Source organism: Candoia aspera, chromosome 2 (assembly GCF_035149785.1).
Source record: "Candoia aspera isolate rCanAsp1 chromosome 2, rCanAsp1.hap2, whole genome shotgun sequence".
Lineage (NCBI taxonomy): Eukaryota > Metazoa > Chordata > Lepidosauria > Squamata > Boidae > Candoia > Candoia aspera.
Genome location: NC_086154.1, coordinates 224,031,224 through 224,292,085, shown reverse-complemented (window position 1 = coordinate 224,292,085; position 260,862 = coordinate 224,031,224). Strand labels below are relative to the sequence as shown.

The 260,862-nt window shown below is 38.6% G+C and overlaps 2 protein-coding genes across 2 annotated transcripts; one reads left to right on the top strand and one right to left on the bottom strand.

The window, feature by feature from the left end:
- The first annotated feature begins 267 nt into the window (after window positions 1-267).
- Window positions 268-47,266, top strand: SLF1 (SMC5-SMC6 complex localization factor 1). Its single transcript, XM_063295425.1, has 18 exons — window positions 268-383; window positions 2,122-2,235; window positions 2,882-2,957; window positions 9,998-10,241; window positions 12,461-12,623; window positions 14,521-14,655; window positions 15,775-15,828; window positions 17,505-17,657; window positions 24,445-24,611; window positions 27,237-27,374; window positions 28,686-28,848; window positions 31,382-31,529; window positions 33,953-34,098; window positions 38,112-38,272; window positions 38,876-39,009; window positions 40,881-40,973; window positions 41,723-41,905; window positions 46,054-47,266. Exons 2-18 carry the CDS (start codon window positions 2,122-2,124, stop codon window positions 46,533-46,535), a joined length of 2,754 nt encoding a protein of 917 aa, XP_063151495.1. The 5' UTR covers window positions 268-383; the 3' UTR covers window positions 46,536-47,266.
- An 11,871-nt stretch (window positions 47,267-59,137) lies between these two features.
- MCTP1 (multiple C2 and transmembrane domain containing 1) lies at window positions 59,138-253,674 on the bottom strand. Its single transcript, XM_063295414.1, has 23 exons — window positions 252,909-253,674; window positions 251,829-251,835; window positions 238,405-238,415; window positions 225,339-225,451; window positions 217,467-217,609; window positions 216,988-217,067; window positions 213,979-214,087; window positions 208,382-208,420; window positions 203,335-203,505; window positions 190,873-191,003; window positions 180,438-180,624; window positions 175,498-175,591; window positions 158,494-158,596; window positions 147,409-147,511; window positions 146,963-147,064; window positions 146,562-146,636; window positions 145,050-145,169; window positions 120,398-120,517; window positions 99,955-100,008; window positions 62,630-62,739; window positions 61,426-61,535; window positions 60,773-60,870; window positions 59,138-59,966 (listed from the first exon to the last, which is right to left on the bottom strand). Exons 1-23 carry the CDS (start codon window positions 253,649-253,651, stop codon window positions 59,895-59,897), a joined length of 2,895 nt encoding a protein of 964 aa, XP_063151484.1. The 5' UTR covers window positions 253,652-253,674; the 3' UTR covers window positions 59,138-59,894.
- Between the last annotated feature and the right edge of the window lie 7,188 nt (window positions 253,675-260,862).

Below are 260,862 nucleotides of genomic sequence, written 5' to 3'. Positions count from 1 at the left end.
TCGGAAGGAACTTTCGTGGTAACTCTTCACTTGGGTAGTGGTCGGCTGAGGCAGAATCGCGCGGTGGGCTGAATGTAGGGGGATAGGCGGGTGGCGGCTGTACTGCAAGGGCTTTTTGAACCCAGTGGACAGGATGTTTTCCAATCCTAAAGTTTTATTGTGGTGGACAGCGATGCCTGTTTCTTTTCCAGTATCGTGGGTGGGGAATCATAAAGAACTACGGCGTTCTTGAGCACGTACGCCTCACTTTTGGGATTCCTGGTACTGATTTCCCGTTATCTTTCCCACCGTCCCAAAGCGGTTGCTTTTTACCTTACGCTTCTGACCTAGCGGGATACGTAATCGCGCTAAGAAGGTGAAGAAGGCTGCAGCTCTGCTGCGGGGTGCTGATCTTTTCGTCTCCGGGTACAAATGGTTGTGAAATTATCTGTTCTTTCTACAGTTATTGCAGTTGGACTTGAAATATCTTGAGGAGAGCGGGATCGTTAACAAATTGGCTGATCACTCTTCAGTGATAAATGGCCAGGAACCTAGTCCAATGCATGCTTAGATTGGGTTTGTTTTTTTAGTATTTATACATAGGATTAAAGATTTGTTCTGTTGATCACAATAGTTGGGGTCCTGTCTTAGTTTTATTCCAGGTAGTCACACTGAATTATTGCAGCTAAAGTTATGTATAACCCTTTAGTAAAGGTTTCCCTTGACATTAAGTCCAGTCGTGTGCGACTCTAGGGGGCGGTGCTCATCTCCATTTCAAAGCTGAAGAGCCGGCGTTTGTCCGTAGACAATTCCGTGGTCATGTGGCCGGCCTGACTAAACGGAACGCCGTTACCTGCCCGCTGGAGCGGTGCCTATTAATCTACTCACATTTGCATGTTTTCGAATTGCTAGGTTGGCAGGAGCTGGGACTAGCAACGGGAGCTCATCCCGTCACGTGGAGTCGAACCGCTGACCTTCCTATCGTCAAGCTCAGCGGTTTAACCCGCAGCGCGACCACGTCCCTGTATAACCCTTTACATCCTGTTAATTTGAATGGGCTGCCTCTGAGCCTGGATTCGGCCCAATATTTAGTTTAGACTACGGGCATAAACATAATTCCCCTAACTGTAGAAAGAATACTGGCATCATATAAAATGATTACTTCTTGCTTAAGAGGGCTGGCTTATTTACTGTATTTTATCTGGGTTTTCAAGCAGTTGTATAGCAAAGTAGACAGGACTTCCCATCAGACTGACAAAGTAAAGTACAAGTGCTGGCAGGTAAGGTAGCATTTTGTCAGCTGTATAATTAGCAATCATCTGGTAAGGATTGGTTACTAAGAACTGAGAGTAGGCATCAGAGAAATTAAACAGGAGGGCTGGTTTAATAGTTCTGTGAAAGCAGACACATTCACCAGAACTGAGTCTTGGAGGGATTGGTCAAAGAATGGTTGCTTAGGTGTCTACCATGAAAAAAGCATTCAAAATGGCTGCGGGTAGCCATCTGGATAAAGTGTTGGGGGACAATTGAGGTGTTGCCATGTCATTTTCACATCCTCTAGTCCCTACTTGCTCCCAAGCAGATCCTCACTTCCTTCCAAGTTTTGCTACTGGGGATGTGGCTAGGAGCAATGCCACTCGGCAGGCACCGAACTCCTTGACTGTTGCTTGTCAGGAGCCTTCAGCTATCAAGAGCAAAACTATCAGACCCCAATGATGTACTATTTAGCAGAACTGCCCTGAGCAGTTATTTATGCACGTGTGCACACACACACTTTCTCACTCTGTATGAAAATAAATTAATGGACAGACTGCTTTTTTTTTTTTTTGCTGCCTCGTAAATTCCTAATTGCAAGGGTAATTATATCCAATCTGAACATCCTTTGTTGGCTTTCTTACTTGAGAAGCACTTGATAGCCATTAGTCTTCAGGCCACAACATGCTGCAGTTCCATATCTGCAGTCTTAGGGAAGTTCAGTCAAAGCTGAGTATGTTGTCTGGATAGAAGAGGTGAAGCAAGGCCCCTGTTGCTGACTCTTTTTAGCCATAGTATAATGTTACTAGAATTTGAGCAAACTCATTGATTTCAATATAATTGAGGTTTCAGAAGTACTTTTTTGTTTCACGTGTCTATTTTAAATAGATGGAAGAGGTTGTTGAGAAACCAAGGATTCAGTTAACTGGATTTAAGAATGAAGAAAAGAAAATGCTAATCCAGTTGCTTCTGAAATTAGACTGCTTTTTCTTTGACAGTGAGGTAAGTGATGGTACTTGATAAAAATGCATAGGGTAACAGCGAGCCTGCAGCAATTTTATTGGAAAGAATTTCTGATTTGAAACTGAACTCAATTTCTTGTCTTGGTATAAATTGATATATATATATACACACACACACACACACACACACACACACACACACATACCCATCATGTTATTTTCTTTCAGAATAAGTAGTATGCGGAATACAGAAAAAGAGTAAGAAATCAAGGCATGAGATAAGGAAAAGAAACATAGTACCAGATGGACTCATAGATATTAACCAATGACCCTTATGGCTTTGGTCAATTGATGTTTTCATTTGATGCTTTTTAGTAAGGTTTAACCTAAGTTACCAGTTTTAGACATCTCTGTGCCACATGCAGTATTCCTTGCTAGCAATAAGGACAGTATTAGTCAGTCTTGACACAGTCTTTGCCACAAGTACAACCAAAGTTCAGTTTTACTCCAAACATGCTCACACTATTTTATACAAGCTAGGATGTTCTGTGCAAGCCAACATACTGTTGTGTGCATCCCACTAAGAGCTACTGGTTAATGAGTGTGCTGACCCACAGTAACAATGCCTGCTAATCCTTAAATAACACACAAATTTTAATAACAGTTCTATGTTCTTTTTTCTTTAGCAGTATAGAAATTGCACTCATCTTATAGCAAAAAGGCCTTGCAAGAGTGAAAAGTTTTTAGCAGCATGCGCAGCAGGTAAGTGTAATATGCTGTAGTTGTTTCCGGTGATACAGTGACCAGTTGTATATAATGATTCTTTGGAAAAGGGTGACACACGAAAATATAGCAAAGATTTCTCTGCTGCTTATATACTGAGAAGAATACAATTTGAAATTGAAGAGAATATTTGTAGCTCAGGGTTGAACTGTGGGGTCCTTGGTGTTCTCTGAGCCTTGTTGTTTTCTTGCAGATGTTTCATTGCCAGACTAGGCAACATCTTCAGTGCGAAAAGGGAGTGGGCCTTGCTCTCTGTTTATATACTGTGGTTTGTCCTGCTTGTGTTGGTGGAGGTGGTGTTCTCTCCTTGGGAGTTCCTTGATTGGGCTGTAGTTTGCTGCTTGGTTGATTGAGTTAATAGTTCCTTGATTAGGGTATACTGTACTGTTTACTTGTTCATCTGGTGTTAATTGTGGTGTTAATCTTTGCATATCTGGGTGTTGATTGCTGGCGAGGTGTTGTGGTCTTTTGATTTTCCTATTGTCTCTTCTGAATGGTATGTAAATGTTGTTTACTTCTATGTGTCTGTTGGTGACTGCTTGTCTGAGTGCCAAGCTTCCAGGAATTCTCGAGTGTTTTTGTATTTGGCTTGGTTTAGGATGCTCACAGTTTCCCAGTTGAACGTATGGTTAAGTCTGTCCATGTGTTGTGAGATTAAGGAGTTTTCATTGTGTCTTCTTACTGCTAGCTGGTGTTCGTGGATGCGCTCTGCTAGTCTTCTGCCTGTCAGTCCTACATAGTGGCTGCTACTGTCCTAACAAGCAGGAACCACGCCGAGACAAGGAATAAGTCTCTAGTGTTTTATTACTGCTACATTAGACAGAAAATCCTAACAAACTGAAGAAGCATGAGAAAACCCATACAGATAAACCCCAAAAGTCAAGGCGGGTCTGTTCTGTGTCTCTTTGAATGACAGCTCAAATTCTCGCTACTAAGCATGCGTTTTCCCCCCTGGATAGGGGCTCCCTCCTGCTCATCATCAGTGCTCATGACATCTACAGTCCTTACACTGCATATTGTAGATAACTCCTGTTTTTTCTTCGTGAGCTACTGGGTGTTTCGGGTTACTTAAGATGTTTTGAAGGGTTTTGGTTGGTTTGTATGCTACGGTGATGCCGTGTTGTTGTAACAGTCCATTGGTAGTTTCTGAGATGTTTCTGATGTATGGTAATGTTACCCTTTTCATAGCTTCTGTTGGTTGGGTTGTAGTGGGTTGAGTGGTCAGGCATTTTTTGATAAAGTTGCGTGGGTATCCATTTTGCTGGAAGATGCTGTATAGGTGATCTGTTTCCTTTTGCTGGTGTTCTGGGTTGCTGCAGTGCGTTAGTGCTCATCTGAAAAATGTTCTTATGCAGCTCCTCTTGTTGGAGTTTAGGTTGTTGCTTTGGTAACGGAGAACTTGGTTAGTGTGGGTAGATTTCCGGTAGACATGTGTTTCTAGCTTGCCATCATTTCCTCTGCTGATGAGGATGTCCAAGAAAGGTAGTGTGTTGTTTTCTTCTTCCCTTGTGAATTTCATTCCATTGAAGATGTTGTTGTGGTTTCATGTGTTTCCTCCTGTTGTTCCTTTTTTATTATGACGAAGGTGTCATCTACATACCGGATCCATACTTTAGGTTGTATACATGGGAGTGCTATCCTTTCTAGATGCTGCATTACAATCTCTGCTATGTCCTGAGAGTGGTGATCCCATGGGTGTTCCTTTGATTTGTTGGTATATTTGTTCATCAAACTGAAAGTAAGTAGTGAGGCAGAGATCGATGAGGTCCATGATTCTGGGTATTTCTATCTTGGTATATTTGACTAGGTCAGGTGTGTTGCGTAGAACTTCTGCCATGAATTCTTTCTCTAGTGTTTGGTCTATGGATGTAAAGAGTGCTGTGACATTGAATGACAACATAATTTCATCTTCTATTTTTAGGTCTTTGATTTTCTGGAGGCACTGTAGTGGGAAGTTGATAGAATATTCACTCTCCTCTGTGAGATGCTCAAGTTTTTTTTGTAAGCTCTTTAGCTATGTTGTATGTGGGAGTCCCTAGTAATGATACAATTGGCCGAAGCAGGATGCCAGGCTCATGTATTTTGGGGCATCCGTAGAAGCGTGGGAGGACAGGTCCACTGCTTTTCATCCGCCTCTGTTCTTCTTTTGTGATTTGACCTTCCTTGGCAAGGTTGTTAAGAGTTCTTTTGACCTGGTTGTCCAGTGTCTGTATGGGATTGGTGTTTACTGGGGTATAGGTTTCTTTGTCCTCAAGTAATTCTTTGGCCTTTTGTGTATATTGCAATCTGTCCATAATGACAGTGGTGCGGCCTTTGTCTGCTGGGAGGATGATGGTAGTTTGGTCCATCTTTAGGTTTTTGAAGGCTGCTCTGTCGTCTGCTTTAAGCTGGTTATGCTTCCACGTTCTTCTGGTTTGTGGTATGATTATCTGTCTTACATTCTCTTGGGTTTCTGTGGGTTTCTGTGGTAGGTCCTGTACTTTTAAATGCTGCTTCTAAAGCTGCAAAGAACTCTAATTTATTTGCACCCTGTGTGAGGCCTCTCTGTAGACCTCAAAAACTACAGGATTTACCACAGAAACCCAAGAGAACGTATTTATTTATTTATATGTCAAATTTGTATGGCTGCAATCTATCCAAAGAAACTCTGGTAGTGGAAAAATAAGAAATATTGTCAAAGGGTAAAACAAGGCCCCCCCATCTTAAAATACCTATGTGACATACATCCACACCAGAGCTTCTTTATATGTAGCTGCCAGATTATATGGAAGGCTGACATGAAAATGGTAGAATTTTTTTGGCTGATGTATGTTAAGCTGTGATTTTTCCTGAAGGATCTTCGATTTCATTTTAAAGGAGGGCTTCTCATCCATCCAGATTTCACCATCCAGGATTGTCACTGAGACTTACTTTTTGAGACTGCTGAATATATGTATAGTTAAATGGTTTCTTCTCCTTCAGTAGTCTAGACAAAATCTTAGATTCCTCTGGATTATCTGTGTTAGAGTTTTCATGCTGATCAATGTTAGGGTCTGAGGATACAAGGGCAATAAGGAATCCTGCTGGTGTACATGTTACCATCTGAGCGTGTTTGGCACTTTTAAGATGTAATTTTCTCTTGTTCATGCTTTGACAAGGCTCCAGAGAAGTTAATTTTTCCAGCTTCAGAGGAATAGAATGTTGAGATTTTTGAAGTTGCTGTTTCTTTTTTGCTGTGGGTTCCATCTATCTATCCAGCTATGCCTTTTCTATTCATCCTTGTAACATTGTTGTGTCTCGTGAGACTGCATTGTTCAAAATTGTTAAGGGGCTCTTTCAGGTATCCATTCTAGAAATTATGTCCTTTTTATCCACATGTATCTGGCCTTGCTTCTTCTTTTTAGTCTTTGACATGTTCTAGGTTTGTCAGTGCTATTATGTACTTACATCTAGGTAGCCTTGGAATTGTGGGGAGAAAATGATTAGCTATGTCTGAGCGGAAGTTTCCATTTTTGCCATAATTTGATGTAATTTTGTCCAGCTTCTATAAATTTGGTCTCTGTGCAGCTTTTTCCATTTTGTATGAGGAATAAGAGGTACAGTATAAACATCCATAAAGTTTCAGTTTGGAACAATTTAAAAACTGTTTGGAAAATTCTTCATTTTCATGAGTATCTGTGGAATAGTTGGGTGTTTAAATACCAATAAAATTTTCTCATTGGGCAGAAGCCAAATAACTCTTTCCAAGCCTAAGTGGAAATTGGGTAACATATAAGCTTCATTAAGGCAGTTTGGATTACTTTTTTGTTACACCATTTCTCTCTGTTTGTGTTATTCATTACTATCAGAAACACCACTTTTGTAAGATGATTTGTGAAGTAGTAGTATTTTGAAATCTGCTAGCCTGTTCCTTTTCTTCTGTGCTATTCTGCCTCAGCTGAGGTACGGAATCATTGCTACTACTGTTTGTATTTAGACTGTTTGGTGTTTTTTATATTTCTTCCAGTGATCTGATGCATTGTGTTTGGCTATCCACATGTGAACAGGGTATCTCTAACATTAGTGTTGTTTATGCTTTGAAAGGGCGCTTTAGTCTGTCTGTCTACAGTAATTGCTTCCAATCATGGTTCTGCAAAAATAACTTGAGCAAAAGTTCCAGTTCTCAGCTGTGTTGTTAACAGTTATTAACTGCTCAAATACTGAAATTACGGTCTCTTAGTGAGAAAACTGTGTCTAATCAGAGTTTACACAGGAAGCAGAATGCCCTTCGGCAGGAATTTCTTGTATCAGGACTATTCTTTATTTGGGAAATTTTCACCTTCACATACCAATTCCTCCTCATTGCAATGACAGTTGCCTAGTGCAGCATATTTATTATCTTTGACAATGGTTTAAAGTATTTACAGGTTATGAGTCTTGAAGAAATATCAAATTTCCAATTTTTGCTGTTTTGAGCTCCTAATTGTGCTGAGTGCCCAGGGCTCTTCCTGCAGTGCTTTTTAACTTCTTTTGTTTTAGCTACAGATTTGTGGCCCATTTTGCCCATTAATGCAAGCAGGATGAGAAGTTTCTCAAAACCATGCTTGCACAGATAGACAGTACAGTACATCATACTCAGTACCCATTCCATTAGGAAGCAGTGTATGTTCCGGGTTGCCCACTATTCCTCCTTTTTAAAAAATATATAGCTATGCACGATGCTAATAGACATATCAAGATATTTAATGTGGTTTTAGGGTATAACAGCCCTTTATGCAGATAGTGCCTTAATAAAGTGAAATTTAAGGATTTCTTAGGATAACAATAGACCAGGTTTATTATACATACTTTTAATTGGGGTTCTCCAGGCATAGGGAGATCAGTACCAAAATAGAGATCACGTTTTTTGCAAGCATTTCACCTTCCGTTCCAGTGAGATTTCCTCAGTGCAGTGATTCAGAAATGGGGATTGCCTTTCCATATTCATAGTCTGTGTGGGATTTTTGCAAAATATCTGCAAAAAACTTGATTTCTACTTCAGTACTGATTTCCCTAGGGACGCGGTGGTGCTGCGGGTTAAACCGCTGAGCTGCTGAGCTTGCCGATTGGAAGGCCGGCGGTTCGAATCCGCGTGACAGGGTGAGCTCCCTTTGCTAGTCCCAGCTTCTGCCAACCTAGTAGTTTGAAAACATGCAAATGTGGGTAGATTAATAGGTACCACTTCGGTGGGCAGGTAATCGCGTTCCGTTTAGTCATGCCAGCCACATGACCACGGAAGTGTCTACAGACAAACACCAGCTCTTCGGCTTTGAAACGGAGATGAGCACTGCCCCCTAGAGTCGGACATGACTGGACTTAATGTCAAGGGAAACCTTTTACTGATTTCCCTAAGCCCAGAGAACCTGAACTAAATGTATATAAGGTGAAATTTGCTTTAAAAAAATTAGAAATTAGTGAAAAGTTTATACAATCTAAAGAGAAACCAGAGGAATTTGCTTTTCTAAAAGACATGCTAATTAACCACCAGAAGTATAGATCTATATACAACGGTATTATAATTTCAGAATTAACAATAATTATGATGAAGAAAAAAGGCCATAGGAAGACCTCCATAAATTGACCATATTAATTGAAAGTCTTCCTTACCCTTTTGTCAGAAAAATTAATTCAAATATTGACAAAAAATATACCTCAGCAGTCTGTTGCTGCAAATCAGGTGTAAATTCAACTTTCCACTGTTGTATGATCATTCCTGTAGCCAACCCCAATGTACCCCAAATCTACAAGTCTATATTTATTAAACTTACAAACTTAAAAATAGACCACTAATAATTAACAAATTAAAATACAGAAATCAAGAAATTCAAATACTATGGTACTTAACATATTCAAGATCTCTCCTAAAATCCTCCCCTTAAGGATGACTGTACACATTCCACAATATCCCCATCAATATTTGGTTCTGAAGTTTTAATAATGTATATAAAATTAATGAATGAAATTTGCGTTGTTATTATTATATGCAAGATGAAATTATAACATTTAAATATCTTTTGATTATGATTTCATTCATCCAAGCCACTGCCATTAATTTTGTTAATTTTTATTAATTTTATGCCATTAAAATATGCTATAACATCATTTCAATCAGAGAATCTTTTCACCAAAAAGTATTTAACATAGTGTGTGTAATAGCTTCTCCAAAAGAGGCTGAGAATACCTTTCCATCAGATGATCACTGGCATTCAAAGCTAGCACCTATAGGAATACCATCTGGTAAAATACTACTATGCAATGGCACAATCTGCTTTGCTCTCCAATGAAACTGATTAGGATCAAAATATGAAACAAGCTGAAGTTTGTTTTTACATGAAAGGCATGGTACTGCTGCCATGATATGAATAAATAATGAAAAATAAGATAATGTGTTACCTCTGAGTATATCCATAGAATATTCCATAGAATATTCATAGGATTACAGTATTTATTGATTATAATGTGGTAATATCTTACTATATTCTGTATAGTGTGTGTGTGTGTATATAGTGTGTGTGTATATATATAGGGAAGGGGAGTGGTCATTTTTGGGGATGGCTGGCACTCTAAAATGGCCCTCATTTACACAAGAACTGAATTAGAACTTCATTGCCATCTGGATTTTTTTTTATTTTATATTTTTATCTTCTATTTATATTTAATGTATTATTTACGGTCCTATTGTATTTTAAATCTTACTTTTATTGTAAACCACCCATAATCCCTCCTCTGGGGGGAGATGGGTGGTGGCAATTTGACAAATAAATAAAATAAAATAAAATTAATATATGCATGCTTTGAAGCTGAAGGATTCTACTTAAGCTAAAATCATGGTTTAATGATGCCCAGAAAAAATGCACATTCAAAAAAAAATCCATAAATGGTTAGGTGTAGTAATATAAAAAGTCATTAAATCTCTACTTGTTTTGTCTTAAGAATTTTTGCTTATTTTGATATTTGACCTTTGTTTGATGGCAGTTTGTGTACACAAAAATTTTGTGGATGACACTTCATTTGTTTTTCAGGAAAATGGGTACTAACTAAGGACTACATAATTAATAGTGCTGAAAGTGGCAGATGGCTTGATGAAACAACTTATGAATGGGGATATAAAATTAAAAAAGATTCTCTTTATTCACCTCAAATGCAATCTGCACCTAAAAGATGGCGTGAAGAGCTCACACGTTCTGGTGCTGCAGGAGCGTTCCACAGATGGAAAGTTGTCCCGCTTATTAAGAGTGGTGATAAACGAAAGGATTCTTTTATAAGGTAGGGACAAGACCTTATATTTGAAATAATGAATGATTAATTCAGTAGAAAATAATCCTGTGTGTACTTGTAACTATGCTACATATTAGGTCTTTTCTAGTATTACTCTTTATGTGATGTGTTCTTTATATAAATTAATCTCAGTGTGGTTAAAATTCTCTTTGTTAGTTGTGAATATATTTTTAGTGTACAAAGCCGTGGAACAAAATTCTGTTTCTGTACAGCTAGTCCTTGACTTATGATGGCAATTGGGAATGGAATTTCTGTTGCTAAGCAAGGCAGTCATAAAGCAGGACCACATTGCTTAGCAAGAACAATCCCTGCAGTCCCGGTTGTCGTTGTTAACTGAATCCCATGGTCATTAGGCAAGGCAACTTCCTGCTGGCTTCCCACAACCAAAGTCTGGGGAAGCCAGCAGGAAGTTGCAAGACCCAGGTCTGCAGGCAGGTAAGTGGCTGCTGCTGGGTGAGGGAGGAAGCAAGGGAATCCGTATGGGGGAGGGTCAGGGAAGTGTGGCATGGGAAGGGTGCGTGAGTGCGAGGGAGAGTGCATGAGGTGTGGGTCGGGGAGGGTGAGGGCGTGTGTGAGAGGTGCAGTGTAAGTCAGGGAGGGTGTGCAAGAGGCACTATGTGGGTTGGGGAGGGTGTGCAAGGGTGTGCGAGAGGCACAGGTTGGGGAGGGTGTGTGGGGGTGCACAAGAGGCATGGGTTGGGGACAGTTGGTGAGTGTGCATGAGAGGTCAGGGAGGGTGCGTGAAAGGCATGGTGTAGGATATAAGTATGATAAATCCTAGGTGGCGTAGAATATAAATGTATATAAACACACATATGCCCATATACTGATGTTTTATAGTCAGGACCTTTCTCCATTTGCATCTAACCATGGCACAAACTTGCCATGGCAACATTTGTCTGTTGTGTTCCATGATATCTTCATCTCATTCCCATCCATGAGGCAGCCATAAGTTACCTTTAGCTGTACTGGTATTAAAGTAGTATTTTCCCCTTTATTCTGATACTATTCCAAAGGCAGCATCCAAGATACAAAATTTGATTGATTTTGTCACTCATTACTAAAGAAGAAAGTCAAATGACTTCAGTAACTCAAAACAGAGATGAAAGGAAGATAGAAATTGGTAATGGGGAAAGAAGATTTCAAGCCAAAATAGTTTTCTGCCAACTCGGGTATGGCAGTTTTATTGTAGTTTTAATTATTTACCATTCAGTATTTTACTGTTCAGTATTATTTCTTCCCTTAGCATCATTCCTACCCAGAACAGTTAATAGAACTTGAGAAACAATGAGAAACCATGACATTCACATACAGTGATATATTGAAGAGCAGATGACATTTACACATATTTATATATTGAAGAACAGATAGGAGGCTTAAGTAATGGTGTATTTGTTAGCAGACTTACATTCATACAGGTAGTCCTCAACCTATGATCATTTATTCAGTGCCTGTTTGAAGTTATGACAGTGCTGAACAAATGGTAGTTACGACTGGTCCCCAACCTGTGTGGCATCTCTTGCACACCCCTGCACACCCTCCCTGACCTGTGCAGTGCCTCTTGTGCATCCACATGCAACCTCACCTGCGTGGTACCTCTCATGCACCCCTGCACACCCCACACCCTCTCCCCAATGTATGTGGCACTTCTTGTGCACAACTGCGCACCCAACCTGGTGGTGCCTCTCACACTCGTGCACCTCTGCACACCCTGATCCATGTGGTGCCTCTTGCCCAACCTGGATGGTGCTTCTTGCACACCCTCGTGCACCCTCCTCGCACCTCTGCACACCCCGTCACTCCCTCCCCCACCCAGCAGCAGCCACTTACCTGCCTGCCAGCCTGGGACTTGCAACTTTCTTTGGCTTCCCCACTGACTTTGGTTGTGGGAAGCCAGCAGGTAGATGCCTTGCCTAAAGACCATGGGATTCAGTTAACAATGGCAACTAGGACTAGAGGGATTGCTGTTGCTAAGGGATGCAGGTGCGCTTACAACTGCATCGCTTAGCAACAGAAATTCCAGTCCCAATTGTCATTGTAAGTCGAGGACAACCTATACACATACACACATATACAAGCACACACATACACAGACACATATGCAGGTCTAGGAGCTAAGAGAAAGAATTACTATTTTTACAATCTTTGCTTTTGAAATAGAATCATATTTATATCTAAAATATTTATCCTTCCATTTTTTTTTCCAGGGTTCTAAATGCTGGGAAAGCCAATATTTATGCAGCATTAAGTACACCAAAGGATATTACCCATGTTTTAACTAATAATACAATATTAAATCAACAAAAACTGAAACATCTCATTAGAGCTCCATACTATCCAGTTCGTTATTTAGGAATTTATCTTTTAGAGGCAAGTATATAAACACAATCCATGCTTTACACATAGCTGATGATTTATGATCGATTAGTTCTAAGTTAAATTATCATGGGGTTGCTGTCCCAACTGTATCATATTAGTTTCTGAAATGTTTAGATAAAAAGTAGTAGATAAGGTTCTGAAGTGAGAATCATTTGGATATCATTGCACCCATTATTTTGATTATGTTGCCTCAAATATGGCAGCATTCAGGAACTATTGGGCAAGCCTGTGATTTAGCCAATCCTGACTTTCAAGAATTGCTTAACACACTTGTTAAGAATTGCTTAGCAGAAGGGAAGAGTTATTACAGAATAAAGGGTAAAGGACATAAACGTATCACAATACATAGAGAAAGCAGTTCAATATTTGAACAGAGCATTAAACCTTGGTCACATGGAATAATTTATCAGTCTTTCTACTACATCATTAAAAAACCAGTTTATAACACAATGAACATATATCAGTGAATCCAGTGTTGAGGGTCTATTGTGGCACTCTCTTTCCATCATAAGCAAATAACTTCTTTGCTAACCCCGAAAGTTCAATTTTCAATATATTTCAGCATTACATTAACATGTTGTTGTTCTTCCCAAAACCATATTAACACATTTGTGGGTATTTGTCCAGATAGGACAAGCCCATATCATACATGTAAGTATTCCTTCTATGATTTTATACTTCCAGCATAATGAAATTGACAACCAGCCTTTTCTAAAGATTCTCTGAGGTATCCAATAAACATGAACATTCTTCTGTTGAATAAAACTAATCATAAAATCATATGAAACATATTTTATATTATTTAACTCATAACTGTTCACTTGTTAATGTCAGGTATTCCAGTTCTTTATTCCAAATTTCTTACGTTAACCGATATTCATCTTAATAGTATTCTTTAATTGTGTATTTTAAAAAGTATGCATTCAAAACCATCCAAAGCATGTTTCAGTGCTAACAATAACCCAGAAATGTTAAATGCTGTGAATACAGCTAGACCAAATTGTGAAATCAAAAAAGTGTTTTACTTGAATATAGTCATTCCCCAGTTTTAGACAATCCAAACTCCTCTTGCAGTATCTCAAATGTTTTTTAAAAAATTGACTGGCAAAAAGCTGATCTAAAGTGTTCATGTCCTATTAGCCAATGAACAACAACAACAAAAATCCTGCAATTTTCAGACCAGAAAATCCAGAGCTATGCCAAATTGCTTCTAAAAGCAGCTAGAATTGGCAGCCAGCTTTAAATCATGAATTAAGCCTTTACCCAAAGTTTTTGGCATGTAGTGTATTGGTTCAGAGCATAGCTTGTTTAATAGCATATGGGAAGCTATGATAAATTCATTTCTGGAATTTTTCATATATGTAAATAGAAGGGTAAAATATCTTCTAATGGGCTGGGTGTGATTATTCATGTATCATGGCTTAATCCTGAACAAGAACCATATATGTTTCTGTGCATAGATTTCCTCATTCAGTCCCCATATTCAAAACTTACTCCCACCATAAACTATAGTATATAATAGAAATGATTGATGGATACAATGTAAGTACTCAGAATAGCACTCAGAATAAAATACAATGCATTTTCCTATCCAAGGAGAATACGTATCATTTGCTAATTCTGGTTGTTACCCATACATTCCTACCTGTTCTAAGAGTCATGTATAATTAGGTATAGATATTTGAAACCTATATGTTGAATGTTAAAGAAAATTCTTTCTATACTTATTCTCTCTGATTCACAATTGCTTCAGTAAAAACTCTACTATTTAATATTGAGCTATATATTTCTGGTGTAACTGTGTTTCAGCTATAATTGCTTGAGTTCATACTATTCTGTTGACTAACCATACTTGTATAAAAAATAATGTATTGTGTGTAATGCTTAGAATGAAATTAAAAGCAATATTGAAGAATACGAGAAGAAAAGTGTTGAACATGAGCAAGTATCAAGAGGAGCAGTGGCTGATATGCAACTTGTTGAAATGAGAAATAAACTTATCAAGCATATATATTATCAACAGGTAAAAACTAGTCTTTGTAAAGCTCTTGCTTTTATGGTATGATAGAACAGGAACAAAATGACAACTGAAATAGAAGAATGCCACATACATGAACAAAGCATAACCAGAGCTGGGCCAAAATTATTCTAACATATTTAGTTTGGCTGTCACTGTTAATTTTAATTTAGTGAGTGGTTTCCAGCTCTGATTTAAAAATAGCCAAAGCAAAGTCATCAAGTGATGACATTTCAGCCATAAACATGAACAGTTAAAAGTAGGGAGCTTGAGATTTTGAGATTTTTCTAAGCCTCAAATATGAAATATCAAAAATGGATTGCCAATGGAAGGAGTTGAAAACCTATATTTGAAGACAAGATTCGTGACTTAGTTGCCAGCATTTTTCTAATTAAAAACTATTCAGTAAGTGTAAATAATACTCAACAAACTGTCTTATTCAACTGAGGTATTTTTCAGGCAGAACTGGATATAGTAAAAGTTGTTTCAGTCTTACAGTTGCTGCTTCAGTTAATTTGATACCTCCTTTAAGAAGAGGAAACTTGATAGACATTCTCTCCTCTCCAACCCTCCTCGAAGTCTTGTTGGGGGCCTTTCTGCACAATCTGAGCTGTGTTGGAGGGTGAAGTTGCTAAAAATTCTGCGGAAGAATCTAGAAGTATTTTTATAGAAATAAATCTAAAAGGCATTAATCTAATTATATGAATTTAACACCATACTTTATTATGTGACATTCCACATATCAGATTACTTACATATTTTAGAGGGGAAAGTAGCAGAAAAATAAATGTATATATCTATATGTTCTTTTAGCAATTCACTTGGAGGTTGGTCTACCTGCTGGAAACTTTGTTAAATAAGGAAATTGCATGAATACATAGGCACTTGACAGAGAAATTTAATTTTAAGTATTATCAGAAAAAAATAGGCCTGTGCTTCAACTTATGAGTTACTAGCTGCAAAGTCCTTTACATGAATTGGACTATAATTATCAGTATTCTTATTAGAAATTAGGGCTGATAACCATATAATGCCTATTTAGTTTGTCATGTATTTCTGTGCATTACAATTAACAAATTGAATATAATGTTTATATTCAAAGAATGACTTGCTTTTAACCAACAGGCGATGCTAAGCAAGTACACTCAAGTGGACCAAATGGTGGAATGCAACAAAAAGGTAAGATTCTGAAACAATGAGGGTAGAAGGATGCTTGAGATGACATACATAGGGTATCCATCCATATATTTTTATTTTCCTCTTGTTCCACTTTAAAGGCTATTCTGGAAGGACTCAATTTCAGGAGGTTCTCCCCCCCGCCCCCAGACACTAAGCAATATATTATAGTATATTTCAGTCACAGCCATGGGTTTTTGGTTAAGTATTTGATTATGAAACTGAAACTCCTTGCTCTTGAAGTTAAAAAAATCTAGATTAAGGTACCCATATTATTTTTAAAAACAGATTCTTGAAGGAACGACAAGCTTGGTTACTACTAAAATGTGAATTCATTCTTGGTTGGTTATAACTGTTTATGCTCAGAAATAACTACATTCCAGTCTGAAATTACTGTGTATGTACTAAAGAGCCTACATGTAGAAAAAATGTTGTGCATATTCTGTATTATAATTCTCTGAAATATCTCAGAATCTCTACTGTGGGGTAATTAAGTAGGTTAGAATACTATTGCAAACATATTTATCTTTTATGACTTTTGAAATAGTAACAGGGCTATCTCAGTACAATGCATATTTCATGGTAATTCAATATTTGTTTATGGTGGGAATCCTGCAATTAATGATAACATGAGATATTTCAGTGAACCACTATAATATTGACAGTGAGGCAAAGGATTTGTGAAAGTTGAAGAACACTACTTTAATGGGAGTCCCAAATATTTTGTATAGCATCCCTGGCATCTTATTCGCTGGGATCACAATTCTTAATTTTCTTAGCTTGATTAAGACTGGGGAAGCATAATTCCATGATGTACCTAAAATATAGGTGTTTCACTTTTATTTCTTACTATCCTGTATTACACTAAGTCTCACAGTAACAATTTCCAGGAGGTAGTGCTGTTAAGTCTTTAAAAAAAAATTATAGATCTTGTGATACTAGAAAAACATTATTATAATATAAATTTTCATGGATCACAGTCCATTTCATCAGATGCATGGAGTATTTTATTACTGCTTTCTTACTGGAAGATTGTAATATAAACAAACAGCTGCTGGGGGATGGGAAGAGAAGGAAATAGGGCTGTAAAAGGGAACGTTAGGAATAGAAAACAAAAGGCGAATAGCTTGTTTGAGAGGATGAACGGGTATGGACACTAATAAAGGAAATGTTATGAATCCTTCTTTTCAACATGTAAATGCCTTGTGAAAAATATAGTGATGTAGAACAACAATCTTGTCTTGTTGTCTTAGATGTTTTGTGGTTTCAGTATTTTCTGGACAGCTGAAAATACTGATACGTTCACAGTTTCAATTTTTTAATCAAAATATATCTGATGCAATTTTTTTTTTGAAGTGAAGTTTTAAAACCAGTTTTTTTAGGCCTGAAAACTTAATTAGATTAATTTGTTTTGCTTATAATCAAGTACAAGATAAAAAAAGTTAATGAAGATTCTTATAAAATTGTAGATACCAGCTGCAACCATTTAAAATAGCATTTTTGTTTTCTCTGTCATCCAATATAGAAGTTATTCTTTATGCTGTTAAGTTATATTCATATGCAAATATAATTGATTAGTCAACAAACTCGTGTTAGGAATCCAGAAAGGTTTTGTTTATTTCTGTTAGCACCTAATGAAAAGTATTTTAATAATAATTCTCAAAAGTTTTACTTCTTAGCGTGAAAATGCTCACCGTTCTGCAGGAAACAAGATATTGGAAGAACTAGTGGATGATCATTTTTTTCTAACTGCAATCACAGAGTTTTTCGCTGGAAAAGATCTTATTCCTCCTGCTAAACTACTTCATTCTCTTTTAGAGCATATCCTACAGGTGAGAACAACATCTTACTTGTAATTATTGTAGTTGACAAAAATTCACATCTTGTAATTATGAGTGTTAACCACAGTGTAACTGTAAATTATTTATGTTGCGATTGGGTGAAAACTAAGATTATTTGGTAATCTTTGTTTACTGTGGTAGAATTTTTTAGGTGTACATTTAAACCAAAGACTAGGACACGTTATGTTGAAGCAGAGATTGGTTTATTGACAGCAATAGAGGCCTAAAGAGAGCTGGAGTTGCACTCCCTCTTTATAGACTTAGGCAAATTAAAATATACACATGATTGGCTATAACAGCTACACGTTTCATTGGATATAAAAACTCATGTGCTTAGTGAGATCAGTGAGACCATTAGGATGTAACTATGAGGTAATGGGGCAGGACTACAGGGACAGTGGGGTTTTGAAAGAACAAAGAGGCAGTATTTAATGAACATGTTTTTTTTCTGGGGAGTTAGTTTCTTTTGCTTTCCCAGAGCTCTGTCAGTTCTCAGTAGCTTTTCCCAGCTTATCAGCATTCTTTGGCCTTCTAAATGTTAGATGGCTATGCTGACAGTGTAGTTTTCCTTGAGAAACTGTTTTTGATGCCATTTAGCTGAGCCAGTGCTTCATTTTTTCTGGGAAGATGGTATTTGGGTTAAGGGGTTTTGACTTTGTCAAAATCTCCTATAATACTACCTTGAATATTGTTATTGTAATGACTGCCTAACCTAACAGAGCCAGACTCACAAGTGAACTTTATGAAATCTGGTTTATTGAAGGGTTAGTGTGCAAATACAGAGAAAGCTGAGAATGAGCAAAAGCGCACCAAATACAAATTAAGAACCCTCGGCTCAAAACGTAACACCTCCCCCCACCCAGCCATTCCAACCACCCCCTCCCAGGTGCCAGTAACCGTCTTCACCCATCCTGGGAAAGCAACCTTGAACATTTGAGAAAACCCAAACACATTCCATTCCCTCAGCCCAGAGATAACAGTCCGGGCAATGGAAACCTCCTTTCCCTGTAAATCAAACACGCAATCAGTAAATGACATGTGAAGTGTTACGATGTACCAGGCACATTGAAACAGTGAACATGACATACCGCCCCCCCAAAAAGCATCAAGGCGCAGGTTTCAAAGCATAAGCAGCATGAAAGCGTGTAACTAAATGGGGAGAGCGCACATCGCGGGCAGCCACCCACTCAGGGTGGGAAAAATGCTTCCATCGGATGAGGTACTGCAGCGTGCCACGAAGCCGGCGAGAATCCAGGATGTCCTTCACCTCAAAGTGTTGCTGCCCGTCAATCATGATTGGCGCAGGAGGATTAGGCTGGGGATGCCAGCGATCGGAGTGGGTAACGGGTTTGAGCAAGCTGCAATGAAAAACAGGATGTAAACGTTTAAGATTGTGTGGCAGGTCTAACTTAAATGTGACAGGGTTCACAACACCCACAATGGGAAAGGGACCAACAAATTTAGGGCCCAACTTCTTGGAGGGCTGAGAAGATTTGATGTATTTTGTGGACAGGTAAACCTTATCCCCCACCTTAAAAGCAGGTTGAGGTGCACGTTTTTTGTCAGCATGCAGCTTATAAGCTGAGTGAGCATCAGCCAATGCCTGTTGAATCATTGGCCAGGAATCTGCCAAGTGTGCAGCCCAATCCGAAGGAGATGAAGGTGGAACAGTGGGTTGAGGGAGATCAGGAATGGGTACAAAGTCCCGCCCGAACACAGTACTGAAAGGTGTGCGTCCTGTGCTTTGATGAACGGAGTTGTTGTATGCCACTTCAACAAAAGGCAGGAGATCCACCCAATTGACAGATGAGCAGAGAAACTGCTCAAGGGTGGCATTAAGAGCCTCCGTGGATCCGTCAGTCTCAGGATGCCACGCAGTGGATAAGGCTTGTTTGGTGCCCACCAGTTTTAAAAATGCCCTCCAGAACTGGGAAGTAAACTCTGTTCCGCGATCCGTGACCAAACGGGAGGGGCTCCCGTGGATTATGTATATGTGGATTAGGAAAAGGTGGGCTAATTGTTGTGCAGACGGAATGGAGGCACGTGGAATGAAATGGGCTTGCTTAGAGAAATAGTCCTTTACCACCCAAATCACAGTCTTTCTCTGGCTGGGAGGCAAATCAACGATAAAATCCATGGAGACCTCCTCCCAAGGGTGGCAGGGACTGGCGACAGACTGCAGCAAGCCCTGAGGCTTACCCCCCTTTCGTTTCGACATGGCACAAACTGGACAAGAAGCAACATAATCCTTGACATCACGTCTTAAGGAGGGCCACCAAAATTACCTGCGGACAAGGTGTAGGGTCTTTACAAAACCAAAATGACCTGCCAGCTTATCATCATGAGACCCCCTTAAGATTTCCTTTCGCAAACTGTGAGGCACATAGAGGCGATTTTGCCTCCAAGCGAAGCCTTTGTCAAAAGTAACATTGTCTCTATTCGCTTGCAGCCAGGTGTCAGATTTCAGCTCAGAGAGAAACTTTTGTTGCAATTGCGAAGGAACAGCCGGCGTTCTAGCGGCCGGTGAAACTGACGCTGAGGGCAACTGCCCACGCGTCTGGCTGCGTGTGACAGCTTGCATCCCCAATTGAGGCTCTGTCCAAAGCGTCCCCATGACGTCAGGTGCCTGGGCTGAATCTTGAGGCAAGCGGGAAAGTGCATCGGCCAGGAAGTTTTTCTTTCCTGGGATGAACTTTAACTGAAAATCAAAACGACTAAAGAACTGAGCCCAACGAACCTTCTTAGGGCTGAGTTTGCGAGGCGTGCTAAGTGCTTCCAAATTCTTATGGTCAGTCCACACTTCAAACGGACATCTAGCCCCCTCTAAAAGGTGGCGCCAAGTGTCTAAAGCCGCTTTCACTGCAAAAGCCTCTTTCTCCCAAACATGCCAGCACCTTTCCGTCTCAGAAAATTTCCGGGACAAGTAGGCACAAGGCTTAAGGCAACCGGCAGCATCAGCCTGCATCAAGAGAGCCCCAATGGAAAAATCAGATGCATCTACCTGAACTACAAAAGGCTTATTGGGATCAGGATGTTGCAGAATAGGTTCAGCAGTGAACAATCTCTTAAGTTTGTCAAACGCTAACTGGCACTGAGGCGTCCAATTGAGCACGGCCCCCGGGTTTTTCACCCTCCGTGTGTCGCCCCGCCCCTTGGTTTTCAATAAATCAGTAAGAGGCAATGCAATCTCAGCGAACCCCTGGATGAATGGGCGATAATAGTTACAGAATCCAAGGAAACTTTGGAGCTGCCTGTGCGTGCGCGGGCACTCCCACTCCAAAATAGCTTGAATTTTGGCAGGGTCCATCTCAACCCCTTTATCAGAAATTCTGTACCCCAAATAGTCAAGTTGTGTCTTATGAAATTCACATTTAGAGAGTTTAGCATACAGCTCAGCCTTTCTCAGTTTGCCAAGCACCTGTTTCACCAAACGCTCATGTTCTTCCATTGTTTCAGTGTAAATCAACACATCGTCCAGATACACCAAGACCCCCTTGAACAAATGTTCATGCAAAACCTCATTAATTAACTACATAAACACCCCAGGTGCCCCTGCCAACCCAAACGGCAAAACCTTGTACTGGAAAGAACCCAGAGGGCAACTGAAAGCGGTTTTCCATTCATCCCCTTTCCGTATACGGATATGGAAATAGGCCTCCCTCAAATCCAGCTTAGAGAAGATTTTCCCTTTAGACATGTGCTAGCATGTCTTTTATGATTGGCAAAGGATATTTGTTTAGGATCGATACCGCATTCAGCCCGCGGTAATCTATACATAGTCTCAAAGTCCCATCCTTCTTTGCTCGGAACAAGACAGGGGCGCCAACCGGCGAATTAGCTGGCTCAATAAAACCCCTGGCTAGATTTTTGTCCACAAACTCACGCAACGCTGCCAGCTCCTTTTGCATCATGGCATAGATTTTTGGTTTGGGCAGTTACGCATTAGGGACCAACTCTATTGCACAGTCAGTTCTCCGGTGAGGAGGGAGTTGGTCCGCCTCCTTCTCCCCAAACACATCTGCAAAACTTTGGTATTGCTCCGGCAGGCCCTCCAGGGGGGCGGCAGCAAAATGTGGGGTCGCCGCCACCGCCCTCCCCACTGCAGCCTGCGGAGTGTCTTCCTCTATGGGGATTTGATAGAACCCATCCCCAAATGTCAAAGTCCGGTGCACCCAGTTTATGTATGGATTTTGTTGGACCAACCAAGGCATCCCCAGAATGACCAAAGGACCTCCCACAGGCGCCATGACAAACGGCAGCCCTTCCCGGTGGCTGCCCATCTGCAATGCCACCATACCCGTAAAATGGGTGACTGGCTTCCCCCCCCGCAGTAGAACCATCCAGCTGGGTAAAAATCATAGGATGTTTTAGGGGGAACGTGGGTAACTCCAGCGCATCCACCACGTCCGGGTGCATCAAGCAGCGGGAACACCCTGAATCAACCATCACCCATGCTTCGACAGTTCTTGTTCAGGAGCCCAACTTAACTTTCACTGACAACGTAGGGAAGTTTCCACTCACTGAGAGGTAGTCGCGCCCTCCCTCTACCACCTGCCCAGCGGCGTCCTTTAGAGCAGGTGGCTGGCGTTTCCCGCCGGCTGGAGTAATTCGGGCTCCCCCTCCTCTCCGAAATACGGGACTCTTTCTTCTTCGCCCTCAGCTACAGCCGCCTTCATCTTTCTGGGGAAGCAGGGTGACTTTCCCGACGATTTCCCCTGACGCTCCTCAGGTTTCCTTTTCGGGCATGCCACAGCTCAGTGACCTTCCTTCCCACATCGGAGGCACTGTCCCTTCGCGAAGCGGCTCTCCCTCTCCTCCTGCCATGCCGTTCGCCCTGCTCTGGCTGCGGTGCCCATGGGCTTGGCAGCTCTCATCATGGCCATTTGCTTGGGACCCCTCTTGCTTTGAGCAAACTTTGCGTGGGCTTGCTCCACGTTCCCTGCCAGCTGTATCCAGTCATATAGGGTGGTGGGATCTGCTCTCCCCAACGACCACCTCAACAACTCGGGTCGCAGACCATCCTTGGACATTTCTATCAGAGTCGTCTGCAACCAATCGTCCACCTTTGCAGCTAAAGCTTGGAACTCTAAGGCGTAGTCCGCAACAGACCTTGATCCCTGGATCAACTCCCTCAGAGCCACCTTGGCTTTCTCCTTTGCCAACGGGTCAGCAAAGTGCAATTTGAGCGCCCACAAGAACTCCTCGAACTCGTTCAATTCTAGGGCCTCCATTTCAGTTAATTGTACGAACCAATCAGCTGCCCTGCCTTCCAGTTTGGTGGCCACAGCATTTATCTTAGCCCTCTCAGAAGGGAACAGCGTCCCAAACTCCTCCATATAGCTCTTAGCATTTGTCAGGAAAAATGACAACTTCATGGGGTCCCCATCAAACTTGACCGTAAAATCCCTGTATCTGGCACCCAGCGGGCTCTTCTTCCTCTCCTTCTGCCCAGCCTTTCTCCTGGACCCCATCGATCTTCTGTCTGGGGGGGGGGGGAATCCGAAATCCTGACTTTAGGATGTCTCTTCTCCCCTCTTTCCGTTCTCCTTCCTCGGTCCTCTGAATGCCATGGGGGCGATCATCTGGGACTGCTAGATGGTGAACCCGCCTGATGCCTTCTCCGATCTCTCATCCTCACCCCCGGGGAAGGGGGAGGAGAGGGGGACGACTGTCGGGAATGGTGCTCCCTTCTCTCTCTGACTGGGTCCCACAAAGCCAATGATATTTTCAACATCATTTCTTCTAGGGATTGTATCCTAGCTTCCCACCCTTGTGCTCTCACAGAGGTTCCAGAGTCCTCCAACCCTCTCTCACCGGCCCTGGTTACATTTGGGGACAGCGGGTACCTCAGCTTCCAAGATGTCTTAGATGTCCCTGGTAGGGTTCCCTGCTCCTCATCCCACATCACCTGTTCAGGCGGCGCTTCTTCTGCTTTCTTAACCACTTTGGACTTCACAGCCTTCTCATTCGCAAGACTGGAGCTCGAAACCCCCAATAAGTCCTCCGACTCCGGAGTGGGTGCTTTTCCACTTCTCTTGGCCGTCAAATCCGGCTCCCCAGCATCTGAATACTCGCTTTCCCCCAAGTAAGGAGTAGACTCAGTCATTGCTAACTTTAGTTCTTCACAGATTGCTCTGGATAGATGTTAGTGGTAAAGGTTTGAGATTCTCAGCTTTATGTAGCGACTGCCTAACCTAACAGAGCCAGACTCACAAGTGAACTTTATGAAATCTGGTTTATTGAAGGGTTAGTGTGCAAATACAGAGAAAGCTGAGAATGAGCAAAAGCGCGCCAAATACAAATTAAGAACCCTCGGCTCAAAACGTAACACCTCCCCCCACCCAGCCGTTCCAACCACCCCCTCCCAGGTGCCAGTAACCGTCTTCACCCATCCTGGGAAAGCAACCTTGAACATTTGAGAAAACCCAAACACATTCCATTCCCTCAGCCCAGAGATAACAGTCCGGGCAATGGAAACCTCCTTTCCCTGTAAATCAAACACGCAATCAGTAAATGACATGTGAAGTGTTACGATGTACCAGGCACATTGAAACAGTGAACATGACAGTTATGAAGAGAGTGGATTACAGTGAAATAGATACTCTGCTTAAATGACAGATCCAAAAAAGTAAGGATATGATTTGATAAAATGTAGAAGAATAGAAGAAGTATATGGCTGTGTGTGTATGTATGAATTTAAAACATTATTAAAATAATAGTAATAAAATTAAGTTTGGAGCAAAACATGAAACTGATATACATTTATGATTGCTTACAGGGCAATTCAGACCCTCCAATTTCTGTTCAGTTTTTTCACATAATGTATACTCTCCTCGAACATAATCCTCCTTGGAAATCACCTTCCATGCTAAGATATTACCTTGAAGTTCTTCAGTGTCCTGTTTGTAAGAATGGAACGTGGTCTCTGATGGAAATGCTTGTCAGGTAAAACCCTTATGGAACTATTACATTATTGCTGAAGCACCAAGGTAGGATTTTGGTTTTTAATTTTCATATGAAGTGAACTTCTGTTAAGAAAAGTTTTTTTTCTGTCAAATAGCTAGTATTAATAGATGTACATTGCTTCTAGTATAGAGGCACTAGATTAATTAACTGAGGAAGATTTTGATAGCCTGTAGATCACTTTTTGAATCTCTACCTGTACTGGGCTGTTATGCTCTGCATCTCTTACTAATTAGAATTCTTCCAGTTAACCACAGTTTCAGTAACTTTTAATTGTAAGGTGAAAGTGCATCTTATTAGTAACTATAATGGGGACCATAACATTCTTTTTTAACCATGTAAAATTGGAAGGTGCTGTTTATACTATCATTTATTACCCCCTGCTCAGTGTAGGCATGCCATTTAAGGCCACTCTTGACAGATGGATGTCTAGTCTTTGCTTGAACACATCCATTGAAGGGAAGTCTAAAACCTCACTGGGTAACTGTTGCACTGCTCTAATCTTTAGGAAGTGTTTAAATTCAGAAACTGCCTTTTTCTAAGTTAAATCCATTATTTATGGTGTAGGTCCTGGGTTCTCATGGAATCACCTCCAAGCACAATCTGTAGATAATGGCATGGAAGTGTGCTTTTTCCATAGCTGTACTAATAATAAGAAATCCTCTTTCCCTGAAGCGAGAATAGTCCCTCCTTAAATGGCATTCCAGAAGCAGGTTCCAGCCATTTGTTTCAAGGAATGGTGGCTGTTAATTCCCTTGTGGGAGAGGTTACGTTTCATTGTTAACAATTAAGTGACCATGTGGACTTTTACCTTTCCTTAATGTCCACCGTAACCAGATAGAACAAATATGGCATGGCATACTTTTTTGGCTTACAGATGTAATCAGATTTCAGATCTCCTTTTCAGCTCTGATTATACCTTTTCCACAGACCAATCACTCAGAAGATTGTAAGGAAATTATTGATAGTATTTCTAGTGCTAATTTTTGTTCTTTTTTATCCAGAGATGAAATACAGATGCTACTATTGTGCACTTTCTGAAGTAAAAGCTTTAAACCCTTCACTCACTTTCATATGCATGTGTCCATAAATGCCCAAATTTTCAGTCTAGCTGGACAGACTTAAGTTTGAATTCCAGGTGAATTGAGAGGGGAAGCTCACCGTGCTTAATAGCTCATTATACTGTATGTGATAGCTCTAAAGTAAATGCCAGCAATGACATAACTTTACCAATCTCATCTTGGTACTTTTCCACATTACTGCTTTATCCAGTTCATATGGAAGCCATCTCATGCTTTGTGAATCAATCTTTGTCTTGGGCTATTTCTTGCTGAGTCTTTCACATGTCTTCATTCTGATGTTTTTCCTCATGCTGCACTAGATGAAATCTACCAGACCAAGTCCTTTAGCCTTTATATCTGCTTTGAGTAGGTCTCATCTACATTTTAGAGCTGTGCAGTACTTGGGATTTGAAGGCAGAAGAGTGGTTTGAAGCACCTGAGTGTGAACATAGCATCTGTCTGCAACTGCTTAAATAGCCACATCTCAAGCAGGCAAAAACTACACAGAGAAGAAGCATCAGAATGACAGGTTGGAGGCTGTGCTGGGTGAATCAAGAGTGAGATAATTTGAATAGATTAAAGAAACTGTTTCTTCTGGCTCTATTCAAATAATCTCACTCTTGATTCACACAGCACAGCCTCCAACCTGTCTGTGTACTTTTTGCCTGCTTCCTTTTATGACGGTTCTGATGGGCAATTGCAGTTTCCCATGCAGTGCAGTATTAAACGTATTTCAAACTTGCAGTATTTCAGCTTTCTGATAAGAGATTTTGTTGCATGGATGGCAGAAAAGTTTAAGGTTTATGTTAAGCAGATTTCCATGAGATGATTATTAATTGGATAAGCAAAAGAAACATATGAAAAAAAAGTAAAAAAAAAAAACCTTGAGTGCAATCAGAGGCAGCAAAAGGTTAATTGCTTTAGAAACAGATGCACACTTTCTAGGATGCAGAGGTTCACAGGCAAAACCATTTTAAAGCAATTTAAAACTGTCAAAATGATAGTTCAAATGTGTACAAAGATACAATGATTATTTTTTTTAAAAAGCTGTGCTTATCTGTGTTGTCAGACAAATATTGGATTTTTAAAAACCTCACAGTAATAATTGGAGCCAGTAATTGTAGAGCAGTAGGTCATCAGAAACATGTGATCTCCGTAGCACCTCCTACTTTCCTGACTGATGACACTTCGTTGTGGATATTATTTTGTACATTTCTCTCTGCACAATGAATAGCAATTAGTAAAAATATTACCATTGCAGCACTTTATACAGTAAAGAAGACTCAATAAATAGTTTCTGCCTTCCTTATTTTGAAAGTATCCATTTGAAATTTCCCTTCTGTATCTGTCAGCTGCCCTTTTTCATGCTCAGTACTGCGCTGTAAAATTAGGCCTCGGATCTAATGAGTTATAGCCACAGAACACAAAGGTATATACTTCAAATGGACTTAAATATAAAAGTCTGGATGGTAAATAGAAAAAGCACATGGAAATAAGTTAAATTGATTAATAGAATCTTAGTTATTGTGGTTTTTTTCCCCTCCAGATCTTGTCTTTACCACAGTAATATTTGTCATTCAGTCACAAATCCAGAGACTACAGATGCGGACAAAACCTTTCACAAAAAGCTGCTGATATTTGTTATGAATTTGTTCAATGCTGAAGTGCTGGCATTAACAAGAAGGTATTTAATTTTTTTTCCTTTTAGCCTTTGTACTTATATTCTAAGATGGATCTTGTTTTACAGTAAACTTGTTCTCTGTCTCAGAAATCGGCTGTGCTACTTAGAAATGTAACCATTAACCATTAGGTCTGTGCCCACTTTGGATTTAGCAAAAAGGTGCTTTGGAGTCTATAAAACTTAAAACAGCTGTGCCTTTTCCTGGGATTGTGCAGCTGCCCAGTACACTGCCATGTAACCCTAGGAAAAGATATGCTTGATTTCAGGAGTTGCAAGGCCTACATTTGTGCGTCCATTTGTCCAAAGTACCTTTTTGCCTTGAAATCCAAATCAGGTGCGTAGCCCTATTACAAAAATTAGTTATTTCATGACACATATTTAAAGGTTTTAAAAATAATAATTTTAGGTGTTGAAGGTGTTCTATTTTATTTGAAGTTCTATGTGTTCTTAAACTGTAGCAATTTAAAATTATTTTACACAACCTGCAAATAAAGCTCACAATTTGCTGAAATACACTATAAACTGCATTGGAGAAGTAAGAGACAGACATTATATATTACAATTTAGCAGTTCCAGATTTCCAGAATGCAGTTCCTTCCAGTGAAATTTATAATCTTTATTTCTGTTACTATGTAATAGGTCATGATCCTTTCCACAACTTTTAAATGCACATATTTGTGGGAGGAGAGCCCAGTGCAGCTCAAGTATAGGAAATCTAGTATTCTTCAGAAATTGTGAACTATAATTCCCATATCATTTACTTTGTTGCTTGAGAATTACGGTTGTTGAATCCGAAGTATTTGGAAGGCAACTAGTTGTGTAGCCTTGATATAGCTAGGCCACAAAGAGATATTTAATGTTGATTTCATCTTTCTCCCTGGCTCTCCACAATATTTTGTATATGTGTTTTCTTTCTCAGTTTTGAATTTCCTACATACATACAAAAATAATCTCATAAATTTGGATAAAAATACTATATCATAGTTTTGCATAATAGGCATTCTTGATACTCATATTTGTTGTATGCTGTGGCTGAGCTATTGAACTTCACCTATTATAGTCCTTTATTTGAAATAACAGATTGGTTAAAAGCATTTTTTTCCTTCAAGAAGCCACCTCTAAATGGCAAAACAGCAAGCTTCTACATTTTATATGGTTTAAATGTGGCCTAAAACGCAACTTCATTGTTTACTACACATTGTGTAGGTTTTTTGTTACACTGTTAAACTTTGCAGGTTTTGACAGAAAATATGTAGTGTACTAAAGTCTAACAAATTAAGAACTTAAATCTAGAAATGAATTTTTCTTTTACAGATTGTATGAAGGAAGTGATTCACATAATCTGCGAGTGATGCCACAGACAGTTCTTTTGAACACCTTTTGGTTAGGAACTGATTCAGTGCTTTTCACCAAACAAATAAATATTCTAATAGACTGGGTCATAAATTCATGTAGAGAAAAGATCAAGACAAATGATGTGAGTGATTTACCTAATATAAAAATAATGAAGAAGAAGAAATATTTTTTAAATTTTCCACTTTCTCTCAGAAATGCTTGGTTAATAAAGTTCCACTGTTGTACACCTTTAACGTAACACATACTTGATATTTTGTAGTATGGTACAAATTAGTGTGGATATTTGTATATGAGTATACATCTAGTGACTGTTTGGAAGCATTCACATACATTTCTTGGCAGCAGTATAGAATTGTTTCGCCATTGCCTTTTTCCCAGTCAGTCCTACAGCCCTGGGATTTTCTGGTGATTTTTCCATCCAAATGCTAACCAGGGTTCCTTGTCTTGATATCTAAACCCAGACAGCATCAGCTGGGTGCTGCCACATGCTTAAATAACATGGGCTACTGCTTGCTAGTCTGATTATGGGTATATGCAGAGACAACACTAACTGCCTACTCCCTTGAGCAATAATTTTATATTACAACTCTCTTAACTGGCCTTTATTATGGTGGATGGTTAGGTTAGTAAGTAAGTAAATAAGTTTATTGATGTAACCTCAGGTCGTAACATAGGAATGCAATAAAATGCAATAAAATACAATAATAAAACAAAATAGTGAAGTTATGAAGTAAAGTAAAAAAAGAAGCATTAGATATAAAAAGGTTACAAAATAAAGCGAAAGCTACAACTAAGAACTTAAGTATTTCTTCCTAAGTTGAAATGAGAGCAGAACAAAAGTAGTAAATTGGTTACTGACAGTTGGAAACATATCTGCAAGAACATAAATCAGTTTTTCAAGATCAGAGCCCTTGGGTTCATCTGCTAGTAATAATTTGACCCTGATCTCATTGTATATGGGGCAGCGGAGGACATCATTATGTTAGTACAGGTAGTCCTCACTTACTGACCACTCGTTCAGCGACCAAAGTTGTGATGGTGCTGAACAAGGGCTACTTACAACTGGTCCTTGAGGTTCCGGCCGTTGCAACACCCCTGCGGTCATGTGATTGAGATTTAGGCGCTTGGTAACAGTTGCAGCGTCCCATGGTCCCGTGATCATCATTTGAGACCTTCCCTGCTGGCTTCCCACAGGCAAATTTAATGGGGAAGCCAGCAGGGAAGGTTGCAAGTTGCTCTGATAAGTCCCCCCACCTTCCTGCGCACCACATCTTGCCACATCCTCTTTCCCTCAGTCTCCCTTCACTTGCACACACGCACCCAAGCCCTCCTTCCCTTGGCCTCCCTGCGGCACTCCTGCGCTCCTTACCTGGGATTCCTGCCACTTCCCACTTAACAATCCACATGACTTGGAGTTACAATGGCAACATGAACTGCCTCGATTGCCGTCGCTAAGCAATGCGGTCACATGATGCCATGCTTTATGACTGGATCACTTAGCACGGCAGTTTGCCGATTGCCATCATAACTCGAGGGCTACCTGTAGGGCATGTTCAATACATGATAGAAATTGTTAGCATTTATTTAATTTATTTACAGTCAAAGGTCAAAAATGTTTAGAGCCATAGACCACTTATATGAACAGCTCTTCTTCTGGGTTATATGTGCCGTATTAAGTCAAGCCTGATCCTCTTTCAGGACAGATTAACATTTCTTGGGATGATAAGAGCAGGCTCCATTCTGTTCCTGACCCTCAATGAAGCTCTGGTCTTACTCAGATGCTCCTGCATGTTACCAAGGATGGCATCTCAGTAACCACAACAAGAGAAAAAAATGTTTGTACAAGATGTTGCGAGAGAGTAAATATGGTTTTTACAATTGACAGACCCATCCGCAATTTATAGTGATCCTTGTGACCAGCCTACTTCTGGCAGCACGTGGAAAGATAGGGAGATCTTAAGAGCAGAGAGTCGTCTTAGTTTTGTCTTATGTGTTGCTTCATTGTTACCAGATTCTGATCCTAGTGACATTTTTTTTTCTTTAGATGCATTAGCTAGCTTTTATGGAAAAGCACACCAAAGTAATTCCATATGTTCCACCTGACAACCTGACAATTACCTGCATTGCATGAGGAAAAGGAATTGTCATTCCTAATGAACGTCCCTTTCTTTTGCACAAAAGACCCTCAGTATCTCAGCTTTGTCATACACAGTATATTCTTCAAAAAGGATAATTGTGTTCTGTGGTATCCCACAGCCTGCTAAAACAACAAACTGAGATTTTAAAGAAGCTCAAAAACTCACACCAATTTCTATGAAGTTCAGCATGCTTTACCCACTCATTAGTTCCAACTTCCCTTTAAAAAGACCCCATTCTGCTGAAAAATAAGTTAATAAGTGTTTGTATTTTTTTACCCTTGCTAGATTATGGGTAAGAGCTCTTTCTGGATTTTTTTGTATCACACTGAACTACCACTGGAACAATCTGAACCAGATCAGGCAGTTTCTGTAGCTTCACATTGGGTCCACCACCTTGACTGAGTAGTTTCTGCACACTTCTAGCAATGCAGAAAATATTTTTATTGATTAAAGTGAATAATATAGAGAGTGTATGTTAGGAAGTAATAACAATATAGAACTCGTAATCTTTTTTAGATCTTCAAACATGAAATAGCTGATCTATTAAATGCAATTTTGGGAGCTGTTGTGGAATATTGGATTCTTTCAGGGTTCATAATGGACAAGAATATGTTGCATTCTGTAGCTGATGACCTTGCTTCTTATATTGCCATTTCGTGTGATGGTAAGACTTATTAATTATCAATTAAGAATTAAACATTACAGTCCTTGTATCCAACTAAGGAGTTGTTTAACTGTTTGAGTATGTGCAGTAGAGCCTTCCTCTACAATTAGTCCTCTGCAACTGTTCTCCTTGACACTCATTCTTTTCTAGAGGCTGTTTTTTTGTCTCAGAATCCATTGGTTGACATTATTAACCTACCCACATCATGTCTCTTGATTTTGTGGAACAGTAGGCACTAATTCTTCATCATTTATACTGTAATTTAAGGTGGTGATTACAGGTAGTCCTCACTTAATAGCTACAGCTGGAACCAGCAACTCTGTCACTAAATGATGCAGTTGTTAAGTGAGACATCCCATGACTGTGATGGATTTATGACCTCACTTCCACTGCGGTTGTTAAGCAGATCACCTCTGCCTGTTAAACAAGACATCATGTAACCATGACTTGCAATTTTACTGCCGGCTTCTCCATTGACTCTGCTTGTCAGAAGGCAGCTGTGAAACATGCAAATGGTGATCACATGACTACAGAATGGTCATAAACACCGCCGGTTGTGAAGCGCCTGAATGGTGATCATGCGACCGTGGGGACCCTGAGATGGTCGTAAGCATGAGCACCAGTCATAAAGTTACTTTTTCAGCACTGTTATAACTTCAAACAGTTGCTAAACAGGGCAGTTGTTAAGCAAGGACCACCTGTATGCATAGAAAAGGCCAAATTGGCTAGTGGTCATTTTAAACTGAAATCTCCCTTGTCAAATGTTGTTTTCTTCACAACAGTACAGAAGTGATATGCCATCGGGTTCTTTGGGGATGTTTTTTCAATTTTTCCATCTAGTTTACAGTCCTGAGATTCCTGGTGGTCTCTCATCCACTTACTAATTAGGACTAATCCTGCTATTCTTTTTTCAATACCAGCCAAGTCAGTTAGGTGCTGTCACCAACTATGAAAGTAGGCAGCACTCAAAAAAATAAGTGAAGATTTATTTACTATATGGGATAAATTATATAACTTAGCTAACTAAAAGATTAATCATTGAGTCATTCTAAGACATTCTGTAGCGCCTTAATATCACAAACTGGCCAAGGGGACAAAAGCCACATATATTATTAATATTAACCAAAGGACAGCAAACTATGCAGAAGTAAAATGTAGTTTGGTCACCCAGCTGGCTTCATGCCTAAGGTGGGACTAGAACTCATGGTCTCCTGGTTTCTAGCCCGGTGCCTTAACCATTATACCAAACTATCTAGTATGCAGAATACAAGTTGGCTATATACTGTATACTACCAAAAACTTTATGTACCTATAGCTATTTCCAGAGTAATCTTCTCATTGATACTTTCCTACTGAATTGGTTTGAACTTTCGTAAAATATATGATGAAGTAGAAGCCTAAAGAATGTTTTTCTGAAAATTGGCCTTTTCATGCCATACTCCATAAGTAGATGATAGCATTTGTAATCCAGAGCTGTATTCTTGTATCATTTTCCAAGTGACAGTATAGAACTACAATAGATACTCTCTGCTATATTCAAGATTTTGAGGTAGGAAATTGTATAGATCACTAATAGTTTATACCACATATTAGATTCAGGTAGACATAGTGTAAATCTGGGTATGTACAAGCATATTGGTAAAGGTTTTTCTAGTACAGGTAGTCCTCGCTTAATGACCGCTCATTTAATGACAGTCCAAAGTTACGACAGCCTCGGAAAAATTCTTTACGACTGTAGTAAAGGATGACCATTGCAAACTATCATGCCACCCCAGTGGTCACATGATCGCAATTCGGACACTTGGCAGCCAGCTCGCATTTATGCCAGTTGCAGCATCCTGCAGTCATGCGATTGCAATTTGTGGCCTTTTCTGCCAGTTTAAACGTCAATTGGGGAAGCTAGATTTGCTTAACAACCACAGTGATTTGCTTAATGACCTATGATTTACTTACCTCCATCATAAAATGGTTGTAAAATTGGATTCGGTCTGTGGTGACTCACTTAACGACCATACTGCTTAACCAATTTTCCTGTCCCTATTGTCATTAAGTGAGGACTATCTGTACAGGTTTTGAAATTTTAATTAAAATGGTAATAATTTCAGCTGGCTTAATAAGAGTATTGCCTCTGGATTTTTTTTCCTAAAGACCAGCTTGACTCCTATTGGTTTTTCTGAATGTATATGTCACTTTAAACCTAGGTCAGTACAGATACAGACTCTGTTCAGAGATATGTGGGGTTGATAGAGATTGTCATAGAAACAGTTGCTCTTTTGTATTGTATGTCTTATTAATTTGATCAGTTTTTTACTCCAGATAATTTATGGAATAATAATTAAAATTATTTATTAATCCTACAGAAATGTAATGATTTTTTCCAGATTACGGGCCTAAGATTTAATGTTTGTTCCCTTTATCTTTAGATTTTTCATATGAGGAATTAAAAGTATTCATTTCTTCCATCCCATCCCTGTGGCTTGAAATGTTTGTTGCAGAAGCTGTGTTTAAAAATCTGTATTTCCAAAATAGTACCATTCTTTCTAACGAACTGCTTTCTCTTCAAAAAATAGTAAGTGCCATTTGCTCATTTAATCCTATTCTAAATGTTAAAATATTTGGGTCAAATCAGGCACAGTGATTCCAGGCCAGGAAAGTGCAGTATGGACAAGAGGGATCCATCCATCTGTATGCTTTCTCCTTTCTTATTCCCACTGTGTCTTACCACAGAAGTTCCTGATTTGTTAAACCCTAACAGCTGAACTAAAATACTGTAAGCTGAGAGAGACCAGCGACCCAGTGATTATTAAGTATCTAGATAACACCAGACAAGGTACACTCATACACGTCTACATACTGTAGCTAGTTTTCTCCCTTCCTTCCTTCCTCCCTTCCTTCCTTTATTATTTTTTATAAAAACTCAAGGCGGCGAACATACCAAATGCTCCTTCCTCCTCCTATTTTCCCCACAACAATAACCCTGTGAGGTGAGCTGGGCTGAGAGAGAGTGACTGGCCCAAGGTCACCCAGCCGGCTTTCATGCCCAAGGTGGGACTAGAACTCACAGTCCCCTGGTTTCTAGCCCATTGCCTTAACCAGTAGACCAAACTGGCTCATCCTTTACCTTTGGCTCTAAAAAACTAATCTCTTTATGTTTAGCCATTCTTTTGTTTCAGTCCATTTCCTATTTGAACTATAACTGTATTTCATCTGTGCAATTTTGCGTCTTTTTAATATCTAAGGATTGGGTCCTGGAATTTCAAAATTGGATCAGAAACACCTGGCACTTATGTAGATTTGTGTGTTATGTGTGTGTATAGTAAGGATTGTACTTTTAATGTTTATTCAAAACTTTGAGACCCTATTCAGGAAATATGCCTATGCCTGTGGATTCACTCAAAATTTTTGTGCTACAAACTTGTAGCCAAATATTTGACAGTTCATTTCAAATCTGGATATAAATTAATCTTGCCCCTCACAATACTGTCTTACCTGTCTCTGTTGTCTGCCCATCACTATCTTCAACAGCAAGTCTTTCCATTCTCTCCTAAAGTTCTATGCCACAAATTTCCTGGGGCATTTCTATGGTCTGACCTCCCCTTTACTGTTTGCCTTTTCCCTCATCTCTCGCTCTCTCTCCCTCCCCCCCACACCCGTGTGAATCTGCCTGTTTATCAGACCTCCTGTTGTGTGGATTGCAGAAATCCCCAATCCCCATCTTCTTGAGGGAGAGATGCTCTCTGTCATGTACAGAAGGAAGCTACCTCAATATAGAGAACTGCAAAGGTGATCTTGGAGAATCTGTGATGGCAATTAGCAAGACATGATTTAAGCCCATCATTAAAGCCGTGATTTAAGGGAACATTAGAAAGAAATTCAAAATTGTCTTTGCCTTAACTCTTGAGTATAAGAGGGAGGGAAGGAAAACGCGGTCAAGCTTTCAAAACTCTGTTACTGTACCCTACAGTGTATCAGGAAAGCAAAGTTCCAGTATTACTTGTGCAGTCTGTTTCTTGATATGGTCAGCACTGAAGGGCTGATATCCAACTGAGCATGAAAGTATTATTTGTATTTATCACCATCTTATGATTTGTATTACAGTGAAATTCCTGAAGCATCTCCTTTAAAATTCCACCAAAGAACCTTCTATCTGTATAGATCATTCCCATCTTGTGGTCTACCTGGAACAATACATTTTCTTTTGGAATTTTCCTTTTAAGTTAGCAGGTGTATTACTCTGATATGAACAACTCTATCATTTATCTGAACTATATCAACATTGACTATTTGCAATTTAATATTTGAAGTTAAAAAGGAAGTTAAGCTTTCTCTTTAAATAAAGTTTGATTTTGTTTGGTGAATGGAAGGAAGGCTGAATCATCTGCACTATACACCTCTACATTACTCAGCCATGATGTTGCACAGTAGAAATTACTATACGCTTTGCATGCTTTAATCACCAGAAAGGTAGCACAGTATAAGAGACCAGTCTCCCTCATACACTAGTGAGGTGATGCCTGAAAGGCAGATGATGGCCAGGCCCCCTCCTCTGTGAAACAGGAAGCAGGGCTAGGGTAAAAACCCAAAAGACTTCTGAGAGGAGAGGTTTGAGATCTCCAACTTTCCATGTTTCAGACTTAGCTGTTTTGCTGCACCTTCAGATTTCCTTATCTGGGAAATTTGTGGCATAGAACTTTAGGAGAGACTTTGTGTTTCTTATTCATCTTCCTCTTAACCTCAGCCATTTTATTTGCTTGTTCTCTTATCTGGTGTGGCCCTAACTTAACATTAAAGTAGGACCCTGAAATAGTAGGGACTAAATAATTATAGTCACATGTGAAAGTTTAGGCGCTCCAGGTCAAATTGTATGTTTCCTAAGGGAACAGAAGCTAATACAGGTAGTCCTTGTTTAGCAACTAACTCATTTAGCAACTGTTTGCAGTTACAGTGGTGATAAAAAATTAACTCTGCAACCATAAACTTTGCAGTTATGACCTTCACAAGCCTGTAAAGCAAAGGAAAGCTGAAGTAAAATCGTAATATCATGTTTTGCTTAGTGACCACTTCACTTAATGACCAAGTTGCCAGTCCCAATTGCGGTTGCTAAACAAGGAGTACCTGTACAACCTCTTTGTACATGTTATAAAGTCAAGCACAACATCTTTCTCCAAATATGAAAACGTATTTCCTATTTATGTGCAGTTGTTATATGTAACGTGTATAAAAAGGTGAAGTACGTACTGCAAATGTATGACACACATTTTGTCATTGCCTGACACCTCCCCTGCAGATACCCCTACTTCTGACACATTTCACATTTTGCTCTGAACGTTTGGAGCATTAGTCCACAATTTTTAATTTTACAAAGGATAAAGGATTACTATTCCTCTTAAATAATTCCTCTCAAAAGTTAGAATATCTGAGAAAGAGTTCCCAACAGATATTATTGACATACTGAAGTTTAGCTTACCTTGGCTGCTAATAATCCTGGACTATAAGTAGGCAGAGGAAAGAAACACTGCATTTCCCTCCTCTAGCTGAGCAAATAATCTCTTTACATATTTGAATTAAAGGATTTCCTCACCTAGTTTAGGCATCTTCCAGTAAGATAATCATCATGGTAGAAATGCTGGTGGAGAAGATAGCAATAGACTAGAGCTTTACTTCTTTTCTTCAGTTTATATGGGTTGCATCTAACTGTGTCCTTCCTGTTAATGGAAGGCTTGGGAGCATCTCTGGTTCAATTGAGGCTTCTATGAAGAAGCTACGGTAGGGGACATTTTCAGTTTCCCTTTTCTGCCATCTCCACGCCACTTCCTGTGGTGTTCTGAAGCAAATTGCAAGGAGGGAGACATCACAGAGTTGCAGAAGGAAAGAGGAAAATAAAAAATCATCCTTTATCTTAGTCCTGTTCAGATTAGTCGTCTCCGAATCAAAAAGCCTTCTGTGAACAGAGCATATTGAATGTATAAAAGAAAGCGTCTAAATATTAACTTTAAAAAGATAGGTAGTTGCTAAACCGCACCTTCTCTCCTTCCTGTAGAAAGTGTAGAAAGTATCAGTAAAAGGCCTAGATTCAGTCCTGCTTGAAGAACAATGCAATAGACTAAAGGCTACATTAGAGTATAGAGCAGTGTTTCTCAACCTTGGTGAGTTTAAGATGGGTAGACTTCAACTCCCACCTCTGCTGGCTGGGAAATTCTGGGAGTTGAAGTCCACCCATTTTAAACTCGCCAAGGTTGAGAAACACTGCTACTGTATGTGGATACTAGTACAATATTGTTACAGTCATTGAAGGGCTGGTCTGTGTAAATTTCTCAAGCTACTTTTTTCCCTTATATTTTTGTGCTATAGCAAACTGAGTCACTTTGAACTCCCGTTAATGGGGATAAAAGCAGAAGAAATGTGTTCCATGGGAGTTAGTTTCACATTAAGTATTATTAAAACGTATTGTGTAAACTCAGGCCGTGGTTATCTGAAAGATACTATTTAAAGATACTAGCTTTAAGCGCAAGAAGAAACTAGAAGAAACTGGTAGTGCTACTATAATCTCTCAACGTCACTAAAACGCCACTTTTGCAACAGGTTTGTTGCTATCTGCCTACTTTACAAGCAGGGATGTGTGAGAAAGAGAAGATGCAGAAAGAAAAGAAGAAAATAGGGCAATGGCCATGCTCTGAGTCTCAGAGGGCGTTACTGATGTTAAGTGGCGATAAGAACCAAGCCAAAGTACTGCCTGATGTACCGTAAGTAACATCTGTAGCACCACTAGTATTCTGCTTTGAGGAACAGCTTCTGATCTGAACCGTCCCTTGAACTTTGAGTGACCTGTGGTGTTGTCTGCAAATGATTGTGCCTTGGTACATGCACAAACAAAAAAGATGGGCTTTTTTGTTTGTGCATGTACAAGGGTGTGTGCATCTATCTACATGCACTGATTATTCTTATTTTATTGAATTTTTAATCATGATTTTAGGATAGTTGTGTGCTGTTGTGTTTATTTTTTACTCTTTCTGTTGTTATTTTAATTGTGAGCAGCCCAGGATCACACTTGTGAGATGGGCAGCTATACAAATTAAATAAATAAGTAACATACAAACACAACGCATACTAAAAGTACTTGCCTAATATTGTTTACCAAGAAAAATGAATCTCATTATGGGATTACATTTGTGAAAGCAGCCTAGGTCTATCCATCGCATTTCTTCAAAATTGTAATAAGGTGTCCGATTTTAAAACCTGAAAAAATAGTCAGATTTATGAATACTTATTATTGTAGCACACACTAAGTTTTGTTTAATGTAAATGTATCATTTAATGCCCTCTTTTCAATGCTTGTTTTTTTCTAGTGTACAAACCAATGATAACTCCACTCATCTACCCAAAAATATAGAAAGCAGAACCAAGCCTACCATGTTGCATGGCAAAGAAAATTGCCATTCTTCAGCTAACCAGATGAATATTCATAAGGTTAATCTTAAAGGTATTGTGAATTTCTAACATGCTAAAAACGTAAAAGGATTTGCAGTAAAGCAGTATCACATAATTGTGTGAGTCAGGCAACACTTCCCTGCTTTACATGTTGCACATTGTTAGATGCTGAAACATGGGAAGTCAAATATATGAGTGAATGATCCTTTTTTGCAGGAGTTCCTCCTTACCCAGTTCTACCAAACACACCAAGTATTAAATTGAGGGTATACCTTAAATAAATCCATTTGTGTCCTGACTGTCTTACTTCACTAATGCACCTCAACCTGTGCTTGGAAAGGATCAGCATTATCTTCTGATTTGAAAGTCTAATTCTCTTCCTCTTCTCCACTCCTAGACATATTGTGAACAAAGACTGAAGTGTATGCCGTGTTACATATCTTTATTAAGCATATGGGCTATTTTCTTCTCGGCACTGAGCCCAGGCTATGCAAGGCAGTTCTGGTTTTACTTTTCATTATATTGGAATACAAATATTGAAGGTTTAAATTACCATTTTAGTAATTTACACAAGTTAATACTTAAAGCACAAATTCAGTGAAATGCACTTCAGTACTATTGATAGGGCTTTCTGTGAGGAATTTAAGCTAGACATTTGTTAGAAAAGGTAAGAGTCAGATGGTTTGCCTTCTATTCTATATGCCTGATAGATTAAAAAGGAAAAGAAGAAAAATTTAGATTTTAATTTGCATGGATTTTTATTTTATTCTCACTCCGTGCCAATTTCTCAAGAATTATGTCAGAAATAATTATTTAAAGTTTGTTTCTTTTTCTTTTATTAATATGAGAGTGTGTATATAAATTGACATATAATTATCATTTAATATAGAAATATTTGAGGGTAAGTTATCGCTCTTTCTCATAACAAGCAACCAAATATTCTCTGCATAAGAATAATGCTCTGAATATAAAGCAAGCCTTGGCAGAGTGGCTTACAACAGATTCAGCCGTTTGTAGCATGCTTTTCGAAGAAGGGCTTGATTTTACCTTCCCTACATGTAGGTAGATAATGACCCCATCCAACAGTACAAAAGGGTAAAAAGTTGGTGTTTATTATTTATGTTGGACCACATGTTTTCCTATGCTCTTGTTCTGATATAACCAGTTCACCAATATTTTGGGCAATGCAGTTTTATTACCTGGCCTGCTGTAATTAAACTGCTACCTGGAAGTCTGCAGTTTAGATTTCAGGGTGGTGGTTCTTGTTTCTTTACCTTTTTCTAGTTCTGAATGAGGCTTGCCTGTGTTTTTTTTTCCCTTTAAAGATAGTTTCAGTCATTTTGATCTCTTCCATTTCCCCCATCCCCCACCTTTTCACTCTAGTACTGTACATGAGCCAGACAGCCTATTGAGAAACAGTAAACCATCTGTTAACAGATTTGAAGTTTCGAATTATACTTGAGTGTGTAGAGGCACCCGTGCTTGGACAGAAACATTCATTTGAATTAAGCTACAAATGCTGTATAAAAAGGGCCGTGTACTTAGTGTAGGTTCATGAATATAATTAAGGGAGGGCAACTGCATTCTAAACTTTTACTGCTTCGAGCCCAAGCATTTTTGTGCATGTGTTCTGTGATCATTTGGTGCTTTTATAATGTGACTGAAGCATTTTACAACTAGAAAGGGGAGGGGGAGAGATAATTCCTATGTTAACTCTTTAGTAGTGCAATCATTGCTGGATCTGTGACTGAAGAGAAGCTTGGTGGATTTTTAAAATTTTCTTTAAAGATGTTTAAGCTGGGCAAAGGAGATCTTTCTCATGAATGAATGCACTGACAAGTAGTCAGATCTCCTAATTCCTTTCATTTGGGTTATTGCCTTGAGTTTCTGTTTTGCCTATACTCTATGAATTTTGCATGCTAGGGGAGACAGCTCTGCATATTGCTTGCAAAAGCAACAATGTGAAGAAATTGGTTCGTCTTCTGACTGTACCAGGAATAGATATTAATGTTAAAGGTAAGTGGTTGATTTTTTTTGTACTGAATAGATACCATAAGCCTTCCAAATAACTATGAAATGTATGTGTTTGTAACATTCTTCACAATGCTTTTCTTAACCATAAAAGTAGATTAAAAGGAAGGCTTGAATAGGTAGCTTGGAACTAAAGCTTATTGCACCAGTCATTAATTCCATGTAATTCTTCGGGTTTTCAGTTAAGCACAATAATGATTTAAAAATTATTCATACCTAGCCATTTTATAAATATGAATTCAAGGTGGGGAATAGCCTTATCTTCTGGATAAGAATTTCCTGTAAATTTTAGTAAACCGGGACCATTTTGACTGCTAAAAAAAATCTTGATATTAATAATATTAGTAATAATATTAATAATAATATGCTTTGCGGAAAGAAAAACTATTTTCAGATTATTGCAAAATAGCAGTGAGGCAGATCTTTCCTTTTAAGTCATGTTTCTGGGCACATTTTAAAAATAAAGTACATTTTTTTTTATATATTGTATTTTTATATATGGTAAATTTATTGTTTTATTATTATTGTAAACCGCCCAGAGTCCCTCTGATGGGAGGAGAGGGGCAGTGACAAATTTGATAAATAAATAAATAAATAAAACGATGTGATTTTTACTGCAGTTTGTTTGTGGTAGAAATGTGTTTATCATTTTTAAGAAATTTTAATTTCACTGTTCTGACCATCCCACTACGGATTTTGCTGTTTCCTCAAACTCCTCATAATTTATAATTCAGACTATGCTGGTTGGACACCTTTGCACGAAGCCTGTAACCATGGTAGCACAGTGTGCGTCCGTGAAATTTTGCAGCATTGTCCGGAGGTAAACCTGTTCAGTCAAGTGGATGGGGTGACTCCCTTGCATGATGCACTGTCAAACGGACACTTAGCGATTGCTGAGCTTCTACTTCAGCATGGTGGTGAGTGCATTTATGCTAAATAAGCTTAGAGAAATTTCAATCTGTAAAAATTGCAGAGTATTAAAACTGGAGGCTGTTTTGAATGTCATTTTGAAAGCTGGAGGTTTTCATAAATATTGATGTATATCTTGCCATATTTATACTCATTCATCTTGTCAGTTAAATTATTTTAGTAAGCACAGAAATGTGGCTGTTTCTTCATATTTGCTGAATTGCAAATTTGCTTTAAAGATGATCTTAACAAACAATAGTATAGATTGCATTTCATACTATCCCAAAACTTGGTGTTACCTTATTTTACAATGAACTGCAGTATGCTTAGGTTGATTGCTTTGTGCTACTTAATAACAATGTGCTTTTATTTAGGGTGAACAAATGTTCTAGTTGTTTTTTTCTGAAAAAGGCAGCTGAGTTTAATAACAAAACAGTAAAACTGCATTTTAGATGCTACTTATACAACCCTTTGTGTCTTGCATGCATTGTAAAACTCTGTTTTCGCAAACATGTGCAGGAGCACTTTATACCAGTAGAGACATAGCATAGCTCGTAATATTCTTTTTTATCACAGTGTGTGTCATTCTGATTTCATGTTTTATCTTGTTTCCAGAGTTATATAATTCAGTTGTGTATCATAAAAGAATGTGCTGTACTTCGTTTTTTTAGCAAAACCTACCCCAAAATACAAATAAATGCTGTTTTTGTTTGCTCTAGAAGGCTCCTTTGTATTTGCAGTTGTCTCCTGCCCCCTAAAGGCTATTTTCTTGATCTCTGTCTGACATCCCTTCCCAATCAGTATATCCCTGCTCTTCCCCCTCAGTGTATGTTGTGCCAAACAGTAATGCGATCTCCCAGGTGTTTTATTTATCTCCTGCACCATGCGGCTGACAGGCTGAGCCAATACCTAGCTTTTCTTCAATCAGTCTAAGTGATGCAAGACCCAGTATTACAGCAAGTCCAAGTCCTCAATAGAGTGTGGCATTACATTGACAGATGTGCATTTTTCCTGTGTGTCAATGAAGAATGGCCACTGGATGATCCCCTTGTCCTAGGGGAGAAGATCTACTTGCTCTTTCATTCATCAAGGTCTTCTGGCAACTTTACAGGCTGTGTGCTCAGACTTATCTTTGCTGTCAGTTGCCAGGCTTTGGCCTGTCAGACGTTTTGACAAGAGCTTGACAAGAACTCTGTCTTGCATATTCAGGGTAGAATTACATTTCTTATACTTCAGAACCTTTTAAAACTTCCGCTCTCTTCATTCACATGCCTTTTATTTTTTTAAAGTAACTTAACGTAATGCAGTATCTATCATTCAAGGTTACGACTTACTTTACTTCTATAAGCATTTACCACGATTATACTAATATTAACCTGCTTGTATTGTCGCCCCATATATGCATACCTTTTAATCCTCACAACAACTCTATGAAACAGGTTGCTTTGAAAGACAGTAATTTGTTCAGGGTCATCTAAGAACCTTTGCAGCTGAGCAGAAATTTGAATTGGGGTCTTTCTCATCTTAGTTTATCTTTCAGAAGTAAAATATTATGTCTTTTTTCTCTTACCTCCATATATAATTTTTAACATAACAGTTTTTATGCAGAGAAAGGTATTCCAGTTAAATACAGATAACAGGTTTTTGATGACTACCCATGTGGTTTGCACATGTCAAGAAAATTACTTCTTATGCTGTGGCTTGTAATCCTGTAAAATCTAAATTGTTGGATTTTTTTTCCTAAACAGAATAAAGTCTATATTTTTTGTAGTACTAGCAGTGGGTTACACAGCAATTAAAAAAAATATTTCCCTATTCTAAGAAACAAAAGATCTCCACTGATCACTGTCAAGGAGAAAGAAGAGATCCCTACTTCAGTCCCTCCCTCTTATTTCTCAGTAAGTGCTGGATGCAAGCTTTTAAATACTGATCAATATGGACTTTTACATCTACAAGCTGTACACACTTCCTGAATTAGAGTAAATGCATACTCTAGGCAAGCTACTCAGTAGAGACATGTAGAAGCAAAAATTTTATGTTCTTCTGTGACATATCTGAAGCTTTTGTACTAGCTGAATTTGGATGGCTTTGTACAAAGTAAGAACATAATGGAAAGACATTGCAGCTCATTGTCCAATCTTCTGGCTTGTACAGACATGAGTTGCCATAATGGAGGTGAAGAGAATCCCAAACCAAATAGAATGGCAGAAACTTGTCCCTTTCACTGCATAGTTAGGCTGCAACGTAAACCAGATCATTTTCCAGAATAAAAGGGAGGAATTTTATCAGCTGTTTTTTGAAATCCAGAATAGAGAGGAAGTACTCTAAAAAATACCTAAGAGTATTTATACATCTGGTTGTAGCATTTGAAATGGCCGTTAGGAAAGCACACCCTGCTTGCCCAACTCTGAATTATTTTGTCATGGAGACTGTTACTGTCTAGTGTGACAACTCAGATTATGAGTGGTCTCCAAAAGCCTGATTAATAAAAAGGTTTTATCTTAATCTGTTGTGTTGCAGAAATATATTTTCATAGGTAATAACCACAGACAGAAAGTTCAGTGAAAAAAAGACATAAAAGTAGTCTTAAAAACCAGAACAGATAATCAGTTTTTCTCCAGCTTAGTGGTTTTCATATGCATTGCTAGCAAATACATTTCATTTTATATGCTTATTGCTAGCTGGGATTTCTGGAAGTTTTATTTCGAACACAACAGGGAAATGTATTAGAAAAAGCTGGATTATATTAATAAAGGTATAGTGTTCTGATAAAATCCAAGTAATAATGGGCTTTGGATATGTATGCTGTATTATTACTGTATATGGTGCAATTCTGTATGTCTATTCAGAAGACATTCTAACAGAGATAATATGGCTTACAGGTAGTCATGGTTTAGTCACCACAATTGGGACTGGCAACTCAGTCATTAAGAGAAGTGGTCACTAAGTGAAACTGCGACTGTGCTTACAATCTTATTTCAGCTTTCCTTTGCTTTACAGACCTGCAAAGGTTGTTAGTGTGAGGAATGGTTGCAAAGTTACCTTTTCATCACCATTGTAACTGCGAACAGTTGCTGAACAAGGCAGTTGATAAGTGAAAACTACTTATTCCCAAATACAATTGTGTGTAAACAGTTAGGCAACTGTAGTCAAATTATAACTTTCAGTGACTCCAAAAGTGATCAGAAGCTGACACAATCTCTGCATGGTACAAAATTAAACAGATCTTTCTGCAGATTTGAATTCATATTTATTATTGATATGCAGTTGGTTACATATGCAGAATAAGTGAATACAGCAGTTGCAAAGTTTGGAACCCTCTCAGGCAGTATGTTGAAACACCTCCTTTGTAGGAATAATAAGCTCTAACCATTTATTGTTAGTAAACCTCAGATACTTTCTAGTTTTGCTTTTGGAATTTTTTTCCTACTCTTCCATGTAGAACTCTTCTATCTCAGAAATATTTTTAGGTTTCCTTGCACAGACTGCATGTTTGAAATTATTTTCAATAATGTTCAAGTCTAGTGGACTGTGAAGCCCATCCAAAACCATTATTTTTCTTTCCTGTAATTATTACATGGTTGAATTGCAGGTATGTTTCAGGTCATTGTCTACAATTTGACCAGGGTACGTAAACTTTTGCAAACAACTGAAAATAAGCTTAGAATTGTAGCCTATTTTTATACACATATTTGAAATAAATAACTTTTGCTCAGAATAGGAATGGGGTTTTTTGTTTGTTTTTGGGGGGTTTGGACCCCTAGTTGGAGTCCACAGCAAGCCTGACCAGTGACAGGTTTTATTTGCATTATTGGAGGGTTTTAAGGAATGCCTACTTAAAGCAACATGAGTCCTCAATTTTAAAAAATTGCTCAACTTTTTACAGGGTTGTGAGGTTCTAGTGGATGCAATGAATCACCCCCTCCAAAAAAACAAATCAGGTAGTAATTAAGACTTTTTAATAGCTATGATATAAATGTGTCATAGGCTAAAATCACACATTGTCTAATCCTGATTTAAATTATGCTATTTATCTAGTTTTTTAAAATCTGATTTTGTGTTACCCATCTTTAAGATTCATGGAGAGCTCAGCCATTTCTTAGGTACTTTCTGTATATATATAATTTTTCTGATTGATGTTTTGTTTCTTCTGCAGGACCAATATTGCTACAGCAGAAAGATTCTGAAGGAAACTTACCACTCAATTACATAAATTGTCCAGCAACTAAGCAACATCTTTTGAATATTGTGAAGCTGCAACAGACAGTTGAGGAATTTCATGCTCAAGTACAAAGTAATTTCTATAATCAACAGAAAGAATTATGGATAATCTTATTTTGCAAGATGTTATTAAATCTTTGTTCTGTATATGACTTATTTAGACCTTTTCCTATTACCTTTAGAAAGCTTGCTTGCTCAGATCCATTCCTGGTGACAGATGACTGTTGTAAGTTTAATATGAGCTCTTCTAGTCATTGGTTAATAGATCTTTATTTTAGAGAGCTTGAAACTTTTCAGAAACTTCCAGAATATCTTCAGAAAACAATTGAGGATATTAAAAATGGCCCAGAAGAACAGAAACAAGCTTTTTCCACAATGTTACAGCAAATTATAATTACAATTCAGGCTCATACTTAGCTAACAAACTTCAAAATTAGTATGGCTTGCCTAAAATTCATAAACTGTAATGTTCAATGGCAGTTTTTAGCCTGGATAATGACTTGTCCCAACAAATGAAAGGTTGAAGACTGCCTTAGTTTTAAGCCATAATAGAGGTCCCTAGGATGGAAACAAACTATTATGACATCAGCTTTCATGTTCTGTCTCTTTTGTGTAATAGTTGAAGAGATTTCTAGTTTTACCCTAATTGTAGGTCTCAGTGATTTCTCAGTTCAGGAACTGTTGTTTAAACTAGCTTAAGAACATGCCACAATTAGAGAGTCCAGTGTGATTCTTGCTTTTTTAATAAGTACATCTATAAACAAACCAGTTTCCTGCAAATTTCTAATTCCTTGGATAGGTTGACAGTATGTTAGCCCGAGCCCAACATGGTTCACGCACATAGCAAAAAAATGGCTTTCTGTTACGTGTGTGTGAATTTTGTTACAATGTACAGGTGGGTTAAAATGCTTGTCCTGCATTAATTCAGTTTATCTTCAAATTATTGTTATATAATGATGGTTTGATTGGCACACTCATTGGTTTTCAGAATGCTGGTCTATAAGTTTGCATATTGATTTTGGCAGATATGTATTTTTTTATACTGTTAGTACAGGAATAAAGTTAATAATTATAACAAGTTATTTTTTGATGTAACATTCTAGCACATACACTTTTTAAAAAAAATAAATGTCCCAAACTCTTGTAAACATTTGTGCTTCATTTTTTAAGTTTATTGCCTTGAATATCTGTATTTCTGCAACTGTAATTTCTGCCAGTGTTGCTAAACCGTAATTATTTTATGTTCCTCTTCAGATGAGTCAACTCTATCGAATGCAAGAAGGTTCTTTCCTTTGAAAAAGGGTGGTACAGGAAAGTAAGATCCAATCTCTGCCACTAAGAAATACCGAAGGGCAATCTTACAGCTCTTTCTTTCTTCATATCCATGTCAGCTGAGTTCATAAAACATGCTCTGCTGTAATGTGTTTTGCTTAGATTCATATCAGAATTATTTTATGATAGTAGCTGGGTGCTTTTCCCATCTGCTCAGGCAGACAGGGCCAGTTTCTCTTTCTGTCCCTGGAGCCTACAAGCGTACAAGACAGCAACCTCCCAGCCAGTTACGATTCCTACTTACAGTATGCAGTTCCTCTGTAACGTTTTCCCCTTCATCATCTTTCTTTCTTGCTGCCTTTCTTTCCAAAGGCTCCCTCTCATGTGAAGGAGTGGAGCCACAGCTATTGAGAGAAGAAGGGATCCCAACAATTCTCAGGAGGAAAGCTACCCATCCCACTTCCTTGGATGCATGGATGTGGTCTCAGTTCCCACCCAAAAACAAAAGGAAAGAAGCACCAAAGTGGAGGCTAACCAATTCCACTTCTGCCATGCTTGATGAGGCCATTCTTCCATTCATAGGTACTGACGGATCAAACACATTCTTTTGGAACTGTCACCATCATTAATCCTCACGGTTCTCCTACTTCTTGGGGTCCTAAGATGCAATCTTCAGAGGAGACAGCCATGGTCACATTACTGGTAGCTACTCATTTGAAGAAGCAGAGTCATGGCAAATGCCACCTAGCCCAGCAGCAGAAAATATTGCCAACAGAGACCATTCACAAAAGCTTTTGTAGTTCAGATGCCTGCACTCCTTTCCAGGATCCTCCTATTCCAGTCTAGATGTCAAGAATGTGCAGTGTACATTGCCAGACACTAAGGGAACAAAATGACCACACAGTACCAACTTAGGCATGGCACATGGATCCTTTGGTGGGTATTTTCTCCGTAAGTCTGCCTCTCATCCCTCTCCTCTGAAAGGGACAAAGGAGAACTCTCAAAGTTATGACCCCCACAGAAAATAGGCTGTTCTCACATGCTGACTTTCTCCTAGCAACTAAAAAACCATCATGGCTTCACTCTTAAAAGAAAGCACAGGCAGCCTGGCTGGGCCCAAACTTACTCCTCTTGTTCCTTCAAGCCTTCACATAGATATCAAGGTACAAGGGAATATCTACTCTTCTGTCAAGATTGCCTTATCAGGCAAAGCAGCAGCAGATCAACTCCTCCTCCATTTCCCACTTCATATATTTTAATAAGAGGCAGGCATAGCCTGTTTGCCCAGTGCTAGCCCCATGTCACTGTGGATCCCTGGGTGCATCACAGGGTCATAGCTATATGAGTTTCAAAGTTGTCCCAAGTTTTGAAAATGGGAGAAGCACTTCCAGATGCTCCAATCTGCTATGCATTCCAGTCAGAGAGGGGGCTCCACTTGCAGAATGGAATTTATTCAATATTCTTCATATTGCCAAGAAGAATTAGGTCCACCCTGGACCTTAAGTACGTAAACTGGCAAGTACCTCATGGAAACCCAGTCAGTTCTAGCATACCTACGACCTGTTAGGTAGCAATTTGAGTGTGGATTTATTTCTATTTTCTCATGAAGTTCCTCAAAACATGCTGAGAGTAAGATGTTGCAATGAAGTATGTGTGTACTGTTTTTCCTTTTTAAAAAAAAATCATCTCCAAGCAGGTTACTATGCATGAATTATCTAGACTTTTTTCAGTTGCATTTACCTATAAAGCCTGATATGGCATAGGGCCTGGTTATCTGAAGGATCACTTGTCTCCTTTGGTTTCTTCCTGACACGGATGATCACAATTGGCATGCTCCAAGTCCACTTAATTAAACTGTTATCTAGTGGAAATCAGAAGCACGCCTTCTCTGTTGCAGCCCCTGCCCTCTAGAATAGTTTCTTCCCAGAAATTTCAAATGCCCCCTACCTTGCCTGGCTTTAGTAAAGGTAAAGGTTTCCCTCGACGTAAAGTCCAGTCGTGTCCGACTCTAGGGGGCGGTGCTCATCTCCGTTTCAAAGCCTTGGAGCCGGCGTTGTCATAGACACTTCCGGGTCATGTGGCCAGCATGACTCACGGAACGCCGTTACCTTCCCGCCGAAGCGGTACCTATTGATCTACTCACATTTGCATGTTTTCGAACTGCTAGGTGAGCAGGAGCTGGGACGAGCAACGGGAGCTCACCCCGCCGCGCGGTTTCGAACCGCCGACCTTCCGATCGGCAGCTCAGCGGTTTAACCCGCAGCGCCACCACGTCCCTTGCCTGGCTTTAAATGAGCCTTAAAAACCTGGCTTTTCTCCAGGCCTTGGTCTTGGGAGGTCCTCAGGCCCTTTTAGATTAGATGTTCTATGGGGCAGAGGGTTTTTATTGTTTCCTCTGAGCAACTATCATTCTTTTCTGATATTGGCATGTTTCTGGCCTTTCTAAATGTGTAAGCCTCCCAGAGTCATTATGGAGTCAGGTGGCCTTCAATATTTATTTTATAAATGAGTAAGTACATAAATTTGCCTTCTCTTAGAGCCCTGGATGATACATGGGCTTTGCCTCCATTGCACCTGCACAGGAAAGGGGCAATGATACTTTTCTACACTATGTAGCAACTCTTCCATTCTAATGGAGGAGGGAAGCCAGGAAAGTGAGCAGTTTCCATTATTTGCAAAATCTATCACATTTCCCTTAATTTTGGATTCCTGTATTAGGATAGGTAGATAGGATAGGAAGATAGCCTTGGCAACCATTTGGGAGGTTCATAAGAGTATCAGCTTTGCTTGATCCTTGCCCTTTCTGTCTGATTAAATCAGTCAGGTGCGGTTGGGTGATGATCAATATCTTCTTACGCAGAATGCTACATCCCACATAAGACCTTTATTGAAAAAGCCTTTCCTTGATTCAGAAAATTGTTCCAACTATAGGCCAATCTCAAATATTCTGTTCTTGGAAAAGGTGATTTTAAAAATGGTGACTTCATACCTCCACTTGCATCTGGATGAAACTGATTTTCTGAAATCATATTAATTGGGGTTTCATCTGAGATATGTTACTGAGACCTATTTGGTAATGCTGAGAGATTACACTTGGTGACTTTCAGTACCATCAGCCATGTTGTCTACATGGACCCTCTGGCAGGGTTAGCCTTGGAGGTATCGTTTTGCTAAGGTTCTGGTTTTTCCTGTTGAGATATACTCTGAAAATGGTGCTGGGCATAATCGACTCATGTTGCTATCATCTCTATTTATTTTTTATCCCACCTTTATTATTTTTATAAATAACTCAAGGCTATTATCTATCTATCTAATCATCTATCATCAATTTCTAATTTATTAATTCATTCACATTTCTAAAGCAACCCAATCTCAGTACCCTTGAATGCCATTAATCTCGATAATGCCAGATGAGGGAGAACAAGCTACAAGTAAAGGTGAAAGTGCTGTTGGTAAGGAAAAAAATGGGATTGGATTGAGATGAAACATGATTTGGATGTGGTTAATTCCTGCAGAAAGAGCAGATTTGCTGTTTGGAAGTAATCTTGTCTTCAGCTGTGACTGGATTTCTAGATGGCAGCAGGGAGAAGCAGCATATTTCTCTAATTACAGTTAGTGCCAACTTGACCTTCCTGAGCTGGTCAGACTTAGCAACAGTTATCCGTGCCTCAGCTGCAATCCATCTTGACTATTCCAATGCTCTTCTGAAGGGACTACTCTTGAAAAATGTCTGAAAATTACAGCTGGTGCAAAATGTGATGGCCAGGCTGCCTACTGGTACAAGGTATTGGGATCATATGATGCTTGTACTGAAATATTTGCACTGGTTGCCAGTTGCCTATCAGGCAGTCTTTAAGGGGGTGGTGTTGACTTTTAAAGCCCTGAACAGCTTCGGGCCTGATGATCACAAGGACTGCCTTTCCCACTATGACCCTGTCCAGTTTATTAGATCAGTGGAAAGGCCCTTCTGCCCACATTACCAGAAGCTTGACTTTTAGGTCAATGAAAAAGGCCTTTGGTGTGACTTCCAGGCTAGGGAATTTGCTTTTTAAAAAACTGCATTTAGCTTCCACTCTCCCAGTATTCAGGAAGATAGGAAACAAACAAACACAAACTCTGCCAAGCTTTTAATTAACTTTAATTGTATTAATAATTTCATTTTATACCTTTTATGATATAAAAATGTAAGCCTCCTTGAGTGTTGGAATAAACAGAAAGGTGGCATATAAATTAACTAAATAAAACTGAAATACAGTGATTCTGCTGAGTTACTCTTAACTCCACAGTACCTAGAGCTTCTCCTACAGTAAAAAACTAACATAGTCTGCAAGTCCAAAACAAAACAATGCAAAGTAGTGGGTTTCTTAGTGTGGGAGAGGAGTACCTTTGAGTCAGTATTGATGCCTGGTGACCCTGGACAAGTCCATGCCATGTTTTTCAGAAGTACTTTGCCATTGCCTGCTTCCTAGGGCTGAAAAAGTGACTGGCCAAAAGTCACTCAGCTGACTTCATGCCTAAGGCAGGACTAGAACCCACTGTGTCCTGGTTTCTAGCTTGGTGCCTTAACCACTACACCAGACTGGCTTTCACAAAATAGTTCTTAAAATATAAATGCACATTGTATATTAATAATATAATCAGGAATATTACAGAAGATTCATAGATGTGAGTATAATTTATACATTCACATAGAATTTAAATGCATACCAAGTACACAGTAGAAAGTGAATTATCCCAGTTCAAAAAAGGCTTGTGAAGGTTTGTTAACAGTGCTGAACTGAACTTCCCACTAGAGTTATAAACATTTATTTTTATTAAATTTTTTCACCGCCCATCTCCCCCGAAGGAGGGACTCTGGGCTGTTTACAATAAAACAACATGCTAGTTAAGTTAATCATATTCTAAATGAAGCTTAGTTGAAAGTAGGATCCTGCCCATTCCTTCCCCCTCCCCAGCTTTAATGGCTATTAATTTTTCTGACCATGTGCATAAGCATTCCTCCCTAACAGCAACTTACATGTTCTGTTTCAGTTTGGCTATGTTACAGAATTAACTTTGATCCTTACAAACTTTTTTATAAAGAGGTATTTTTGCATTATCTAAAATGTCCCCAAATTCCTGTGTTGTGTGTTAAACATGTACTAGAAAAATGTGATGTGTCCATTTGATAGGGTCAGCTAATCATTAGCTCAAAACTTTTCACAGGAGACCTTTTCTCTGAAGGGGATATGGTGGCTTTTAAATCGTTAACTATTACTTTTTCATGTATACTCTCACCCTACCTATTCAACTTGTATGCAGAACACATCATGCGACATGCTGGGCTTGAGGAATCCAAGGCTGGAGTTAAAATCGCTGGAAGAAACATTAACAATCTCAGATATGCAGATGATACCACTTTGATGGCTGAAAGTGAAGAGGAACTGAGGAGCCTTATGATGAAGGTGAAAGAAGAAAGTGCAAAAGCTGGCTTGCAGCTAAACCTCAAAAAAACCAAGATTATGGCAACCAGCTTGATTGATAACTGGCAAATAGAGGGAGAAAATGTAGAAGCAGTGAAAAACTTTGTATTCCTAGGTGCAAAGATTACTGCAGATGCTGACTGCAGTCAGGAAATCAGAAGACGCTTAATCCTTGGGAGAAGAGCAATGACAAATCTCGATAAAATAGTTAAGAGCAGAGACATCACACTGACAACAAAGGCCCGCATAGTTAAAGCAATGGTGTTCCCCGTAGTAACATATGGCTGCGAGAGCTGGACCATAAGGAAGGCTGAGAGAAGGAAGAGAGATGCTTTTGAACTGTGGTGTTGGAGGAAAATTCTGAGAGTGCCTTGGACTGCAAGAAGATCAAACCAGTCCATCCTCCAGGAAATAAAGCCAGACTGCTCACTTGAGGGAATATTAAAGGCAAAACTGAAATACTTTGGCCACATAATGAGAAGACAGGACACCCTGGAGAAGATGCTGATGCTAGGGAGAGTGGAGGGCAAAAGGAAGAGGGGCCGACCAAGGGCAAGGTGGATGGGTGATATTCTAGAGGTGACGGACTCGTCCCTGGGGGAGCTGGGGGTGTTGACGACCGACAGGAAGCTCTGGCGTGGGCTGGTCCTTGAAGTCACGAAGAGTCGGAAGCGACTAAACGAATAAACAACAAAAAAAACTTTTTCATATAAATACCATGTAGATAATGTAATATATCTTCCCTATCAATCCCTTATGATTTTTAGAGTGTTCATGGAACATGAAGAATTACTTGCTCCCTTGTCTTTTTTAGGTAAGCACAAAAGGAAACCAATGACATTACAGGTAGTCCTTGCTTAGTGACCATTCATAAAGCGACTGTTCAAAGTTACAATGGCACTTAATGAAAAGATTTGCAACTGGTCCTCAAAGTTGCGGCCAACACAGCATCCCAGCAGTCATATTTGGGCACAGCATCCTGCAGTCACATGATTGCCATTTGTGACCTTCACTGTCAGCTTCCAGCAAGCAAAGTCAACGGGGAAGCCAGCAGGAAATCACAAGTCACAGTCATGTGGCGTCACGCATGATGACCACATGGGATTCGCTTAATGACTGCAATCAGAACTGCTGTCGTATGCTGGCATGGTCATGTGATTTTTTTGCTTTACCACCATGTCACTTAGCGTTGGAGTCCTGGTCCCAATTGCAGTGATTAACTGAGGACTACCTGTACTGAGTCCACTTATGAAAGTTCTGCTTTGGATGTATTTAAGGAGAGTTCAGACTCATCATTACATTAACTTTTCTGGGGTTTTTTTTTTTTTTTTTTTTTGCCTTGACAAATTTGTAAAAATGCCTTTGAGAGTATGGGTGCCATTTTAAAGCAAAAGCAAATCTAAGAAATCATTTGAAATACTTCTAGCTTATTTTCTTTGAACAAATTCCAATCACTAACAAAGTTCTTACTCTTTCTAGAATAGGCTATGCCATGCTTTCTAAAATCATATTGAATAGATGTAAATGAAATACAACCAGGTGAGCAGTCTCGTCTAATTTTATTAATTTTAAGTTGCATGCAAACATTTTGCACCTTCTGTAAAATGTGAATCACCCTCTCCTGTTATGTGAAAAGACTCAGTGGTATTATATCTTCTTCCCGCAAAATCAAGTTAAACTTTCTCTCAGGGCTGAAAGATTAAAATTCTTTTCTACTTTTTCACTTGCTCAAAAAAATCCTGTGCTCAGAATATAACCTGAAAACTGTCTTATTACATACCCACATTGAGGAGGTTAGGAATTCTTTTGCCTTCAGTTAAAACTGAATGGCTAATTAAAAGTAGATGTGGACATGCCAAGGGGATTAATCACACTTGGAATAATTCCTTCATCCTGTTCTTCCAATTCAAGTTCCTCATTTCTTTACCAAACTCAATCTTTTCCCATTCATCCATAATCCATTGTTAACACTTTCCTCCATTTCCAGCCACAAAATCAAAATTGATCATATACTTGTGGCTGGTTTCTTACCATAGGCAACCTCTACAATGACGGGGTTTTTTTTTTCCTAGATAAAAGCTCCTTTGCATAGAAACTCCTGCAACTAAAATAGTACAGGCTTTATACAAGGAAAAGAAATCAAAATACAAGTAGTTATTATTTAATTTTAAAGAATACTTTTCAAATCTAATTCCAACCACCCACCTCTATTTTTTGAAGATTGCATATATTATCACGTACAGGTACTCCTTGCTTAACAGTAATTAGGACTGGAATTTCCATCACTAAGCAACATGGTTGTAAAGCACAATGTCATGTGACTGCCCTGCTTAGCGATGGAAATTCTGGCACTTCCAGTTGCTACTGTTAAGCAAATCACCACGGGTCATTAAGTGAGGATATTATATGGGCACCATTTGTGACCTGCTGCTTTTCCATTGACTTTGCTTGTAGGAAGCTGGTAAAGGTCACAAATGGCAATTATGTGACCACGGGGATGCTGCGCCGGCCATTAGTATGAGGACCAGTCATTAACTACTACTTGTTCAGCCCTGCTTTAAGTTTGAACAGTCACTGAATGAGTGGTCATTAAGTGAGGACCACCTATTGTCTACTGTGAGTTAAAATGTCATTCTGCTCTTTAAAAAAAAGTTATAGTTGTATGTGAATTTTCCCATGTTAATCAACAGGAGACAAGAGCTTTGGATTTGGGAAGTTCACTTTGGATTTGGCCCCAAGCCGGCCAGAGCTGCTTCCAATTGTTCTACAATAGATGTTTTCCAGATCACCAAATTAGGGTCTGAACTGGATTTTTCCATCAGCAAAATCGGAACATTATTTCTGTGTATCTCTACATTAACCATGGGCTAGAAATCAGTAGCTTCAAATACAGTATATTCCAATTTAAATTTTAAAATATTGCCCAAAATTTGCAGAGCACCACTTCTAACAAAAGCACTATTTTCACTGAAAGAAGAATCACTCTCTGTTCATTGGAATACAATATTCGGAATCCATATAATTGGAAAATATCCCTGGTTGTCTTTTTCCTAGTTGCACAAACACAGCTTTATGGAATATTAACAGAGCAAAGCTAGGTATTTGCAGTGGAGAAACTTAGTGCCTTTCCTTCACAAAATCATTGCCATTAGCCACAGAAAATCAGTGATCTCATCTCCATGTCAGTTGGCAAGTCTTAGTGGACTACAGATTACCATTTTTTTCATAGCTAAATCAGTCATGTAATTTAGCACAATGGCCTGACCTACCAGTGAGGGTGTGTGCATATTTTGCTCACAGTTCAGTTTCCAGCACATCTGAAACCATGTTTGTAGACCAGCTTTCCTCAATTTGGCACCCTCTAGGGGTGCTGGGATTACAAGTGCCAGAATGGGAATTTGGGGAGTTGCACTCCTGATGCACTTGCAGGGTGTCTGGTTGGGAAAGACTGCTATAGAGCAGTGTTCCTCAACCTCAGCAGCTTTAAGATATGTGGACCAATTCCCACATGGGGAATTCTGGAAGTTGAAGCCCACACATCTTAAAGTTGCTGAGGTTGAGAAACACAGAGAGAGAGAGATGAATAATTCCCTGGAATTTAGAAGGCTTGGAGAAGGGAGACTCCACCTCACAGGCCGAAAAATAATTCAATGAAGTAGATCCTGCAACTGGTTGAGTGGCTAGAGGGGCTTCTCCAGCAAGTTGAGGTAGCAAAATCTACTTCTGCCAGTCCTGTATCTTCCTCAATAATCTCACCCTTTCTTTGCATATGTACTATTTCAAATCATAAGTATTAATGAGAAAAAAACAATTAAAAATGGACACTTCCATCAATCTTTGAGGTTAGTAATCTGCACCAAAGAGGGGATTTTAACATGCTATAGAAAGTTCTCACTTGAGGCACAAATGACCAGGCTCAAATTATCCTACTTTGGACACATTATACAAAGAGTTAGCTCTCTGGAGAAGGCTCTAATGCTGGGAAAGGGGGAAGGAAAGAGAAGCAGCAGCTGACCAGCAGCAAGGTGGATGGACTCAATTACAGAGGCAATGAGTGCACCCTTGGGAGACTTGAAAGAACAGGTTAGGGATAGATTGTCTATGTGGTTGCTAGAAGTAAAAAATGACTCAATGGTACATAATCAACAGAAAGCCTAAACATGATGCCAGTCTCTTCTGCCTGATTGTAGGATTTCAATTGCTGAGAATAATGTTACCTCACTGCAAAACACCCCCATATGACTTTAAATATAAAGTTTTTTAAAAAAAAGTTGATGCAAGATATCAAAATAAGGACAGTAACAAATATATATGCTCACTCCAGAGTTGATTTAATTACAACAATTCGGTGCATTTGAAGATGGAGGCAGCATTATTCTCTCAAGTGGTTTCTTTTTGGAAATAAAGGAAGAACAGTCTATAGGTGAATCATTGAGAGATAGCATCATAGACAATTTGCTATTAACTGGTTCATGCACACTACTTTATAAAGATACTATCGTTGAATCTTAGTGGTGGCAGTAAAAAAGTCTGTGAGGAGAGTGACAGCATTCTCAAGCAGCAAGTGCCGATGAACAGAATGAAGAGCTTATTTACTTGTTCAATAGCTAAACTCCAACCGTGATTGTCTATCTGATGCTGTGTAGAAATATTGCGGGGCCTTATAATTACTCACTCACCATAGAGCATGAACTTGGTGTGCTTGTTATTGCCCTATAACCAGTTCCCAGCTTCTCTCTTTTAATTGGTGATACAACTCGGGGGGTTAAGGAGGAGGAATCTTTGACTCTCCCTGCAGTTTTATGCTCATTCTCCTGGGCCCTTGGACTGCTACCACTATGTGAATCTACAGTTGGAGTAGTACATTTGGAGTAGTCGTATAACTTTCTAGTCACAAAAAGAATTGTAGAGTTGGAAAAAGGGCAGGAATGGGCAGTATCTTTTCAAGACTGTAAGGTTGAAATAGGAAATTGGTAAATGGCTTGGGTGCGCAGAAGCAAAAAATGAGGATTTTGTTCAGTTTGGTTATCTCTCTTCACACATTTCTTCATAAACATGACAAGGAGTTTAAGATTTAAAATGCAGTATGGGAGACTGTGAAACTGACAGATTTATCCTTCCTTAATCAGGAAGAAAGATTTAGGAAGCAGTCCAGTATCACTCGTAATTGTTGCTTTCAGGTCAAAATTGCCCAAGAGTTAAGCTATTGCTAAAGAGCCAGGAAAACGGAAACACACTCTGGCTATGATCCCTGAGCATTCCTCTGCAGAGGATGGAAGGATGGATGGATGGATGGACAGACACACACTTATTCTATTATGCTTCACATAGAACAGCCAAAATTTTATCATATTTAATGGCATAAATAAGTATTTGGTGCAGGAAAGATATGTCCACAAGGTAATAGAAAATAATAAATGATGAAATCAGAGAAAAAGAACCCTTCACATACTCTGCAACAAGTTTTTACAAATAGTGTAATGTTCTAAAGTTATTTTCTTCCCCAATATTCACAACAAAAGTTTTTGTTTGTTTGCATAAATTAAATTTTGCTCATCAATAATAAACAACCAAACAATTTCTGTATATATATGCATGTCAAAATTACCTGGCTACTCAAGAAAACATGTTCAGGCTTAGCTTTTCCTGTAATTTGGTATTCTTTCAAACAAATTGTATAAATGGGAAAGATCCATTTACAGATCTCTTAACCAAAAAATCCAAAATCAGCTTTCGTGAGAAATACTGAAGAATATCTTTAGATACAAAGGATTATATCTTCCCCCACCACCACATTTTAATGCACATATACTGCTTAATATCCTCCTATTGTAGTAGTGAAATAAAAATTGGGGAGGATCCCCAATTCAAGCTAAATATTCCGAATGAAAGGCATAGAAACTTTTTCCCTGAGGGCACAAATCCATCTTTACTTGGTTCTTTACTTCCCTTGGAACTTTTCTGTGTAAACTATATAATATTTTTTTAAGTATACTGGCTCAAACCAAGATTGCTACAGGTCTTGTTAAGCATATATCCAAAACTATTCATTATGTAATAACAATAGCTTCAACTGTAAAGCATACCCACATCTTCAATAATACATAAAATGGTTTGCATATAATAGGCCACTTAACTTTTTGGAGAAGAGACTAATTAATTAAAGAAAAGATAAATAAATTCTGCCCACAATGTGTTTCCATTCACCCCTATAAAAGTTTAGGGTAATGTAAAACTGAAAGCATTCCCTAGGTGCACAGAAGATGTTCATAACCTGACATCTGAAGCAATCTGCTTAAATCTGATTTTACTTAAGAACTATATGGAAGTTGTTCATGAAGCTAACAAGTAAAAATCAAGATTAAAGGCTTTATAAAAGTTAGATATGCAATTAGTTATAAACCTGGCAGTATTTTAGATACAGGAATATTTTTTCAAACTCTGGTGGTGGAATGATAAAAGTATTAAGAAACTCTTTAAATCTTTGGAGATCCAGTAGGACATTTGCATTTTGCATATAACTCATTTACTTCCAGCAAGCCCTGGTTAATTTATAATATCTGGTTATTTTGCAGCAAGCAAGGATGGTGGATAAAATATATGAATTTGCTTTTCTCTGCAAATCTAATGATATGTATAAAATAGAACTTTAAAAAGTGACCATCCTTTTTGGGATAAAAAGATCAGTTATTTGGTTTCTTAATAGTAATTAAGCATGAATTAAATTACATTTTTAATTAAACACATCTTTATCCATGTATATGCGCCTATCATGTACCATTCCATATTCATGCTATTGATGGCTTCTATCATCTAACAAAACTTAAGCATAAGCTAGATTCAAACCTTCGCTGGAGTTCTGTACAATGGAAAGAAGATTTTCCCTGCTAAATCTCTCTGTACAGTATTTACAAATTTCTCATTAAGATTACCAAAAAAAAAATCACCCAAAAGAAAACAGAAAAATTATGAAGAGAAGAAATGCTCCGTAGGTGGTGTGATGCCTTGTTCAGATGCTGATCTCCCCAGCACATGGAACTGGCTAGCCAGGGTTGTTTTTCTTCCTCTTGCTCGGGCTGTGAGAAGGGTCGTGTTTCACTTCTTGATATTGCACCTGTTTAAACATCAAGTTCAGAGAGCAATTTCAACTCAATAAACCAAAGCATTTTTAAAAAGTACAACTATACAATGGGATAAGAAATATTTGTGGAAGAAAGTAATATTGTCCAGACAAACTGCAATATGGGCACTGTTCTTAAAATGCAAACCATGGCAAATTACTAGGTCAAGGGGAAGGAGGAAAACAACAACAACACAAAGAGTATGTTGGAAAGGAGACTGTGGCAATAAACATTTCTGTAAAACCTTCTCCCACCCCACTTCCCATAAGGAATTACCCAATAACAACTTTTTAAAAAGCCAGAAATTCTTTAAAATGACATTTTTAAAGTTGTATACTCCTTCTTAGGACTATTGTTCATAGCTCTATTACAAAGGTGACTACCTACTGATATTACAATTATTTGCACAATTACAACTATACAACCCAGAAACAAATAGGCACTAGGTCAGTAGAAATATTCTTAGCAAAATATTGTTTGAGGAATTTGCAGCAGCTTTCAGCTAATGTAAATGCCGCCATTATCTGAGGACCTTTTAAAACACAAATGGTTACCATCACAGCAGTCTTGCATGACCTGCTTCATATTACAATGTGCTAAGTGAAATAATTTGTTCTTTTACAGTGGTGTTCTCTGCTTTCATCAACTTATATCCCTGAAGCTGTTGCTTCAAAGCACACAAACAAGTCTTGCTGTAATATAACTTACACTGGTACTCTATTAACTCACAATTTAACTTGAAAATTAACCCTCTACAAATAATACATCTTCAAGTTTAACATCATATATATATACAGACCACTTGCACATCTGAAGGGACTCTGGAAAGAAAATCAAGTAGTTCGTTGTTATCAACTGCATATGGACTTCGGAGCTTCTTTGTAAATTTGTTGATACCTGGACAAAGCAACAATTCATGTTGATCAGTACTGATGTGTTAATGTTATTGTAAAATTATTTGAACAGGCATGCTGGATTAGCTGTACATCCATTCTTGATTAGCGCTTCATACTTTTTTCCTTGGAATTCAGGAATTCCTGATTTTAATAAAACTTTACCTAGCAGAAACCCTCTAATGAGTAGTGCCAAATTGGGATTTTTAATGCCAAAATGATAACCACCAATACAGACTCAATGATTTCAATTGCATGAATGCCAATATACCACTATGTCCATTAATTTTTTTCAATACTGGCTCAACATCTGTATTCATTAAAAGTGTATGTTAAGAAAGCTTGCATGAGGAAGAAGAAGAGCAGCAATTTTATTGGTGTAAACCTCCATCTGGTTTACATTCAGATCATCATTGTGGATCTATAGAGAGAGGACATTCTCCATGTTGGCAACAGCCACCATCAGAAGTACACTAGGTATAATGCATCTCATAAGTTTAAAGCAATGTGTTCTATGTTCTACAGACAGTTCTGAAGGGTGGAAAAAGGCTCTACTTACCCCAGACAAGGACAATATATCTCAGTGGAATGAAATACAGGATGACTGTGAAAACACAGAGGGCAACAATGGCCAGCCAGCTTAAGAATGGAATAGTCCAGTTGAATGTACTGAATGAAAAATTAACAGATCAGAAATATAATAGCTTTGCAGAACAAAATTAATTTAAAAAAAACAAGCACCAGATAGGTAGAATATCGATCTTTAAATGGAACAAGATTAATTTTTAGTGAAAGAACCAAAATGTTTATGAGTACACATGAATATAGGATATGGTATGTGTGGGTGCTTTGGACCCAATCCCTAAAAAACAATTTGGGAGCTAAAACTTGCTCTACACACCTTGAGAGCACAATATTTACACTTCGTAGCAACTGTTCTTCATGCAATTTTTTCTAAAACTTTCTCTGAATTTTCTCAATACTGTGCCTCTTGGCTTTAAAGGGAAGTACACAAATCCTTCCCATAGTATCTGCTCAGCTGATTTAATCTGGCAGGGTTGGCGTGCCCCGAGTTCTTTTGATTAAATAATGTCATTTCTTGGATCCTGGAAGTGCACCCTCTCTGTCATAGTGCCTATCCTCTGGAATGAGTTTCCCTTTGAGATCTGGATGGACCCCTCTACCATGTTTCAAAAGGGCTTGAAGACCTGGCAAGGGTGAATGAAGACCCCTTGGATTCTTTTTTCTGTTCCAGTCCAGTTTTGTCATCTTTATTCCTTATTTTTGTTTCTGATTGTATCTTTTTAAAATGGTTTTATTTGTGAGCTGCTCAGAGTCACTGGGAGTCGGGTGGCATACCAATTTAATAATAAAAGAATAAAGATAAATAAATAAAATAAAATAAAAATAAAGATGAAGCCTAAATAATCTCCCTGAGGTTATCCAAAAAAGTTGGCATTTTCTTATGATGCCAACTATCACCCAAAGCAATCTGGTTATCTGTGTAGGCTCTTAATCAAGAAGGGAATTATGCCTCTCTACTATAACGCAGGTTTATTTTTTCTTCTGCTTCTGTTCTATATTAGATAGAGTATTCTATCATCAAAGCAATAGAACTTTAATGGCAAAATAAGAATTATGTGATTTTTATAGTAACACTTTTGTCCTTTGTCCAAATTATGTAACATTTTGTAACTTGAATGGGGATACACATATATGAACATAATCTGTGAGCCACCAAGCATCCATTTGTCAACACTTACTTCTTAATCCTTTCTCCAAAAGAAGCCACTTCTTCAAGGATGTTCTGAACACTGATACACACTTCCTGAATGGCATAGAGTTTATTCATAAATCCTTTCTTTTCACTGTCCTAAGGATTATGAGAAAGAGGATCAATCAACAATTATTGGTAAATTTATTACAGTAAAACATGGAAGACCCAACTAAAACAGCGTATTTTGAAAATGCACACATTAAGAAATTTGTTAGTTTCCTGTGCTTCGAACTATGCATCAAGGACAAATGAGTACATAAATGACTATCTTAAACTGTCATTATTATTTCTAAGAAATATGTTCCAATAATTCAGCAACATAGTGCATTATTATTACATATTAGGTATATCAATTTCACATTCTATGTACTGATCCAGATAGTATCAGGATATTCTGACTGGGAACTTAAACTTGGAGAATATGCAACAATGGCAAAATTGACAGTATGTATTCACAACAGAAGTTTAATGAAATTTAAGCAAAAATGGTTCCCATACATACAATAAATTACTCAACATGGCAAATATAAACACAGTTTGGCTTCTAGTGGGGCCTAAATGTTTATAAGCACAGCAAATTAGTAGCAGCACAAAGAGTGAAGTTAGAAACTAAATAGCTTCCCTTCCTTTTTTTCTTTTCCTTTTCTGCTGATGTTTATTTTATTTTTTTTCTTTTTAACATGCATAAACAATAATAAGTAGCAACACAGTAGAGACCTTAGTATTAAGTATTCTGCTTAAGACAGAAACATTTATTTACGACAAATATTTTGATGTAATTTGTAGTTGTTTATTAATGGCATATTTAGCTTTGGATGTAAATTTAATCAACCTTATGCTTATTAATATTCACATTTCAAATCACAGTTAACACTTATATAAACATTTTCTTTTTCTCTATCTTTAAAGGTTTAAATTATCTAAACATTAGAGTGTTAATAATCTCTAGTCAATACTGTATTAACTACTACTGTATCAGAATAATATAACATATCACATCCTATAATAAAATCAAATTTAAAAAGAGGGAAAAACTGTTAGTTTCCTGTACTTTGAACAATGCTCCTAGGACAAATGAATAATAAGTGACTACCTTAATCTGTCACTATTATTTGTAAGAAATATATTCCAATAATTCAGCAATTTGGTGTATTGTTATTTGAAAATAAGTATATCAATTTTACATCCTATATACTGATCCAGATACTATAAGGATATTACTAGCTCACATTTCTGGGATACATTTTCTATTTTGACAGGAATATGTCTATTTTAAGATAAAAACTTTTTTGGAAAAGCAAGGAGTGGTAAATCAGACACAAACTAGCTTCTGAAGGCAAATGTCTGATTTGTTCCTTTACTGAAGGCCTTTATGATGGTTTGGAAAGCGTTTTGCCCACTGCATTAGAGAAAAGTGGCATTATTAATTACATAAATAGGAATTTATATTTATAAGATTATTTATTTATCAGATTTGTCACCGCCCGTCTCCTCCTACCAGAGGGACTGTGGGCAGTTTACAACAAAATAATAAAACAATAAATATATAATACAATTACAATATCTAAAAACACCATTACAGATAAACAATAAATTACAGATAAAAATAAAATCCAAATGGTAGGTGATCTAACTCAGTCCTTGTATGTGATGAGTGCTCTAGGGCACTAGCCATCCCCAAACATGATGACTCCCTCCTGGCCCCAAGCCAGGTGGCAGAGCCAGGTCTTCAAATTCTTCTGGAAGGCCAGGAGTGATGGGGATAAGATGTTCCAGAGGGTGGGAGCTCCTGCAGAGTAGGGCCACCTCCTGGACCCTGCCAGACGGAATTCTCTTACCGATGGGGTCCGCAACATGCCTTCTTTGCATGATCGGGTGGGACTGGTTGATACAATGGGGAAGAGGTGGTCCCTCAGGTAGCCTGGCCCCATGCCATGTAGGCATTTAAAGGTGATAACCAACACCTTGAATTGGACCTGGAAGCAGACTGGTATGCAATGCAGCTCACTCAGTAAAGGTGTTATATGTGCCCTTCTAGGGGCACCAAAATTAGCCCGCACGCCTGCATTCTGGACCAGCTGTAGCTTCCAGACAGTCTCCAAGGGTAGCCCCATGTAGACCACGTTGCAATAGTCTATATGGGAGATAACAAGGGCATGAGTGACCATTCAAAGGGCTTCCCGATCCAGGAAAGGGCGTAACTGGTGCACAACACAAAAATTAAATTAAGATTAGTGTTAATTTAACATTATAACAGTTATACAACATTAGAACTACAATAGCCTGATGCAGACAACAAACAAAACTTTTTTGGTCCTAATTATGGTCTGCTGTGATGCCCATTGCAAAGGAGCTTAGAAGGTAGCAACTGTAAAAATAACCAGATCTCTTTACAGGACCAGGAGTGTTAAAGATTTGTCCATCTGAGGCTACTTTATTCAGAAGTTGCATCATGTGAATCCTGGTGTAAAAAAACTGCTGTCCTAAGGTAACGGAGTTGCTGCTGAAAGGGTGACTCCAAAGTGGCTTGCTCTTTTGGGAGCCCTTTTCTTTCTGTCTTCATGTGAGGGCACTGGGACAGAGAGGGACTCTAAGAGGGAGAAGTTGACATAATTGCTCCTGTGGGCCCTCTTCCTTCCAAATAGCTACTTGGTTTACCAGCAAGCTGAGAGCAGTAAAGTTGAATGGTAGATAACTGGAGTACAGGTGGTAGAATTCTTGGGATTAGTTGGATCAAACATGGAAATGGAGCCTTTTGAAAGGTTCATCTGTAATCTGACTCTGTGGTAGTAGATGTAGCAAAGAGCAAAAATCCTACTCTTCTTTTTCTCCATTGTGCCTATACAAATACATTAGTATTGTTTTTCCATTGTTGTTGTTTATTCGTTTAGTCGCTTCCGACTCTTCGTGACTTCATGGACCAGCCCACGCCAGAGCTTCCTGTCGGTCGTCAACACCCCCAGCTCCCCCAGGGATGAGTCCGTCACCTCTAGAATATCATCCATCCACCTTGCCCTTGGTCGGCCCCTCTTCCTTTTGCCTTCCACTCTCCCTAGCATCAGCACCTTCTCCAGGCTGTCCTGTCTTCTCATTATGTGGCCAAAGTATTTCAGTTTTGCCTTTAATATTCCCTCAAGTGAGCAGTCTGGCTTTATTTCCTGGAGGATGGACTGGTTTGATCTTCTGGCAGTCCAAGGCACTCTCAGAATTTTCCTCCAACACCACAGTTCAAAAGCATCGATCTTCCTTCTCTCAGCCTTCCTTATGGTCCAGCTCTCACAGCCATATGTTACTACGGGGAACACCATTGCTTTAACTATGCGGACCTTTGCTGTCAGTGTGATGTTTCTGCTCTTAACTATTTTATCGAGATTTGTCATTACTCTTCTCCCAAGGATTAAGCGTCTTCTGATTTCCTGACTGCAGTCAGCATCTGCAGTAATCTTCGCACCTAGAAATACAAAGTCTTTCACTGCTTCTACATTTTCTCCCTCTATTTGCCAGTTATCAATCAAGCTGGTTGCCATAATCTTGGATTTTTTCAGGTTTAGCGGCAAGCCAGCTTTTGCACTTTCTTCTTTCACCTTCATCATAAGGCTCCTCAGTTCCTCTTTGCTTTCAGCCATCAAAGTGGTATCATCTGCATATCTGAGATTGTTAATGTTTCTTCCAGCGATTTTAACTCCAGCCTTCGATTCCTCAAGCCCAGCTTGTTGCATGATGTGTTCTGCGTACAAGTTGAATAGGTAGGGTGAGAAGATACAGCCCTGCCGTACTCCTTTCCCAATCTTAAACCAGTCCGTTGTTCTGTGGTCTGTTCTTACCGTTGCTACTTGGTCGTTATACAGATTCTTCAGGAGGCAGACAAGATGACTTGGTATCCCCATACCACTAAGAACTTGACACAATTTGTTATGGTCCACACAGTCAAAGGCTTTAGAATAGTCAATAAAACAGAAATAGATGTTTTTCTGAAACTCCCTGGCTTTTTCCATTATCCATCGGATATTGGCAATTTGGTCCCTAGTTCCTCTGCCTTTTCTAAACCCAGCTTGTACATCTGGCAATTCTCGCTCCATGAATTGCTGAAGTCTACCTTGCAGGATCTTGAGCATTGCCTTACTGGCATGTGAAATGAGTGCCACTGTTCGATAGTTTGAACATTCTGTTTTTCCATACCGTGAAGGATATCCTCCATAACTATGGGAGACAACTAATGTCTCCTTCAGTGAAGTACTGTACATGTTCCGCTTGCTCAAAGGAACTAGTTGTTCAATATTTATTGAAAAAATCCCCCCCCAGGCTCAGAAGGTCTTTGTAATTATGGACTGACTTCAAATATTCCATTCTTGGGGAAGGTAACTGAGAATGTGCTGTCTTTGCAGGTCTAGATGCTTCTAGAGAGTAAGATGACTTTGATGGAGATCTAGGAACTGTTGCCAAGGTAAAAGGGACTGAAGCAAGAACAAGATAACGTTTGGAAGCAGCTCAGGTTGTTATTTTAGCCAATCTGAATACAAGTAGTTTTAGCCTTCCTGTGGAGTTGATTTCCTGGTCTGGTCTACCTAGTGGGGCTGACAATGCATCAGGATGAACTGATTACTTGGACCATTTCATATGGGCTTTTGTATGAGATATGGTACTGAAACTGCTTTGGTCACCATAATGGATGACCTATACTAGGCATGGGGGTTGGGATATATGGCAGAGCCTGTGAGATGGTTGTGCTGATGGTTGTGGTGTTTTTTACCTTGGGTACTGATCTGTATTTATTGTAATATTGTGATGCTGTTGGGATATAGTTTTTAAATTGTTAACCACCCAATCCAGAGTCATGTTGTTGAAATGGGCACCCATATAAATTGAAATAAATACATAAATTAATAAACCAGAAACAAGACAGGGAACTGCAGCCTTACTAGTTCTCCTAGATCTCCTGGCAACTTTTCCAATGCTTCTAGTCCCTTCTGTCAGGGTTCATTCAGTAGGTGAAGCTCGGGAACTATTGTTCAACGCTGAAATTACTGATTTAACAGAGTTCCATCTTGTCCTCTATGCTAATTAACATCAGCATGAAACAATTGAGTGAGGTCTTTGGAGCTTGAAAAGGGTTGCTATCAATATACTAATAACATCAAGCTCCATTGCTGTCCACCATCTAATTCCACAGAAGCACTCAGCACTCAACGTTTTTTTAGGTTTCCTTGCAGGTCTGAAAAAAGGTGCTGTTCTATCAAATCTAATAATTAGGGCAAGGATTTCTATGACCTAAATATGTTAGAAATATGCAAGCATTTAAGACCTTAAAACCATTTAAATATGACCAATTAAAGCAAAAATATGACTTTTAAAGCAAAAATATGACTTTACAATTTTTCTGAAATTAGCACCCAATTTTTAAAAATCTGTGCTTACACACACACACTAAAAGGTTTATTCTTCTTCACTTCCAGTGCAGAAGTGCTAGTACTGAAGGAATCAAATGAACATTTTGAGAGTAAAATGGATTAGTTTTCATTAACAGAACTGCATTGGATGACCACATGCATCTTGAGGTTATCAAACTCAAAAGTCCTTCTGTTGTCCACCAGTATGTTCTTGTATCTGGAGAAACTGTGTTCAACATCACAAAAGGTTATAGGAACACATTTGAAAAAAGCAAACTCGTCTGGAGAAAATTCTAGTTTGAAGTCTTCAAATTTTGCTGCAAGTCCATTTAGAAGGTTACTTATTTTGCAAAGTGTTGAATAACCCAGATTAGATTGCATCACTCTTTGCAGTTTATCACTAATTTTTTCAGCCACTTTCCCCTTTGCTTGCTTTAAATCACTCTGTTTGTTTTACAATGTTCAATGCATCACTAAGTTCCACTCCAACAGTTTCAAGGGAGGTGATTGCTCTTGATAATCCACTAAAGTTTGATCCTATATATGCTAAGTGTCCAGCCAAGGTTTCAGAAAAGGAATCTTGCAAATTCTTTAACTATTCGCTGCAAGGAAGCATAATTTGTGAAATAATACATAGCCGCATCCAGCCAAGTCCCCCAACGTGTCACAACAGGTTGGGGAGGGAGACCCAAAGTAGGAGCAATTTCTTTGAACTTTTGTACTCGAAGTGGAGCTTTAATGAACTTTTTTTCCCATTCGAAATTATCTTATCTACATCAGGATAGTTGCTTCGAATCTCTTTGGCCACTCTGTGTAAACCATGTGCAAGGCATATGATATGGATCATTTTTGGATAAAGAAGTTTAAGTCCCTTGGCTGCTTTAGTCATGTATGGAGCAGCATCTGTTACAAAGAGAAGGATATTTCCCCTTTTTACACCATCCGGCCAGAGTAATTTCATAGAATTGTCAAAGAGCATAGCAATAGTGGAATTGTTTACTTTTTGTAGAGTTTCACATGTTAGAAGAAATACTTCACCAGGCTTGTCACATTTCAAGAGTGCCAATAATAACATTGGCTACATATCTTCCATTTACATCACTTGTTTCAGTGGGTTTCACTATTGAAACCCGTATCTTATTGTTGTCAACAGCAGATCTTATCTTTTCTAACACATCTTCATAGCAGGCAGAGATGTAATTTTTCCTTACAGTTGATTCATTTGGAATCGGGAGACTGGTATACTTCTCCAAAAAATGCCTGAGGCTACCACTACCTAATTTCCTTAAGAGAATATCTGAAGTAACCATCATTGTACAGAGATCCTCACAAAATTCTGACTGGGTATTCGAAGAACCTGCAGTTGAAGAAGCACCTCTCTCGAAAAGGAGACGTTGCCTATTCTCAGTGAAGGTAAACCTTGCTAAACAACTCTTGTGTTTCACGGTGTCACAATGTTGTTGAATATTAAAACACTTTTGGGCCGATACCTTAACTTCACACAATTTACAAAACAAAATACCATTGCTACTGAAAATCTGCTCCCCAAATTCTTGAACAAGACGCTGTAATTTCACACTTGCTGAACATCTACATTTAGGCATGTTGAAATCAGACTGCAGCTCTCACATGACTCCACCACCTCGAACACACACACACCTGAGTTGGGGAGCAAATGAGAAAAAGGGAAAAAGGCAAATTCTCACTCTCCTTTTCAGGCCTGGTTAGGGGAGAAGCCTCTGCCTGCTGCAGTCATTTTAAAAAAGGTTGCTCTCCCTCTCTTACACACACATATACACACACACACAGCCCTGAGTTGGGGAGCAAATAAGAAAAAACAGGCAAATTCTCACCTTTTTTTCAGGCCTGGTCAGGGGAGAAGCCTTTGTTCCCACCTCCCTCCCTCCCTCCCTCCCTCACGTGCACATGCGTGCACACAAACACACACACCTCCCTGAGTTGGGAAGTGAATAAGAAAAAAACAACAGGCAAATTCTCTCTTTGCTGGCTCAAACTTGCTGGCTTATCAGGAGGGTTGCCTATGACCAAAATATGGCCAAAATATGTTTGTTACAAAATTAAGCAGAAATATGACATAACACTTTTAAAAAGTCAAAATATGACTTTTCAGGCAAAATAAAAAGCATCTCATTCTTACCAGATTACTCTAAGACATGTTTTAACTTATTTATAAATTCAAATAAAGGTTCCAGAAAAAATATGACGTATCATACAAATCCTCGCCCTACTAATAATTAAAGTAGCATGTCTTTAATGTGACTATTAAAGCAGTGGCATCTTTTTTTCAGCCTTGCATGCTTTAAAGCAGCCTCTCAACTTTTTGACCCTGGAGGACTCTTAAAATATTTTTCAGGCCTCAGGGAACCTCTGCACATTCAGACTCAAATATAGGACAGAAGTTACAAAATTATTATATTCGTTTCATCTGTAGGCCTGTATATATGCATTAACAGTGTTCTTAAACTAAAAATAAAGAACGAAACTTACCTCTTTAATGTTAAATTGCCTGAATTTGAAATGATTTTTTAAATAAATCGTTATCTCCCAGGGAACCCCTAGTGACCTCTCGTGGAACTCTAGGGTTCCATGGAACCCTGGTTGAGAAACCCTGCTTCAAAGAGTAATAGAGAGGAGCTATGCATGTTCATGCATGAGATCTTAAGTACTTATTTTCAAACCACTTTCAAAGTGCACACAGCCCTACAAAACATATTAATAGGGAGTATATTATATATGAAATGACAAGGAGTATGAGAAATTATGTTTTATGCCAATATCTTTACTTCCTCTACCAATTTCTGTTGCTAAGTGATGCAGTCATAAAGTACAACTGCATTGCTTAGTGATGGCAATCCCTGCAGTCCCAGTTGCCATCATTAACCGAATCCCACAGTTGTTAGGCAAGGAAACTTCCTGCCAGCTTCCCACAATCAAGTCAGTGGGAAAGCTGGCAGGAAGCTACAAATCCCAGGTGGCTCACAAGCAGGCTGGCAGGCAGGCAAGTGACTACTACTGGGTGGGGGAGGGTATGGGCAGGTGTGCAAGGGTGCAGTGTGCTGCCGGGTGGGGGAGGGCATGAGGGGGTGCACAAGGATGTGGCAAGGCTTGGGGAGGGTGAGTGAGGGTACGAGGTGTGGAGAGGTTTGAGGAGGGCACACGAGAGAGGTGTGAAGAGGCTTGAGGAGGGTGCGCGGGGGAGTCATGGTGAGGGTCGGGGATGTGCACAAGTGGCTGGTGTGGCTTGAACACAGAGGGGCTGGGGGAGGGTATGTGGGTGGGGGAGACTTACCCCAGCAAACTTGCAACCTTCCCTGCTGGCTTCCCACTGACTTTCCGGGGAAGCCGACAGGGAAGGTTGCAAATGGTGATCACATGATTGTGGGGCGCTGCAATCGGTTGTAAGTGCAAGCTGGTTGCCAAGCACCCAGATCGCCGTCCCGTGACCGCAGGGGTACTGGTACGGCCAGAACTCCAAGGACTGATCATAACCATTTGTTTGGCACCGTTGTGAATTTGAACGGTCGCTGAATGAATGGTTGTAAGTCAAGGCCTACCTGTATTGTTCTTTAAGAAAGTAAGAGTTTAATAAAAAAAAATCCTTAATGAATCTTACAATATGGATAATAGACATACGATAACCTACTTAAATAATTGCTAAGATTTTGTCAGTGTTTATTTCAGAGGGGGAAAATATCATTCAGGCATGGTACATACAGTATGTGTGATTGTACAATAAAGGCAGACCTTTATATATTCAGGCTGCAAACATCTCAACAACCCCAAATTGTCTGCATTTTTTTACAGACTAGAATAGTAGAAGTCATAGGTATATATAGGATTTTATTTGAACTAGCTGTGTTGCTGTAACAGCATTCTTTCCAGTAAATAAGGATGACCACAAAACTATCATTCTGCTTAAGAATTACTAAGTAAACAAAACAATAATCCAGCCTCAAGTCACAACTGCTTTCTGTTCTTACTTATATGTCTTCAATTTAGATTCCTAGATCTATGCATATCTTGATTCATCATCAGTTTTTGTATGGAAAGAATGCTATCAGAATAACAAAACACATTCCCCTTCTTTATATCTCTAGAGCACAAGAGATTTTCTGTGGAAGATCCTGAAGCTATTTTTCTTTACAAATATTTTAACAAGATCAACTTGTACCTTCTTGAATACACATCTGTTCTACATTTTCTCTTTTAATGGAAAGGGCCACTATTCTGCTCAGTCCCATTGCATTCTCATCTTTGGAGCTTAAAGAAAATTTGTTGACATATTCGAAAGGAGGCATAGACAAAACAGCATTGGAAAAAGGAGGCAGACAGAGGAATAAGGGTTCAGCTTTGCCTAAACTAATTCCACATGCCCCATGAAACATTAGCTGTTTTTTATTTCCTGTTCTAAAGATTTGCAGAGAAAATATTCCAGGCTAGTGAAAAGCTGTACTTTTTCCCAGCAAGGTGCTGTGTTAGCAAAGAGAACACATGAGCCAGTCTCAGCAAACTGAAAGTCCTTAATAATCCATTTTCAGGTACTGTTGGTATTTCCTCTCAAAACAAAGATGGGCTATAACTGGAATCAATTTTGTAATCCATATGGCTACAATTGCCAACTTTCTAAGTGCAAACAATAGTTTTATAACTATTCAATTTCAATTGTATATTTGTCTGTAGTTAGTTTAGCAAAAGGAAGATATTCTGAGAAGGAAAGAGAGGAATAAAGTATTGGAATTGTCAAATTAATCTTATTCCTTGTCTAGAGTTCATAGAGATAAAAAAAATCAGGGGTGGTGGTCAATGGGTATAGATTTATTTCTTGAGCTTTTAAAAATACATAGCAAAATAAAATATAAACATCTTGACTGATTCATCAGGTAACCCATACTATCCAAATACAGGTAGTTCTCGCTTAACAATACTAATTGGGACCAGAATTTCTGTTGCTAGACAATGTGGTTGTTAGGCAAAACGTCAGGTGACCACACCACTTAGCAACAGCAGTTTTAGTTGTCCTAGGGCCAGTCATTAGGTCATTAGGCCAGGATCTCATGTTTCTTCTGCCCTGCCTCACTCACCTCCACTTCAGTTCCCCCCACTGGCCTATCTCCCCCAATCTCTGCCCTTTTGGCTGCCCTGCTCTCCGCTGCCCCTGCCACCCTCCACTCTGCCCTGCACCCCTGCCCCTTTGCACTCTGCCACCCCTGCTGCCCCCCAGCTGACCCTCACCATCTTCTTCCCCCCACTGCCAATGAGGTGCACCTGGCCTGACCTTTGCGAGACCAGCAGCTGCCTTGTGAAGGGCCCAGGTGTGACTCATCAGCAAGGGGAGGAAGAAGACAGCAAAGGTCAGCTAGGGGATGGCAGGGGCAGCACAGTGCAGGGTGGCAAGGGTGCAGGGTGGAGTGGAGGAAGCAGGGGTGCAGGGCAGAGTAGTGGGTAGCAGAGGGCAGGGCAGCCAAAAGGGCAGAGATGGGGGGGAGACAGACGGGTGGGGTAAGATGAAGCGCATGCTGCAGTTGTAGAAGTGGGTGGGCTGCCAAGCACCTGAATTTTGATCATGTGACAGTGGGGGTGCTGCAATAGGCGTAACTTGGAGGACCAGCTGTAATTACCATGTGTTCAGCAACGTAACTTCAAACAGCCGCTAAACGAATGGTCATTAAGCGAGGATTACCTGCAATTACACACAGAGCAAGCTTTTAGTTTGATGTTTTGTAAAGGTTCTGAAAACATTTCACAGGTTTTTTGTTTCAACAACCTGAAAAATAGTCAGATCCTAAGCTGAAACTAGTAGATTAGGTTGGCCTTGTCAGAGTCAGATTTAAGTAACTACATTTTAAACAAATAAAAATTTAATACAAGTAGGGGTTTTCTTTGCAAAAATTCTATAATTAATAACAATTCTAAATTCCTAAGAATCCCAAATTATTTCTAATAAAATTTACTCTTTAAGGCAAAAATAGAGGAATGATTTTAACATATCCAATTGCCACAAAAATGTACTTACAAGGTATAAAAGTACATGCTAATAATAACTTAAGTTAATAGAATGCCTATAGCTTTTCTCCCCTTGTATTTTATCAGAGTAGGGCAACACTTGCTGGCAACTTAAATCATTAGTAGAAAATGAAACTCCAAATTTCATGGAAACACTGCAGGGCCTTTTGAATTTTACACCTTTATAATATGGATTATTACTGCATGCTTTTCATCAGAACTGTATGAAACATGTAGGAAACTTAGTCCATTATGAAGAGATGAAACACGCCAAATTTCATAGAACTCAATGCCATGATTTCAAGTTAAATAATGTTTTGTCCATAGCAATTTCTTGCTCAGATCACTTCTGAAGCATTCCCAGTAATTTTTTACCAGCAGTTTGACTGACACATCAGATTCAACCCATCCTCAATCTCTTCTGTGATGCTAATATATTAACACACATGCATCTATCAATTAGGTCAAAATGAAATGAAAAATGGGGAATGCTGTTTATAAGGATACCCACAAAATACATTATTTACAATATAAAATAAAATATAAATTTAAAAATAAATGATAATAATAAGTAATAAATTATTTGGAGGAGGAGCAAGGAAGTACATAGGGCTAAAGAAAAATACTAATGCAATTGCAAAAAATGTCTTTAAAAATATAAAATATTATAAGATGTTGTGGAAGAAAGGGAAAGGATAGGATGGGAAAGAAAAAGGGAAGGGAAAGTTGGGTAAACAAAGTAACTGAAAGAGAGTCAAGCATGACTGAACATGAGAACCATGTTTAAAAAAGCAGCCAGTTGTCAAGAGAGCGCACCACTTCACACAGGACCAGAGAAAACAATTTTGTGGGTGACAATTAGCTGTGACTGCAGTTAAAGTGAATATACCTCAACTTCTCCCTTCACTCATTCCTTCCGTCTTGCCTCCTGCCCAAAGGCTATGATTGGGATGATCACAACTAACACTTCCCAAAGTCAATGCTCAATTTCACCACCACAGCATTACTTAAGTACCAAAAAGTGGTTTTGTATCTAATATTACTTGAAATACTACTTGAAACTTGAAATAATCAGGTTTGGATTCATAACTCAGAGTACAGCCCTAATAATTATTCCACATAAATAAGAAGATTATTTATATCACTCAAGAGTAATTATATTTTTGGACAGGAGGTGGGAGTTTGGAAGAAAGACTACAAACAATCCTCATGTATCATTCTTCTGTTTCACTCATAGCCTTTCTGGAAAACAATCAGATTTAAAAACTGAGAATATTATTGAACTAACATTATCTGCAAGGCTCCAATTAATCTCAATGATGGGGAAAAATAATTTGTCATTACATAAAATAAGATTTCAATACAATACCATGGTAAATGGGATGAAAAGTGGCTTGAAAATCTGAAAGAATCAACTAAGTCGCACTCCCTTCATCTCTCCCCTACAATGAATTATCTATTAGAGAAAGTCTAAATAACTGTTCTAAGATTATCTAAAACTACCTAACCACCTCTCTCAACTTTCTTGCCCAAAAAGAAGATAGTTCAAACAGGACAATAGTTTTCAAAACCTTTGGGACTAAGAAAGTGTTCTTCAGGAAAGATCACACTACCATCTTTTACAAGACTACCAATATAATTCTGTGATCTAATTAGGACTTCACTGTAATCCTAGATTCACCCTATCTCCTCCTGCTAAATTTTACTATACAAAATCAGTAGAAGTTGAGATTGATTCAAGCATCTTATTCCATTCATCAAACCTCAACACCTGGAACTGACTGCAGCCCCCCAACCCCAAATTAATTAGGAGCTGGACACCTCTTTAGATATTGCCAGAATTCTGGCACTAATTGTAGATGAACACAAATTACTTCTTCAAAGCGTGTCACAAATTTGTCATGGCAAGTGACCAAAGATCCAGGTTCCTTTTCTGATCTAAGCTATATCCTAGTAAGTTGTTCCCAATTCTAGAACAGTCTGCTGGGAAACATCTTGAGTTGCAATGGAGGAGGCTACATTTATTTTACATTTATTTCTTTTTATACAGTTGTTAAATTGATATCATGCCTTTCCTCTAGGAGTTGAAGACAGAATTCCCTACTCCAATTTTTTTCCCACAACAAGGTAGGTTAGTCAGAGTGTGTGACTCATCCAAAGTCACCCAGTAAGCTTCCATTGCTGAGAATGAACTTGAACTCAGATCTCCCCAGTCTTAGTCTTATACTTTAATCACTATCCCACACTGTCCTACAATTGATATTGCCAGGTTATTCCAGTGATGCTGTAAACAAATAATGAAGAAAGGCTCCAAGAAAACAACTAAAGTAGAGCAATGTTTAAGTCCTGCCTAGAGAGAAACAAATCTTTCGGCTGTGTCTTCTGAAGAATGACTGTTGCTGTCTTGTGAACAGTTTGAACAGACGTCTTTCCCAACGTGTCTTCCAGCTGCATCAAGACTACAGCTACCAGAATTGTCAGGATTTAGTAATTTGCTAGGAATTTTGGAAGCTGCAGTAATTTTGGTATTATGGATTAGCATAAGGAAACAAATATTTTAGTGCATATTTTAGAGTCAGGCAATCTTCAACCCTGAACAGGAAACATTTTTCTTGTTTCAAACGTCAAAGGGGGAAAAAAAAACTGACTATGATACAATTTGCTTTGGGTTATTTTCTTAATAATAAAAAAGAGGTTAAAATTTTAATAAATAAAAAGTAAATATAGAATGGAACACATTTTCTAAAAGAGTTAGTAGTATAGTTTGGGTAAACTGAATGTGACATAAAAATGAGGTTATTATGCAGCTCAAAAGAGATACCATGGCAATAAGGATTATGACAATAACTGGAATACATTAGTTCTTTGCTAGCAGGATTACAGAAGATGAGTAAGCCTGATTATGCATTTTGCCTACAATAAATGCATGCCAATCAGAATGAAACACGCCAAGATTCACAGAATGATGATACATTTTTCACTGATACACTGTGTACAAACCTGAACAGAAGAACAGATGTGTTATCTACAGGGCCTGAATAAGGCAAACACAATATTTAGATGGTAATATGTTAAAGAACATGAATGGGCATTTTCAGCTTATATATCCTGAGAAGTCCAGCTTTAATTTTCTTCTTATATTGTATCTTTTGTATGAAATCCATTTTACTTTACAAAACTTCCAGAACAAAATATGTATGTTAAGAATTGGTTATTTTAAATTTTACAAAGGTTTGTGCACACTATGTATATATGCATATAATTTCTATGAAAGGACCATGCAACCTCCTTTACAGCTGGATCCTCAGATTCGGAAAAGAGCCAAACCTGCCTTGGACAGCTTGCCATGACCAACTCCCATTTCTGGAGCACAAATATTTAATCCTGATATTCTACCCTTTCATTATATTTTTCACATTTTCATATATATATAAAAAAAACATGTTCAACAACTTCATATTTGTTTTATCAGATTGGGATGAAATTTGGGGAAACATAAGAGCTTTGTATGTGGAATAGGCATACCAAATGTCATAGTTATGGCTGCAGACATTTTGAGCTAAATTCTTTAAAAATCTGCTATAAATATTTTGTTTTGTAGTGAAGCATAGATTTCTTAGAAATTAATGCAGTGTTTTTTAAAATTATACAGTTATAAATTCTGGTTTTATATAAAATTGTTCCTCATTGTTTTGAGTCTGAACATAATGCAATTTGCGACAAAATGGATCCCTGTAGTAAGGAACATTTGTAGCAAAGTACAGTGAGTCAGGCTGAGGGATTACTGGGTAAACTAAAAGGGTGGTGACACAAAATACTTCTTCACAAATGTCTTGGATTTGTATGTCTCGTGGAGAGGGCCAGAAGAAGAGTACGACATTAACTCACTCATCTGTTCCATAAAAAGAAATAATAGCCTTTAACCTAGTGAGATAAATAAAATAGCCACAAAATTTTGTAAAATCAAGGATAGGCAATCAAAAACAGTGAGATAAGCTGAAGGTAAAACTGAGGATGCTTGGATGCACTCATGCACTCTCCACTTCCTTGTCCCAGTCCCCTAACTAGAACAGGTTTAAGGGTTGAAATTGATGAAGTTGGAACCAACAATTCTTAAGCAAGACAAAATTGTTATGTAAACACAGAAGAGAGAACTCCACATCTCACAACCAGCAAAATAATGGCTAAGAGTCCATTAACTCAAAGTGGCAAGAGGAAAAGGTCTAGGATTTAAAACTTGGGGCTGACGTACATATATAGGGCTTCGTTCTTATGTCTGCGGTAAGACGTAGTGCATATATACAACTTCTTTCTTGTCTTCAGTAAAGCAGCCTATCTAGCTATGTTCAGTCTGTGAAGTTTCTGCTGTAAGCTCGTCACTGAATGTGGGGTTCCGTTTATGGAGAGCTGAGGTGTGAAGACTGACATCCACAAACAACAATCTGATTACAAGTATAACTCACCCATTTGAAATTGTATGATTTTCAAATGTTACAAATGAGATGTATAATTAGAAGGTTGTTATATTGCAATGATCTAGGAAGATATAACTGCAAAATTATCAACTAAAATGTCAGTGAACAGTTTATTTTTATACATAGAACCTGGAATCATTTTATTTTACAACTCGCATTTAACATTCTAGAGAAATCTTGAGGTTACTAAGCATCTCAGTCCCCACTGTGGTTTTAGAAGACCCTACTGCAAAGTAAACTCAATCAATACATTATTTATTAAAAATGTTACCACCACCCTCCTCCCAGCGACTCTGGGCTATTCACACATAAAAACACATGTAACAATAAAATACAGTGATAAAAACCAAGAACAAAAGATGGCACAGACTGGAAAGCAACCAAAGCAAACTCACAATACCCAGATGTGGCCTTCAATCACCCTTTCCAAAGGCCTGGGCAAACCATCCTCATGGAACTTCTTTCATTTCTCTTTTCAGCTTTGATCCTGTTGGAACTCATCACCTGAGCTTGCTACTAGAAAGAGTGATGCAGACAGTAATGTAGTTTTTCAGAAAAGAAAGTTTCCATGCCTAAGTGTGGCTTGAGACATTTCAATATGGGATTTAATGAAAAATTACTATCTTTACCCAATTCAGTACAGGAAATTCCCAAATCAATTCTCGTATCACATAATTTAGCAAATGCAAAGGTCATGAAGGTGTTCATGCCAAAGCACTTTATAACGTCTTACAATATTTTATAAGGCTGCACTAACAAGTTCTGCAGCTACATTCTTCTTTCAATTCTTTGTATCACTGTTTCATTATTACTTTTTAGACCATTAGCTGTAGTTGTAATGAAATAAAATATAAATAAAATACATTATCTAGAAATACAGTATTATGGAGTATTTAACAATATTAAATATGTCATAAAACAACATAAACAGCAATCTGGAAGCATTACCCAAAGCTGTAATAGAATAGCAGGTGGTATCTCACTAAAACCAGCAGTTCCTAGAAGGCCAATGAAAATAAAAAGTTATTTTACCTGTTGTTAAAAGGACTACACAGGCACCAGGCAAATTTCTTTGGGAAGAGTACTTTGCAAACCATGTACCTCTACTGAAAGGAGCCCTTCCTCATTTCTCCAGCTGCTTTTTGAGCAAGGAAATCTAGGGAAGGATCTCTGATATAGGTCACTGTGTCTAGTAAGGAAATATGGGAGGAGCTCTCCTTCCAGTAACATGGTCCCAAGCCATTTTAGGATTTATAGGTTAGTACCTACAGATTTCAATGTAAACATCTAAGGCAGCAACATTTGAAAGAGGCATTAGACTAAACACAGTGTAAAGACTTGCAAATGTTATTTCAGGGAGATATTTAGATTTCAATGTCTTTTTAAAATGAAACAGTTAATATAAGTCCAATAAATATGAGGAACTGCAGTATTTTTCAGAGGGTGTAATGATTGGGACTCTTTGAGCCTATGAAAAATGTTTCCCATCTTATGGCTTATTCTAGTGAATCTCACAAAGGAAACATTGGCAGTTACAATAGAAGAATTCAGTGACAGCATTTATCTTCAATGTTTGTCAGGTAGGTTTTGTATTATTTATTGTCTTGTAAATAAGCTTTAAATGCTTTTTTAGCCTTGGTTACAAACTATTTTCAGTTCAACAGTGGGGAATAAAAGCTGCCATTATTTGATGTCTTTCCCTCCTCTATTCTTTGTTCCTACTTTCCATGGATTTTATTATAGCTACTAGAGGTATACACTGTCAGATCTAGGACAGAGCAATACTAAGTAAACGAGGAGGAGGGTTGTGAAATTTTTATGATCCTTGGAACACGGAAATAGAACACATTCAGCCTCCTGCATGCTTTTTATTCCATTCCTCAACAGAAAATACTTTTTAGACAAATGTATGTTTTTTTTTCTAGTTTACTTTCACTTAATTAATTCATGTTAGAAGTGCTTGCAATATTTTTGAAAAATGGGTGATTACAAAGTTTCTTTCGGATTCCAGGCATTTAGGGCTAAGCAAATATTCATAATTTGATTAATCTATACTGAATAAATAGCAGCCAAAATGATTACTGATTCTCTCAAAAAAGACATAACTGGTAATGTTTAATTTTTATCGAGATCTGTGGGGGCTCAGAGTCATTTGAATTATTGTTGCACACACCAAAAAAATTAACATGAATATACAAACCAGCCCACATTGAGCAAGATTTGTAATCATATGATATTAGTCTAATGAGAATATATCCAAAAATCTATTTTACAAGCCACAACTAGTGAGATTTTACTGAAAATAATTTTCATATTTAGAAAGACCTAATCCAGCACATACTGTCTTCTCTTTTACTTTTGAAATTTCATGGGACAGCTCCACAGAGAAGATCTACTGCAGAGGCATTAAATATTCCTGATAAATGTATTTTCTGGATGATTTCCTCCAGGAAAAGGGCAACTGAAGATCTTAATCCAATTTTCTTCTGCAAGAGGAAGTGATGACAGGAATCATGCATATCAATCATGGTAGGTTGGGGCAGGAAAGAAAAAAAAAATCTAACCTAGCATTACGAACCAATAATGGATCAAATAACTGTTGTTTTGTTTATTCGTTTAGTCGCTTCCGACTCTTCGTGACTTCATGGACCAGCCCACGCCAGAGCTTCCTGTCGGTCGTCAACACCCCCAGCTCCCCCAGGGACGAGTCCGTCACCTCTAGAATATCATCCATCCATCTTGCCCTTGGTCGGCCCCTCTTCCTTTTGCCTTCCACTCTCCCTAGCATCAGCATCTTCTCCAGGGTGTCCTGTCTTCTCATGATGTGGCCAAAGTATTTCAGTTTTGCCTTTAATATCATTCCCTCAAGTGAGCAGTCTGGCTTGATTTCCTGGAGGATGGACTGGTTGGATCTTCTTGCAGTCCAAGGCACTCTCAGAATTTTCCTCCAACACCACAGTTCAAAAGCATCGATCTTCCTTCGCTCAGCCTTCCTTATGGTCCAGCTCTCACAGCCATATGTTACTACAGGGAACACCATTGCTTTAACTATGCGGGCCTTTGTTGTCAGTGTGATGTCTCTGCTCTTAACTATTGTATCGAGATTTGTCATTGCTCTTCTTCCAAGGATTAAGCGTCTTCTGATTTCCTGACTGCAGTCAGCATCTGCAGTAATCTTTGCACCTAGGAATACAAAGTCTTTCACTGCTTCTACATTTTCTCCCTCTATTTGCCAGTTATCAATCAAGCTGGTTGCCATAATCTTGGTTTTTTTGAGGTTTAGCTGCAAACCAGCTTTTGCACTTTCTTCTTTCACCTTCATCATAAGGCTCCTCAGTTCCTCTTCACTTTCAGCCATCAAAGTGGTATCATCTGCATATCTGAGATTGTTAATGTTTCTTCCAGAGATTTTAACTCCAGCCTTGGATTCCTCAAGGCCAGCTTGTCGCATGATGTGTTCTGCATACAAGTTGAATAGGTAGGGTGAGAGTATACAGCCCTGCCGTACTCCTTTCCCAATCTTAAACCAGTCTGTTGTTCCGTGGTCTGTTCTTACTGTTGCTACTTGGTCGTTATACAGATTCTTCAGGAGGCATACAAGATGACTTGGTATCCCCATACCACTAAGAACTTGCCACAATTTGTTATGGTCCACACAGTCAAAGGCTTTAGAATAGTCAATAAAACAGAAATAGATGTTTTTCTGAAACTCCCTGGCTTTTTCCATTATCCAGCGGATATTGGCAATTTGGTCTCTAGTTCCTCTGCCTTTTCTAAACCCAGCTTGTACGTCTGGCAATTCTCGCTCCATGAACTGCTGAAGTCTACCTTGCAGGATCTTGAGCATTACCTTACTGGCATGTGAAATGAGTGCCACTGTTCGATAGTTTGAACATTCTTTCGTGTTTCCCTTTTTTGGTATGGGGATATAAGTTGATTTTTTCCAGTCTGATGGCCATTCTTGTGTTTTCCAAATTTGCTGGCATATAGCATGCATTACCTTGACAGCATCATCTTGCAAGATTTTGAACAGTTCAGCTGGGATGCCGTCGTCTCCTGTTGCCTTGTTATTAGCAATGCTTCTTAAGGCCCACTCAACCTCACTCTTCAGGATGTCTGGCTCTAGCTCACCGACCACACTGTCAAAGCTATCCCCGATATTGTTATCCTTCCTATACAGGTTTTCTGTATATTCTTGCCACCTTTTCTTGATCTCTTCTTCTTCTGTTAGGTCCTTGCCATCTTTGTTTTTGATCATACCCATTTTTGCCTGGAATTTACCTCCAATGTTTCTAATTTTCTGGAAGAGGTCTCTTGTCCTTCCTATTCTATTGTCTTCTTCCACTTCCGCGCATTGCTTGTTTAAAAATAATTCCTTATCTCTTCTGGCTAACCTCTGGAATTTTGCATTTAATTGGGCATATCTCCCCCTATCACTGTTGCCTTTTGCTTTCCTTCTTTCTTGGGCTACTTCTAGTGTCTCAGCAGACAGCCATTTTGCCTTCTTGGTTTTCTCTTTCTTTGGGATGTATTTTGTTGCCGCCTCCTGAACAATGCTGCCAACTTCTGTCCAGAGTTCTTCTGGGACCCTATCTACTAAGTCCAGTCCCTTAAATCTATTCTTCACCTCCACTGCATATTCCTTAGGAATATTAGTGAGCTCATATCTAGCTGATCTGTGGGTCTTCCCTAATCTCTTGAGTCTGATCCTAAATTGTGCAAGAAGAAGTTCGTGATCTGAACTACAGTCAGCTCCAGGTCTTGTTTTTACCGACTGTACAGATGTCCGCCACCTTTGGCTGCAAAGGATGTAATCAATCTGATTTCGGTGTTGTCCATCTGGTGAAGTCCATGTATAAAGCCGTCTCTTAGGTTGTTGGAAGAGAGTGTTTGTTATGCAGAGTGAATTGTCTTGGCAAAATTCTATCAGCCTGTGTCCTGCTTCGTTTTGTTCTCCCAGGCCATACTTACCTGTAATTCGAGGTGTCATTTGACTGCCCACCTTAGCATTCCAGTCTCCTGTGATGAAAATAACATCTCTTTTAGGCATGTTGTCCAGTAGGTGCTGCAGATCCTCATAGAACTGCTCTACTTCAGCTTCTTCAGCATTTGTGGTTGGGGCGTATATTTGGATCACTGTGATGTTAGATGGCTTGCCCTGAATTCGAATTGAGATCATTCTGTCGTTTTTTGGGTTGTATCCAAGCAGGATCAAATAACTACTTACTGACAAAGCTAAGTCTGAAACACAAATGACTAAAAGTTAACTTTATAGTTCAGATACTCATTCTTTGAGCTGTATCAAGGAGACTCAACAAAAGATCCTACTCACCAGCCATAAAAAAATTATTGAAAATAATGCATGGCACTATTTACTGTTCAAAGCACTTTTGATTCCAGAATGTAATAGTTACTGATGTTCAATCTTACACATTTTGGTTCTCCTCACTATAGAAAAGGGAGTTTTAAGGATAGTTTCATTTCTACTTATTTATTTTATTTATTTATTAAATTTATATCACCGCCCATCTCCCCCAGTGGGGGACTCTGGGCGGTTTACATACTTGTGAATGCTTCAAGATGAAGTAGGATTTATCAGCCCCAGTCCATCATTTGCACAAGTAGTACTGGATTTCATGCTATATTCTGAGTATATTCATTCTCCTTCAAGTTTCAGCTATGTAAATATTTTATCATATTTCTATGCACTGGTAATTTTACTTTGCTGGAAAATTAATGCAAGTTCACTGCCAGGCCTTAACCAAAACACAAGAAAACAAATGTTAAAGTCATATATAAAATCATTATGCAATGCATTTCCACCAAATTGCTGCAAAAAACATAAAATGCCCTTATTGTTTCATGCTAAAATGATGGGAATATAAAAGAAGTTCCCTTGGTAACAAGAGGTACCCAATCCTGATTGGGCATAGTTTCTCTTTTGTCTGAAATCTCTTCACTCTACAAAGAAAACGAGTAGCATTCCTTATTAGAAAATTTTTCAGAGAAGAAAGGAAAGAGACAGCAAGAAGCTCCTTTTTTTTCCCCTTCAAGAAAGGGATTTCAGTAGACCAGTAAATGTAGGGTTCACACTGTCAGGAATAAAGATGCAGTTTACCAATACAAAAAGATAAAGGAAAAACACAAAAAGAAAAAAAATGAAGCTAGAAAGCGTATTTTTTAAAAACTTAAGTACAGGTTATGTTCACTCAGTGCGGAAGAGGTTGTTGAAGGCCTTTAGTTTCTATCCTACCACTCCTAGTGTATGACCAGACATGGCTTTAGATCTGCCCAGGAAGTGAATTGACCCCCACTCCCACCCCAATCAGTAGATGGCACTGCCAAGTGTATTCTATTACATCATGTCCTGGCTTCCATCTGCTGTAACAGTGTAATGGAAAGCACCCAGTCTCACCATTAACTGACTGGCAAAGACTTCATTATGTTCCTGTGTGGATTTGAAGTCACATTTGGAATACACCTAGTATATTTAAGTGGAACAAGCTACACCTTGTGAGGTTCAGTTTATGATCTAATGTTATATATTTATTGTATCACAACTGGGGCAAATTGGACACAGTACTTCTGTATTAAAGGGAGACATTTCTAAATCAAACTAGGCTCCCTAGGCAAAGCCCCCTCTGCACTGCAACCATCAGATTGCTCTTGAAAACCATTAAAGAATAAAAGAAAATATGGTTAAAACTGAGGTTACAGACTGCAATATGTAACAGCAGCAGATAATTATCTACAGTGGTGCTTAAAAGTTTGTGCACCCTTTTGAATTTTCAATCTTTCTGTATAAATATAACCTAAAACATGATCCGTTCTCCACACAAGTTCTAAAACTAGATAAAGAGAGCCCAATTAAGCAAGTAAGTCAGAAACATTGTTGTTGTTGTTGTTGGTTGCACAGTTAGCCAGATGTGCAGACTGGCATTTTTGTCCACCTATTGAATCCTTCCCAAGGGCCTGGGATAGGCAGATGTTGTTGTTTAATAATATTAAAGGTATTGTCGCAGGATGTAAGCTGTTCCAAGTAAAGCTGCCTTTTGCAATTGACTGGTGGTGATTTTGTCAAAGTTGATGCTGTTCAAGTGGTGCTCCAGATGTTTTGGAATTGCAATCAAGGCACCTATTACTATTGGTACTATCTTTGCTTTCTTTTGTCACAGTGTTTCTACTTCCATTTGCAGGTATTTAAATTTTGTGATTTTCTCCAGTTTCTCTTCTATTCTGCTGTCTCCAGGCATTGCAATGTTCACTATCCAGACTTTTTTGTCTTTCTTATCAACAATTGTTAAGTCTGGGGTGTTGTGTGGCAGATGCTTGTCTGTTTATTTGTTTGTCTGTCCCAGAGCACTTTAGCTTCTTCATTTTCTATTTGTCTATTTTGTGGTCCCACCAGTTCTTGCTTGCATGCAAGTGATATTCCTTGCAGATATTCCAATGCACCCTTGGTGCTACTTTCATGCTGTTGTTTGTAATCAGTCTGTGCCATCTTCTTGCAGCAGCTAACTAGGTGGTCCACTGTTTCTTCAGCTTCTTTGCAGAGATGGCATTTGCTATCTGTTGCTATCTTCTCAATTCTGGGTTTATATGCATCTGTTCTTAAGGCTTGGTCTTGTGCAGCCAGAATTAGCCCCTCTGTCTCTTTCTTCAACTTTCCTGATCTTAGCCATTGCCAGGTCTTGTTGTTATCTGCTTTGCCTGCTCATTTTTTTATGTACTGGCCATGTAATACTTTGCCTTGCCATGTCTCTTCTCTATTCTTCATTTGGTCTTTCTTGTAGACCAGTTTGGTCTCTCTGGTATTCAGTAAGCCTTCATGGTGTCAGTACATAAAATTGTCCTTCATTGTCCTTCAGATATTCTTCCAATGCCCTTTTTTCTTCTTCAACTGTCTGGTGTACTTGCAATATTCAACGCCCACCTATGCTCAATGTCGCTGCATGGATGAAGGGCATGATCCATAGTTATTATTTTTCTGGTCTTCCTAACCAGACCTTTACTGGTCTTCCTTCTAGTTCAGCTTGAGTCTAGTCCACTATTCCAGCTATATATCTAATGGCTGGAATTGCCCAGGTGTTAATCACCTTGATGGTATTTCTGCCTGAGTTTGGACTTTAAGATCTTCTTCACTCTTCTGATGTATTCACTATTAACCTTCTTCTTGATTTCAGTGTGCTTGATCTTGTCAGCCTGAAGGTTGCCTGGGTATTTGTAGTGATCTTTTTCTTCCAGACTCTTGATGTTATTTTCATAGGGCATCTTGATTCCTTCAGTTTTCACTATTTTTTCCCTGTGGATGGTAAGGGTGGCACATTTATCCAGTCCAAACTCCATTGCAATATCTTGGCTGTATATTCAGACAGTGTTGAACAGCGATTCCAATTCAGATGGTGTTTCTCCATACAGCTTCAGATCGTCCATGTAAAGGAGGTGGGATAGCCTGACAGATATTTTTGATGTTTGATAGCCATGGCCTGACTTGTTCATTTTTGTTGGCAGGGGAAACAATGCAATGACAAACAGCAGTAGTGTTACGAGTCTCCTTGAAAGATTCCTCTCTTGAGGTTAACCTCTCCCAGTCTATCACCATTGACCAGCAACTGTGTCTTCCATTGTCCCATTGATCTTTGCACAAAGTTTCTGATGTTTCCATTGATTCCTGTTACTTTTAGGCACTTGATTATCCAGTCATGTGGCAGATAGTTGAATGCCTTCTTGTAATCAATCCAAGCTACATTCAAGTTGGTCTTCCTTCTCTTACAGTTTTCCAAAATCATCTTGTCAATTAGGAGCTGATCTTTTGTCTCTCTGCTGTTTGGGCAGTTTCCTTTCTGCTCAGATGGTAAGAGCTTGTTTTCAACTAGATGCTGTTGAACTGTATCAGCTACAACACCAGTTAGTAATTTGAAGTTGTTGGTAAGCAGGTAATTGGCCTGTAGTTGCCTGGTACTGCCCCTTTTGTTGGATCTTTCATTATCTGGTAGGTTTTGCCAGATGTTAACCAATCTTCAATTTCACCTCCTTGCAGAAGTTAAACTGCTTGGCAATGAGTGGATGCAGATCATTCAGATGTTTCAACCAAAAACCATGCAGTTCATCTTCACTTGGTGCTGATCAATTCTTGATCTTCCTTGCTCTTTTCTCCACCATTGCTGTTGTTATTACAAGTTCTTCTATTTCAGCTTCATTTTTTTCCTTCTCCACCTACTTTATCCAAGTTGCATTCTTGTTGTTTTTCTCTGGGTTGTCCCATAGCTGTGCCCAGAACTGCACTATTTCTTGTCAGGTGTTGGCTGGTTCATTGCAGTCTCTCCATTTTTTTTTTAATCGTATGGCATAGCAGTTCGGTGTTCCTGCTTATTTTTTCTTGCTGGGAAATCCTTGTGAGATCCAGCAGCCAGATGTGTAGACTATTTAGCCGTGACAAGTCACGATGTCCGGGGTGCACCACGAAGAGGCTAGTCTACATTGCACCGAGTTGGGCTGAGAGAAAGTGACTGGTCCGAGGTCACTCAACCGGCTTTCATGCCTAAGGCGGGATTAGAACTCACGGACTCCTGGTTTCTAGCCCAGAACCTTAGCCACTAGACCAAACTGGCTCTCTGGCTCTCTGGCTCTCCATTGATGGATTAGTAGAAACATTTTCTGGTTCATTTCCTTTTTCAGTTCAACAGTGGCTGAAGTTATTTTTGTTGTACCAGACGTAACTTGCTTTTAAGGGGACCATATTAACAAATGATTTTTTGTGCTGCCTTTAGATCAAAAGAAATAATTCCAACAGTTACTGAGATGGGATGAGCTCTACAGATTGAGAACACATTCTACAATAGAAAGAAAGGCTGACTATTTCCTTCCAATCAAATTTTTTAAAGCATTACTGAATAACAGCCTTAATGTTGTAGCCCTTCATCCTATTTGTGGTTTGAGGAAAATTACCTCAGCAGTTTAACTTTGAACTTTTTCATGTAAAAATGTCTGGAGTTATAGTGGGAATTATTTACAGCAACAGTAAAAAAAAAAAAGTGGTAACTATCCAGACTTAATCCTAGTGCCTGCCATAGTGCATTTTTACTAAAACAGGCTACAAGGGAAAAAAGAAATATACTGGGCAGGCAGAGGGAATAAATGGCAAACGTTAACATAAATTATCAGTAATGATTCAGATTTGATTTCTTTCTTTTGTTAAAAAACAGGCGCCATAAAAGTTCAAAGATTTCATCATCAATACTTTCTACTTTAAGAGTTATAAAACACTGGTTCTTGGCCTATTTGGTAATATGCAGTGCCAACCTATAAGGAAATAAGCCCTGGAGTTGGAAAGAGGGTCAGCACAAAGCATGAAGAAACAATTTCATTTATAACAGCAATTTAGAAATGCTGAAAGGGGTAAAACCAAGGAGCAAATCCTCACAATCTAGGCCAGCAAAGGAGCCCGTGACGCTGCAACTACATGGACTAGGCTACTCTCTAAGAAGCTTCACCCAAGTAGACATTCAGAAGGGTATATAATAATATATTCCTTACCCAAATTTACCATATTCCTTTCACTACACACAATGTAAATAGACTGCATTACTCTGTAAAATGAAAAATGTAACAACAAAACTTCTACTGACTCAGTCTGTCTGCTGCCACAAGGGCAAATACTGCTCACACTGGATTGTTGGGTATTGATCTGCTAAACTTGCTGATTGCATAGCATTAAATCTGGTCAAACTAAAGACTTCCTATTGTTTTGGTATGAAGATATGGAACAAAGAAATAGCTAGTTTGCCATTGTCTTAAACATACAATAAAGGGAAGTATTTTAGAGTGGCACTGAAGTCTCTTTAGGTCAAAACCCAAAATTCATCCTTTAATCATCTCTCTCTCTTTAGGCCTAAAATGTAGCAGTTACACTACTACCCTGGTTCTGAAAACTTTAAGTGCCCTACCCTTCCATTTTTGCTTAGTAGTAGCACACCTCAATGCAAGTTTAACTTTGTGCTTTTCATACATTGGGAAATAACTCCAAAACATTTGTATGGTCTCATTTGTTCAGTCAGCTAACAACTGCTATCTGTGGCTCCCACTCTTTCTCAGGGTATCAAATGTTCCAGAAGTCTCTTAAGACCTGACTCCGTTCCCAGGCCTGGGGTTAAGGTGTTTGTGGCGCCCTCATCAATTTTTTCTGAATGCTATTGATGTGGCTTCGCCTGGGTGGTAATGTTTCTTTAACTGTGTATTTTAAATGTTGTAAGCTTCCCAGAGTCTTTTTGGAGTTCTGAAGCCTCAAATCCAAGAAATTAAAATAATTAAATTAATCTATATTGTCTCTTTTGGTAAAGGCTGCAAGTTTTGTTTTCTGTTAATTAATTGTAAGAAATTCTGTTTTGCAGTAGTTCTTAAGTGCATAAAGTCTTCTCAAAACCAACTGTGGTTATAATACAGAAAGTAAATTATAGGAGTACAGCAAAAGATCTTTTAGCTTTAGTAGGTTAAAAAGATTAATCAGGGGTTCATGTACATAATCAACATACACATTGCAGAACAAGGGAGACAGTAGATATTTCTGTTTCACTCTCTCTGTGTTGGACTCTTTCCTGGGAAGACACTGCTGTTTGTATCTAATCCCTGCTGTTACCCATATAATCCCCATATAAGTAAGAAGTTGTCTAACTACAAGGGATTCCTCTAATTTTTTCTCAGAGTATCAAAACAAAAGTCACTAACATTGAATTTGATACAATGAATTAAATTGCACTAAATAAATAATTTTAAGTTATTACTTTAAAAAAACAACAAGAAACAGTATAGAAATATTTTAAATAAGCTGACAAAGGCCAACTAAAAAGCTCCCTTAGATCTTGCTGTAAGATGACTTATCAGACGATGGTATGTAGATACCTAACTACCTTAATTAATTTTAAAATACAGTTAAACTGATGAATACATTATATTAGCCTGATTTACAAGTTATTGTGCCTAATTTAATATTAATTGTATGAAATGGGCTTATGTTGCATGGTCTACATGGTAACTTTGGCAATAGTTATTTTCAGTTTTACCCATCTGTATTTTGGAAAAGCCAGCATCAAAACAGCTTCTGAAGTTAGCTTGTTTAAACTTACTTTACTAATGTTATTTGCAATTGTTTGTCTGGACAACACCACAAATTATGCTTAACTAAATCTGAAAGTTTCTTCCTTCAAAGTCCTTCCCCTAGCCAAGTTGGAGAGAGGGAGGAAAGAATACACAAATCAGAGAAGAGTATGTAACACTAACATTAAAGCTATTACTTATTTTATAACTGGAGTACAGTATCTCTAGAGCCTCGTGTGGTGCAGAGTGGTAGGCAGCAGTATTGCAACCGAAAACTCTCCCCACAACCCGAGTCCAATCCCAGCAGAAGCTGGATTCTCAGGTAGCCAGCTCAGGTCGACTCAGCCTTCCATCCTTCCGAGGTTGGTAAAATGAGTACCCAGCTTGCTGGGGAAGGTAACCGGGGAAGGCAATGGCAAACCACCCCACTATAGTCTGCCAAGAAAATGTCACGAAAGCGGCGTCCCCCCAAAGGGTCAGACATGACTCAGTGCCTGCGCAGGGGACCTTTCACCTTTTACACAGTATCTCTATTTCATGGCAGCAAGCTGTAAATGGCCCTCAAGACTGGTTTTGTTGTCTTCAGTCCATTCCACATTTCCCAAATGATTGCTCAGATATTCACTGGATTATCCCAGGCAGCAGTAGTGTACTGTACTCTACTTTTTATTTAATCAAATGTTGAGACCACCCAACTCCTAAATGACTCTGGATAGCTTACAATTAAAAAAGACCAACATATAAATAACACAAGCAACTTGTCCTGTTCAGACTCTTAGGTGGCCAGGCAGATTTAATATCAAAAAATACTCTTTATTAAATAACTACTTACAATAAATAAGTCCTTAGGAGCAAGAGGTAGACTGATTCCAGTCAAGACCACTGGGTAGCAACGAGGAAACTGGCAAAGTTGCAGGAGGAAATTGTAATAAAACAGCTGAGCAGGATTCACTGACGGAGGCTGGAAGACTGGGAGAAGCTATTGCACATGGCACTACTGAAACTGGAGACGAATGTCCATGATCTGGAGCACCACTTGAACTAGGCTGGCACTGGGAAGCTGAGCAAGGCCAAACTGGATCCACTGGAAACGTCTTGTTTCTAACAACAGGACTGGACTGGACTCGGTGACTCAGGCTGGACTGGATATTCTGAACTGGAGACTTGGAACAAGGCTGAGAATTCAAAGCAAGGCTAGACTTGTCTGGAGATACTGGGCTGGGCTGGAGACGAGGCACATGACTAGGCTGGGCTGGAGATTATGGGTTAGGCGAAGGGTTTGAAACACGACCGAACTGGCAAGGTTGAAAGCCTGATTCACAACAAGGTAGATGTGAGGTTCCTGAGCAATGTCAGGTAACCAGGGTGCAGCTAGGCTGGGCTGAAGATTCAAGGCAAGACTGGAGGTCGAAAGCACAATGAAGCTGTACTGGAAACTTTGGGCAAGGCTGGGAGCTAGAGGCGCGACAAGGCTGAACTGGAGACTCAAAGCAAGGCTGAGGACTTGAAGCATGATGAGACTGGAGACTCTGGACACAGCTGGAAACTCGAAGCAAGGGGAAGAGCGCCTGGAATGCACACAAGGAAGACGCAGAGGTCCAAAGCTGGATGTGAGACTGAGGCTGCTGGGTTCAGCAAGGAGAAGATCCTCGGTGGCAGCAGATGCAGGATCCAAGTCCACTCCTATAGGAAACACTGGCACTGATTCCCCTCCGGTTACAGATGCTGTTTCTGACGCAGGTAAGGACTGTTCTGCTGGAACTGCGAGCTCGGAGGATCGGTTGTCTCCAGCAGCTTGCTCTGCGCATCTGCCTTTTATGCGGATCTTTTGTGTGCCTGTTCCCTTTGCAACCAATCAGGCTGCCTTCTCCTTTGCGTGCTTTTCTGCCCATTGTTTGTGCACGCTGATTGGAGGATTCAAATCCTCCTCTGAAGACTGGCCAATCAGCATCTGTGACTCTTTCTGCACTGCTGACTCATCTCTGGGTTTTGCTTTCCCAGTTTCAGCCTGGTAAGTTTCTGTTTCCCCCTCTGACTTAGAAAGAGTTTCGTTTTCTGAGTCAGAGGCTGGCTGGAATCTCACACGACTGGACGAGCAAACTGCATGGCTTTTCAGGGAGATCACTGCATTTTCACAACCAATATTAGAGGAAACAGCAATGCTAAGCCTCTGCTAATTAGAAAAAGCAGTAAAAATGCAACTAATCTTTCTTCTTTGCTGGAAGAAAGAACACATACCTTTCCTTCCACAAATCCTATTCCACCTCCCCTGCTCCAAATTGTAGCTAGCCTTGCCCTTTCCTCCCTCAACATACAGACTCAACTTCACTGGATTAATGCAGAGATCCCACTTCCTTTTATGATGTTTATGCTTTGACCCAGCAAACTGGCTTCAAACTGTGGCAGTTTGGAGCAAAAGAAGGTGTGGGGGGGGTATTTTCTGGAATGAGAGGTGTCTATATGGTAATGCAGAACAATGTGACTATGTGAGTAGGGACGGTTACTGTGTGTCAGATCAGCATGTGTTTATGCATGCATGTCCGCTGTGCTGGATGTCCAGGTGGAAACATGGGGACACGGTCAAAGACTTTGTTTTTGGCCCTATACATCAGCCCCCAACACATCCCAGAGACCAAATGCTTCTTGCACCCTCCCCCAAGGCTGGATACTCTTGCCTCTTGCCACAGCTTAACATTTTGACTGAATAGGGCAGTACTTAGGATTAAAGAGAGTAACTCCATTCAGGTGTTGGTGCCTCACTTAAATCATTCAGAAGATAGGGGTTCCACTATGACTGTCTGCAGGGAGAAAGCTTGTAACAATTTCATTCTGCAAGTATTACAAAAACAACATTGGTGGGGTGATTATCCAGAACGCTTATATGTTGAGCGCTCTGGATAAGGAACGTAAACTATACCAAATGTAATTCCATCCCATCAATCATGGCTGGATAATTTATTTTTCATAGAAATACCATGTCTTATTTAAGGAAGCTATTCCTGGTATTAACCCAGAGGAGGGCAAACATCTCCTAGATGGAGGCTCATAACATTTCTGGTGGAGGGAAGGCTGAATGAGTAATACTGATTATGAAAAATGGATGTGATCAGATTACAAATATTGACTGAGTCTGTATCTTACATTTCTTTTTCTAGTGTTTTTTTTAGGACAGGAATGGCTAGGATTTTCTTTGCTTTATACAATGTCAGGCCTATTTGAGAGATTACAATACTGTATCTGTATATTTTGCAGCAGTAAATTTTGAAGATAGTTCAGAGGATCACCCCCCACCACCACTGCCACCAAAAGAGGAGCTATTTAAGGCCCTGAGGCTGCGGGCTGCATCTGCATTTCAGCTGAAACCATCTTTTACAATCCAGTGGTGATGAGCTTCTGGGCTAATAGGCCATGATCTAATTAATCTGTATCCTGTGAGCTGCCACAAAGTGTGCTACAGAGCACACCACTTTCACCTCCAATGATGCCAGCCATAGTTGCTGGTGAAATGCAGGGATATCAAACAATTAGACCACGGCCTAGTAGCCTGGAGCTCATCACCACTGGACTGACACTTGCAGTGAAAGCCTGCAATCATATTTTGCAATGTTTGTAGGATCAAAATGATCTGTCCAAAATGTAAATATTTTTAAACAGGTAAACTTAACTGAACAAATCATTTTCATGTACTTTATTTATTTATTTGATTTATATTCTGCTTTTCTTTTTTGGTGGGCACTCAAGGTGGCTAAAAAAAATTAGCTATATTATCCACATCTGAATCACATAAATAGGTCTGCATAATACCTAAAGAAGACATATTATACTTAAGAGATTATTTATCTTATGAATAGGTTTTCTGAATCCAGTGTACAAGAACACACATTTTCTTCTGTGAGAGGTTGTGGGAAAGCAGAGGATGAGGTGTTATGTATTTCTAAGAAGAAGCAACTCGATCCAGATGTCAGAGATGTGGGAAGACAGCATTTCAAAGAGACTCCACCTTAATCAACTCACTATAACTGAGATTGAGAAATTACTCTTACAGTTTTTAGGATTTACCCTGGACTAGCATTAAAGATACCCTGAAATCTGTGTTTTTCTTGGTTTCCCAGCTATGTGGAGCTTGACACCTTCTAATTTTAGAATAACTACCTGAAATATGGAACATATTGCTACTGTAGTGCTTATGCTTGAAGAATCCAGGCTGAAGTCCCTATTCTACTACAGAGCAAACTAGGTGGCTTTGGACCAGTCACTTCCTCAGTCCAACCAACCTCATAGGATTGCTGCTGCAAGAGAAAAGGAGGGAAGCCTTTAAGTATGCCACCTTAAGTTCTTGGGGGAAATTGTGGGATATAAATACAATAACAGATAAATATTCAGTCTTACCAATTTGGGACTTGATATCTGTCAGAAATATATCAATATGGCTAAGAATATCAGATTGTTAAGGTCAAAATCTGCTTCTGTCTATAAAAGGTTGCCATGGAAAGCAACAAATATATGTAAAAAGTTCCCTTGATTACTTAAGCCTAGATATCATACTCTTTGAACAATCAAAAAGCTAACATCCCTTGTGGTAATCCATACTTTCTGTAGTTGGCCACGTACATAAGTGTATGGATAAAAAGATAAATACTTTAATCAGCTCATACTTATTTTTCTCTTTTATCATTCAAGTGCTATATTTAAAAATGTTTCAGAGCTGCAATTACTAACATATTTTAATACCACCTTTACTAAAAAAAAAAACAGTGAATTACCTTCACAAATTCACAATTAAATACAATAAATTAGAAGGATTTTAGTTACAAGACTATCTAAAGAAAAATGTAATATTCCTAAAGCATCAATAAAGACAATACTTTCATAATTATTTGTACTGTTCTTCAATTATTTAATTAAAAATTATCATGATATATACTATTTTGGTTTCAGTAATGAAAAAGCTAAGAAGGGACACGGTGGTGCTGTGGGTTAAACCGCTGAGCTGCTGAGCTTGCTGATCGGAAGGCCGGGGGTTCAAATCCGCATGATGGGGTGAGCTCCCATTGCTAGTCCCAGCTCCTGCCAACCTAGCAGTTCGAAAACATGCAAATGTGAGTAGATTAATAGGTACCACTTCGGTGGGCAGGTAATGGCGTTCCGTTTAGTCATGCCAGCCACATGACCACGGAAGTGTCTACGGACAAACACCAGCTCGGCTTTGAAACAGAGATGAGCACCACCCCCTAGAGTCGGACACGACTGGACTTAATGTCAAGGGAAACCTTTACCTTTACCTAATGAAAAAGCTAACTGTAAGTAATACATTCATTAGTTTGCAAGTCCAAAGATACCACCGGATGTCCAAACATGATCTCTCAATCCTGATCTCAAAGTGGCTATTGCAGTTTAATTCAGAACTATACATTGCTGCTTCAGATGTCTGTCGCTCTGATATGAGATCAAGAATGCTTACTACATGCTTTAAGAAAATTTTTGTAAGTTAATGCTTATAATGTCTTATAGTCATTAATATTTTGCCTTGCAGCTAATTGCAGTACAGCTAATTTTACATTGTTTTCCTACCTGAATAGCAATCACCAAATTTGGAAAGACATCAATTTGATTAATCATGGATTGCTTTTAAGGAGAACCAGCACAAATGTAACTACGTTCCAAGGAAAATAAAGTTCTGGAAATAAAATCATCCAATTTTGTCAGCCTGTTTGCCAACAATTATTGCATCCAACAGTCTCTATGGTTCTGGTTATGGCTTTTGCCCCCAGACCAAGAACTACCAAAAGCAATTCTACTATTAAGCAGGCAGATTGTTGCCTCTGGTGGAAGATGCTGTGGAGAGAGGACAGTGTTGGTAGCTCCTTATTCCAGGGTAGCAGGCTATGCACATCTCACCAAACTCTTCTACTGCCCTCAGCTGCCCTGGAAGTTATGGTCCCATCACCTGTGTCAGGTTCAACTTCCAGTCTAATCAGTTGGGGTGGGGAAGTTCAGACAAGGAAATGTCGTGGACTGACACTCTTCGCAGCAAAGAGCAAAGCAGTCAGCATATCTACTTAGAGGAATTCCATATTCATAGGCTGTCTCTTAGTGTACAAGACATGAGTAAGAGCTAGGTATGTCCCAGGTATAAGTAGAAGCAGCAGCAGCAGCAGCAAAACAAGCAGCACATGCGTGCGCGCACGCACACACACACACAATGTATATATCACCATAATTAAAAAAACAATTCCTGGCTTATTAATTATATATGGAGTCTATCATCTTTTTTTCTGGAATTAAACTGTGCAGTCTTGCAAGCAATGGTGAATTTTCCATGTTGTTCTGAATTGAACCCACAATCTATTTTTCCCCATAATGTCTAATATATTCTTATTATGCCACCAACAAGTCTTATATGTTTTAAAATAATTTAGCTCTGTTATCTTAACTGAAAATGAACGTTTCTTATATACAGAAATGATCATCAAATAAAATAAGACTTTATATTAACTGAAGAGCAAGTCTGAATAGTGTAACATATCTAATACTGAAATCGTATTTGAATCAGAAAGACTTTTAATCAGAACCATTCTGTAAAAATTCAGTGAAACTCTTTATAGAAGACAAGACTTCTAACACAGATATTAGGTTATGATTATGGTTATGATCCTGCAATTTAGCCAGAACTATCAAAACCTACAATCCTATTCCAGCTAAAAAAAATACTTCTGTGAATGCCCACACAGACTTTGTTGAGTAGCAAGTAAGTTACCCATTCATTTTGCTTAAGTGTCTAATCTCTACACCATTTCTGAGGAAAGACCCTTACCATAATCACCTAACAATATGCTAAGCAAAAACACATGGGGCAGCTGAGGGAAAGTGTGCAGAGGTCTTTATCAAATAGAAAACAGGTGCTGTAGTTCTTGGCCTTATAATGCCCCATTTACCCCCAAGTCCAAAGGTTACTGGACTAATAGTTGCCTCGTGGTAATTGGGAAAAACTAAGTTACTCTGCACGGCTAGACATCTGGGACATATTTTATATGCTTGCAACATATGCTTCAGTTTCAATTAAAGTGAGGCTTTGGCACATTAATTTTTTTTTACTTTTATTCTATAAAAGGACCCACTGACCTCACTTTACTATTTTACCAAATGAGAAAACAGAACAATAATGGGAGCTAGAGGTCAGCATCAGTAAGCACTTCAGAATTTACACTTGTTTTCTCTCAAAACTCAAATTATATACTCATTTAAAATGGAAGTAGTTAAAACATTTATGAGAATATATTCTAGCTTATAGTATACAGACTAAAACACTTAATTGTGAATATTCTCTTCTAAAAATATTGTTAAGTTTGCTTTGCAGAACAATCCATTGCTAAGCAATCCTTTATAAATCTTTCCATGAAATATTATACTACATATCCATAGACATATAATAATTTTACACAGAAATTATTCATGAACATTCAGTTTCCATATAAAAAACAGTATTCAATGTAGATACTTAATCACCCATATTTGTTTGGCATCAGTAGTTAAATTTAAAAAGTGTTTGGAATGATACAAACTGATTCAGATTGCCAAATATTACGTATTGATATAGTTCCAGACGTTAGTTTTATTTAAATTAGTATTATTTTCCTCATTATTTTTTTATACAAGACAGTGAAAGATGTTGATTTATTATTTAGTAACAGAATAAGGCAAGTCCTTAAATAGTATCAGGATTTACTTAAGCAAAAGTAAATTAGGAATAAATACACCCACACTCCTCCCACACACATATACACACACACACACATACTAGAGAGAGAGAAGGGTAGGTAGGTTGGGTAGTTTAAAGGGATTTTAGTTACAAACTTTTTAAAAGATATTAAAAAATGGATAACGAAATATGCGTAAGTGTTAGAAAATACTCCCAAACGGATTGCAGAACCACATTTATCAGAGGAAAAATGTTTTTCAGTTAAAGCTCACTATGCTTTGGGGCTGACCTTCATGATAAATCATATGTTCTATTCCCAAACATTTTGTAATGAAAACAGCACACATGGCTTTACATGGAAGAAATGTAGGTGTGACATTATTCCATGATTGCAGCTGTTATCAAAATCATTAAAATACATAGAAAAAAGTAGTATTGTGTATCTGCTGAATGTAAGATAATAAAGAATATTCAGGGATTCGTCTTTCAAAACACGTACCTTAATTGTTCAGAGAAATAACTAATCACAGTAAATTTTCTTACACGTCAAATGTTTTCTGGCTGCCAGCCTAAAATTCCTGTAGTGATATAGAACTGTATGTCTCTACTAGCAACAAAGGTCAAAGGCATATATTAAGATAGTTTTTTTTCCTCTTCCCTTCAAAAAAAGTTGATGGTTTATTACAAGAGTACGTGAACATTTATGAAGGTCAGCATTTTCTGCATTTAAATGGAACACGTTAGAATAATCTGAATATTTCACTCCCTCAGTATCTTCATTTTAAAAGTTCTTAAAAGACATTTATCTTGCTGCACTTTTCTATCCCATAAGCCAGCCCTGCCAGCTAACATCACGGTCTCTTTCTTACAAGGTCATTCTAATTTCTTCTCTATGCCTCTTCCTTCTCCTCCAGGGACAGCCTTGCAGCCCTATTGCTTGCTTCAATAACCAGTATTAACTAACTGTTATTTACTGTGGTGGAAATTCTCAGTCCAAACAGCAACCTAGGAACTGAGCAACATTCTCAACAGCTGAAAGAGCAACCAGTCCCTTAGACTGATGCTGGGCTACACAATGCCAATCCCAAATCTATCTATAAGAGGCATATGAGAATTGTGATTATTTAAATACCTTACAGAGTGCAGCACACATCAAACTGTCTTCTATCAAGTAATTCTCAGAAAATTATAGACGGCAATAGACCACCTTCAAACAGTATGGTGTTTCTATTTTTACAACACTCCTCCCACATGGAAGTACAGCCCTATTTGAAATACTCTAGAGAGGACAAATTTTTGTCCTTCAAAAACAATTGTCACCGCACTTTTCTTCACAACAGCTATCAAGTTCCAGACAAGCTGAAATATTTTTGTTCTTGTAACAAAGGGAAAAAAGGGCCCAGCTCTGGAGAAAAAACATGACGTGGTGGGGGAGGAGGGGAGGGAAAGGGAAGGGAAGGTTTATAGTTCTCTATATCTTCTGTAACACACTGTGGCATTGTTAAGATGATAAACAGCACTGTCCAATTCTCTGCACTAGAAACACTTCAATTCCTTTTCGACTGTCTGTAAGAGCAGTGTTGTGTCTAAATTCTCCCATCCCTAGGTACCAAGTGCCAGCAAAGATAATTACCTTGTCATCTCTGTCATCCTCTTCTTCCTCGTCCTCTAGCATGTCCTCCACTACCTGCAGGCAGAAACAGTAGCAGTCATCAAGAGCTAAAAAGGAAACATTTGTTTCTTTAAGCTTTTTGTAGTTTAAAGTTTTTTTTTAATGTGCAAAAAAATTACAACATGTAGTTGATCTAGAAACAAAGCTTTGAACTATTACCAAGCATGTACAAAAGTAGATTGTTCCATTTTTCACCATCCTATGTCCTCACTCTGGCTGCTACTGACTGGCTAGTTTCAGAGAATGCCAAATTCTAACTGTAATTACTCAACATAATTTAATCTTTGTCCAAATTAAACACAATTCCTACTAGGTACCATTACAAGCTATGATTAATCAAAAGCAGAGAAGCTTTTGAGAGCTTCTAAACTCCTCATCCTGGCTGTGCAAAAGTAAGCAGGATGAAAAGTTCAGAGGCTCTTACTTCCAAACCATAATTTCACAGGCATCCAGTACAAACCACCATGATGAACAAAATGGTGAAACATAATTTGTGATCTCGTTTCAAACCCCAGCCTTTTGTATTTGCGCCCAATGCAGGACACAAGTACATAAGTCATAGGGTTGTGTCATGTTTTGTCATTTGCTCCTCCTTTCTCTCCCTACTGATACCGATGAATATTTTATCAGTTTGTATTCAGAGCAAACTCGAACATCTGTTATTGGATGTATTTGAACCAGATGCAATTGCAGCTTCTGAAGTGCTACAGTCCTTGAAGTCAATAAACCTTTATAGGAAGGTGATGGAAATTAATGACATCGATATAAAAAAGTTAGTCTTCAGAATAAATGAAATTAGTTTCCTATTTTCCTGAAATGAGGTTAATTGAACAATGCATTTGATTCAAGTACATTGAATATCTTAGAGAATGTTCAACAAGGGTTGGTTACAATCACCCTGGTGAGAGAGACATAACTCAGGAGTTGGAATATTAACCCATATAATTTTGTCTTTCCCTGTTGCTGTCTCGTTCTGGGCTGACATCACAGGATTATTCATATAGCTCTGGATCAATTACCTGCGGTATGTTAAGGAGACATATGTTCTTCGCTAAATCCCAGCATTAAAATATCAGGAATTGTGGATTTGTGGGGTGTGGGGATTGGCTAAAAGGGTTGCTGTACAACACTGGAAGGAAAAATCTACAACTTGATTTACAGCAATAGACTGCTGATATTTGTTAATATTTGCATATATTTTTTTCCAACAACACAGCAAGGAAAAGGCTTTCAAGAAATATTATTAAAATGTTTGGAGTTGTTCTGTTTATTTCCAGCCTCCCAGCTTTTAAGCTTTTTTTAAAGTTATGCCTATTAATTTTGAGGTTTGTGGACCCTTTAATGTTGTTGCATGTATATGTCCTTCTCTTCCGTTATGCAGTTTAGCATAACAAAAAAGCATTTGAATGCATTGATTTTGCAACACATGATTCCTTTTTAAATGCAAGATGGGTGAGTTCATGCTAACCTTCCAGGTGGTTGTTCTCCATTCACAAATCATATGTATATAATGCAAGGAATATTTAGAAAGGGAACAGTAAGGTTGTCATTATCTTTTTCAGAGAAAATAGGTCATAGAAAGAACTGTATTTCAGAGTTACAAGGAAATATTGCTTTAAGGGTTCCCCTCTAGATTCTGAAATTTTAAACTTAATTCTGATCGATGGCATTCGTGTCTGTCTGAAATGGCAAGATTGCTGATGGAGCATTGCAATTTTCAATGTATGTATGACAAATGCAGGTGCATTCTGCATTTGTACATATTGGTTTTTCTTCTGGGACAGCCTGCCTTATTTGCACCTCCCAGCTCCCTTTTTCAAATGGCATAGCTCAGGGAAAGCAATGGAATGCAGCTCAGCTGATATGAAGGCACACAGCTAATAGGCCAGCAATGTTTACAGTCAGCTATGGACAACAAAATACAGGTAGTTCTTGTTTAGTGACCACAATCGGGACTGGCAACTCAGTCATTAAGCGAAGCAGTCACTAAGTGAAACTGTGACTATGCTTATGATCTTACTTCAGCTTTCCTTTGCTTTATAGACCTGTGAAGGTCATAAATGCAAGGATTGGTCATAAAATTACTTATTTATCACTGTCATAACTGCAAATGGTAACTGTATGAGGCAGTCAGTAAACAAGGACGACCTGTACTGAATGTATTTTGACTGCAGCTGGTAAGGACAAAATGGGAGGAAATGTGTGGTGATTTTAAGGTTGAGAATGCTTTGCAGATAGAAGGGCTACTAACATGACAGTACTCCTAAATATACAACAGAAAAGGCTAGTAGGTAAAAACAAAACCCTGATATACTAGCTTTCCACGTGCATTTTGGCAGCCTCTTAAATTGTGTTAAAACCTGTCCTGATACATTAATTAAAAATAATATTTTCATTCTAGCAATGTTTTTCCACTGTTCAACAATACTTCCCTTTACTCTTGGAAATTCAAAAGGCTGCACAGGTATGCCAAAGGTATGGATTTAATGTAGTTTCTATTGGTGTTAGTGCTGGAACAGGAATCATCCATTTACATTTTTACTGTAAACTCTAAGGCAGAATCTGGAAATGCTTCATGAATCACAGGCCTTAATTTAGGAAGCAGTCTATTATAAGCAGTAATTTAAAGCCTATTCGATTACGTGAGAAACCAATAGCCCCTTCTTTTTTCCTTGGTTCTATCTTTCTGTTCAAATAATGTGTGTTCTATAGTGACAATTATGTGGAAGTTTTAGGTCACAGTATTTGCATTTTAAGTGTCTATTTTATTCTGTGGTTATTTGGTCTATTTAGATTTGTTTTCTAATTATTGCTGGCCATTCTTCGTCTTTTGGATATGTCAGATAACATAACGTTTGAATAACTGATAAAAATATACAGTACAACAGGATAAACTTTCAGAAAATGCTTAGATTTCTTCCATAAAAAAATTGCTGTCTGCATCCTATTTCACAATCTAATAGTATTAATCAAACAAAGGAAAGCACCAGGGAAATCAGAAAGCTCTAATGCAAGCAGTTAAAAGTGACATGACCTTCTGTAATGTCACTTGTCACAGCTGTATATGCCACATAACAGGGGAAGATACTTAAAAGACCTGATTCCAGGGGTAGACCCATGTTTAATATATGAATACAGATGACAATTAGGAGCATGTGAAAGTTGACTCCATATAGTATATATGAGTTCTTTATTGTGTTTACTGTTTAGTCACAGATTACACAGTGTAGTTCATGAGCTGCACTGTTTTTACAAAAATATTTGTTTTACAGTGTTCTTATTGTACACTGCTATCCTCCCCCAAACTTCCAATCAAGCATCAAAATATTTTCATATAACAAATGCATAGATTAGGCATCTGATAACACAACTCATAAGCAGAGTTGATGCCTCCTCCCACCTTCTCCCGTTCTTTGAAACAACAACAAGAACAGAACCGCATCCCAAATCAAAATCTCTACTCTATTACTGAAGGCCTTTGGGTAGAATCTTGAGTTGATTTACATTCTTCCCATTTGTCTCTGTACAATCAAATCACAACATGTGTCTGCGTATCAGTTGATTTACGGTGCTTGGGTGCAATTATAAAATAAAATGATTAAATGTGCATAGTTTGAAGAGAATATATAAAACCACTCAGACGACTGCAGGTCGTGAGAAAGTATCTTTAGGTCAAACTGAATATTCCCACAGTTAATACGCCCAGTGACAATACACTGATTACTCCATGTGGTCATTTTCACAACACAGCACACAGAACTCTCATGCAGAACGCTTTAAAATACCATAATTGAAAAAAAAATCATTTAACAGAAGCAACAGCCATCCACAGCCAGCCTTACAGTAAGCACATGTCACTGGAATCAGCGCACAGGCAAGCTCAAAGGTATTATGGATACCTGATGCACAGCCTCCTCCTGTGCTTGATTAACACTATTACATTGAGAGCTGGGATGCAGACAGCAATTTTTATGGAAGGAATCTGTTTAAGCATTTTCTGAAAGCTTATCCTGTTGTATATTTTTTATCAATTATTCAAATGTTATGCCACCTGATGAGACGCGGTGGCGCTGCGGGTTAAACCGCTGAGCTGTCGATCGGAAGGTCGGCGGTTCGAAACCGCGCGGCGGGGTGAGCTCCCGTTGTTAATCCCAGCTCCTGCTCACCTAGCAGTTCGAAAACATGCAAATGTGAGTAGATCAATAGGTACCGCTTCGGCGGGAAGGTAACGGCGTTCCGAGTCGTCATGCTGGCCACATGACCCGGAAGTGTCTATGACAACGCCGGCTCCAAGGCTTAGAAACGGAGATGAGCACCGCCCCCTAGAGTCGGATTCGACTGGACTTTACGTCAAGGGAAACCTTTACCTTTACCTTACTATGCCACCTGATACATCTAGAAGAGTAAGAATGGCCTGCAATAATTTGAAAACAAATCTTAGTAAGTCAAGTAACTGCAGAATAAAATGAACATTTAAAATGCAAACATTGTGGTCAAAAGTTTCTATGCAATATAATTATATATTACATAGCACTTGTATTATTTGAACAGAAAGACAGAACCAGAGAAAAGAGAAGGGGAAATTGATTTCTCACTTCTTAGAGTTTTCAATTAGCTGTATACTAACAGACTGCTTCCTAAATTAGGGCCTTTAATTCATGAAGCACTGATTCTACAATTTAAGCAAACACCTAAGAGGAAGTAGATCTTTCTTGGGCCTAATAATGCATTTCATTCATTACAAATCATATACAGGCAGTCGTCACTTAATGACCCTAATTGGGAGCAGCGACTCCACCACTAAGTGAAGGGATTGCTAAGTGGGAAATCAGGTGACTGTGACTGCGCTTTCTAGCTGGAAACAGATAAGACTGCTTGTCAGTTTCACGCTTTCGGCTTTTGTTTGCCTCCTAACCACTCCTTCGCACTTCGGAATGCTGGAGTGCCTGCTTACTGTCTTGTACACATTGAAAGCACTGTAATCATTCTGGCAGTCTGAGCCGGGAGCCATGGGAATACTACACAAACAGCTTATAGTACTCTCTTGAAATCCCTTCTCCAATCTCTCTGCTCTGCAAGAGAGGGGGGGGGGAGAAAAAAAGCAAGGGATTTCTGTAGGCAATCTCTCCTTTGCCAGACCCTACCCTCCTCCAGTGTGGAGATAGGGATTGCAAGAGAGTAAGCTGTTTGCTCTTCTACACATCAAAAGCAATACAATTGTGCCACCAGCCTGGAGCTGGGAGCGGGCAAGCTATTCAAACAGCTTATAGTACTCTCTTGAAATCTCTTCCTCTCCAATCTCTCTGCTCTGTGGGGGAGGGAAAGAAAAATAGCAAGTGATTTCTGTAGGCAATCTCTTCTTTGCCTGACCCTTTCCCACTTCCAGCGCAATTGCATTGCTTTTGATGTGTAGAAGAGCAAACAGCTTGCTCTCTTGAAATACCTCTCTAATCTCTCTGCTCTATGAGCAGGGAGGGGGGGCCAGGCAAAGGAGAGATTTTGGAGAAAAAAAGAAAAAAATACAGGTCAGGCATAGGACAATGTGTACTGACTGTAATGGCAATCACGTGAGGGACACTGTGAAGGTCGGAGATGGCTGGAAATGGCCATAAAGTTATTTTTTCAGCACTGTTGTAACTCTGAACAGTTGCTGAATGAGCGATCAGTCAGCTAGGAATAAACACAAACACGTATATGTGTACTACATTTAATAAAAAATAGTAACAATTATCTATCCATCTCTCTCTCTCTCTCTCTCTGCTCTTTTAAGTAAGCCCAGATTTTACTGCAATTAAATGAAGCCTTATACCGATCATTACGTATTTATTTGAACTTTGTGTCCATTTAACAGCTCTAAAACCTTTGCAGAAATAACCCTCAATGTTCATATAGTTACCTTTAGATTAAAAAGAAATTTTAAAATAAGCACATTTTCAATGACAGAGCTCATGCAGTTTACCAAGTGAAATCCTAAAATGATGACATTTAAATACTTCAGTAGAAACTTTGATTTAATCAGTGGAATATGTTTCTCACTCAAAGCTTTGAAAAAATGTTATCTATTTTGTTAGCACCATAAATTTAGCATAAGATTGTCCAGTAGCTTGGTACTTCAGTTTGTAATGACAGAAAAAGGCTGTCTGGTTGTCATAAAAGCTAGTGAATAAAAATCTACATGATTAGGCCAAATCTTTTGCAATTCTACAGCTATGTGGGGCATTTGTGTTTTTCCAGTGTGATAATATGAAAATATTTGAACTCTCAGTCATGAACAAAACATCAGGCCTCAGGTAAGCCTCTTGCTCTACAGCTAGAGGTGGAATCTATGGCCTTCCAGCCTCTCTTTAACTATAAATAGAAATTAATATCCAAGATGGCAACCGAGAACAAACGCCGGGTGCTGCTTTTGGTGGGAAACGCTTTCCTTTTTGTGCTCTGATACTCCCCCACCTCGCCCAGACCAGACCGGCACCACAGCGTGCAGTGTGGCAGCGGACCAGGCCGGCGGCGTGGCAGCAGACTGGGCAGTTCGCGCAGTCAGTGGTGCAGCAGCAGACTGTGCTGGCGGTGCAGCAGCAGACTGGGCAGGCGGCACAGGCGGTGGTGCAGCAGCGGACCGGGCTGGTGGCACAGCGGCAGACTTGGCAGGCAGCACAGGCGTGGTGCAGCAGTGGATGGGGCCAGTGCGGCGGGCAGCGTGGCAGCAGACCGGGTAGGTGACACGGTAACGGACCAGGCTGGCAGCAAACTGGGCTTGCAGTGTGGCAGCAGACTGGGCTGGCAAGGTGGCAGACCCTGGAGGACCGCAGCCATGCGGGGAGCCTTGGTGGAGCGACCTGGGGTAACATCGCTTTGTGGGCCTGGGGCTTTCTGGGACTATCTTTTGACCGCTTTTTGGCCAACAACGCAAACCTTGGTGGCATGGGCCTTGGCGAGCCGCAGCGAGACGGAGGGGCTTCAGGCTGCGCCAAAGAAGAAAGTGGACTGGTTGTTGGCCTTGGTGTGGCAGACCTTGCTGGTGAGGAGTGGGGAGTTTATGAATAAGAACTTGCCCATCCCCCCCCAACTGCCCCTGAGATGGCTGGAAGCTGCGAGGGCCCCTCCAGAGCGAATGAGAGACTCTTCCCCAGGGTGAGAGACAAGAGGGGGAGTCTGGGAGTGTGTTTGTGTAAAAGAGCACTCAGCCCCTGAGTGAGAGACAGGGGGTGGGTGAAGAATGAATAAGTGCCCCCTGTTGAGCAGTGAGAGAGTTCGAGGGGGGGCAAAGAGAATGGGGGGGGTGATGGTTGGGCTCTGACAGTGCCAAGACTGGAAGCTGGTGCGCCGGAGGGCTTACCTTTGCCCTGTGGAGATTGACTGTAAGGATGTATGAATGGAAGGAGGTAGCCCTACTTAGAGCCAGAGACTCCTGAGGTCCAGGAGTGAGGGCTATAGGGTGGGGCACATTACTGAGGTGGTGACGGGTAGGGGATGTTATGGTGGGAGCCAGAGGGCTGGCCATCTTTGGGGAAGACGCCCCCGGTGTTTGCTACTGGTGGCGTGTTCCGGCCCTCTGCGCTCAGACCCAGGCCCTGGTCAGCAGATCCATATGGGCCCTGGTCCCCGGCTGCTGCTTTTTAATGCCAGGTCAGTTAATAACAAGGATCCCCTCATATGTGACTTGATCACTGAGGAGGGGGCAGACCTGGCATATATTACCGAGACCTGGCTGGGCCCAGAAGGGGGGGTGCTCCTTTCGGAAATGTGTCCAGCTGGGTTTATGGTACGGGGAGGAGGAGTGGCTGTTGTCATCCGAGAGTCTCTTGTGGCCTTCAGGGGCCCTGCTCCGCAAGTGGCTGGTTGTGAGACCCTGTTTTTCAAGTTGGGTTCCTGAGAAGAGCTGGGAGTGTTGCTACTGTACCAGCCTCCCTGCTGGGTGACAACCTCCCTGCCTGAGCTGCTCGAGGCCATCTCAGGGCTGGTGGTGGAGTTCCCCAGGCTTATGGTTCTGGGGGACTTCAACCTGCCATCCCTGGGGCGTGCCTCGGAGGCAGCTCAGGAGTTCATGGCTACCATGGCAGCCATGGGCCTGCCCCAGATAATTTGGGACCCAACTCGAGACAGTGGTCTCACCCTGGACTTGGTTTTCTTGTTGGAGCAGTGGCAATGTGATCTGAGGGGAGAGTTACAGCTGTCCCCTTTGTCGTGGTCAGACCATACCCTGGTGGCCCTGAGATTCTCTTATGCCACCCCCCTTCGCAGGGAGGCAGGACCCATTCGATTGGTCCACCACTGGCAACTGATGGACCCAGAAGGGTTTCAGAGGGAGCTGGGGGTTATACCCGGTGATCTGCTGCACAATCCAGAGGAGGCCCTAGCTGCAGCCTGGAATAGGGAGGCAGCCGGGGCCTTGGACAGGATTGCACCTGTGCAGCCTCTCTTGTCCCATCGAACCCAGCACTCCCCGTGGTTTACGGAAGAGTTGAGGGTTCTGAAGAGGATTAAGAGATGCCTAGAGCGCCGCTGGAGGAAGACAAAGACTGAATTCGACTGAACACAGGTAAGAGCCGCTATTAAGGCCTACCTTGTGGCGATAAAAGTGGTGAAACATCAATACTTCTCCGCTCTTATTGCGTCCGCAGAATGCTGCCCGACGGCCCTGTTTAAGATCACTTGATCCCTTTTGGGGAAGGTGAGCTCAGTGACCCACCTACAGGGCCGTGCAGAGGAATTTGCTGAGCATCTGCAGGACAAAATCGCTCGGATTCGCTCCAAGTTAGACTCTAGGCGTGAGGCTTGGTCTGGAGAGATACCAGGAGAATGGGCTTACCCAGTTATCTGGGAGCAGTTTGATTCTGTTGGACCTGAGGAAGTGGACAGGATTCTGCAGACAGTAAATGCCACATGCCATCTAGACCCGTGCCGCTCCTGGCTAGTAAAAGCAGCCTGGGAGGTGACATGTGGTTGGGTCCATGCGATGGTTAATACATCCTTGGGAGAGGGGGGGTTCCCAGCTACCTTTAAAGAGGCATTGGTGCATCCCCTCCTCAAGAAGCCATCACTGGACCCTACTGTTCTGGACAATTTTCATCCAGTCTCCCACCTACCCTTTTTGGGGAAGGTGGTTGAGAAAGTGGTGGCTTTGCAGCTCCAGAGGGTCCCAGAGGAAACGGATTATCTGGACCCCTTTCAGTCAGGTTTCAGACCCGGTTATGGGACAGAAATGGCATTGGTCGCACTTATGGATGATCTCTGGCAGGAGCGGGATGGTGGCAGTGCATCCATCCTTGCTCTCCTTGATCTCTCAGCGGCTTTCAATACCATCCGCCATGGTATCCTTTTGGGGCGGCTCAGGGAGTTGGGGGTGGGTGGCGTAGTTTTACACTGGTTCACCTCCTTCCTCCAGGGCTGGTCCCAATCGGTGTTGATAGGGGAGGAGAGATCGGCCCCAAGGCCCCTTCTTTGTGGGGTGCCGCAGGGATCAGTACTCTCCCCTCTCCTTTTTAACATCTACATGAAACCACAGGGCAAGATCATCCGTCACCATGGGATGAGGTATCATCAGTACGCTGATGATAGTCAATTATATATCTCCATCCCGGGTGAAGTAAGCGATGCCGTGACTACCCTCTCCGAGTGTCTGGGGGCTGTGGGGGCCTGGATGGGGAACAACAGGCTTCAACTGAACCCTGGTAAGACAGAGTGGCTGTGGGTTAACAGGTCTTCCGTATCTGGGACATTAACATCTCTGGTTCTGGATGGGGTTGCACTGCCCCAGACAGACCCGGTGCATAACTTGGGGGTCCTCCTGGACTCAAAGCTCCTGCTTGAAGAGCAGGTGGCAGCCGTGGCCAGGAGAGCCTTGGTGCAGCTACCTGCTGTGCACCAATTACGTCCCTTCCTGGATCGGGAGGCCCTTCAAACATACCCCCGTTATCTCTCATATAGACTATTGCAATGTACTCTACATGGGGCTACCCTTGAAAAATATCCGGAAGCTTCAGCTGGTCCAGAATGCAGCCGCGCGAGCTGTTTTTGGTGCCTCTTTGTTTATTCATCCAGTGGCTTCCGACTCTTTGTGAATTCACGGACCAGCCCACGCCAGAACTTCCTGTCGGTCGTCAACACCCCCAGCTCCCCCAGGGATGAGTCCGTCACCTCTAGAATATCATCTATCCATCTTGCCCTTGGTCGGCCCCTCTTCCTTTTGCCTTCCACTTTCCCTAGTATCATCATCTTCTCCAGAGTGTCCTGTCTTCTCATTATGTGGCCAAAGTATTTCAGTTTTGCCTTTAACATCATTCCCTCAAGTGAGCAGTCTGGCTTGATCTCCTGGAGGATGGACTGGTTTGACCTTCTTGCAGTCCAAGGAACTCTCAGAATTTTCCTCCAACACCACAGTTCAAAAGCATCTCTCTTCCTTCTCTCAGCCTTCCTTATGGTCCAGCTCTCGCAGCCATATGTTACTATGGGGAACACCATTGCTTTAACTATGCAGACCTTTGTTCTCAGTGTGATGTCTCTGCTCTTGACTATTTTATTGAGATTTGTCATTGCTCTTCTCCCAAGGATTAAGCGTCTGCTGATTTCCCGACCGCAGTCAGCATCTGCAGTAATCTTTGCACTTAGAAATACAAAGTCTTTCACTGCTTCTACATTTTCTCCCTCTATTTGCCAGTTATCAATCAGGCTGGTTGCCATAATATTGGTTTTTTTGAGGTTTAGCTGCAAGCCAGCTTTTATACTTTCTTCTTTCACCTTCATCATAAGGCTCCTCAGTTCCTCTTCGCTTTCAGCCATCAAAGTGGTATCATCTGCATATCTGAGATTGTTAATGTTTCTTCCAGCGATTTTAACTCCAGCCTTCGATTCCTCAAGCCCAGCACATCGCATGATGTGTTCTGCGTACAAGTTGAGTAGGTAGGGTGAGAGTATAGAACCCTGCTGTACTCCTTTCCCAATCTTAAACCAGTCCGTTGTTCTGTGGTCTGTTCTTACCATTGCCACTTGGTCCTTATACAGATTCCTCAGGAGGCAGACAAGATGACTTGGTATCCCCATACCGCTAAGAACTTGCCACAATTTGTTCTGGTCCACACAGTCAAAGGCTTTAGAATAGTCAATAAAACAGAAATAGATGTTTTTCTGAAACTCCCTGGCTTTTTCCATTATCCAGCGGATATTGGCAATTTGGTCCCTAGTTCCTCTGCCTTTTCTAAACTCAGCTTGTACATCTGGCAATTCTCGCTCCATGAATTGCTGAAGTCTACCTTGCAGGATCTTGAGCATTACCTTACTGGCATGTGAAATGAGTGCCACTGTTCGATAGTTTGAACATTCTTTAGTGTTTCCCTTTTTTGGTATGGGGATATAAGTTGATTTTTTTCCAATCTGATGGCCATTCTTGTGTTTTCCAAATTTGCTGGCATATAGCATGCATTACCTTGACAGCATCATCTTGCAAGATTTTGAACAGTTCAGCTGGGATACCATCATCTCCTGCTGCCTTGTTATTAGTGATGCTTTTTAAGGCCCATTCAACCTCACTCTTCAGGATGTCTGGCTCTAGCTCACTGACCACACTGTCAAAGCTCTCCCCGATATTGTTATCCTTCCTATACAGGTCTTCCATATATTCTTGCCACCTTTTCTTGATCTCTTCTTCTTCTGTCAGGTCCTTGCCATCTTTGTTTCTGATCATACCCATTTTGGCCTGGAATTTACCTCCGATGTTTCTAATTTTCTGGAAGAGGTCTCTTGACCTTCCTATTCTATTGTCTTCTTCCACTTCTGTGCATTGCTTGTTTAAAAATAATTCCTTATCTCTTCTGGCTAACCTCTGGAATTTTGCATTTAATTGGGCATATCTCCCCCTATCACTGTTGCCTTTTGCTTTCCTTCTTTCTTGGGCTACTTCTAATGTCTCAGCAGACAGCCATTTTGCCTTCTTGGTTTTCTCTTTCTTTGGGATGTATTTTGTTGCCACCTCCTGAACAATGTTGCAAACTTCTGTCCATAGTTCTTCCGGGACCCTATCTACTAAGTCCAGTCCCTTAAGTCTATTCTTCACCTCCACTGCATGTTCCTTACGAATATTAGTGAGCTCATATATAGCTGATCTGTGGGTCTTCCCTAATCTCGAGTCTGATCCTAAATTGTGCAATAAGAAGTTCGTGATCGGAACTACAGTCAGCTCCAGGTCTTGTTTTTACCGACTGTATAGATGTCCGCCACCTTTGGCTGCAAAAGATGTAATCAATCTGATTTCGGTGTTGTCCATCTGGTGAAGTCCATGTAAAAAAGCCGTCTCTTAGGTTGTTGGAAGCGAGTGTTTTTTATGCAGAATGAGTTGTCTTGGCAAAATTCTATTAGCCTATGTCCTGCTTTGTTTTGTTCTCCCAGGCCATGCTTACCTGCAATTCCAGGTGTCATTGACTGCCCACCTTAGCATTCCAGTCTCCTGTGATGAAAATAACGTCTCTTTTAGGCGTGTTGTCCAGTAGGTGGTGCAGATCCTCATAGAACCACTCTACTTCAGCTTCTTCAGCATCTGTGGTTGGGGCGTATATTTGGATCACTGTGATGTTAGATGGCTTGCCCTGAATTCAAATTGAGATCATTCTATCGTTTTTTGGATTGTATCCAAGCACTGCTTTAGCCACTTTACTATTAATTATGAAGGCTACTCCATTTCGTCTGTGGTCCTCTTGTCCACAGTAGTAGATCTGGTGGTCATTTGATGTGAAGTGGCCCATTCCAGTCCATTTCAGTTCACTGATGCCCAAAATGTCTATCTTTAATCTTGACATCTCACCAATAACCACATCCAATTTGCCCTGGCTCATAGATCTTACATTCCAGGTTCCAATGGTGTGTTGATCCTTAGAACATCGGATTCGCCGTTCACCACCAGCACCGTCGGCCGCTAGCCATCCTTTTGGCTTTGAGCTAGCTGCGTCATCACGTCTGGGGCTAGTTGAACTTATCCTCTGTTCCTCCCCAGTAGCATTTTGACCATCTTCCGACCTGGGAGTCTCATCTTCTGATGGTATACCGACATATCTCTGGTTGTACTGATCCATTTAGTTTTCACAGCAAGAATACTGGGGTGGGTTGCCATTACCTTCCCCAGGGATCGCATTTAGTCTGACCTCTCTGTCATGACCTTCCCGTCTTGGGTGGCCCTTCATGGTTTAGCTCATTGCATCATTGAGGTGCTCAAGCTCCAGCACCACAACAAGGTAACGATCCTTTGCTGAAGTTGGTGCCCCTAGAAGGGTACATGTTACACCGCTGCTGCGCGAGCTGCATTGGGTACCAGTTTGCTTGCAGCTCCAATTCAAGGTGTTATTACCTTTAAAGCCCTACATGGCATGGGGCCAGGTTACCTGAGGGACCGCCTCTTCCCCATTACATCAACCCATCTCACCCAATCGTGTAGAGAGGGCATGCTGTGGAACCCGTCTTTAAGATAACTTCATTTGGTGGGTCCCGGAAACAGGCCTTCTCTGCAGTAGCTCCCACCCTGTGGAACATGCTGCCCCCTGAGGTGAGATTGGCCCCATCGCTCCTGGCCTTTAGGAGGAGCCTGAAGACCTGGTTCTACAGCCTTGCTTGGGGCGGAGAGGGGGATAGATCTACATGGGGATGGCTGCTATAGACCACTCCTCCCACACTTGGACTGTTTTAGATTTTTTCGCCACTTGGACTTTTTATCTTTACTTTTATTTATATTATTTATTATTGTATTTTTATATTATGTATTTTGTAGTTGTTGTTTTAACTGATTGTTGTAAACCGCCCAGAGTCCCCCAATGGGAGGAGATGGGCGGGGACAAATTGGATGGATGAATGGATGGATGGATGGATAAATAAATAAAATCCTACCAACATTCTTAACAACTGCTATGCTGGGTGGGGATGGTATGATTTGCAATCTGACTTCTGGAAATCAGAGGGTTTTCTCCATTGTTCTAACAGAACATAATTTCTGGTGTGTGGATTAATGTGTGTAAACCATGCAACCTATTTGACATGTAGTATTGAGATACAGTGCATGAACAGGGACTTCAAAATACTCTATGGAGTGGCGCAATGTATATGTAAAGGAAAGAATGAAATAAAACTGAGTTTATCTGTCATAATCACATAGGAACTTGGTTAATAAGGCTATTGATTATTTAGAATCACAGATTTTGAAAGGACCTAAGAGGTTAACTAGCCCAACCACCTACTTAGTGCAAGTTCTACTAAATGTTCTTTTACCTTGTCCTTATGTATTCTGAGTTGTAGCACCCAAAGATCACCTCCTAGAGCTTTGCTTCTCTTCTGAGAGAAAACAAATATAACATGTACAGTTGTAATCGAAATTATTCAACCCCCATTGCAAATCAGGTTGATTGTCAAAATGTACAGACTTTCAGCTGTTTGCAATGAAAAAATCAAACAAAAGCAATTGAAATAGCTGAACACAATGAATGCTTCAAGTGGTGTCTCCAAATTCAACTGAAAATGCAACTTATGACTTCTCCAGTCTCAAAATTATTCAACCCTCTGAATAGAATCTGTCACAACAGCACACATACAGTATGCAAAACAGATGTTGTCTCAAGCACACCTGATGCAATTAATCAAGGGCTTCAATAGTTGTACCACGTGTGCTTGAGCTGGAACACATGAAATACCTGAAGTGGCTAGGGGTTTGCTGAGTGTCACGTTTGACTGCACGTTAGAAATACAGTATGGCTAAGTCAAAAGAATGGTCCAAAAAGGTAAGAGAAGAGATCATTGCCCTTCACAAACAAGGAACAGGATACAAAAAGATAGCGAAGGGACTGAATGTTCTTAGAGACACCGTTGGAAGCATAGTTTGCAAGTTGAAAGTTAAAGGAACAGTGGTGACACTACCTGGACAGGGCAGAAAAAGGAAGCTGTCAATGGCTGTAACCAGATTTCTGAGAAGGCAGGTGGAGCGAAACCCTTGAGTGACTGCAAAAGACCTGCAGCAAGACCTGGTGGCAACAGGCACTGAGGTTTCAGTGAGCACAGTAAGGTGTGTACTAAACTCAGAAGGTTTCCATGCCAGAACTCCAAGACGTACACCACTACTGACCCAAAAGCATTAAAAAAGTCTGCTCCAATATGCTCAAAATCATATAAATAAGCCACAGAAGTCTCGGGATTCTGTTCTGTGGAGCGATGAAACAAAACTGGAACTTTTCGGCCCAATGGATCAGCGGTATGTCTAGAGGAAGCATACGCTGAAAAGAACACTCTGCCTACAGTTAAGCATGGTGGTGGCTCGGTGATGCTCTGGGGCTGCTTTGCATCCTCTGGCACTGGAAGCCTGCAGCGTGTGGACAGCAAGATGGATTCATTGAAGTATCAGGAAATTCTAGGAGAAAACACCATGCCGTCTGTAAGGAAGCTGAAGCTTGGGCGTCATTGGACCTTCCAACAGGACAATGATCCCAAGCATACCTCAAACTCCACTAAGGCTTGGATGCAGAAGTAGTCCTGGAAGATTCTACAGTGGCCATCATAGTCACCAGACTTGAACCCGATAGAAAATCTCTGGTGGGACTTGAAGGCGGCGGCTGCAGCACACAAACCCAAGAATATTGCTGAACTGGAGGCCATTGCTCATGAGGACTGGACTAAGATTCCTCAGGAACACTGCCAGAAGCTGGTGTCTGGCTACGCATCTCATTTGCAGCAGGTCATAACAGCAAAAGGGTGCTCTAAGTACTGAAGATGCTTGCCATGAAGGGGTTGGATAATTTTGAGACTGGAGAAGTCATTATAAGTTGCATTTTCAGTTGAATTTGGAGACACCACTTGAAGCATCTGCTGTGTTGAGCTATTTCAATTGCTTTTGATTTGTTCATTGCAAACAGCTGAAAGTCTGTACAATCAACCTGATTTGCAATGGGGGTTGAATATTTTCGATTACAACTGTATGTATCATCCATTCACCCCTTATTCCTTGCCACAGATTTACAGCCTCTTTCCCTCTTCTTTTGTTTCTGCTGTACCCAGAAAAAGCCTTTTTATTATTTGAGATGTTTCTCCAAGCCTCTGCACATTCTTTTCTGACAAAATCCCTATGGTTTCTGGTGACTGCTTTATATTCTTCTTTGGTTATGTTCCCCTCCTATCATTTCCTTTTTGTTTTTCAGCATTTTAGCAAGCTGTATGTATTCATACTGCTTTCTTCACACATCCCCCATTTTTATCCTAATAGTATTGTTTGTTCTTGCACTTTCAGAATCTTTTTGAAGAATTTCTCATTCTCTTCTGACTCTTTACTGCTTCAGTATTTCAAACCATTGGCTCTGGGTTCATTAAATCTGCTCTTCTGAAATCCAGTGCACAAGTCTGACTCTTCTCTATTTCTTCTCCCCTTGATATCATGAATTCAGAGATAATGTAGTCACTTTCTTCCAACGTTCCAGTTACTTCATCAAGCATTCTCAACAAGATTCCAGGCTCTAACTTATTAATTCTGTGCAAGCATGTGCTTTTTTGTCTAATGCAACACTTCCTCCCTTTATGTTGGATCTATTCTTTTTGAGTAAGTGTCATCTATGTCATCCTGCCAAGTTTCTGTGATGCCTGCTGCATTATATTTGTCCTCCCCTGTTAGGGTTCCAAATTCTCTTTGTTTGCCATACATTGTGTGCATTGCTGTAGAAATATCTGAAATTGTGGTGGTACCACAATTTCTGGCTTTACTGTTGTAGTTTTCTGCCAATGATCCCTCTCTGCCTATGTGCATCTCCCTTTATTTCCTATATTGTTTTTTCTGGTCTAATGTGTCCCTGATGAAATTAGCGAGGTGCCAAAAACATCCATCCCAATCTTTGTAGCTTGCCTCTTGCCAGAAGTTCTTTGTGTAGAAGCACAGCCCATGGTCAAGAAACAAGTGGTACCATTTAACAGCACCATCCAATTCACTTCCAGGATTCTGACACCTTGGTTCCTCTCAGCAGGGAATTGCCCACCATCAGGCAATTACCAACCACTATTAAGTGCCTGTTCTTCCCCCAACTAGTTCTTGGGTTCCTTTGAATCATGGAGACTGTGAGTCTTCCACTCTGTTCTGTGAAGCCAAGGTTGGCAAGGCTGGTCCAGTTAGCTGTGGGCTGTCTACTAGAGGGACAGTACAATAGCAGTTATGGAACTGCATCAACACTGAATATCTCCTGATCCTTTTTCTTCTCCAGCTCACATGCTTTCAATTCTCGTCTGCTTTGCATTCCCTGGAACTCACTTCCCTTTTCTGTTCTATCCAGGAACCTCTTTTTCCCTGGTGGGATGCAGTATAGAAACTCTGTCCTAAAGCCTTCCAACAGACACCAACTTTCAGTTCCAGCAGGTTTAGTTTGGGTTCTCTTCAGGCAGAAGGGCAAGCATTGCACACATCTTGTAAGATCACCACAACACTTTCTCTGCTATTTCTGTTGTCTGGAATCCCCACTTGCATTCCTCCCCCCAAACCCTCCCCCCATTTGCCTGCCTTAATCACAAGGTCCTAGAAGCTACTTGTCTGGAAATATGTCATGCCTCAATTGATCAGGAAACTGAGATTGTTAAATAATAGAGGTATTCTATTAGCAAAAGCTTTCTGAAATGTTGCATTTAATTGTCCTTAATGTTTATTAGTTTGTTAAGGGGGATTAAAGACTATAACAGCCCTGAAAAAACAACATACTACCTAGCCTTGCATCCTGTTTCTTACTTCTATATTCTCACCATAATCAAATATAAATTGAAAGATCATCTGTTTTTGTATTAATGCTCCTGGTAATCTGTGGTACACTGTCTCTAAACATGGAGGTTCTGTGTAGCAACCATTGCTAATTAGCCATTGATTAATAAATGAAATGGCTATCTTCCATCAGAGCCTCGTGTGGCGCAGAGTAGTAGGTGACAGTATTGCAACTGAAACTCTCCCCACAACCCAAGTTCGATCCCAGCGGAAGCAGGATTCTCGGGTAGCCAGCTCAGGTCGATTCAGCCTTCCATCCTTCTGAGGTCAGTAAAATGAGTACCCAGCTTGCTGGGGAAGGTGACGACTGAGGAAGACAATGGCAAACCACCCCGCTACAGTATGCCAAGAAAACGTCGCGAAAGACATGACTAGGTGCTTGTGCAGGGGACCTTTCACCTTTTCACCTTTCATCTTCCATTAATTTGAACAGATTAAAGAAACAGAGTTAAGCTTTGCATGCTCTCATGATTTACTGAGAAACTATCAGATGAAGACAATACAAAATGAAAGTTTCTTTTGCTATGCTGGTTGTTTGCTGCCACTGAGCAGCTTGTGGCAACAAAACTAGGCAACCTGGGAGAACAAAAGCAGCAGCAGGATTTTTTTGTGGAGGAAGGAAAAGACTAGTAGACCAGTGCTTGTGCTGAAAACCTGATAAGCATGTGCACATGTTCCTGTTCTAAGTCTGTGAAAAGGCAAGTGTGTGCACTTGGGAGGAAAAGTACTGTGCATCTGCTGAGGTGCTTCTCTACAACACACCAGAGAAAGCTAGGTGTGAAAAAAATGACATTTTCTAAATTGCTGCAAGAGGAAAAATAAACAGGAAAATAAGGAAAAGAATGCTGTGGTCTTTTGTCTAAGGGCAATAGTCCTTTCTAAAACAATGCCAAAACTCTAATCTCTGTGGCTCTTAGCTGAAGGCAAGGAGAGTACCCTCCATACACTCAGATGTATTTTTAGCTATCTTAAGAACGTTACACGGTGGATTCATTGATTGTCTGATCATTTCTATGTTTCTATGTTCTCCTCTATGAGAATCAGCATGGTGTAGTGGTTAAGGTGCTGGATTAACAGCAACTCAGGTTGCAGTCCTCCCTTAGGCATGAAAGACAGCTTGGTGACCTTGGGCTAGTCATTCCGTCTCAGCCCTCATCAGCATCAGACTCTGTGACAAGCAGGATAATAACAAAACCCCTTGTCACATCATATATTCATAGTTTCAGTATATGGACCAAGGGAACACGCTAAAAAAACAAGCAGACCTTGCAATAATGTGGGACAAACATTAAGAAAAACAACAGTGTTCCTCATCCATAAAATGATAAAATGCAGTGTAACTCATAAATTATGATCTTCATTGTCTGGAGACATCATTTTTAGTTCCTTCTTTCTATTTGTAAGAAAGTAGAAATACAACTCAAGTTGTACTGGTCCAATTCATGTCTATGAAGTCATACAGCTAGATTGCCAGATGCTATACCATCTTACTGAAGTACAGTGCTACTCCTGTTTCCTTTTAAGAAGTGCTAAAGGTAGATAGATGTGAAGGTATTATTTGTTACAATGTTCACATCAGTATAAAGTTTCTTTGGAGTTTCTTGGGGATGTGAAAAATATCTTTCTTGTTATTTCTGAAAGTTTCCACATTCAAATCCTCAGGCTCTCCCTGTTGGACATCCTCTGCCACCGTGTTCACCATAAGACAAACAAGAGAACTGCATGAGTCCCTAAGGCCTTTTCCTAAGTATATCTGAAAAGGCAGCTTCCAAATGTTTATTTATATTATAATTCACATATCTAAATATATCCTACTTCTTGATGACTCTGGGCAGCATACAAAATGAAAACCAAAGGAAAAGAACAATATCAGGCAACAAAAAAGGAAGATGGTCATCCTGGTAGAACATACAAAAACTCCTCACAGAGGGTGCCCCAAACCCACCATACCCCAAAAGGAGAACGGGGCTGAGGTAGTACTCTGAGGGGATGCTGTTCCAGAGGGCAGACATACAACAGAGAAGGCATGTTTCTTGTATCTCATCAGATGACATTGTTTAATGGATGAAACCCAGAGCATGTTGACTGTGTCAAATCTTACAGGATAGGTAGAAACAATGGGAAAGAGACAGTTCTTCAAATATCTAAGCTTTACAACATATAGGGCTTTGTAGATGATAACCTGCATTTAAATTATACCTGGAAACCTACAAGGAACCAGTGCAGTTCACAATGCAGTGGTATTAAACGGGCATACTGTGGCATTTCTAGAACTGAACGTGCTACCACATTCTGCATCAGTGAAACTTCCAAATGGTCTTCAAGGCAAGCCCCATGTAGAGTAATGCATTCAGTAATCCACACATGTGATAACCAAGGCATGAGTGGTCATAAGACGGGCCTCCTGGTCCATGAACAGTCTTAATTGGTGTATGAGATGAATCTGTGCAAAAGCGCTCCTGGCTAAAGCTGCTACTTGCTCTTCAAGCAGAAGCTGAGAATCCAGGATGACCCACAAATTGTCAAGCCTCAGTCTTGTTAGTGTTGAGCTTAAGCCTCCCCTACACCTTCAGGCACTGGGACAAGACCTTGAAAAACAGACTCCACTCCCAAGATTTTTTGTTAACAAGTACCTATGTACTTAAAAAGACTTACGGTAACATGTGGCCAATTATCCTTCCCTGATACGATCAAGAAGTAATTCCACACCAACAGCAGCAACAAGACCAGTGGAATCATGTAGAGCTCAAAATTCCAAGTTACTATAAGGAAAAGCTAGAACCAAGAAAAAGATTATTTATCTTCAGATATCCTGGAATAAATTAGTGGAAACCTTTAACATACAAGGGAAACAATAAGACTTCCTTTACTATTCATAGCTGTGCAGTTTCCTATTTCGGAGGATTGGGAGATTTTGAAGATATGGGGAAGGCACAAGCATGGAACAAGAGAGGATTATACACCCATTTACACTGGTGTTGGAAACCACTTTCATTTACAGAAATAAACTACTTAATTTCATCCTTAATGCACAAAACATGGAAGAAAACAGAAATTTCATATCTCAAATCCTGCCCATCCTTAACCACTCTGCTACATATGGCATAGTAAAAACTCAATTTAACAGAACATTCAGGGAAGGGGTGGCTGTTAAATCTGTGTATCTGTTAAAATAAAATGTATATCGTTTGTGTCAAATTCCTTCATTTTTATCATTATGTAATTGACTTAAATGGCATCATTTTCAGGAAAACCTTAAAGGGCAAATATAGGGATATATATATATAAAGAGAGAGAACATTTGTCCATTGTATCTGAAGTCTGTTAAATCAAGATCCATTAAACCAAGGCTTAATTGTACTTCTCTTTCTACAGAATGCCACCCAATTAATTCAAGACAAAGAAACTAATACCATTTCTTATTTTTGTCTCTTATTCAAGAAGCCAAATAACAGTAATCTATTACCACTAATAATATCACAATTTTCATCACCTTACATTCAACTAAGCAGTTTGTTCTACTTCGCAGAAATAAAGTTCAGGTGTCCTTTCTTTACAGCTGTGCAGACTCTTGGGGGGGAGTTCCAAAGCTTTAACCATCCAACAACAAAATATTCAAAATGTACAGTCTCATTCAGAAATATACCTTTGCAATATATTTTTCTGATACATATCCAACTATCAACAAAAGTTGATTTTTGTTAAAGTTAACTTGGGTCTACTGCTGGGATTGGAAGGGAAGTATAGCTGAAGAAATAAACTGCGCTTTCAAATCCCAGTTTTCACAAATTATAAATTATATTTATTTGTTCATTTTAGATTATTATAGATGAAAGAATAAAAGCAAAAATATATTTCCCCATCGTCTGTTGTAATTAAGGTTGTAATCCTTAATAATCCAATTGATTGGATTATTTGAATTCATTTTGATAACTCCCAATTAACCAATTATTTTTGAATACTTCACCTCTTCACAACATCTGGGAGGAATTCTTCCTCCTCTCTCACATAGGGAAGCACAGCTCTTAAAATGATGCTTGCCAATTCATGGCTTTGCAGTGACACATGTAACATCTAACAAAAATATTTTTTCCTGGAGGTCTAGTTTTATTCATAGGCCAGTTTCTGGAGATTTGATCAATCTTTAAAAACGCATGGTGTAATCAGTTATTGATATTGTTCAAAGATTATTTAGTCAGAACAGCAACACAAAGAGATGCAATACTATGATCGGTTAAAAGTTAGGCATTTTGATGAGAGTGCTCTTTAAATTTTTAACTTAAACTTTACATTTAATTTTTAAACCTTTCAACCAGCCTTTCTTAACTTTTTGACCCTGGAGGACCCTTGAAATATTTTTGAGGCCTTGGGGAACCCCTGCACATTCAGACTCAAATATAGGACACAAGTTACAAAATGATTATATTTGTTTCATGTGTAGGCCTGTATATATGCATTAACAGTGTTCTTAAACTAAAAATAAAGAATGAAACTTACCTCTTTAATGTAAAGTTGCCGAAATTTGAAATCATTTTTTAAATAAATTGTGATCTCCCAAGGAACCCCTAGGGGCCTCTCACAGAACCCTAGAGTTCTACAGAACCCTGGTTGAGAAACCCTGCTTTTAACCATTACATAAGCAGGAAGCAGATGGAACATTGCCACCTCACATGTTATTTTCTGAGAAACTGCCATTAAGTATATGTGATATCCATTTTTTTTAAAAGCCAGTGGAAATATGGAAGGCAGAGTGTAGAAATCTAGGCTAGGCACCATTTAAATTCTTAAAACTGAAAAATGTATTATCTAGCTATTTTAAACACATTTACGCAAAGAAAAAGCTAGTATGATTGTAATGGAGATAGATTCACTCTAAAGTGATCAATAGGACTGTGTTTTTGAAGGGCAGCCTTAGCTTTCAAGTTTAAATGAAGGATCATCACCAATGGAAATAAGCTTTCTTGTTTCTCACACATACAAACTCACCCCTAATATCAGTATCCTTGAAAATGCAAAACAAGCTATTCCAAAATATGTATTTTAAATGACAGTTTATGCTATCACATTACTACTTTAATTTAAATTCCTCCTTATATAATAACAAGATGCTTCATGCATATGCTAAGTATTATTTGAACCTGCAGTTCAAAATTCACTCCAGGCTGCATAAATGAAATAAAAAATAAATTCGGTCTGATCACACAAGGCTTGGAAGCAACACACCAGCTTCAAGATAGTATAACTGATAGGCATATTCCAACTCTTTGAGAATCTTCCCAACTCTTTGTTATACAGTACTCAATGAAATAACATGCTCTAAGGATTAAAAAAAAACCTATGGAGTCAATAATTTTGTTAACTGAAAGTTTTCATTTGAAGAACTTACATTAGACAAGACAGCTAAAAATTAAGAAAGAAACAATGGATGGGAAGGGGAAAAAACCTGCAAGTTTTTGGAAATATGAAGGCTTGCAACTGTTTTATAAAATAAATTATCTCAATATTTATTTTGAGTTTTTTCTCATGATCAGCTTAGCTATCTTTTATGTCCCTCTAGAAAATGCCTATTATTTCCTGAATTACTCGTTTTCAATCAACTTCATGAGATTGCCAGGTTCACAATGCAGATACAAAACAAGCACCTTATGACTGAAAAAAAAAAAATTGGGCTATTTCAAATATACCTCCTTTATTATTTGGTAGGCAATCTCATAGATTTCATATGACCTGCAATCCCTGAAACTAACTTCTCTATCTGTGTTTAAGAGTCAAGTCTTTATGGTCACATTGTTCTCTTTTTGTTGCTGATTTAGCACACCTAGTAAACTTAACTATAACATGACAGTCAATCAGATCTGGCAAAATACTGATATTGCTGAGGGCAAGGAAAGTCACATTGATCTCATTCTTAATGTGTTACAGGAGAGGGAATACATGCCACTTGCCAGGGAAACTGGACTAGTGTTCCCTTTTGCTATAATTCTGTGGCAGGTTTATTACTTGTTCTTGCTGTTACCAACACTGCAGTGTGACACCGCAAGAAGGTACAGATTTTTTTGTTTCAGTAATAGGGACATCTTGACTCTAGACAAAAGGCCAAACACTTTTGCTTTGTTGCAATAGCTTTAAAAAAAGCCAAATGATGGTATATTTTTATGCTTGTGTTTGAGAATATCTTGCTTCAACTCAGCTGACCATTCAGCAGAACTGAAAAAAGGTGGTTTTCTTGAATGAGTGCAATCCTACTTAGAATTACTTCAGAAATGGTCAGGAGTTAGCCATATTAAACTTGCAAAACAATTTTAACTGGCATTTTCAAGCACTGCCAAAGGTTTGCAAAACGTAAGGTTGCTTGCCACTTTAATGGTACTTCTCCTTTTGTATGTTTTTACATACATTCCACATGGATGAAACTCTTAAATACAGAGAGATGCCACCTTTATTATAAAATCTGCCTTCCCACATTTTCCAAATTGTTCATCTCAGAAAGGATAGTTCTGAAAATATAAAAGTTTACCATTCCTGGCATTCACTACTGTAATTCAAACAACACTGGACTCATCTGAAAACATCCAACACTAATGAAAGTGCTCTTTACAAATTTTAGCAAGCAAAATGTTCAGCTGTCACAGTTTATTTAAAACTGCTACATTTTCTTTTGGAAAACATACTGTCATGAGTAAGGATGGCGAGCAGGGAGCTCCCATCCAGGCTGTAAAGCGCATGCGTAGCACTGAGGAATTAGGTAGCCATTCCAAGAGACACAGATCGGGCCCGCCTTAACCTTTGGGGTTTATATGTCTGGGTTTTTCCCACGCTTCTTCAGTTTGTTAGGATTTCTGTTATGTAGCAGTAATAAAACACTAGAGACCTGTTCCTTGTCTCAGCGTGGTTCCTGGCTGTTAGGACATCAATCCTAACAAACTGCTACTCCCATCGAAAGAGGGAGGAACAAGAATTTAAAGGAGAGACATTTGGAAATGTCTTCAGAAAACCAAGAAATTCTGCTCGCCATCCTTACTCATGACACATACCCTGTATGGATTTATGAGTAACTTTTTATCTAAAACATCAATAAAGTTCATTGCAAAATCGGCTGTATGGTCAGAGGATGAACTCTCAGCTTCATGCTGAGAAAGTTGCACGATTCTCTATGGCCTAGCTTTAATTCACTGTTGAAAATTTGAATCCCAAGATGAAGGTGAAAAAAGCTGTATCATTTTAATAGCCTGATGTAGTCTTCTTTATTTTTTTATACTGAGTTATATATAGTTTAGGTTTGTTTGTTTTCAGTTTTGTTTAGCTTTTTCAATGGTTTTCCCTGCTCTTTTTATTTGTTACAGTTTCTAAACCTATTTTTCTCTGTTTTTCCCTCCTTAGGCAATTTAGTGTAGGGTTTTTATCTTTTTCTTTTCACCATGTAGTTTTATCTATAATGTTAGATTTCTTATTTTAAAATTCACCTTTTATTGAATAGTAATAAAGCTAGAGAGCTATTTAGCTTATAAATATACTGCGTTTATAACAGCTTTTAAAGAAACATTAGCTGTAACGTTTTAAAGCTTAATAAAATTATTAACAGTAGTTTTGTTACAAAACTACAAATCTTACAAAAGGAGATGTAACATTAAAGCGGTGAGCAACCTTACATTTTGCAAACCTTTGGCAGTGCTTGAAAATGCCAGTTAAAAAAATAAAAACCCTACACTAAATTGCCTAAGGAGGGAAAAACAGAGAAAAATAAGTTTAGGAAGATAGAGAGCCAGTTTGGTCTAGAGTTAAGACTCCAGGCTAGAAAACAGGAGACTGTAAGTTCTAGTCATGTCTTAAGCATGAAAGCCAGCTGGGTGTCTTTGGGCCAGCCACTCTCTCTCAGCCTATGACGTCAGGCTTGGGCAATAAGCTGGTCAATCAATTCCTGTCACAACCAATGGATCAACATTCGGTTGATTTGAAAAAGGGAAACCCAGCACCTGCAAGAAAATGCTAGGAAGAAAAAAAAAGTAAGTTTTGGGGAAAGATATAATTAATGAGCAAGAAAGTGGAAAATAAAAAATAGGAAAATAGGAAAATAGGAGGAGGAAGGAGTATTAGGTATGTTCGCCGCGTTATTTGTAAATATAATAAAGGTGGGATAGAAAATAAATAAAGTGACTCATCTGCATCATGCCATTTTGTTCTTATTCTAATTATTATGTTTTTTTAAAGGGCAGCTCAGACACTATGAAGCTGCTCTCTTCAGATGACAGAATTCAATCAGCTATGGTAGGCCCTGGTGGGTTATGTGATCTCCAGAAACTATCAAGATATAATGGGGGTTAATGCATATTTAAAAATTGACTAAATATGGTAAAAGAGTTTGTTATTTTGCAAGCAAGTCAAAAGAGATCCAGAATAACTGCGGCCTAATTTCACACAAATAACCCTGGCATCCACACACTTTTGAAATTGTTACTAATTTCTTACATGGTCTAGCCTCTCTCTGCACTTAAGTTGTGGACAGCTTGGCACCAACACAAATTAAAACGAATAGCTGACTGCTGCAAAGGTTTCAGGGATCCACTCAAAGAACTAATTTTGAGATGTCTTGCATTCTTGGCCATTGCGAGATCTATAAATCCCCAACATCTATGGACAGGTAGATATTATAATTCACCTCCACCAGTTCAGGGATAGGCAATGTTTGAGGAGTCAGGATAGTAGCTCAAGATTTCCGAAGTTCTAGAGAGCTGCAGGAGGGTGTCGGGGTATTACAAAGTTACTAGGAGAAGCAGGATAATTTTTTTTGTAGGTCTGGGTTGGGGTGGAATGGGATGGAGTAGGAGCAGAAAGCCACTGGGAAGCACATAGCTCCCATCTCCATTTTACCCAGAACATTATTTTTTTTTTCCTGAAAAAAACATTCCTAAGCTAGTTCACTGCACAAGGTAGCAGGGTATAAAACTAGCTCTGCAATCTTTAACAATTCTTTAACCGCCACAACCTGCTTATGATCATGCCCTGCTGATATCTGGAAACAAAGCTGTGGCCAAGATGGAAGGGTGCTTCTTACTTGTGTTGAGTATGAGCATGGCCTAGTTGTTAGCTCCAAGCTCATTTTGCATTCTCCTGAGGTGCTAACCACAAAGAAACTGTCAAAGAGAAATAGTTCTACTGCTCTCAAGCATTCAGCAACACAAGTTACCTTCCTTCGCATTTAGGATGATGTATGTTTCGATTTTCTTTTGAAAATACAGAGGTAGTGTTAACATGTGCACCACTATTCTTTTAAGCTACTTATAATGAAAACTAACTTGAGAAACTTTTAGTCTCTTATGAAAAATCTGACCTATATTTAAAAGGTTGCTTGCAAATGCTAGTATATCATTTGCACTCACAGTGCTGATTTTGAAATAACAAATCAAAACCTCATTTCCTATGCTGTAGCTTCTTGTTTTGCTTGTTAAGGCAGAAACCCTCAAATCTTAGGAATTATTTTTCAATATATATTGTTTATCAATTTAGCTGACCACATCTATTTTTCTAGTAATGATTAGTCTCCCCAGGACAGAGAAGCATATCTTGGTACATGCATTTAATCTATGTACAATGTCATAAATTTCCCACATTTTTCTATATATACGTTCCTATTATTATATGGAAAGACACATGCAAAACTAGAAATGTATGTATGTTCTCTTATGTAAGGAAATCCTATGGAACTCTCCATAGGGAAATGTGTGGGTTATTGTTGCAATATCTGTCATCCATGTAAGAGAAACAGAAATGAGATGGGCATTAAATTTGCATACAGCCTGAAGCACAGAGGTGCCGTATGTGAAGAATTGATGGGCATAACTTGCAGGAAAATTCTGTCAGATTATCTCAGGAAAAAACACCCCCAAGGAGATAATTTGAAGACATCATGAGAATTTGCTTCAAAACATGAAAATAAACTCAAAATCTACAGCAACGGGAAACGTCAACCAAAATCTTGCACAGATGTCATGACACAATCAATATTTTAGTTAATTAACTTTGAGCTTAACATTGTTAGAAACAGCTTCCATTAAGATTTCAGAGCATTTACAAAAATGTGGAAAAACAAAGTTATATATATATGGCAATAGGAAGAGAGAAAAGTCAAGGCAAAGCCAATCATTACAAATTGTCATAGCTTAAATACGTTCTACAGAAAAGATGCAATATCAACTGAAATAGACAAATGTAAATAGAAGCTGAGCAGCTCATAAGAAAGTGGCAGAATGTTCCCAAATTAGTGAGGCCTGCTTTAAAAAACAAATTTAAGTTGTTCCTACTGGTATAGTCCTACCCAATCCAGTTCTCCTTATAAGCTTGATAAGTAATTTTTTGGCACTATGGTAAGCATAAAATTCAGTACTGAAGCACAAAAATTGCCTTCACCACATTAATTGAACATAACTTTCTCATTATAGCCTTCTGCTTTATTAAAGGTAGAACCCAACATATCTTCTATGCACAATTCTGTTACTCATCTTTGTGAAGCTGTTTCAGAAGAGTAATTTAATCATCCTTAGTTTATCACTGCCATTTTAAGGTTTTTCTTGTGTCTTGTGACCTGAATACATTAGAAACTTTAAGCGTATGGTCCTGTCAGAAATTAGCATGACATTAACCCCATTCATGTATTATGGTGTCCAGATGTTCAACATGTGCATGTTCCTGATAATACACCCACACCCTACTACCAGGCTCCAATGATGTCAGCTTCTATTTCTGCAGATGGAATACCTTTGCAAATAGGTATGACTGCACAGTGGCTTTCACATGAGCCAGGACCCTGCATTGGTATTAGCACATGGAGAATGCTTTAATGTCTATAACAACATGAACAGATATTGCAGGCTAATAGAATATCTGTGAATTTCAACAGCTTGGGAAATTAAGGATCTGGGGGTTTATTTTTACACTACTACAAGGACATGGTTCATAAAAATCTGGAGTGGACAGATCTCATTCCACTATTCTTTTGACTAAAATGCTCAGAGGTGACCTATATTACATTCACTATTCAGGAAATGAGAGCATACACAATGTACTGTAGTTGTCTCAATGGGACAGGTCTATTTTAGAGAACTTTCTTTGCTTATATTGGCCAAGATCTTGGGAAAAGAGATAGGAAAAAGAGCAGCTATTACTGACATTCTGAATCCACAGTATCAAACTGTTTGATTTTGTATTTATTGTGATGTCCAAGTGAATTCAATATTTATATGCTTGATACCATATTGTAACGATGGGAAATGAATAGCCTTCTAATGGTTCCAATCTGACCACTGACTTTCCAAAGGTAAAAGCTTTCTGAAGGGTGGTCACATTACTTTCCTGCAGCAAAACCAACAAAGACCTTTGTAGCATTTTTGTGAATTAGGATATATTTTACGAAACGCAAATCATAGGGAGGGTATAATCTGTTCTATTTATATTTCACTGTCATTTAATCCTACTGATTACAATTTTTTCCCTTTATATATCAAAAGGGATTACAGGTAGTCCTCGACTTACAACAATTGGGGCCAGAATTTCCACCAGTAAGCGATGCAGTCATAAAGCATGACCACATCACTTAGTGATAGCAATCCCTGCAGTCCTGGTTGCCTGACCTCAGTTGTTAACTGAATCGCATGGTTGTTAAGTGAGGCAACTTCCTGCCAGCCTCCCACAACCAAAGCCAGTGAGGAAGCCAGTGGAAAGTTGCAAGTCCCAGGCTGGCAGGCAGGTAAGTGGCTACTGCCGGGTGGGGGAGGGGTGAGGAGGGGGGTCAGTGTGGGTGCATGGCAGTGCTCAAGAGGTGCCAAGTGGATCAGGGAGGGTGTGCAGGGGTGCACGAGTGGCTGGCGCAGTGCAAGTGCAAGAGGGGCTAGAGAGGGTGCGCAGGTGGGGGACTTACCCAGCAACTTGCAACCTTCTCTGATGGCTTCCCCAGAAATTCAATGGGAGAACTTTGTAGGGAAGCTGGCAGGGAAGATTGCAAATGGTGATCACCGGTTTGTAAGTGCAAACAGGTTGCCAAGCGCCCAGATCATGAGCACATGATCACAGGGGTACTGGGACAGTGGTACCAGTTGTAACCACATTCATTCAGCACTGTTGTAACTTCGAATGGTCGCTGAACAAATGGTCATAAGTCGACAACTACCTGTATATAAAATTTCAGTTCAGAGTTTCAATCAAATCATCCCTTTGAATTGAATTAACATATTGAATCAGGTGCCTTCAAATAAAATAAAAACATTTGTACATGCACACACACTTTTATTGATCCAAATCTTGGAACTGATTCTATAAATTTCCAGCCAGTTTTTTACACTGAATTAAGCCAATTTACTGAATTAGAATTTTGAACTGAATCTTCAAATCAAGCCATGGGTGATTTGTATATCACTCACTCACACATATACGCACACATAAACACACTTTTCAACTGAGGGTAATACTTAAATGCATCATGAAGAAGTGAATTCTAGATCACAAAAGATTAGGCTACTATACTCAATTTTGGAGATCTAAAAGCATATGCCAATTTTTTTTTAAGTGCCAAAGCTCAGATATTACAGAGGCATGGCTGGATACAAAACAGTAAGACCAGTACTTATAGTTATGTTATTTCTCTCACACTGAGGGAAAAAAAACAAAGGAAACAAAAAGAGAAGGCTAAGATACCAGAGACAAAAAGGGGATGGATCTTAGTGGAACGAAAGAATCATCCCCCCACTCCATTTTCAGTTGGGCAGGTATTTTACATTCTCAATAAAATAAATGGAGAATCAATGTGGACAATACTTCTGCATGTCCCTGCAAGAACAGTAGTGCCCCCAAGGAATATGTTGTAATCATAAGCTTAGACTGTAATCAATTTCTTAGTCATTAAACTTTTACAAGACTTGGTTAATTTAGCCAAGCAATGAACGGACAAATGAAATATATACTGTAATACTGTAAATTAAACCAGATTCTATATTTTATACAAACCAATTAATGGCCAGTCTCCTATCCTTCCTTACTGAAAAGATGGTTGAAGGATCCTCTAGGATCATAACGACATAATGCATTTAAAGAGAAGAAGCAGGTAAGCCAGCAGTACTGGCAAAAGTGTTTATGGATTGTAGATCCTAACAGTATTTTTGATTATGATCAGAATCTCCCATTTCCCCAAAATTTGTTTTAGTCATGGTTCTAAACGTATTTTCAAAGTTAAGATGACTCTACATGATTATTTATCATAATTAAAATGTAACAATTTGGTAGCTAAACTGTGCAATGTTACATCAGACATTGTAAAAAGCTTTTGTTATGCCCAGACAGAAGATTCCTTTACAACAGTCTGCATTTGTGTTCAACAGCACTCATGCATTCAACAAGCCCTGTTTTGGGGCATACCATGGAAATAGCTTTTCTTTGACAGATCAAGCTATGAACATTTTTATAAGAACCATTTGTTCTAACTTGGCTAATGACCACAGAAATTTAGGGTGGAGGGAAAGGGAGGAAGAAAGAAGGTATCACCATAGAAGCTCCTGTTTTTAACTTTATTGAATTCACTACAAATAGATTTCACCATAATACTTCTCTGTTTCTTTTGTATTCAAATTTCCTCACTATTCTATTTTTAATTGCAAGGTTTCTTTTCTTTCTTTTTTCTTTTTAGAATTCATGCAAACACATTAGGGATCTATTTGTGTTCTTTGCCTTCAAGATAAAGATACTTCTTTTTATTGAGACAAGGAAAAGCTGAAAACTCCCATGCTGATAGCCTGAAATATTTTTGCTGCTACAGTGAGTCAAAGGGTAGCTCCCTCCCACCTGCATTTGACTTTGCATGTTCTAGTATACGCACGAACGCACAGATAATATGATTAGAAAACAGCTTGTTCATAGAAAGCTGTAGTGTTCCCTTTTCAAGTCTCCCATGGTGCAGCACGCTGACAAAGGAATAATAAAGATGCACATTAATAGCCCTTTGTAGGTTTTTTTTAATCCCACTTAGTGAATCTCAATGAATTTTGCACTCACAGCTGCCTTATGTTAACCAAAGGGAGGGGGGGAGACAAATGAATAAAAGGAAACTATTGTAATAATTGAAGTCCACCTTTCTTAGAGCAAGGTATAACAAATCTATAACTTCAAAACAATATTTTTATCTGCTTTGTTATTAATAAAATAGAATGAAGCTCCAAATTTTGATTCAAGCAGGCCATGATTGCAAATCAGAAAAATAACTCAATCTTCTTCCATAATATATACTTATTATAAGAATAATAGAACTAAGAAGAGTTTGTATTAAGGGGAAGGAAAATCTATCTGGTAAGAACACATTACTTTTGGGATAATTCAAAATACCGTAGACAAGTCATGTGAACCAGAGAGAGGTCTTCTTTAGTAGCATGTGTGCAATTCATTAACCATTAAAGCAAGGGATCACTTCTAGGGCAATTTAAAAAAAAATCAATGTTTAATGTTTTGTTCTACACTGCTCATTAACTGAATTTACCAAGGAACCCTGAAATAGCAACAGCCATTCATACATGCTGCTAATGTCTAGAGTACTACTTAATAAATGGCGCAAAAGCAGTGTACAAGGATTGCTTACTACTGCTCCATGCCAGTCTCATAGGAACCAGTGCATTTCTCTCACATAGCTAAATGGAAATCATGTAGGTGGCCCTGTTTAGAGATGAAAAGAAAAGCAAGATTAAGAGATTGAGACTTCATTTACCTCATTAGTGAGCTGAAAATAAAGCAAGCACTGAATAGTGTTTTGTATAAAGGAAATGGAATATAGTCTATCAGAATCTCAAAGATGTATTGATAGCTGAAAAGCAACACATTAAAAGAAAAATTCCTTTGCAGATACCATAGCAAAGTAACTTTTGGATTTCAGCTAATAATCTGGATTTTGCCACTCTGCTTTTCCTCCACCAGATCACCCAGGAAAGAGAGAGAATCTCATAGCATGGTATTTAGGCCATTTGCCATAACAGCACAGTTCATCACTAGAGTCTGAAAACTATACAAATGTAATGCTAGTTAGATTTGGTTTGTGAAGATTCATTGATTGATTAAATGAATAAATAAATAAATAAAGCCTTGTCTTGTGATGTCACTGTTTTTGTGAGACAACAGTGCTACCTAGGGGTTCAAATGCAGAACAACATTTCATTTATCATTAATGTGTTCAAAGGAGGAAGCAAAAGTTTTATAAATTAGCAAAAACATATAAATATTGGGATATCAGATGTATGAAGAATATCTTTTGTTTTTATCTAAAATTTAGAATTGTCCATTCTTCCCTCTTCTCAGCTGTCTCCCTACTCCATTGTTAAGAATATTCAGTGTTTCTGCTAGTGCAATGCTAGCAAAACTTCCTTTCATTTTAAAGAATGACATTTATTGAACATTTTTAGAAGTGATAAACTGAGCTAAAAAACCCAAAATACTCTAGCATTTTCACAGAAATGTAAAATAATAAGCTCAACAATGAGGGAAAATGCTGAGACTCTACAAATGTTGCTTACTACAAATGACTGAATGTCCTAATAAGTAGGTTTTTGTAAATACCTTTTCAAGCTGACTTTGCCACTGAAGCACATGTGATAAAGAGCTGTTTCTAATATTAAAGTGAAAGGGACAAGCACTGATACATGAGGCATTCTTTGTGCTTCTGCTGACACAGAAAGCATCTCGAAATCAGGCTAGCGTACTTCTAAATGTTATTTCCTAGAGTGAGTGAAACACTCCTATGGAAGCAGCTTCACATACTTCAAACTGACTATTCTATAATGCATTTTAAATATTTTTTTCTGCATGATAGGATAAACTATGTGATATAAGTCAATAATAAAAATGATTAATGTGTATGCTAGTTAATATATGTCATCATTGTAATTATTAGAATACTTTTTCTCTGTAGAGCACTAATGCATAGTTGTAAATCAAGCACATTTGATTCTATGTATTTATTATATTATAAGCATGCAGATTAAGATATGTATTTTTGCATGTGTTAAATGAATAACAGATATTAACCATCTTTTTTGGGAAATAATTCAAAAGAAATATCATAACTTGGCATATGTGTTCAGCCTATATTTCATATTTAATAGGTCAGTTTCACTCATTACCTCTGTAATCTAAGAGGAAACAAATTTGAGTATTTTGCAATTTCCCTTTATATTTCTTTATTTAAATTACAGGTAAGTAAGAATAATCTTCAGGTATACACATTTAAGCTGTTGAATCTAATTGTGTCAAATTAGGATAATGAAAAGGCTTTCAAGTATTTTTTTAATGTTAAATACACTTATTTTTAAACTGCTTTATATCTTCTATGCAGAAAATTACTTTAAAAATCTGACATTAAAATAATTCAGTGTCCTTTAAAACAGTACTACAATTTTAGTGAATGCTTCTGTTCCAAGTATATGTTTTTATAATAAATAGTGAATTTAAGGAAAAGGCTTGTATCATTAAGAAGAATTCAAAAATAAATCTGACAATAGCTTTCATCTATAAAAAATGAAACTGCTAGGTACAAAATGGTCCAGTTTTAGAAGTTAAATTACTAAACTTAACTCCAACACAGAATCTAATATTTAATGGTGCCCATAAACTTAAATTCTAGGAATAAAATTTAACAACATTTCTGTTTATATATTAAAATTGCATTTTGCATGCAAATGCATATTCTTTAAATTTTTAGATATTTTTTTAGTACTCTTATATAATCTGCTGCTACAATTCTATACTTAAGCAGGTGTATTCTCTGGAATACGTGATACAGAAAAATCATGTTCTTATTTGCACTGAAAACTTCCCCCTACAAAATTCTTTTTATTGACAACAAGCATAATTATCTTCCAACAAATAAAAAAATAAAAACTCATAATAGGTCTCTTGGGAAAGAAGACAGAAAGTACATCAAGAAAAATGTTCTGGGGCAGGAGTTTTCTGGAAGGTCTCTGATCTTTGGTATGATACAGAACTTAAAATCTGAAAAAGAATAAATACACAACTGAGATTGTTAATTATAAGACATAAGCTGGTGCAGAATGCAGCACTAAACCCAAAGATGGATGACTTGTCATTAATTTATAAAGCTTTTGTGGATTTGGGATTTTATTTCTATTATTTGTGTGACAGTCAAGGTTCCTCTTAAAAAGAAGTTTAAAATGGCTATACCAAAGACAAACACTGAATAAAAGAAAAACCTTGATATAATAAATCATTCTAATCAAATTCTTGGCATTGGCTATATTGTTTTAAACTTTAGACTGTACTGAAGTTTTATCTCATCCATTTTGGACAAAATGTTTCTCTAAAGGATCAGCTGTACATCAGTAAAATCTTACTTTTTAACTTCTACAGCACAAATTATATATAATACAATTTTAAAATAGATATATAAAAAATAATATAAACCTCATGCAAAAAAAAGGAGGGGGGTCTGTTCTGTCATCCAGTGAGTGCAGTTTGCATTTTGCCATTGATAAAAGAGGAACAGAAGATATGATAGACAGGCATGATGCTTCCAAGGCAACAAACATTTTTATTGTCTCTCATTCTACTGAAATCTCACTTATATTGACTCTGGCTTGCATTTTAATGCCCAATTCTATGTTTATTTGGAAATCACACTAACAATGGATTTTATATCCATTAATTTGTGCATGGGATTAGAGCCTTATAGTTTGGTTTGAAACTTATTATTCAAAAGCAATTATTTAGTGAGATTTACTTCAGTGTAAAATTGCACAGGATTATCTTCAACTAAATAAAATGGACTTATTCCAGTTAAATGTATATAACACCTCAGGTTCAGATTTTTTTTTTAAAGGCAAGGAATAGAACACATGCAGGTTCTTTTTTTGAAATGTATTTATCTCCATCTCTAAATCAGTTATATCATATTTGCCACAGATATTCAATTTGAATAATTTATTACTAGAATATATGGATTTTAAAAAAACCCAAGTACTCAGGTCAGTTAACTGGCCCTTGATGGATATATCACATACATTTTCACCGCTTTGATCACTCTCTGATGTGTATAATTTGCAATCTTGGGCGGGCTACAATATGGGAACATTAATGCTCCCTTCATGATTCAGAAATATATTTCTTAATATGAACATTAATACAAGTAAATTTTGTTTCATAAATAATTCATTAATATATTTTTAAAGACAACATGATAGCCAATTCCACTTCAAACTTCCATTTTTGCTATCGAAGTTATTCATACATTAAACGGGTGGGATATAATTTATTTAAATAAACTTTGTTCCATTTGGTCTCATTGCTATGGTGAATTTAAAAAAAAAAGTTCAAATGCAGAAAACCAGTAAACATTCAAATGAGATGAATAAGTGAAGCAATCTACTAAAACATTACCCAAATGAAACCATTTATATAATTGTCAGTTATAGACAGATAAAATCCTTCATGAGGATCCAACAGTTTGACAATTAAATTGGCAATTATGCATCTTATATGTAGGCCATATACACTGGCACTTTTGAGAAACAACAATAAGACAGGAATCCTATACAAATTTCTATGGGACAAGTTCTACCACAGGAGTTACTCCTGTGTAGGTATATACAGTATTGCACTATAAATTTATCAGTTTAATGCCACATTTCTTTACTTCAATTTAAAACCTAACTCAACTGCACATTTTTGTTAATGTAAATTAAAGCTCATTTCACAATTATATAAATTATAATAATGACAACACCTGTCTTATTTCTATAATGTGTTTCAAATTTCTGGCCAAAACCTCAAATTCCTAATAAAAATAGCAGATGATAGTTTGCTTTGCAAATTATCAATAATAAGACTCTAAAATGAAGGAGAAACATGTACTAATATATCTATATTTTAAATAAAACATAAAATAATGAAATTACCAAATGAATATATAAGGCATTATCATAAAGGAAACTCACAGAGTTTGGCAATACTGTAACTACTTTGGTTTAGTCTTAACAATAGTAACTCACTAACTAAAGACCATCAGCCTCGTTACTTTCAGGAAATTTATAATTTCACTGAGTATAGAATAGACAAAACATCCTTCTTTGATAGTACTTTTGGGTAAATTACTGTGCAGGTATTTAATGTTCAGGCTGTAACTAAGACATTTTCCCTTCTAACCACTGATTCTGATAAGGTATCCCTTCAAAATATAAGGGTTACAAATCCCTTTCATTGCTTTAACAAACTCTTATTTTTCTTGCTCTGCTATACATGCTATAGAGTCTATTTGCACCTATTCAATACTACATTAGAGATAAAGTTACAGCAAATTTGTTTTCCTCAAAAATGCAGTGAAGCTTAATATCCCTTAAGTAACAACAGACTTGTCTTTCATTTAAGAGAGAACTGGCATAATTTTCTCCCAGAAACAAACTACTCCCTTACAATGGCTCTGTTCTTAAAATTCTGAATGGGATACAGCTCAATTTGCAGGTGTTCAGGTAGAAAGGTGAAAGGGTATTTGACCCTGATAGAGTAATTGTTTCTTTGGTAGGTAACTCCAGACAGTTCAGTGATACCATTCTAGTACGAGATGGGCTGCCCGAGTTATCAGCTGTGAGGTGCACTCAAACGCTCAGTCGCTGAAATAGATATATATTATATCTGCTCAAGGAAAGGAGATACACAAGTCGACCCACAGCACAGAAGTAGAGAAACAAACACCATCTCAATGAAAAACTGTCCTGTAAGAATATTTTGATGGTTACTAATTGCAAAAGTATATGAAACTAGTAATTCCTGAAATAATTACTAACTTCACAGACTGCCTTCCAGCTTTACAAAATAGGCAGTTTGGAATACCGTGCAATACACCCAAAATAATTAACTAATAAAAGCTCAAACAGGATTATTTATACAGCTTAAGTGATTTTAAAATGTAAACTAAATCTGTTAGTATGTAAATTCCTGAGTAGAAACAAGACAATTAAATCTGCTTAAGAGTTGCGTGTTAAAAATGTTGATAATATGGCCTTATGTTTTTTATTTTAATTTCATGCATCAATGCTACAATACTTGTATTAATTCATGCTCTTTGTGCTAATAGCATAGCATAAAGACTGCAACTACAGACTACCCAAATCTTGTATTATCTATATATACATAGAGTTTCTTTCAATAGAACACTTGTTTATGAAAGTTTCAAGCATTCATTAGTTACAACTTCAGTTTTATTAAGAATCAGTTACAGCGTAATTCCTGTTTAGTTTTTAATTCAAACTGAAGCCATGTGCATTTGCCTTTCAGAGGTAAGGTAAGTAGGTACACACGCCTCCCATCCACTCGAGGCAACAGTTCTTGCTATCTCAGCCCAGCCCAGAAAACACTCTGGTCTGCTTGTTCTGTCTTGATCTTATTCACAGCAAGTGGAACAGTGTAGAGAAGGAAAGTGCTGTAAACAAAGAGCTTAGGAGTTGCAAAGCTTTATGGCAGGAAAGACAGGAGGGGGGAGGCAAATGAAATGCTGCTAGCTAAACCACCCTGGTAGGGATGATATGGAGAGAATCACTAGGATTAAACACTACATGAAATGAAAGAGAAGAGACTCTTCCCCCTCTCACCCATTATAAACAGGAAGGGAAGAAAGAGAGAGACGCTGCCCACACACACTGATTTCATTACAGGACAAAACACTGGCTAGGTGACAATCTTATAGAAAAGTAATAGGAGGAATATTGTTTATTGCCACATACTAGGTATTCCAAAACAAGAATGATAAGGATCAAGGGTGACCTAATGGACATGCAGTTTTCAGAGGGATTTATTTTTTTATATGAAATATTTATTTAGTGTACTTGTGCAGACAGACATAAAGATAGTCAAAAGAGATTCATCAAATGTTATAGTTTTATTTTGGAATTAAAGCACATTTAATAGCATTTTGCATATATTGCTTCCACATGAGTGATTATTTATACTATAACATCAAAAGTAAGTAGCAAGTATGCATGGCCATGAAGTCACCAGGAGTCAAGTTTCACTTGCAGTAGATTTTACTTTTTAGACAGTGATCAGCTAATGTTAGATTAGCCTTTTTTTCTTTTTAGCTTTATCATTTTAATGAGGTAGAGAGGAACCTGAATTGGCCCATTAATGAGTCATTTCTAGTTAAGGAAGGTGATCCATTATAATCTGAATAGAGACATGGTAATCATGTTGCCTATATAGTTCTGAGAGTAATGAAGGCTACTATGTGGTTGACATTAATTGCATTTTCAATATATTCTAATTCCGTATTACCCTTTAACAGCAAGTTCATTTTTTTCAGAGCAAATTATTGTTAGTACTATTTAAAATATCATAATTTTCACTTTGTATTTTTATTCTGATGAGCTAGGAATTATAATTGTCAGATTTTAAACAGCAGATTCCTAAAATCATTAAAAATCTAAGGATAATAGGATTGTTGTAAACTGCCCTGAGAACTCTGTTACAGAATGGCCTTTCTCCCTCCCCCACCCCTGATAAATAAAGCAAGTTTTAAATAGTTTTTTTCATAATTTCATGTGTAAAAAAGTATTTCTGGAACATGAATCCACATTTCAAATAGAATATTTTGGATTTCCCAGTTTCTTGCACTGTACATTAAGGAGTTCATTATTTTCCCTCTTCCAGAATATCTACCTTCTAGTTTTGAAAGAAATAAATGTCTCCTTAGAGGGATAAAATACACTAAAACGTTAAATAATGTACAAATTGGAATCCAAATTCCCAATTTTGCTCATGTTGAATTTTCATAATAATAATAAAAAAACACTGCTCATATTTTTTTCTTGTAACATTGCTAAATTTATATTTAAATAAGGAATTTAAGTAAAGTTGTTGTTAACAAAGGGTTGCTGCTACTTAAAATTTGACCTGATACCTGGAAGCTCAAAAACAGTCCCAAGTTTGAAAACAAATGAAGAAAACAACTATGAACGTTTGAGATGTACATACAAAGAAGGCAAAAAGAGCTAAGCATTTGTTTAACAAATGGAGCTGAAAATGAAAAAGAACAGACAAAAAAACATAACTGGGGGGGTTGAATATCAAGGTATTTATTTATGAATTAGATGGCCCGAGCTGTTCCCACCATCAGATTAACTATTTTCTACACTATATCAGAACTGATCTAATGCACTTAATGCATCAGGAAGAAAGGAATATTTTCAAAAATCCAAGCATCAACACATTGATAGCTTGTTTCTTCCCAGGTATGAGCATTCTATTCCCCCCATCCCTTGCCAGATACAAACTTCCCATCCAAGAAGAACAGCAATTTATGGTAGTACAGAAGATTTAGAGCATGAAAATACACTGTATTCTGCAGTAACAAGTTTACAAACTCAATTCTTGCTGTACACATGACACAGATCCCCCGCCCCCAATTTCTTAGAAGCAGTTCCTGATATGCATAGAATTCTGTGGTTCCTACAGGCTATGCCTAAATTGCTCAATTGAATATTTAAATATTGATACAAAATCCATCAGCAGGGAAAGTTATTTTCTTTTAAAGAAACAATTTAAATCAAAATACTCAGCATGGACATGGAATGCACTGACATGTAATTTTGTGTGTCTCACCAACTCCTCTAGTTCCCAAACTGTCTCCCCTATCTGGAATTGATGCAGCCCTGCCAAACCTCAGGCCCACAGGAGCAGCTGTTTTGGTGGGCAATGCACCAAAGGCTCCAATGAGAGAACACGGGGATCAAAAGGCTATGGATGAATGCTACATGTAGACTTCTGAATTTAACAATAAATGTTATTCTCTCAGAGTACACAGACTGAAATTGCCAGTGATTCAATATGAATATGTTCTGTAACTGTGGAAACTCTCAGTACACTTTTATGGCAATAACAGATGTATGCCATCTGCCCAGGTTTATGGTCCAGAAGATATGCAACTGCTCCTGTCTTATTTCAAAGAAAGTCCCTCTTACAAATCTCCATGAGAAAACAATGTTAAATATTAATTAACAATATAGTATAGAAATGCAATGTTTTGATTACATTCTAAAAAACAAAAACAACGAAGAGCTGAGTCTTGCAGTCTGTTCTTTTTTCCTAGTTATTTTATTTAATTTATTTATCACTGAAATAAAAGCTACTTTTGTATAATGGTTAAGTTACTGAACTGGAACTATGGAAGCCCAGGATCAAATCCATACTCATCCACTGAAATTCATTGGATGACTTTGGGATAGCCACTCTCCACCCTCCCAAGATAAGGGTTATTGGGAGGAAAATTAGGGGAGGGAATTCTATGTATAGCACCTTGAGTTCCTAGAGAAAATTTGGAATATATAATAATACAATTAAATAAATAATAATGAATATAATATATTGCTGCTGAGAAGCTATTTCTTTATACACTGAGGGCAGCTTCACAATTATTACTAAGTTATCAGAATTATTTGCAAAATCTTTCTACTGCACAAATTATTTCTCAATTCTGTCAGTCTTATCCAAAAGCAGGTTTACCAAAAAGGAATCTATTAAATAATGTTCATGTTTCTCCATTACGTTATCCTATGATTTCCCTATTAATCATAAATTTGTAATGATAATGTAAGACCTTAATCATTTCAAGATGCACCTCTAGTTTTTCATGTGTGATGGCTAAACACAGAAATAGTTTACATAAATATGTACAAACCTAAGCTAAATAAATCTGAGCACTAAAACAGGAAAAATAGTACTGGAACTGCTTTAGATTTACTTTAAAAATCTAAAACAGGTTGCAGATGAATGTCAGCTAAAATCAAAAGACGACGACTAATCTTCCAAGCTCTTGGAGAAAATGTGGAATGTATCATTTTCCCTTATATGAAAAGATTATTGTTATTTAGAGGAAGATTTGAATATTTACACTAATAAAGTTAAATGAAGTCATTTGGGAATATCACTTGCTTTGAGGATTGGCTGTTTTCTTATAAATCAATGCTTAATATTCCTTCAAGTAACTCAGCAATGATTGTATTATGACTTGTATACTGTAGGCTAAAAGGACATATGGTAACATAAATCTTAAACTTTTCATTAAACTGCCCAAATTCAAATCCCACCTTTTTGTGCACTCTGACATTTTTGCCTGGCATTTTCATTAATTTTGCAACATACATAAGTGTAACTGAAATGTTACCTGATCAATACTTTGTCTCTTTCATGTAGCACTAGAGCACATTTCCCCAAAGACCGCACAGCAATGCAGGAAATAAATGTGTAAAATATCAAATGTTAATGTTAACATAGCAGCACTTAACATATAACAACTGAAAAGGCTAAAACAATTCAAAATGGCCAAAGGTACCACAAATTATCCACAAACCTATTTACAGATTAAAATTTGTCTGCCAAAATAATTCACTGATTCATGTTGAAGCATCTCCTTTTACTTAAATCTTAGACATCCAATTATTTTTCTGCCCATTATAGTAATATGACAGTAGAGGAAAAGGTTGTATACATCCTCATCTGCCCTAAAGCACTACACTCTCCAACATCTACAAGTACAGGAATGTCTGGTCAAGAGTTGGAGAAAATTAAACCCAATTTTGAAGACATTTTGATACCTACACTAGGCTACTGCAAAGATAATTCTTCTAATTTCTATGTGAAAGGTGACTTCCATATATTAGGTAAAGTATTTTGAATAACTACATGTTAAAATTATGTAGAAGTAATCTAAACTTCTTAATTGAAATGTGAACAAAGAAGCTAATATTTTTAAAATTTTATTGGAGTAGTTTTACATACCAAACACTTAGTTATGTTCAATATAGCAACTGGGGAAACAATATCTACTGGGGAAGGGGGGAGGTTAGCCTAACAGAAAGTACTATAATATTTGTTTCTATACTATTTAAATCCTAAGCTTTGGAACATGTTATATGAGCAGAAGAGAGTTGTTGGAACAAACCAAGATCTAGCAGAAATTTCCCATTGGAGGAAGTTAAGTAATAAAATCTCCCTTGAGTTGAGCTTTACTACATGTAATGGTATGTAGGAATGACTTTGAGGGATGAAGGGAAGAGATCCTGCCTAGGGAATGATTCAGATAAAAGAGGGAGGAGTCCACAACTGGTTGGGAAGGATCTGCCCTATATGATCAGGCTGTAAAAAGAGACGGCAGGATATTCTGTAAAAAGGCTGTAAAAAGAGACGGCAGTACTTTCAGACTTGCAAGATTCTGTTAATGTAGCCTTACAATAAAATAGAATTAGCTGATCTGGTCATATTTCCTGTCTGGTTTACCTGGGAGGGCTGACACTACATCCATGTTGTTTTCTAGAAAACTCTATGGAAGTGATCTACCATTTCATTTGTTCAGGACATTTGATTTTTTAGTGTAGCCTGTAATCCTGGAATTTTGTGTTGCCTTCCTTTCCAAGTTTTAATCAGGTCTGATTCTACTTAGTTTTTTTTTTTTTTTTTAGAATAGCTAGGTGCTGACACCTGCCCTGACTTAAGGAAGATGTTATTTTGTTAATCCTCCCTTCCCAAGCAGTTGAAAGAATAAAAATTAATGGGATTCCACTTTGCACAACTTTGGATCCATCAGATTACTTCATCAAGGGTTGCTCATTTACTCTCCAATTTGTTAGGACTGTCTAACTCTCATTACTTTAATGGCATTTTAAACAGTCTAAATTTTGCAGAATAGTAGATGTAGGTTGCAATACTATAATCAGTAAATACACTAAGACTCAGATATAATTGGTATACAAGTAAAACTGTTACAGAAAACTAGTCATAATAAAAAGCTATGTACTTGTTGTGGCTCTTTGACAGTAGGGTAGGTTGTTGAAATCTACCTTATGACAAATCAGTCATAAAAGTCTTGACTATAGGCACATAAATATCACCTGCCTCTCATCAAAAGGCTTTGAAAGCATTCAGACTGTACCTACAAGATATCAACCTAAGGATCATGTTATATAAAGATCATGGCATAATACTATTTTAAAACGTTACGGTGCCTATATTTTGATTCTTTCTTAAGACCCATTACACTTTGGGCTATCTTGACCAATGGAGAACCTGCATGTGACATCAAAATCAATGAAAGGCAAACGGCTTAAGGTAAAGAAAAAGATCTGAGATTCTGTTTTTTAATTTTGTATTCCACAGCATTAAGAACTTATCTAAAAACAGAAATGATGGCAATAGCCTTGTCACTGTTGTTCACCAGCAACTTGTACTCAGAAGGATGCAGCCTCTGACTCTGGATAGTATACAGCTATCACAAATAGCATTCTCCATGGAATAGTCTTATTCCTAATATCATGTGGTTTTCCATCAATCTACAGAGACAGTTCAAGTTGGTACATCTGTATAATAATTTCTTATATCACCCTGAATGTTTAAGTCAATAAATCACATGAATAAGCCCCATAGCAATATTTCAATTCTTCCAGATAGGAAAACTGTTATGTCACATACCCCTCCCACATGATTCCTTGGGTTAAACAGTTGTCTGAACACCACATGACGCAACAAATCACACTTCAGTTTCTTGCACGTATTAATATAGTAATGCTTTATATGAAATCTAGAAAACAACTTCTACATACCTCCAATATTAATATTATTCATTGTATAAACAGTGGTAGAAGCCTACCCACAGAGCAGGAAACTCTTTTACCAAAAGAATGATGCAGATTATACACTTAAGATTATGAAGCAAGAAAACCCCATCAGGGGTTGCCTTTGATGGCTAAAAAAATAAGTATTAAATATATAACTAAGAAAATACTTTTCTCAAAGGATGAAGAGCTTTAGGGACCAGGAATCTAATTCATCAAGAGTGACATAATAAAGATCCTACTGACTGCATTAAACTTCCTAGCCCTGATAAGTAACTTTCATTTTTTTTAGAGATCAGTAATTCAGAGTGCATACCAATCTAAAAACTACGGACTATCCAATATTATTGCTTACTTACTGAATATTGATAAGATATCATTGCATTCCAAGTGTGAGACCATTACATATTATCTGTCTTTGCACATTCAGTTTTGGCTTATTGTGAACAAACAACCTGCTGGTGCATCCTACTTGAATGCTCCTGGTTTGCTTCTCCTGCCAGCAGGAGTGATTAAGCAAATCTCAGAAAATTCTTCTATGATTTGTTTAGCCATTTGCATTGGTCACCAGGACGAATAGGAATTGTTAAAAGCTTGTGTGCAAAATTAAGAATTGTTTTCCCTTAAACTTGCCACAAATGGTTAAGAATAATATGTTGATTAAATGAAAAATATCATACCACAAAAGCAGCCAGACTTCTTGGTGGTGACTCCCATTCAAAACAACTATTTATAAAGTAGGCAGCATTTATAATGACCATGACACAACGTTTCACACGCATAAAGTTCCTTAGAAGAAGCTAGAGGTAAGAAACACAGAGCATGTGTTAGCTTCTTTTGTGCTGTTAAATATATTCTGACTGTGTACACACCTTATCCCAAAAAGATATACTATATAGATTAAAAGTGCTATTACTGAAGAATAAAAAAGGAACTGTCTATAGGAATCCACAGCTTTATCAGTAATTGCAATATATAAAGGCCTGTACTGTTCTACTGTGCAGCACAATAGCAGAGATTACAATGCTGCCATACTTACGAAGCTTTCGTTCCAAATATGTAACCATGCTCCAGGCACTGAGGTTCAGAGATTTAGTATATCAATCTAGATTTTTGAAACAGAATTCTTTTTATACTAGTTCTAAGAAATGACATATGCAGTAATTCTCAGACAATTTTACTTGTTTTTTCCATTTAAGACATGACAAAACATTACACAAACAAGAAGAACCATGCATTTCTTTTTAAGAACTATGAAGATTTTTTTACCAGCTTTTGGAAAGATATTACTTTGAATTTATTCATAAAGTTCACTGAAAAAAACCTGTTGCATTTTAAAGCATAATACTGTACCTGTTTTATTTAAAATAAGATTTCTCTAATGAGATATTTTAAGTTCAGACTAACTGATAAAGGATTAATTCTATCCACTTTCTACAAATGTGCCACTAATTTCTAAGAATCTGGTATCTTGAAGAAAGTATTTTGTTTTGTGTATTACAGAAAAGCACTTGCTTATTTTATGATTATGTAAATATTATCTCACTGCTTATAAAAATTCCTTACTGAAAGTAACTCTACATTTTAAGTAAGAAATATACGAATACTATTCAGTTTATGAATCAGCTCCGGAAAATGGATTGATTTACAGCCTTTCTCTTTTGGTACCATAATTGTAATCATGAAAAATATAAAGTAAACTTGGTTATAATATTACTTTAACCAATTATTCAACAAAATGGAATTTTTAAATAGTTGCTATTGATAAGTAAATATTTCAGCTATTAAAAGGTAAATACACATAGAAAAATGTATTTGTCAGTCTTTGAAGAGTCAAATAAACGTTTGTTGCCTTAATTAAGATTCTAATAAGCACCACAGTATTAGAACTAGGAGAACAAAAGACTGATAGATTCCCTAATCCACAATAATATGAGAGTTCCTGTAGGTCAAATTAGCCACCAAATGTATGCTAGACTAAGTTTACAGCCACCTGTGCCATAACCTGATACACGGGGAAAGCTGATGACTTTATTCTGGTTCTCATGACACTTTTCTAAGGCTCAATTTTTGCTAGGAGTGTTGTGGGTGTGGGTGCTACTCCCAGATAAACTTTTCCAATAAATGGGGGAGTGCTGTCAATGCTTATAAAAAAAAATCTGCAAAGTAACATTGCAGTTCTAAATCTTTACCTGTTTAGATATTCTGTTTTCTTCTTCAATATATTTCTGTTCTTTGGGCATTAACGTTTGGATGCTGGCTTTCACCTAAACATCAGAATATCATAATATTTAGGCACTGAAACATATATCATTTAAAATCATTATTACGGCATTTCCAAAGCACGAGGCCAAGATTACAAGCTAGAAATATGAAACACAAAACCCATGCTTGTGTATATCTTAGCATTAGCAGCAGTAGCAGCGAAGTGATAAAGTGTGACTGTCTCAGGCAGTGGCAGAAGAGTATTGTGCAGCATATATCAAAGTTTAGAGAAAATGAGGAATGACAGAAATTCTCTACAAATCAGCAACAAAAGCTTTCATGAAACCGAACTCTTTAGCAGTACAAAAAAGCCAAAGTTAAGACTTACAGCATTAAAAATCACATCCATTTCAAGATAGATGACCCCCTTTGTTGGCCCTGTCAGCTGCTTGTTTTTCAAAACGTAGGCTTTCTGTTCACCATTTTGAATCTGCAGGAAAAGGACATGACAGCCGTCTGTCTCACAGTCTCCACTGAATACACTCCCTCCATGACCTTTGACCCCCAGCTGCTGAAACTGACAGAGAACCAAAAACAACTGTGGCAATTCTGACAAGTACCTGTTCATTACCAGGACCAAGTCTGTCAGGAAAAATTAACTATCATGGGATTCAACATGGCTGTGAATTGAGTATGTTAAATTTTTTTCAGTATTCCTATTACAGACCTTGGTTGAAAAATGACAGCCTGTACTGATTGTTTCCATGAGCATAAAGAAATTCGGAGCAGATAACGACGACAATGATAATAATAACAATAATAATATCAACTTACATACAATAATGGAATAACCACTTTGCCCAGGAAGTCAGCACTCCGATCACGATCTTCATCGTAAACTGTCACTTCAAGAACTGAGTGGATATCTTTAACGTTGCTATAAAGGGTGAGGCAGAAACAGAGGTGGAAAGTCATTTAACTGGTTACCAACAAAAACACATCACTAAGTCACAGAAAAATCAAATAGTACATGTATTTTTGAAAGTATAAACTAGGAAAAAAAGGAGCTAAAAGAAGACCAATTTAAATAGGAATACAACTCAGGCATAATACTGAACATTTGGCAATTACATACTTCCCTGCCCTTATTGTGTCTGTGGAATGTCTGCCAGCTGCACTATTTAGAGTGTCCCAGACCCTATTAGGCAAGGATGGGCCGGAAGAACCAATTAGTGTAAGTTGTGATCATCTGTCTGAGCATTTCATGGATAAAATCACTTGCATTTGCTCTGATTTGGAAGCCAGATGGATGGAATTTTTTGAAATGATAGAGGTGTCAACTTGTGATGTTACCTGCAAAGTTTTTGAGTCTCTTAATGTCAAGGTAGTAGATAAAGATCTCTATGATATTAGCACCTCTACTTGACACATCTGGCTGGCCAAAGCAGCTAGACCCTGACATATCTGGCTGGCCAAATAGCTAGAAAGGGGACTAGGAGTTGGACCCTGGCAGTAATCAACTCTTTTTTGAGGGAAGGGAATATTGAACAGCTTTGAAAGAAGTCCTAGTCTGCCCACTCCTTGTGAAATGAGCTCTGGATCTAGCAATAGTGAATAACTATTGTCCTATCTCCAATCTCTTTTTGAGAAGGATGTTGAGAAAGTAGTGGAATTACAATTACAGAGAACACTGGAGTATGTGGATCTATGGCAGTTTGGATTAACACCAGGGCATGGGATGAAAACCAGACTGGTTGTCATGGATCACTCATGGCAGGAGTTAGAGAAGGGAGTGCAACCATCTTTATCTTCCTAGATCTCTTGGCAATTTTGAAACTATTGATCATACTATCCTTCAAGACCTCCTGCAAGGGTTGGCAGTTGGAGGCAATGTTTTACGGTAGTTCTGCTCCTACCTTAGTAGATGGATCCAGTTATAATTGCATGGGGTTGGGGGGAGAGGTCATGCTTTTGGCCCTTCACCTTCCCCCATCATCTTTAATATCTACATGATCAATCTGCTGGTTTGGGCTGAGGTAGCATCAATATTGTATATCACCTAGAACAGGATGTGCTGAGGATGGTCACTCACGCCCTTGTCATCTCTTGTCCAGTTTATTGTAATTCACTTAAAATAGGGCTACCTTGGAAGACATTCTGGAAACTTCAGCTGGTCCAAAATGAAGCTGCCCACACACTTACTGGACAGTCATGGTACTGCCATATTACATCATTGCTGAAAAAACTGCACTGGCTGTCAGTGTATTTTGAAGTACAATTCAGGATGTGGGTCACTATCTTGATGCTCATGCTTTACAAGACCACCTTTCCTAGATAGGTTCTATACACTCAATCTAGATGGCTAGAAAATGCATGCTAAGGATCCCTGCCTACCAGAAACTGTACAGGAGGGAATCCAGTAGTGAATGTTCTTTGTGAGAGCTCTCCACTTAAGAAATAATCTGTCCAAGGAGAGGATGGCCCCCATTCTCAGGCCTTTGAGAAGCAGGTAAATACTTGCTCATCTAGAAGGCCTTTGGGAATTGGCTATGGAGTCATCAGTGATTATATCAGTTTTAATGTATTTATCTATTATTTACATTATTTATATTAGTTTACTATTAGCACTTGCACATCACCTAGTCTATTTGGACTAAGATAGCAGAAAAACACATACATAAATGAACATTCCACAAGCAACATCAGAAAGCCTTTCATAAACATTTATTCCAACTAATTATGCTGCACGTAATGAATGTTTCAGAGTAAGAAAATAAATGTTGATAAAGCCATATATACTGACTGTATTTTAAATAACAAGAGCCTTAGCAAACATGTGACAGACTCTTGACATCACAAATTGTAGGGATCAAAACTGTAGTTTTTCTGCATTTTCTCACAGACTCCACTTCTTAAATAGGATGCACTCGAACTCACTGCAGCATGACTACATTTAGAGGCAATGATAAATCACCATTTGGCATTATGCTGAACATAGGGGTCAGGTAGCTCTCTTTCTCCCCTGTATTTGTTTCATTTATTTAATCACTTTTGGGTTGTCTTTCAAGATTATCATGGTCTCATGGCTGTTGGAAGTTAAGTTTTTGCTTCTGTTTTAAATTAGCCACCACTCATCCAGAATTAATTGGATGTCAAAGCTGGGGCTTTGGGAAAAGACCATTCTGCATAGCCTCAACATACAGGGCAAATCCCTGGTTCTCTGTAGTCCCTTCTCAGTCTCTGTTTCTTTCCTCTTGAATTGAGAAAAAAGCTTTTTGTCATATGAAGGGAAACTGGAAACATGTCTTTTCTGAATTTTGAGACTCTTGAAAATAAAAAAAGTATGCAAAACAACATATATGAAGAAAACGAATCATATTAGGGGAAATCACTTGCAAAAATAGATGTTAGGAATAATAAAAGTAAAATTTATAGAAATGTTTATGAGAATCTGTGAAGGAAAGCAGAGACAATTCACAACTGGGAAACTGAATGAAATCAAAGTTGATGGATTTGCCTGTCCTACTTTTTATCCAACTCTTAGATTGCTTCAATTTTCCATTAACTTTTTGTTCCCTCTACCCTAAATAGGATCGTAAGAGCCAGGGAATAATTTTTAGTCATTTTAGGTCTAGAGGATGGGGAGGAATGGGAGGGAAGAAAGTTTCTACCCATCTCTTTCCATATGAGATATCTGGATTCAACATTAGGAGTACAACTGTCAGTCTTTTCTCCTGTTCTTTCCATCTAGCCAAATAGACACGAATTTTTAAAATAATTGTTTTTACAATTGTATATAAAAGGTAAAGGTTTCCCTTGACGTAAAGTCCAGTCGAATCCGACTCTAGGGGGCGGTGCTCATCTCCGTTTCTAAGCCTTGGACCCGGCGTTGTCATAGACACTTCCGGGTCATGTGGCCAGCATGACGACTCGGAACGCCGTTACCTTCCCGCCGAAGCGGTACCTATTGATCTACTCACATTTGCATGTTTTCGAACTGCTAGGTGAGCAGGAGCTGGGATTAACAACGGGAGCTCACCCCACAGCGCGGTTTCGAACCGTCGACCTTCCGATCGACAGCTCAGCGGTTTAACCCGCAGTGCCACCGCGTCCCTACAATTGTATATATCAAGGACATAATCATGTTAACATATTACTATAGTTACATAATATATAATTGTATGATATTATAAACTATGTTATATAATACACATTATACATTATTTTAGTAAATATCTATGAATTCCTTTATTACAAATCTCAGTGGTTTATAATAGAATAATTAAAATATAAAGTATGTAAGAGTAGTACTAAAGTAATGTTCAATCTAAAAGTGGGAAAAAGGAAAACAAAACAGAAATTAGTCATACAGTGAAAGCTTGCACGAAAAGGGATGTAAAAGATATAATGGCAGATACTTCACAAATTTTAAGGTAGAACATTTCAGCATGCAGGGACACCACTGAAATTGTGTAAAATGTCACTTTTGTTTCACACATGATGATCTCCCCTAACAATCTTAGTAATCTGAACTTCGAACTGGTCCCAAATTCTTTCAGGGCCTTATACATTACAAGCAGAATCCTGAACCTGGTTTATTAGCTAATAGGCAGCTGATTCAGTTGCTTCCACAAGGTGTAACATGAACATGGCCAGGTGCCTTGCTTAGCAATTTGGTCCCAACATTCTGCACCAGATGAGACTTTTGGAACAAATGCAAGAGCAGTCCTACATTGAATACATTATGCAATCTAAATATGAAAGCCGGCTTAGTGACCTTGGGCCAGTCACTTTCTCTCAGCCCAACTTGGTGCAATGTAGACTAGCCTCCTCATGGTGCACACCAGGCAATGTGACTTGTCACACCTAAATAGTCTACACATCTGGCAGCTGGACCTCACAAGGATTTCTGAGCAAGAAAAAGCAGCATGAACACTGAACTGCTATGCCATATGATTTAAAAAAAAAGTTACCACTATGTGAACTACTGTAGCTAGGCTATTTCTGCATAGGTGTCAGCCTAGCAAGGTAGTCCAGAGAGGAAGCACAGCCAGATGAACTAATTCTACTTTATTGTAAAGTTACATGAAAAGAATCTTTCAAGTCTGAAACTGCATTTCTCCCCCATCACCTTTACAGCCCAAGAAACTAGGGAGGGTCCCTTCTGAGGTGTTTGCCACACCCACATTACTTCTGTGGGCTAAGCTGCCTCTTCCAACTGTTTCCCTGGTTGTGGCTTTTCCCCTGTCTCCCAAGGTCATTCCCATATACCATCACACTAGGAAAGGGAATAGTTGGCATATCAACCACCTTCTTCCCATAAATATTCCATACAGCTTCAGTTTATTGGCCTCAGCTGATGCACATATGCACAACCTCGCAGAATTCAAATGTTATGGAGAAGTAGAGCTGAAAATCTTCAGCATATTGATGATTCTTACCCCCAAACTTCTGATAATCACTCCAGCAGCCTCTTGCACAAACACGTATCTCTGTGTATGTGCATATATAAAACAAGATAATCCCTTGTGGCTCCCCAAAGCATAGCTGCCAGGATGCCAAATTATAGTCACTCAATGCATATCTGAGACTATCCCTCCAAGAAAGAGTAGAATGACTCTTATTTATTTTATTTATTTTATAAATTTATTCATCTCCCATCTCTCCCCTACGGGGGGGGGGGGGGAAACTCTGGGTAGCTTACAATAAAACAGGATTAAAATATAAAACCATTACATTACAAAATACAATAAAAATATAAATATAATAAAATCTACATGGTGAAAAGATCTTAATCAGTCCTTGAGTATAGTAGGCCCCTCAGAATCACTTCATGGCGCTAGCCATCCCCATTCGCCCTCCTGTTCCAAGCCTGCCTACAAAACCAGGTCTTTAATCTTTTGCGGAAGTCCAGGAGCGAGGGGGTTGTCTCACCTCTGGGGGAAGGATGTTCCAAAGGGCGGGAGCTACAGCAGAGAAGGCATGCTTCAGAGACCCCACTAGATGGAATTCTTTTATAGATGGGGCCCGTAACATGCCCTCCCTGCATGACCGGATGGGGTGGGTCAATGTAATAGGGATGAAACAGCCCCTCAGATATCCTGGTCCCATGCCACGTAGGGCTTTAAAGGTGATGACCAACACCTTGAATTGGACATAATGGCTTCAACTTTCAAATCACAGAGGTGGTCTAAAAGGATAAAAGGATGGTCAAAGGTATCAAAAGCTGTTGATAGATTAATCAGGATCAACAGAGCTGCACTTTCCATTTCTCTGTCATGTGATGTTACTGAGGCTTATTCTGTCCCTAAACCAGGGCTGAACCTAGACTTAAAAGGGCAGAAATAATCAGTGTCCTCACAGAATGTCTTCAACTGCACTGATAGCATCATCTCAAGCATAATGTGCCAAAAATGGACACTGGATGGTAGTTAAGAACCTCTGGATCCAGGAAAGGTTAATTCATGTGTGGATAGTCTGTCTCCTTTAAAGCCAACAGCACCAAACATGCATTCAAAAAACCCTGGATGTATCCCCTCAACACCCATTTGCTACCATGGATAACCTGAGAAGAAAGTGTCAAGATAATATGTGCTAGTCCACACAGCTTGTACATGTCTTCAGGCTTTAAAATTAGAAGCAGTCTCATAAAGACCATAAACACCTTGGAATATATTGCATTAAGGACTTACGGTGGGAATATGGCCAACTGAACAGCTGTGTCTGCAAGCTCCTCAGACAGAACTGACAGTGGAGGCCTTTTTTGGGGCTTGGGCAGGCTTTTTCCTGAAGCCCAAGAGTGCTTTCATGACAAAGAAAATGCCCGGAATCATCCCATCTGCTCTCCAAAACTCCATCTTGCAGCCAGAGAATCACAAACAGCATTTGTGATGATCTGGTAAGAGACGATGGGAGGTGGGGACATCACCATTTCCACGCCGTGCTGTAGTCTTAAAGGGACATTAGGTTGAGCCACCCTGTTTCTAAATGACTCGATTTATGTATTTTTTAACTTTATGTACCCCAAGAGAGGCTTTCTACAGCAAGAAAAAGAGGACTCTCTTGGTGTTTATCGTTATTTCTGGATTAAATTTTTAAAATCTTTTAAAGTTTTGGCTTGTTTTCCCATTTAAAGATTAAGGAGGATTGAGAATAAATACTTGCTTCCCTGTTACTATTTCTGTACTGAATTTGAAGGATTTAATATTTTCCTACATGTTGAATTTGCTGTTTTGAATCTCCAGCCTTCTGTTCACTTTCCCTGAGAGCTGTTTGTTAGCACACTTTCTCATCTCAATTTCATTTGGAAACTTTCCACTAACTCATTATCTCCTATCTGCGTGAGCCAAGTATCTATGGGGCACCACAATCACTGCCTGAAACATGGAGGATTTCAAGGAGATTTTCTCAAAGTTCTGTTGCGAGCTCAAGCAGATCTTGTCAGATTCCTGTCAAGCTATTTTGCAAGATATTCAGGACATTGTGGAAAATATCTGCTTTAAAATGTCACATCTGGCTGAGAACATTATGGAAGAAGCTATAGATTTTAACAAAGAGTTGTTTCTACTGACAATGAGACTGAAGTCTTTGTAGAAATGCCAGGTGAAGAGTTCATTCTGGTGCTGAAGGGGTTAAAGGGACAGCCTGAATTGCAATCACAAATAGAGTTGTTTTTCTGAGGGAATGTTATGAGAAAGAAGCAGCCCTGTTCTGTGGGAGGTTCTTTGCTGAGAAGTCTGAGTTTTTAAAGGGGGGCAGTTGGGCTGTTTGATTTTTGTATGAAAAATGCCTTATGTATAATATGGAGATATATAAATGTCTTAGTATATTCTGAAGTAGAATAAAAATTAAAAATGTTTAATTGAATTGATAATGAGGCTTTTATGATTTCATTTCTCTTTAATGATTTGGATTAAGACCTACTGGATTCTTTTTAAGATTTGTTTGATTTTTAAGATTTATAAGGTATCTATAAGGTATAATAATAATTGCTTGGTTTTTAGGTTTAATACGGTTAAGATTGTTGTAGTATTATTAATTATAAAAGTAGACAATTTATATGTTTTTATAATTTGATTTTTATTATAGTGAACAGAAATATATAGAATAGTGGCAGGAAGGAAATAATTAAATAAATGTTTTTAAGGGGAGGGAAGTTGATTTAGAGATTTATATACTTTTTTTTAATATAAGGGGAAGGAGCAATTGCATTTACTGATTTATATATGTGCTAATGGAATTATTTATAGAAATAATGTGATCTTGGCGTGATATAGAGTAAGGGACTGATTATGGAAATTGCTCTATATTCATGTTGTTGAAAGTCAGAAGTCACCTCTTTATGTAATCTTTGAAAGTACTTTTTCTTGTGTTTCACACTTTTTTAGTTTGTTTTTTTTGTTTGTTTTTTGTTTTTTTTGTAGTTTTTTGCTTTTTTGTAGTTTTTATCTTTGTTTCAAACTTAATAAAACTCTTATTTTAAAAAAAGGAACATATTGCATTGAAAACAAGATTCTAGCTAGCATGAAGACAGCCTATTTAATCCTCAAAGACTTTGGCAAATTTATCATAGAAAGCCCCAACATTAGGTTATCTGGACCAGATGACAATAAGACCTTGATTACTTGAAATAGCTCAAGCTATCTGAAGATATTATCAAGAAAGAGTATTTTGCAGCCCTCACTGCTATACGACAGGCACAATGAAATGCACTGTTGTGTGTCTGGTATCCTATAGTGAATCTTGCACTTTAGCCATTTTCTGGCCTGGAACTCTATAGAGAAATACAGAGAAATGCAGGCTCTAAAGTTTCTCTGTCATGTCAGTGGCCCATTTAATATGTTCACTTGCATTCCAGAGGTCAGCAAAGGCCGCAGCAGGATCACCAGCTCTAGCTTAAGAAAATTCTCCGTAAGGAATCCATCAATTTTTTAAAAGTTTCTGCATGCAAGATCAAACTTTGTTAGAAGTTGTCTATAAGGGTTGAGTCTGACACTGACTCAGAACAAGGGAAAATCAAAACTTATGCTGAGCCAGAAGGGGAAAACAAAACCTATCTGGAAAGAATTGGGGAAATCGAAACCAGGAGTGACTCAGCAGAGCAGGAAAATCCTGAGCAGCTGACTAGGCAGAGGTAGGTTCAAATCTTCCAATCAGTGCTTGTGAAAGGAGAAGCAAGCCAAGCAAAAGGCAGCCTGATTGGCTCCAGAGGAGAAACGGTGTGGAAAGAATCAGACACCAGTGCAAGGAGCAAATTGCTGGAGACAACCGATCAATTGAGCTAACCGTTTCTTCAAGAGAGTCCTTGCCAGAACCAGGAGCCTTGCCTATAGCTGACACAGAACCAGTTCCAGCTCCTTCCACCATCGTGGAATTACCTCCTTTGCATTCTCCTCCAGCTGAGTCCAGCCTTGCCTCCAGATCCAAGCCTTGCCTTGCCTCCTTGCCTCATCCTTCAACCAAACCTCATGCTTCATTCTTGCCACACACTCTAGCTACACTCGGCCTTGCTGCTTCGTTGTGAGGACTAGCCAAGTTCTGCCTTGCTGTGTTGCCACGAACTTCCTCTACTCCTGATCTTGCAGCCTTGCCTCGTTCTCCTCCACTGCCTGGGTGGACTTGATTGAACTGTATTGCCTAATTAATAGACTTTTATCTGATGTAAATAGTTAATTGTAAATAAAGAATTCCTTTTAAATCCTGCCTGGCCATCTCATAGCCCGATCAGGACAGGATGTCCTAACAGTCAGAAATCACGCTGAGATGAGGAGTAGGTCTCTAGTGTTTATTACTGCTATATTAAACAGAATCCTAACAAACTGAAGAAGTGTGGGAAAAACCCAGACATATAAACCCCAAAAGCTAAGGCGGGTCTGATCTGTGTCTCTTTGAATGGCTGCTTAATTCCTCAGTACTACGCATGCGTTTTCCATCCTGGATCGAGGCCCTCTCCTGCTCGCCATCAGTACTCATGACACAGTGTCTGACCATGAGTAGATATTAACTGTAGTACTTCTCACCATGTCCAGATCTCCTCTCAACCTGAAGCAAAAACTAAATGAAGATATGACCAATGCTATCCATGGGCCCATGGACAGTTTGAGACAAAGCCATGACTGTCATAGAGGCCCTGAAATCCTGAAGTTGCCAGCACTCCGCCCCCACTCCCCAAATAAATCTTAGTATGAAAGTTGGACTTCTATGACTAGAAAGCTGATCATATAATGTTCTTATACTAACCTTTTGGATTTTTGGTTTCAACAAAAAGAACAACAAAAAACTCTAAAACTGCTAACCAGAAATGTTCAGTGAGTAATTAAGTAGAAAAGAATGTGAAACAGATCTATTTTTCTTGTAACAATATAATTAGAAGAATTTACAGTAACAAGGTGATCTTTCATTCTTCAACTTTAAAAAAAAATCAAGTATTTCAAAATGTATTTTCCACTGGTAAACTTGTAAGAACTGCTCCAATTCTCTATATCCTAAAAAGAGAGTGCTGAACACAGAAGAGCTTTTAATTTATCAAATCATCTCCAATACATCAGATTTCTGATATTAAAATATTACAAAGCCTTTTTTACATTCCTTCCTGTATCTAACTTGCTTTATTAAATGATGAATTACAATAGCTGCCTAGAAAGTACTGTGCCACTGATATCCAAATCAGCAGATTGTTCAGCCTAGTCCTTTGTCATCTCAGATATATCACTAAGCTTTGACTGTCCTCTATAACAAGAATGGGCATGTCTTAGGACCTTTCAAGGGACTGCAAGAGAGTGTTTGGTGATATCACTTGAAAGACATCTTTGGGGGAGATGGTTTAGAGTGGGATTAGGAAAAGCTTCTGATTCCCACCCTTAACCATGTAACCCCTGATAAACTGCCCCAAGTCACACCACGGAATTTCAGAAGCAAGATCTGGGATGTTGGGGGTGCACAAATTGTATTCTAGATGACTGGACATGGCCCATCCATGCACTGTAATAATCCCAAGTCCATTCCTAACAAAAAGACAATATAAAGAAATATAGTGCCTCTTTTGTTTGTTTGTTTGTTTGTTTATTGGCTTGTTTGCTGCTCAGTTCCAAATGGCTGTGAGCTGCTTATATCAAGTAACAAAAAACATTAAAACAAAATCACCATAAGCAATAATATCCCCCAACAGTACTACCCAATGGGTATAGGTCAATCCTTACTGCCCCCAAATGCTTTCCGGAACAGCTATGCCTGTGAAGCTCTTTGGAAGCCCCCAAAAGATATGGTGGTCTGGATATCCAGAGGCAAGCTCCTACCATTCTTAGATTCTAGATTTTAAAGTCCTAAATAAGCAAGCAGAAATAAGTATATCAGGACATAATGAGTGCCTCTATCAGCTCCCAGGTTCAGTCCTTGGTATCACCAAGAAGTACGGGAAAGACACATCTGAAATCCTTCAGGCCTTTTGTCAGTTACTTTGGGCCAACATTTTTCTGACCTGTTGCACTTTACATGGACTCCATTTCCCACCTTCTTCAACTATACCAAAGTTTATGAAGGCTGATCTAATTACTCCTAAGCTAAATAGTTCAAACAACCTATATGATGTAAGGCAATTTTTAAAAGTCTCCTATGCATGACATCTTTCTTCTAGCATCTCAGCAGCAATAAATTTGGTTATGTTTGCCAGATTAATTTTTAAAATGTTTTGGAATCTACCATAGGAAGTCCACAGCCATACTGAAGATCACCAATGAAAATAGAATACCAAAAGACAAAAATATTTATTTATAGGTACTTTACTATCTTAGGTACTGTTTATTCCAAGGACATTTATTTGATGTGCTTGAGAAATTAGAGCAATTTAGTTCTATGCTGATAATTCTGAAAGCCACAATCAGACTTGCAAGTTAAATTAAAAAAATATATGTTAAGACTTACAAAGTGAAGATTTTGTTCCACTCAGGATTAAGGTTCTTATATATTGTGTGGGTCAACAATCTATCGTTGTTCAACTCTATTACACAAAATGGATCACTTTTACCTGCAAAAAGATCATTTTAGAAACATTCATGAATTTAGCAAGTTAAAATATCTCTGCATTCTACATAATTAAGAATTCATACTATAAAAACAAAATAATTGTTTATTATCTGTAAGCCACCCAGAGTCATTGTATACAAGATGGGCGGCAGAGAAATTTGATAAATAAATAAATAATCTTAAATAGGTTTTTCAGTAATGTTGCAATGTGATAAGCCATACAAGTATTGCTATGCAACACTCTGGATTTAAAGGCAAAAATGGTGGGGTATGAACACAGTATCTGTCTGCAACTAAACATACCTTTTCACAAAATTTCATGAGAGGCACTTACACGATGCTGCCAACAAGTGTTGCAGACAGCAATTTTCATGCCTTAGCATGCTCAAAAACACTATTGTGCCTTCCAATCTTAAAGACTGCACAGGCCTACCACGTAGCTTATTTTTATTGTCTAAAATGCTGTTCATATTAATATTCTGATGGCTAAAACTTAGAAGGCTGTAAATTAATGCATTTACAAGCAAGATTTGACATAATTGAAATTCCACATATTACATTGTCCAGATAGTAACACTCAGATTTAATTTTAATTTAAGGATGATATACTAGGAAAAATAGGTAACAGTCTATCTACCATTTAATTTTTAAAATTTCTTGAAGGTTACCATATATCACAACCTTCATCTAAAATTTGGCTACAGTCCTAGCACTATTCAGATTAAAATATATTGCAGAATTTAATATTTGCAGAGAGAATCTTACTGAACTTTTCAGGATATATTGCAAGTAAGCCTGTGATGGCAAAGTTGTACCGCTTTCATACATTACATTTGTATGATAAGAAAACAGATTTGTTTCAAGAATACTCACAATAATTAATATACCCTTCCAAATAAGCTATATCCAGATAAGTCAAGACAATTTTATTAAATGAAAATTAACTGAAACAAAAAAAGCAGAAAAGAGATGGAGTAGCAAATGTTTCCCAGTAAACTCTATTACTGTAGTGAAATGGTCCAAGATAGATCCTACTGAAATCCAACAAGCATAGCACACTAGGCAGCTCTTTCATAAAAATATTTTGTAATGAAATGTCACAAATTCAGTACCTCAAAGAGCCCACATTAAATGATAATTTGTAATTTGTTTCATATCTTAGACAACTAAATCAATATTTTAAAAGTTATCAATAAATTAAATATTAAAATATTATGATTTATAAAAACATTATATGTATATATGTATATAAATTTTATATAAATTATAAAAATGTATTTTTAAAATATATTTTTATAATTTATAAAAATATAAAAATATTTAATTAAATATTTTAAAAAATATCAATAAATCAATCAGAAAACAATACCCTAATCAAGGAACTACCAAGAAAACCACACCCCCACCAACACTGGCAGGGCAAGCTACTGTATATACACAGGGAGCAAACCCCACACTCACTTGCACTGATGATGCTACCTAGTCGGGCAATGAAACATCTGCAATTAAACAACCAAGCTCAGAGAGCACCATGGACATCATAAATCAAAATTTAGATAAAACTATTAGTAAGTCACATATTCCAAGCTGCAGTACTGATTTAGATACCACCACAGGTAATGTACATAATATTAACTTTAATGGCATAAATTGTTTTTATATTGAATTTCATAAAGCATACCTTTTTTGGGGGGGTGCCTTTTAGACAAGTCCCTGCAGTTTTCTTGGCAAGATTTCAGAAGTGGTTTGCCATTGCCTGCTTCCTAGGGCTGAGAGACAGTGACTGGCCCAAGGTCACACAGCTGGCTTTGTGCTTAAGGCAGTTTTAGAACTCACAGTCTCCTGGTGTCTAGTCTGGTGCCTTAACCACTACACCAAACTGGCTCTCAAAGCATAATTACTTCTATATAATTTTGTGTTAAGCATAAATCAATAATCTTTCCCCATTCACACTTGTGAGACAAATCTGTGTGTCAGTTTAAACATACAAGGCATAATTTTTTTCTTGCTTGTGACAATTACTCAATATTCACTTTTTTTGGCTATAATTATTATTATTTTAAATTGTACATGCTGCTGTTGTCCAGGATTTATCTTTCCTGAGCTTACAAAACACACTGGGTCTTGACCTATATTAAGAATTCACCTCTACTACTGATACTTTTGGATTAAAAGTACTCTTTTTTTTTAAAGCAAGAATGTTTTGAACAAATGTTGAACACATTACAAATATATATTTATTTCCAAACAATTATTAATATCCTTACAAAGCACAAATCCATACAACTCACTTCATAACTTCATTTTTAAAAGAAAGCAACATTAACCCTGCTTTAAGGTAGCACTGGTTTTGAATGTTTAATGATACTTTTAATTTGAACTGAAAACTACTTGGACTATCTATGAATAGAAAAGCAAGGTATAAACTTCTTAAATAAATGCAAAGGCCACATTCTGCCACTGAACTATCTAAAGTTTCTGTTTCATAAGGTATTCCCATATGGATACATCACACAGTTCCTTTTTCTGTCATCCTATTGCCAGATTGCTTATTAAATTTCCAGAGCCTTGAATTCTTTTTAAGCAACAAGATGCAATTCAGCCAATTTGTTCCTTTTTCGAGGTCCGCACACCAGATAACATCCACTAGAATTACTGCAAGTGCTGTTATTTCCAGAGGTAACAGTCAGCTATCATCATTTTCCATATCTTTCACAGAACAACCATCTGGATATTGCACTAATTTTCTACTGGATATTCCTTAGTCTGATATCCAAACTTTTGATTCCTTAATCTAAACAACTGTTCTTCTGCATAAGCAACTTTTGACAACTAGTACTATATGATCAGACCATAAGACAACAAGCAAATATATATAATTTAAAGATATGAATAGTGTACATTCAGTAAGAAGGGTTGAAAGAAATCACTTGTCTGTAGGTGTGCTGTAAGGGAAAACACCAGCCTCCTTGTCAGGGCTTACGCTAGCAACCTACAAACCCCAAAATATAAGCAAATGAGTTCTCCTTCCAAAGATTACTACTACTACAGTATAATTCAGGGATACACAACAGATCTCTCAGTAAGAAAAAGGCATAAATACAACACAAAGAATACCCATTTTCCTAGCCATTTTTGTGAGAATCATTTCAGCACCTCATCTCTGTTTTGGAAGCAGAAAGAGGGAGGTTAATAATTCCAACAAACCTGTCCACACAACATGGTTAATTGAGTGGAATTAGGTTAGCCCAAAATAAACCACAGTTAGTTTTACAGCTTATTTTATTAGGCTATAGTTTCAAACAACATACTCCCTACTCCGTATTTGATTAAACATGCTGTGCAAATGGTAGAATCTGGCCAACTGTTCATATTCCTTTAATAGGGATCTGAGCCAAACCCCTTCTCTTCCTATATTTGAACAGGTTTTGAAAATATATTTATTTTGTACAGGTTTTTATGAATGGTTTTCTGGCAGTTGTGTCTGTAGTTTTCCTGCTTTGTGTGTCCAAACAATAGCAAATAAACATTGTTTTTACTGAATATTTTTTGTCTTCCTGAGGTTGCCTTAAATTATAGAGGCAAAACAGTATTTCATCTTATTAGGTCTCTGTTGTGTCCCTCTGCTCATGGAATGCTGCCTACACCACCAGAGGCTTTAGGCCAGGGTTCCGTGAGAAGTCACTAGGGGTTCCCTGGGAGATCACAATTTATTTAAAAAATTATTTCATATTCGGGCAACTTCACATTAAAGAGGTAAGTTTCATTCTTTGTTTTTAGTGAATGCGTATATACAGGCCTACACATGAAACGAATATAGTAATTTTGTAACTTCTGGCCTATATTGGAGCCTGAATGTGCAGTGGTTCCCCAAGGCCTGAAAAATATTTCAAGGGTTCCTCCAGGGTCAAAAGGTTGAGAAAGGCTGTTTTAGAGAATAAAAAAGAGATCTGGGTAAAATCCCCCTTTCCAGGTCTCTGCTACCTTCCATGTTATTTCAACATTTCTTGGGGGTGGGAGTGGGGAGCCTAAAGCTGCAGGAGGAGGGGAAAAATCAGCTATAATCAATTCACCCCTTTCCAATGAAAACTCCCTAAGAAGACCAGAGTGTTTCATGAGTTGAGGAACATAATTTGTAGAATCAGGTGGGATATAAATTATGCAAATAAATAAATAAAACACAACCCCTGCCTCCATCTATATATCTCTATCTCTGTATCTAAGCAGTTATATAAAAATGATATTACCAGAATTTCTTTACGGTTTCCTCTACTGCAGTTCTCAGAATCTGCTTACATAAGCTACTATTCAATTTTAAATTAGCTGCTTTATTATTTATATTGCTCCATCAATGTTCACAAATGCTTTTACATGGTACAAAAAGGCTTATTATCTACATTTTGACAGATGGGAGACAGCAGAAGTGGCCAGATATCTAAACAACAAAAGAATCAGCATTTCAGTTATATACACCTGGCTAGCATTCTAAACTAGGATGTCATGAAATGGAAAACGTCTTTGGTGTGAGCCCAAAACAAACACATTGTGACTTGGAATTTCTACTGAACTATTCTGGGTGGGCTCTGGCTGAGCAGAACCAAAACCCAGAAGATTTTGGTTGTTCCAGATTTCAGCAAGAAAATCCAGAGTGGTCTTATGGCGCAGGCAGGGAAGGTTGGTTCATTTCTTTCTTGCTTCTACTCTATAAGGACAGTGAACCATCCCACCTCCTAATTTTCCAGCAATCTCTTTTCCCCACCTCTCCATATGCCAAGCTTGTTGCAGGGTGAACTGCCACAATTGAGATGGGGTTGTAGTCGTTTCAGGATTACAGTTATGTCTGTTTGTCAAATGCAAGAAAAGTGGAGATGACTAGGTTCTTGGATTAATTAAGATACTGTGAGGGAGCACATCCTCGAGAAAATCTATCTATGTGGTTGCTAAGAGTTGACACTGACTTGATGGCAAATCAGAACTGTAAGAATAAGCACATCTGCTTTTTAGTGCAAGAGTTATAAGTGGCAGATCTGTGAGGCAAAGGAGGTTCTTTGGTTTGGGTTGTGCTTTAGTGTGGACTGGAGTTGCTGCATTGTATCAAGGAGCAGGATGACAGAAACCACTGGAGGAAAGCAGGCAACACAGTTGAAGAGATGATCCCTGGAAGAAGAAGGAATGCATGACTGAGGACACAGAAGGAGCAAGCAGAATTGGGAAGTTTGATCTGAGTCTGATCAGACTGGCTGATCAAAGGACTGGAACTGCACTGGAAAGGACGGACCATGACTAACTACGTGGAGAAGCTTGACCACGCTGCTACCTTTTTAAGAGGCTCAGGAAAGAAATATTTTTTCCTCTTTCCCTCCTCCTCTCAAGGCTAAGAGTAAGAAGTGAAAGTACTGCCCAGGTATCTAAAGGAGTTAACATAACAAGGCAATGACCAAATGGAACTGCTGCAGAACTGCAAGAAGCACTGTATATACATGCAAATTATGTGGCATCAATGTAGGTGGTTGAGCAGAGCTGCAAAAAATCAAGGAAGCTTATTTTAAAGTGGAAAAACTAATTAAGTTAATCCACCTAAACATTCCCCAGAATGCATCCTGCCCTTTCATCCTTCTAGAGAATTTTCTTTTCACTAGTGAAAAATAGTGACCTACCTCTACATTTAAGAATCATCTGTGAAATACATTCAGATGAAGATACTATGTAGAGAGCCATATGTGGAAACAGGCAATGCTTCTGACAGAGCAGTTTCAAACCATGAAAAATTGTATAAACAGTAGAATTTTGAATTGAGCCCAGAAATACTAAATAAGCAAAGCAGTTGGAAATGCACTATTTTAATACAATCGTAAGATTTGGTCCCTGATATCAATCAAATGTTTCCAAAAGTCTCATGTTAAATATGAGGAAACACCATATACAACATGTTGCAGAATCTATACAATGGGCAGAAAAAAATACTGAAGAAGCACTTGATATTTAAGGGGAATAGATCAAAATCAGGAACTATCATAATACTAAAGCAAAGAGATAAGGGGATAATGCTCTTAAGAACTTTGATGGTAAAAACAAACATCTCATGTTACTGGATAATATTGGAATTTAATGAGTTTACATTGCCAGAGCAATAAAAGAGATGATTTCTCCCACGCCCCACTGCCCCCAGGCTAGTTGTGGATAGGGATAAAGTGAATATAATGACCAAGGTTAAGCAATAGAAGACAAGAGAAGAGATGGCTGTGAGATTATCAGGACATGAGTGAACTTTTACCTGGATAAAAAGGTTCATTTTTTCAATATTAAAACGGAAGAAGTAAAGGATATTTACAGATTGAATATAAAAAGCAAAGAAGAAAGCTCTGCACTTGTTATACAAAGCAGATGGAAAGAGCACAAGAGAAAAAGCCTTTGAAGAAAAGAGCGGTTGGTTTTGAACATGTTGAGCTTCAAAAGAAAAAAAAAAGGTCCACAAGAGAATACCCCCTGTAAGCTGTTCTGAAGCAGAGAGGTAGAATTGGATGTCATCAGAAGAGATGAGTAAATCAGTCAAGTTTTGCATGTGCTCATAATTCCATCCAGTTTCCAATCTGCATTGTAATAAAAATATATGCAGACTCATAATCATATACCTTTCCTAAAAATGCATGTTTGCATTCAATCATCTCAGTTATACATGTGTTATGCCGATTTTTGAGTAAAGAACTGCATTACAAAATTCTCTCAGATCCCAAATTAGCAACGTTTATTTCTTTGTACACATCTGTATGCTGCTTATTCATATGACTCTAGGAGATTTACAGTACATAAAACTAAGAATATACCTAAAAACATCTATAGAAGTAATTTGTAATAAAGAAAAATCGGTCCCATCAATCACTCCAAAGTGATCCTTAAGGCCAATCTATCAATCACAACATCTTATTATATTAATATTGGATAGATGGTGACCTTTTGGGCATTGACTGGATGGCAGAGAGAGTGAGGAGATGTCAGGCAGTTCTCATTCAAACTGTGAATCCAAAAGATTATTGGGAGTTTGGGAATGCTGCAGAAGTGGCCTAAAAATGCAGGTGATAAGTTCCAGAGCTGACAAAACCAAGCAGACATGACAAACCTCTGAAGAATCTTCCCAGACCCAAAAAACGGCAATAAAGCCTTGGAGATACAGACAAGGGGGTGTATTTATTTTGTATATTGTAATGCAACAGACTCACAGCAATTTGCCAGTAGAAGATGGGGGAAGGTGAATATATCATTCCTCACTCACGCCCAATGCGTATGACCATAATATTCTCATTCTCTAGAGGACTGTAGCAATAGGGCTTGCATGGTGTTGAGATGAAGCACGCATACAGTCTTGGTCTAAGGGTACACAGAGTGTTTATCTGGACCTGCACTGAAAACTCCTGGAGGTAGGGGTTGAAGAAAATAAAGGGAGGAGGACTGGTAGCATCACAGCAACCGAGTTCCGAAAAAAGAAATATATCCTTAAAGGGAAAAGGCTTTTTAAAAACTGATAAGAAATAATTTCCCTGCAGTACAGTTTGATTTGTCCAAATCATGCTCTGGAACCAGGAACACGATGAAATGGACTGCTTCTGGACTGATCCAGCACAGGATGGGCGATCTCAAGAGTACAGAATCTGTTGTTAAAAGTGGACAACTGTATCCATACAGAATACCCCAAAGATCTTTCTAAGATGGGTGTGTGGCCAGGTTTCAAACAAAGAATTTACTATTATGTTAGCCTAGCGAAGATTCAGAATAATCTAGAAGAAGACTAAGACTAGGTCTCTCTTAACAACATGACAGAAGAGGCAGCTGAAATCAATTATTCAGTTATGACTTAATCTATTTTTAAATACCTTCACTCCAAATTCCAAATAGCAGGATTACACAAATAATCAGACCTGCACTGGATTCAAATAAAGGCTTTGAATTTTGTTGCAGTAATATGTGCATTTTACATGCAACTGTCTGAATTTCTTTGAGGCCATCAGCTGACTTACTCACTTTACTGACAACCTGCCTACAAGCTTTTTACCTTTTTACCTTCAGTGAATAAAATGAAATCTGAAACCTTCTACTCCTCTGATTCAGCCAGAACATGATGCTACTTATTAACTGAAGTTGGGGTGGGGATGGAGATTGCCTGAGATTATGCAGCTGCAAAATTCAGAAGTATAGTATGATGAATAAAAGTATGATTGCTAAACATTAGTAAGAGAACACTGTTTTCTGGAAATTTGTTAGCATTCAGAATGGATATATCTTTCAAGCTGTATTTCTTTTTCTCTAACATCAATAACAATTTAAATTTTTTCAAAATCATATACAATTAAGACCATGGGGGAAAAACAAATACATGGTTTAATGCAAGCTAAAACCCCAAAGCAATCAGTGTTAAAATTCATTCTGTGCATATCTCATCTGCATCTTTCTGTGAGAAATCAGACACCTAAGATGGTTTAGATAAATGGCTCAATTAATTGTACAGAAGTAACCCTCTTTGAGCTGAACCAGAGCTGTGAGCTCTTTATTAAAAGCACTATTCTGTAGTCCATAACCTCGTTCCTTGACTCCTCTCTAGTTTCCAATTTAAACAAGTCCCTGTGCGGCATGTTCTAAAGGGCTTTGTCTCCCTGTCATTGTTAAGAGAGCTGAGGCATCCTGGAAGTGTGAAATCAGACCTCATGAGCTGAACAGTTCCCCAGGGAACACTGGACTGTGCAGAAGGTCAAAGTCATGGGCTGGACCATCTGAAAGCACCCTGATCGCCCATCTGTGACACAGCAAGCAGGGGGGAGTGTGTGTGTGTGAGGAGACTATAATTGAACACATCTTAATTAAAACCCAGAGATAGCAAAAATAAACTGTTTTTAGGCAGCCTGTCAAATGCAGACTCCACTAATGAGTTTCAGTGTTTTAATTTCTTAACAAAAGTAAGACTCAGTTAGCAGTAGTAAAAACAAGGATTCAACATCATATTCACTATTCTTGTTTCTGCAATAAACTTTCATCAACAATATTAATTAAAACATATGAAACTGCATGAAAACCCTAAATCATCAATACACTATTATTAAGCATACAAAGAATAGAGAGCTAAAGAATTATTTCACATAGGTAACAAAATGTTTCATAAAAATATTGTTTTGCTAAATTTTATATTTAATACTCTGTTTTCAAAATAATTTAAGATGCTACATCTTAAACATCTTAAGCTGTGGATCTGTCTGAATCATATTTTTAGATATTTTAAGTGATGAATCCTACTAAATGTCTTTAGTGGTGGCCTTCAGTTGGAAGTTATGGATTTTCCATGGACAACTATCAATCACTCAAGGAAAAAAAAAGGAAGAAAAGGATTAACTCTGTTTTTGATAACTCTACGGCAAGTTGAATCCCATGATTTTCTAATTTTTCTCAGTATAGTATCCATTTTAACTGATTCAAAAGTGTTGTTTTAGTTAAAAAAACCTGCAACTTTCTCTCCTATTAATCTAAGGAAAGACATTCATCAATTTTACATCTCATTGATTACCAATATTCTCTCTTTTATTCGGAAGAGAATAAACAACCTGTTCATTATTAATAAAATCAAAGACAAGGGTCCAAAATATGCATATACATTTAATATTATTAGACACATGTACAATAATATAAGCAATTATCTGGTCATTGGCACTGCAAAACTATTGTCACAGAAGTGATGCATTTGAAAGGTGAAGAAACCTTGTACTCAAATCTTCAAATATCACAACACGTGTAAGAATCGTTAAATTTAAAGGAAGGAATTGCATTTACTGAAAGATTCCACAGCTTTTAGTACACAATAGAGCCATGTCTAAAATATATCTGAAAAATGTTTAAGGGCTAGAACCTTTGTTTTGGACATGTCAGTCATACAAGCCTTTACATCTACACCTGTGCTATATTATTATATTAAAAGGAATCATGGAAATGTTCTGTAACTTGCTAATACCAAAAAAAACAGAGGCATGGAATCCTTGGAGGTTTCCATAATCTGCATCATAATTCCAGTCATTACTGTTAGGTCTACACCGGAATGGAATTTGGCAAGTCATGAATAACTCCCTTTGCAACGTTAATAATATCCACCAATTAATAGCATGTAATAAGGGTAACAAAATAATCAAATATAAGTGCATCTTACAGCAATACCAAACATGGTTACTCAGAATAAGATTCACTGATTATCAGTACACCATACTGTTATTTCAGTGGTCATATGGCTGTTGGCATACACACACAAACATACCTTTTTACTATTAAAGCACAATATCTGTGTATACACATCTATAGATTATACCAGTCTCTTTTATGGACAGTGTCAATAGGACTAAAAAGTAAACTCTCTTTTGAGTTAGACTTGACTTAGTGATTTCAGGGACACTTGGCAACAGTACAGAGTCACAGCTTCCTCTGGGGTGTATTTCAACTTTGCAGCTTAGCCTATCAATCTGGTATTCCCTGGAGGTTTCCCAACCATGTCAAAACCAGGTCTGACCTTGTTTAACTTCCCGAGAACAAGGTCAGCCAGGTGCTCCTACCAGGTGAGGCATGAACTAAGATAAAATATTATCTGCCACTACCATGGCAGCCATGGGCCTGTTCCAGATCATTCAGGACCCGACTCGAGACAGTGGTCTCACTCCGGACTTGGTCTTCTTGTTGGAGCAGTGGCAATGTGATCTGAGGGGAGAGCCGCATCTATCCCCATTGTCATGGTCAGATCACACCCTGGTGGTCCTGAGATTCTCCTATGCCGCTCCCCTCTGCAGGGAGGCAGGACCCATTCGATTGGTCCGCCCCCGGCAACTGATGGACCCAGTGAGGTTTCAGAGGGAGCTGGGGGAGGTGCTGTCCTAACAGCCAGGAAACACGCTGAGACAAGGAACTGGTCTCTAATGTTTATTGCTAGTACATAACAGGAATCCTAACAAACTGAAGAAGCGTGGGAAAAACCCAGACATATAAACTCCAAAGGTTAAGGCGGTCCCGATCTGTGTCTCTTTGAATGGCTGACCAATTCCTCAGTGCTACGCATGCGCTTAACAGTCTGGATGGGAGCCCCCTGCTCGCCATCCTTACTCATGACAAGTGCCCAGGGATCTGCTGCACGGTCCAGGGGAGGCCCTGGCTGCTGCCTGGAAGAGGGAAGTGGCCGGGGCCTTGGACAGGATCGCGCCTGTGCGGCCTCTCGCCTCATCCAACCCGACATTCCCCGTGGTTCACGGAGGAGCTGAGAGTTTTGAAGAGGTTTAAGAGATGCCTAAAGCGCCGCTGGAGGAAGACAAAGACCAAATCTGACTGAACACAAGCTAGGGGCGCTATTAAGGCCTACCTTATGGTGGTAAGAGCGGCGAAACAGCAGTATTTCTCCGCTCTTATTGCATCCGCAGATTGCCATCCAACGGCCCTGTTTAAGATCACACATACTCTTTTGGGGAAGGTGGGCCCAGTGACCCACCTACAGGGCTGTGCGGAAGAGTTTTCTGAGCATCTGCAGGATAAAATCACTCGGATCCAGTCTAAGTTGGACTCCATGAGTGAAGCAGGGTCTGTGGAGATACCGAAGGAATGCTTTAGCCTTGTCATCTGGGAGCAGTTTGATCCAGTTGGACCCGAGGAAGTGGACAGGATCTTCCGGATTGTGAATGCCACCACGGGTTATTTAGATCCATGCCCCTCCTAGCTGGTGAAGGCAGCTCGGGAGGTGACGTGTGGTTGGGTCCAAGCGATGGTAAATACATCCTTGAGTGAGGTGTTCCCAGTCGCCTTTAAGGAGGCACTGGTGCGCCCTGTCCTCAAGAAGCCATCGCTGGACCCAACTGTGCTGGACCATTTTCGTCCAGTCTCCCACCTCCCCCTTTTAGGGAAGGTGGTTGAGAAGGTGCTGGCGTTACAACTCCAGAGGGTCCTGGAGGAAACGGATTATCTAGACCCCTTTCAGTCAGGTTTCAGGCCAGGATATGGGACAGAAACTGCATTGGTCGCACTTATGGATGATCTCTGGCGGGAGCGGGATGGAGGCAGTGCATCCACCCTTGCTCTCCTTGACCTCTCAGCGGCTTTCGATACCATCGACCATGGTATCCTTTTGGGATGGCTCAGGGAGTTGGGGGTGGGTGGCGTAGTTCTGCACTGGTTCACCTCCTTCCTCCAGGGCTGGTCCCAGTCGGTGGTGATAGGAGAGATCCGACCCTCGACTCCTCCATTGTGGGGTGCCGCAGGGTTCGGTTCTCTCTCTTCTCGTTTAACATCTACATGAAACCACTGGGTGAGATCATCCGTCACCACGGGTTGAGGTATCATCAGTGTGCTGATGATACCCAATTATACATCTCTATCCCGGGTGAGGTAAGTGATGCAGTGACTGCCCTTTCTCGGTGCCTGGGGGCTGTGGGGGTCTGGATGGGGAACAACAGGCTTCAACTGAACCCTGGTAAGACAGAGTGGCCGTGGATTGATGGGGCTTCAACTTCCGGGAAACTGTCATCTTTAGTTCTGGATGGGGTGGCACTGCCCCAGACAGACTCAGTGCGTAATCTGGGGGTTCTCCTGGACTCACAACTCCTGCTCGAAGAGCAGGTGGCAGTCGTGGCCAGGAGGGCCTTTGCACAACTTCGGGTTGTGCGCCAGTTACACCCGCTCCTGGATCGTGAAGCCCTCCAAACAGTCACTCACACCCTGGTCATCTCCCATATAGACTACTGTAATGCACTCTACATGGGGCTACCCTTGAAGAGTATCCGGAAGCTTCCTGTCGGTCGTCAACACCCCCAGCTCCCGCAGGGACGAGTCCATCACCTCTAGAATATCATCCATCCACCTTGCCCTTGGTCGGCCCCTCTTCCTTTGGCCTTCCACTCTCCCTAGCATCAGCATCTTCTCCAGAGTGTCCTGTCTTCTCATTATGTGGCCAAAGTATTTCAGTTTGGCCTTGAATATCATTCCCTCAAGTGAGCAGTCTGGCTTTATTTCCTGGAGTATGGACTGGTTTGGTCTTCTTGCAGTCCAAGGCACTCTCAGAATTTTCCTCCAACACCACAGTTCCAAAGCATCTCTCTTCCTTCTCTCAGCCTTCCTTATGGTCCAGCTCTCACAGCCATATGTTACTACGGGGAACACCATTGCTTTAACTATGCGGACCTTTGTTGTTAGTGTGATGTCTCTGCTCTTGACTATTTTATTGAGATTTGTCGTTGCTCTTCTCCCAAGGATTAAACGTCTTCTGATTTCCTGACTGCAGTCAGCATCTGCAGTAATCTTTGCACTTGAGAAGTATTTTACCAATTATTTACAACACCTAGCAATTATATGGAGCCTTGTGGAATATAAATATATGAAAAATCAAAAACATTTTATTGTGAAACAACACTGTATCCTCTTTCTGTAGAACTTGAGATGTAAAGCATAGATATCATTTCACAAACAACTAGAAGGTTTCTAGAAGGTCTGTAAATATATGAATGACCCAAATACTTTTTCCCAAATTTCTGAAACCAGACTGAGAACAGATCGAAGTGAAAAATGTCTCAATGAATATTCCATTGGCCATTAAACAACACGAGTTCCCTCTAGATCAATGGTTTTCAACCTTTTTCATCTCACACACGGCACACTGAAAAAGTGTTTACTTCGCAAATCTCATAGGTAAGACTTCCGGTTCACGAAACTGAAAGTCCTGTGACCTCACAGGGACTGGGGAGGAGAAATGGAGGCAGTCAACCCCTGGTGATGGCATGGAGAAAGAGGTCACGGGAGCACTTCCCATCATTTACTTGTGGCTCACTGATGTGGCACACATTGTGGACCTTTTGCAGTACACAAATGTGCCATGGCACAGTGGTTGAAAACCACTGTTCTAGATCACTGGATTTTTCTTCAGACATCACCAGAAAAGTTAACACTTATGTTCTATAAATATTTTAATTATTTCTAGAATGGATTAAAACATGTAATAGTTTTTACCTACGTAATTTCTTACCTTATTAATTTTCTAAAAGCAGGCTCCATATGTGTGTTTGTGTATGTGGTGTCAGTGAACTAATAATCAGTACAACCTGAACGTGGTTGCTTAGAGCACTGGTGGGCAATACTCGGTGGAAAAGGAGTATGCTTCATATTTTGGTGTAGCTTGAAAGCCCAAGTCATATCATACATGGGGACAGAGCTGTGTTTTGGAGAGAATTAGGGGTTCTTCTTAAACTGTGAATCCCAACTCAAAATTGGAGGAAAATTGTACCATCAGTTCTCAACAATCATGGTCAGGCCAGCTGTAACAGTTGGGAAAAGGTGATTTGTAGAGCAGCATAAAGTCATGGGGAGATGGCTAGTTTCATTCAGTGTGATAGATCTTAGCTTCTAGAAGAATACATTCTTCTAGATATTTTTAAGTAGTAATAGATTGTGACACAAATACATTTACTTAGAGGTGGACAATTTTTTTCAGCCCCAACAGCTATATAATGTGTTATCTAGTGGGTCAGGGGTTAAAATATATACATGTGCATCACACCTACACTTATGCATGCATGCATGTATGCATAAGTCCCTTTCTGCTTTTCTGCTGAAGTAGAATAGTCCCATCTTAACCCCATCAGAGAGAGACTTGCACTCCTTCCATTCCCTTCTGGATCACTAAGCATAAAGGTAATGAAGAAAAAGTAAAACCTTTCCCCCTCCTTCAATCTCAATCAAGATAATTTTTTCATTGTTATTATCAATGGAGACACTGATATCTACTATATTGGGTTCCCTGGAGCGAGATTAAACTTCTTCTTGCCAAAGATCCAAAAGAGATTGTTGCCTTGATACAACTATGTATATATTAAACTGTGCTGTATCAGTGAGCCTTAACATTTCTTGAAAGGTGAAAGGTCCCCTGTGCAAGCACCGAGTCACGTCTAACCCTTTGGGGGGAAGCTGCTTTTGCGACGTTTTCTTGGCAGACTATAGAGCGGGATGGTTTGCCATTGCCTTCCCCAGTCATCATTTCTTACATTGTTAAATTTAGCAGTATATATCATAAAAATCAACAGAGGGAAACTGTTCTACCTTCATAGAAGAGAAAAGGCCCATCTGCTTTACACCAAAAAATTGGGAGAAATGGACCACAGTTTTGCTGTTTTAGATTTACATTCTTAATTATTATATGCTTAGTTATAGAATAGGACTATTTTTCTCAATTTAGCACCAGAGATAAAATGAAAGGCCGTTGCATTCTTTTATAGCCATCCAGCAGAACAAAGAAGACTCTTAAACGTTATACAATAATGGCTTTGCAATTTTAAGTAGCTTTTTAGAAAACATCATCCCTGTAAGTCTACAGAAACCAGCTGTTAGCCATCTGCAAGGCTCCTTAAAAATAAACTGATAGTCTCTGTGGTGACCTTGACGTCACAATAGAGGTCCAGCATTTCAGCTGGCCCAGTCTTGTGAAAGAGAGCCAGTCTGGTGTAGTGGTTAAGGCACCAGGCTAGAAACCAGGAGACTGTGAGTTCTAGTCTCACCCTAGGCAAGAATCCAACTGGATGACCTTGGGAAAGTCATTCTCTCTCTCAGCCCTATAAAGGAGGCAATGGTAAACCACTTCTAAAAGTATTGCCAAGAAAACTGCCGGGACTTGTCCAGGCAGTTGCTAGGAATCAGTGCTGACCCAAAGACACACACACACACACAAAAGTCTTGTGAAAAGAGTTTATAGGTGGTCCTTGTTTAATGACCATTCGATCAGCAACTGTCAAACTTACAATGGTGCTGAATGAGTGGTAGTTATAACCAGTCCTTGTACTTATGGTTGGCATGGTATCTCTGTGGTCACATGATTGAAATCAAGGTGCTCAGTGCCCAGGAAGTCAGAAGTCATGGTTACATGAGGTCCTCACTTAATGACCTGCGCGGTCCTCATTTAACAACAGCAACCAGGACTGCCAGAAATGCTGTCACTAAGTGGTGCAGTCATGTGCTTTTTCAACTTATGACAGCATCACTTAATGATGGAGTTTCCAGTCCCAATTAGCATCATTAAGTGAGGACTACCTGTAATAAACTCCAAGGATATTGCTTGAAGCTATGTGTCCACCTAGGTTTCTTTGTGTCTTCTGTTCTTGATGGCTGATTTGATCTAGCCAAGTTAGATTGATCAGGTAACTCAAGAGAATGTCAAACCATCTTTGCAGGAGTGGGTACCAGATGAGTTGGCAGAGGTGGAAGTGCACCATTCCTCAAGAAAGCAGCTCTGAATCCTTTGGTTCTAGATAAATACCAAACCATTATGATTGCCCCTTTTCTAAGAAGATTCTCAAAAGGAGATAGGTATATAGCTTTGTACGTTATTGGAAGGAAGGAATTCCATAATATAAATAGAAGAACACACATGATGTATCTTTTATAGTGTTTACTATATGAACTTCAGTTACAGAAAGACTAATTTGAAATTGCATTCTAATTTATTTTTGTTTCCCCATTTTTAGAGTACTCTGGACACTGACATGTAACATTGCTGTACTGTGAACCACTGACAACTTTATTTTGCAAAATATTTAACTCATTGTTTTTCATTATTTTGTATCTACAGTAACTCACTGAAGGCTCTCAGAATAAAACATTTTGGAAGCCATGTGACTGCATCATTTCACCCTTTCAGTCAATATTTCTAGTAAGATTTTGGGCTCTCAAAAGCCCAGATACAAATTTATTTGCAAAATGGTTTTAAAAAATAAGTAACAGAATTCATCATTAAACAAGAAAAGAAGAAAGCCTAGCAAACTTAAGTTTTTTATCATACTGTTGGTTCTGTAAAGTATAATGTTCTAGAATTATTCAGTGCTTATTGATTAGCACAAAAATTGGAAATACAGTAGTTCTTACCTGTAACATCAGCTGCCATCAAACCTTCTGCTCTGATGACCTTCACCTGGAGAAATCCCACATCCTTTATGTTTTGAAACATCTGTATTAGGCTCTAAAAACATACACAAAATTAGGCAGTTAGACTGAAATAATAAAAAAACAAATAGGAAGAGACCATACCGTCTTGAAGATTCTAAATCATCCTGATTGCTTACATTACATGTGTTTTCAATATATCCTGCTGCACTCAGGCCTGACTCAACCCTTTTATTCTTGAACTGGCTTACTTAGCAGAAGTCTCATGGACACAACTTGGCAAGATTAGTCTTAATTGCATACAAGAAGGAAGCCACATCCATATATTTCCACTGCAGTCAAAGCCCTTATATATGTATAGAGTCCTGGGTTTCATGTCTAGGCTTTTTTCTCCCACTTTCCTGAGTCAACAGGTATTTGACTGATCTCTTGACAGTCTTGGAAGGCACCTGAATTATGCTGATCTAGTTCTCACTGGCATGGAAACCCGTGGTTCCTGCCATACCACCTTTATTCCTTAACATTGGTTTACATTCAGTAGAGAACGTAACATTCAGTTCTATTCCAAATACATGATTTAACAAGTCTAATTTAAAAGGCTCATATTCAATATTTGTTGTTTATTTTAAATCACTATTTAATTGGAACAGCACACCAGAAGTATATTAAATGATTACACCTAGGTCATAATGCATTTCAATTCTATAAACCAGTGATTTAGCAGGTTCTTAAGATGTAATTTAGAAAGGTTTTATGGGTTATCTGTAAGAAAACCTGAAATTATACACACACAGGCACACTTCTATAGCTCTCTTCTCTACAGTTTCCTGATATTCTTCATAAAATTATTAGTAATTATTTTGATTATTTTATAAGTTTTAATTGTATAAGGACAGCATACATATGTTCAAATTTCATATATTCTTATGGCATAAAACTATACTTAATATAACTATATAATCAATAATTTATAAAATTATTTATAAAATACAATTATAATTTATAAAATACAATTAAAATATTTTATAAAAGTTTTGTCTTTTAAAAATGAACTTATTTTTAAAAAATCAGGAAACAGAAAGTAAAGAATGAATTTCTAAACATTTGAACAGGTTAAAGCCCATTAAAGCAGCAAATTTGGATTTTAGCAAAAGTCTAAATTACCATTCTTTTCTATTACAGTGCAAACTGTAAATTCTTAATGGTATTTTGTTGGACAGAAATGTTTTCTGTTTGAAAAAGTTGAAATCTTAACCATAAATGTATTAGATAGACCTATTTATTAATAAGAATGAGACACAAAGCCCACAATATACATCCCATAGATGACTGTTGAGCAGAGAGACTGTTCAGCTGAGACAATGTAGTTTGTATAGCATCTCAATCTTCACATATAAATGCATTTCTATCTTTAGCATTCTACAGGATCACAAATACTGTAACTCTTAACTTTTAATTTCATAGTATTTGCCTATTAGAAATTTGCTTAATCAGAGAGGCAACCCTAAGTCTCCCCCCACCACCTCCCTTTACTTTCTTGATGTGGTTTCAAACTGGTTCTTAAAAAAACCAACAGAAAAATGGTGTTTGTCAGTACTATCATGTATTGCAGTTTTCAAAAAGGGTTAGGGGACTTTTTTGTCAATCCTGGCATTTTAATACAGATATTTTCCAGTTTCATGCTATGTTGAACAAGGCAGGCAGGCAGGCAGGCATGGTGAAATTAAAAGTCTGTTTTGTTGGTTTGAAATTACATTTGTCTTGCATTTCCTGTAACACAGAAAAAAAGCAAAAGTTGACTTTTTCCCCTATATGCACATTCCATTCATTTAAAAAGGCATGGCAATATTTCGCCCACTATTATTTGCCAGTGGGATAATTATAGTTTGAACTTTTAGATTTTGCTAGTCAGCTGATTTAGTGCAATTTAGTGCATTTCTGACAATCTCAGCCAATGACATACTGCAGATTATTGTAGGATTTTGTGAAAAGCAAATGACTTTAATACATTACTTTAAACATGCAACTTAAAGTAATGATTTATGAGATGATTATCAATCTTCTTATTTATGAAGATTGTTGGAGGCCTCAAAACCCAGATGGTATCAGAGGCTTGAAATTTCCATAGCAGAGAAATCTATGATTTGCTGTGAATCCTTTCAGCCCTCAATAGATGGGAAAAGATTGAAATGCTCTGGAGATGAGTCCTCTTTATTTTTTTAATGAAAGGCTGTATAATATATTTTCTGTATGGCTGCAGCAGCTGTCAGGGAGAGCATCTCAGCTCAGCTCTATTATGGGAGAACCAATACCCCATCCTATGGCATCAAGATACACTGAGGGGCCAGCACTGATTGACAGCTTGTCACCATGACGTCTTATTCCATCTCTGTTATGGAGAAAATTAATGTCACACCACCAGCCTTATGACTCGCTGTCATCTTATAACTGCTCACCTTTTATCAGTGCTCTAAATAACATTTCAAGCCCATCGTCTCACGGTGGACAATCCGGTCAAGGGACATTAAATCGGATGACTGTGAAATGTCATAATAAAAATGGAATGCTAACAACTTCTTCACTAAACTAGCTTCTCTGGTTTTTAAACTGTGACAAGGGGGAGCAGGGGTTCAGCATACCCGTTCTGAAAAGGTCATAGAATCTCTCTTTTGGTCTGCTACCCATTATGGCCCTCCCATCCCAAAAGGAATTAATCTTTTCATACAATTGTGATAAAATGGTTCAAACAGTAATGCCTGTTTAATTTGTAGGGCTCTGATGTTCACCTACAAATGGTTAAATGACAGTAATAGAGTCATTTTCCAAGACTATTTGATCTGATGGCAGGGTCAGTGCATTTACTCTTTTCAGTCTCAAAAATAGGTGCAAAACACATTTTTAAATGGAAAAGCCTCTTTTTAAATGCTTTAAAAATAAAACTCTATAAATAATTTTATAATAAAAGAAATCATGTACTTTTCAGTTACCCAGTAATATTTTATTATAGATTTAGCAAAGGACAACAACACTAGTGCTGACGATTTCCTGTAAAATAGTATGGATGAAGATTTCTTACAAAAATAGTAGGACATAGGCTACTTCCATAAACACTATGATGCTGTTATTTATCCAGGCTTACGTATAATTCATGTCAATGAACCAAGTTATTCAGCTTCTAAGTAAACAACATTCCAATGTCTGAATTAATCATACTGATGATCAGATGGTTTTTCAATGTCATACTTTTTAAAAAAATTGATGTTTCTATTCTCTATTAAAAATTCGCTTAAACTAATAAAAATATTTGGGGAAAAAGACATAGGTCCAAAAGTTGTGATTCATTGGATGTTTAATATTATAAGATAATCAGGACAATGAACATCCTTTGCTTTACATTATGCTGGTAATCTCTATACTTAATACCAAAATGCGTTATCTCGTTACAATTAATCTCTGGCGTTATCTCGTTACAATTAATCTCTGAGAAATGCATTTATCTACTAAGATCTGTCTGACAGATCAGCTTGCCTTGGTTGATTCAAAAATCTGAAATCATATTTGTAATCATTAGTTTTCAGACAGTAGATTTCTTAGTTCTCACTTGATTTAGGAAATAAAATGTTTAGCCTTGCTAAGTCACCTCTATTAAACTGCGTTTATGATAATACTATTGGTGTATGATTTGTACAAGCTCTTGCAGACAGCTGATTCAGTGGAGATAGGTAGAATAAATTTGCTGAAGCACACATCCTGCTAATCTGTTTGAAGAATATTGTACAGCAATAGTACTAGCACTTCATGTTATCTGCACAGCCTGATAAAGTACATCTTTATTAAATTCACTTATTGAGAGGATGTCAACCGTAGAATAGGAATATTTTAAAACAAAAAAGAAAAATTAAACAGTCCTCTGTTACTCAGAGTTTGGCTTAATGGCACAGTGTCTAGAGATGACTTCTAAACACCTGGCAGCCCTATACAATAAAAGCTTTGTAATTTTAGGGAAGATAGCTCTTTCTTCTTTGTGTTTAGTAAGTCAGTTTTAGTGAATCCAATATTAATAAAAGCTGGAGTAAGAGCTCCCCTTGCTGTTCCTTTACTAAAACTACACAATCACTTCTATGATATGGGATTTTTTTCGAGAGATTTTAAACATACAGTATCCCCGTTATTTCTTTATACATTAGATTTCTACACTACCACAAGCATATGATTCTAACAGAACAAAACCCAGAGGAGGGACTTTGTTTTAAATAATGACAACGTTGATCCATACATAAAATTGAATTCTTCAGCTATTTAAAGACCTTACTTGTTGGCAAAGTTCAGTAAGGAAATGTGTTAATTATAACAAGAAGTTAACTTTTCAGTGAGAAAATGAAATCAAGTAAGAATACATAGTCACTTAAAATAAACAGAATAATCTTTATCACCATGAACTGGAGGAAGCTACCCACAACAGCTAGTACAGAAGAGAGTTATACTCCTAATACACACAGTTAGCAACAGGCTGAAGGAGAAAGACATCTAAGGCTGTCATACTAAACTGGCATTCTAAGAAAAGTGACTGCCACAACTTTTAGCACTTATAGGTTGATTTCTTATTCATATTGTTTCCCTTGGGGGTGGGGGTACTACCCTAGAAGGAACAGATCTGTGACTCATGGGCTCTTTTGGACACCTGGCTACTATGAGTAGCGGAAGCTGCGGTCAGAAGGACCTCATCCCCTATTTCTACCATTTGGTAAAACTGTATTGTATAGTTTTATTGTTAGCTACTGGGAGTTGGATTATTACAGCAGCATATAAACCAAGTAAATAAGTAAGTAAGTAAGTAAATAAGAAAGTTAGTTTTCCTTTTACATTTCATTGTTTATCACTATAATCTTATGCAAAAAGAGTAAAAAAAGGGTACTGCATACATATCTCTTTAGAATTTCTTTCTGTTCCTTTGGGTCTTCCAAGGCATTCATTGAGAGGTCAGAGATGCTGACTGCAGCTGAAGCAGTCAATGTAACCAACAGTACCAGATGCCCTTCACCTTCCTCCAGAGGCAGCTCTAGCTTATGAGTCTGCTCTTTGCTTAGGGTTGACAGGTCAACCTGGCACCTAGAAACAAACATTTTGATTAGCATGTTGCTCTGTTCACAACAGTGCTCTGGAATGCTGTGAACTCAGCTACCCAAAATAAACCATATTATGTTTACTTCTCATTTTCAGGAGGAATTCTTCAAATTCAGTTATTTTGTCATTCAGTAAAACAGGTATTTTATAGAGTCATAGTCTTATGAATTTGAAATGCTAGAAAGCAGAGTACTAGAAATGAAATGTATTTTTAAGTTTTTTGTATAACTTTAAAAAATTCAGAGCAGGGAATCCAATACATTGCTAATGTTGACCAAATTGCTTTTGTTGACTGAGCAGCAAACAGATGAACTTCCTCTCTTCACCACGGCCTAGGATCATACGCTCTAAAACCTGCTGTAGACAGTAGGGGACCCCCAGTCCAGATTTGGGAGGGAAGCAGAAAGATAGAAAGTCTTAATGGTCAAACAGATTTCCACATATGTAATGTTGGCATCTAACCAGAAATGTAACTGAAATCTATCAAACCCTGGTTCAGAATACAACTCGTAATGTTTGGCTGCACACTCAACACTTTTTTCTAGAATCACAATTTATACTCATAGACCTCTACCCATGGAGGTAGAGCATTCCAGCCATAAGAGGAGGCGGGGAAACAGATAGAGGTACTTCCCAACCAGCACCTAGTAAGTCAGAAAGGAATGGCATAAGCACATTTTGTGCTCCAGATATCTGTATCATATGAACAACATAATCTCAATGTGGAGTGGGATGTAGGAAAAAAAATACCAATTTTCTATGGAAAGAACTGGTTACTTATCTGTAACTACAGTTCTTTGAGTGGTCGTCTGAGAATTCATATGTACGAGTATCTGAAACTGTGTAGGAAAACGTTTGGGCAGGAGCCATGCCACTCTCTAAGTGCGATGGGTGATGAATACATTTTATCAATAAATAAATAAATATTTGGTATGACTACTATTATAAATCTTATTTATTCAATAGCCAAAGTGATCCCTGAAACCAAAGGTAAAAGAATATCCTGAACAGTGAGAGATGGGTGGAATGTGTGAATTCACAGACAACCTTTCAAAGCCATAGTTTTAGGTAACTAGTTCATCTTCATCTCTGTGAATCACATGTATCACCTTGCCTGGTAGGTTGGTTCAGGTGATCAGGAGCCAAGTTAGCAAGACCACTCAGCTGAATGCTGCATTCCCTCCAAATCATATATCCACTCAGTAATGATTGGGACCAGGTTACTCCTCTACAGAATTCCTGAAGGAGAATTTGCCTGAGTGCTGCAACAGAAGCAGATACAGCTCTAGTGGCATGCCTTTGGATACTCTCAAGGCAAAAAAGGTGCACCAATTAATAGCAGAAGAAAACAATATTAGTTACCCACTGGGAAGAAATTTATTAGCCTTTTTTTTGGTGTCTCTGAGTCAGTGTTGACTCCTGGAGACTGCCTGGACAAGTCCCTGCAGTTTTCTTGGCAAGATTTTTCAGAAGTGGTTTGCCATTGCCTTCTTCCTAGGGCTGAGAGTGTGTAACTGGCCCAAGGTCACCCACCTGGGTTTGTGCCTAAGGTGGGACTAGAACTCACAATCTCCTGGTTTATAGCCTGATGCTCTAAGCACTACACCAGACAGTGTAGTGGTTTCTATTAGCCACTGCTAAAGTCTTACTTCAGAAAGCTACAGTAGATAGGTAAGAAAGAATGCTGAGAATATAATATCCTGATTTATGTGAAATTCAGAAATTATCCTAGGGGGAAAGGATTGGTTAAGGCAAAGAACAATAGTGTTGTTGTGATCGCTGGACAGAGTGCTGTGTACTAGAATTGGCAGAATTTCTGTCCTGGAAATAGGAGCAGCAACTGCCCTGCTAAGGAAGACCAAAGTTCATTTTTCTGGCAGTAATTTTAGGTTCCTGTATTCTACTCACAATATCATTAGTCTTCTTGTAAAACAGAGCCTCACCCCTGACTAGTATCAATTGCCCTGGAACAGAAGGAAATTGCACCAAACAACACAGTAGGTTTGCTTTGCCCAGTTTGTGGCTTTTTAGCCCTTTATGGCCCACCAATATAGGTGCTAGAAAAAGGATCTATGAAGGGAATGCCCATAGACAGCATGTTCAAAGACAGGATGATTTGTTCCTTCTGGCCTGTTGGGTAAAGGGTTGATAATGGTACAGGATTCACTATCTGGTCAGGTGGAAACACTTCCCCCACCCGGAATGGGTGGCGGCGCACAACGTTAACGCGCCTGACCTAACCAGAGCATTTCACCGGGCATACCCCGACAAGCCACAACCAAGGTCAGCAAGCCGTCCCCTGCAAACCCCCCCCCGCAGGCCCCCCCCGCCTCCCGTGCCCCAAGGGAAAGGGCCCCCCCAAGCCCGCGACTTGGGTGGACCTCCCCCCCCGGGACTCACTCCCCCCGCCCCGGGCCCACGAGGTGGTGACAAGCGTTCGCCAGCACCCTCCCCCCGCCCCCCGGCTGCGGGGGAGTGGCAAGCAAGTCAACAGGGCAACCTGGGGGCAACGCCCAGGAGATATAACAAAGGCGACGCACTTTAAATAAAAAAAAGAAGGGCCCTACCTGGAGCTGATAAGCACCCGACCAGCCACGCCTCTCTCCTCGCCGAACTGAGCCAAACAAACAGGGTGTGGCTGGAGCATGCGCACGCCAGGACGTGACCCGGGCATGCGCACCATGGACACACCCTGGGAAGGCACGTGGTAGAGGGAGGAGCAAAGGGAGGGGCGACAACTACTCCGGCGGGAATTTTGAAAAAAAAAAAAAAAAAAAAAGTGCCGTTTTGACAGCTCCACCGGAAAAAAAAAAAAAAAAAAAACCAGAAAACCGGGGGGGAGCACTATTCGGACAGGGGGCAGTATGTCATGAGTGCCGTTGAGCTGAAGTCATCAGCGCAATGGCACACATGACAATAGCAAGGAAACAGGAGAAGGGGCTCAAGATAAGTAGCCATCAACCCACAACGACTAACGGCCAACAAACAATAACTAAACGGATCACGGAGCACACCCGAGCCATCAGCGCCAATACAACGGGGATCGCCCAGCTGACAGCAATCACCGGATGAATAGAAAACCCGATGATGGGCGATCCCGGGACGCCAGAGGGGCCTCACAACCCCTCACCCACCGGCAAGGCAACGTATTGGACAAAGGGGGGTGACGTGACCGCGAGTGAGGGGGCGCTGACCGGCGCGGGGTATTTAAACCCCGCACCGGCGCGCTCCTGTCACTCTCAGCTTTTTTCTTCCGACGCTGTAACTGCGCTGTGAATAAACCAGAGCCTGATCCATCGAACCAGTGTCTGAGCATTATTCAGAGGCAGGCAGCGCATGACAGTGAACCTATTTCAACTTTCTGCCTAAGCATAAAAGAGCATTCATTTATTTCTATAGCCTCAAATGATTTCCAAATGACCAAATATTTGCTGTTTAATGCTGGTCTGCTTAAGCTCCAGAATATCTTGAGTCACTTTAATAGGAACTCAGCCAGCTACCTAAAAATGAAGTCAACTGTAGGAAAGTAATCCTGCTCTAATACCATTCCTTATTAATACTTTACCTAATCTTAAAAGGAGAGAATCCACTCCTACCCATCCTGTATCAACAATGTTTAGCAAGATGTAAAGTCAACTCTTGCAGTCATACAAAGGTAGATGTTAAAAAAATGCAAATTTATCTTTTTTGCATGAATTTTTAGTACATAGATTCCCTTATGTATACTCATAGCTCAACGTACTTGTAAGACTATGTGTACTATGTGTACTTCAAATGCAGAAGGGGGCTAGCATCATTTTCTGAACCAAACAAGTGATTCTTTGCTAAAACACCCCTGCCGTTTAATGAACAGGGCTGATGGAAAATTGATGCAGAAAAGTCCAAGACTCATTTTAAGGCCTAAGTTAACAATTATTATTAGATTAAGTTGGACAAAATGACACAATCCCTCTCTCACTATAGAAATAACTGTCAAAACAAGTTGAACTGAGATGACATGGAACACGTCCGTGCGCACATATATACACAAACTGATAATGCAAAGTAATTGTGACATTATCAAAATTCTATGTTGTGTTCTGCACAGAGCTTATATATCCTGGAAAGGTTGGTAAAAATCATTCAGCAAGAATAGCTTGATGTAAAAATATAAGCAAACATTATTTTGAAATGAACATATTAATTTCATACTAATAACTAGCAGTACAAATACTGATATACTGGAGTAAAATAATGCCAACCCAGTAATGCTGCACAACATGAGATTTACTTATCTTGTGTTTTTACAGAATTAACTTGTTTCCTGATCACACTCTTTCCTGGATATATGTATGAGAGTTGGCAGCAGCCAATTTGGCCAGATTATTTTTATATGTTTTAAGATGCAACAGAGTTTTATGAGATTATTATTGTAAAAGTGGCAGCTACTTTTTTTCAGTAGTGAAAAAAAGAAAAAGTTAATATAATTTTTTACAAAATAGTAGAAGAAAGAAAAATGACACTGGTGAGGGAATCCACTAGCAAAAATGCCTGTCATCAGCAGAGGCTTCAAGTTATCTAATAGTAAGTGTAATTTTGATTTAATAGATTTTCTTTTGGATCTGTAACTAAGTTGCCTCAACTGCCACCTAGGTAGAAAGTTGGGATGTAAATAACAATAGTAGAAATATAATTGGAAAAATAGGAAGTAAAATATAAACAGATTATAGTATATAACAGAGAGAAACAATCATGCGACTATAATTTTAGATGCCAAAAAAAGAGAAGAATTAAGAATATCTCTATTAAGATTTATGTTATTTAATTTATTCATAAGTATGAGTCACTAAGCAGAAGGTTGGGCTAAATGGCCTAACTGGCCTCTTTCACTTCTATGCTGCTAGAGATATGATCAGTGAGGCAGACAAATTTGCAGGATTGTAGCTTTTCAAATCCTCTCAGAGAATGGAGAAATTATTGTACTGTAGTTCTGGATTTAGGTACACAATAAATTTTAAATAGTCTCTCTTTACTTTGAAAGATTAAATTCTGGACTTCCGGGTGAGGAATGGCGAGCTAGCATTTCTCCAAATGAGTGGAGACATCGCAGCCACAAACAAAGGACTGGCAAGTAGAATGATCCCACAGAACCTCTCTGGATAAGGAGAGGATGGGAGAACGCCCACTCATGTTCTGGATGGCTGCTCCTTGCAAGGGGGCTGCAAGATAGCGGTTTCCCACAGGTTTGAGCGCCAGGAGACAAAGGGAAGCCATCATACTCTCATTCTCTTTTACATCTGTCATTTCTTCTTTAACATCTTTTGGACATAGTCTATCCACAGAAGAAGACATCATTGCTGACATTGTAGCTGTTAATTTCTGTCCCCCTTCTTCAAATATCTCCTGGAGTATTTCAAATGTCATACCATTTTCTGTCATTTTGTCTCAATGCTGACCAAAGACAAAAGGCAAGCCTGTCTCTTTTTTCTTTTTCGCCTAGAATCTTTTGTCCCCTCTAGTATCCAATTTCTGAAATCATAAATTTCTGTTATGACTTATGGTAGACTAAACAATGTAGTTCCTACAAAGGTGCTGTTTATTTATATAATTATTTCCAAAATCTTACAGCAAAAGTCCTAATATTCTAAATTCTAAATTCTTAATTCATTTATAACTTTCTCAGATTAAAATCTTATTTAGTTTTTTGTCATTTGTTTCAAATTCTTTACATTCTTAAGCTAATAGTTAATTTTTCTAATTATTCTGGAATGAAGGTAAACTCACCAGGTAGCCTTTCAAACTTGTTTCAAAGATCTCTAATAGCCTTAAGATAAATAGGTAATTTCCAAAAGTGATTAGAAAATGAGGTTAGTGAACCCAGTGTCCTTTAAAAGGGTCCGCCAGAGTTGACAGCGTGAAGGCTTCCCTTCATCTCCTGGAGCTCAAACCCACAAGAGACTGCCATCCGGAGCACGTATTGGTAATCTCCCATCTACTTATCAGGAGAGGTTCCATAGAACTGGTCTACTTGCTGGTTCTTCAGTCTTTGTCCCTATCATCTCTGCTTATTCAGAGACATGCTAGTTCACCAGACCTCCTCCAGAAGTCCTTTTTTTCTTTTCTCTTGCACTTTCTTTTCTCCCTTTATTTTTCTTTTCCTTTCTGAGTTTAGTTTGTATTGTCTTTTATTATTGTTTTTAAAAAATTCAATAAAATTATTTTTAAAAAATGACCAAATTCTCAGTTGGGGTTCAGAATTCACTTGACCTTATTTCTGTCTGTAGGAAGCACAAGTTACAACAATGGCTTAGAACATCCTTCATTAGTTTAGACTGGTAAACTGGCTTTTACTGTGTTGCAAAGCCAGACTTTCTCATTTGCTGGAGAACTAGATTAATGGAATCCATGGGCACAGAAAAAATAAGAAGTACATCATTGATTCCACTTGAACAAAATTTACCTAAAATAATTTTCTAAAGAAACCACAAGCATTCCTAAATAAAGTTAAAGAATTTCTAAAATGAGGATTAAAAGCAAGCATTTATATTCAATATTTGCACACCAAAGATTGTCTTATAATTTGTACTGACCAGATTCGAAAAAAACATTTAAAAAGTGTTCATCATACATATTCCTGAAAAGCTCTGTACTGCAGCTGAATTTTAAAGGGCCTAATGGGTCACTGTTACTCTATTCATACATTATTCAGAAGGAAATGGTAAAGATTTTCCTGAAATGTACAATTTTGGGCAGAACTTAAATGCCTAAAGTCTCCCAGACTGGACTGGGGCATGGTGAATAAGAGGGAAGGACAGGTATTAACCTATAAATGTAAAAGCAACATATTACATGCTGGTGTAGTTGCAAATACGCAAGTTCAGGCACTTGCAAGGACATCAACATTCATACTGCTAGCCATACTCATCTTGCCAGCCACAATCTCTACTTATAACTGTACGCTACTCTTACAGTTCTAGTAGAAGGAGTCAATGTCCATACAGACCTTGAATCTCAGTTCCCCACAGCTTCCCAGAGATAGTAGAAGAACCACCCTGTCTGGCCCTGAGGAAATTCTGCCAGCTTGTATAGACAATACTAAACTAGATGGATGTGAGAATGTAAAAATAGATCCTATCTTATTCCAGTATTTTGCTTCTCACATTGGCCGACCAGATTCCTCTTGGGTGCTTATAAGGAAGAAATGGAGACATACCCCCAGAGTAACACTGAATATTTGAAAGTAATAGACTTTGACAGACCTGTCATCCAGAAATTTATCCAATTCTTTTTTAAAGCTATCCAAGTAAGTGGCCATCACACTCATTCATTCATTTATTTAAACAATTTATATAGCCACCCATCTCACAGCAATGCCTCTGGGCAGTGCACAGAGGATTAAAAGCAACAGAACATAATACAGTAAATAGAAAATAATAGTAATAATAATGCCTTAATTAAAAAGCAGTCCAATATTAATCCATATAGGCCAAATAAACAAATACCAAAAGAGCTATTTTAACCTCTTGGCCCAAGTGCCTGGGGGAACATCCAGGTCTTTAATGCCTTATGAGAGGCCAGACAGGTCAGGGCCATCTGGATCTCTGGGGGAAGGCTGCTCCACTGAGAGGCACCTCAACAGAGAAAGCACTATGTCTTGCAGCAATGAATTCAACAGATTAATTTATATGCTCTGTGAAGAAGTACTTTTCTCAATAATCTTCCTATCAGCTGTGGATGACCCATGAGCCTACTACTTTGGGAAAAGAAAAAAAACCCCTTTTCTCTACTTTATCCATATTAAGTCTGATTTCGCACACTTCAATCATATTCATAGTCACTTTTTTCTAAGCTAATTATCCCAAACAATCTAGCCTTTTCTCTTAAGACAGTTATACGAACTCCTGATCAGAAGATTGTCCCCTTCTGAACTTTTTAAAGTTACCTGTCTAATTGTCCCTGCGTATCCATCAACATTCATCCCTTTTCTTTCTGGTCTGGTCTGTCACTAAGTGACCATCCAAAGTAACTTGGCTTCACCCTTCTGGCCAACAGCCACTCTGGAGTCATTAGAAGCATAAGGAGTTCTTAACTAGGTCACTGTATGGTTTGGCAACCATATGTTCAACAGATGCTGACTGGAATGGTCTCTATACATTTTATTAAAGGATTCAATCAGGTGGTATCCACTGGCCATAGGTATCCAAGCAGTTTCAATAGGCTGGGATAGCTGGATAACCAAGACCTGGATGGGCCCCAAAGGGAAGTTCCCCTCTTGGAAATATGTCCCCCTAGGTTTCAGGTTTTGCATCAACTGATATCCCAAGGAAGAGTGGCTAGGATTGCTATTGTCATCTCCGAGTTGTTGAAGGCCCTTAGATATTTAGATGTGAGACCTCTGGCTAAAACTGGGTTTCAGGGATAACTGGGATTGCTGCTGGTGTACTGCTTTCCCTGCTGGGCAGCATCATCTCTGCTTGAGCTGCTAGATTCCACTGCTGGGTTGGCAGCAGAGAGAAAATAAAATCAGAAGCACACTTCAAACACTTAATTCCACATGCCCAGGGATCAAGTTCACCAAAGAGACTGAGAAAGAAAAGGAAGTCCCATTCCTTGACATCCTTACCACCAACAGAACAACAGCTACCCAAGTTTACAGAAGAACAACAAACCCTGAACATATTTTAAATTTCTTCAGTAACCACCCCACAGCTCACAAAATCAGCTATGTAAGTATTGCAGCTCATTAACAATCGGAAAAGCAGAACTGAACTACCTCCAAAATATATTCAAGACCAACTATCCACAATTTCATTAAAAAAAATTACCTAGGAATCAAAACAAAGAACAGATAGAACCCCCTCCAAGAACTACTATAGCATTACCATACATAAAAAATGCATCAGAACATGCTAGTAGACTACTAACAAAAGCAATACAAACCAAAAGACTGCACACCCCACCAAGATACAACTAATGTCATATACAGAATTGTCTGCCTCGACTGCAATCAACACTACATAGGACGAACAGGTGCCAATTGCATCAAAGAACTAAGAAATATAAAGCTGCAATAAAGAACTGACTGAAAACACAAAACAGCCACCATGCCCTTAAAACTAATCACATATTTGACAGGGAAAATACTGAAGTTGTAAACTGTTAGAAGAAAGCAAGAACAATAAGTTGCATAAGTTTATTACCAAAGCAGCCTGTCAAACATCTGAAAACTAAACACACTCAAAAAGGAACACCATTACTGGAACAGCTAAAAGCTCCTCAATGCATAATGAACAATAACCTAATGAACAGCATGAAAATTAAATTCATGGCAAACAAGAGGACAATCCAGAGTTTTATAGATATATAAATAATAGGTTATGAATTTTTATGAAATTCCAACTGAACAGCTACTACAATTTTCTCTTCAACATTTTAAACTATTCTTTAGGTCCCATCTGATTCTATCCTAAGCAACAATACTACGGATTTACAGATCATAGACTATAATCTGAAGTCATGTCACCTTTTGGACTGTTAACAGACGATCTGGGGGATGAGGAATGGAACCAATTGTCTCAGACCCCACCCCACAAATGCAAAAGTCTCTCTCCAAAATACAGTTGCAGAGACTGTAAGTAACCAGTAGTTGCAGTAGTTGTATTAGTTTAATAAACTAAGTTAGCATGAGCTACAGCTTAACATTTAGAAATAATACATACACACACACACACTAATGTCAGTTACTAGCTTGAGTATTTGAATCTAAAATTCTCTAGTAAGAACGTCTCTAAAGATCTATAAAAGTTTTATAAAGAGTTCTTGGTTAACTTGTTCAAATAATTCATACTCATCTTTACGGAAATTGACATTTCCCTCACCCAAAACTGTATTCTGATGCTGATCATTCTGTTTTATACCCTCACATGTGATCTTAGATAGACAGACAGACTGACAAATAATACTATATAGCCAATAACTGAGTTAATCTTTAATTTTCAAATGTTACCTATAGATCTTCTTACACCCTGATTCTTTTGAAATACAATTTTGAAAAGGGATGGCTTTTGGATGGTATGATCTGTCACCAATACATCAATAAAAACCATTTTCCAACATTGACAAAAAGAATTAGGGAATCTCTAAATTTATTTCCTCTTCTAAATACCAAAAGTTTACTTCAGGCAATTCAAAATTATATCTTCTCTTCTCTTATTCAAAGCTCATTCTCATAATACAAGTTATTTGTAGACAAACCTGCCAATAAAATCATCCTTTTTGCCAGCATCTTTGTCCCACACTGTAATGTCAATAATTCCACCTCGTTCCTCATAAAGATGGAAATCAAATTGTTCCCTCCACCTGGGATTCAAGGTTTTTGACATTATCTGGAGAAAAAAATAAAAAAATATTAGTGAGTTATGATGTCTTTCATCGCCTAGAATAACAAAATAGTATTTTGGCTATTTTAAAAGTTATTCATTTACCTATTTAGTTTTTGATTTAAATATTACTTCTCTTCTGGATAGCAGGAAATATAATATTTGTTCAGATTAAAATGTTCACTGAGAAATATGCTAAAATTTTCTCAAAACACAAAAAAAGCTGTATGAAAATTATAACATTAGGCATTTTATTTTATTATTCAAATTTCTATCACTGCCCATCTCCCCCCGAACAGGCATATTATTTATTATTTCAGTACATTTGCCTTTTATATCACAAAGGGAAAGAACTGATATACTGAGTTTCTAGTTTGTTTCTCCTTCAAACTCTTGAAATACATTATTTTTTTTCTTGCTTATTAAACACAGTGAGATGAAACATACGTTACACCTTTTTCAATATGACATTTATAAAAATTTAATTTATTTTCTCGGTATATTATTTCTTTCCTTTTTTAAAACCTATAATAAAAAAGAGCTGAATTATTAAAAACATAAACATTTTCAAAACAAATAAATATTACATAAAAAGAAAATAGGACACCCCTCATCCACTTCTCAGAAACTACATAAAATGTACTATTTACTTCACTGCCCTAGAGTTTTTATTCCTGGGAGAAAACAATCTGACCAAAATAGAATCTGAGGCAGGAGCACAGCTCAGTAATACGACACACATATAGAAAATCCAAGGTTCAAGTTGCTATATCCACAATAGAGCTAGCAATGACGTGTCCAAAACCCTGAAAAGCTTCTCTGAGTCATTCTCCTGAGTTGAGAAAGAATAAGACGCCTTCACCTAAACTATTCAAATTCTCTATTTATTCAACATAGCCAATAAGGTTCAGGCATCTTCACACCAATATTATGTATGAAAATAGTATATCACTTAAGAGTCCCTGGGCAAGAAACCTGCAAACTTTGTATATAAAAATATTCAATCAGCATTTACGTTCATTTAATATGCATACACGCACACACACAAACATGTACGTCAGACAAATAAGATAGCCATTTTGGCCACTAAGAAAAACTAGGAATTCCATAATGGGCAACAAAGTCATAAAAAACTGTGCAAACTTTCACATAAGTTAGTCAACACAAGATACCACAACAAAAAAAAGTTGGAAGGAAAAAAGTGGCCACTACAGGGAGTTCTTGGTTAACAACCATTTGTTCAGCAACCATTCGAAGTTGCAACAGTGCTGAACTGTCATGTTCACTGATTCAATGTAGTTTATACATCATAACGTTTCACATGCCATGGCGCTGATGCGCATTTCTGTTTGGGAGGGAGCTGCTGTGAGACCTTGTACCAAGCTCTGTATGTGAAATCAGTACAATGGAATGTATTTGGGTTATTTTCTCTGCTCAAGGACTTTTCCCACAGACCATCAGAAACCGTTAGGAGCACCTGGGATTGTGGACTTGAGAAGATTCTACGGGGGGAGGGATTTCATTTGCACCGAGGGTTTTTAGTTTGAATTTGGCACGCTTTCATCATTCTCAGCTTTCTCTGTGATCCTGCATGCTGTTCTTTAATAAATCAGATATCTTTGAATTCCTACTTATGAGTCTGATGGTGTTTTAGAATAGGCAATCATTACATAAAGCTGAGAATCCCCAAAATTATACCATTAGCTCCTACCAAGATTAGTTCTTGTGAGGGAAAATAGTTAACGATGGCTGAGTCGAAATCCACGACAGGGGGACTCGAGGAGACGGCTAGCTTGATGCCCGAGTCGATGGTCAAAAGCGGAGAACTGAACCTCACCACAGAACCTTCAGAATCCTAAGACTGGGGATGAATCGAATTCCAATTCTGATTCAGAAGAATCTGACAACGGGGAAGAGCCAAAGCAACTGGCACCAAGCGAATCGCTCACAGAGTTGATCATCTTGGATGAAGTGGGGGACCCCCAACCAGGGACGTCAGGGATGTCCTGGAAGTATCAGTTCCCACTAACCCCAGACAAAGAATCTACTATGGTGTCAACTGAGAGGAAACTGGGCACGTGAAGGAGAGGGACTCTCAAACCCAAGAGACTAAGAGTGATGGAAGCCAAAATAGAATCAATGGAGTACATGTTGAGAAACCTGACTTTGTCACTGGAGGGGTAGGGGAGATGCGGAGGAGATCCCAACTTCCTGCAACCATCCCCCATCCTCCCACCTAGACTGCCGGCGGAACGGGGCTGGAGACAGCTCCGGGATGAATCTCCACCCCGCAGAGCCCAGCCATCAGTATCCCCACCCAGTAAAGGGAAAGCTACTGTAACCTGGGGCCAAACTGTTGCAGAATGCTGGGAAAGCCTTTAGCCCAGGAGAGGTCAAAAAAGTCACACACCAAGCATTTCTATACAAATAATTTATTTACAGAAAACAAAAACAAAAGCAAAACATTTAAAGGACCTAGCTCCCTTTTTGGAGCAAGCCTTGCTGAGCTACATTTCCAGCAGAGAGAAAAAGAAGAAGTGAGAAGACAAGTCCGGGCAGGTCCTCCCCCCAGGCTATTTTACATGAAGCACGTGAGAGGAGACAATCACTTGCAACCTTTTCACCCGGCCAAATGATTAGGTATAATAGTAGCTTAATCTGTTCGTAGGGAAACCTTAACACTCCCCTTTTTACACTACAGATTAAGATGCAAACCAATCTTCTCTGACACCTTTATATGTCTTTCCATTCACATTACTTTATCTCCCCTTTGGTTTAACAGAAAGTTACCATTTTTCTTCCTGTGTTTTTCCAAACCTAGGTTATTATAATTCCAAGGCTTCTTAATGTGAAATGGCTTTTCATGCAGGCTTCAAAATCAAGCCTTTGTTTTTCTGTTGATGTGAATAGCAGCAAATCATCAACATAAATGCACAGATACATACAGCCTTGTTTGTCCTTCTTCATATATACACATGGATCTGCTTGTCCTTTTTCAAAACCAAAATTCTGCAGTTTTTCATCTACTTTTTGGTTCCAGGATCTAGCAGCTTGTTTTAACCCATAGATTGACTTCTGCAGTTCACAGACTAGATTCTCCCCTTTTTCATAGCCAGGGGGTTGCTGCATGTATAATCTGTGGTCTAAATCACCATAGAGAAATGCAGTTTGAATGTCATAGTGGTTAACTGACATTCCTTTGAGTGCAGCAACTTTTAACAGTAATCTAATTGATTCACCTTTAGTAACTGGTGCAAAAGTCTTGTCAAAGTCTAAATCTTTCCTTTGAGTGAACCCTTTTGCAACCAACCTTGCTTTATATTTTTGGATTTTGCCATCAGCATCCCTTTTCAGTTTGAAAACCCACCTACAACCCAGACAGCGTTCATTGGGAGGTAGATTTACCAGTTTCCATGTTTTATTTTCTTTCAAGGATGCTAATTCCTGTTGCATGGCAGAATGCCAATTTTGTGCAATCTCAGGTGGTAAAGCATTCACTTGTTCTAAAGACTCAGGTTCTGTGAATATGTGAAAAGCCTTTACTGTTTCAGCCTGAAAACGTGATGGAGGAACGCCTTTATTACTCCTCTGAGATCTGTGAGGTAATACAGGGCTTAAATTTTGACTCCTATCACTTTCCTGAGAAGCATCTATCTCATCAGACAGATCTTCAATTTGCTTTTCTGGTTTAATGTCCTCATCAGGCAAAAGATCACCATCAGCAAGTCCTTGCTGTTCTCTTGTGGTGGTCAGTTCAACTGGAGAGCTAGAATTTAATCTCCCCCAGTTTTGTTCAGCAAAAGAAGCGCTTTTGCTAATTATTAATTTCTCTCCCATTATGAACCTGTAGCTCCTCTGGCTTTGTTCATAGCCAACAAAGATGGCTTTCTTTGTTGTGGGGCCTCCTTTCCTTCTCTGCTGTTTTGGAATGTGAACCCATGCAGTGCTACCAAACACTCTAAGATGGCTTACCTTTGGTTTCACACCATAAAACAAATGGAATGGAGTGTCCTGAATCATAGAGTTATACAACCTGTTCTGAACATAACAAGCAGTCGATAAAGCTTCTCCCCAGAATTTAAAACATAATCGTGAATCTTTTAACATGCATTCCATCGCATTTTGCAAGGTTCTGCCCTTTCTTTCAGCAACACCATTTTGCTGAGGGGTGTAAGGGTTAGAAAGAATTTGTTCTATCCCTTTTTCCACTAGGAACCTTCTGAATTTGTGAGAAAGGTATTCTCCTCCTCTATCACATTGGAGTGCAGATACAGGCCTAGGGAATTTTCCATTTGCCCATGTCACAAAACTTTTAAATTTCTCAAATGCCTCATCTTTATGTTTTAAGATGTAGATAAATGTGTATCTTGAGAAATCATCAATGATGGTCATTGCATACCTTGCTTGTCCAAGACTTGGAGCAAAAGGACCAATAATATCAGAGTGTACAATTTCCAAAGGTCTAGTTGTAACTCTGTCACTGTGCTTACTCACAGGAGCTTTTAGTGTTTTGCATTCTTTGCAAACTACACAATCTAAGTATTTATCACAGGGTTTTATCTTTAGGTCAGCACACAGCTGTGGCATTTGTGCTATATACTTGTAATTAGCATGACCAAGTCTCCTGTGCATCAGGTGTACACATTGGTCATGATATGGTGTGTTGCCAACTGCAGCCTTGCAGCTTGGCTTCCTTGCATTTTGCACAATGTACAAGGAGTCTTTTAACATACCAGTAGCACACAATTTCCCATTTTTACGTATCTCACAACCATTTTTCTTAAATGTTATGATATACCCTGTTGCAGCCAATTGTGCCACAGATAAAAGGTTTGATTGTAAATTTGGCACATACAACACACCTTTTACAGTTTCTCCTAAGCAGGATAAATACAAGTCACCTTGTCCCATAATTTTGGTCACAGACCCATCAGCCAAAGATACACTTTGTCTTTCAGTTTTAGACAGTGACACAAAAGAGCTTTTACAATTACATAAATGACAACTGGCCCCAGAATCTAACACCCATACATCAGAATTACCCTTCTCAGCAACCTGTGCAATTTGGGTTGTCTGAAGAGCCTTCTTCTGTGTTGCCCTTGTGTTCTTCTGCTCTGTCTTTCTACTCTTGGGTCTCATGGCACAGTCTCTTTGCAAATGTCCAGCTGAACCACAAGTGAAGCATCTCTGGCTTGCTAGCGCTGTGCCCTCAGGTTCCTTTCCCTTCTTTTCCCTCATTTTCTGGTCTTGCAGCTTTCCAGAAGAGATGGGGGGGGATCTTTCCTCTCTCTTCTCCCATTCAGCGAGTAAGCGCTGTGTAACATACGATGGGGTGAGGTCTGCTTCAGGCATAGCCTCCAGGGTACAAATCAGCGTGTCCCACGTTGCATTTAGTGAGGACAGGAGGATATAGGATTTTGTGAGAGGTGTAAATTCCATTCCTCTCTCCTGCAACTCAACGAACAGCTGCTGAATATAATGCAGGTGCTCAGGAAGGCTTTCTCCTTCTGCAAGGTAGGCTCTGTACAGCTTTTTCGTCAGAGTAACTTTACTCCCTGCTGTTGCCTTTACATATAAGTCTCTCAAAGCGTCCCAAAGTTGCTTTGCAGACTGCATGCCTCGCACGTGGACTAGCTGATTGTCCTCAACTCCCAAGATAATGGTGGCTCTAGCCCGCTCATCCTGTCTCAGCCATTCAGCACTGGGATTTTGGGGGTTTTGCTCACCAATTGGCAGCCAAAGATCCTCTCTGCGAAGATACATTTCCATCTTCAGGGCCCAATTCAAATAGTTGGTCTCTGATAGGCGCTCCAGAGGCATCGCTGAGGGCTGGGAGGTAGCCATGGCTTCTTCCTTCTTTTGCAAGTCACCTCAGCTAGCTTCTAAGTCCTGCAGACCGGCAGTTGCTGGAAAATCTCCAGGTGGCTCCAAAGAAAATCTTCACAGGTCTTTGCTACCTGCCTTTAAATTGTGCATGAGGTGTGGAGTTGATCTCTCTTTTCTCTCTGGGTTTTACTGCGTTGTTTACTGGGCCCATAACCTGTTGCAGAATGCTGGGAAAGCCTTTAGCCCAGGAGAGGTCAAAAAAGTCACACACCAAGCATTTCTATACAAATAATTTATTTACAGAAAACAAAAACAAAAGCAAAACATTTAAAGGACCTAGCTCCCTTTTTGGAGCAAGCCTTGCTGAGCTACATTTCCAGCAGAGAGAAAAAGAAGAAGTGAGAAGACAAGTCCGGGCAGGTCCTCCCCCCAGGCTATTTTACATGAAGCACGTGAGAGGAGACAATCACTTGCAACCTTTTCACCCGGCCAAATGATTAGGTATAATAGTAGCTTAATCTGTTCGTAGGGAAACCTTAACACAAACCACTCAAGCACCTACTGGTTCCACTCCAACCAGAGGCGGAGTGAGAGACTTTTCTGTCAAATTTGATGGGGATCCAACAAAGTTATCTTTCTTTTTGACTAATGCTAAGAGTTATATGAGAGAGTTTGGGGCATGCTTCCCTTCCGAGAGTCTAAAATAAATGCCATTGCCACCAAGTTGAAGGGTCGAGCAGCTGACTGATATGTTCAATTAAGTGATGCTGACTCCCCTGCACTTGATTATTTCGATGATTTCATCTGGGCGTTACAGCTGCATTTTGAAGATCCTTTGGCCAAGGGAAGAGCTAAAAAGGCGCTGAAGGATCTTACCCAGGGCCAAATGTCAGTAGCTGATTACACCTTAGAGTTTAAAGCTCTGGCTGGAAAAAATCACTGACTGGTCTGAGTCAACTCTGATAGAGCGTTTTAACGAGGGACTCAACCGAGACGTCCTGCGTTGGGCGTTGTGTAGAGACGACCCCGAGTCATTGTACGACTGGATCTGTCTGGCAGGAAAGGCTGAGAACGCTCAGCATACCTTCATGCAAACTAGAAAATCTGAAAAACCACCTACCATGAGAGGACCCCGAAGTGCTGAGACTGCTGCCTGGCCAAGCTACAGAGCCTGGGATGAGGAGAGAGATCGGCACTATGCGAGGGGTCAGTGTCTCCGATGCAGAAAAGAGGGCCATTGAGCAGCTGATTGCCCAAAAGCCAAGGCCGGAGATCGAGCAGGGAAGCCACCGGCCAAATCGCCCCACTTCGTGGCAAATGACAGCAGCCAAAGGAACAGCCGACACTAAAGAATTAATCTACTTCTCGGGAGAGGCTGAAGACGAATTTAAGGAGCCGGCGGGAACCGCCAGCCACCTGCCATGAAGGGCGCCAGCGGGCAAGTGGAAGAGGGTGAGCGCGAAGATTCTATGGTGAGTGCTGTCTGTCCCACTTTAGCAGTAAAAGTGAAACTGGGTTCCCACACAAGATCTACCAAGGTGTGGGCTTTAGTTGACTCTGGGTGTTCCAGGTGTTTAATTTACACTGATCTGGTTGCCACTTTGGAACTGCCAAGTTTCCCCCTCCAACGTCCTTTGATCTTTACACAGCTGGATGGTTCAGCAGCGGGGGGGGGGTGGCAACCCATTTCACTGGAACTGTGGCAATGCAAATGGGCAGCCACCATGAGACTTTGAAATTCATTGTAGCACCTGTTGGCAATCCCTTGGTAATCTTGGGGATCCCATGGCTGACCTATCGAAGCCCCTATATAAATTGGGAGCACAGAACTGTGACTTTTAAAGATGGATTTTACCAAGCTCCTACAGCTGAGATAGTTGCCCGTGCGGGGGTTGGAAGGGCAGCGATCACCACGCCGCGCCCTGACTTGCCACATTTAGAAGGCTTGCCTGCTCAATACCAAGAATTTGCAGACTTATTTGGGGAGATGGAAGCAGATCGGTTACCCCTTCACCGGAAAACTGACTTTGCAATAGAGTTGGTCCCCAATGCTCAATTGCCCAAGCCAAAAATTTATCTGATGACTCAGAAGGTGTCATGAGTGATGATGGCGAGCAGGAAGGGGCTCCCATCCAGGGTGGAAAACGCATGCGTAGTACTGAGGAATTAAGCAGCCATTCAAAGAGACACAGATCAGGCCCGCCTTAGCTTTTGGGGTTTATATGTCTGGGTTTTTCCCACGCTTATTCAGTTTGTTAGGATTCTGTTATGTAGCAGTAATTAACACTAGAGAACCACTCCTCGTCTCAGTGTGATTCTAACTGTTAGGACAGAAGGAGCTCGAGGCATTACGGAACTTCATTGACAAAAATCTGTCAAGGGGATTTATTGAACCTGCTAATTCCCCAGTTGGGGCTCCTGTGTTGTTCTGGGAAAAGAAAGATGGCATGCTTCGGCTCTGTACGGACTATTGAGGGTTAAATTCCGTCTCTATTGTCAACAAGTACCCTCTTCCCCTCATGAAGGACATGTTAGCTCATTTGTCAAAGGGCAAGATTTTCTCCAAGCTCGATCTTTGGGAAGCCTACTTTCGCATTTGCATAAAAGCTGGGGATGAGTGGAAAACGGCTTTTAATTGCCCACTAGGATCATTTCAGTACAAAGTCCTCCCTTTTGGGTTGGCCGGGGCACCCGGAGTATTCATGCGATTAATGAAGTATTACATGATCATTTATTTAAAGGGGTCCTGGTTTATTTAGATGTTCTCATTTACACTGAAACTGAGGAGGAACACGAATGCCTCCTCAGACAGGTGTTATGCAAACTTAAAGATGCCAGACTCTATGCCAAACTTTCCAAATGAGAGTTTCACAAAACCCAACTTGACTATCTGGGCTATTGAGTGTCTGACCGGGGTATAGAAATGGACCCTGCAAAAATTCAGGCGATTCTGAGTTGGGAACAACCCCACACCCGGAGGCAATTACAAAGTTTTCTAGGTTTCAGTAATTTCTATCGGCAATTTATCCAGGGATTCGCTGAGATTGCTCTGCCCCTCACTGATTTACTCCGTACCAAGGGCTTGGGGGAGACACGCAAAGTAAAAAACCCTGAGGCAGTGCTGAATTGGACACCTGAATGCCAGGCAGCATTTGAGAAGTTGAAAACTCTTTTCACTGCTGAGCCTATTCTACAGCACCCTGATCCTGAACGCCCCTTTGTGGTCCAAGTTGATGCTTCTGACTCCTCGATTGGGGCTATTTTGTTACAAAGGGATTCAGAAAATCACCTCAACCCTCTAAAAAACTTGCTCCCAAATTCATTGGTCCTTTTCCTGTTGTTCATATTGTCAATCCAGTTACTGTTAAATTGGAACTGCCTCACAATCTGAAGCGCTTGCACCCTGTTTTCCATTGCAGCTTGCTTAAGCCTGTGTACCACTCGCCGTGTTGGCACCCTCAACCTCCTCCTCCTGCTCCAGTTATGATTGATGGCCAACAACACTTTGAAGTCAAGGACATCGTTGATTCTCGCAAGCTTCGGGGCACCCTGCAGTATCTGGTCCGATGGAAACACTTTCCGCATCCTGAATGGGTGTCTGCTTACCATGTTAATGCTCCTGATTTAGTCAACCATTTTGTCATGCGCTGCCTACCACTGAGTGAAACACAGACACTGATTCAAGGAAGAGCAGGTTCAGGTTTATTTCAGTGTAGTGCTTGACGAGAAAAAAGCTGAGAGTGAAGGGAGCGCGCCAGTGCGGGGTTTAAATAGCCCGCGCCGGTCAGCGCCCCCCCCACTTTGGGTTGTGTCATCCCCCCCCAGTCCTGCATGCTTCCTTGCCGGTAGGTGAAGGGTTGCAGGGCCCCTGCTGGTGCCCCGGGCTTCGCCCATAATCGGTTTCTTTCTCCGGCCGGTGATTGCTGTCAGCTGGGCGATCTCCGTTGCGCTTCGCTGACAGCTTCAGGTGTGCCTCGTGATCCGCCCTGTCTTTGTCTTTCCTTCTTCCTCTTTTGTGTTCTGATGGCTGGGTCATCCGGCCGGGGTCATTCCCTTCTCCTCGGGGTCTGTGTCTGTTGTTGTGCGTGCTTTGCTTATCTTAAATCCCTTCCTCTGCTTCCTAGGTATTGTCATGTGTGCCGTTGTGCTGATGCCTTCAGCTCAACGGTACTCATGACACATTTCTACCTTGCTTATCCTTTGAAACCTGCTGCTTAATATATTCTTCTTTTGGGGGGGGGCAGTATGTCATGTTCACTGATTCAATGTAGTTTACACATCATAACGTTTGACATGCCATGGCGCTGATGCACGTTTCTGTTTGGGAGGGAGCTGCTGTGAGACCTTGTACCAAGCTCTGTATGTGAAATCAGTACAATGGAATGTGTTTGGGTTATGTTCTCTGTTCAAGGCCTTTTCCCGCAGACCATCAGAAACCGTTAGGAGCACCTGGGATTGTGAACTTGAGAAGACTCTGCAGGGGGAGGGATTTCATTTGCACTGAGGGTTTTTAGTTTGAATTTGGCGCGCTTTCATCATTCTCAGCTTTCTCTGTGATCCTGCATGCTGTTCTTTAATAAATCAGATATCTTTGAATTCCTAGTTATGAGTCTGATGGTGTTTTAGAATAGGCAATCAGTACATGAACAAGGAAACTTACAGCAAGTCCTCAAAGTTGTGGCCTTCGCAGTGTCTCTGTGGTCAGGTGATCACATTTTGAACGCTTGGCAATTGGCTCACAATTATGATGGTTGCAGCATCCTGTGGTCGCATGTTCACCTGACCTTTTGTTCAATCCATTAGACATACCAAAAATAGTACTTTGACACCTTTTGGAACTTATTTAGCATTTCATTTCTTTACAAATTGTCTGGCTTGCATGAAGACAAGGACAAACACAGCTAGATTTTTTTTTTTATTCAAGAAAATGGTAGCCATATAGTATAGTTGACGGTTTCTGAGCAAGTGGAAATGGTAGTTCAGAATTTATACCCACTCTAATCTCAAATGCCTTCAAGCTCTCTTGCAGCAGCACCCTCTCAGAAGAAGAAACCTGGGTTTCCTTTTATCTCTTGCTCACAGTGTCCACTGGTAAGAGATGCTTGTTTACATTCTCTGCATTCCTGTTCTTCCAATCAAATCAGTCTCTCAAGTTAAGCTGAAATTTTCTAACTGAGATCTGACACTAATATTTTGATAACACAGGCTCACAGTTTAAATATTCATGTAGGTAGGTCCATATGCCCAATAGGGCTTTGGGACATGGTTTCCAATGTGCAATTGCATACCATTTTTAAAATTCAAGGAGGTTTCAACAAAAGAATACAATATTACAATGACATGAGAATATTTACTATTTAAAAGAGAAAAATATTCCCATTACACTTATAAAAACAATGGGGTATGGATAGTATAACAGCATATTTGGGAGCAAATATCCAGAGGCCTGCTAAGTGAAATGGAGGGATTCATAACATCCCTACTGTTTTTCAGATTAGGAACCAGTAAGACCATAAAATCATACAAATCATGGGATTATCAGGAACCCTTGAGGGTCCTTGTCATCTTCTAGACCCAGCCCCTGCCCACAGCAGAAGTCTTCAGGCCATCCCAAGCAGATATCCAATGTGAATCACGGGTGCTCCATCACCTCCAATGCTGGAGCACCTGTGATTCCAGAAAGCAAGCTGTTTCACTGCTTAATAACTCTCAGTCAGGAAATTCTTCCTTATTTTGAGTTTGGATTTCTTTCTGTAAAGCTTCCACCCTTTGGTTGTTGTCCTACCTTTAGACATATGGAGAGCAAATCCACACACACTTCCTTGTGATAGCCCTTCAAATATTGGAATACTACTATCACGTCTCCCCTTAGCTTTATCTTCTTTATCTAAACATACCCAGTTCTCTTAGTTATTCTTCACAAGATTTCGTCTCCATTTCTTTTTCCATTTCTTCAGCATCCTTCTTGTACTTCTTGATGCAGAACCCAACATTTATCACTACTGAACGATATTTTGCATTTGTTGAATGCAGCCTAATGGTCAAGTATCTAATTAAGCCCAGGTCTAAAATCATCTAATTGTATTTGGGAGTGTGATTTAGTAAATCACTAGCTTTAAATCTAGAATTCCAGCACTGGATAATATTAAAGCTATTCAAGATTTCACTACTGCAGTCTTAAGAAAATAATCAAATAGAGATTTCAACAAAAAAGTGCTGAAGTTACATTAAAAAAAATTCTAGTGATGTGGTAGTAAGATGCAGAAAAAAAAAAGAACAGTTTCTGGCAGCTGCATAGTAAAGAAGAAACACCTCTGAGAGGGCTCCCTAAAGGTTCACGAGTTTGCACCACCCCTGGGTAGAGATTTAACACTGTAATTAGCTTTTAGGTGGAGATTTAACATTATAATTAGCTTTAATGGGCAAATTGCATACCAGGCATGAACCCTAGAGTTCCTGGGACAACACTACCACCACCTCCAAAAAATAGTTCAAGAAAGTTGAAACTTACCTTACTCTTGTACTTCTGATGTCCTAGCCGAAATTTCACATAGGGATCACTGAGCCCATTTGGATCCATGGCTTTGAGTTCATGACCTTCAATTAAAGTGATACTGACTATTCCTCTCCATAGCTGAGCTTTTCTGTGCAGGTCCGACAGACGTATACTCTGGGTCTGAAACTTCAGGTGCAGAGAGAACTCTGATTTACTAAATCAGAAGCAAACAATAACTTTGTAATTTGCTTTCAGAACAGAATGATTATTTTAAGAAAATACTTAGGATTTTTAAAAAAAAATCTTAGTGTTTAGGAAATTTCTTTGATGGATGGATATTGATAAAAAAAGGTTTTATAACAGCAAGAAAAAGCTGCATGTTATTCTTTAGTATTACGCCACTATTGAAAATGGAATGGTGATTATTTATATAGCTCATCCAGATATGAGTCTTTAGTGAGTGGGCAATGTGTTCTATAACAAACACAGATTTGCAAGCTCTTAGATTATGGTTTGCAGCTAACCAGCTATAATGCACTTGACCTGCAATAAAAATGCACACCTTAATCTTTTAAAAATAATTTTAGTGACCTCCCAACTTTTGAAAACTGGTATATGAGTTTCCAGTAAATCTACTTCCACAGCTTGTACTCCTTCTAATGATGAGGAAAAATCAAGAATGTTGCATTGCTTGCAACTACCCCCAAGCCTTATTGTCACTTAATCTATACCCAACAGCTACCCAAAACATGTCTAGGTAGTTAAGAAATACTACAAAGCACTTTTAAAGCAAGAAGACAAAATAAAGAAAACACCAAGAGTTTCTTTTCTAAAACAATTGTGAGCAAAGAATGAACTGAATTTAAAAGCTACCTTGCTACTATATACTTTGAAAGAAAAATCAGGCATCTGAAATAAAATAGAGGTTTCTACATATCTTGGGAAATTTTCTTGGCATCCATGGTAAATTAAAAGAAAACCTTTTAAACAAAATTTCCATTTAATGGGCTGAAAAGGATGTTTACAAATTAGCATCGGCATTTAGCCTAAGAAACATGGCATCTATCTAACTACAACAAGATTCCAGGACTAAGAATTTAAACAAAATATCCATAAAATCTGTCTGAAAACAATGCCTTAAATCCTGATTTTGTGAGTGGAACTGATTCCCCAACTCCTCATTGTCTCCACAGCCTCCTGAACATCCATTCCTATGTAAGGCTATATATGGAAAAGGAACAGGCATAAATTACATATTAGGTGAATAAAGGCCACTTTAGGATCCACTCTTTGTATTTTATGACAAAATAAGTGGTGCATTGCTACAATAATCCCAAACTCCTCCATGTCCTTCACAATCAGCTAAACATTCTTCTGGACTAATATGTGTATTATTTTGAAGAGCCTTTATCTGAGAAATCATGGAGAATGGGTGAAGAATAGAATAGATGACCTCAAATGACGGAAGAGGATTGTTATCTTATTTTTTAAAAAAGGAACAAAAGGAAGACCTGGGAACTATAGTACAATCAGTCTGCCCTCAGTACCTGGGAAGATTCTAGATAAAACAATGCAGAAATTACCAGAAATTAGCATATCCTTAAGAACAAGTCTTGCCATAGTAACCTTATCTCATTTTTTAAATTAGTTAACTTTAAATTGTGGGAATGTCCTAGGCACAATACAGTATATTTTTAATTTAGCAAGCTAGTTAAATGTGGGCTAGATAGTATGGCAATTAAATCACTATGTAGCAGATGTAAAAAGTGTCCTTAAAGAATGTTCATCACAGGTTTTTCATTAAACTGGAATCTAGTCAATAATTCTGAGGTAGTTCCCCCATTTAAATACTAACCAAGGCCAACAATGCTTGATATCAGCCAAGATCCTGGTGGAGCTGGGATGGGGGTGGTGCATCCATCCTAGTGCTTCTTGATCTATCATCAGTTTTTGATACCATTTGACCATGATATCCTTCTGGACCAGCTGCTGGGGTTAGGAGTGGGAGGCACTGTGTTGCAGTGATTCACCTCCTTCCTCAAGGGTCAGTTTCAGTCAGTGCTGATGGGGGGAGAGATCATGTCCGCAGCCCTCACTTGTGGGATGCCTCAGAACTCAATGCTCTCCCCTCTCCTGTTTAACAACTACATGAAACTGCTGGGGGAGATCATTCATTGGTTAGGGGTTCGGTATCATCAGTATGCTGATAAAACACAGCTTTATATCTCAACTCCAAGCTGCACAGGTGAAGTTGCTGATGTACTGACCCACTGTCTGGAGGCTGTTCAGGTCTGGATGGTGTGGAACATACCTCAGTTCAATCCTGACAAGAGTGAGTGGCTGTAGCTGTTTTGCCCCCCACCCCCACCCCAAGATTGGGGATGTTACCATTGTTGGTCTTGGATGGGGCAGCAGTCCCCCATTCGAGACTGGTGTGCAACTTGGGGGTCCTTCTTGACTTGCAGCTACTGCTCAAAAAGCAGGTGGCAGCTGTGGCCAGGAAGTGTGCTTTGTATGTTGCAGACCCCGCCGTCTGGAAAAGCATCCCCCCAGAGATATGGACAGTGCCTTCTTTCCTGGGATTCCAGAAAGCTCTTAAAACCTGGCTTTGGTCCCAGGCCTGGGGTTAATGCATTTCTGGGGCCCCTGTTGTGGCTTCTTGTTGCTGTTGTGACTGTTTAGTCCGGACTGTCCATGTGGTGTTATGTTTTTTATTGTTTTTACTGTCTTCTGATTTTGTACACTAGCCAGAATCCATTGGAGTAGGTGGCCGTAACAAAAAGAGATACTAAAATTCTAGGTAGTCAGATGTTGGTTGAATATAGAAAAAAAAGCAGTTTGACAGTAAATCAAATCACAGATAAATGCTATGCTCTATTCACAGGCTATCTTTAAGCAAAGAATGGGCAGGTATCTATTGTGAATGCTTTATTTTAGATTCAGTAGCCTAAATGACCTCTTCCTGATTAAGCCTGAGAAGTACCATTTCCTATGCATTCCTAATAGCTGGACTGCTATCAGTCTCACTACTTTCTAATGTACAAGTAGAATCAGGAAGGATGGCTCAGTGTGGAGTATCTGAAATGATAACTAAACCAATAAGAGTAATGAGCACCAGCAGTGCCAATACACAAGAAAAATAGCATCATTTGCATCTACACACTTGAAACTACAGAAAACAAATTGTGAAAAAACAGACTTCTGTGAAAAGGGTATAGGCAAATTTTTCAGCAAAAATAATAATAATGGTATTTACATCAGTGCAAAATAGATCCTCTGAGACATTGGAACTAATATTTGTGAACTTCGAGTGCATAAATATTTAGCCGGCATAAATTATTTCCATAGGTATCTCAAGATTGCAACCATGGCCAGTCTACAAGCCCTATTACTTGTTTAAAAATACAACAGATATATGAGGATATCCTGATGAATTCCTGAATGGATAATGCCGCATAACTGACAGGGAAACAGTTTATACCCCTTGCGGAGAAGTATAGATTTAGTCATATTATAAATAGCCCATACTATTCACAAGGCAATGCAGAAGCAGAAAGAGCTGTTCAAACTGCCAAATAAATTTGAGAACAGGAAAATCCCTTTCTTAGATTAATTAAATTACAGAGTAACTCCCATTCATGTCCCAAGTATAGCCCAGCACAATTATTCATGGATAATTAGCTATGAATCTCTTTTTTAATCCTGAAACAAACATGTACTTTCACTGGCCTTATTTCAAGTCTATGCATAAGATGCAAAAGCAAAAAAAAACCCTCTACAAATTCAATAATGACAACCATTACTGGGTACATACTTTGCCAGAATTGGATCCCACATACAAATTTAATAACCAGAAGGAATGGTAAGAAACAGCAACAGTTGTCAGATACCTCAGTCCTACCATCTCACATAATTAAGAGAAAGATATTTACAGCTAGATCTAGAGAAGCAACAGCTACCTTATTCATAGGAACATACACAAAGAAGATCAAGTGAGATACGATTGCTAACAGACAAGAACTCCAAAATAAACTTGTACCAAATGACAACAAACAACCACTATTGTTGGATTCTTGTTCATTATTTTAAGCATGGAACTTGTGAACTCTAGAAGCAAAGTGATCTGGAACTTCTATCTTATGTTTCTATGTAGGTAGAAAATAGCAATTATTTCTAAGGGAAAAATAGTGGCTGGGGCTATCAGAGGTTATTAATAGTTTACCGATCACCTCAGTGTTAGGAAGTTGAAAAATTAGGGGGTTTTGTTGTGCATTTAGTTTAGTTTATGATTTAAAAGAGGGGAAATATAGTGAAACACTATAATAATGAGGAGGAGGAAACAATTTCTTACAAGGCATGGCAAACTTAAAAAGAAGGTAGAACACTATTGAGGGAGGCATTTTACTATGAAAAACAACCTTAGTGTACAGATTTTATATATTTTAATTAATGTAAATAAACTATTGAAGTACCTGAGGTAGACATACATTGACAAAAGAATGTAAAACATGTTGGGACATATAACAAGCAGTGTGAACAAAACTGCATGCTATAGTTCTTGCCTACTTTTAAAATATATATAACAAAAGTTGCATGCATATAAAGCATTTCTTCTCAAAGCAGAAACATGTACATTATCTATAAAAATAGTGTATTTTACCTTCCCCAAATCTGAAGGAAGGCAAAACCAATGACCGAAGTATGTACATATTGATATACATGCTTAAGAAAATGTGCATTCTATAGTTGCATTTCACATTTTTTAGATTTGTCTGCCACATACACAGTCATTTTGATTACTATGGACAATATGCATAATATATGAATAGATACTGACAGAAATCAATCTTTCTTGACCACACTTAGTCAGATGTACTCATATGTTCTGCAGTAATATCAACTCTGTACAAAAGTATATATAAAAGACTTTTTAGTAAAGGAACATTCCATTGCCAAGTTTATAAAACAGGTTTACAGAGAATAAGCTACATGTCACACCTTAAAGTTCCAGGTGACACATTACAAAATATCGGTTGTTTCAAGGCTACATGTTAAGAATTACCTTACTTGATCTTTTCCAACTCTTCCTCATTAGCATTGTCTGCAAATGAAATAGAGCATTTTAATCACCTTTTACTTGTTCACATGGACAGGCCAATTGCCTTCCAAATGAGTAATACACATGACAAAACATCAGACACATTTCAAACCATTACAGACAGAAATCAAACAGCTACAAGCATTATTCACACTGAAGCACAATTATGACTTAAGCTTCCCATTATTTAACGATGAAAACAGAAATCATATATGGTAAGCTGAAGATGTATTAGAAGATCCTCAAAAAGAGTAAGAAATGAAAATTATCCGGAACTAGGAGCATCCTAGCTCATCCTACTCTTTCCCAGAGCTGCAATCAGGGCAAGATATTATACAGAAATTCAGGATCTCACTCAGCAATATGAGAGAGGAACCTCCAATATACTTATGGCATCCATGGACAAGGAAAGGTCAGTTTTGAACAGGTATTTCTTTTTTACAGAATCAGTGCTTTAATTTATTTGAATTAAATTAAATTTTTTAAAATGTTTTTTAAAAAAGAATTCAGGCACTCTTGTTTTATACTTTAATATTTTAAAAAGGATCTAGAAAATATCTTAGCACTAATTTAAACCATAATAAAGTCAAGCCTGAAAGACTTCATGGACAAAGCTGTCTCTTGGCATGCAGATTACAACAAGAAAAAATGAAATTTCAGTGTGAGATATAATAGGGAGGGACTTGGTACCACCTTTTTTGTGAATATATCAAACCTCCATGGCATTGCTTTTCAAAGGCCCAAACTACTAATAACTCCAGTTGGATGATATGCTGCAATGCCTCTAATATTGACCAACTTCCCTGAATAGAATCAAAACTTAGAGCAGTTGGAAGATTGGTTGTGAAGAGCATCTGAGAATAGAAGACTGATCCCTGATTGTGAAGGTGATGATCTTCAGGCAATACCACGGACAACTGGAGCTCAGGTGTGAAAGCTGCATTGAAAAAACATCCTGAGGTCACAGAGATGTAAAAGTGATACTCTAGGAGTCTCTTGGAGTTTTTCTTAAAAATGATAACTGTAGTCAGGATTATATTCATGAAGCCTGGATGAAGAACCATACAGAGTTGATAGCCTGAACATGCAGTTGTTAGTATTACAGTATAGAGGGCTGCTCCAGTGAGCCTGTATGTATTAATCAAGACTATGGAAAGCTTGATGATGTGTAGGACAATGCTCAGCCCTGGAAGCGAGCAACAGCTAATGAGAGGCCATAAAACCAAGGGAAACTAGGGAATGGCATTTCCCAAAAGCAGGATGAACATAATGGGATTTGCTTTGATCCCCAAATTCCTGAGATGGAGGAAGAGGAGAGCTCTGCTTCTGGTGTAGAGAACAAGATCTTGATATACATCTATTATAAATTTCTTCCTCTGAAATTGAGACCCAAATGTGAGGGCAATAGAATTGTAGGCAGGATTGAAAATGGAAGAAACTAGCATGGTAAAAGATCCACAAATACAGAACCAGGTATTTGGAGGAGGGGTCTTTTCTTTTTCTTATTTTTATGCTTCTTGGAACCAGGTGGGATGGGTATTTTAGCAAATTTCGACCACTTATAAAGTGATTTTGCTTGTGCCAACAACGAAAGTGCAGAATCCAGGGAATTTCCAGAGGAATGGGGACACACAAACCCCCAACAACTTTTCAGACATTATAAAAACATTAGATGAAGACAAACAAATGTCCTGGTCTTGCAAAAAGAGTCACTTGTCTATCTTTATGAGCAATTAAGACTGCAGACTTTTCTTCAGAATCATAAATCCAGCCCAGACTTGGAACATTTTGACCAGGCAGATTGTATACAAGGGCAAGCAGAAAGAGAAATAATCCAAATACAAACTCATCAGAATTTAAGGGAGCTATAAAAAGGAAATCTTCACAGAAGGAACTGACAAAAGACCATCACAACCACATTGTTCTAGCAGCACTAAATGAACCAAACTGCTTTTCAAATAGAAAGATCCTTTATTCTATCTTGATGGACCTTGTCTGTTCTAATTTTCTCACAGGTTAATCCTGCTAGCATATCTCAGCATTCCTCTGCAATTATCCCTTCTGCTGTTACCTTGTCTGATACCTTGATGTTTGAGGGCTGGGTGGAGGAGGCTCTTAGTCAAAGTCAAAGTAGCAAGGTATAGTTGGTTGCTATCTGTATTTCTTTGTTGGGCCTTCACAAAACCAGGTCTACCTCTGGCAAAGCTTCCTCCTGATCTGAGGAGGGTTGATGAGATACCTCATGACAAGGGACTGTAATAACCTCAGAATCTCCCACACTAAGTGTTTGCTTCCAAGGGGTGGCTCATAGGAAAAAAGAACCTTTTTTTGCAGAAGGAAATGTTTATATTGGTGCTTACAAAAGTTTATTGTAAGTCCTTCCTCGAGGCAAGAAAAACGATAGCTGTGTCCATACAAGAATAAGAAATTTAGTACTGCACAATGGAGCCTTCAGAGCCATAGAAACAAAGTAAAAAAAAAAGCACATAAGGTAGTCCTCACTGTTGGTAATTGGGTTTGGGAACTCTGTTGCTAAGCGATATGGTCATAAAGTGTGACATCACGTCATCGCACTGACTTATGAGGATAGTTCCAGCACTTCCAGTTGCTGCTGTTAAGTGAATCCCAAGCAGTCCCAGTGTCCCATGGACATGTGATCACCATTTACAACCTCCCGCTGGCTTCCCCATTGACTTTGCTTGTCAGAAGCTGGTAGTAAAGGCCACAAATGGTGATCATGTGACCACTAAACCCTGCAACATCGTAATTGTGAGCCAGTTGCCAAGGTCCCAAATTGTGATCACATGATCGCCAGGACGCTGCAATGGCCGCAACCATGAGAACCGGTTGTAAGTACCCCTCATTCAGCTCTGTTGTAACTTTGAATAGTCACTGAACAGGTGAACATTAAGCAAGGACTACCTTTATAGAGTTTGTAGCCTGTGACCTAATATTTCTCATGCATGAAAAACGACAGTGAAACCTTGTTCTAACAAATTGGGAGAAGGGTATCTGGACTTTTGGAAAGAAGCCCAGTAAATTGAAAAACTACATTCACAGTAATGCAAATCTTACCATTTACTTGATGAGGACATTACACAAATGAAACAAATTACATCACTTGCTGAGATCATGATGAAAGTGATAGCAGGCTGCATTACACTAAATGCATCATTTGACTAATCCTACTACGCAAATTATGTAAACAGATACAAATCATGTCATTTGTGTAATTGTGTCACAGCATCATTACACAAGTAGTGTAAATTACAAAGGACGTGAAGAGGTACATGAAACCTCTTGGGTTAAAGTCAGGAAAATCAAGGGTTTTTTTATATGCAATTAAATTATATTAAAATTGAAATAGAAGTAGGTAAGAAGTAGGGATTCTAGAAGTATCAACCAGCTGCGAGAATGTGTTGTCACTGAGGATATTGAAAAGAAACTGAAGAGATTCAACAGGAGTTCATATAGCCATCCCTGCTATGAAGAAGCAGGGCTCCCATCAATAAGCTCCCAACTTCTGTAAGTTCTAAAAGATTGCATATGCTCATGATATGTGTGAATCATGAAGGCCATATGAAGAACCTAAACACATGCCCACAAATATAGAAGTTTTAAATTATTATTTTTTAATTGTTAAAAAAAAATTAAAACTTTTTTGAAAGCATGTCACATCTCTTACATGATGAGAAGTTTGAACTGCTACTGCTGTAGAACGAACAAAAAATAGTCTTCTCCAGCTAGTCCATTAGCCAAATAGAATGTTTCTGCTGTCCTTTTTAGCACTCATTATAGCTCCATCATTAACAATTCCTAATTGCAGTAATCTAACACTTCAACAACCCCATTCCTTTCCCTCTAATTGAATGCCTGTTACTCTTTTGCTTTTATGACCAGAGACAAACTCATAGATAAACAGAGTCTATAACATATGTTCTTAGTATTGCAATTTTCCAAACTACTTTAGCATGTATTTGTTAGGATGGGAATTTGGAATTTCATTAATTCATGAACGCTTATTTTAATCTAATAAATCAGTTTTAATCAATAAGCATCTCTGTGAACATATACAGGTTTAATTAACTGATTACTGTTGTTGCAAGCCATCAAGCTCTTTTCCTGAAGGTGCTGCCTCTACTGAAGTAAAAATGTAACATCTAAATATCTTTGTGAAAAAGATCAGAATACAGAATTTAAGTGGGAAGTGGGATGAGATATTTAAGGCAGAGTAAAATTTAACTAGTGCCTTTTTTATAAACTGTAACACAGTGTTTCAGTATCAATTGTCCCTTATGACTCCTTCATGATTTTCATGTCTTGCTACTCGTTCATTTAGCACAATATTAATTTTAATCAATCCTTTTACATGAAAGCTACTTTTAATCCAACAATAAGTTAGCATATAACCATTGTATCATATTATGCAACATAATATGGACTACATCAAGATTCTCCCAAATATTTAGGTCTCAGGCAACCATGTATTAGCTACTATGCTTTTTACATTAATTGTGAGATTCACTTATAAAGGTGTATATTATGCATGACAAAAAACTGAAATGAAATGCCTTTTCCACATACGTTTTAAACCACTGAAGACGCTCAGTTTTATGCAACATTTTTATCCTATCTCTGATACTTTTCAAGTTACCATTACAATATGGCTGGATAGTTGGCATTAAAATGTAATTGGTTTTGGCAACGTATAGGATAAACATCTAATGAAAATTCTTCCACACTGCAACTTTTTAAGGCCAAAATACTGCAACAAAAAAGCAAACTCATTTGAAAAGTAGAATTATTCAAAATATACTGTGCCAGATATCTACAAGTTATTTTATAGATAACAAAGAATGAAATTCCATAACCATTTTTTCTCTTCTAAAATTCTGCACAATTGGAAGAGAGAATATTGAACTAGGATTAACTGACCCAGATTCAAGTCCACACTTAACTATGGAGCCTCAGTAGGTGATTTTGAACTGGTCAGTATCTCTCAACCTAATTTATCTTGTACATTTTTGGATGTGGGGATAAAACTGAAGGACAGAACATTATTTATACTACCTTGAACTCTTGATGAATGGCTGCACTTGGCATTTGCATGCCACATTAGAAAAAGCTGTGGGTAAGGCAGGGTAGAAATCTGATTCCATTTAAATGTAACTCAGTTACATATTTAATAACTCCCCCTCACTCTTTCACATTACAGATTATAATGTGACAACTTTTGGAAGTTTTTGAGGGCCATGCCTCAGATTTTTGGTGGTTCTCTCTCCTAGAGAAGTGTATAAGTAATAAAAACATTGAATAATATTACATAGGAAGAGATATCTGGACTCTTATTTCAAAATAACATTTTTCTGACATACCAGTTTAAAGATACTCACTTATTAATACTTGAACAAGTAAAATTTGATGTTATTTTTTCTGTTTCCAAGCATAAGAAAATTACCCCCTTTTAATTATCCTCTCTGACAAACACTTCAAGACATTTATAGGTGTCCAGTTAGAAACTTAGAAGCTTTGCTTATATGACTTATTTAGCACAGACTTACCACTTCCCTCTGCTGTTCTTTTGGGGTCAGCAACACAGTTAATAATATAGTCCCAAGATCTTGGTCAGGATAATGTGAGTCTTTCAGACTCAATGTAACATCAACAGGCCTAGAAAAACAAGTCAGCAGAAAAATGAAAACACTAAAATTGATGCTTCTACGGACTGCTTACCTCAGGACAAAGCATTTAAGAAGACATGAGTTATGTTTTGCTTTCTGTCACCTTCACCAAGTAAACTATGAGGAATATAAAGCAAGCACAAGAACAAGATGCTTAGCAATATCCTCCTGATTACACTGCCAATATATTCCTTCTTCCCCTGTACCTCAACCTTCCTTCTCCTCCTGAACCTCAGCTCAACCTCCTTTGGAACAGCTAGCTTTAATTAACATTCTAAACAGAAACAATAAAAAGAGTGGAAAATGACAGTTCCATGCAATCCATAAAGTTGATCCCCAGCCTGTCAAGATTCAAGAGTATACCAAGCTGTAACTGAAAGGATCAGCAAAGAAGCTAGTGGGAAGCAAAATCCAATGTCACACTGTCCCCTTGAAATCACAGCTGTTGGGTTGACTGAAATTTTCCTTGATCATTTAAACTAGCTTTATTGGTAAGATGTTATCAGTACACTGCAATATACAATATAAATGCTAGAAATAAATTACTTGGTGAGTAATGGAATATATTTAAATCCAGGATACTGAAATTTCATTTTAAAAGTATACAGTCTGCCAGATGAAAGAAGAGTGGTTGTGATACAAAAATCTGTTTCTATTGAAACTTTCACAGTATCTGATGCTGTCTAGTGCCTAATCCTGGAATGAATGTTGCACCCAATAACATCATTATGTCCATAGACATCTCTGTTTAGGCTTGCCAGAATTCCTACTCAACTTACCTATATAAGGCTAAAATGCTGAAGGTAAAGCATCACCACTAGCATTTCCAGTAATGCATCTGGGCTCCAAACTGACCCAGTCTTTGATAGGAGGCTACAGCATATTCGAATCAAAGTTTGCTCATCTGTCCACAAAGAAGCGAACAGAGTTTATAGAGGCAGAGTGCCAGGTAGCACTCTGATAAATCAGCGTTTTTTTATAGTAATATCCATCATGGCAGCTACCTAGTGAATAAGCAAGACTCCAGCAGCCATTTTGTAAGACACCCACATGTTCTCATCATTCCAAATGTGTCCTCCAGTCCCAAAAAATTCCCCCAACCTGTCCTAATGGATTATGAGATGAAGCAGCATTATTCTGGAATATGCTGCCTCAGTGCATCTATTTAATGTTGAAAAGAAGAAGGCCCCAGGATTCATGGCAGCACAAGACTGGGTTATGCTGCTAGTTTGCAACAATTCATCAGGTTATATGACAAAGTCCTGCCTAATTTTCTGCATGCAGAACCCAAGAGTAATTAGAGGACATAACAAGAATGTGCTGTCTGTGCAATGGATGTGGAATGCAAAAGCCTGGATGACAAAACATCTTTTTCTGAACCGGTTCCATCACTGCTTCCTCCATGAAGTCAAGGAATACCTGGAGTGCTTCCATTTGAAGTCTTCCTCATGCTGAACAATGCCCCAAGACACCCAAATTACTATGACCCAAATGACAAGACTATGCAAATGAAGGTGGTCTTTCTAGCATTTAACACTACAACCCTTATTTATCCACTTGACAGGGGGGTAATTAAGACCTTTAAGGCCAACTACAAGAAGAGGTGTATGGACCAAATCATTAAGGCCATGGACAGCATCAACAACCTCAACATTATTCAGTTTTGGAAGGACTTCACTAGAGCTGACAGTTTCTTCCTAACATGTGCTGGAAGACATCACAGACAAGTCTCTCTAAATACCTTTTGGAAGAACTTGGTTCTTCCGAGGTTGTGCATGACCTAAGTCCAGATGAACTACGAACCATTCCATATGAACAACACAAAAAAACCATAGCAGAAATAAAGGAGTTGGCCAGGAGAACAGGGGTATAGATTTCAAGGACTTAGAGAAGGACATCAATGATTTAGTTGATGAGTAGACAACAGTACTGATGCCTGATGAACTCAAGGAGTTTGTTTGCTCTAACTCTAAGGGTGAGGATGAGGTTGAGGAAGCACCACACCAGGAGAAGAAGTTTAATTTGGAAAACCTAGCGCAGGTAATGCATGATGCTAAATGCCTTGCGAACTTCTGTTATGAATATGACGTGATTCGTGCAATGAACTTCAAGGAAAGTCTCGACAATATTTTGACACCATACACAGACAAATTCAATGAGTTCAAACAAAAGAAACAGCAGCTTCCCATCACAATGTTCCATCACAACTTCTACATCAACACCTAAAACTCTTTACACTCCCACAATGGAAGTCTCGACATCAGCCAGCCCTGCTTCTTCTCCAGCCTCTAAGACCCCCACTACTAAGGATTACTGAATCCTGCAATGAATACCTTGGTGCATGACTTGTTCTTAACTACAGTACATAGTAAAATTTTTAAAAAGTATTTTCAGTTACATGGGTCTAAAATATTACTCATTATTGTAAAACACAAAGCCTTTTAAACACATTTAAACATTTTTCTGTTAATTGTAAATGGTTGTTCAAGTGTTTAGGCATACACAGAAAACATCTGCGGCTATTTGGGCGAGAATACAGATTTTTGGCGGAAGTGTTGACACATATCCACCACAATATGGAGACCCCACTGTAACTGATTCATCTAAATAACTTACTTCAGACATTATACCCTTCTGGTTTGAAATGCTCCCAAAGTAGCTTAAAAGATGTAAAACAGAAGGACAATTAGATGAGGAGGGAAAAGGAAAGTAAGGCAAAGGTTCCTAGTGTTTTTTCATTAATTAGTGATAAATCAACTCTATTACTTTTAATTGAACTAGCATCTGTAGTATAACATTAAACCACTTTTTTTCTTTCTCTGTCTCCCTAATCACATCCAAACAGAGAAAAACACATATTGAAATTCAGTGAGGTTCATAAAATGATACCTATTTTGTTCCAGGGAACTGAGGTCCAAAAAAGCTGATCCCATGAAGTCATCTTGAAGTCCAAAATCATAATCAAAAACCTAAGATGAATAAAGAAACAGCACTTTTATTAATGAAAACAGATTCATAAACTTCGCAAGCCAATATTTACACAATATGCAATTACGAGATGATTTAGGCAATTACTAGATGATACTGCAAAATAATAGGCCCCAAAGTTCATTTACCCATTTTTATACAATACAGATTCAAAATTCTATTTTACTATTCCCTTTTTCTGGCTGGCATAATTTCCCAAATATTAACCAAAGTTTAGAAGACGTTATCTTATTGTGTTCTGAAATATTTTGATAAATATTAGAATTTAAGTAAGGATTTTATACTGTGTTCTTTAATCATATTTTTTAACAAGATTAAGCTATAATATCAGTAAGATGTATCATTATTGCTATTCTTAAGTGAAACTGGATGTGGCTTACCTTTATATACAGCTGCTCCCTTAAGTGTTCAATAAGAATGGAAGTTCTTTCCTCCCAAATAGGATTAAGATTCTTATTGATTGTTTTACTTCTAAAGACTTCTTTTCCACCAAGTTTAAACTTGACATATGGATCACTTGTTCCTGAAGCAAAAGTTAATGTTATATATGAAACCTAGATATTCTTGGGAGCTCATAAATTTAAAATAACAACAACAACAACAATAAAGCAGCTAGTTTTCTCTTTTTAGGTGACTGGAGTAACCAATATTTTTAAAAGGTTAAAATAACATTGAGATTGGATCAATTCTATATATTTATGCTTGGTAATTCTAATATGTGATAGGAAGGTTGCATGTTATATATTGATTATTTCCATCTATTGATTATTTTTTTATTCTTTATTGTCCTTGCCTTACATATGATATGTGGCTTCTATGTACAGTGGATATCATGAAACTACATCAATGCTTTTATATAGTTCTTTTAAAATTAGCATTTAAAAATACCCTTGAAAAAGAGAATGAGGTAAGACCTCAAACATTAACTCTTAAAGCAAATATGCAATTCCTAGAATAAAATACTTTGTCTTTTATATTAAATAACTTTTCATGGCTCTAAATGTGACATTCAGAAGCCTCTTTATTTCCAATTTTTTAAAGTGAGCACTGCATGCAAACTGCACATTACTGTGCAAAAGAACTTACTTAAGAGCAACCTGGAATGCATTTCCACATATTCAAAATCATTCCATGAAGACCATTTATATTTTTTGTAATATTTTATCAGGTAATGACAAAGCAAAATTATCTACCCAGTTTATAATCAGGTTAAGTAAAAAAAAAAATTCAAATCAATGCTTTTTTTTGCCAAACACTGAAATATCCTTTATTAACCCCTCCCCCAATAACTAAATGATTCTAAACACTATACAACAGAAGCAAACAAAATATTTGAGGTAAATTCCAGATCAAGTAATACAAAACTGAAAGCAGTAGTTTAATACCTTAATTTGTTCTACACTGGATTTAAAACTGTGTATTGCAGACACACAATATTTGCAAAGTTGGATTACCAAGCAAAATGTGTTTCTACAATATCTAGCAAATAAACCTCTGATCTCTGAATAATTTACATGAAAAGTATCTCAAGGGACTAATATTCAGTCTGGATTCAGAACTGATCACAGAATTTAAATAGCCAATTAGAAATTTAATCCTGTAATAAAATGTGCATGTGAGCCAAATTCACATGTATAATTTAAAAGGTAAAAGGGAATTTAGAAACTTATACTGATGTGATTTATCATTTAATGATATTTATCATTAAAAGTATCATCCCATGTACATATAAGGCTAATGCCCATGACAAGTATAACCTGTGTTTAACATATTTCATTCATTTCCATTTTAATTCAAAGTGCAAATATGCCAACTCCGTTGTCTGAGTAAACAATATTTCAAGCAGACATCTAACATTAATAGAATTGTTGCAAGGCTTTTTTTACCCTATATTCTAATATTGCAATAGTTATTTTATTTAAAATATATATATTTAAAGTATTTTTTTAGTCTCACTCTACTACCTTAAAAAAAATCTCAAAGCAACTACAGCAGCAACAGTCCTTGCTGAGCACATGGTGGCAGTATGACAGCAAAATTCTTTCTTTTGGAGTTCAATTACAAACCTACACAAATCATGGGCTCCTAACATAATCCTGTAGCCAGTATTAGACCCATTAACTACTGTTAACTGCTGTCAATAAACATAGATAAATCACACAGCAATAATTATTCAGTGTACACTGAAATATACCTTGGCTGATATATTTACAAATTGCTGGAAGAATAAAGTCTGACCTTAAGAATGAAGGAGGGACATTAAGAAAAATGACAGAATTTGAAACACTTAGACAAATCCAATATTAGGATGCATACACAAACTCCTATATAGATATGACACAGAGACAGAACAAATAAAAATCTGTATGATAAAATGGATGCAAAATTTTAAAGGAACAGTCACAACACAACAATGGGAAGAATTATGGACCAAATCTGTAAAATTTACCTGAAGCTACAATCTAAAAGAAAATTGGTACAAAATGGTTTACGGATGGTACACAACTCCGTCAATAATCTCCAGGATGGATAAATCATACTGTAATAAATGTTGAAAATGCCATAAAACAGAAGGAACATTTTACATGTGGTAGACATATAAAAAAACTCAAAAGAGAGATACAGATACAGATACAAGACAGTGCAGAAAATTTTGCAAATTAAATTTGAAATGATACCAACACTTTTTTTTACTAAGTATAATCCCAGAATATATCAACAAAAAAATATTATAATTTACTGAGATAATACAGCACCAAAAATAAATTTTGGCCAACATTGGAAGGAAGAAACAATTCCATGATATCTGATTGGGAATTTAAACTTGGAGAATATGAAGCAAAGGCAAAATTAACAGCATATACTCATTACAGAAATTTAACCAAATTCAAGTAAGAATGGTTCCCATATATACAATATATTACAGAGCATGGCAAATATAAACACATTATGGCTTCTATGGGGGCCGAAATGTTTACAAACACTGAAAATTAGTATTGGCACAAAAAGGGGGAAGTTAGAAACTAAACAGTCTTTCCGCCTTTGCTGTTATTTATTTTGTCTGTTTTTTCTTTTTAACATGCATAAATAATAATATTAAGTAGCAACACAGTGGAGACCTTATTATGAATTAAGCTTAAGATGTATGCACCTCACGAAAGCAGCCACTACATTGCAGACACATGATTTTGGGAAAAGATGTAACTTTATTTATTTATTTGATTACAATAAATGAGATAAATAATCCAGATGATTTTTCTTCTGAGAACCTTGCAACATTACAAGCAGCATGAGCAATTTTTTTCCTAAGCTTTTCCAAACCATTCTTACACTTTCTCTGATGGCACACAGTTACTGAACCTTCTCTTCAATACATAGGAATCAAAACGCTCTGCCACCTTAGGTACCAATCTCCATGAAACACAGAAAGGAAATAAATATAGGTACATTATTTTGAAAAACTATTTGGACTACATCATTTCTGTCCAAGGTATAATTATATTATCACTAGCTTGCACAATTCTGTATAAATAAATTTTACATAAAGTTAAGTTTTTGAAATAACAATCTTTACCTTTTGTATAAACAGAGTTATGCTATTCAATGGTTTGTAACCTTACTTTCTAGCCTATGTTTTAAAATGGTCTTTATATAATTTGTTGTACAATTCATTTTTCAAGAGAGATCATGCTACTGATCCTTATTAATCTTTCATAATGAATGACATATATTGCCATAATTTTTCTCCATTAGTTGCAACTTCTTCAATTATTACTATACTATAGTAATTCTAGGTTTTTATAAAGTACTCAGTGAATACATGGAACCATTTATGACTCTCAGAACTATTATTCTGACATTATTCAGCAAAATTTTGGATTCTTCATAATTATATGTCCTGATTTTCACTGACAACTGTATCAATAGGTGGAACTAAGTGGTAGAGTCAGGAAGACGAAGTTGACAACACAGAGGAAGGACTGAGATTGAGGAAGCACACCCTCTGCTGGGAAGTATGGCCTTTGGCCCTGGAAGTAGTTCATTTTATTCAACAAGCAGTTAGAACAGGAGGCTGTATGTGGGATTTGTTAGCTAATAAAGACATTTAGTATAAATGAACCTCTGACTCATTATTATTGGAAAAGACTTTGAAACAACAACTGATTCACAAGAGTACAGATTTAAGTAAGTTCCATTCACTAGAAATGAATGAGTTAGAGTGATGGTTCATAATTTAATCATAATTTATCACACAGCAGGCTACTACTTGCAAAGTAATTTTGCTGAATTTGTTTATTGTTACCTATACAGTTCACCTTTCCATTTCTATAAACCCTCATCCACTGACATCCAGAAACTTCAAAACCACACAAGAATGCTAATTATGAGCCTCTACACATTTTATGTTTCATATTCCAGTTTTTTTCCCCATGTAGTGATTGTAACTTCCTGAACTCACAATTACCCCTCTTGTGCTCTATAAAATGTTGCGCACAGAGTGATCACTCAGTAAATAAAGTGAATTAAATATAATTTTCAGTTGGACAGTAAACAAACAGAACATATGAATAGTCAGCCTCATAATTCAGCTGGAAGGACTCAAAATTAAAGCAGTCATGCAAAAGTAATTACCTGGTAAAGCAGTGAGTTATTTTCATTTCACATAATTTTTTTATTTCATTTAAACTCACATATTTCTGCTCAAATGATCACTCAATTTGGCAAGCAAAATTAAACATAATTCTAAAGAGTAGAATTGTACATGTCTCTGCTAGCAGATCTATCTTTGTAAAGACCTCTTCTCTGGATCTTAAAGGGTTGTTTGTAATAGAACATGCAGTGTTCAGAAATGGTGTATCAACATCTTTAATAAGGATCTTAGAACAACAACCTTTAGGTTAATGAAAACACTTCTCTTCCAAGGAAGGACCTGATCCCCACTGTTAGTTCCATCCTGACCGATTTAACCAATAGGAGAGGTATGGCTCAAGTAAACAGATGGACCCTTCATTTCTGCAAGGATCCTGTCCACATCCTTAATATATACAAGTGAAAAAGAATAGAAAAATATCCTTAGCAAACACTTATAAAAATAATAAAGGCAGGATTTAAAAAATCTAAAAATCTAAACAAAGCTTTTCAAATTCCATTTAGTGTGAGTCAGCTGTGAAAACTATTTGAGATAGTTATCTACTACAAAGTAAAAAAAAATGATTTAGAATGTGTTAAGCTTGTTAGCGTGAGCAGACTATCACACTGAATTGTTTATTATATCCCCAAAGCATAAAGCTCGTTAAGTGAATCTTGCTGTCATTAAGTGAATCACCCATTAATTTTGCTTGTTGGAAGCTGGCTGGGAAGGTCACAAATGGTGATCATGTATCCCCAGGATGCTGCAACTGTTGTAAATACATGCTGGTTGCCAAGTTTCCAAATTTTGATCATATGACTGTGTGGATGCTATAATGATTGTAAGCACGAGGGCTGCTCACAAGTCACTTTTTCCAGTGCCATCGTAACTTCAAACAGTTGCTAAACGAATGGTTGTAAATTGAAGAATACCGGTGAGCGTGATAAGGATGGATGGTCTTACTGTCCATTTCCTTGACATTGGTTACTTCCTTTTTTGAATGATTTATCAGTGTAGATTATTTCAATGCATCTGTTAAAGGCTGATATATTAAGATATAAGACTCTAGGAATTCTCTTGCATATTTTAATCTGGCTTGTCTAAAATGTCTACGGTTTCCCAATTGAAATTTTGTTAGAATTTGTCAATATGTTATGAAATAAAGAAGCTTTCATCATGTCTTCTAACCACCGATTAATGTTCATGGATGTGTTCTGCTAACCTTCTACCTCTTTGCCCTACATAGTGGTTTTTACCATCCTTGTACTGTATTTTGTAAATGGCTCCTGTTTTGTCTTCTCTGGCCATTGGATCTTTTGGGTTTGCTCAAAATGCTTTGGATAGATGTGTTGGATTATGGGCCAGTGTGATATGAAGGGGTTGTAGTTGCTAGTTTTTGAGATGCTTTTGATGTATGGCAGAATTATCCTTTTCATGGGTTGTGCAGATTATGCTGTGATAGTTGGCACTCCACAATAACCCCAGAACTCCAAAAAGTAGAAATATAACATGTTCCAACACAATAGATACCCACACAACTTCATCAAAAGTGTCCATACATCCAGTCACAACACAGTCACCTTGAGCACAGCTCAACAACTAATTGGCAGCCAGTGCTGGTTCTTCAGAAAGGAGTAACATTTTTCAGGTAGGTTGCCTCTTAGTCACAGCATTTTGCACTGTTTGTAGGCTCTGGGTTAACCTCAAGGATACCTTCTTGCATGGCAACAATCCAGTCTTGAATTACCAGTGCATGGTTCCCCATCCAGGAACCAGCCAGAATTGTAAAATGGCATTCCTTAACACAGAAATCACTTTTGTCTCCATTGAGAGTACAGGTAGTCCTCACTTAACAACCAATATAAGGACCGGAAAATGGGTTAAGCGATGCAGTTGTTAAGTGAGTCACCATGTGACTGGACCCAATTTTATGACAGTCGTTAAGCGAATCCAGCTTCCCCAATTGACTTTTTTGCCGGAAACCAGCAAAAAAGGTCGCAAATCGCAATCACATGACCACAGGACGCTGCTACTGGTCATAAATGCAAGCCGGCTGCCAAGTGCCCAAATTGTGATCATGTGACTATGGGGGTGGTGCGACCATTTGCAACAGTCATAAGTGCAAATACAGGTCGTAAAGCACTTTTTCCAAGGACATTGTAACTTCAGACCATTGTTGAATGAACAGTCATTAAGTGAGGACTACCTGTAATGGCTTTAGAAGTACTCCCCTTCAGGGGGCAGTAATCCTATTCAATGCTTGTAACTTCCTAATTCCCAAGCAAGAGAATGATCTAGTAAAAATGCCTCTATTCTACCAAGAATCAGTCTGTTTACTAACCCTCATTCAGCCCACCATCGTATCCAAAGTATGCATAGTCCCTCATAACTCAAAAGATACAGAAAAATAGTTTTTGATATCACCAGAATGCTTATAAAATCTCAATCTACATCCAAATGATCACCCCTATATCATATAGACAACACAGTTATTAAATGCTAGATATTTAATGAGTATTAGACTACATTCTTATTATTCCTAGATTCATTAACAAAGAAAAATAATAGCAGAAAGTATCAGATGATTGGTATGGACATTTTAAAAACTAAGCTAAATTCTACCTTATAACTATCATTCTGTCAATTGTTAAAATACAGACTCAGTGCTTTCAACTAATGACAATAAATGTTTGCTAATGTCTCAGTGTTAATGTTATCAACTCTGCATTCAATTTATGTAAGTCATGCTTCTATGAGTACACAAAATATTGTGAATTATGAAATCTATAATGAAGTGAATTGATAACAGCATACAGCAGCTTTTCCCAAAACATTGTCTGCAACCCAATATTGCTATAGGAAGCCACAGAGCAAATGAGCATGTATTCCTTTTTTCATCCAAATACAGGTAGTCCTTGCTTTGTAAACACGATTGGGACCGAAATTTTGGTTGCTAAGCAAAGCAGTCATTAAGCAAATCCGATCTGATTTTATGACCTTTCTTGCAGCAATCGTTAAGTGAATCACCGTGGGCATTAAGCAAACCAGGTGGTCATTAAGCAAATCATGTGGTTCCTGATTGATTTTGCTTGCCAGAAGCCAGCCGGGAAGGTTAAAAATGGCAATCACATGACCACAGGACCCTGCAACGGTCATAAATGTTAACTGGTTGCCAAGTGCCTAAATCGATCATGTGACTGCAGGGACACTGTGATGGTCGTAAGGGTGAGGACCGGTCATAAGTCAGTTTCTTCAGCACTGTCTTAAGTCTAAGCCATAACTAAGTGAATGCAAGGACTACTTGTATGTGTTTACATTCTGGGGCCACAAAGAAGGTTCTGGGGGGAAAAAGTTCCATCGCCATATAAAATTTGGAAAACCAAGGAATAAGAGAAATATTTTTGATACAAATTTATCTTGTACTCTAGCCTTCTATTTTATATGTTGCTAATATGTTAATAATTTAAAACAAACAAAATCCTTGTGTTAAGGGGATAGTTATCATTACAAAAATGTATAAATTAATCTAGTAATAATAATAGTGGTAGTACTATTCATCAGTCATCATCTCAGTCTTTAGGAAACTAGCTATATTAGAACATTTTTGTAAACATACTCTTACCTCTTCGATCACGAGCTGCTAAATTAGTACCTCTTCTTAATGTAATGTCCAACTGGTACATTCCGGGTTCAGCAAGGGGTAATTCTACATTACTTGTTCCAGCAAGACCAATTCTCTAAAAAGCATAAAGAAAATATTTAACATATTACTTTACATATATTACTATAGGACAATTACTGAAAGTTGCCTTGAAAGGGCTGTTTTATATAAGACAATTTTATTTTTACCATAAAAAATAGACTATACACAATATATTTCTTACCAGAGGTTAGTTCAGTATTGGACATTTATTTTGTGCAAATAATTTTATATTATTATAATTATTTGCACAAAATTATGAATATAATTATTCGCACAAAACTATCAATACAATTTTAAATAGCAATTAGATTTTAAATCAAATTTTCTGTTAGTTTTTAAAAAAACTTTCCTTATTTCAGTACAGAAGCTATAGCATTTCTTCTTAGCACATCTGAAAATCTACTGACAAACTACCTGCATACTGACAACCACTACACATCAAATAACTTGCTAGAGTCAGTAATATACTCTTTATTATTGTAAACAAAATACTAGATACTTTTTCTATATAGTCATACCAAGTCTGGTAATTCATTTGTTAAATGTACATCTTCAGCACAAGTACTCACAAGGCAGCATCCAATTAAAATGCAAACACTCTGAAGTCAATAAAAAGTAAAGCAAGTAAAATAATCTAAATATTTAATCTAAAGAGAGAAACAGACAATGGAAATTTAGGAGATTTTAAAAGTCCAGGAGATTAAAAACATTTTCATTGACTTCAAAACGCATTACACTGCAGTAGAGGCAAGTTTACTTAGAAGGGAAACACTTCAAAGATAGAATACCACAAGAAGCAGAGTCTTTTCCCAGTTACCATTGTATCCCTAAGATACTGAGAACCAGAGATCTGATAGATTGGTACAATTAGATAATTAATCGATTTTCATTTATATTGCTAAAATACAGTCCAGGGTTAACAAGAGCTGCTTTAGGTTTGGGCTTTAACTACTGCAATCTTCTATTCACTTGCATCTGTGAACCTCAACATGCACATGTATGTTAAAAGGTACCAAAACAAGCAGCTTTTGTACTGAAATGTGTCATAAATATTCCTATCTTATTTATGTACTGATATTGAATCACTAATTATACATACTAATTTTGAAATTGATTCAATTTTTAATTCAAACTCAAGCAATTGATAAGACACTATATTTTAACCCAGTTTAATTCATGTAATTTATTCATGAATTGATGAACCATTTTTAATCATGTATTATTACTGAGCACACAGAAATAACCATGATGTATTTGTATTTGCATAACAAATAGGTCAACCACTGATCAAGGGACTTCTAATAGGATATTAGAAGTCCCTTGATCAGTGGTTGACCTATTTGTTATGCAGGGATGACAGCAACAAATGAAAACCAAACCATCTGCCTTTTCCTTAGGAATGCCTGCTCCTCAAGGGGATGGATGGGATCCTAGTACCAAGTTATTCGGGAAAGTGTAGGAATGTTATACCTTAGTGTACCCTTTTACCTTTGATTGAATTATGTTTCCATAACTACTGAGAACGTATGTATAACATTGCTTTCCATGATTGGTTTGCAGTAATGTATGCTTTTTGATTGGTTTATAGTTTTGTACACTGTTCAAATTGTATAAATGATGTTTCACTCCAAGTGGGGTGTATGCCCACTTTGGAATTCACTCCTGGGCAACCTTTTATTTGCAAATAAAAGTCTCAATCCTTTCCACCATCTGGTGTGTTTATTGGGCCTGCATGCTAGGTAAAAAGACCCGAGCTTTCTGGGATAACACAATGATGAATCATTAGCTCAACAATTATTTATCTTCATAAAGTATGAAGAAAATGAGCTCAGAAAAGCCTTAAAGCTCATAAGATTTACACTTTTCTCACATAAAGCAGCCAGAAAGCATAAGGATCACTTCCAGGTAACATCTTGTACTTCAACCATCACATTAATTTTAACTACTCTAAATTATAAATAGTAAAGTTTTAAAAGGGAGGGGAAATAATATTTGACACATACAGAATATAAGAAGTTGTTGGCTATTATAATGATCATGGAAGACTTGCCGGTTGGTGAAACTGGGAAGCAATGAAACTTCCATTAGCAAAAGACCCATTAGAAGTACCGATTGGAACTGGGCATTGCAAACATTGCACCATTATTGTACAATCATCAGTGACTCCTGGTTTCTTTCCAGGCTGAGATTAAATTTTACTTTTAACCTGGAAAGTTCTTCATGAATTAAAGAATTTGAAGGCTACAGTTTTCTATACTTTCCTACCCATGCTCCAAGAACAAAAGACCTGGTAGAGATACAGTGGCCAACTACTTACGAGCAAGGTTTTTATTGATTACCTATCAATTCTGGAACACTTTCCCCATGAATCTTTCAGGTATCTATGTTATTGATTTTTCAGACTCAACAGATTTTTAAAATCTCAATCTGTTTAACTTTCTATAGCTCTTATTGACCATCTTTATCTTAAAGTTGCATCTTGGAGATGAGTTCAACATGGTAGACATTATAAATTTTCATAATTTGTTACTATTTTAAGCTACATTGTAAATACTCTTATATTTTATATTTAAATTGTAGGTTAATTCTGTGGTTTCCCTGGGAGCTTTGGTTATATGAATAAATGAATGAAAATAATCCCAATGAAAAGGACCTACAAGCTATTACATTGCACTGAGCTCCTATCATAATTTATCCATACACTTTGGGAATGTTTTTAAAAAACAGGATAGACCTTTTATAAATCAAGTAAATCTATCAGCATTTGCATACACCAAACTAAAGATTTTTTAAAAATATGAACCAAGATTTCTCAACTATTTGAATTTAAATTAAGTACGGTATACAGGATTATACTGTCAGGCCTTAATGGCTGCCTCACAAACAGTAAGTATTCCACAGGAAAGTTATCCATTAATTGCAACTATGTAATGTATGTTAATAACTTTTCTATCATTTGTTAGCATTATGGTATGGCATTATTAACAACCATCAACACTTTGAACATTTGATACTAACACCATAACAGTTCCAAAGCACAGTAATTTGAGACAATTCCTTCTTTTCATATCCAGTCTTGTTATTGGGAAGGAGACAGAAAATTCCATGGAAGGCAAAGGTAAGGCTTGGAGCTGGAGGAAGAGCTGTTCTTGATCTGGCTTTACTTTTTCCAGGCATGCTGGAAATAATTTTAAAAACTGTTGCTAGCCTTTCAACACACAGTATATTGCCAATAGGGTCTGCAACTGAATATTGTTGGAACCATCTAAAATCAACCCAGTTGTACGCTCACTGCTTTTCCGAGTGCTGAAACTTCTAGATACAGCAGCTAATTTTGTTTAAATCAGAGCACAGTAGAGAGTGATGACATTTTTTAAATGGTAGTTTTATCACAAATATAAAAGCTAAGCATATCTGGAGTCAATCAGCAGCCACTTCTCCAAAGCAGCAATCCACAATTTTACACTGGAAGTCCAGGAATGAGACCATAAGGATCCTTCAGCAAACTTGTGATATTTTCAACTTTGCTTCCTGCTCTTCGAATGAGAGAAATACTCACAAGCATAAGTCACTTCCCTGTAAGTGGGACAGGGATATTTTCTGCTGAAAGCTCCAAGCAAATTTCCTTTCAGTGTTCATGCTCTGTATGCATTTGATCCTGTCAACCAAACTTTCTAGTTAATCAATTATCCAGCTAAAAATAAACTCTCAAGCAAGTAGCATAACAAATGAAATACATAATTTTCTTTTAATATCTGTCTGAGCAGAATACTCATCGTTATCCTGAAATGTTATACTTTTATAGTTCAAGGCCGTATATCCCCTAAAGCACAATTCTTGTTCAACGAATTCTGTCCTTTTTTTGTTTTCAGAATAAAATATAAGCACCAAATTAGAAAGGTCCCAAGATTTAAGATACTATATATTAAACCTGATTAAATACAGATAAGGAACTTTGAAGGCTGCTACTGGGGATTGGATTTTGTTATGGGCGCAAATGAATAAATTTCTTGGTAAATGCCCAAGCTTTGACAGCTATTGCCAAAAGATCATTTAACGTAGTTGGCTACATATATAAAATAATTTCTTAATACTGGTGTGGATTGCTTTATTAGAACAGTATGCTCCTGCTTTATGAATTAGCATGAAGGTAAAATTAGTTTCCTTTGTTTATCACAATAACCATAAATTACTCAGATGTAAGACTTACACTTCTGATCTGTTCTACTACTTTTTAAATAGTATTAACAATCCCAGTATATTTAGTTTAATATTATCAAGATATCTGATATGGGAAACTAGGGTGATAATTAATCCAGGACAGCAACAAGAAGTTCCCAGGCTCTCAGCTGAAGCTTTGGCATCACAATACCCTCTCTACCAAACAAAAGATAACTATAATCATATTAGTAAAAGTACTCAACCCAATGAATAGCTGAGCTTTGTTTTAGTCATGCCAAACAGCAATGCCCTCACAGCAATATCAGGAGCTCTTTAAATCGCATTTTTCTCTGCAGTTCAGCATAAGTAAACCAAGCCTGGTGATGCATATCACATTTTCCTTGTAAGCATGCAGATAAAAATGAATCCTACATCTACTGTTAGATTCATAAATTTGTAGTTTTTTGCTTTTTATATTGAAATATAATACCATAACAGATGAAATGGGAATAGTTTGGAACAAATATCTGAAAAGCTAGCCATCACGTTCAAACTTTGACATGAATCTAGGACTATTCATGTACAGTGGTACTTGCGGTATTTATGGGCCATATACAGCTGCATGCTTACAATGATTGACAGAAGTCCAACACATTATTCTTATTCCTTAAAATGCTCAAGTTATGAATTAAAATTATGAATAAATTTAAACTACTGAGATGTTTTTCTTTATTCCTTTTAACAAACCTCTCCATCAGTTAAGCTTACTAACGTCATAAATTTGCAAATTAATGATTCCCTTCTATTGCAGCAAAAGCAGTGTTTTAACACAACAACACATTTATTATACCAAAAACACCAATGTTCCAATGGACACTTTCCTTAGGACCTGCTAAGTTCCTTGCCTACTTGATTTTATTTTTTTCAAAATTTTATTCTTAATTTAAAAAATAAAAATGAAAGCTGGTGTGCTGCTAAGCAAACAAGAATAACTCTGGGTCCCACATCATCCCCTTGGCATTCTTTGAAAATAAAAATTCAGAGTTATTACAGTGTAGTTCCTTTTTGGCTCTATAGCCATCTGCCTAGAATCAAAAAGACAATGGAATGGTAGGGAGCATCCTGTGCTAGAAGTTGCAGGGAGAAACACCAACTGTTTCCAGCAACAGATATCCAGAGACTGGCTATTATGGCATCAATGTTATGTGCCTGCTGAAAACACTCTTAAAATTCAAAATGTACCCAGCAGACCAAAAAGATTGCCTATCACTGGCATAAGCTACCACTTCTATCAGACATACGGAGTATTTGAGACAAGGGTAAAGGTATACCTCTGGGGGAATATAAGTAATTTATAGTTATGATTTTCAAATATTGTTAAGCACACAATATATGCCCTTTTTGTTTTTGGATGTTATTAAATTCATCTATATTAACCTTCTATATTAAGCTTCTTTTACAATAAATATCTGATGAATCACTGTCTGTTGTTTAACATACATGTTACTATCTACATTAAGGTAATGTAAAAGGTCCACCAAGTTTCAGATTTCAGCACCACTAATAAATATCTAGAGGATCCCTAACTATCCTTCCCATCTTAAACAAAGAAAGTGTTCTGAAAGAATGACTGATGTTAACAAGAATTTACAACAAATAATACATATTTTTTTACTATGAAGACTTCTTAGGAAAGAGAAATTCAACATATTTTAGATAAAGTTGTACTGCTGTTGAAAATTCTAGTTTGTAATTTGGGTATACATATGGATTTATCTCTATGCCTGGCTATTAGCTGTTAATAATTACAGGTAGTCCTCTCTTAACAACCATTTGTTTAGCAACTGTTTGAAGTTATGACGGTGCTGAACAAATGGTAGTTACAGCTGGTTCTCTAAGCTACAGCCATTGCAGCGCCCCTGTGGTCAAGGGATCAAAATTTGGGCGCTTGGCAGCCTGGCCACATTTATGGCCACAGCAGAGTGGAAAGATCGGAGAGGAAGGGATTGCAAGAGAGTAAGCTGTTTGCTCTTCTAGACATCGAAAGCAATGTTACTGTGCCAGTAGCGGGAAAGGGTCAGGCAAAGGAGAAATTGCCTACAGAAATTGCATTTTTTCTCCCTGCCCTCACAGAGTGGAGCGACTGGAGAGGAAGGGATTGCAAGACAGTAAGCTGTTTGCATAGTGCACCTGCAGCTCCAAGCCCCAGGTTGCTGGCACAATCACATTGCTTTCGATGTGTACAAGACAGTAAGCAGGCACTTGAGTATTCCAAAGGGCAGGGCAGCCAAATGCTTACAGATTAAAAGCCTTACAAAAGAACAAAATGTACTATTAAATTTGCCCAGTCTTACACAGAGATTGATTAGTCCAGCTTTCCAAATACTGAACATTGTTTAAAATATAAATTAATGGAATGAACTATAACAATTTTAAGCTCTGTTCCCAGAATGGTCGATAAAATAATCTTGCCAAATCTGTTTTTTTGCTACATACCCATTTGTTTATGGTCATCTTCTAGATCAGTAGTTTTTTTTAGGAAAAAAAAATGTTGAAGACTGCAATTTAGACAGTTCCCAAACGAAGTCTCTTAACCTTAGCTTTGCAAAATAATTCATGAAATTGATGTTTCAGGATTATTCTGCCCAATTTTTCAGAAGCAAATGTAATATTTAGTAGAAGATGTACAAAGACAGAGTATTATCTAATCCTATTTTGTGCTCAAATGATCACACCGCAAAATTCCACAGAAGGAAAAAGTATGAAATTTAACAACTAAGATAAATACGATTATATATTCACTTTTTCAAATGTCCACTGATGGAACCAATATGTGCAAAGTTTAAATAAGGTGTTTTAAAGAGATCCTGAAGCCTGAGCTATTCAGATGTGAACATCTGAAATTAGTTATGGTTTAACCTTTTAATTTAAAAATAAGCTACTTGTTTAATGTCATGGCGAATGTATCCAATAAAAAGACATGATTTTGTCTGCTTGAAAGTAGCATATAGTAATTGTTTTTAAAAAGCAGTAGAATTGCCAGAGCACATTCTAACATGCATTTCTTAATATAATCAGTATTTTACAGTGCAATACAGGTAGTCCTCAATTACAATTGTTTGTTTAATGATGGTTCAAAGTTACAACAGCCTCAGGAAAAGTACTTTATGACCTGTACTCGCACTTACAACTGTCGTACCACCCCGTGGTTACAAGATTGTAATTTAGGTGCCTGGCAACCATCCTGCATTTACGACTGGTTGCAGCATCCTGCAGTCACATGATAGTGATTTGTGATTCTTGCTGGTTTCTGGCAAAAAAGTCCATTGGGGAAACTGGATTCACTTAATGATCACAGTGATTCACTTAACAACCATCATAAAAAACGATCGTAGAAATGGGTCAGGTCACAAGGTAACTCAACTTACGACCACAACGACTTCCAAAGGAAATTCCAGTCTCAATTGTGGTTGTAAGTCGAGGACTACTTGTATCTTACAACTCTTGGGAGAATGTTTACTAAACTTAGTAAAATTGCTTATAATTGAGCAGATATAATAGTGAACCAGAGATATTATCAAAATAGAACTTATATATAAAACAATATTTCAAGTAAATGTGGAGAGGGAGATAAATGGTTCTCGATTATGCAGCCATTATACATGTTCAGGATGTTCTAATGAAATCATTCTTTACAGCTAAAAAGTGGCTCTAATCTGGCTTTTCTGTACTTGAACAAAACCTAGATTTTTCTCTGTATGAAATCCATACTGCCACCATAGCTAACCAGATACATCGAAAAAATGATTTTCATATATGCCTGCATGTAGTATCCTTACACAGAGGCCAATTTCCTTTGAATCTTAACTGTCATGAGTACTGATGGTGAGCAGGAGGGGGCCACTATCCAGGGGCAAAAACGCATGCATAGTTTAGAGAGTTTGAGCTGTCATTCAAAGAGACACAGAACAGACCCACCTTGACTTTTGGGGGTTTATCTGTCTGGGTTTTCCCACGCTTCTTCAGTTTGTTAGGATTTTCTGTTTACTATAGCAATAATAAAGCACTAGAGACTTCTTCCTCGTCTCAGCATGGTTCTTGTTTAGTCAGAACATTAATGTGGCAAAGAAATACTAAGTAGAGGTAGGCAAAAATAAAGTGGAAGTCCCTCCATTTCCAAAAGCCATGGCACCTTGCACTGTTTTTTCCTTTTCCCACAGGAAATTCCCCTTCCACTTTGATTCCATTATTGCCCTTCATTTAAGAGATTGATCTCTTAATTCAGTTGACATGTAATTGAACCAATGCTTTTTTCAGTTAATAGTTGTAGTTTTTTTTTAACTGATATTTTAAAAAGTTTTGTTTTTGCATTGCTGACATTCTGTTGCCTTACTTGAGCTTTGGGAAAGTAATTTATAGATACTTAAATAAAATATGAATTTTAAAACCACAGACTGGTAGGAGCAACCGCACAACATACATTCGTACGTTTCTCAAAAGCAAAGGAAGGAAAAGGAGCACTAAACGTTAAAATACTTGATAAATTTCTATTAATGGTAAGGAACTCTAAAACGATTCTTACCCAATAAAGACTGAAATAACAGTAAGATGTATTTTTATTTCTGTTGAAAAAAAATCCACACAATTTAATTTTGGAGCAACTGTCTCTTGTTGCTTGACAGCATCAGTTAGCAATGAAACAACAAAAATTGTTTCCGTTTTCAAGGCTGACCCTGAACTCCTATCATGTAGCTCATACTGTACAGATTTGGGACTGTGAAAATCAGTACTTCATTAGAATTAGCTGACCTGAAAGGCTTGAACAAGATGGGAACTAGCTAACAAAACCTGGAGGAATGATCAAGATTGAGACTTGTATATCAAGAAGTGCCAGTCTGTTGAGATTAAGCCAGAGAGAATGAATCTAGAATATACTATGGGAGAAGAGAAGTAAACAAAAAACAAACAGAAAAATAAAAAATGATCAAAAATGAGAAAATATATTGAAAAATATACTCCCATTAAGACTAGTGGTACAGTAGCAAATCTGCCTCAACACATGAAGTCACAATATTTACATACTACTCTGACATGGTTTTGGAAATATGAGGCTTCCTGTCCCCTACCAACAAACTCTGAATACATCAGTGTCAGTTTTGATAATAGCAATTATCTTTATGAAAGAATTAATGTTAACATCCTTTGGAGGCTGGTATTTAGAAGATTAAGCTCATAAATTTATTAGGCAAAATTAAGTTGTCATCTCAGGTGGTAATACCTATATCTCTAGCTTTTGTCAGGCAAGTTTCATTTATTGAAAGTAGACTTGGGCAAGTTATCTTTCCTAATAATTTTCTCCTGTTTCAAAGTCAAGCCTTGGATCAAGTAAGGAAGCAGATATGTACTACTAGTTTGTGGGACAGATACTGGTACCACCATCATCTTTTGGTTTAAATGGGCATCAAGCAGTTGCCACTGAGTCTCCCACTTTCTAGCTTGATTCCTTAACCACTACACCAAACTGGTCTACAAGCCCTACAAATAAATAAATAAATAAATCTTTCCCCTCCCATGCTGGAATCCTAAGGAAAAACCCCCTTAAAGCACAAATGAAGTCTCAGAGCAAAGCAAGAAGTTTGAAAAATGTAAAGCAAATAAATTTGCATTAAGATTTTAAAATACAGATTTTACACCAAAGATAGAACACTTAGTAATACAAGCTTAGATCAATTTGCATAAACATTCAACAATACAGCTGGAGACTAATGTAATTAATTATATCAAGATAAATGAAGATAATTAGAAGCTTGGAACACTCTGAAACACTAGCACAAACTCATTACAGAATAATTTTAATTATCCAGATATCTAGAGTAACATTTGTTTCCTTCCCCTAAGCAAACTGAAGTACTATTTCAACAGACACTAGCGCAAAGTACACAGAAATGTATACTTAAAGCATGTTGCCCTATAGGATTGTGCTGATGCTTATGATACCATTAATTTCCTTCTGCACTAGACCACAAAATCTAAAAAGCAACCATTATAAGAAAATAACAGAATTAAATCCATTCAGAAAAAATCTGATTTTTAAAATATATATATATACTGCTTCAAACAACTGAAGGAATGGAACAATCAAAGCAGACTTGGAAAAAAAATGCTGATATAATTATTCAAAGCACAATATAAATTTATAAAGCCAGAATGTTATCAAGTATTTATATAAAATCAGTTAATGTCATGTTCCCGTTCCGATGTTTATGGTTCCTCGTAACCTTTTATTGGAATAGGCAATCATTACAGTTAAGAAATTTCAGACTGCTCCATCAACACAATACTGCAGTATAGAAACTGCCAGATAAGCTCCTTCCCATTTTTAGGTCCCAATTATACAACGTTGTTATACAAAAAAATTATACAGATTGCACAGGCCAATCAGTAACATTAACAATGAGAAAGATACCACATAAAATTCAAGGGTTAACAGTATTTGTATTCATATTTAGAACATAAAATTACAGTTTAATAAAGCACACATAATTATGTTAAAACATTCAGATAATTAATAAGTACCTGGAATCTATTCAGCTAATATTTGCAAATGTAAACTGTAATATATTTTGATTTAAACAATGAAAATTTACATCAATGGATCAAAAAAGTAAAGTCTATTTCTGAGTAAAGTCTATTTCTAATTTCTAAGATTATTAGGTTGTTAAAAAAAAAAGATGTTACTCATGGATTTCATTAGTATTCCTACATTTTCAACATTAATATACAGGACTTGAGAAATCCTAAGAAAAAATATTGCCACTACAATTCCATAAAATATCACAATAATATCCTTTTTTATTATACCTCACATGCAGCTTTCCAACCACTAAACATTATGATTGGTACTTTTAAAGAATCTACTTCCTGTTGTTAGAGAAACAAAATACCATCGAAAGTGTGAATTATTGAAGATTATTACAACAGTTAAGACAGGATGACCTACTTAGCAGAGCAGAGCAGTAGCAGAATGGAATTAGCAAAAGCTAAGAGGAAAGGGCAAAATTCTAGCATCAGTGTTGGGAACAACCAGTACTGATTACACTTCACAGTTTTCTCTATGCATATGTATATTCCTACTCTGAGTTACAATTTAACTTGTCTCATTTCCTGCCATGATAATCAGTCTTATATCTAAATCATTTTTTAAATAAAGGTATTTGGCCATGAGAGGAAACCAAAGGTTTTGACTGAAGCTCAAATACTGTCGCAGCAATTCCCACTGCAGAACAGCAGCAGCTTGACTTTTCAGCTATAGCAGTCACTGTTGTTCACAAGGTTCTCCTTTGCATAAGCTATAACCACCACTCAAAGGAGACTTCATCTCAGAATCCCTAAGGATCCTCAATATGGTTGACATTCCTCCTGGTGCTATTTGATCTCTCAGCTGTCTTCAATGCCACAGATCATAGAATCCTTCTGCATCGCTTCTGGGGGTTGGAAATAGGGGCTACTGTGCTGCAGTTATTCTTCTTCCTCTGGGGACAGTTTCACTGGGGTGGGGGAGAGGCGCTGAACCCTAAGTCTGTCCTTTGTGGAGTGCCACAGGGGGGCATCTGTTTGAGCTAAGAGCTCTTTGTGGAGAGCAGGAACTGGGAATACTTTTTCAAACCTGAAAAATACAATAGGGAAAAGAAAGAAGGGCCAGAGAGCAAACTCTGGAGCACAACTGCCATATAAACCATCAAAAAGTAGGTAACTTCCTGGATTGCAAGAAAACAAAACAAGTAAATAAGCCCCATGCATTTGTGAACAGATGTAATATGCTACAGTGGGATCTGCAGGCAGAAACTGAGAGTTAACAATTGACCAAAGTTCTACTCTGCAAAAGGAATATGATTGTCAGGACTTCCTTTCTCCAGTTGCCTGCTCAGCTGTGCCTGCTGAATATTCTGCAACTCCACTCACAACAGAAAACAGTCAGGAGGGAAATCTTATAAATAAAAACGTACCAATTTTATATCTAGGCAATGTCTGTTAACAGCTCAGACTGTAATATCAATCTTTTAGTACCCAGCAGAGATTAAGGAAAAGGCAGATTCTCTGAAAGCATCTTTTATACTAATTTTACTATACATCTCAAAACAAACGATCAGGGACTGCAACAGTATAGAACTCCAGCACCGAGAACAAACAAGCTGTGAATCAAGGAAAGGGCCCTGAGTTCACTGCTAAAATAAAGAATGATCAAACTCAAAGAGAGGCTGCCAAAGAGAGGTTCAGAAATCAACTCTTTTGGAGCTTTGCCAGGCTGTGAACAGGATTAAATTCTGAAGCAACTTGATGACCTTAGATATATACCCTTAGCAATTTACAGTATGTAACAGCAGCACCACTAATTAATTTAGTTTTCCCACATCCTCCAAGGGGTTGCAAAGACTATGATATATTGAGTTCCTCATTAATATACTGATTTGTCAGACCTTGTCATAAAATAAAGATCAAAGCAAGGCACTAAAAGAAAGCAGCTAGCTAGCTTCAAGAACTAAAAAGGGCCAGGCCGTAAGAGCAGATGTTAACTATTTGGATATACCCTTGAGACCCCTGCTAGAATGGCACTAACACCAAAAAGTGAGAGGGAGGTCAGAGGATCTGAAGCTAAAGGGAAATCCGACCACCTGGATTCAAGTAATAAGGATTCAATCCCCCTGATGCCATGTAAAATTGACTTTGGAATGCCCAAAGAAGGCAATATAGTATCACCATTCAGGGGGTCCTTCAGAAGAACACCATGCAGGAGCAAGCATTTAATTTTCCCCCTCCAAATTACATTTCCTGGCTCTTCGCCCCTTGATGACCATATCCTGGAATTTGGACAAACTTAACAACACTGCTTTCATAAAGTGCATCACAAAGTATATATTCCTACAGGAAACTTGGATCACCAATGGCCCACTACTCAATAGCTTTAAATCATTTTCAGTGAGGGCAATTCATGGGGTAGGGCAGACTTTGTAGGGGCTTCCATTTACTTATTTTTATTGCTCCTTAATTTGAGATTTTACATTTGTGCTCCTTGGAACATTATGCTGCCGTATCTTAGTTTAATGTTTTCTTTTTTACTTATCAGTGTACATTCCTCCATTTATGATAATGTCTCAAGTAAAAATGTTGGACTAGATTAGTCATATGTTGGTGACCTACCAACTAAACACTCTTATGTATTTATTATTTTGGCAGGTTACTTTAATGCAAGGATAGGCATTAACGATAACTTTCTTTCTTCTAAATACCACCATTTCCCACCTGACGCAAAAATAGCCCCACCACTTCTCACTTGGCAGTCTAAGGATATGGTGGGAAAATTTTCTGGTTTGAGTTTGCTTGAAGCCTTTCATATATTGAACTTAAATCTACTGAATGGTTTTGTCCACTGATTACGCAGCAGAATTTTCTCCCTGGGCTGTCACCAAACTCTAATAGATTATATAGCAATTTCACAAAATGTGACTCCCTTTATTCAAGTTTTTTTAATACTGTCAGTCTGACAGTCACCACTTTGCAGGAATTATCTCTCTTCAGTTGTCTGATACATTATTTTCTGATCCCAGCCCCATTATCAGAGAGGGAAGATGAACAACAGGGAGAAATGCTTACTAAAATTTTAGTAACTTACTCTTATATCAACCACAGCTCCAAAGACCAGGGACTGGATCTCCTAATTATCGGGTTGATTTGATTTAAATTGCGTTGAAGCTATGAGAGCTTTGTTTAGGCTCTTTAATTAATATGAAGATCCTTTGACCTATTCTATCCATGAGTTACTATTTATGACAATATAAGGAACTACTCTATAGGAAGAAAAGGGAAGCAAAGAACTTCCTGATAACAGTTGTTAATAGCAGCCCAGACCCAGAACTGAACTCAATTTTACTGCTTTAGAGCTGCACAATCAACAAATCACTTCCCTTGTTGTACTTTTAAAATTCCAGCCATGGTTTCTGTTCTCAGTATGTACATGGGCAGCCTAGACTTAAATTGATCTGAACGCTCACTTGCTCCCTCACTGGTCACCGGTAATATGCTCAGAAATTTAAAAATTGATTAACCGAGTGAGCTGAAGTCTTTCTTATGATGGAAACTAAATGCATAATTTTCAGAACATACCAGAATCCATCACTTACAGAGGAACCCTTTCTCCACATTGAGAACGTAAGGACATAAGCAGTATCCTGCTGGATTAGACCCTTGGCCCATCTAGTCCAGCAGTCTGTTCTCACAATGGCCAGCCAGCTGCACAAGGAAACCCACTAGTCCTCTCTCAGCAGATGGCCTTCAGAGGCAGTCACATTGCTATTAAGGCTAATAGCCATTGCTCCCCATGATTTTCTTGAATTGTCCAGTCCTTTATTGAAGCCAGCCAAGCTGATAGCTAGTACTACATCTTCTGGTAGTACATTCCAAAGTTTAATTATGTGTGAAATGTTATCCACTGCCACAATTGTTTCACTTTAAAACACTGTTCAAATATTGACATAACACAATTGTTTCACTTAGTAAACACTGTTCAAATATTTTTAAGACTCCCTTCCCTTCCCTTCCCTTCCCTCCGTCCATCCTTCCTTCCTTTTTTTTGCCTCTGAGTCAGTGGAGACAGCCTAGACAAGACCTTGAAGTTTCCTTGGCAAGATTTTGGAAGTGGTTTGCCATTGCCTTCTTCTGAGGGCTAAGAGAGTATGCCTGGCCCAAGATCACCCAGCTGGCTTCATGCCTAAGGCAGGGCTAGAACTCACAGTCTCCTGGTTTTTAGCCTGGTGCCTTATTCACTACACCAAACAGTTTCTCTATTTTTAAGAGTATATTATATTATTATTATTATTATTATTATTATTATTATTAGACTTTTTTGTCCTGCCTTTTTAAATATATTTGGTCAACTCAAGGTAGTGAACATACCTAAAACTCCTGCCTCCTCTTTTCCCCACAACAGCAACCCTGTGAGGCAGGCTGGGCTGAAAGTGACTGGCCCAAAGTCACCCAGCTGGCATCCATGCCTAAAGGAGGCCCAGAACTCAGAGTTTGCTGGTTTCTAGCCCAGCACTTTAACCACTATACCAAACTGGCTCTTTGTACTAGTTTCCTCATTTTATTACTTTGTATAACTAGCATTTTCTATCTGTAGTGACAGCCACATTTTATCTTACTTTCAGATAAAACACTTTCAAGTGTTCTCAAACTGTCTTTGTGGGGACCAAATGTAGAAACTAACCTTTTGTACAGATTTCCCCCCTTGGTTTCTCATAATAAAATAAAGATGTTTCCATGCACAAAGATATGAATGCTGATATGTTTCCGCACATCTGAACATCTATAAAGCATATGACTGATTATCTTAATGAATTTGTTTCTCACATCCAGTAACTTCCAAATATTTCTGAAACAAACCAAATCTAAGATTGTTATAAACAGACACATAGAGGTAAACAACATCTACATACCATTCAAAAGAGACAATAGAAAAGCCAAAAGACCAGTACACTCCCTTGCCAGCAATCAACACCCAGATATGCAAAAATCAACACTAGGATTAACACCAGATGAACCATCAAACAGCACAATACACCCTAATCAAGGAACTATTAACTCAGGCAATCAACCAAGCAGCAAACAACAGCCCAATCAAAGAACTCCCAAGGGAAGAACAACACCCCCACCAACACAAGCAGGGCAAGCCACGCTATATAAACAGAGAGCAAGGCCCACTCCCTGTTCACACTGAAGATGTTGCCTAGTCTGGCAGTGAAACGTCTGCAAGAAAACAACAAGGCTCAGAGAGCACCAAGGACTCCACAGTTCAACCCTGAGCTACAAATATTCGCTTTGATTGGTACTGTTATAAAACCTGGCTCCTGAATGCACTGAATGTTTAATGCAAAGGGAAGTTATTTTTTTTCATGATTTTTTTTAGGTAGTAGTACGGATTTGTATGTTTTTCATTTAACATTCACATCAAAGCAGGAAAAATAGGAATAGAGGTTTTTTAAAAAATCTAAAACATGCACTGCATTATCAAGACAGTATATATGCATCTAATGAGAAACAGAAATATTAGAAAGTTATGTTTACTCTTTTACAGTACACTTCCAAAATTGAATTTTCTTTAAATATTTCTAGGCTGATTTTTTAGGAAGATTCTACAGCATTACAAGAAAGTATCTTATTTAAAAAAAACCCTACTCTTATTCTAATTATTTTTGCACTGCATTTAATGATCAGAATAATTATATGTAGGAATGACTGGAAGAGAATTATATTATTCCCTTTATTTACAGTAAAAAAATGTTTATGGAAGGTCAGTTTGATTCAGACCTGACAATTCTATTTTATTTGGGGGGAGGGGGGTAGAATATTCATTTCAATTGATTACACTCTGACTTCATAGCAGTATTTTGAACAGAGTTCTGAAAATGATTTTTCTTTCGGTGTTCTGTTCAAATAACCCAGTGTAAATTTACTTGTGCATATTTTGGCTGCAAAGCACTCCATATCAATTTTAACATTTATTGCATCAGTGTAAGTCAGAAGACTATGAACTGTCTTCATGAATATAACCATCCACTTACTACAGGACTGATATCTGATCGCTGTGAAGAAATCTGTATTAACCCTTCCTTATGATATCCTTCAGATGGACTGAAGATTTCAATATTTCCTTCACTCCAGAAAGCGCTTAAACTAGGAATTGTATTCAAACACTATTCATAATTCTTTTATAAGAACCAGCTTTTAAACAAATCTTCCTGATTGGTGAGTATTTGCTTAAAAAAAATCTGTTTCTAACACAGACTGATATGTATTCATGGCAAGGGAAGGAAACTAAAGTCGTGACAGATTTCCCATTTTATTATTTTTATTCATGTTTATTATTTTGTTTCTTTAATTTATAGGCTACCCAACTCCCAAACAACTCTGGGCAGCTTACAACTAAAAACCAAGTTATTAAAAGACAATACAACAGACCAGAAAAGCTAAATACCACCACCACTACCCAAACCAAAATAAAACAAAATGAACCAAACCAAACGGGGCTCCACAATCAACTGGTCCCCAAGGCCTGTAAAAACAACCTTCAACAATTTCCTGAACGTAAAGATGGGAACTACACAAAACTCTGGGAGGAGATAATTCTAGAGGGTAGGAATTGCAACAGAGAAGGAGTGCTTCCAGGGTCCTGCAAGATAACATTCTTTAACTGAAGAGGCTAGAGTGCACTCAAACCTACTGAACCAGACTGGATGGGCAGAGACAACTAAAAATAACTAGTATCTAAGATATCCAGGCCCTATGCCATGAAGGCATTAAAGGTGATAACAGCACCTTGAATTGCACCCAGAAGCCCACTGGCCACCAGTGCAATTCATGAAGCAGCAGGGTCACATGCACATAAAGCAATGCCCCATCACTGCCACATTCAGGAACAGCTGCAGCTTCCAGATGTTCTTCAAGGGTAGACCTATGTAGAATGCAATCCAGTAATCCAATTGTGAGGTCACTACAGCATGAGTGACTGTCTGAAGGGCTTCTCAGTCCAGGAAAGAGCACATCTGCTGCACAAGATGTACCTGTGCAAAGGCCTCTTGGCCACAGCTGCCACCTGCTCCTCAAGCAGGAGCTAAGAGTCCAAGTGAACCCCAGATTGCACACAAGTCTTGAATGGGGAAGTGTAACTGCACTGAGAGTCAATGATCAAATACCTCTGGATCCAGGGGCCCCAAACAGACAAAGTCACTCAGTCTTGAGCCTGAGTCTGCTGAAAGATTAAGGGAATTAGTGATGGATAAAAGGGCAACCAGGGGCTCTGAACATGAGACAGACCATTTCTTGGTGGTGTCAAAATGAATGGGGAGGGGGAATGGCATGATAGAAGGGGGAAAACTGAAAGAAACAAAAATTAAAGTAGAATGACTGAAAGAAAAGAAACTATGGGTCATGTATGGAAAAGAGGAAAGATTAAACTTCCAGCAGGATAAATGGAAAGAGGAAATAAGGAAAGAGGATGCAGAACTGGCTTGAAACAGAGCAACAAGAACTATGTTACACAGTTCCACAGAAGTGTTGAAGTTACGTTAATGATAAGTATGAAAGGGATCTATGGGTTGTTTATACAGTGGTTTACTTGAATCCTTATCAGTCCAAGAACAAACCTTTAACTCATTAGATGTGTGTTAACTGGGGACATAAACATCCGCATACATTACCACAAGAAGTGATGCTGGCTACCAGCTTGGCTGGCTTCAAAAAAAGGATTGGAACAATTCATGGAAGTCACGGGGATCAATGGCTATTAGCCTTGATGGCAATGTGACTGCTTCTGAAGGCCATCTGCTGGTAGACTAGTGGGCTTCCTTGTTCAGTTGGTTGGCCTTTGTGAGAACAGACTGCTGGACTAGATGGGCCAAGGGTCTAATCCAGCAGAGCACTGCTTAAGTTCTCATGTTTTATATGCAGAAAAAGTCACTGGCTGATATAAGTTGTATGATGTAGTAAGGGCTACATATCTGAAAATTAATGTAGCAAGGATCTAAGTAGTTGTGCTTGCCAGAAAAAAAGGAGTAAACAATAGCACATTACACATAAATGGTGAAAAATTAGAGCAAATTGATGAATTTGTGTTATCTTGGCAGAATGTTTACTAAAAATAGTAAAACCGGAAGCAACATATGCAGATGCTGATAGAAAGGTAGTAGACAGTACACTGTTTCTTGTGAAGAATTAATATTTTAATTAAGTAAAAATAGTTGTTATATGGCCATGCTTCTGCCCACTTTTTATAAGGATGTGGAAGCTGGCTATGCCAGAAAAAGCTTAATAACTGAAAACAGTGGAAGTGGGTTATTTAAGAAATGGGGATGGGATAATTAGCAATTGTGTATGATAAAACAAGAAGTGATAGAGAGAAGAATGAATGGGACATGAATAAACGTGAACTAAATACAAAACTGAAATGACCAATCTGAAAGAAGTACATTGAGGAGGTTTGGTCATATTGAGTGAATGAATGAAAACGAAATAAATCATTCATTATATGTACGTATGTATGTAGGAAGAGGTCAAGAAGATGGTCAAGAAGAAGGCAGAGTTAGTTGTGGTTGGATGAAGTTGACGATTACCAATTTGAAAAAAAGAGAAGTGAGAAGTTTAAGCAACAAAGGCAGTGATGTATAGGTGTCTGGACTTAACTGGAAGCAAGAATGGCATGAAAGGATTTCTGTTGCTTCTTTTAGTACAACACTGAATCTTTCAATTGTTGAACTCCTAACATGGGAGTCATCCCATCGGTCTCCACTTATTAAATACCATTTGCTCATCTACAGTAAAATTGAAGCTCATCTTATTTTTCATTCTGAGCATTAATGTATAGACAACAAAAGAAATCCAACATCAGCAAATACAATCTAAAAATCATACCAGATGCTCTCTCTACTGAACTGAGTATCAGAAGTTCAACAGGATGTTTAAGTGCAAATTGATAGACATAAGCCAAGAACTTAAAACTTTAAACTGCACCCTGCCAGACACAGGATGAATTAAAAAATGGGAAAATATGTTCAATGGCATCTGGTTAGACTGTTATCCTAATTACACTACTCTTAGAAGTCAGCATGATATTATTAAAGATATCAGGAATCAAATGTACTAATGAGAAGCTCCTTAGAGCAAAAGTAAGAAATACATGAAAATAAACAAACAGCTAGGACTTTTTTTTACCAATCAGAAAATATACACACGTTTTTACATGCAATTCTGGACTGTTTCACCTGGATCACCATTCAAGATTCACCTGGATCACCATCCACACAGATGATGCAGAATGAATGTCACCAAGAAATCTCTTCCACATAATGCCAACTCCCCACTCCTGATTTTCAACAGCAACCAATCATCAATCCACTCAGCCATTCAAACCAGATTTATGCCCAATTGAACATTTCAGTAACAGTTGTGCAACTGTAGTTATAATATACTTGTTCTTATATTAAGACTAAAGAACTAGATTTTAAATATTTTAGTAAAGATTTGACACTTCATTCCCATAGGAGCCACTGTTCTCTAAGTGCGTATATTTGATATGTGATAATACTTCTGTTACCTTTGTCATTCAAATCTTACATAATCACAAATTACTCATTCTGAATTTAGATGTCTGTCCTTGATCTTACATGCTTTTTTAGAAAACAAAGTTACATGTGCAACTAATTAGGGAACAAATCTGGTTTCTTGAAATCCAGTTTTTTGACAAGCACAAGTGACACCCGAGACAAATACATGCTTTCTATTCACAAATACATGCTTTCTATGACATGTCAGCATATTTTAGCTTTATATCTGGGCTGATTCAAGAGCTATAAACCTATTCTTTCACAAAAATACATCATTTTCATTCATTGCTAATCAACCTATCTAACATGAGTATATTCCAGAAAGGAAAAAAAGTACTTTCTTATATACAGTATTAGTCACGTAAAGAATACCAAGTTCAATTACCCTGAGTGGCAGTTCTCAGTTCCAAGTCTATCTGCTTATTTGAAATGAATAGCACATCCATCTGCAGTGTAATTAGTGTTTGTAAGCCTATTTATAGATGCAACATTTTGTATGTAACAGCTTAGCATGCTGAAAAGGAACCCTGAAAATAGCCTGTAAAAATTCCATTATATTCAAGTTGTTTCATAGATTTGTCCAGTTGTTGTTCATTCTAAAATTGATACAAAAAAAGTAGTCCAATCATACAGGTAGTCCTCAAATTATGACCACAATTGAGACCAGAATTTCTGTCCCTAAGCAATGTGGTCATAAATAATTGCCCCCAATTGTCCACCCCAGCAGCATGATGCAAAGAAGAATGCCAGCCAATGGGGAAGGGAGAAAGCAATTTTGCCAATGGGAAAGTGCCAGGGGTTGACTCAGGGAGCCATGTGTAGGGGCTTGCTTTTGCCAGCTTCGCCAAAGGGGCTTCTTGGGATGAACGGCCAAGCCAGGCACATCTTGTCAGAGTGGCAGTAGGGATCTTGGAGTGCAGGGTGGCAAGGGCAACTGCGGCTAGAACTGGACCGGGGCAGCTGTGGCAGAGTTCAGGGCAGCCAAAAGGGCAGAGATGAAGGGGAGATAGGTGGGGGGGAAGTTGAAGTGACCCTGCAGTCGTAAGTGTGGGTGGGCTGCCAAGTGCCTGAATTTTGATCACATGACTGCAGGGGCACTGCAACAACCAAAACTTCCAAGGACCAGTCCTAAGTCACTTTTTTCAGAGCCCTTATAATTTTGAATGGTAGCTGAACGAATGGTCCTAAGTCAAAGACCACCTGTATAGTCAATTTTGTTCCGTTTGGAGAACTTATTTATTAAATTTATATAGCTGCCCATCTCTCTACTATGACTCTGGGCAGTTTACGAAGTTAAAAATCTAGAAAACAATATAAAATTAACCAAAAAATAACCACAAAAATCATTAAAAACAATAAAACTATTAAAACCATAAAAGCATAATCAGCAGGAGAGCACCATTCATTTTCCTAAAAGTACAACCACTTAGCAGGCTCTCCATCAACATCATTGGATCCATAGGCCAGATGACAAAGCCATGTCTTCAGGCTCTTTTATCAGTCTTATACAAGACTGTGCATGCAATCTCTCCAGCAAATTTAGCTTCTTATTCCAAGATTGTATTGTTTTCTAGTGATCTTAACTTACCTTTTTTGAACTGATAACCTCCATCTTCCTTACCAGATCTGAACTTTTAGGTTATATCTGTATATGTGGCAAAATGAGGTAGTCAAATACAGAGGAGCACTAATACTTCCACAGGCTCCCTCATGGAAAAAAGCCCTCTACCAACAGTAAATCAATGTAATGAAGGACCTGGAACAATTTCTCTACAGTGGTCATTTTCTATGTGCAGTGCAATCTTTGAGCAGGAGTCGTGAGTCCAGGAGAACCCCCAGATTGCGCACTGAGTCTGTCTGGGGCAGTGCCACCCCATCCAGAACTAAAGATGACAGTTTCCCAGAAGATGAAGACCCATCAACCCACAGCCACTCCGTCTTACCAGGGTTGAGTTGAAGGCTGTTGTTCCCCATACAGACCCCCACAGCCCCCAGGCACTGAGAAAGGGCAGTCACTGCATCACTTACCTCAGGTAAGGCCAGGTTACCTAAGGGACCGTCTCATCCCCATTACATCGGCCCGCCCCACCCGATCATCCAAAGAGGGCATGTTACGGACCCCGTCCATAAGAGAATTGCATCTGGCGGGGTCCAGGAAGCGGGCCTTCTCTGTGGTGGCCCCCGCTCTCTGGAATATCTTGCCCCCGGAGGTGAGGCAGGCCCCTTCACTCTTGACCTTCCCGAAGGCCCTGAAGACCTGGTTCTGCTGTCTCGCCTGGGGCAGGAAAGTGAATAACCATTCTTGGGGATGGCTCGCACCCTAGAGTCCCTCCCACCAGCCTGGATTTTACGTCTCTTGGATTTTATTTATTTATTGTGTTTTATCATAATTGCTTCATGTGATTTTAATGTTTATGTTTCGTGTGGGATTTTATTGTAAACCGCCCAGAGTCCCTCTTCTGGGGGAGATGGGCGGTGGCTAAATTTGAGTAATAAATAAACAAACACACACATTTGGGTGATAAGATCTACAGGAGTGGCCATTTTGAAAATGCCCCCCCCCCAAATTAGATGCTTCTTTATCTGCTGCATAGAAAAGAACCTTTTTCTACCTCACTCCCAATCTGTGAAATATACTTCTTTAGGAATTGCATTTCTCCTCTATCTATAAAAGAGGAGACTTTTAACAGCTAACTTTAGCATTAGTTTCAATTTTTAAAAATTCTTTTCTATTCTATATTTTAACTACTGGTTATAAATCTTTAATATCCAATTGAGTAGAAAGGTATATTTAAAAACAAATAATGAATTTAAAATACCAGCTGATGAGTCATCAGGTGATGGCCGTCCCATCACACCTTGAACCCAAAGAACCAAGCCTCACCAAACTGACTACTTCAACTTTGGAATCTGTGGCCCTAGACACTAGAAACAATTATATGACCACAAGCTCATGTAAACAGTGCTATGGTGAGCCAAAAACTAAAGGTCACAGAAGTGCAAACATCAGGAAAGAGTAATAGTTTATTCAAATCTAAACTTTTGTTCTTGAGAAGTTCTATAGCTTGAACTAGGTTGGTATGTCCAATTGACAAAAGCAGAAGTTTGATATTCTTACATAAAAATCTTTGCCTGTAAACAGTCAGGGAACAGGATGAGTTTCAGTTATGAGCCCTGAACAAAGACTTCATTGCCAATTTCAGGATGATCAGATCTTGCTGTTTTTTTTGACCACAACTTTTTGTTATTCCTTCTCAGCTTGACCACAGACCTCCTCTTGAACACTCTACTTCCTTTCTGGGACTGGAACCACATTATAACATGCTGCCTATAAAACTGCTTTGTGGAAACTTGAGATCACAGCTAAGAAACCAAAGCTTGTCAGCCTAAGTCTACTGCAAGTAACATTTCATTTTTACAGACTGAGTTACTGCAAGATCCTGCAATAAGTATTAACAAGCTTTCATGAAGTACACCGATTTAAACCTAGTCCTCGACTTATGACCATTCATTCAGCAACCATTCGAAGTTATGATGGCACTGAATGAAGGGACTTATGACTGATCCTCGAAGTTCTGGCCATTACAGCACCCCCACGGTCACATGAACAAAATTCGAGCACTTAGCAACCAGCTCGCACTTACAATTGGTTGCAGTGTCCCAGGGTCACATGATTGCCATTTATGACCTTCCCTGCTGGCTTCCCACAACGGGGGAAGTCAATGGGGAAGCCAGCAGGGAAGGTTGCAAGTTGCTCAGGTAAGTCTCCCCAATCCCCACCCTTTCTTCATTTACACACATCACACCCTCCTATCCCCCTTCACACATACCCTGCCCCCTTTCCTCGACCTCCCTACACTCACACGCACCCTATGCCTTCTTTCCCTGGCCTTCCTGAGCTTGCGCTGCATTGCAGCATGCCCCTCCAACTCATGCACAGCCTTTGTTGGGCCTCCCAGGGCCTCCCCCATCCCCCTGCAGCACCTTCATCCTCTTTATCTGGGACTCCCTCCACTTCTCACTTAACCCACATGTCTGGGGTTATGACAACAACCAGAACTGTCTGGATTGTTGTCGCTAAGCTAGATAATTTCTAAAGCAGACTAGAACAGAGAAACAGGTTCCAGGAAATCTCATTTCAAGAGAGACTGAGAAGTAACAACAAACTTCAATTCTGTGGACTTTGGGTACAACAGGCATAATTTCAGTTTAAACTTCACTCCCACACAAGAAAGTCAAATTATGCCATTTGTGTCCATTTTTGTATTTGATCTTTTATGTAATTTGTATCATTTTTACAGAAATTGTATAATTATATAATTTCACAAATGGTAAAAATTATTTGAAAGTATTGAAAGTGAGGTTTTACTCTTTAAATTCAATTTTACAATATTAAGTTTGCCGGTGAAACTGCCAGAAATCATAGCATCAATTAAATTCTCAAACACACATTTCAAACTTGATGCATGTTATTTCATGTATGTTGCTCCCATATTCCATGCCTAGATACAGTATATTCTTGGGTTTTATCCCATGTTATGTATTGTACCTAGTCAGTTCTTTCTGTTACCATGTAACATCAAAAACAGAACAATTAAGAGTTCCTTCCCTCCTTATAATTAGCATCCAAAGCCATTTCATTTATAAACCCATGTAATTAATCTTATCTTTGTACATCTACTAAAACTGAGAAAATTACATGGATATATACGTACAGTCTTACAATTCCCTCAACTTTTTTTTTTTAATAGAACTGGTACTTGAAATTCAACTCCCATTGCTTTGACAATGCCTACAAAGCTTCCAACACACAAAGACTTGCAAGGAGTTTATGCATTCAGCTATCAAGTTATCTCCACAAAAATAAAAAGTGCACAAATGCAGTTGCTATAATTGATTTTTGTAACCACATAGATATTAAGAATAAACAAAAGTGGTAATAAATTATGCTTGGGAGAACAATGAGGGATTCCAAAAAACAGGCAATGCAACTAGTGCCATTTATTTAAAAAGTATTCATTTATCATACAATAACAATATTAAGGCAGTTTATGAAGATTTCTCATTTGACTTCTCTATGCTCTCCACCATGTAGGTTTTACATTAATTGAAGTCCAGCTTCTTTTAATACTAAAACCTTCCATATATACTTTCTTTTTAGTTATACCAAATCATGCTAAATCAAGTAATGCAGAGAAATGTGCTTGTAATGTGAAAGGAAAACCCAAAGAGAGGTATAAAATATACATGGATAGATCCAGAAACAACACTTAACTCATAATTGGTACCATGAACAACACAATGCACCAAAATATACAGATATAATCTTATTTATGAAGTGTGCAAACATGTGCTCCTGCAATCAATTGGGCTTACTTCCAAGTCAATGTGCTAAGAATTAGGGCATGACTAATAATGCTTTCAGAAAGCAACCTTTCAGCTGCCATCTGAAGTCTTCCAAGACTCCTGGCCACAGCCACATTAACAGCAATAAATACTGTAAATGGATTTAAGATCGAAAGGCTGAAGTATAATTTAATTTTAAACAGGAAAGATTTCATCTGAAATTCAGTTTATCCAAGGGCACCTACAGATTTAAGTTTTACTTGGGTAACTTGTTAACACATATATAAAAACACTTTTGCAGCACTCTGAACAACACCGAGGCCGCATTTGCACATCTCACTGAGCCATGGATTTATTTGGTTTGGCTCAGTATTATATAAGCCAATTTTCTTTATTTAATTAACAAAATAAAGGCTTTGCTTGTTTTATGAATGTAGCTACAGCATAGTCTCAGAATTCTGACTTGCAGGGATGAAAACAAACATACTGGTGCATGTTGCCCAATCACTTCCACCTGTCCCCTTTCACCAGCAAGGGCAGCCAAACAAAACTTGGAAGGTCCTTCAATGGTTTCTCATGACCTGCAGACAAGGATTTCTATCTTCTTGCGTCCGAATAAGTTAAAACTCAATACTCAGCGAAGAAACCAAAATGTTTAGCTGTAGTTTGATAGCAAGAGACAAGACAAAATGCCCATATTTAGATTACAAACCAACCATAAAATGTGCTTTCCATGGATGGCTTAGACACTACCACTGGTAGGAGGAGCCCAAAAGAATCAATTGAAAAGTGTGCTCATTCATGGCTTGCCAAGAATGCTAGGTGTGCAACGTTTCATCTCATTCTCACAGGAAACATGAGCAAGCTAAGTCACCTGATTAAAATGTCACAGGTTCTTTGGATGGATCATATGTGGTATACTACCACATAGTGTAAACTTAAATAAGGTAGCCTTTACAAATATTTCACCAATTCTAAATTCTTAATTATGTAATGAGGTCCCTTAAATGTTATATATACAAGCTATCTACGTATTATTAGGCACCCAGATTATATCTTTGTCAAGGTCCAATTTCCAATCCTTTTTAAAATTAAAAATGAAGCAAGTTGTACATCCTTCATATAAGAACTACCATGCTAGACCGAGGTGTAGGTTCAGCATTCTGTTGCTGTGTTAGTCAGCCAGATACTTAGGGGGAAGTTCACAGGCAGCAACTGCAACACCATGGCAAATTGCCTCTTATATACTGGAGACAATAAAGCCACTGGTAGCCTTTTCTCCGTACCAGGTAGAAAACCTGGACCTGTGTGGGGTGTCTTATGGAACCAAGAGTGAAATATATTGAGCATACATCCTTTCTTTTGCACTAGAAAAATTAAATGATTGCTGCTCAAAAATTCTCTTAAAGGACAGAATTTAGATGAGGGCAGGAAGAACAGAAAAAGCTGAAAATCTAGCAAGACAGAAACTAACAACTCATTTGGAGGCAGTCTTATGGTATAGTTGTGGCTTGCTCACATTTTTAAGGGACAGTCAACAAGCTGTATTTTCCATGAGGAACTCTCCCACCCATGTTCTCTCAGTACTTCCATCTCTTTTCTTACCCTAACACTTCCCATCCTGCCTCCAAGGCCATTAGGAAGGAACAGCTATGCTCTAAATCGGCGTTTCTCAACCTCGGCCACTTTAGATGTGTGGACCAACACCCAGAATTCCCCGGCCAGCATGGTCCTCACATCTTAAATTGGCTGAGGTTGAGAAACACTGAACTGACCGAAAGCAAACCGCCCCAGGTATTCGCCTCTATCCCATGCTGCAGATAAGCACTGTAAGGCACCTGCCTGTAACGCCTTGGAAGGACGAGGGCTGCCCTCCGGCTCCTTCGCTTTGCCCTTGGTGGGCGACTCTTGAAGCAACTGCTCCAGGCAGGCGGCGCCGCCGGGCAGAGAAGAACTCTTCTGATGGGACAGGTGAGCCCCGAGCCGGGGCTGCTGCGGAAGCTCCTCCGCTTTGAGGGCTCCATCCCCGCCGCTCCTATCCTTTCGGGGTGCAGCAGCCGAGAGGAGCGGCGAGGAACAGGCCGAGGAAGAAGCAGAGAAAGAGGCAGCCGTGTCGTCGGGCCGCCGGCCCTGCTGTTGTTGCTGCCCCCCTTTGCCCTGGTGGTGGTGGTGGTGGTGATGGTGAAGGAGATGCTCTCGCAGGCGGCGCAGCGCAGAGCCGGCCTCGGTGCTCACGGCCTCCAGGGGCTCTGCTGAGGAGCAGCACAAGTTGGGCTGAGAGGACGAGAAGACGCGGTCCAGCACATGCTTTCGACGCCTGAGGCCTCCCCACCTGCCGCCGCCGCCGGCTAACAAGTCTGCCTTGGCCGGCTGGTCCACGGCTCGAGCTCGAGGAAGCGACGGCGAGGTCTCCGCACTGCGGCGTTCGGCTCCCGCTTTGCCGCTGCCCTTGCCTTTACTCCCCAGCTGTAGGCTCCTCCACAGGCGGCTCTGGAAGGACGACGCCGGCTCCACCTCACCGGGCTTGTTCCCTGTGGCTGGTGCCGCTCCGGGCTCCTTGCCTGCTTCCATCGTCTTCTCCCCGCCCCCCTCTCTCCTCCTCCTCCTCTTCCACCAGCGCCGCCGCCCGCTGCTGCTGCTGGTGCGGAGGCAGCAACAGCAGCAGCGCACGGCGGCTTCAATCCAGTCCACTCGAGGGAAGGGGTCGCACTTGCTTGGTACCACAGCTGGCAGTTGCTTCGGGGGCTCGCTGGCTGGCTCCCGGTCTCGGTGCAACCACAGCGACGAACAGAGGAGCCTCCGCGTGGAGAGCGGCAGGACGCGAGAAGCGAGCCGCCGAACTTTCTGCCCGCCGCGCCTGACTTTTCCTCTTTGATGAGGTCGGCTATCTCCGCTGGCCGCGCAGACTCGCTTTGCAGGGGAGGGGTGGGGCCGGGTAAAAATGATTACCCTGTGGCGCTGTTAAGTTCCCCCCACCTCGTAAAAAAAAATGGGGCCGGGAGAAAGTATTATACAGTAATGGACAATTGGCAGAGCTAAACTTTTATTGGGATGAAAGAACAGTGCTTTAGGATTCTAGCGCTGGGTTTGGAGTTGCATAAATTTGGGAAAGTTCCTCTTGAGTTGCTTGCCTGCTTCCGAAGGCTGCGATAGAAAAGTAAACGTAAACGCAGGGCGTGCCACCGCCACTATGAGCGGAAACGTTAGCTTTAGGTTTTCATCTAGTCAATAGCTCTCATCACCCTGGCAGGAAGTTTACCAAGGCTAATTTGTTCAAGCAATATCCTGGGTTTGCCGAACATATTAACCCATATCTTAATCACACAGGTGGTGTCCCGAACACACACAGTGCTAAAATATGAAATGGTTGCCTTGTTTGTGGTTTTGTGTGTCCTACAAGCCCAGACTTTTTTGGCTCCAAGAAGGCCTACTAGGGATGGATGGTACTCATGTTATATTGGCAACACATGTATGTATGAAAAGTGTGTCCTGAGATACGCATTATCCTGACACAGGCTAAACTGAGCAGGGGATCAAATTCTAGCCCCTGGCATCAAAACATGCTGTGGAAGCACTATGAAAGGTACATTATTTGGAGACATAGACAAGTTGCGTTTGCACAGCCTAGTGTGTTTTGTGGACCCGCACCACTACATTTATGTTTTAGGGTTCAGTCTGTTGTGAAACTTCAGCAAAGGATCGTTACCTTGTCGTGGTGCTGGAGCTTGAGCACCTCAATGATGCCATGAGCTAAACCGTGAAGGGCCACCCAAGACGGGAAGGTCATGACAGAGAGGTCAGACTAAATGCGATCCCTGGGGAAGGTAATGGCAACCCACCTCAGTATTCTTGCCGTGAAAACTAAATGGATCAGTACAACCAGAGATATGTCGGTATACCATCGGAAGATGAGACCCCCAGGTCGGAAGATGGTCAAAATGCTACTGGGGAGGAACAGAGGATGAGCTCAACTAGCCCCAGACGTGATGACGCAGCTAGCTCAAAGCCGGAAGGACGGCTAGCGGCCGACGGTGCTGGTGGTGAACGGCAAATCCGATGTTCTAAGGATCAACACACCATTGGAACCTGGAATGTAAGATCTATGAGCCAGGGCAAATTGGATGTGGTTATTGGTGAGATGTCAAGATTAAAGATAGACATTCTGGGCATCAGTGAACTGAAATGGACTGGAATGGGCCACTTCACATCAAATGACCACCAGATCTACTACTGCGGACAAGAGGACCACAGAAGAAATGGAGTAGCCTTCATAATTAATAGTAAAGTGGCTAAAGCAGTGCTTGGATACAACCCAAAAAACGACAGAATGATCTCAATTCGAATTCAGGGCAAGCCATCTAACATCACAGTGATCCAAATATATGCCCCAACCACAAATGCTGAAGAAGCTGAAGTAGAGCAGTTCTATGAGGATCTGCAGCACCTACTGGACAACACGCCTAAAAGAGATGTTATTTTCATCACAGGAGACTGGAATGCTAAGGTGGGCAGTCAAATGACACCTCGAATTACAGGTAAGTATGGCCTGGGAGAACAAAACGAAGCAGGACACAGGCTGATAGAATTTTGCCAAGACAATTCACTCTGCATAACAAACACTCTCTTCCAAAAACCTAAGAGACGGCTTTATACATGGACTTCACCAGATGGACAACACCGAAATCAGATTGATTACATCCTTTGCAGCCAAAGGTGGCGGACATCTGTACAGTCGGTAAAAACAAGGCCTGGAGCTGACTGTAGTTCAGATCACGAACTTCTTCTTGCACAATTTAGGATCAGACTAAAGAGATTAGGGAAGACCCACAGATCAGCTAGATATGAGCTCACTAATATTCCTAAGGAATATGCAGTGGAGGTGAAGAATCGATTTAAGGGACTGGACTTAGTAGATAGGGTCCCGGAAGAACTCTGGACAGAAGTTGGCAGCATTGTTCAGGAGGCGGCAACAAAATACATCCCAAAGAAAGAGAAAACCAAGAAGGCAAAATGGCTGTCTGCTGAGACACTAGAAGTAGCCCAAGAAAGAAGGAAAGCAAAAGGCAACAGTGATAGGGGGAGATACGCCCAATTAAATGCAAAATTCCAGAGGTTAGCCAGAAGAGATAAGGAATTATTTTTAAACAAGCAATGCGCGGAAGTGGAAGAAGACAATAGAATAGGAAGGACAAGAGACCTCTTCCAGAAAATTAGAAACATTGGAGGTAAATTCCAGGCAAAAATGGGTATGATCAAAAACAAAGATGGCAAGGACCTAACAGAAGAAGAAGAGATCAAGAAAAGGTGGCAAGAATATACAGAAAACCTGTATAGGAAGGATAACAATATCGGGGATAGCTTTGACGGTGTGGTCGGTGAGCTAGAGCCAGACATCCTGAAGAGTGAGGTTGAGTGGGCCTTAAGAAGCATTGCTAATAACAAGGCAACAGGAGACGACGGCATCCCAGCTGAACTGTTCAAAATCTTGCAAGATGATGCTGTCAAGGTAATGCATGCTATATGCCAGCAAATTTGGAAAACACAAGAATGGCCATCACACTGGAAAAAATCAACTTATATCCCCATACCAAAAAAGGGAAACACTAAAGAATGTTCAAACTATCGAACAGTGGCACTCATTTCACATGCCAGTAAGGTAATGCTCAAGATCCTGCAAGGTAGACTTCAGCAGTTCATGGAGCGAGAATTGCCAGATGTACAAGCTGGGTTTAGAAAAGGCAGAGGAACTAGAGACCAAATTGCCAATATCCGCTGGATAATGGAAAAAGCCAGGGAGTTTCAGAAAAACATCTATTTCTGTTTTATTGACTATTCTAAAGCCTTTGACTGTGTGGACCATAACAAATTGTGGCAAGTTCTTAGTGGTATGGGGATACCAAGTCATCTTGTATGCCTCCTGAAGAATCTGTATAACGACCAAGTAGCAACAGTAAGAACAGACCATGGAACAACAGACTGGTTTAAGATTGGGAAAGGAGTACGGCAGGGCTGTATACTCTCACCCTACCTATTCAACTTGTATGCAGAACACATCATGCGACAAGCTGGCCTTGAGGAATCCAAGGCTGGAGTTAAAATCTCTGGAAGAAACATTAACAATCTCAGATATGCAGATGATACCACCTTGATGGCTGAAAGTGAAGAGGAACTGAGGAGCCTTATGATGAAGGTGAAAGAAGAAAGTGCAAAAGCTGGTTTGCAGCTAAACCTCAAAAAAACCAAGATTATGGCAACCAGCTTGATTGATAACTGGCAAATAGAGGGAGAAAATGTAGAAGCAGTGAAAGACTTTGTATTCCTAGGTGCAAAGATTACTACAGATGCTGACTGCAGTCAGGAAATCAGAAGACGCTTAATCCTTGGAAGAAGAGCAATGACAAATCTCGATAAAATAGTTAAGAGCAGAGACATCACACTGACAACAAAGGCCCGCATAGTTAAAGCAATGGTGTTCCCTGTAGTAACATATGGCTGCGCGAGCTGGACCATAAGGAAGGCTGAGCGAAGGAAGATTGATGCTTTTGAACTGTGGTGTTGGAGGAAAATTCTGAGAGTGCCTTGGACTGCAAGAAGATCCAACCAGTCCATCCTCCAGGAAATAAAGCCAGACTGCTCACTTGAGGGAATGATATTAAAGGCAAAACTGAAATACTTTGGCCACATAATGAGAAGACAGGACACCCTGGAGAAGATGCTGATGGTAGGGAGAGTGGAAGGCAAAAGGAAGAGGGGCCGACCAAGGGCAAGATGGATGGATGATATTCTAGAGGTGACGGACTCGTCCCTGGGGGAGCTGGGGGTGTTGACGACCGACAGGAAGCTCTGGCGTGGGCTGGTCCATGAAGTCACGAAGAGTCGGAAGCGACTAAACGAATAAACAACAACAACTGTTGTGAAAATCCAGCAAATAGGGTTAATTAATTAAATCCCATGGTCTAGTGGATTGTATATATCCAGTATAAGGATGCTGAATTGTGTTTGCTGAGCATGCTTGTTTATGATTAAGGTAATCATGAGTAATTCAGTTAACCTTGTTGCTTTTGTTTGTATGAACCATAGTAGGTTTACACAATATGGTAAATTAAAATATGTTTGGCTAGGTTGTGGTTCAGTATTTTGTGCTCATTCAGCCAATGCAATTAGTTTGTGGCTCAATATGTGTGCAGACCCAAGGAACCGATTGAGTAAACCATAGTTCAGTGAAGTGTGGATGAACATATTGTGTGAATACAACCAGTATGTCTGAATCTGGTGATTCTAGCTGACTGTACCGAAATTGACTGCAGTTGAAAAGAGAGCAAGCTCATTTGCTGGTTCATCAGCTACAAGTCCTTCCATCTGTCAATACAGTGTTTGTGAAAAGGAACAGGAAGGGATGGGGCTGAGATTTAATGGAGAGCAGAGTTCATTTTTTTAGGGCACACTCTTATTCCACCCCAACCCTTCTTTCCTGTCAGTGCAAGGGAGCTACATGATTCCCAAAAGGCACTTGTATTATGTTGTTGCTCTTGCAGCCCACTGCTGTCACATTTATGAGTAATGATTCATTATATAAAAAATGAGATGTCATAATCTTGTAGATATCAGTTTCCGTATTTTCATGAAGATGGGGAAGAAAAGGGAATTTAGAATTTTTATTTAAACTAAAAAGACACTCCCTATTTATAAATAGCACAAATATCATTGCATAAAAATGGTCCAATCTTGGATTTTCAACCTATTCTGCATGATTCACTTGCAAGTATTTGGGAGCAAAGTTCCAAGCAAACAACCTCTGTAAACCTCAAGTAATAAGAAGCCCTGTAATAGCTGACCTTTCAGGCACATGTGCTGCTTGTCCAAGAGCTTTTGATTCATAGACTGCCCCTCAGCAATGAGTTTATACAATATACTCTTCCTACAGTAATGAAAACTGCAAGTCCCTTAATGCAAGCCTTATTAATAGGACATAGGAGGATGGCTAACTGCACTTTAAAGAGACCATATCCCGTCAGACTGAAACATGATCTCAGCTGATGCAGAAGGAGAATCAGGGATGGCCTAGAGCAGTGTTTCTTAAACTTCTTGCTCTCAGGATCCCTTCCCACTTATAAAAATTATGGAGGACCTCAAAAGAGCTTTTATTTGTATGGGTTGTATTTATTAATATTTACCTATTAAAAATTAAAACTGACACATATGTAGAATATTTATTTATTGAATCATGTAAATATAACAATATTAACCCCATTAGATATTAACATAAATAAAATATTTTTCATGAAAAAACCCTATATTTTTTAACAAATAAAAAAAAGGGATATTTTAAATTTTTGCAAATGTCTTTAATATCTGGCAAATAATTTTGATTTCACGGACGCCTGAGATGGTCTTGGGGGAATCCCAGGGGTCCTCGGATCACACTTTAAGAAACACTGGCCTAAAGAACTTATTCTTCCAAATCTGATTTAGGGCAGGTGATTTTTTTTTACATGGATTTTTATCCGTTTTAAAAAAAAATGCTTACCTCGCTTTTCCAAAAGCAAGTTATGTGTCATTTCAGAAAAAAATGGAAGCAAAATTACTTCATAATATAACATCAGAGCACAGATCAATTAGCAAAAAAGTAGGCATTAGGATTATGTTTGTACAATACACTAACTTATGATTAACAACCCATGGTTAATGAATTAAGCCATTTACATTTAGAATAAACATTTATGAGACTGACTTCTGTCCAGCCGTGTGCAGGATGCAGAATTTGGTGCAGGCCAAACTCAAAATTCCATTCTCTTCATTTGAATCTTACATTGGTTATCTAAAGTTATCACTGTAATATGGAAGTAAATGAATTATCATAATCCATAAGCACTAACACAGGAAATATATAGCAACTAGTTGTATCTGTCCATGAGCCAAGTCAATAAAATCCCATCTGTTTCTTTAGCTCCCACGAAAGCCAAAATGAGAACAGAGGAGCCGATGCAGATCGGGGCGAGCAGGAGGCTTACTTCCAAGGCTGAGAAACAGAGAAGGAGAGAGAGAGCCCTCTGTTTCTACTGCGGAATCCAGGGGCACATGGTGAGAGCTTGCCCAGCGAGAAGACAAGCAAATTCCATAAGAGTCCCAGGGCAAGCAGCTGAAACAAGAGCCACCTCCGCCTCTACTTCAAACCAGGGAAACTCCGTCAGTCTCCCTCCACAGAGCTCAGCAGGGAGACCATCAATCAATTAAGAAGGGCTCATTACGAGGATTCCAGGCAATCCTTTGACTACTTACCAGTAATAATACGCATAAACCCAGAGCACCAGGTCAAGCTAGAGGCCCTCGTGGATTCCGGAGCTTCAACCAATTTTATTGATGTACAGACCGTACAAGACTTCAACATCCCAACCATAGAATTGCCACGTCCCATAGAAGTGGAGACCATTGACGGCCAGCCCCTCAAGGCAGGGCCAATTAGAAGGTTCACAGAACCTGTGCAACTAACAATGGGAGACCACACTGAGTGGATCCAACTTTATGTTACGGCATCACTTAATGTGCCTATAGTCCTGGGCACACCTTGGCTGAAGATCCACAACCCATTGTTGAACTGGACTATGGGAGCAATCTCCTTCCCAGCTAAGGAATGCCAGCACCACAAGATTCAAGCCGCTCTCCTCTCTCCAGCAACCAACGCAGTCACGGAAGCAGGGGGGTCCAGTTGCTAGCCAAGTATGCAGATTTCGCAGAAGTTTTCAGTGAACAAGAGGCCACAGCACTATGCCCCCATAGGGACT

Coding starts and splice junctions, on each gene's coding strand:
- MCTP1 (XM_063295414.1), bottom strand. CDS start 253,651: ATGGAAGCAGGCAAGGAGCCCGGAGCGGCACCAGCCACAGGGAACAAG. Junction 120,518..145,049: donor GAAGTCTGGCTGCTTTTGTG/GTATGATATTTT, acceptor TCTTGGTTCTAG/CTTTTCCTTATAGTAACTTG. Junction 60,871..61,425: donor ATATATTGTCCTTGTCTGGG/GTAAGTAGAGCC, acceptor TGCTTTGTCCAG/GTATCAACAAATTTACAAAG.
- SLF1 (XM_063295425.1), top strand. CDS start 2,122: ATGGAAGAGGTTGTTGAGAAACCAAGGATTCAGTTAACTGGATTTAAG. Junction 14,656..15,774: donor AGCATATATATTATCAACAG/GTAAAAACTAGT, acceptor TTTAACCAACAG/GCGATGCTAAGCAAGTACAC. Junction 15,829..17,504: donor TGGTGGAATGCAACAAAAAG/GTAAGATTCTGA, acceptor TTTACTTCTTAG/CGTGAAAATGCTCACCGTTC.